A 288,358-nucleotide genomic window follows, 5' to 3' on the forward strand; every position below is an offset into this window, starting at 1 on the left:
TTATTTCCTTCCCCATTTTAGGGAAATTTTCAACTATTATCTCCTCAAGTATTTTCTCATGGTCTTTTTTTTTTTTGTCTTCTTCTTCTAGGACTCCTATGATTCGAATGCTGAGACATTTAACATTGTCCCAGAGGTCTGTGAGATTGTCCTCATTTCTTTTAATTTGTTTTTCTTTTTTCCTCTCTGATTCATTTATTTCTACCATTCTATCTTCTACCTCACTAATCCTATCTTCTGCCTCCATTATCCTATTATTTATTCCCTCCAGAGTGTTTTTGATCTCATTTATTGCATTATTCATTATATATTGACTCTTTTTTATTTCTTCTAGGTCATTGTTAAACCTTTCTTGCATCTTCTCAATCCTTGTCTCCAGGCTATTTATCTGTGATTCCATTTTGATTTCAAGATTTTGGATCATTTTCACTATCATTATTCCGAATTCTTTATCAGGTAGATTCCCTATCTCTTCCTCTTTTGTTCAGTTTGGTGGGTGTTTATCCTGTCCCTTTACCTGCTGGGTATTCCTCTGTCTCTTCATCTTTGTTTACATTGCTGTTTGGGGTGGCCCTTCTGTATTCTGGCAGTTTGTGGAGTTCTCTTTATTGTGGAGTTTCCTCGCTGTGGGTGGGGTTGTATGGGTGGCTTGTCAAGGTTTCCTGGTTAGGGAAGCATGTGTCAGTATTCTAGTGGGTGGAACTGGGTTTCTTCTCTCTGGAGTACAATGAAGTGTCCAGTAATGAGTTATGAGATGTCAGTGTGTTTGGGGTGACTTTGGGAAGCCTGTATATTGGAGCTCAGGGCTGTGTTCCTGTGCTGCTGGGGAATTTGCATGGTATGTCTTGCTCTGGAACTTGCTGGCCCTTGGGTGGTGCTTGGTTTCAGTGTAGGTATGGAGGCATTTGATGATCTCCTGTTGATTAATATTCCCTGGAGTCAGGAGTTCTCTGGTGTTCTCAGGATTTGGACTTAAGCCTCTTGCTTCTGGTTTTCAGTCTTATTTTTACAGTAGCCTCAAGACTTCTCCATCTATACAGCACTACTGATAAAACATCTCCTTTCGAAGACAATGGGCTGCTTTTCTGGGTGCCTGATGTCCTCTGCCAGCATTCAGAAGTTGTTTTGTGGAATTTACTCAGGGTTTAAATGTTCTTTTGATGAATTTGTGGGGGAGAAAGTGGTCTCCCCATCCTATTCCTCCGACAGCAGCTTTATCAGCATTTCTATTAAATACCAGTGACTCGAGAGTCAGAGAGGTTGGGTTCAAATCCTTTATCCACCACTTACTCACTGATTGTCCTTAAGACTTAAATTACCTCCCTTCCAAGGAGAGACAGGACCTACCTAAAAGAGGGGTGAGAATGAAATATGTAGCAAATGTAGATCCTAACAGGCTCCAGACAAGTCTTGGCAATAAGTAGGGCTTCACATGTTGTTCCTTCCACACCCCATCTTTCTTCCTGTCCAAGAGCATTTGCATAGTAATCATAATCTTAAGGGGCAAAAGGAAAGCTCTGATGATTGAGTTTTGAGCATCACTTATTAGTCAAGGAAGATATGGGGGAGCAGGCTCCATACTCCCACAGTCACATGATGTAGATGATTACTTCACTCACAGGTGAGACCAGGTGTGAGAGCCAGGGTGTGACTGTCAGTGCTGAACCAGGCAGCCTGTGTCTTGTTCCTCATGGGTGGATTGTGAGACCATGATGATGAAAAGAAAGAGCCAGGCCAACCTCTCTCCTCAGGTCCTCATAGTGACACAAGGATCCTATGAGACCCCAATAACTCAGACAGCTAAGAGACAAGCAATTTTTAGATACCCTGTCTGGTATATGTGTATCTCTGGTTGACCATATAATAAACACAGTGGTCTCACTCTCCCAGGCAGAGTTGTGAGCAGAAACAGGCAATCAGAACTCATAGTGAGTCACGGGGCATTTGACTTGTTTCTGCTTTTGGCTTTTATGAACTGAAGGAAAAGAAGTTTTATTCTTTTCCATTACAATAATGACTCTGTGAATTCTCTTTTAGAAGTTTCATTTGAAGTCTGGGGCACTTCCTGCATGATGAAGATGCAGATATGTTATGCTTGGTTTTCTAAAATAAACCCAGAATAGGATTAGTAGGTCACTAATTCTCAGGAGGTGATGCTCTGGCAGGTCAATAACTTGGAGAGAGAAGCAGGCATCATCAAATAGATATTTTATGAATTTAACAAGCCACAAAGAAATCATGGGGAGAAAGGGAGGGAGAGATTGAAGATAAGTTCAAGTTAGTGTGTGGAATAAGTCAACAAAGAGAATGAGAGCAGCTTCAATAAAGTGCAGTGCTGAGTTAGAGGGACTGGTAATTTCTTATTAATTACAATTCTCAACACAGACATTCTATTCCAGTGACCTATTTGCGAGTGTTTTTTGAGGTGATGCAGATGAGACAGCAAGAGAAAAAGCTGGAGAGGCAAATGATCTTGAATTCCTTAAACAATTTCTTCTTCCAGCTGTCAGACTTGCCCTCTGGTAGAGGCCCACACTCTTGTCTGTGCAGTGTGCTTCTCTCTGAATCTGAATAAATCCACTTCTTAACTATCACTTTGTCTCTTACTGAATTCTTCCCTGAGCTCCATTAGATCCTGAAACCAGGGGACAGAGGTTCCATCTCTGGTCAAGGAACTAATATCCTACATGCCATGGGGCAACTAAGCCGGCATGCCAACTAGAGAAGCCTGCATACTACAACAAAGACCCAGAAAACCCTGCACCCCCATCCAAAAGGAAGCTTTCCAAAGATGTGCTCCATAAAAACTCAGGGAGTAAACCAAAGGAAAAAGTCAGCTAGCAAAATCCACCATAAGAAGGAGTGAAGGAAATTCCTAGGATGATGTAAAGCAGAATCCCAGGATGACAACCAAGCATCAAGATGGGCTAGCAACCAACCTATCCAAATTGGAGCAAGTCAGAAGAGATTTCCTTCAGAAACAGACCTGCTGATATAAAAGACAAACTGCTGCTGCTGCTGCTGCTAAGTTGCTTCAGTCGTGTCCGACTCTGTGCGACCCCATAGATGGCAGCCCACCAGGCTCCCCCGTCCCTGGGATTCTCCAGGCAAGAACACTGGAGTGGGTTGCCATTTCCTTCTCCAATGCATGAAAGCGAAAAGTGAAAGGGAAGTTGCTCAGTCGTAAAAGACAAACTAGTAGTTACCAAAGGGGAGATGGCAGTTGGGAGGGGCAAATTAGAAGTGAGGGATTAAGAAGTACAAACTACTATGTCTAAAATGAATGCCCAACAAAGATACATTGTATAGCACTGGGAAGTATAGCCATTTTATTGTAATAACTTCTAATGGAGTGGGATCTGTAAAACTACCAAATCACTAGGCTGTACAGAAGAAACTAATAAAATACTGTAAATCAGCTATAAAAAACAATGTCTTCTTCCTATGAGAAAAGGAGGACAAGGAGAAGTACTGCTTCCTCTTCTAACTGTAGGTAAGTTTCATCTCATTCCTTCTGTGTGCGTGTTCATAGTTGCTCAGTCAAATCTGACTCTTTGTGACCCAATGGACTGTAGCCCTCTAGGCTCTTCTGTCTGTGGGATTCTCCAGGCAAGAATACTGGAGTGGGTTGCCATGCTCTTCTCCAGGGAATCTTCCCGAACCAGGGATCGAACACGTGTCTCCTGCATTGCAGGTGGATTCTTTACTACCTGAGCCACCAGGCAATAGACCTCATTCCTTTTAGATGGTCATAGTGTAGGAGAAGAGTCTCATGAAGGTACAGAAACGTTTTAAGAATATTCATTGGTGGGTCTGACATAGGTCTTTCTTGTGGACAATCTGGACACAAGAACTTGATGTTTTTCTTAGTAGCTGCCAAAGAAATGTGAGATGAGTAAGGATTATCCTCTTAGTAAAAAAGTGGACCTCAGATCAAAGCATTCTGTGTATATGGATATTTGTTATCTAGATTTTTTTTAACTAATAAGGATAAATGGTCATAAAACTCTCCTAGAGGCTTGCTTGTCCTAAAACAAAAGGGAACTCATAATCTCATGTGTTAAAAGTTCACTTGAAGAAGAAACATCAGGTTACTCAGAGTCAGTATCAGGCAATCAAAAACCCCAGTTCAGTGGCTGCCACCAGGGCTATTTAGGGGCAGGTCTTGGGCTTCCCTGGTGGCTCAGATGGTAAAGCGTCTGTCCGCAATGCAAGAGATCTGGGTTCAATCCCTGGGTCTGGAAGATCCCCTAAAGAAGGAAATGGTAACCCATTCCAGCACTCTTGCCTGGAAAATTCCATGGACAGAGGAGCCTGGTAGGCTACAGTCCATGGGATCACAAAAAGTCAGACACATCTGAGCAACTTCACTCACTTGGGCACCTGCAGAGGGGTCTGTGACCTCCCTAGACTCTTATGCTCTCTTCAGGAAAGGCTTGGAGGCTTTTTCAAATGTTTTACCTTATTCACATAGATTCCATCTATGTGAGAAGCTTAGACTAATATTCATCATTTTATCGAAAATGTTTACCTATGTTAAAAAAAATCTTAAAAACACAAACATGCCAACAGAAAATCAGCAAAAATTTTTTAAAAAGAGAAAACTATTGACTAAATCAGGAAACCAAGAAGTTTAACCTCACTCTTTATTATAGAGAGCCAAATTAAATAAGGTGCTATTTTGATCTATTAAATTGGTAAATAACATTGTGTATATTTTGGTATGAGAAGCTAAATTCACTAGTACACATGAGAGGGATAGTAGTTATTAAGAAGCTTATCAATTTGTATCAAAGTATTATATACATTTTTGACACTTCCAAAATTTTATCCTCAGCAGAGAATTAAAGAGGTTGGATGTGGGAGTAAATCTATTTCTAAGGAAAGCTGAAAAGCATGGAGAATAAAACAAGTTAAAATCATAGAAAACAACTCATAGAGAAATTCAAATTCAAAATTAAGAAAAATCAGGTTAAGTGTCTAGAGAAAGATTTATATGAACTCTTATATCTCAGCCCTGCTATTTATTAATGCCTGATTGTGAGCAAATTACTAGGCCTCTCTGGTCCTAAGTTTTCTCATCTAGAGACAAAGATGTGAGCCTAGTGTTGATTTAGTTGGGCTGGAGACCTAGGCATGTATCACCTTCTCTCCATGAAGAAAAGAATGTAATATGGATGGACTCAAGTAGATTTCCTCATGTTGACAATACACCTTGCTAAGACCTCCAGTTCTCTCCTGTGTAAGAGGAGGGGCTTGAATTATGCCATGTCTAAGCCCCACATGATCCACCACTGATTTGCTATCTGGAGCAAATAACTTAATTTTCTTCAAAACTCAGTCCATCAGTTATAAAATGTGGTAATATTTACCTATTGTTATAAGGATGAGTTTGTGTTTGGAAAATATTTGAAAGAATATTTGGCACATGAAACTAGTCCAGAAGGGAAAATTTTTTTTTTTTTTTACTATCAGCATTACTATTTTTATTATTATTAAATACTACATTGTACTTTCAAGTATGGACTTCAAAACCATTTTTAAAAACCTATTTATTATTTTCATTCCTTTTTTTAAAAAGAATAAAATCCTTACTCATTTAAAGAAAGACTGAGAGGGATAAGATGTTGCTTAGAGTCTTAAGATTTGGATCCATGTCTCAGCATTATATCTAAGCTGGGCTTTTAGCCAACCTCTTAGCTGGGAAGAGAACTGGACTCTATTTCCACGATATCAAAACAAGAGGCTAGTTCAGTCAGTTTCATCAAACAACTGGGCAGTTCTGTGAAACAATGGTCCAACTGGAGGCTCATCCTTAGTGGAGCCAAGCTGCCTCCAGTGCCTAACAAACAACCCCTCAAAGAGAGGCTACACATCCCATTCAGAGAACTGATTGTCGAGCTATAACTCATCTGAAGATTTAGAATGATTTTGATGTTGACTGTTTCCATTTCATAATAAAGCCTGTTGAGATCGAAGCCTCAGATTGGGGAGACATTTCAGACATAAAGACCACAAAAAGATTTGTTCAAATGAAGCCTCACCCTGAAGCACTTTTTTTTCCCCCTGTAGCCCACCCAGTGTGGTCTGACTAATGTTTGCTTTCTTTAGATCTAGCCCTTTTCTCAAAAAAGGCATGGGAACATTGGGGCTATCTATGCCACCATTTCTGGATGTTTCTTGCAGTAATTTGGAGGAGAGAAGGGAAGAAATGGAGAGCTGAATGGTACAGCTCTTGTGCAATTTCCTGTTTCCTCTAAGGAGAACTGCAATCTACACTTTAGAGATAACAAATCTGATCCTCACAAAATGACAGTGAACATTTTCATGGAACTCTAATGAGAAAAAGAACAATACTTAGAAATTTGTTAACACTTCAATGCCTTCCCTATTCAAGGAGAGGGTCTCTCACTAAGGATTAACTATGGGTCCTGTCAAAACAACTGACTTTTTAGATACATTATTTTTTTCATGAAAGATTTTAGCCATACAATTACAGAAAATAATATGATGAAAATTCATATACCCACTACTCAGATTTCACATATTAACATTTGTCCCTGCTTTTATTTTTAAATCAGGTATGTCTTACATGGCAGGGGACTAGTTTGGATTGGGCAGTTTGTGACACAGCTTTGAATTGGTAGGTAGTTGTTCAGTAGTTCAGTCATGTCCAACTCTGTGATCCCATGGACTGCAGCACGTCAATCTTCCCTGTCCTTCACCATCTCCCGGAGCTTGCTCAAACTCATGTCCATTGAGCTGATAACGCCATCCACCCATCTCATCCTCCGTCATCCCCTTCTCCTCCTGCCTTCAATCTTTCCCCAAAGCAGGGCCTTTTCTAATAAGTCAGCTCTTCACATCAGGTGGACAAAGTGTTGGAGCTTCAGGTGGACAAAGTGTTGGAGCTTCAGCATCAGTCCTTTCTATGAATAGTCTGGGTTTATTTCCTTTGGGATTGACTGGTTTGATCTCCTTGTAGTCCAAGGGACTGTCAAGAGTCTTCTCTAACACCACAGTTCAAAGTGAAAGTGTTAGTTGCTCAGTTCAGTTCAGTCACTCAGTCCTGTCCAACTCTGCGACCCCATGAACTGCAGCACTCCAGGCCTCCCTGTTCATTACCAACTCCTGGAGTTTACCCAAACTCATGTCCATTGAGTCAGTGATGCCATCCAACCATCTCATCCTCTGTCCCCTTCTCCTCCTGCCTTCAATCTTTCCCAGCATCAGGGTCTTTTCAAATGAGTCAGCTCTTTGCATCAGGTGGCCAAAGTATTGGAGTTTCAGCTTTAACATTGGTCCTTCCAATGGACACCCAGGACTGATCTCCTTTAGGATGGATGGACTGGTTAGATCTCCTTGCAGTCCAAGGGACTCTCAAGAGTCTTCTCCAACACTGCAGTTCAAAAGCATCAATTCTTCTGCACTCAGCTTTCTTTATAGTCCAATTCTTACATCCATACATGACCACTGGAAAAACCCTAGCCTTGACTAGATGGACCTTTGTTGGCAAAGTAATGTCTCTACTTTTGAATATGCTATCTACGTTGGTCATAACTTTCCTTCCAAGGAGTAAGCGTCTTTTAATTTCATGGCTGCAGTCACCATCTGCAGTGATTTTGGAGCCCCCCAAAATAATGTCAGCCACTGATTCCCCATCTATTTGCCATGAAGTGATGGGACCAGATGCCATGATATTCGTTTTCTGAATGTTGAGCTTTAAGCCAACTTTTTCACTCTCCACTTTCACTTTCATCAAGAGGCTCTTTAGTTCTTCACTTTCTGCCATAAGGGTGGTGTCATCTGCATATCTGAGATTATTGAGATTTCTCCCGGCAATCTTGATTCCAGCTTGTGCTTCCTCCAGCCCAGCGTTTCTCATGATGTACTCATGATATAATTTAAATAAGCAGGGTGACAATATACAGCCTTGACATACTCCTTTTCCTATTTGGAACCAGTGTGTTGTTCCATGTCTAGTTCTAACTGTTGCTTCCTGACCTGCATACAGATTTCTCAAGAGGCAGGTCAGGTGGTCTGGTATTCCTATCTCGTTCAGATTTTTCCACAATTTATTGTGATCCACACAGTCAGAGGCTTTGGCATAGTCAATAAAGCAGAAATAGATGTTCTTTTGAAGCTCTCTTGCTTTTTCAACAATCCAGCAGATGTTGGCAATTTGATCTTTCAGTTGTGTCCTATTATTCGTGACTCCAAGGACTGTAGCCCTCCAGTCTCCTCTGTCCATGGATTTTCCAGGCAACACTGCTGTGGTGGGTTTTAATTTCCTTCCCCAGGCGATATTCCCGACCCAAAGATAGAACCTGGGTCTCCCACATTGCAGGCATTTTTTTAAAAACCATCTGGGCCACCAGGGAAGCCCCAAAGCATCAATTTCTTGGCACTCAGCCTTCCTTACGGTCCAACTCTCCCATCCATTCATGACTACTGGAAAAACTGTAGCTTTTACTAGATGGGCCTTTGTCGGCAAAGTAATGTCTCTGCTTTTTAATATGCTGTCTAGGTTTGTCATAGCTTTTCTTCCAACGAACAAGCATCTTTTAATTTCATGGCTGCAGTCACCATCTGCAGTGATTTTGGAGCCCAAGAAAATAAAGTCTGTCACTGGTAAAATTGGTAGGTACCAAGAGTCAATGCAGGGTTCCCAGGTGATGCTAGTGGTCAAGAACCCACCTGCCAATGCAGAAGTCCTAGGAGTCAGAGGTTCGATTCCTAGGTTGGGAAGATCCCCTGGAAACCTATTCCAGTATTCTTGCCTGGAGAATCCCATGGATGGAGGAGCCTGTCAGGCTACAGTCCATAGAGTTGCACAGAGTCAGACATGAGTGAAGCAACTTAGCATTGCACACATGAAGTAATGCTCTCAAAACAAGTCTTGATGAAGAAGGTATTAGTCTTGATATATAAGTTATTTTTGTAGCCTCATGGTCTTAACTTCCAGGAGAAATATTTCCTAGAGGAAGTAGCTAGGTATTGCTTAACAAAGAGACAGAAAATTGTGCCTGTCAGGCTTGCCAAAGATTGGGTAGGTAAGTGTGTTTGGTGCCTGTGTTGTCCAACACTAGGATAGGGAATTATGTTGGATTTGGTTCTCACTAGACAATACCAAATATTCTCCAAAGTAGTTGTGTCCATTTATAGTCCCAACATAATTATTATTATTCCACATCTTCACCAAGCTTTAGTAGTGTATCATTTTTGCTTAGTTTTGCCAATCTAATAAATATGAAATGACACTTCACTGTCATTTTATTTTGTATTTTCTTGATTACCACTAAGATTTAACATTTTTCCATGTGACTGTTGGATTTAGTCTTCTGTTAATATTTACATTCCTTGCCTGTTTTTCTATTCTTTGTGTAATTATTCCTTGCTGTGCTGTTCCTATATATATACTCTAGACAATAATATTTTGATGAGCATAAGCAATAAGCATTTCAAATATCTTCTCCTAGTCTATGCCTTGTAATTTATCTTAATATCTGATATGTTTTGTTAAACAGATTTTTAAAAATTAAATGTAGGGAAATTAATAATTTTTATGCTTTGGGTTTATTCTTCAAGAAATTCTTAAAATATTTTCCTCTATCTTTTGCTTAGAAATGTTTTCATTTCATATTTAGATCTTTAAACTGTCTCAGACTTATTTTTCTGTGCAGCAAGAGAATATTGTACTCAAGAATTACCATGGTAATACTTCTTTTTAAAAATTCCCAAATCAATGGATTATAGCAAAAAGTAATTGTTTGCATTTCATACAATTGGATTGATTATAGTTTGGCTAAATCTTGGCTAGGTTCAGCAGAGTTTGGCTCCAGACTGTAAGTCCTGGTCAAATTTGCATTACACATATGTTACTTTATTTTGTGAAAGTGGAAAAAAAAGCAAACCCAGCCTCACTAGAACATTTCTAGTCCCTGATCACCTGACATCTGCTAACATCCAAACAGTCAAAGCAGCACAGATGGCCAAGCTCAGAATCTGTGGGATGGGGAATGGACTTTGTCACTAGTAGAAGAACTGCAAAGTCCCATGACAATGGGTTTAGATTCAGGGTGGGGTGAAAAATTGGAAATAATAATGAAATCTAACACAGGTTACCCTCTCGGTTACGATTAACACATTTCTCCCCCACCCAAAGTTCACTCCGTTCTTTCTACACCCCCAAAGACTCATCCAGTCAAGGTATTAGGCTTTAAATCCAGCTTATTATCTACATCATACCTAGTTGTAATTTTAGAACTAAAAAGACAAGTTATCTGCCTCCTACACACCCAGCATACAGTGATGAAACACCAACAGGATAACTGCGACATACTCATTCAAAAAAAGAAAAAGAGTGAAGACATATACCAGTTAGTGACAGGAATTTTGAATCTATTGGGCAAAAAGTACCAGGTTCCTTTTCATTAAGCCTGGGAACATATCTTGATTAGATGCCAGTTTAAAATCCTGGGAATGGCTCTCTATCCCATGGTTTTTTTTTCCCCAATGATGCTTGGATGTGCTGCCTCCTGTGTATTTTTCCACTATTTTTTTTCTGATCACTTCTGCAGAGGGCATTGGAGCATATTTTATTCTTGGCAACTGAACAGCTTTATCAGCTTGCTTCCTGTCTGTAGTGTGATGTGATCCACGGGTATTTTTTTCACATCTCAATTAGTCTCAGTCTTTTTAAATCAAGGCTGACGACATTTTTGCCAAAGCAATTCTCTCATAAAATCTTGCGGTTTTCAATGTGTTTTATTCTAGTCAATCTCATGTGCTAAAAGCCATATCCACAGAGCCTTTTGAAATTTGCTCCTCTCTTTCTAGACTAAATTACAGAGAGTTTGGGCACATTTGCTTCTATGGGGCCATGTTCTTAATCCTTCTAGAAGAGCTGTTGTCTGGTAGAAAAGAATTTTGTCAGAAGTCCTAACAAAGGGTCCAGTAGTCAAAATTTTAATATGGCTTTTACTTTGAAACCATGTTGCTTTTATTTTTTTAAAGCAATCTATTGTTAATTAAAATTATCCACATAATTTATAAATTTCTACCCTCTTGTTTTTGGTATCATGTGTTTTTTCTAATTTCATTTTTATTATTATTTAAAGTGAAAGTGAAAGTCACTAAGTCGTGTCCAACTCTTTGTGACCCCATGGACTATACCATCCATGGAATTCTCCAGACCAGAATACTGGAGTGGGTAGCCTAAACTTATCCCTTAATTGTACTTTGAGTGAGGGCTATGGATGATAAACTCTTGGCTTTATACAAATGAAAATGTTTTTACTTTGATGTCATTATTTTGTCTCTATTCTTAAATGATAGTTAATTTGTATATACAATTCTACATTGCCAGTTATTTTCCTCCTGAATTTTGAGGCTCTTATCCCATTGTATTTGGGCATCTATCATTGCTAATTTAAAAAATTTGTTTTTTGTGTGTGAAACTTATCCCTTTCTAAGTAATCTGCCTTTCTCTCTAGTAATTTTTAAGAGTTTATCTCTACCCTTATTATTCTGTAGTTTAACAGTAATGTACCTCGATGTGGATTTATTTTTGTACATATTGGCATTTAAAGTATACTTTGAATCTGAAGAATCATATTTCTCTTAAATTCTGGAAAAAACTTCAGATTTTACCTCTTTAGATATTACTTCTGATCCATTTATTTTATTATTTTCTTTTGAAAATCTATAGATATATTCTTGAGTCTCTCCATCTATCTTTTATGTACATCTATCTATGCTTCTTTACTGATTATTCACATTTTTCATCCTTTTTTCTTTTATCTTCATTCTTAGTGATGTCTTCAGTACTAACTTATTCTATGTATACAGCCCAGAGTTTCACCAGTTATTTGAGTGATTTTAAATCAATGACTATACTTTTTCATCCCAAGATTTCTAATTAGTTCTTCTTATACTCACCTTGTTTAATTTCTGTAACTTTTTGATTCATGATCTATTGATCATTTCCCCTAATATCCAAGAGTACTCTATATCCTTAAAGTCTTTTGTCAAACTGCTGCATAAAATTAATTTCAACCAAAGTGAATTAATATGGTCCTGACCATTAATTTTTCATTGGTTTTTAACATTGGATTTCATAATCTTTTAGAATTTTGCTGTTAAATGTAGTTCTGAAGGGAAATTTGTTTGTATGTCTTTTATTTTCTATCTCCTGGTTAAACTCCAGAGTGGATTCAGAGAGAAAAAAAAAAACAAAAACTATTACTGAGTATATCATTAGCTCTATTTAGAAATTCTGCAATTGTCTCTGCTCATTCCATGGACTTGCCATGAGCATATCTGGGGGGTCATTGTGAGGGTACCTCCAAGGTGTGGATTGTGAGTGTATCTCAGATCCAGTCACTACGTAGTGGGTATCTGTTTCAGTCTCAGTACTGCTGGACTCTATTCATATCTTCCAGCAGTGATTGCCCATAGCCTGCTAAAAGCTAAAAACTCAAGTTGATCAGATTTTTTTCCCCACCTTTTTCTGTGAGGGCAGGATGGTTTCAGCATCTTGACTTCAACGTGCCCCTGTCCCACATGAAACAGTTTTAGTCCTCTGAAACCTATAGAAGCTGAGTTCCTACTCTCTCTGCTTGTTTTTATACTTAAAGGTCAGCTTGTGTGTGCCTTCAGTCTTGCTCATGGCTTTGTATTTCAGTTCTGTTTCTGGTCCCCAGAGATGCCTTTTTTATATAACTCTTCCTAGATTATTTTGATTTACTATTTTACATAATATTGCTGGATGTTTGGAGTGGAGGGGAAATGTTATGCTTTAAATTCAATGCAGAAAATTTGGTCAGAGGATCATAACATTTATTTTTTTGTGGGGAAATTATAACATTTAATTTATTTTTTAAAAATTCAATTGTCTTTGTTAATGGCTACCCATTCAAGTATTCTTGCCTGGCAGGCTCTTCCATCCATGGGGTCGCAAAGAGTGACTGAGCACTACCACCACCACAAAGGCTGCAAACTATCTAACTGGTCTGAATATGGCTTGGAGGAAGCTTCTTTAAAAGACAAAAAAGGAAAAGACAAAAGGAAAACAAAAACAAATTGAGAATATGTACAGCAATAAGTTTGTAGCTGGCAGTTGAAAAGTAATCTGATAACTTGTATTTTTAATATTTTCTCTAGGGCTTCCCTGGTGGTTCAACTGGTAAAGAAGCCACCTGCAATGCGGGAGACCTGGGTTCAATCCCTGGGTTGAGAAGATCCCCTGCAGAAGGGATTGGCTACCCACTCCAGTATTCTGGCCTGGAGAATTCCATGGACTGTGTAGTCCATGGAGTTGCAAAGAGTCTGGGCGACTTTCACTTTCACTAGGACACTGAGATCTGTTCACAGATATACTTCAGGAAATCTTATCTCTGAGCATTAACATGATAAACATGGCAATATAATATTTACTGTTTTTCCTTAATTGCCTGTCTTTGAAGAAACTAGAATACTGCATGGGAGGATCACTGTTTGTTACTCAAGCATATTGATGGAATGGCCTAACTGTGTTTCATGTTCTTTCTAAAAATTCTTGAATATTGTTTCACACCCTCCAGGTCTATCCGATGTCCTACTCTTTTTAGCTGGGGGAGTCCATGTACACCTCCTTGGGCTTGCTACAGAATGACAAGGCTCCTTGCAAAACAAGATTCAGCCTGAATCTAGGTGCTAAATGAGATTCCTCCCCTTGGAACACTGATGGACCTTGGCATACCCTCAACAACAGGAGCATATCAAAAATAAATCAGGCAGTATAGACAACAACAAAAATACTAGAGACAACCAAGAGCTAGTCAGGGCTGGATAAGAAGGATCATCACTTACACCATATTCCATAAAGAACAAGAGAGGTAGCAGTTTTGCCTAATACACAGAAACAAACACAGAGAGCCAAGCAAAATGAGGAGCTGAAGAAATATGTTCCAAGTGAAAGAACAAGACAAACTTCACGGACACACTTTAATGATACAAAGATAATAATCTATCTGATAAAGAATTCACAGTAATGGTGATAAAGATGCTCTCTGAACTTGAGAGTGGAAGGACACAGTAAGAACTTCAGTGAAAACTCTAACTAGAGAATGCAAAAAAGAATCAATCAGAGCTAAAGTATACAGTAGCAGAAATGAAACATACACAGTTCAGTTCAGTTCAGTCGCTCAGTCGTGTCTGACTCTGCAACCCCATGAATTACAGCATGCCAGGCCTCCCTGTCCATCACCATCTCCCAGAGTTCACTCAAACTCACGTCCATCGAGACGGTGATGCCATCCAGCCATCTCATCCTCTGTCGTCCCCTTTTCCTCCTGCCCCTAATCCCTCCCAGCATCAGGGTCTTTTCCAATGAGTTAACTCTTCGCATGAGGTAGACAAAGTACTGGAGTTTCAGCTTCAGCATCATTCCTTCCAAAGAACACCCAGGGCTGATCTCCTTCAGAATGGACTGGTTGGATCTCCTTGCAGTCCAAGGGACTCTCAAGAGTCTTCTCCAGCACCACAGTTCAAAAGCATCAATTCTTCGGCGCTCAGCTTTCTTCACAGCCCAACTCTCACATCCATACATGACCACTGGAAAAACCATAGCCTTGACTAGACGGACATTTGTTGGCAAAGTAATGTCTCTGCTTTTGAATATGCTATCTAGGTTTGTCATAACTTTCCTTCCAAAGAGTAAGCGTCTTTTAATTTCATGGCTGTAGTCACCATCTGCAGTGATTTTGGAGCCCAGAAAAATAGTCTGATACTGTTTCCACTGTTTCCCCATCTATTTCCCATGAAGTGATGGGACCAGATGCCATGATCTTCGTTTTCTGAATGTTAAGCTTTAAGCCAACTTTTTCACTGTCCTCTTTCACTTTCATCAAGAGGCTTTTTAGTTCCTCTTCACTTTCTCCCATAAAGGTGATGTCATCTGCATATCTGAGGTTATTGATATTTCTCCCGGCAATCTTGACTCCAGCTTGTGCTTCTTCCAGCCCAGTGTTGCTCATGATGTACTCTGCATAGAAGTTAAACAAGCAGGGTGACAATATACAGCCTTGACATACTCCTTTTCCTATTTGGAACCAGTCTGTTGTTCCATGTTCAAGTTCTAACTGTTGCTTCCTGACCTGCATATAGGTTTCTCAAGAGGCAGGTCAGGTGGTCTGGTATTCCCATCTCTTTCAGAATTTTCCACAGTTTATTGTGATCCACACAGTCAAAGGCTTTGGCATAGTCAATAAAGCAGAAATAGATATTTTTCTGGAACTCTCTTGCTTTTTCCATGATCCAGCGGATGTTGGCAATTTGATCTCTGGTTCCTCTGCCTTTTCTAAAACCAGCTTGAACAACAGGAAGTTCACGGATCACATATTGCTGAAGCCTGGCTTGGAGAATTTTGAGCATTACTTTACTAGCGTGTGAGATGAGTGCAATTGTGCAGTAGTTTGAGCATTCTTTGGCATTGCCTTTCTTTGGGATTGGAATGAAAACTGACCTTTTCCAGTCCTGTGGCCACTGCTGAGTTTTCCAAATTTGCTGGCATATTGAGTGCAGCACTTTCACAGCATCATCTTTCAGGATTTGAAATAGCTCAACTGGAATTCCATCACTTCCACTAGCTTTGTTCGTAGTGATGCTTTCTAAGGCCCACTTGACTTCACATTCCAGGATGTCTGGCTCTAGGTCAGTGATCACACCATTGTGATTATCTGGGTCATGAAGATTTTTTTGGTACAGTTCTTCTGTGTATTCTTGCTACCTCTTCTTAATATTTTCTGCTTCTGTTAGGTCCATACAATTTCTGTCCTTTATTGAGCCCATCTTTGTATGAAATGTTCCTTTGATATCTCTAATTTTCTTGAAGAGATCTCTAGTCTTTCCCATTCTGTTGTTTTCCTCTATTTCTTTGCATTGATCGCTGAGGAAGGCTTTCTTATCTCTTCTTGCTATTCTTTGGAACTCTGCATTCAGATGCTTATATCTTTCCTTTTCTCCTTTGCTTTTAGCTTCTCTTCTTTTCACAGCTATTTGTAAGGCCTCCCCAGACAGCCATTTTGCTTTTTTGCATTTCTTTTCCATGGGGATGGTCTTGATCCCTGTTTCCTGTACAATGTCACGAATCTCAGTCCATAGTTTATCAGCTGAGCTACCAGGGAAGCATACACTAGAAACATACACTAAACATACACTAAACATACACTAGAAACATACACTAGAGCAGACTAAATGATACAGGAGAGTGGATCAGTAATCTGGATGATAGGGTAGAGAACGCAGGAGGAATAAAGGAACATACACAAATTACAAAAACAATCAGAAAATAATCAACAACATGGCAATAAGAACATACCTATTGATAATTACTTTAAATGTAAATGAACTAAATGTGTGCAATAAAGTAGGGTGGTTGAATGGATTACAAACAAAAAAATAAGATATATTCTGCATTATCACTTGTATGTAGAATCTACAGAATTAACAAATGAATGCATATAATAAAACAAACATAGACTCACAGATATGCAGAACAAACTAATGGTTACCAGTGGGGAGAGGGAATAGGGGAGGGGAAATATGGGGATCAGGCTTCCCTGGTAGCTCAGCTGGTAAAGAATCTGCCTGCAGTGCAGGAGACCCTGGTTCAATTCCTAGGTTGGGAAGATCCCCTGGCGAAAGGATAGGCTACCCACTCCAGTATTCTTGGGCTTCCCTGGTGGATCAGATGGTAAAGAATCCACCTGCAATGTGGGAGACCTCGGTTTGATTCGGGTTGGGAAGATCCCCTAGAGGAGGCCATGGCAACCCACTCTAGTATTCTTGCCTGGAGAATCCCCATGGACAGAGGAGCCTGGCGGGCTGCAATCCATGGAGTCGCAAAGAGTCGGACATGACTGAGTGACTAAGCACTGCACGGCAATATAGGGATAGAGGATTAAGATATATAAACCACTATATATAAAAAAAACAAGCAACAGAGATCTAAGGCACAGTACAGGAAAATCCAGCCATCATTTGGTAATAACCTTGAATGGAGTATAATCTATTAAAAGATAAAATCACTATGTTGTACACCTGAAATTAATATTGTATTGTAAGTCAACTCAGCTATACTTCGATTAAGAAACACAATAATACAAAATAGAGGAGAAAAGCAAAATATGCAAATGACCAGTAAAAACATGAAAATGTTCTCAACTTCATTACTCAGTAGGGGAATGTAGATTAAAACCACTATGAAATAGACTGTCTAAATTTAAAAATTTGCCAATACCAAGTGCTAGCCAGGAAAGAACAATTATAACTGTCATACAGTTATTTGGGCAATTTAAAGTAAGTAATTGCCTAATCACTTAAATTAATAATAATCACCATAAATTAAAATAAAATAGATGATTACTTTGGAAAAAGTTTATTGCTTACAAAGTCTTCATTTATAATACAATTTAGACATCTTTGACAAACTCTGAAAACCCTGTTTTAAATGGTGTGGTTAACTATGTAACATAATTTGTCCTTATGATAAAGTCAGGACAGAAATGGTAATGGACCTAACAGAAGCAGAAGATATTAAGAAGAGATGGCAAGAATACACAGAAGAACTGTACAAAAAAGATCTTCACGACCCGGATAATCACAATGGTGTGATCACGCACCCAGAGCCAGACATCCTGGAATGTGAAGTCAAGTGGGCCTTAGAAAGCATCACTACGAACAAAGCTAGTGGAGGTGATGGAATTCCAGTTGAGCTATTTCAAATCCTGAAAGATGATGCTGTGAAAGTGCTGCACTCAATATGCCAGCAAATTTGGAAAACTCAGCAGTGGCCACAGGACTGGAAAAGGTCAGTTTTCATTACAATCTCAAAGAAAGGCAATGCCAAAGAATGCTCAAACTACTGCACAATTGCACTCATCTCACACGCTAGTAAAGTAATGCTCAAAATTCTCCAAGCCAGGCTTCAGCAATATGTGAACCGTGAACTTCCTGATGTTCAAGCTGGTTTTAGAAAAGGCAGAGGAACCAGAGATCAAATTGCAAACATCTGCTGGATCATGGAAAAAGCAAGAGAGTTCCAGAAAAACATCTATTTCTGCTTTATTGACTATGCCAAAGCCTTTGACTGTGTGGATCACAATAAACTGTGGAAAATTCTGAAAGAGATGGGAATACCAGACCACCTGATCTGCCTCTTGAGAAATTTGTATGCAGGTCAGGAAGCAACAGTTAGAACTGGACATGGAACAACAGACTGGTTCCAAATAGGAAAAGGAGTATGTCAAGGCTGTATATTGTCACCCTGCTTATTTAACTTCTATGCAGAGTACATCATGAGAAATGCTGGACTGGAGGAAGCAGAAGCTGGAGTCAAGATTGCCGGGAGAAATATCAATAACCTCAGATATGCAGATGACACCACTCTTATGGCAGAAAGTGAAGAGGAACTAAAAAGCCTCTTGATGAAAGTGAAAGAGACCAGTGAAAAAGTTGGCTTAAAGCTCAACATTCAGAAAACGAAGATCATGGTATCCGGTCCCACCACTTCATGGGAAATAGATGGGGAAACAGTGTCAGACTTTATTTTTCTGGGCTCCAAAATCACTACAGATGGTGACTGCAGCCATGAAATTAAAAGACGCTTACTCCTTGCAAGGAAAGTTATGACCAACCTAGATAGCATATTCAAAAGCAGAGACATTACTTTGCCAACAAAGGTCCATCTAGTCAAGGCTGTGGTTTTTCCAGTGGTCATGTATGGATGTGAGAGTTGGACTGTGAAGAAGGCTGAGAGCCTAAGAATTGATGCTTTTGAACTGTGGTGTTGGAAAAGACTCTTGAGAGTCCCTTGGACTGCAAGGAGATCCAACCAGTCCATTCTGAAGGAGATCAGCCCTGGGTGTTCTTTGGAAGGAATGATGCTAAAGCTGAAACTCCAGTACTTTGGCCACCTCATGCGAAGAGTTGACTCACTGGAAAAGACTCTGATGCTGGGAGGGATTGGGGACAGGAGGAGAAGGGGATGACAGAGGATGAGATGGCTGGATGGCATCACTGACTCGATGGATGTGAGTCTGAGTCAACTCCGGGAGTTGGTGATGGACAGGGAGGCCTGGCGTGCTGCGATTCATGGGGTCGCAAAGAGTCAGACACGACTGACAAACTGATCTGATCTGATAGTTCCTAAAATCATGTGGTGATATTGCCTTTGAAGCTGAAATGTAATGAGTTCCTCTGGAAGGTGAGTAGCAATATTCCTTTATGCTTGGTCCATGATGGGCTTTTCTACTCCCCTAATAGTAAATAATATCAGTGCAAAAAAAATTGTGTAAGAATGGGTGGGTGGTGAGGATAAGTGACAATAAGAATGATGATTCTTTGACAAATGAACACTTTTTGACTTAAACCATCATGAAAAATTTTGCAACAGCATTATCAAGTCAAAGCTACCTTCATGATCCAGCCAACACATAGTAATGGCCATGCAATTCATGTTTGGTCACATATTTTGGTCACCATTGCTCTTGACATACTTTGAAGAGCAGATGCAAAGAAAGGATGGCTTGATTCCAATAATTCTTTAGGTCTAATCCTACTGATTTGACTTGCTATTGGATTTTTATTGGGTAGTGGTACATATACAGTAGGGCTTCCCTGGTGGCTCAGAGGGTAAAGCGTCTGCCTGCAATGCGGGAGGCCTGGGTTCAATCCCTGGGTTGGGAAGATCCCCTGGAGAAGGAAATGGCAACCCACTCCAGTATTCTTGCCTGGAAAATCCCACAGATGGAGAAGCCTGGTAGGCCACAGTCCATGTGGTCACAGAGTCGTACATGACTGAGAGACTTCATTTTCACTTCACATATATGGTAAAGAAAGATTCTCGCAGTCTTGATGTTTATTAAAGTAGCAAAAACTTGTCAGTTTTCTGTCTCTGCTAAAATATAACTGTTAAGTGCCTCCATCACCTTTTTTCCAATTAGATGTTACAACCTACATGGTAATACTTACCTGGAGCATATAATCAGCCCTAAAATCTTTACTTTCTAATTTTGGAACAGTTCTTCACAATTATCTGTGTACTATGGGAGTTGTCTAGTTTTGAGACAAGTTTATTTCTGGTTGTATAAAAAGTCATGCATTTAACCTTACTTTAATACTACTGGGAAATAACTTCTTTTCTGTGTTTTGACCTGAATTGATGAGAGCTATATCACTATAATAATTGGAAGGCAAACCACAAAGTGACCAAAGGGATTTAAAAGGACGATCTTGACACCACACCCAGGGGAAATCACGTGGGAGTATGAACACTAGGGCCCCAACCCAACAACCACACAACTCTTCACTCCTCTGTCTTGCTGAGCTGTAAAGATCTAAGTATGATTTACATTTCTTGGCCTGTCTTCATATTGTGAGGAATAATAGCAGAATATTTGGATGATTTTCAATGCACAGTTCCTGCTCCACAGAAGGGAGAACTTAAAAGTACCCTAAGAAGAAAGGGTTTTCCCGAGTGGTGCAGGGTAAAGAATCTGCCTGCTAATGGAGTAGATGAAGAAGATGCATGTTTGATCCTTGGGTCGGGAAGATCCCTAAGGAAGGAAATGGCAACACACTCTAGTATTCTTTCCTGGAAAATTCCATGGACAAAGGAGCCTGGTGGACAACAGTCTGTAGAGTCACAAAGAGGGGGACACAACTGACCATACATACAAGGAAGAAAACTGTTAAAGGATAAGCGTCAGCTTTGCTTTCTCTCTCTTAGAATCTATTTCTTTCTCTTTTTTTTTTTTCTATAAATTCATCTCCTTGGTAAATCTGAGAAATCTCCAGAGAAAAGCCATGTTTCTGCTGAGGATAGGGAAGCTTATAGATGTGTAAAGGTCATAATAGTCATTGACCATTGTTGCAAGTTAAATAGTGTCCCCCTAAATTCATGTCTACCTGTGACCTTATTTGGAAACAGATTCATTGCTGAGGTAATTATTAAGGATGAATATGAGGTTATACTGGACTAGGGTGGGCTCTAAATCCAATGACTGATGTCCTTATAAGAAGAGAAGAAGACATAGGCATGCACAAAGAGAAGAGGGCCATGCAAAGCCAGTGGAGACTGGAGTGATGCAGCGACAAGAAACACTAAAGACTGCCGAGAAGCCATTAGAAAAGAGGCAAGGAAGAATTCTTTCCAAGAACCTGCAGAGGAAACATGGCCCTGCCTATATCTTGATTTCAGATTTATAGCCTTCAGAATTCTTAAAGAATAAATTTCTATCATTTCAAGTTTGCTGTAATGTGTTAATGGCAATCCTGGAAACTAAAGCTATTATCTAACTCCCTTGTCTGGAGTTTTGAACACTGCTCTCATTCAACTTCCTACCCACCTCTCCAACCACCTTTCATTCTCTTCTGTCACCCTTTTCCTCTGTCTGCAGCTTACACTGTGGCATTTGCAGAAGTCTGTCTGTGGCCATTGTCTCACTTTATATTCTCTGGGCAATTTTACCCAATTTCATGGCTTTAACTTCACTTCTCTGCCAATAACTCACAAATTAAAAGCTCTAGTCAAACTTCTCTCCTGAGATTTACTTTTAATGTCCTACTTGATATCAAAAACTGACGTCAAAAGGCACATGTTCAAGACTGAACTCATTTTTAAAACCCCCTTCCCATACTTTCTGCTCCTCCTTCATCTCTTCTTCTGCTCTTCATTCTTTATTCTCTGTTTATTTTCATGGAATATGTTTGATTCAATGATAAAAGCCAGAAAACTTGAGTCATCCAAGAACCCCCACATTCCCTTACTCTAAACAGCTAATGTTTTAGCAATCTGTTTTATCACTTTGAGTTTCCCTGAATTAATCCTTTTCCTAGATGAAGTCCTTATCAATTTTAGTCTTATCTGCTTGAGTAGTTTTCTGTCAATCTCATTGCTCTCTAAACCATTCTGTAATACTGTAACTAACATAGTATCTCTATCATCCAACTACAATAACATCACTCTTCCACTTAGAACCCTTCAAGTATTCTCAATTGCCAAAAAAAAGTACAAGCTTCTTAGAATGGCTTGACTCTCTTTGTATCCCATTATCTCCCCAAATTCCCACCTGACTTTAGTCACATCAAACAACCTACCATTCTCTGAATACATGCTACACCTTCAAACATTTCTATGTCTTTGTCCGTTCTGTTCTGTCTTCTGAATTGCCCTTCCTCCTTCCCATATTTATTTGGCTTACTGGGAGATTCTTGGTGTCTCCCAAAATGTTTCCCGGAGTCCCCAATCTGTTTTATATGCCCCTTCCTTGGGTTACCGCAGCTCCCTATAGAAGTGTGTACATCACTTTCTCATTATTGATAGTTTCATCCAGAAGTTTTACTAGACAATATAGTCCATTGGATTGGGACAGTGCTACATTAATAGCCAATAAATATTTTAGAAATAATGAAAAATTAATTAGATATATTAAGAGATTTAATAAATACACAGTAACCTATGTGTATCAATGGATTTTTAAAAATACACTGAGTTTAAATAAAGCAGCTGTTATTAAATTTGCTGATGATTAGGACACATACTGAGAAAGGATGAGCCTTGAAGAAGGCCATGAAGAAACAGTAGGTCTTATACAGTTAGTCTGTGATATTCTGGACAAAAGAAAAAGCAAGGACAAATGTGGCATTTGGATTCAACAGGTGATGGGTACAGAAGAAACTAACACAACTGTGTAAAAATTATACGCCAATAAAAAAGGTGATGGATTGAAACAAGTTGGCAGTTAGTTTCTTTACCTTGAAACTGGTGGCTTTGATGGGCTCTACTGAAGTACAAGGCTGGCATGGTCTAATGTAGCTGCCCAGTCCATGAATGGAAGTGCTGTACCTGGAGCACTTCTGGTTACTGCTGCTGCTAAGTCGCTTCAGTCGTGTCCGACTCTGTGTGACCCCATAGACGGCAGCCCACCAGGCTCCCCCGTCCCTGGGATTCTCCAGGCAAGAACACTGGAGTGAGTTGCCATTTTCTTCTCCAATGCATGAAAGTGAAAAGTGAAAGGGAAGTCGCTCAGTTGTGTCCGACCCTTAGGGACCCCATGGACTGCAGCCCACCAGGCTCCTCCATCCATGGGATTTTCCAGGCAAGAGTACTGGAGTGGGGTGCCATTGACTTCTCTGATTTCTGGTTACAGAAGACATCTAAAAAACAGTAAAGTAAGAAAGCTATCTTCCCAGTAACCTGGACAATGTTCAAATGAGCCAGAATCCTAGATGATGGTAGCAAATGAAACAGGAACATTATGCTACTCCTTAGCATGTTAAACTGTTTCCTTCTTACACCATGGGAAATGAAAGCCAATTGATCAGTTGGGGAAAGGACTTGGGAATTTCCCCCTGTGGTTTTACTCAGGTCTGAAAATAGCACTACTGCAAGTTTAAGCTTCCAATTTCATACTTTACTTTCTACACTAAGCCTCAAATGGGGCAACATTTCAATTTCTTTTGACAAAAATGACCCAAACATCCAGCTGTTTGTTGTTGCTTCCTTAAAAAAAAAAATGCTGTATTTGCAATCAAACTTGTTAAAGTACTCTGCTGAATGGCCTGTCACATGCCCCTGAAAGAGGAGCATTGTTAAAATAGGAAATCATCTTGAACTTCCCTCCAGAAATCGTATGATTCAATTATACTTTGTTTTTCATAATACAGAGTCCCTTAGGCAAGATTCTGAAGATTTAAGATAATGAACATAGATGAAAGAAGTTATCATATAATTTACATTTTATATAAGACAGACTCAAATGACTATAGGTTAAATTACTAAGAGAAGTTGGTAGGACTGAAATAACTTAATTCCCCACTCAGTACACTTTGGAAGGATTTCCATGAAAGGGCCTATGGGCATAGTTTTCAACAAGGACAATAAAAACTGAGGGGTGAAGCAAAACTTGATTCATTTTCCTTTTAATTCTTTTTCTTCCTGGGAAACAACTGGGTCTTCTATTTCTTTAAGGCAACATGCAGATGATCTATATAAGGATTAAATCCATAGTTCTCATTCTTACTGTAAATATTAGGATCTACAAGAATTTAATCTGGTCCACATAGTAAGTCATCTTCATGCTTGATTTTCTAACAAGTACCAGCTACAAATCAATTCAGTTGGTCCTAAAAGAAACACCCAAACAACTTTGATCTGATGGGATTTGGGGAGAAATATTTGATATGTTCCAAGGGAATTAGAAGGATGAGTTTTCTGTTACCCAGATATAAATGTTTCATACCAACAAATCTTCCCCAGGTGAAAAACTTATCTCAAGGTTAAGTTCAACACATTTACCACTGTGTTGGTTTTGCAATGTTATTTTATGGTTTTAAAATGGTTTATGGTTTCTCCCTGATTTATTAATGTCAAATCTCACGAGACTTCATTGACTCTCAGGCACCACCTCCGTGAAGCCTTTACCTACTACCACGTCAGCACTGTTCTCATCCTTCTACTCTCCTGATTTTCTGTACCACGCTTCTCAGTATAATCTAGGAGTCACAGTTCTCTAACCACTTACATTGCTCTACAACCCTCATCATTATTCTCATTTTACAAACAAAGTAACTGATTTTAAACCTCTTTCTGCTTAAAGTCAGAAACTAAAAAGCTGAAGAAACATGAGGACTTCCAGTGGTCACACTCTTAAGTCAGCAGAAGGAGATTTTAACATTTCCCCTCAGTTTTATAAATTATTAAATTATTTAACTCCATATACTATCAAGAAAACCAAAGGACAGCTCATACCAAGATGAACGTTCACTGTTCCAAGGTCTTTTGTTCTTATGTAAAAAATTTCTTTTCCACTGGATCATGTGGAAGAAAGGTCAGTGGCTAACGAAGCCCAGGTTGTTGCCAATACCTTGAGTTCTGATTATTTTTATCCACTAGGAGTGGATGGGAGAGATCTAGTGTAGGCCTCAAAAAGGACTGATCAGAATACAAACATTTGCCTGTTGTTATTGTTTCCATGAAAAAAAAAGTCAGAACACAAAACTTGTACCACATTTTTCTGTGGCACACACACACACACACACACACACACACACACACAAAACACAAAGCCCCTAAATTTTATGAGGGGGTAACAGAGGAAAATAGCTCTAAAAGTAAAAATGAATTATCTGTACAATAAAGCTTTAGTTTCTGTTTATTTTTCTTCTCTGGAAACATAAGAAACATAAGACTTGTAATAAATGTTTGCCAAGCTGATTCATACAAGCAATTACCAAAGACTAATAAGTTATCTCCAAAAATGCCAGCTCCTTGTTGCTTTAAAATATTATAAGATGATGCATATTCACTCAACAAATATATTTTCAGTACCTGCTGCTTTTTAGACCCTGTATAGGTAAAGATTCTGCCCAAATTGTAGTGGAGTGTAGATAGAAAGGAAAGCCTCAGGCACAAATGGACACATAAAACTTCCATAAATTCATGGCTCAGAGAGGAAAAAAAATTTTTAAGTCAAAGTTTTACTTTTGGATACTTTTTATAACGGGAGACAAATAAATTTGGGAAAGAAAAGTTGGAGAAGACTTGAAAAATTGGAACTGATTATATCAACATCTTATGGAGATGAAGTCATTTTTGTTGGTTGAAGATAACAGAGTGTTATCCAATTGGCTCATAAATGATCATACTCCGTGAAGGCACAGAATAAGACTTGGGAAACTTGTTTATGTAGAGAGTTCTGACTTACTCGGATGAAAGATTCCAGTGCAAGACAATTTTATGCTCTGCCAGGAAATGAAGCAAATATGTGGGACACGGGATGAGTCAAGGTGGAAGGATCAACTTTAGTGCTTTTCCTTTCAAATGTTGAAGAGCTGCTGCTGTTGTAAGTTTATTTTCCTCTCCTCTGGTGTGCTAAGATCAAAGTTTGACTGAGGCTAAGAAACAATGAGCTAATCAGTACCAACCTTTTCTTTCCCTCCTCCTGTAATGCAATTTCCTATGACAGTATCAAAGATGTACAGCCTGCACAGGAACCTAAGAAACAGAGACAGCCTTTGGAAGGTGAATTTAAAACTTTGAGCAGAAAGGTGCTCTAGAGATAAGCACATTGATCCCTGGCTTCACTATTGTCTGCAACAGTCATGTTTTTGCAGTTGTAGGACGTTTACTATTAATACTTGTTAATACTCTGAAAATTACACTAGAAATTTAGAATCTCTTGTTGTTTCCATGGGGAAAAGTTCACCCACCACACATCTTTTGAAAAGGATTTCTTTTTAAAAAATTCAGCTAAGGAATATGACGTGCTAGGAAGTGGAGCTATACATAAGATGAGGAACTCCACAAGAATGATCCCAGGGAACAGGCCCAAGAGGTGGATGCAGGGGGCTGCTTAGGGAAAAGCCTCAAGAGATGGATGTAGAGGGCTGCTTAGGATAACCCAGCCCCTTTTAGGCTCCGAGGGGAACATGAAGATCAAGGGACCAAACTGACAAAAACAAAATGAAGAATCCATGGCGTTGCCGATCACTGAGAAGTTGGCCCAAGCTCATTTTCCCCATTTTATAAGTGGAAAGGCATGAATACTTCAATGACTTTGGTTTCTCAACATTTCTCCTTTCTGAAGAAGGAGCCAGGAAGTTATTGACTTGGTCCAATGACCTATTAAGACTGTAATCTTTTTTTAGAGCCTTTTAAAGAGTGACAGAGAATTCAAGGTTACCAACAGCACAGATTATAAGTGCCAACGTGGAATCACTCTCCTGACCTCATGAAAAGCAGAGCCTATAAAGTGCACATGCCAAGAGGCCAGACCCCAGGTGTGAACTGATTTCCCCATAGCACTAGGGAGCCGCTTAGGGAAGAGTCTTGTCTACATTTGGAGCCTTGGAGACTAGAATTCCAAATGTGTCTAGCTTCTGGAGACCTTAGGGGTATATACACTATGAAATGTAACTTTCTATAGGAAATAAACTCTTTTAACAGTGCTCATAAAATGAGCTTCTAATGAGGCCTCTCAGACATCAAACAGGCAGACTGAAAACACACTTTGATGAGGTAAGTGTAAGGGGATCGGAAACATCCCCCTGCCTCTAAAAGGCTTTCCTTTCAAAGCCACGTGGGATAAAAAATGTAAGGATGCTCCATCCTTTGCCAAAGCCAGGATATCTGGAGCAAGACTTTGAAGATACCAAAGAATTAATGAGGACCTAATTAGGAACCTGCCAGTACTCAGCCTGTGTGTCAGCCTTTACTGCTGCATGGCCTGACTGTGATTAGCATTTCAATCCCATCTGCCACCACAGCCCACATTCTCAATTTTAAAAAGAGCTGTTGTGAACCACCTCTCATATGAGAGCAGTTGAGAGCAAATTTTAATTCTCAGTATTAAGATACATTTCTAGCAAACAGTTGTTTTTAGAGAGATAGAAGTTTCCTAAAGTTGGGCTTCCTTGGTGACTCAGATGTAAAGAATCTGCCTGTAATGTGGGAGACCTGGGTTTGATCCTGGACAAGGGCATGACAACTTACTTCAATATTCTTGCCTGGAGAATCCCTATGGACAGAGGAGCCTGGCAGGGTGCACTCTATGGGGTTGCAAAGGGCCAGACACGACTGAGCACAGCAAGCACAGCACAGCACAGGAAGCAAGTTGTTTCAGAAGGTAGTGAATGTCCCAGCCCTGGAACTGAGGCTGATCAACACCTTAAAGGAATGAGACAGGCCTTATATTATTACATGATATGATGTGATATATAAGGCATGATATGATGTGGTGTTCAAATAAATTCCATTTGTAGTTGATAAATGGCACCCCACTCCAGTACTCTTGCCTGGAAAATCCCATGGGCGGAGAAGCCTGGTGGGCTACAGTCCATGGGGTTGCTAAGAGTCAGACACGACTGAGCAACTTCCCTTTCACTTTTCACTTTCATGCATTGGAGAAGGAAATGGCAACCCACTCCAGTGTTCTTGCCTGGAGAATCCCAGGGACGGTGGAGCCTGATGGGCAGCCATCTATGGGGTCGCACAGAGTCATACACGACTGAAGCGACTTAGCAGCAGCAGTAGCAGTAGTTGATAACCTTTGTAATTCTTTCCCATACTGAGATTTATAAATAAATGGGGACACATCAGACCATGTGTAACAGTTTATAACGAGGGTTTCACTCCTCAGGAAGGCATTTTGATATTATTAGGGTCATTGTTGTTTTGTTTTTTGGCTGTGGTGAGCCTTCATGGTGGCATGCAGGCTTCTCTACTTGTGACTTGGGGGCTTACTTGCCTCACAGCATGTTGGATCTTAGTCCTCTTACCAGGGATTGAACGCACATTTCCTCCATTGGAAGGAAGATTCTTAACCACTGGACCACCAGGGAAGTCCCTATTGAGGTCTTTGTACAACACCATTCATGGGTTCAGGGAATCAGTTTCTAATTATGTAGATCTCCTACCTGGTCCAATCTTTGAGACAGTACATAAATTCAGTTCCAAACAAATAATCTCCCTTAAGAAGACTCGAACTTTTGTTTTATGGGTTCAATTTGTTTGTGTTTTGAAGACTGTTTGATCTCTGAAGTCTTTTTTCAAGTGCAGACACCATTGGAGGTGTTAAATATTTCTAGGTAGTTGACAGACCAGGAGACATTTAGTGAGACCATGGGGTAAGGTTTTTCATCACTGCCTGTACTGCCATTTTGCCATGGGGGCTGTCCTGTTAACTGTAGAGTGTCCAGTAGCATTCTTGGCCTCTGCTCACTTGGTATTAATAGCACCTCACCCACTTGTGACAAGCACAAATGTCTCCAAATGTGACCAAATGTCTCTTGTGGGGTAAAAATGCTCCCAGTTGAAAATTACTGCTGCTGTCAAGAATTAGAAGATGAGTTACATAGGAATCTGGTGAAGGGAGACCTGTGATCTGGGAGGTGAGGCCATGAAAGGAAAGTGTGACCAAATACACAATTTTTCCAGGGTTAGATCTGTTTACAAAGGACGGTTTTCCATTACTCACATTTCGTATATCTTCTTGTACCAAGAAGAACAAGAAACCCTTTTAGATATGTCAGGAGCTCCTTGGCGTTTGTATCAGTCACAGTTTTACCAGAGAAATAGAACCAGTAGGAGACATATATATTCCATACATAATGATTACATGTTACATGATTATGGCTTTCCCTTCAACTTGCTGGCTAGGCAAGTCCAAAGTCCCTAGTGTAGCCTGTAAGGACAGGCAGGTTGAAGCTCTTTGTGAGTCAAAGCTGCAGTCCCTGGGAAGAGCTTCTTCTTCAGGGAAATCTCAATTCTGCTCTTAAAACCTTTAAATTGATTGAACCATGCCCACCCAGATTCTCTAGGGTGGTCCCCTTTACATCTCCTTAAAACAACTGTAGATGTTAATTTTGCCTACAAAATACTGCCGCAGTAACACCTAGGTTGGAGAAGGAAATAGAAACCCACTCCAGAATTCTTGCCTGGAAAATCCCATGGACAGAGAAGCCTGGTGGGCCACAGTCCATAGAGTCACAAAGAGTCAGACACGACTGAATGACTAAACAACAAAAAAACCTATGCTAGTGTTTGATTGAATAACTGAGGGCTACAGCCTAGTTATAGGCATAAAACTGACCATCACAGTGTTCTAAAAGCTAGTCCTCAGGCTTTGCTGTTTTGCCAATGAGCACATTCTTCTGTTCATCTCATTTCAGCTCTGCTGTAGGCCCCAGTCATTCATAGGTCCTGTTCCTGGCATGCATTTCATTACGCTGCCCTGCTGTGGCCAGGCACAGAGTCAAAACCAGCAGTAGCATTTTCATGGACTTAGGAGTATCTTTAAAAGGACCTAAAGAAACATTTTCCAGAGAAATACTAATGGCCAAAAAAAAAAAAAACAATAAAAAGATGCTTAATATCATTAACCATCAGAAAAATGCAAATAAAAACCACGACGATGTACTGTTTCACACCCGCTAGAATGACTATAAAAATAAAAGAAGATAGATAACAATAACAAGCGTTAGGGATAATGTGAAGAAATTACAACTCTCATGTACTTCTGGCTGAAATGTAAAATGGTGCAGCTGCTTTGGAAAATAGTCTGGCAGCCTTTGAAAGATGAAATGTTAAGTTACCATGCGTGCATACTAAGTTGCTTCAGTTGCGTCTGACACTTTTCGATACTTTGGACCATAGCCCACCAGGCTCCTCTGTCCATGGGATTGTCCAGGCAAGAATACTGGAGTGGGTTGCCATGGAGATCTTCCTCTCCTCCAGGAGATCTTCCCAACCCAGGGATCAAACCCACATCTCCTGCATTGGCAGGCAGGTTCTTTACCATTAGCGTCACCTGGAAGCCCATACAACCTAGCAATTCCACTCCTAGGAATACAGCCAAGAGAAATGAAGACACGCTTCCACATAAAATCTTGTAAATAAATTCTCACATCAGCATTATTTATAACATCTAAAAAAACCAACCCAAATGACTATCAACTGAAGAATGGATAAATTGTAGTATATTTGTACAATGGAATATTATTTGATCAAAAAACAATGAAGCACTGATACACACATGGATAAACCCTGAAAACATCATGATACCGAAAGAAGCAAGTCACAAGTTATACCACATACTGTATAATTCCTATGAAATATCTAGAATAGGCAAGCCCAATAGGACAGAAAGTAGATTAGTGGTTACCAGTGAACTGGAAGGGTTCAGGGGAAAGGAAAAGTGACTGGTAATAGGTATGGGGTTTCTTTCTAGGGTGATGAAAATATTCTAAAATTGTGGTTATTGTTATTGTGTTACTCGCTTAGCAGTGACTGATTCTTTGTGACCCCATAGTCCTCCGTCCATGGGATTCTCCAGGCAAGAATACTGGAGTAGGCTGCCATTCCCTTCTCCAGGGGATCTTCCCAATGCAGGGATCAAACCTGGGTCTCCTGCATTGCAGGCAGATTCTTTACCATCTAAGATACCAAGGAAGCACCCAAATTGTGGTAATGGTCGCATAAACCTGTAAATATACTGTTCTGAAAAGAGCACTGAATTGTAAATGGATGAATTGTATGCTATATGAATGATATCTGGATAGATACACACACACACACACACACACACACACACACACACACACACACACAATGAGTATCTTTGGAAAGTCTGGCAGCAGAAGAATTTAACAGACCTGTTGGGGCAGGGCTCTCTCAGACTGACAAATAGCCAATGCCCACAGCATCTGCTGGCTTCCAGCCCTGTCAGGAAGCAGTCAGAGGAGAGGAGGCAGTAAGATTCTTGCTGCTTAGGAATCGCCACTCATACCAATCAAACTGGAAGAAGGGATCTCAGCATCTCCCTTCCTGTGCCACTCTCTGAAGACAGTTGTGTAGTCTGCCACCTGAAGCCGGCTGATGAGGGTGGAACCCATCCAAGAGAAAACTCAAATGCTTGCCTAAACAGAGCCTTAGTTCAGAAACTGCTCTTTTACTTCAGTGACTTAAGAATTTTGATTCATTTAGTAACAGTTTATCTTTGATGATGTATGAATGCATGACTCATTTTGTGGCTTTTAGCACCTCAATGCTGGGAACTTACTAAAGTTCATTTTACTTATTCCAGAGACAGCCCTGGACTTCTGCCCAACCTTCCTCCTGGCTCCTGGCTCCCATAATAGGGAATTTTTTTTAATGCTGGTGTCTCAGGAGAGGCGCTCAGGAGAAATTTCGTCATTTCACTGTTATGGCTCTTGTGCTTTGAAGGCTTTTCACTTTTGCATCTTCTATTAAAATACAACTATTAGTAATAGGATGATAGCTTTAGCTAGGTTTTTCAAAAATGGGACATAGGTTGAAAAAGATAATACAATTTTTCTTCAAGTTCGACCTTGCTAAGATCAGAGCAATGGAGAGTGATGGATTTTCCTAGCAGGAATGCACCAAGTAATTGACTGCCACTTTATTAGGGTCTGGTCTCCAGTGCCATGGGGCCAGAACCTCAGGCAACCTAAGTGCCCTTCTGTTTACCAGCCTGTGGGCAAAAATAATTTGCATTGACATTATGACTCAAATTCTGCAGGCTTGGTGGCTTCACTCATAGAACTGTAAGAATTTGCTCCCTTGAAAAGTCCCCCCAAGGTTATTTCTGGGTTTCCCCATAGAAGTCTCACATATGTTCACACACCCCTTACATGCTGCTATTTCCCCTGAGTCTCTGTTCATGATCTCCCAGCTTGCCTTGGCAATGGTTGCATCCATGAGCTCTCACTCTGTCTACCACCCACAACCTACAGAAGAAAGCTGTTTAGCCCTGGGGGCTGTTTAAAATACCTACAGAGCCCTGCGTTTCTTTTAGCCCTTGTAATGGCCTACTTGACAGTTTATCCAACTTCTGCTAGGGTGTTTGGAAAACCATCCCCAAGATGCTATAAGGTATTGGGTTATATCTCTCCCACTATTGTCTCTCACTGACCTTCCAAGTATCTGTGCACAAACTTTCTCACAGGTGCCTTTAAGTGAAGTAAAGTCAAAACCCAATTCAGACCCAACAATTCCAGTCAGACAGCCCTGCAAAATTCTTCAGGCTAAGTCAGAGTCAACCTACCTTACACTCAAGTTCAGTTGGTGTTGATCACAACCAGGGAGACTTGAATATTAAAAAAATCACATTTTCAATTTATTAATTTTTAAGAACAAAGTGTTACCAAGTTAGAATTTTCTAGCCTTCCCTGGTGGCTCAGAGGGTAAAGAATCTTCCGGCAATGCACGAGACCTGGATTCGATTCCTGGGCTGGGAAGATCCTCTGGAGAGAGGAGTGGCTACCTACTCCAGTATTCTTGCCTGAAGAATTCCATAGACAGGGGAACCTGGCAGGCTACAGTCCATGGGGTAGCAAAGAGTCAGACATGACTGAGAAACTAACAATTTCACTTTTATTAACACTGATGTATAGAACAGTCTTTTGGACTCTGTGGGAGAGGCAGAGGGTGGGATGATTTGGGAGAATGGCATTGAAACATGTATAATATCATATATGAAACAAGTCACCAGTCCAGGTTCGATGCACGATACTGGATGCTTGGGGCTGGTGCACTGGGACAACCCAGATGGATGGTATGGGGAGGGAGGAGGGAGGAGGGTTCAGGATGGGGAACATGTGTATACCTGTGGCAGATTCATGTTGATATATGGCAAAACCAATACAATACTGTAAAGTTAAAAAATTAAATTAAATTTAAAAAAAAAGAAAAAGGTAGTTAGTTGGCCAAGTTTTTAAAAGAATTATGATAAAAAGCCCAAGAGTGAAGTATGATATAATATGAATGGCCACCACCAGTAAATTATAGCAGCCTTTATTCATGACATTTAAATTAGATTTTTCAAGTTTCCATCCGCTGTGTTTTTACAAACTGTAGTGTAGACCTCGTCCTTTAAATCTGGTTGACTTCTACTTATCTCAGTTGCAAAGAAATCCTCAAATTCTACTGTACCTCAGCTTACCATCCCTTTGAAATTATGACCCTTCCTAGGTTTAGAACTTGAAATGGAGAAAAGTTGAGAATTTACCAAATAAGGCTTTAATTGGGCTTCCTTGGTAGCTCAGCTGGTAAAGAATCCACCTGCAATGCAGGAGAACTGGGTTCGATCCCTGGGTTGAGAAGATACCCTGGAGGAGGGAAAGGCTACCCACTCCAGTATTCTGGCCTGGAGAATTCCATTGACTATCCATGGGGTCACAAAGAGTCAGGCACGACTGAAGAACTTTCACTTTCAAGGCTTTAATAATCCCTTGTTAATAAGGATCAGTCTGAGTGTAGATTGCTATGTAGAAAGACTTTATAAGAGTTGCTACTTTTATCTATATTGATGTAACAGAATACCAAAATGGGACTCTTGATTTCCCAGCTTTTTAGGTGATACAAAGGCCAAGAATGATAAAAAGAAGTGCCAAGGACTTGACTATTTCTGCAGAGCAAGTTAAGAGCTTCTAAAACCAGTCCTACCAACATTAGCCTCTCCTCTACCTCTTACCTACACAAGAGAGGTTGAAGAAGTTGGTAGAGAAGAATGTCATGGGAATTTTCTGGTATGCTATGACGTCTATCCTCTCTTTGGGAAGGGGAAGAGAGTTCTTTCCCTTATTTCAAGTCAACCAAAGAGAACCACGTGTAGAGCTTGACGACATGTATCCCTTGGAGTTTGAGAACATAGGAACTGCATCCAGCTCTAACTTGGGAAAATCTAAAAGGGAGAGCTGGGGACTATGGCTAGCCTTGCACAACAGCAGAAGTGGTTGCCATGGAAAGCGTTTGTCCTTCAAGTTTGATACGTGTCAGATGTGGACTTTGAAGGGAGGAGCAGAATGGGTCATATTGAGAGAAAGGCCAAGACGTTTTCCTGGATGGTGAAGACACCCCAGCTGAGGAGTGATTGATCAAAAACCAGGAATTAAGAGCAGCTTACAAATAACCACTGCAGAAGGCATTGCTTGAATCATGGGAACTGTGGTTAGAGTGATGAGATGAGGTCTTTATAAAATATACACACACACACACACACACACAGCCCAATGAGAGACTCAACCTTGGACATCTGCCAAAACAGGAGTTACCAGAAAATCTAAGAGATTGGTCCAGGGTTTCATCTAGGATGGGGGGAACAAATTGAGAGAGTAGTTGGAAATAGGCAATAATGAAAAATAATAATAGTCATTATTATTTAGTCACTCAACACAGTGGTCACTCTGTTTAAAAAGCTTTACATTCATAAAATTGCTTTCTACTTGCTCTCTACCAATGCTCAATAGACCTGTTACACTTATCTCTCCTATCATTTCCACATTTAACAAATATATATTAAATACCTATAATGCGCAACTCAATGCCAAAAATATACCAGTGAACAAGACATATTTTAATGAGAGGGACAATATCCAAGCAGACAAATACAATAAAAATAAATTGTGGTAAGTTTTGTAAGGCAATTAACATGGTGCTGCAATAGAGTAATTGGAGAAAGTCAATTGCAGTCATTGTCTAGAGAAACTCGTGAACATCCATGTGTGATTCAGCTTGAATTACCTCACTGAGTTAGCCACAGAGTTCCATCAACTATCAATCACAGAGCTCATTTGGGCCAAAAGATTCTGTCATCATATGTGTTGACATACCCGAAAGTTCATTTTCCAACCATTGCAGAGGGGACCACTCTTAAAGTTCAGTCTTTTTTTTTCTTTGCTGGGATTGAGTCCAGGTATGAACTTCAACTTTATGCTATTTTTATCAATCAAAATACCCAGAGAACCACCAGCATTCAACTGCTTTTGGTAATGAGTGACAAGGCTGGGCATAGGAATCTATCATTCTCAAAGATCCCCCAAATCTTTTGAGAATATGAGTTTCAGAATCTTGCTAAGGAGCAAAAGAGACTTAGTTATGTTTACCGTCTCCTCCATTCTCCTAGGGTCCTTTGTTTAAAAAATCCACTGGGGGAAATTCAAGGCCAAGGACTATTGTGAGGACTTGGAAACCTGTTATTATTCTCTTTTTTCCTTCTAAGGCCCATGTGGCCAGTGCCTGCATGCTAAATCGCTTCAGTCATGTCTGATTCTTTGTGACCCTATGTACTGTAGCCAGCCAGGCTCCTCTGTCCTTGGGATTCTCCAGGCAAGAATACCGGGTGGGTTGCCATGCCCTCCTCCTGGGAATCTTCCTGATCCAGAGACCGAATCCACGTCTCCTATGTCTCCTGCACTGACAGATGGGTTCTTTACCACTAGTGCCACTTGGGAAGCCCTTTGTCATCAGTGTCCCTCTGCATATTCATTTCTTTTTTTCCCACATTGGTCAGCTTCCTCTACCTACTTGTACCTTCTTCTCACTGATCTGTTTGACTTACTCTCCACCGTGGTCCTGACTATCCCAAACAACTTCTCAAGTCCTTGAAGCTTCATTTTCCACTCCTAATTACTATATCACTATGGTTCAAAGATGTTATTGGTTATATAACGTACCACCATATTATTTATTTTTATACAGAGAATCATTTACTATTTTTTTCAGATGTTAAGCTTTTTATTTTGCATTGGGGTATAGCCAATTAACAATATTGTGATTGTTTCAGGTGAACAGCAAAGGGACTAGACCATACATATACATGTATCCATTCTCCTCTGAATACCCCTCCCATCCAGGTTGGCACATAACAGTGAGTACAGTTCCATGTGCTATACAATAAGTCCTTGTTGGTTATGTGCTTTGAATATGTGTTGTACCACCATTTTAATAAGATCTACCTAGTAGCAGCAGAAGGAAATATGATTACACTGAATACACAGAGATACTGTGTGGCATCCTGATTCCAGGTATGTAAAATACCACAAAGGAGATTATACCTTAGAAAAAAGAAATAAAGTGATTGATAATTTGGACAGCAAAGGATTAGGGCGGTTCATCTTCTATACGAACCAGATGATAAAAATGCTGGACCAACTGGGGCTACTGCTTTGGTCCAGACTCACCTCTGGTCTAGTAAAGATACAGCTCACTTCTGGGTGTATCCTGAGGCTGAAAAACACTAACAAAGTGGCCTGAGTTGCTGTCCCCAGGAGACCTGTGGCATGGCAGCTCCCCTAAAAGATTCTGGGCACGGGTAAGGATTGACTTACCAAGTGTCATTAAGAAAGAAGAATGGTCAACCCCACAGTCATGTACTTTAGTATTTTTTCTAACTTAACAATATGACACTGGTTCCAAACTATAAAATTATGGCCATAAATTACATGGGGAATCATGCCCACATTTGGTTAGTTCTTGTCCCTGAGTTCATTTAGCTTACTGTCATTGAAGCCTTAATAAGTATGGGGGAAAAGCCTGAATAATCCATACCAGACTGATTACAATTTCCAGGGAATATTCATCTCTCCTTGAATTGTGAAGTCAAGTGACACTGATGCCATTTTCAAGCATGGATTCAGCCTTAGAAGATCTGAGTGTGTCAAAATGGGAAAGATTCAAAGTTTTTCCCCTGCCACCATTCGATGAGCAATTCTCATTTCCCTTTAGAAAAATCATTCCTCACATTGCCAAGAAGCTGCCAGGGGATGAAGTTTATATTAAACAGATGGCCATCTATAATTAAAGGGTTGTCCATGCTGGGGCTAGTGTGTTACGAATGCTGTAGGAGGATGTGCCTGTAGCTACCCAGTGGGGACCACTTCCAGGATGAGGGTCAAGGAAGAGAAAGTGTTATATGGGCTTTTACATGAGATCATTAGAGAGACAGAATTCAACCTGTTGATTGCTGATAAAACCCAAGGGAGAGGAATACTGAATTACTCAAACACTAGTGGACTGAGAAGGAGGTTGGGGAGGGGTGATCCTTCACCTGGGGAAGCATGAGAGATAAACACTCAAGGTGTGTGTTCAGGTTCATGTAGAGAGCACACACTTTGAAATGAAGTAAGTAGTGTACACACACACATACTGCTCAGAATAACTAATTTTTTTAAGTAAATTTAGAATATGAGGGATGTGGGTTTCTTTTCATATATATACAACCAAATAGCTCACAGGTACAACTAAATATTTCCTTTTCCAGCTAAAATTCAGAAGCAGTTCGAATCAGCTTAAAATTCTTTGATTCTGGAAAAATTCTCAGGTATCACAGACCTATTTCTTGTTTTCTATGTTACCTGAGCTATTATGTAGAACAGGAGTTCCCTCCAGTCCCAGTTATGAGAGAATATGAGGAGAATTCAGAGCTTGTAACTTAGCTTCCATTCTCTGAAAAATTATAGCATAATGACTGTTAATTAAACAGAATCTATAAATTAGGGTGCAAGTCTGTGCATAGAATATATAAATATTGGATGCAAAAAATACTTTTGTAGTTAGGGGGCCTAAAACTGACTATAGAGCCAATTAAATATGTTGCCATATGTCTAAAGTGAGAAATCAGAGTTAAGGTCAGGTAACAGATCTGTGAAGAAAGCTGAGCTCCGAAGAACTGATGCTTTTGAACTGTGGCGTTGGAGTGCCGGGAGCCGGCATATTGCATATTGAGTGCATATTGCATATTGAGTGCAGAACTTTCCACAGCATCATCTTTCAGGATCTGGAATAGCTCAACTGGAATTCTATCACTGCCGGGAGCCAGCGTGAGGAACTCCGCCCATGACAAAGGTCATGAGGAAGGAGGCTCGGCATACGCAAAGGCGGGATCGAGCCTCAGGAGTCCCCCTGGAAATTCTCGAGCATTTGCACCCAAAACCAGAGTCTGCCTACTTTCTGCTCTGTGCTTTCACCTACACCTCTGACTTTACGGGGGGCTGTCCCCCACTACCTCTCTGAAAAAAGAGTTAGCTTACAGCTCCAGTTAATAATTCCTGGGTGTGACAGTGTTTCAACCTACAAACTCCTTTGGAAGTCCTCTAGCCTGCCTGAATAGGTTTTTCCGGCCACATGTGATTGTTCAGAGCCTCCCAACCGTGAGAGGCAGGAGATGTTCTAAACTGTCTAAACACAGATTCTTTTGAGTAGTTAAAAGATTGATTAGAAATTGTATTGGTGAAGGGATTTTCACTTGTTGGGCCAATGTTTGCTGCTAAGTCTCCATATCCCTTACCTGCTGTGTCCCTGGCAGTGTATTGATTAATATAATTGGTGTAAGTAGTAGCTTTAATGTTTGTAACCTGGGACCCTTGAGTTAATTCTTTTTCTTGTTATAGCCCACCACACCTTTGCTCTGTAGGAATGCAACTTTATCTAATGCTTTTGGAGGGTGGCTCCTGACCAATCACCTTTAGAGAAAAATAAGTTTTCTGAAGAAAGGGTCTTAAAATGTTAACAGGCCTCCGGGCCAGAAGATGATGCAAATCACCTAAGCTTTTGCATATGATAAGTTTGCAGGAAGAAAGCCTGGCGTGCTGCATGACTCTACCCCTTCCCCCATTATCCTCTATGCATAACTTAAGGTATAAAAACTACTTTGGAAAATAAAGTGCGGGCCTTGTTCACCGAAACTTGGTCTCACCATGTCGTTCTTTCTCATACCTTCTGGCTGAATTATTCAGCCTCTTTTCTCCACTGAATTTCCTCACTGAGCTATCCTTATTTCAGCCTCTTTTCTTCACTGAATTTCCTCACTGAGCTACCCTTATTCCATTACTCTTTATATCCTTAATTAAAGTTTAATTAAGCAGTTGTTTCCTGATCCTTGCTGACGCCGTCCCCGCTTCGAATTCCCTGGATCCACCGGGGCTGGACCCCGGCATTGCAGAAGACTCTTGAGAGTCCCTTGGACTGCAAGGAGATCCAACCAGTCCATTCTGAAGGAGATCAGCCCTGGGTGTTCTTTGGAAGGAATGATGCTGAAGCTGAAGCTCCAGTACTTTGGCCACCTCATGCGAAGAGTTGACTCATTGGAAAAGACTCTGATGCTGGGAGGGATTGGGGGCAGGAGGAGAAGGGGACGACAGAGGATGAGATGGCTGGACGGCATCACTGACTCGATGGACGTGAGTTTGAGTGAACTCCGGGAGTTGGTGATGGACAGGGAGGCCTGGTGTGCTGTGATTCATGGGGTCGCAAAGAGTTGAACATGACTGAGTGACTGAACTGAACTGAACAGATCTGTCCAGAGTGATATGACTGGTGAGTCCCAGCTAACAGTCTACCTTCAGCTAAGCCAAATGAAAGAAGGTCCTGTCCTCTTTGAGTGGCCAGCAAGGGTGCTGTGGGCCAGCAATGGTGGGCTTGTGTTCACAGAGCTGACCCTCTGGCTGGAAGCTGATCATCTCCTGTCTGTCCACTGGCCTAGGGACAGCAGCCTGTTTGACTTGAACAGCCCTCTGCCTGGGCAGCATGCCTCACTGCCTATCTTCATAGCATCATGTGGGTTAAACTGAGTTGCTCTTAAAATGCTTGCATCTAAGCAAACACAGAAGTAACTTTGAACTACATGTTTATGTTAACGTTGTTTGTTCTAACCCTCCTCCTCAGTAGAGTGAGAAAACAGTCTGGAGACAAAAATTCAGTGAGGTTGGGAACAGTGCTTGAATGGGAGACAGACAATATGGGGAGCCACAGCCCTGGCTACTGGGCAGTTTGCTCCCTATAAGCTTATTGGAAAATGAGCTTGGCAAATGAAAACCAAAATGGGAGAATCTCCAAGCTAACTACTGAGTATTGCTCTCCTGCTCACCTTTCTCTAAATCAAAGGTCAAACTGAAGTTGTGAAATAGTTTTTTTGTTTTTTTTTTTTTTAAATCTTCTTTGTGGGGAGGGGTGGGGAAGTGAGATAATTCAGCTGGAGTAAAGTCTAAACACAATCACTCCCACTCTATTCTTGGCATCCATACCAACGTGTTAATGGAGATGGCTTTCCAGAGAGGTCTACAGACAGGGACTGTACGCCTGAGTGGGTGGGTGCTTTTGGGTCCAGGATTCTGGAATGGCCTGAATGAGGAGATGAGATGTAAGTAACAGGGTGATGAACATGCTGTTGCAGGAGCCCGGCCCTGGAAATGTCCCAGGGACAGAAGGACCCTAATATAGCCCACAGTCCAGGGACTCTGAAAGCAGAGCAGCCTCACCCAAGCACAGTGTCCTTTGAGGACTTCAACTGGAAAAGTAAACCGAGCTTTGGCAGGTCAAGCACATTTGGGACAGGATATTTATACACGGCTATTTCTGTAACTGGAATTGATCAGCCATGGGTATTCCAGGTTAGCTCAGTTCCCGTCCCCTCAGGCACACATGGCCATGGCACGTATTTACATGTTCTGGTGTGTGTGAGTGTGTGTGTGTGTGAGTGTGTGTGTGTGTGTGTGTGTGTGTGCATGCTGTGGGTGGGTAGTAGTGTGTGGACAGAGAAGCCATTCTAATTTTCCTTCCTAGCATTTCATCATGTCTCCTTCAGGGTCCACTTATGAATTCCTAAACCATGAGGATTGGTGTTTGAATGATTTCATAAAAATTTTCTCTGATAACAAGTTAAACATTTTCAGGTCCCACCTGAATGTTCACAGGTCTAGGGTATACCTGGGAATCTGTATTTTTAAAATCTCCTCAGGTGATACCAATGCCAGTTTTGGAAAGCATTGATTATACAACAGAATCTGAAAGTATACAATCACTCGTTGTGTCCAAGTCTTTGTAACTCCATAGACTGTAGACCATCAGGTTCCTCTGTCCATGGCATTTTCCAAGCAACAATACTGGAGTGGGTTTCCATTTCCTGCTCCAGGGGATCTTCCCGACCCAGGGATTGAACCTGTGTCTCCTGCATTGACATGCAGCTTCTTTACCACTGAGCCACAGGGGAAGCATACAAGGAGAAGTAAATGGAAAATATTTATTCTGTGGTTTCCTCTGAATAGAGACACATTCAAAATAGCTATATTTAGTCAAGGAATCGTATCACAAAACTATTAGGGTCAGATTTTTAAATTCAGATGATCAAAGTCTCTTCTTTTAGACTTTTCCTCTTGATTCTGATATTCTTCTTGAGGCAATTATGTTTCTATAGCAGCTTAGATATTTCTCTTAAGGTATAAAGAGTCTTCACTGATTATATACTATAAATGATAATGGTGTTACAGAAACAAAGATCCATCCAGTATTTTGTTTTGCTTTTACTAAGCATTTACATGTCATTTTACAGTATAAACTTTCTCTATATTTTTGCTCCCAGTGGCCTTTCTAAGCAGATTAGACATCTGTGAGTATTAAAAAGAGCCTTCTACCCTGCTTGCTGCAACTAGAGAAAAACCCCAAGTGCAGCAATGAAGATCCACCACAGCCAAAAATAAATAAATAAGTTTTTTTTTAAAGCCTTATAAAGAAGACTTTCTTCTTTCATAAACTGTTCTGAAGGCATGCAAGTTACAAAATGTTAAAAGAATCCATCAAACCCAGTGCACAGACTTATATGTATATAGTATCCAATAGCTTACTAGTCTTACTGAAAAATAATCACTAAACCAAAGCTCAACATTCAGAAACTAAGATCATGGCATCCGGTCCCATCACTTCATGGGAAATAGATGGGGAAACAGTGGAAACAGTGTCAGACTTTATTTTTCTGGGCTCCAAAATCACTGCAGATGGTGACTGCAGCCATGAAATTAAAAGACGCTTACTCCTTGGAAGGAAAGTTATGACCAACCTAGAGAGCATATTCAAAAGCAGAGACATTATTTTGCCAACAAAGGTCCGTCTAGTCAAGGCTATGGTTTTTCCAGTGATCATGTATGGATGTGAGAGTTGGACTGTGAAGAAGGCTGAGCGCCTAAGAATTGATGCTTTTGAACTGTGGTGTTAGAGAAGACTCTTGAGAGTCCCTTGGACTGCAAGGAGATCCAACCAGTCCATTCTGAAGGAGATCAGCCCTGGGATTTCTTTGGAGGGAATGATGCTAAAGCTGAAACTCCAGTACTTTGGCCACCTCATGCGAAGAGTTGACTCATTGGAAAAGACTCTGATGCTGGGAGGGATTGGGGGCAGGAGGAAAAGGGGATGACAGAGGATGAGATGGCTGGATGGCATCACTGACTTGATGGACGTGAGTCTAGGTGAACTCCAGGAGTTGGTGATGGACAGGGAGGCCTGGCGTGCTGTGATTCATGGGGTCACAAAGAGTCGGACACGACTGAGCAACTGAACTGAACTGAACTGAAAATCAAATATTGTAGTGAAAATCTCTAGATAATCATACAAACGAAGGAAATGAATATCTAGTCTGTGAGACCCCAGAAAAACCAACTGGATATATGAAAATGAAATCCTGGGAGAGCAGATGGAGGCAAATAGTGAGTCCAGGGCAACAAAACAGCCTGTAGTTACACAAAGTGGGTATTTTTAGAAGTACATTGTGATCTTCCTGAGAGATTTTCTTTTGGCAAAATAATTCAGAATTGAGTAATGTACCTGCTTAGTCTCTCCTTTGCAGTCCATTATTTTTTGTCTCCACTCTATCCTTCTCTATGTCTCTGCATAGAGGGATGTGTGTGTGTGTGTGTGTGTGTGACATGTGACATGAAGTATAAGGGAAGAAATCACTTTAAAGCCACTGACCAAACCTTATGACAAAAACAGTTCAAGAGCCAAATAATAGAAATAAGATAAGATGATATCTTCACTCACTATACTGACCACACAGGAAAAAGAGATGACCAGATTGCTAATAACAGATGTCGACTACAAAAGTCATACAGCATTAGCAAACATAGGAGGGGGCAGTGATGTATAGTGCCATGGAGAAGGGGATGGATGCTATAGGAAGAAAAGTGAAGAGAGAAAGGCCAGTCAGAAAACAGAAGTGGTAAAGATCAGAAGCTTAGAAAAGAGGAGAGGCAAAGGACCACAATGAGAAAGAGGAGACAATCAATTATTTGTGCTGAATTAAGGTAGGGGTTGAGGTGGAGGGTGGGACTTGTAGGAGGAAACACTGAAGTTTAGGAGACTTCCACTTTGAGAGACCAGTTAGCACTCTACTGTCTTTGTGCCTTACTGAAAATACAAGGAGATTCAACCAGTTCATCCTAAAAGAAATCAATCCTGAATATTCATTGGAAGGACTAATGCTAAAGCTGAAACTCCAATACTTTGGCCACCTGATGTGAAGAACTGACTCATGTGAAAAGACCCTGATGCTGGGAAAGATTGAAGGCAAGAGGAGAAGGGGATGACAGAGGATCACTGACTCAATGGACATGAGTTTGAGTAAACTCCGGGAGTTGGTGATAGACAGGGAGACCTGGCGTGCTGCACTCCATGAGGTTGCAAAGAGTCGGACTGAGTAATTGAACTGAAAAATATAGCTGAGTTAGGGATGGGATGAGAGAGGTAAAGATTAGGAATTGGATTTATGGTGAATTTAGAATTCAACAAAGGGCTTACTTCCATAGTTTCTAGGTTATTGAATTTTAATGCAGTAAAATTTTCACAAAAATTTTTGCCAATCACCTATCACTTAAACTAGGAGAAATTTACTGTTCCTAACTAAAATGATATTTATTTCAAAAGCACTACTATATGTGTGCTTAGAAGAAATGGAGTAACTCTCAGAGTCAAGAAAAGAGTCCAAAATGAAGTACTTGGGTGCAATCTCAAAAACAACAGAATGATCTCTGTTTGTTTCCAAAGCAAACCATTCAATATCACAGTAATCCAAGTCTATGCCCCAACCACTAATGTCAAAGAAGCTGAAGTTGAACGATTCTATGAAGACTTACAATACCTTCTAGAACTAACATCCCCAAAAGATGTCCTTTTCATTATAGGGGACTGGAATGCGAAAGTAGGAAATCAAGAGATACCTAAAGTAACAGGCAACACTGGCCTCGGAGTACAAAATGAAGCAGGACAAAGACTAACAGAGTTTTGCCAAGAGAACGCGCTGGTCATAGCAAACACCTTCTTCCAACAACACAAGAGATGACTCCACAATGGACATCTCCAGATGGTCAATACCGAAAACAGATTAATTGTATTCTTTGGAGCTGAAGATTGAGAACCTCTATGCATCAGCAAAAACAAGACTGGGAATGGACTGTGGGTCAGATCATGAATTCACAGCAAAATTCAGAATTAAATTGAAGAACACAGGGAAAACAACTCAGCCATACAGGTATGACCTAAAATCAAATCCCTGATGATCATACAGTGGAAGTGACAAGTAGATTCAAGGGATTAGATCTGACAGAGTGCCTGAAGAACTATGGATGGAGGTTTGGGACATTGAACAGGAGGCAGGGATCAAGACCATCCCCAAGAAAAATAAACGCAAAAAGGCAAAATGATTGTCTGAGGAGGCTTTATAAATAGCTGAGAAAAGAAGAGAAGTGAAAGGCAAAGGAGAAATGGAAAGATATACCCATATGAATGCAGACTTCCAAAGGATAGCCAGGAGAGATAAGAAAAACTTTTTAAGTGAACAATGCAGAGAAATAGAGGAAAACAATAGAATGGGAAAAACTAGAAATCTCTTCAAGAAAATTAGAGATACCAAGGGAACATTTCGTGCAAAGATAGGCACAATAAAAGACAGAAATAGTATGGGCTTAACAGAAGCAGAGGCTATTAAGAAGAGGTGGCAAGAATATATAGAAGAACTATACAAAAAAGATCTTAATGACCCAGATAACTACGATGGTGTGGTCACTCACCTAGAGCCAAACATCCTGGGGTGTGAGGTCAAGTGGGCCTTAGGAACCATCACTACAAACAAAGCTAATGGAGGAGATGGAATTCCAGCTGAGCTATTTCAAATCCTAAAAGATGATGCTGTTAAAGTGTTGCACTCAATATACCAGCAAATTTAGAAAACTCAGCAGTGGCCACAGGACAGGAAAAGTCATTTTTCATTCCAATCCCAAAGAGCAATACCACAAAATGTTCAAACTACCACACAATTGCACTCATTTCACATGCTAGCAAAGTAATGCTCAAAATCCTTCAAGCTAGGCTTCAACAGTATGTGAATACAGAAATTCCAGATTTACAAACTGGATTTAGAAAAGGCAGAGGAACCAGAGATCAAATTGCCAACATGTGTTGGATCATAGAAAAAGCAAGAGAATTCCAGAAAAACATCTACTTCTGTTTCATTGACTATGCCAAAACCTTTGACTATGTGGACCACAACAAACTGTGGAAAATTCTTCAAGAGATGGGAATACCAGGCCACCTCACCTTCCTTTGGAGAAACCTGTATGCAGAAGAAACAGTTAGAACCAGACAGGGAAAACAGACTGGTTTCAGATTTGGAAAGGAGTATGTCAAGGCTGTATATTTTCACTCTGCTTATTTAACATGTGCAGAGTATATCATGCAAAATGCAAAGCTGGATGAAGCACAAGCTGGAATCAAAATTTTTGAGAGAAATATTAATAACCTCATATATGCAGATGACACCACCCTTATGGCAGAAAGTGAAGAGGAATTAAAGAGTTTCTTGATGAAGGTGAAAGAGGAGAGTGAAAAAACTGGCTTAACACTCAACAATCAAAATACTAAGACCATGGCATCCAGTCCCATTACTTCATGTCAAATATATGGGGAAACAATGGAAACAGTGACAGACTTTATTTTCTTGGGCTCCAAAATCACTGTGGATGGTGACTGCAGCCATGAAATTAAAACACATTGGCTCCTTGGAAGAAAAGCAATTACAAACCTACACAGCATATTAAAAAGCAGAGACATTATTTTGCTGACAAAACTCCATCTAGTCAAAGTTATGTTTTCTTCCAGTAGTCATGTACAATTGTGAGAGTTGGGCCATACATGTCTACTCTGCTTCTATAGTCCTTGAATTTATAAATTCATTTGTTACATAATGTATAAATAAATGATAAGGGTGAATAAATGAGCAAGAAGCAATTATTATTTCCTTTTCCTTTTTTTTTTTTTGGCTTATAGAATCTTAGTTCCTTGATCAGGGATTAAACCTATCTATGCCCTCTGCAGTGGAAGCACAGAGTCATAACCATTGGTCAGAAAAGGAATTCTACAATGATTCTTTTCTAATCACTGCTAATAAGAACTCAATGGGTATTTGTTCCCATGTAGACCTTAAGTCCATAGACATAAGATAGATGATGGGTATAGATAGATACCCATTTAGTAGGTCTAGACTGTGAAATTATATTCAAAATTTCCCTAGCTATTCTAAATTACAGGTAGGTAGAGAACATCTGGAGAATGGAATGGCTACCCACTCCAGTATTCTTACCTGGAGAATTCCATGGACAGAGGAACCTGGTGGGCTATAGTCCATGGGGGTCGCAAAGAGTCAGACATGAGTGAGTGACTGACACACAGAGAGCAATTGCATTAATACACTTGGAGGGAGAAAAGCCCCACTACCGCTGAATGAGTTATTATGTTATTAGTTTGGTATCTATTTTTATATTTAGATAAATATTAATTTATGTTTATAATTTATATATTATATATATATATATATAAAGCTATCTGTTTGTATTTATATTCTCACCTTATTCCAAAAGAATTTAAAACAGTCAACAGAATGCTACATCTAATAACAGGTTAAAAAAGTAAGTGAGATTATAAAAGCAAAAGAAATACACAGATAAAAGATTATCAGTCAGGACTGTTTGAAAGATGGTGCTGTCTGGGAGGAATAAGAAACCACAGAGATCAGTGATATCATTTGTATTTACTCGAAGTATTTAGCATTGCCTTCTGCAGTGATTCACAGTAAGGTGAGCTCAGGGTCAGTTTCTCCCTGCTTACAGTTTGTTATTGCTTTTCTTTTCCCTTGCCTGTGTTCTTTGAGCCAGCACCACTATGATAAAAGAAAATATTTTTAGTGTTAGTGATTTTTTCCAAGCTTGCCCTTTCCCAGCTTATTCATTTCATGAACATCATCTCTTAAAAAATTTTAAAAAGAACATACTCTCCAGCTGCCATCTAAACATAACTCTGGGATTGATTAAAGATACTTCTAGCATTAAATAGTTTTAACTATCTGGAGATGTTAATCTGAAAGACAACAATAATATCCCCCAAAACTTGTTCACCTTGGCACCCAGAGGTCCCTAAAAGTGCAGCCATTCTTACAACTCCAAAGACTGGGTGTTGTGTGAAATCTGGGGAATGGGGCATGGAGAGGATGGTGCAGGAACCAGAGCAGAGAGCAAGCAAAGTCTTTCAAATGTCTTGAATCTCTAGGAATCGAACTGTGGGTCACCGGTTCAGCTTCTGAGCATGACCTTTAAACAGCCTAGCCTGAATTCCAGATGAAACAGGACACCTGTGTGTCTCCCCAGGCTGGCTTTCCTTTCACTGCTCCCACTCAACTGCTCTGAAGGCACCAGGCAGCTGCCCTTTCCAAACACACCCATGGACCTACTGCCTACTTTGATAGTTGGAAGTTGGAAAGTGAGACCTCTCTGTGGGCTCCAATTCACTTAAACTGGTCAGACCATTAGAGGAAAGCGAGGTGGTTCTGTCTCCTTCCCCTCCCTTGTGAGCAATCAGTTTAACAGAAAACAAATCCCACTGACTAAAAAATACTCAAAGCACAAGGCAGGTCTTAGCTGGAGCCAGTTTTACAGGACAGGATGTGGTCACAAAGACCGTTATCACAAAATCATGGGACCCAGGGTCCATCAGACTGGTAGGTGAAAATGCCAGAAGGGGTTCCTGCTCTCTATGCTGTGAATACTCCAAAATAGCAAATGGTTTCTTTAACTTTTAAGGTCACGGGACACTGGAAATTCTGAAAACACTACTCGGTGGAAGCATTTTATTCTCAAAGGGAAAGCGCAAACCTTAATTTCCTTTAAAGCATGATCAAATGAACTACCCAAATGTTGAAATTCCAGAGAGTTCAATGAACTTCAAAACAACCTGAGCATTCCGGTTTGTTTTCAGAGGTGTGTAGAAGGAGTGCTTGTGCCTGGTAATGCCTGTAGGGCTTAGAACTCGAGGGTTTGAACTAGTGTTTCCTGTCAGCCATTCCCTAGATCTAATCACATCACTGGCAAGTCATCTCACCACCAAAGCCTCAATGACATCCTCTTTAAAGCAAGGATAGAACTATCAAAAGCATTAACTGTGAAAATGCAGGTTACAATGTCTGGCAAATTTCTTGGCATCCATTTGCTCAGATGAATCTGAAGCAGACAATGCTGGGAGAGGTAACATAGTGGACCACTGGTGCTCACTTCAAATAATCCCAGGAGGCCATAGCCTCAACCTAGTCTGTCCTTCCAGAATTAGAGACTACTTTTTCCAACTCCAGCTTCTTTAGGAGAAGAGAGAGATTCAGAGGTGTAACAGTGAAGTCCCTGACACTTAACAAGGGAAAGGATGCAGTGTGGCGTGGTTGATTCTGAAACCCAGAGACCTTTGCTACAACATGCTTTCTTTGGTGGGTACCAAAAGTCACGTTTTTATACTCATTGATCCTTCTCCTCAAGAATATCAGTGAGTTGCTTCAGCACTTATAAAACGAGTCTCCTAAGGCTCATCATCCTAGCTTGATCATGACTTTCCAGTTTCATTATTAGGCAGTAAAACATGGCAGCAACAAGGATATGCTGTAAATCCATACCTGAGTCTAGAGATGAAAACATGGTTAAGTTGATTAATTTTTGTAAGACTTTTTCATCTGTAAAATGGAAATAATAAAAGAACCTACTGAGTAGGGTTTTAATGAGGATTATGGAGGTTAATAAATTTCAGTTGCTAGGCACTGCACTTGGCACACAGTGATTAGTCAAAGAAGTTTGCTATTAACACTATAGGTATTGAGGGCTGTGTGACTGGAATTACGATTAGGTAAGAGCACATATAGTAAAAGTGTGATGAAGTAAAATTTTCTAAAATTGGCTATAATGATGTTTGTCATAGAACAACAAAAGTTGATTACATAATATCTAAAATTCAGCATTAATAGTTATACAATAAGAGTTATGATTTTTTTCAATTATCAGGCTTTCAAAGTAAGCCTAAAATGAGAGACCAAATCCCAGATATCTCCATATTCTTGAATTTTGCTTTAACTTAATTGGAAACTCATTCATACTTTAATGCAAGATAATGGGTATGAACTTCTCCCAATGAGTAGATCAAAATATTTAGTAATAGGCAAGAATAAAGAACATGAAACAACTTAACTGGATTATAACCATCAACAGGCAGAGGTTGCATCATTTTTATATCTGGGTGCCTAATAAATTCCATTATTTGAAAGCAAGAGTAAAAGTCAAAACAGTATTAACCGTTGAGTATGAGAAGGAACCAGAGCAATCACATATGAGTATACTACGGTCATCACTTAAACTATACTCATGGTATTTTGAAGACTAGAATGGGAAAAATGGGTCATTTTCTAAATGGCAAGGCCATCACTGATGTTAGAAGAGGAAAGTGTCTAGAGGTAGATCAGGACGAATCGCACAGGCAAGGAATATCTTATGTTAATGGTTACCAATAATATGCTGGAAGGGCCAGCTGTATTCTCTCCTGTGGTCATTAAGCTCCAGTGTGCAAAGCCTTGATTGGCGCACACAGAGGGCCAAGCCTGCCTTCACAGCAAAAGCCATATCCATGAAAAAGTTTCTGGGAAACTTTGTGAGGAAACTGAGGGGCACCGTTGCACAAGCTGCTGGGGCTTTAAGTAGAAATTAGTATCACAGTTCTCCCTAAAGCTTCTCCTATTGTTAAAACGGTCCATAGGAACTCCCTGTGTCAACACTTTTCCTTCAGATTGAGGAAAGGGCATGCCAGAAGTGTTCTAGTCAATTTTCACTCAGAGAAGACAAACTGGTAACCGAGTAGTCTGACACATACTATTACCTACTCTACTTTTCCTCTTCTAAGACATGTGGAAAGAACATAATGCTATATTTAGCAAAGTTGGTCAACATAGGTTCTGACTAATAACGGAGGAACAGGCTGACAGTAAACGATAACAAAATATTATACTGCGTCATCTTCAAACTTCAAAAGGAATGGCCCAAGATACAGCCATACGGCCTTTCACTGTCTTCCACTCACTCCCAAGGTATCCATCCAGCTATGGTGAGTCATCATCAATTTTTGGCATCAAAAGTGACAGAGTTAGTGTTTTCCCTTAAATGGAGAAATCTATTAAGACTCAGTTTTACCAAAATCATTTACTGGAGTCCTGTTCTCACTACAAAGCACAGGAAATTATGAACTTAAGTACCATCATACATTTTCATGCAAGCCTTCTTTTTTTATGAAAATGTTGACAAAAGTTAGGCTTCTGTTGAAATCCTCATCCAGTACACTTGTACTCACGAATTTTTGGTATCACTTCCTTACAGGATGTTCTGGCTGAAGTAAACTAAGGAAAATTCAGTTGTTACATTTGATAGTAAAAGAATATCTAGAGCTTTAGTTAATTGGGCTGTGAATAGTTATTCCCTGTTTAGACACTCTTCAGCTGTGAAGGAGATTGGCAGAGGATGAGACGGTTGGATAGCATCAGCAACTCAATGGACATGAATTTGAGCAAACTCCAGGAGATAGTGGAGGACAGTGGAGCCTGGTGTGCTGCAGTCCATGGGGTTGCAGTCGGACATGACTTAGTGACTGAACAACAACAGCAAAATATAAGGAAAAAAATGCATGTTCTCATTCCAAACTTTTTATGCTTAAAATTGTGATTTATTTTAGGAAATAGAAAAGGACCAGACACTTGGTTTAGGGGAAGAGGAAGGCAGAAAAAGCGTGGCCAGACGCTCATGTCCAGAAAGCTGCTGGAAACCCTCCAGTTCAGTGGGAGACTTAGTTGACTGGGAATTTGCCATTGACAGCAAGTGGATAGGAATGAACACGAGCAGAGTGCTACGTGTTTGGAATCACCACAGTGAGGGGATCAAGAGGAATAAAGGACCCAGTCACTTAGCGTAGGCAAATCTCTACATCTTTTGCTTCTTCCCAGGCACTTTTCTAATTGTGTTTTTCTGTCTTGACAACCAAATTGCATAAGACCATGAAAAGCTTGTCCCACTCCCTGTCTTACTGGAAAAAGAGGAATGAGGATCCTTCAGAAGGAATATTCTTCCTTACACTAGGAAGGACGGAGGAAGGTAGAGAAGAGCTGCCTCGGTGTTTCTATTTGTTATCACAGCAGAAACAAGAATTATCCTGGCTTATACATCTTCCATACTCATTTCATCACATTATTTAAATAACCCACATCTATTGTTTCTATCTCAGAAATCTTTCAGGATTCATCTCCTGTTTTCTAACTCCTATACTCCCTTCTTTCAGTTGCACATAATTTCTTACTTTTCTACTATAAAAATCCCTTAATTGGGCACTTTGTTGTTTTTCTTCATTATAGTTCACCTTTCACACTGCTATAAAGACTCTCTTTCTATAACAAAATCTGATCGTATCACTTCTTTACTTAAAAATCTATTCTCTGTTGTTTCAAAGTGTCTGATTTTTGTTCTGGATGTGACCTTATAAATTATACTAAAAATCAAAACTCCACAGTTAATTTTGACCTACAGCTGTTACTGAGAACCACTGTTTTAAACTTTTCCATGTAAAGGAAAGCAAAATAGGCATTATATTGCTCTGATAATATGTCTTAAAATTCTTATCTAGGAAAAACAAAGGAAGTGGGACTGGTTTTGTTTTTCTAGTATATGTCATATAAGTATAAAAATGGAAAATTAAACAATTCCATCATGGATAGCAGATATAGTGGAATTTGCTATCTTTTCAATACAGTTTTCATTTACGTGAAAGATCCATCAACACCATCGAGTTCCAAGTCCAATGGATTTATCCAAATAAGAACTGGCTATCCTCTGATAACTACCTACCCCACCCTTCTATCAGCTTTTCCAGGCTATTAGAAGTTATATCAGAACACTTTCTTCTTTATTTATTTAGAACATCAAGATAAGGGAAAGAGAAAAATTAGGGGAGACAAAGATTATACCAGGCAATTCAGCACTGGGAAGAATTAGTTAGAAAATGTGTCTTCATATTCTCTTTAGTTTTACTTTTGGAAACAGAGAAACATTCAAAACCAAGGAGATAATAAGTGTTTATGCACCTATTATCCAGTTTCAAAATTATCAACTCATCTCCAGCCTTGCTTCATTAATACTCCCCCCACATACGCTCTTTCCATCATACACACTGGATTATCTTGTAGCAAATCTAAGACTTTTCTTTATTCCTCTGGAAATATTGTAATATGAACCTGTAAAAGACAAAAGCTTTAAAAACAGAGCCACAGTACACTTGGCTGCTGCTGCTGCTGCTTAAGTCACTCCAGTCGTGTCCAACGCTGTGTGACCCAATGGACGGCAGCCCACCAGGCTCCTCTGTCCCTGGGATTCTCCAGGCAAGAACACTGGAGTGGGTTGCCATTTCCTTCTCCAATGCATGAAAGTGAAAAGTGAAAGTGAAGTCGCTCAGTCGTGTCCTACTCCTAGCGACCCCATGGACTGCAGCCTACCAGGCTCCTCTGTCCATGGGATTTTCCAGGCAAGAGTACTGGAGTGGGGTGCCATTGCCTTCTCCTGTACACTTGGCTGCACTGCAATATTTTGCTATTGCTGCTATAACAAATCATCACAAACTTAGTGGTTTATAAAAACACAAATTTATTCTCTTATAGATCTAAAGGTCAGAAATTGGAAATGAGTCTCAAGGGAGATAAACTCAAGGTGTCATCAGGTAGGACTCATTCCTTTTAGGTCTCCACAGGAGAATCCATTCCTTGCCTCTTCCAGCTCCTAAAAGCTAATGGAATTCCATGGCTACATCACTCTGACATCTGCTTCAGTCATGTTTTCTTCATTGACTTCCTTACTTCTCATTTCTAAAGATTGCTGGATTACATTTAGGTTCTACCCACATAGTTCAGGTCAATCCTTAACCGTATCTGCAAAGTCCCTTATTTGGTACATATTGGCAAGTACCAAAACCTAGGACATGAACGTCTTTGCTGCTGTTGCTGCTGCCACTAAGTCGCTTCAGTCGTGTCCGACTCTGTGCGACCCCATAGAGGGCAGCCCACCAGGCTGCCCCGTCCCTGGGACTCTCCAGACAAGAACACAAGTGGGTTGCCATTTCCTTCTCCAATGCATAAAAGTGAAAGTGATGTTGCTCAGTCGTGTCCAGCTCTAGCGACACTATGGACTGCAGCCCACTAGGCTCCTTCGTCCATGGGATTTTCCAGGCAAAAGTACTGGAGTGGGGTGCCATTGCCTTCTCCATTGAACATCTTTGGGGATCATTAATCAACCTACCACATACTCAAAAATTAACAGTAGTTCCTTAGTTTTATCATATATCTGGTCAGAGTTCAAATCCCTCTGATCATCTCATATATTCTTTTGTTTGATTCTAGAAAGAGTTATCCATTGATTGTACAGACTTAGCCTAAATTTGAAGAATGACTTCAGGTCCTGGGATAACTTATGTGTTACATCCTCAGTGTACTGATAAATGATACCACATTCATGAGAAATTCAGGCCACAGTTAAATATCAGAAAGCAGAGGATATGGCCTCTATGATAGAAGAAGGAGATTCAGAAATGAAGACACCAGGATGAACCAATCCTTGGTCACTGTTGATCTCTCTGTCTTTCTGTCAAAGTTCATACCATCAGATACCTGATTTCAAGGATGGGATAGAACAGTAGACAATTATAAGACAAAAATGTGCTCATAGGTCATTCTGGGAGCAGGATGGAAAGATCGAGACATAACTGCTTTCACTTTGCTGATTAAAAAGAAGAATAAGTTTTTTATTCTGATTTAAAAAGACAAACAGATTTTGATAGCCATATAATATGGTATAAGGATTGAATGATCTGTCCTGGGTTTGGCTGCAAACTCTACTACTAACTACCTATGTGATTTTGGTGCAAAACTTTATTATTTTTTTTTAATTTTATTTTATTTTTAAACTTTACATAATTGTATTAGTTTTGCCAAATATCAAAATGAATCCGCCACAGGTATACATGTGTTCCCCATCCTGAACCCTCCTCCCTCCTCCCTCCCCGCAAAACTTTAAAAGTTCTGGATTATTGGTCATCTTTAAAATGCGGGCGTGACTAGACAATCTTGAAAGCCCCTTCCACAGATTTTTTCTAGTGCCCATCATTGCTAATGTTAAACACAACAAAAAATGTACGTTCATCTCCAATCTCATGCACTTCACAGAATTTTCATGATTAGCAGATTTTAAAACATGATTTTGCATAGCAGTTCAATGAGATACTTGATTCTTGCAATCCTGCATGCTTCCCCAACAGGTTCCACCTAAGAGTAGGCTGGAAACACACTGAAATATCTTAACATAGATGCATTTTTCTTGTCATTCATCCTTGCCCTCTAACTGGAACATCATTGGTATAAACAAGGTCTCCAAATACATTGTCAATAACATTCATACTAAAACACAAATTTCTGGTACTTGAGAAAATGGAGTTCAATGAATCAGTAAGAATTCATTCATACTATCATATCTGGTGACTACTAATTTTGCTAGAATGAGAGAAGAGAAATGGAAATATTTCATTTAAAGCAATATCTTTTATGATCCCAGAGAGACATTAAAAATAGAAATGTTTGCATTCCTGTGAATCAATTCAATAAAATTTCTTGGTATTGCTTGGGCAAAGGGAACAGTTGACTGGCAGTAGTTGTAATCTATTCAACTCAGGCAACTCAGGTACAACATAGTAAGATTCAGGAAGACAGACTGTTACAAGCAAAACTCCTTCACTGACAGCACCTATACCATGGGTAAATAGATCATTAGGTGGGTGGATCAGTAGGAAAGTCAAACCCAATACATTTATCTTAAAATAATCACTTGGGGTGGACATAAATACTTTTCTCTACTTTTCATAGTACAGTACGTACATTATGCTCTATATGAAATAAAGATCAGCTGGTTATTGAAAACATGTGAATCCCTCACAATGCGGTTAGAGCAACATATGGTTTCAATAACCAAGCAGTATTTGTTTAACATACAGTGACTTTATTATTAAATGTGGTATGATTATTTAATTTGAATGTCAAATATTGAAACCAACCTGGCTAAAGATTAACAGCTAATACCTACTTAATGTTAAATATTCAACAAATGCTTTTTAATGTGGAATTGCTACTTAACTGCCTCAGTCCTGGAGATTTTCTTTTAATTTACCTTATTATCCCACAAACTCTATGTGTTAAAACCTTAGAATTATACAGCCTTAGCACTACAACCTCCTTACAAAACTTCCAGTCTATACCTTTGTCCTTTTCCATAGATGAGAGGCAAGACAGTATATTAGAAGTTTCATGAACAGTTTTCTATTTTCCAATTTAGCACTTTTCATGACACCACACTCCTATTCCCATAAAAGAATTAACTACAAGAGGATCAGCGACCCAATATTTTCTGAATAAATCTCTATAAAACCAGTATGTGGCCAGTACAGAACAATTTTTCTTTCCTAATCTACACCCTTCCCTAACTCCCACATCTCCCCACCCCCAAATATTTCCCCTTAGTGGGTCCAGCAGCTTTTGCTGGCTCAATGCCTAGGACATGAATTCTAGTCTTCAGTCCTGGAGTTAAAGATTAAAGTTCTTACTCCAGATCTCCAGTGTAGCTACAGAAAGAATGGAACTGAACCCAACTGTCTTACAGAGGAAAGATGACTGCCAAGTACTGAAAATCCAAGGAGAGGAGCAAAATCATGTCAGGAGAAGCCAGGAGTCCCCAGACTATTAGTGGGTCAGGGTAAAGCAATGAAGCCTTTTTGTATTTGGGTTTAACTGTGATTTGTGGGTAGATTAAGCCAAGGGTGGAGCAGCCCATTAAAACTGGAGTTGAGCCAGATATTTGAAGAATCTGGTGTTCTATAAACATGAGTCCCTCAACCCTTCTTTCTCACTCTTACCCTCTTTGCTAAATTGGCTATAGAAACAAGACTTAATCAAGTATGTTTCAAGTCAGCAACCAAAATGGTGAGCTACATGACAGTTTATCAAGTCATATGACAAATATGTTTAATAATTGAGCTTATTTTGCCTGGACAAAGCAATAGATAATTGTTTGAGAGAGAGAGAGAGATTGTGTGTGTGTGTGTGTGCGCACACATGAGCACATGTGTGCACAGAGGGAGGGAATAGGAAGGGAGTGCAAAGGATGAGAGGAAGGGAGTGGCTGCTTTAGGACTATCTTTACATACTTTATCTGCTTTGTGGAATTAGAAACAGACTATTTCTGTATAATTCCAAGTAGAAAAATTAGTCCTGCAGTCAGAAAAACAGGGAAGTTATTTCTGCTAATAATCAAAAATAGTTCTTTTAACCATCAGAGTTGCCCAATGATAAAATGATGGAACCAGCCAACACTGTGAGGTCCTAGTTTTTGAGAATTTTTGGACAAAAAGAGACTGAACTGCCTAGGGTAATCCTTCAGTGAAGTGAGTTCTGATGCCTTTTCTGTTCAACTCAACAGAAATTCTATGGACTTGCTATATAAGCCTTGTATTCATTTTTCATGAAGTAACATTTGACTGAAGATCCTTCAGATGTGATTTTCTTTGGGAAAGAAAGGTAAAGTCAAGAGACAACAAGGGAGATGGAGCAAAGGAAGATCAGGAGTCTCTCAGAAAAAGAACTGGCCTAGAACAAGCAAGAGAATAGACCTCCCCAGTTACCATAATGATTCAACAGGACACAGTTTCTATATTGAAATCAGAGAAGAGGGAAGAGCTAGGTCGAATGCACTGGATTAGGGCATAAAGGTTGGAAGAGTAGCTAAGTCAGATGTCAGCTGGAGCATTCTTGCGCCATGGTGATCTTATTAAACTTGAGCCAAATTACAATTGTCCACAGCTCCTACCCTGATTTCTGGAAGTCCCCATGTGACCTGGGAAACCAGAGTCAGATTTGATCTGGTCTCTGTTGACCTTTTCTGGACAAATATCATGAGTTTCAGGTAAACAACTTTTTTATTCATGGGAAGATTTTCCTAACAGAGCAATATGAAGACGGAATACATAACTGATGGCCAGAGAGAGGGTTCCATCTCAGTGCTGGGGATGCTGGGGGCAGAGAGGTGATTATTTTGTCAAACCAGGTCACCATCAGGCCACAACCCAAGTTTCTGAACTATTGGCAATGGTCCTAAGAACACCTTCAGGAATAACGGAGAGGAATCTAACACTTATCCCAGGAAACTTAGGAGATATTTCATATAAGATGCTCAGAAAATAATCTATGACTTAGAGACTTTTAATATATATCTTCTCCCCGTATATGTGGTTATATTATATATTTTTTCCCATCATCAAAGTTAGTCAGTGGGCCCTTATATTTTTTAACAAGTGCCAGCTACATTGCAGCCATTAAAGACCTTTATTCAAAATGCAAAACACCAGACTGACATGTCTCATCAGTTGGGGTGTATGCAGCCCCTACATTGGTTGTCAGGGTAGTTTCATTTCTAATATGCTGTGATGGCAGGAGGCAGTTAAATATAGACCAGACATGTGGACAACTCATCAAGGAAATGTCTCACGCTGTGAATGAGGGCTCTTTTACCTCTGCTATGTTTATACACGTCCCCTCCTGGGCACAGGACTCAGAGATCGGTCTCTAAACATGGTAAAATGGAGCAGAACTCTTCTGACAGGCTGGTGTCTAAGCCTGGAATGTCAAGCAGGGACTTCAAGGTCATAGCACGCTGTTTTGGACACTCCCATGTGCCCAAAGCATCCATATGCCAAGGATGGGGAAGAATTAACATCCTACCTTCCTTCAGCACAAAAAAATCTTATTCCTTATCATCTTACTGTGGAAGAATATATGCCTTTCCCACCGTCAATACTGACTCAGAGTGAATGATTTAAATCACACATGCCCTAATCTCGCACCGTTCATATCAGCTTCCTGCTCTGATTTCTAAGACCATAAACTCTTGAGGTTGAACCACAATGCTTATTACTTCTTAAGAGCTAGTTCCACATACACTTTCCTTGTGGGAGGAAAAAAAAAAAAAAAAAACCTTACACTATAGACTATAAACACTCAGCCTCTCCCAAATCTAAACCAAAGACTCAGGATACACTACTGCCCACTGAACCCTCTGTCCCCAACTTGCTGCCCTCATGTGAGCTCACACATGCCACCAATCAAAGGGCATTTACCCTGTAAAAAAGTGTCTTGGTGTAGTTTTCTTTTTATTACTCTCAAGGGGCCCCATATTTTATCTTTGGGTCACATATATTTTGAAGCCTTGGAAAATTGTTTGCGAAAACTGAATTATGAGCATGCTCAAAAAAATAATATATGAGGAGCAGTTGAAGAAATTGGGGATAACATTTTTAGAGACCAGAAATTTTGAAAGGATCAGGGTAGCTCACTGACTTTACAAGGCTAAATAATGGTTTCTGTAATTATTGAGAGCATGGTTAAACCATTGGATAGAAGTTCCAAGTGGGCTGAGGACAATTTTAGCCTGCTATGAAAATTTTACAACCACGTAATAGCCATTATAGAGGACGAGATGGTTGGATGTCATCACCAACTTAATGGACATGAGTTTGAGCAAACTCCAGGAGATAGTGAAGTAGAGGGAAGCCTGGTATGCTACAGTCCACAGGGTCGGACTCAACTGAGTAACTGTACAGCAACAAAAGATGTAATAAGCTGTCCCAGAAGATAGAGGATGCTCTGCTCCTATAGGGACAGTTCTCAAACAGACGGATTTAAAAAAAAAACAAGAAGCCAAGGGTTTATGTTTAGACACCTCAGTTTGTGTGCTTAAAAATCAAAGGAAATGAAGATTTTGTGACATGAAGGCCTTTGGTGGTGTGGTACAGTTGGAAGCCAGTCTGGGTTGGAGTGAATAGGGTTTAATGATTTTATTTCAGGATCTGACCTTGTCTGGCATCTCTGTACTTTGATTTCTAATAACAGAAATGAAAGCAAAAACTCACACGTGCTGCTCCTTCGTTGAATAGTGTGGGGGAAATGGGAAATGTGACACAGGAAAAAGAAGAACAAAGGTGAGGCTGTGCATTAGTCCCCTGGCCACTGCTGATCGGAAACATAGCTGACTGCCCACCCCGCAGGGAGGCCCTGTGAGAACAGGAGGCAGAAGAGAGAAGAGTCCATTGTAGTCCCTTCCATTCAATTGTCAAAGTTGGCTTCATGGAAGCCCAGTGCTCTCAGGAAGGGGAGGGGAGGGCAGGACAACTCTCATCTGTCCAAGAAGCAGCCGAGGAAGCGAGATCCCGCCAAGGCAGTTTGTAAGTGTGTAAGAACAGCATTGCTCTTTGCCATGTAGTGGGCCAAGGTGGCAGTAATGACCTACTTGGATCCATAGCTGTAGATATAGCATGGAGGCCACCGTGGCCAGAGTCAGGACAATTATAAAGATGGAGGAAAAGGAGGCAGGGGGCGGATGAGCTCTGTCCAGCATGACTCCCTACCCTGGATTCATGGTACTCTCTGTGAAACATGAATGTGGTCTCTGACCATGTCTACTCAGCCTTCTGTGCGCTGCAGCTGTGGATATTCATGCCAGAGGAACGGCTCTTTATACACCTGAACAGAGAGCAGATAACAGGTCATCCATACCAGTCACGCTTCCATTGATGAGGGAAGAAGTCCCTTCTACGAAACAACTCTATTGCCTCTAGACCCCAGAGAAGGCAAAGGCCTCTTCCTCTCAATCCTGACTCAGAAATCACACTTTCTAACATTCTTTTGGGGGAGATATTTCCTAAGACTCCTAAATAATTTTTCTTAGGGCTAGTCAAGTTGGCAAAGAGACTGTTTTCTGGGCAAGGCTCATTTTAAGAGATGATTATGTGATTTTGCATACACATGACCCTGCTCTCTTCCTACTTATTACAATTTCAGTGTGTCAATTGCAGAAGAAACAGCCTGGCATGGAAGGAAGGGAACTCGACATGGAGTTTGAGGACCTGGTAAGTCCTGGACCACTCACTGATTCTGGTCAAAATTTTAAAACCTCAGCATGATTTCCATCTACCTGTAAACTTGACTACTTCAGGCAACTGGTGCATCAAAGTTCCATGTACATTATTATTATTAGGACCTCCCAAATGTGACAGCTGGAGCAGTAGCACATGGAAAATCGATATATGCTTGGAAAGATAAATGATGGTGACATGGAGAGTCTGACTAAACCGGTTGTGAAAGGAAAGCCCTGGAAGTTCATAAGGACAGGTTTATGGCCTTAAAGATAACTCCAAATGGTATCAATGTGTTATAGGATATTCCTTGACACTGGTTCTATCTAGTGGGAAAAGACACTCAGGGATTAGAAGAAGGAATATTTAAGAGAGGTAGGACCAAGATTATTAGAGAAAGACATGGAGACAACTACAAAGTACAGGGGCCATTCTACTGAGGACATGTCAGTGTAAGCTATCACTAAGAGATCTTTCTTTATACTAAAACTTCATTCAATTAACAAGCATTTTGAGGCTACCCTTTGTATGTCTAGCTTTGATAGGTAAGGCTGTGTAGTACACAGAGAGAGTAAAAGATATGATTCTCTTGTTCAAAGTGTAAACAGCCAGCTGCCATTTTAAGGTACCATGTCTGGAACAACAAAACAGAGAAGCAAAACATAGCAAAATTTGCACATGTAAATAAAGAGAAAATAGACAATAAGAGATATCCAATATCAAACAGGGCCTTATACTGGACAATTAAAAAAACGAGGATAATAATAGATATTATTTATGGAGCCCTTACCCTATTGTATAATAGGGTCTATTCTAAGCCCTTTCATGTGCTAGCTCATTTAATCCTCATAATAATCATAAAAAGAAGAAAGTGAGGCACAGAAATGTTAGGTAACTTGCCCAGTGCTACACAGCTATTGAGTGGCATGGAGAAAAACCAAACCCAGCAACTCTGAAGAATAAGTCCACATACTAAGAGATAAGAAACTTGAGGTTTACTAGATAGATGTTACTACAGGTCTTTCTTGTGTTCCCAGAGTCAGGTCCCTGCTCATGAGTCAATGGTTACCTGCTGAAATGACATGAGATAAACTGAATGAGCCAGGAAGTGGTGGGAAAGAAGCATAAAGATCATCACAGACAGTGGAACAGCAGAAGCAGGAATGAGCAGAACTCTGCCTTTGTTCCCAGGGCAAAGACCAGATGCCATTCAGGGAAGACATCCAGGGGCACAGTTTAGCCTTGTGATGCTACAGAGATGATGGCAAAATATCAGAAAGCTGGAGCACAGACCAGGGCTCCATAACTCTCACGACCAAGAGAAGAGTGCCTGACTATGTCATAATGATGCCGTAAGCAACAGACATCCTCTGATCTGGTGACTGGGCTCTGCTCTGCAAATACAATATGCTACTGTAATGGCTAAAGACATATCTTGGACTCACAGTCCAAACGGCTAAGTCATGGACTCTGATGTTTCCCAGGAACTCTTGCCATGTTTGGACAAACCAAGAGAATAACTGGGATCCAGCACCCCAGGAAACACCAGCAGCCAGTGAAGCTGAGCATGTGTCTGACCGCATCTCACAGGTGAGAGTTTCAGCACCACCGCACACCAGGACAATGGCTGAGAAAAATCCTCCATCCGTCTTTTCAAGGACGTTCAACTCTTCCACCCCCTCACGTGACCCTTTCTGAGTTCGGCAGCTCTAAGTTTTGTTTCCTCTTCACCCTCCACCCACTTCACACAGCCCATTTTACTTTCCATCTTATGCATACCCCAGGGAAAGAAGCCAACATTCTTTCCAACCGAGAGAGTGGAACTGGCCATCAGAATAAACTTTTTCCATCTAGTAAATGTTCATCTGCTATTTTAACGTTTTAGTCATATCAAATGGCTGCAGCAGCCAATGCCCTCCGGGCAAGAGGCCATATTGATACAATTAGCCTACATACTCTTCCGTTCCTGGAAGTGCCCTTTCTTTACTATTCCTTGAATATCAACAGTTCTTAATTTCCAAAGACAGGACATGTAATTTAACTCCCAAATCCCACAAGGAGGAGAAAATCTGGCCCCCACCCACTCTCATATTCCCAGCAACAGTCCCACAGACTCTGTCTTTAGAGTTACACCAGGACTGAACTTTTCAATCAATTATATGCTTAGTTGGAGCCAACAGGATTTGTTTCTACCATATCATGTTTTCAGTAATTAGAAAGTAGTTCTCTGGGGCAGAGAAAACTTGAGGCTTGCCAGGAATGAGCTCTGTTGATGACTTTTGAGCCCTATGAAGGATTCCACTGTAACCACCATGACAAAAGAGATCACTTGCCTGACTACAGAGTCAGGCCATTCTTTCCATTTGGACAGCCATTTTGTCTAGCATTCTCCTAAAAGAAATTCCCTTTGAAAACTGGAATTTTTTAAAAAGGTTTATAAATCAGATCTGAATTAGGTAGCAATAACTAAACCTTTTCTGATTTTCTAAATTTCAAATGCTGGAATCAGTGAAGTAGGGTGAGTGCATTTCTCTTACCACATGGTGTGACAGGTCATAAGAAAGGATCAAACAGTTCTTGGGTTGGACAAACAGTGGCCTTCCCAGCTCAGACAACGATTATTTGTCAATTCTAGATATTATACTAGGGTAATAATATGCTTGTTATCCGTGTTTGCAGATAACCAGTGTTAGATTCACATAGAATTACAAAATCAAGCAAAACTGGCCTTCAGTGTCTCTTCCTTCCTATATTTCCCCCTCAACTTTCTGGTATCCTTTCAACTTTCATTTTGAGATTATATCCTAAGACTTTCTTCCCTACCCCTTAGGAAAAGTGCTTTCAGAAAATATTAGAGAATATTAAGGTCTGACATTCTATAAATGCTCTAAGGGAGCAATTTTAAGTGATTGGGATTTTTAAGTCTCTGAATGGAATTCCAAGCACTAGCCATCAGGGGGAGTAGTTGTGATTTTGTGTGGTGACACCTTCCTGGTAGCTTTGGAATCAACACTTTAGTTTCTTACGACGTAGTGTAAGAAACTCCTACATTGCCAAAACGCAGACCTGGGTCACTGGTCACTTGAACAAGGACAAGGTTACAATCATTAGTCCTTAACGCTGATATGGAGCATCTCACTGTCCTTTGTATTTAAGAATGAATTTCCCTGATAATGACTTCTCTTAGATTCTGCCAATTTTCAGGCCTATAAGTCCTGAAAGTCAGAAATAGTCACTGCATAGTACTTGCAGATCTCTGGAGTCACATTATAAATAAGCAAGGGGTAGAGACTAAATTATTCAAAATATATGAATAATATTTGAGAAGTTCTGAATATATGGCTTATATAACTTAACAGGTAACAATTTAATTGTGCATTGATAAAATTTTTAGTTATAAGGAATGAAAAATATATTTCAGATGTTATTAAATCAGGTAGTTATTAGGCTTAGATTCTACGAACCGACTAATAGCTCATAGAATTTAAGATTTATTGAGTACTTCCTATGGGCTAGAAACTATAAGTACTTTACATGTATTAACTCATTTAATCCTCATGGAAACCTTAAGGAAAATATACTATTACTACTTCTAATTAATAAATGAGAGAACCAAAACACAGAGATATTAAGTAATTTGCAGAAGATCACAGGCAAGAATTTGAACCACACAAGTCTGACTCCACAACCTGAGGTCTTAGAAGTAGCTCCAAAGGTCATATTACTTGTTTTGAAAAGGATTAACTTAGGAATTTATTGAAAAATGTAAGTGGTCAAGTTGGGATGGAAAACTAGCTTTTTTAATTCCCAAATTATAACATATTTTACTAGCCTAGCCCACTGAAAACTAGCCAGGGATTTCTCTTTAATAGCACAAGAGAATCACTTTCTAAAACGGGGTTAGAACGCCAATCAGCAGTAGATCTAGGATCACATCAGAGCAGGCAGGGAGGACACTGAGAAGGTGACATGATCAACCACGCACTGTGAAGGTCACAGAGGACATACCTAGACACGGCTGCGGCGCTCAGGCCCGAGATCTCCCACTGGGCTCTGCTCCACTAGCCCTCTCCCCTTTTAACCTGTGACCCTGAAATTTGGATGCTGCTTACACATTTTGATATTGACACAACAATCTGACTTGGTTATTTTTCCCTGACTCTGTATCCACCTCATCCGTCCTTCATAGACCTTAATATTGAACCTTGTTTTTAAAATCCTCTCCCTTTATTTAATGCTTTAGGGAAGACATTCTTGACACTGGACCAAACCTCACTATTATTAACTCAGACCTGAAACACGTCCTCTGGTATGTAACATTATTTAATAGATTTCAACTTCTCAAAACTGGAATTTCTTAAACCTAGTAATGAATCAGGATCATGGAGCTTTTTAAAAATATGGATTCTGAAGAAAACATAACTTTGGGATAGGCAAATATTTCCAAAATAGGAAACATATAGTATTAATAAAAGGTAAAACATAAAAATTACGAGCTTCTGTCAATCAAAAGTCACTATTAGGGAGTAAAAAAATAAGTCATAATGTAGAAGAACATATTTTCAACACATAAACAGTTAAAGGATTCATACAAATTGGTAAGAAGACAGACGCCACTAGAAAAAAAGGCAGAGGATTTGATCAGGGTCTTTACAAGGGAAAGATAACCAAATGATAAAAAACAATAAAAAGATTCTCAACATTCATGAGGCAAACTTGAGTTAAAACCATAATAAGATACCACAATTACTTACCAAGACACATAAAATTTAAAAGATTCATATAACGAAACATTAGCAAGTTTGTGGAGGCTTGTTTATTGCTGGGAGTATAAACTGGTAGAACCACTTGGAAAACTATTTGGCAGTATCTGCTAAAACTAAATATATGCATACCATCTGACCAGCAATTTTACTTCAAGGAAAATAACCAACAGAAACACATACATAATTTTACCAAAAGGCACGCTAGGAATTTTCACAGCATTGCTATCATAATAGACAAAAAATTTTTAAGTTAATCACAAAATGGATGGATAAATAATGGTACACTCATAGAATACTATAAAAAATGAGAATGAACAAACTATCATCACAGGTAAAAAAGACTTAAAAGTCTTGCAAACACAATGTTGAGCAAAAGAAATCAGGGACAATATGCAGTGAATGAACCATTTATACAAAAATGAACCATTTATACAAAAGTCACGAACTGGTAAAGCTAATCCATGAAGAGTGGAAGTCAGTATTGTGATTACTTTGGAGAGGTTAATGCCTGAGATGGGGCAAGGGGACAGCTAGTGATGGCTTATCTCTCATTTTGTGAGACACTAGTTACTTGGGTGTACAGACTTTGTGACAATTATTTAAACTATACACATGTGATTTTGTAAATTTTTCTGTGTGTTATATTTTAACAAAAAATTTACCTTAATGAAGTACATATTGCTGGGGCTTTTTCTCATACCTAGAGAATCAGAAATTCCTGCTTAGAGGCCAGGGAATTTTATTATTAAAATAAAATTATTTAAATTATTAAAAATAAAAATTAAAGAACTAAAAATCAAAGCAGAAATAAATGGCCTAGGGACTAACAAAGAAACTAAGAGTTGATTTTTTGAAAAGATAAACAAAATGAATAGACATCTAACTGGACTCACCAAGAAAAAAGAGACAGGATGCAAAATAAAGAAATCAGAAATGAAAAAGGAGTTATAACTGACACCAGAGAAACACAATGGATCATAAAAGATTACTATGAACTTACTATTACAATAAAATGGATAACCTAGAAGAAATAGATAAATTCCAAGAAACATACAATCTCCTAAGACTGAATCAGGAAGAAATAGAAAGCATGAACAAACCAATTATCAGTAATAAAATTAAAATCTGTAATAAAAAAAAATCCTGAACAAACAAAAGTATAGGACTAGACAATTTCACAGGTGAATCTAACCAGACATTTAAAGAATTAATGCCCATTCTTCTCAAATTATTCCAAAAAGTTAAAGAGAAAGGAGTACTTACAAACTCATTCTACAAGGCAAGCATCACTGATACCAAAAGCAGACAAGAACACTAGAAAAGAAGAAAATTACAGTCTAATATGACTGATGAACATAGATGCAAAAATCCTCAACAGAATATTAGCAAGCTGAATTCAACAATACATTAAAAGAATTGTATACCATGATCAAGTGGAATTTATCTAAGGGATGCAAAGAGAGTTCAATATCCACAAATCAATCAATATCACATGCCATATTAATAAACAATAAAAGCCATAAGATCATCTCAATAGATGCAAAAAAAATTTTTGAAAAAAAAATCAACATCTATTTATAATAAAAATTCTCAACAAACTGAATACAGAGGGGAAAATACCTCAAAAAATAAAGGTCATATATGATAAAATCACAGCCAACATCATAATCAGCAATAAAAAAAAAAATGAAAGCATTCCCTCTAAGATCAGGAACAAGACAATGCTACCCACTCTTACCAAATCTCCAATACTTTGGCCACCTGATGAGAAGAGCTGACTCATTTGAAAAGACCCTGATGCTGGGAAAGATTGAGGGTTGGAGGAGAAGTGGAAGACAGAGGATGAAATGGTTGGATGGCATCACTGATTCGATGGACATGGGTTTGGATAGACTCCGGGAGTTGGTGATGGACAGGGAGGCCTGGCGTGCTGCAGTTCATGGGGTCGAAAAGTGTCAGACATAACTGAGCAACTGAACTGAACTGAACTTACCAATTTTATTCAACATAGTATTGGAAATCCTAGCCACAACAATCATAAAAGAAAAAGAAATAAAGGATAATCAATTGAAAAGGAAAAATTAAAACTGTCACTATTTGTATATGATTATATATATATATATATAATGTTAAAGACACTACCAAATACTATTAAAACTAAAAAATGAATTCAGTAAAGATGCAAGATACAAATACATTTGTATATTTTGTATATACTTTTTATATTTATTTTTTTATATTTTTGTATATATATTTGTATATACAAGATACAAATATATAGAAATCTGTTGCAGTTGTATACACTAACAGTGAACTATCAGACAGAGAAATTATTAAAACAATTCCATTTATACTTGCATCAAAAAGAATAAAGTACCTAAGAATAAATCTAACTAAGGAGGTAAAAGAGAACTATACCCTAAAAACCATCATAAGATGCTGATGAAATAAATTTAAGACAGCACAAACAAATGGAAAGATAAAGTATGTCTATGGATTGGAAAAATCAATATTGTTAAAATGATCATATTTCCCAAGGCAATCTACAAATGTAATATAATACCTATCAAAATACCAATAGTATTTTTCATAGAACTAAAACAAGTAATTCTAAAATTTATATGGACACATAAAAGTCCTCAAATAGCCAAAACAATCTTAAGAAAGAAGAATAAACCTGGAAGTATCACACTCCCTCATTTCAAATTACAGTTATCAAAATAGTATGGTACTGGGACAAAAACAGATACATAGATCAATGGAATAGAATAAAAAGCCCAGAAATAACCCTACACTTGTATGGTCAGTTAATTTACAACAAAGGGGGCAAGAATATACAATGGGGGAAAAACACTCTCATAAATGGTCTTAGGAAAACTGTACAACTACATTCAAAATAATGAAATTGGACTACTTTTATATATATATATACTTTCATATATATATATATGTATATATATATAAACTCAAAACAGTTTAAAGTCATAAATGTAAGACTTTAAATCATGAAACTTTTAGAAGGAAAAACATTATACTCCATGACATCAGTGTTAGGGGTTTTGGTTTTGGATATATCTTCTCAGATAAGGGAAACAGAAGCAATAATGAACAAATGTGACTACATAAAACTAAAAAGCTTTTGCATGGCAAAGGAAACTATCAATAAAACAAAAAAGCTTCCTACTGAATGAGAGAAGATGCTTGCAACAGATATATGTGTTAAGGAGTTAATATCCAAAATATAGAAATAACTCATACAACTCAACACTAAGCAAAAACCAACTCAATTACAAAATTAGCAGAGGACCTGAATAAACATTTTTCTAAAGAAGATATACAAATGACCAACAGACATATGAAAAGATGCTTAACATCATTGATTGTCATGGAAATGCAAATCAAAAGCACAGTGAAATACCACCTCACAGTTGTCAGAATGGCTAACATTAAAGAGATAATATATCAGAAGTGTTGGTGAGGATGTAGAGAAAGGGAACCTTGAGCAGTATTGGTAAGAATATAAATTGGTACAGCTACTGTGTGAACGAGTATGGAGACTGCTCAAAAAAATTAAAGCAAGAACTACTGGGCAATCCAGCGATTTCAATTCTGGGTATTCTTTCAAAGAAAATCAAAACACTAACTCAAAAAGACATCTGAACTCCGATGTTCAGATCAGCATTATTGACAATAGCCAATATATGGAAGCAACCTAAGTGTCCACTAATAGATGAATTGATAAAGATGTGGTGTGTGTGTGTATGTATATGTATGCACACACACACACATGCAAACACACACACAATGTAATATCACTCAGCCATTAAAAAAATAATAAAATCTTGCCATTTGTGACAACATGGAATAAGTGAAGTCAGACAAAGACAAATACCGTATAATTTCACTTATATATGGGATCTAAAAAACAAATAAAATTTAGAAAAACAAAACGAATGAACAAACATAACAAAACAGAAATAGAATCATAGATACAGAGAACATATAAGTAGTTGCCAGACGGGAGGTTAGTGGAGGGATGAGAGAAATAGATGGGAGATTGAAAGGTAAAACTTCCAGTTACAAAATAAGTGAGTCACAAGGATGAAAAGTACCTTATGAATGATATAATCAATAATAATATAATAGCTTTATAAGGTGACTAAACTTGCAAACATTTTCTTAAAAAAAGAAAAAAATATTCCCAGTTATTTTAATAAGCAATTAGTTTTGGGAATGGCCAAGAATAACTCCTGCAGAAGCAAAATACTAAAAATTAGTCAAATACAAAGCAAAATACAAAAAAAACTTAAAAATTCTAACATCAGAAGGTTTCTTTCACATTGAGCAACATATTCTAGAAAACAAGTAGACCAAGGAAGAGGACATTTCAGTCACATAAAGTCACATGTCCCTGCCTGGGTGATCAGATGGAGAATCTGGATTCAGTCCAGCAAGAGCCACCTGCCCTCTTGAGTGCAGGCTGCAGCTGAAGAGACAATAATACAGCTGTGGAATATCGTCAGAGAGTCCCTTTACCCACATTCTTGTCCTGATGAGTCACTCTGTAAAAAAAAGTATGAAACTGTTGTGTGCTGAATCTCAGCCTCTGAAATCAGGCAGCAAGTTAATTCACTTTAGAGAAGGGGGGAAATCCCTCTCTCCTGCCTTCTGTAGTGGAGGTAACCCAGTCCTCGGCCTTCCATGCCCCTCCATGCCAAGTAAGCAGGCTGTGGGGTTCCTGGTAAAGAGAAGTTGTCTTCTTTGGATCAAGCTAGACTGATGTGAATTTTGAAACGTCCAAACAACTTTGCAACGCTCTCTGCTTAACAATGCTATACTATGTTATCCTGACAAAGGGCTATGCAAAGGCTAAAATAAAATCAGTGAGTCTCAATTCTTCCAGTAAATGTTCTTTGGAGATCTCTGATCTAGCTGACTCAATTAAACCATTGTTAGCAAAATCAATTAGGATTTTGTCTTGTATTTGTTCTGTCACCTTGAGGGTTTATTCTTAAAAAGACTGTTTTGAAGAAAAGCACCAGGTGACCTCCTCCCTAAAAATCCAAACTGATTTATTTATTTTTTATTGAGTTGCTATTGCCTACTCAACAGCTTCATTTGGATGGCTAACAGGCAGCTCAAATTTAACATGTTCTATACTAAGACTCTTGAGAGTCCCTTGGACTGCAAGGAGATCCAACCAGTCCATTCTGAAGGAGAACAGCCCTGGGTGTTCTTTGGTAGGAATGATGCTAAAGCTGAAACTCCAGTACTTTGGCCACCTCATGCGAAGAGTTGACTCATTGGAAAAGACTCTGATGCTGGGAGGGATTGGGGGCAGGAGGAGAAGGGGACGACAGAGGATGAGATGGCTGGATGGCATCACTGACTCGATGGACGTGAGTTTGAGTGAACTCCGGGAGTTGGTGATGGACAGGGAGGCCTGACATGCTGCGGTTCATGGGGTCGCAAAGAGTCGGACACAACTGAGAGGCTCAACTGAACTGACTGATACTAAATTCTTGAGTTCCTGTCCTGTAATCCAAACCTGCATTTCTGCCCATCTTTCCACTTCACAAGTACCCACTATTCACCATAATGACTAGGTAGAAAATCTAGAAGCTTTTCTTAACTTGTCTCTTTCTCTCACACTCACCGTGCAATTCATCAAGCCATTATTTTCTCTTACCTAGTATAGTTGAGCCAATTCTGCACTGCTCAGATAGCTCCGTTTAGGACCAAAGTATGCATTCCATATTACTTCCAAGGAAGTATGGAGCAGATGATATCAGTTATCCCACCACTGGTCACCCTAAAGTTGGCACAATGGGTGTATTAATGGGATGGCCATGGTCACAAGAATGGAGGCTACACTTGGGGCCAACAGTACAGGATTCCATTCATGAAGACTACTGTGCCTATTGCTGCCACTGTTATGTCCAACCTAGATAGCATATTCAAAAGCAGAGACATTACTTTGACAACAAAGGTCCGTCTAGTCAAGGCTATGGTTTTTCCTGTGGTCATGTATGGATGTGAGAGTTGGACTGTGAAGAAGGCTGAGCGCCAAAGAATTGATGCTTCTGAACTGTGGTGTTGGAGAAGACTCTTGAGAGTCCCTTGGACTGCAAGGAGATCCAACCAGTCCATTCTGAAGGAGATCAGCCCTGGGTGTTCTTTGGAAGGAATGATGCTAAAGCTGAAACTCCAGTACTTTGGCCACCTCATGCGAAGAGTTGACTCATTGGAAAGGACTCTGATGCTGGGAGGGATTGGGGGCAGGAGGAGAAGGGGATGACAGAGGATGAGATGGCTGGATGGCATCACTGACTCGATGGACGTGAGTTTGAGTGAATTCCGGGAGTTGGTGATGGACAGGGAGGCCTGGCTTGCTGTGATTCATGGGGTTGCAAAGAGTCGGACACAACTGAGGACTGAACTGAACTGAACTAAACTGAGGAATAAAGAACAAACCTGAGTCTCTAATACAGCATTAGCCCTTGACAAGACAAATAAGTCACATGTTGGCAAGTTAACTACATTGGTTCCCTTCCATCCAGAAATGGGTATGATTCCCTTGACAGGAATTAATTCATATTCTGGTTATAGGTTTGCGTTCCCTGTGTGCTAGGTCTCAGCCAGTACCAACTATTCAAAGAAACAAGAGTTTGACCCACCAACATGGAATCCAGTATCACATGGCAGCAAATCAGGTAATCCATTTTATAGCACAGAAGTTAACAGTAACAAGCTGACCTTGAAATGTGCTTTACTATTGGCTGAACTGGATTAAATCCCAGCACTGCTAATTACTATGCTTGGGACCACAGGCTTCACCCAATCTATCACATGTCACAGTACCCAGAGACATCTGGTTTGATAGAGCTATGGAAGCCCTATCTGTCCTTGAGAAGGTGCAACTCTGGAGCCAGCTTAGAGATGAGGAAGACACACACGTACCTTAAATCAATCTTCATTGCTGCTGCTACTGCTGCTAAGTCGCTTTAGTCGTGTCCGACTCTGTGGGACCCCATAGACGGAAGCCCACCAGGGCCCCCCATCCCTGGGATTCTCAAAGCAAGAACACTGGAGTTGGTTGCCATTTCCTTCTCCAATGTGTGAAAGTGAAAAGTGAAAGTGAAGTCACTCAGTCGTGTCCGACTCTTAGCGACCCGATGGACTGCAGCATACCGGGCTCCTCCGTCCATGGGATTTTCCAGGCCAGAGTACTGGAGTGGGTTGTCGTTGCCTTCTCCTTTATGTGGTGCCATATTATCAAAAAGGAACATACACAGATTTGGGAAATAGATTGCAAAAGTAAGAGTAACTCTGCTTCCTTGTCAGTGACCCACTTGAGGAATCTGTGCTTCTCATCAATACAACTAAGGTTTTGTGGATATGGAAGTCATGTTTCTCAGAGAAAGGACATTTTTACCAGTGAATGCAAGAGTTTTATTAAGTCTTAAGGTAAAGTTGCTGCTTAGTCACTTTGGGTTCCTTGGTCAAGAGATCAACAGGTTAGGAAAGGAACTGCCACCCTAGTAGATCTAAGTGAAACTGATTAGGGTAGAAATGGATGTCAAGAGCAATAAGTGTCCTGCAGAGATGCCAGTTGAGAGAAACTTCAAATGGGAACATTTCTTTGCTCTGCAAAAATCAAGTTCCATTTTAGGATGTCTCTTTTTGGAAGGTGAAAGAAAGTTTCATTAACGAAGAACAATAACTTCCATGTAATATATGCTTACTTTGTGTTTGGCACCATGTAAAGCACTTAACATTCATCTTGTCGTTTACCCATCTCAGCAGCTCTATAAAGTCAGTACTAACATTATGCCCATTGTACAGATGAGAAAGTCAAAGCTTAGCATGTTTCAGAGCTGGGATACAAACTCAACGCCAACTTTCTTATACTAGGTAGTTCCACTCCCGTCACCAGCTTACATCACCTATTCCATTAACAGAAAACTCTCCACTCTCTGTGGCCTCCTCTCTCTTTCTCTCTCTTCCCAACCCCTTGCACTAGCTTTCCCACTCTCATCTTGCCCTGGCCTTCAACAAGCAACCCCTTAATATGTATACATGTATCTATACATCTATATATTCACTATCATCACGGTGCTCATATTAAAATACACACATATCAAGCTTCAGCACTATAAAGAGATTTGTTCATTTCCAAAGATAGCCATATGAAGAAGGTTTGAAAAATCCTCTGAGAAAAGGCCCAATTCTTTGGATGATAGGATTGGGATGCTGGGAAAATATCTGTATCCCTAGTAGGAAAACTTAAAAGACATTTCAAAATTCTCTTAGTCATGCATCAAGGACTCTTGAGAAAGACCAGTCACTCTGGCTATTTTTACTACTGAGAAAATTTAAACACTCTTATATTTGTTTTGTGGTTTCCTAGGCTATCTTTTCCAGAGGTCATTCTGGATCATAATTAAGAGAGGAAGAGCTACAGGGGAGAATTGATGAAGCAGAGTAACAGCATATTCTCTTTTTGCAGAGAAATCCTTGGGTCATTATAGAAAACAAAAAGGAAGGGCCTGGCATTCATTATTGAATGTTTCATTGAATGTCTTTATAGCATAGGCTCTTCTTTGTAACTGTCTAATTCCATCCTCACAAAAATCCTGTCGAGTAGATAATGTTGACTCTGTTTAGTAATGGACTAAACCAAGATTTAGAGACTTGTCCACACTCATACCGACAGTAGGTGGCAGAGTCAGAATTTGAACCCGTATCTCTGGGTTCTTACTTAATCACTGACTAGATTCTAGAGTTTCTTTTCTTAACAACTATTTCTTGTTCTATTTCTTGTTCTTATTAGCCTCTCAATTTTAAAATAGATTTGAGCCAATTGTTTTTATATGTCTGTCTGGAAGATGTTAAGAATAAAATCAATACTGTGATTGGATCAAAATTGGAGGTCTTGTTTCCCAAAGCAGTAACATTTCTATAAGGGAACAAACCTTAAGGTTTGGCTGTCACCCAGTCCCTTCAGGTTCCTTGGCCAAGAGACCAGTAATCAAGGAAAGGATTCACCACCCTAGTAGGAGTAAATGAACCTGATAGCTGGGGGGAGACAGAACTACTCTGCAACTGTGAAGTCAGGGAAGAACACATTTGGTACATAAGTGACCCACAGGGCATCAGTTGGTTTCCTTCTGCTCCATTTTGACAGTAAATAGACAAGGACAGCAGAAGAGCATGGCGACCAGGACCTCAACATTACTATTGCCTAAAATAAGATGTATAAAATTGTGGATAACTACCAGCACTTGTAACAAGTTATAACTGGGCACAAGAAAGTGCCACAGGAGGACAGAGGACAACCCACAAGTAGCAACTCAGGAATGTTTTCTTCTGACTGTGGATACCTTTGACAGGGTCCTATGGGCTGTTAGCCATCAGCACGAAACTTGTTTTATACTCCCTGAATTTTGGTCATAAAGATGAGAAGAGGCTGTCAACTCAGAATTGTTTCTGGTATCCCTTATGATCAGCCTAAAAAATCAGAACAAATGAGACCTCCTGAGTAGATCTGTCCTCTCACATCGCCTGAACTCCCCTATCTAAACAGGGTCCATACTTTTCCCACATTCCAGATTCAGTGATTTATTGCAGGAGCTTGAGAAGCAGCCTGAGGATTTCATTTTCTTGTAAATAAGCAGTCCTTTCTTGACTGTTAAGGTGACAATAGAAGTGTAATGTGAAGCCAGACCTTCTGCCAAATACCTTTTCTAGTGTACCTTTCAATAGGATAGCTTACCATTTTTCTCAGACAAATGAATGAGTGAATGAATAAATGAACACTTGTGCTCTCATACCTAGCCAAGAAGCTCATATCTCAAGTCTCCGAGTTACAAAACAATGGAAGGTGGGGACTCATCATTTCTAGAGAGTTCCTATTAAATAGTTTAATATATTGATTTATTTGATAATTGAATTATCCCTTCACATAAAATATGGGTCTGGTATTTGTCAAGCATGTGTTAGGGGTCAAATATAAATATGTCATAATTGTATCCTCAAGAAATTGAAAACTGAGCAAAACCATGAAATGTAATATTTATAGATAACTGCGATAGCAGGAGAAAGTATGAAATTCTTATTTCTGAACAGGATAGGGATATTATGTAATATATTATATAAAATAGGTGATGGCTAGATAAAAATGAGGAGGAAGGTTATTTCAAGAGAAGAAGCAAAGCATAAAAGTTGTAGTTATGAAACAGAGTATCTGATGTGGTTAGAGCAGAGGGGTCATGAGTATGGATGAGTGGTTGAAAGTGAAGATAGAAAATTAGAAGGGGCTTGGACCCCAATTTTGGTATGGACTGTTTATATTCTATAGGCAATGGGGATCCATTAGATGTTTCAAACAGGAGTGATTTAATAATACATGTTTCATCTCTTCTGTGTTTCTAATGGTTCTCTTCCTTTCATACTAACCACATTACTACTTACTCCTCTGTCCATGGGGATTTTCCAGGCAAGAATACTGGGGTGGGTTGCCATGCCCTTTTCCAGGGGATCTTCTCAACCCAGGGATCGAACCTAAGTCTCCTACATTGCTGGCAGATTCTTCACCATCTGAGCCAGCAGGGAAGCCTTCACATTACTTCTCTAATCTTTATGTTTCTCTTACTGTTGCTTAGTTGTGGGCACTCACCTAAGTTGATGCTACTTCTTTCTCCTTTTCTAGTGAATAATTCCTGCCTCATAAATCCAACTGTCACCTCTCTGCTAATAACTTAAATCTTTATCACCTTTCTGCATCTTTCACTCATTTTTAGTCTATTTTTCTCACGATGTAGAGGTCATCTCTATTGGAATGTGGGATGGTTTGGTGAGGTATGAACCTGGTTAGGATGAGTTGAATTCCCCAGACTCCTTTCTGGTATGTTTATTCTTTTTATTTTTTTTACATTTTAACTTTTATTTTGCTTTCAGTAACTTTCATGCACATTCATATTTTCACAAAGTTATAATTATGGCATATTCAAAATTGGGAGTATGAATTAAATGTTTCCCAGAGCTGGCTAAAGAACGTCACAATATTTTAGGGATTGGATTTCAGAATAACACAAATCTGAGTTCAAATCATGATTTCACTTCTCAGCTTGTGACATTAGGCAAGTTACGCTCCTGATTAGGGTAGGCTACAAGGAGAGCTGAGGCAGGCAGGAGGCAGCAGCCATTCTGTTGCTCACATTCATACCTTCTCCAAGTTACTCAACCAAACTACAGTCTAGGTACTGATGAAGGATTTTACACATGTAATTAAGGCCTCTAATCAGTTGATTTGGGGTTTATCAAAAGGGAGATTATCCTGGAGGTGAGGAAAGGAGGCTCACCTAATTCAGTGAAAGCCCTTTAAGGAAGGAACAGGACTTCCCTGAAGATCAGACACACTAGGTAGGCCTGCATGCTCTTCTGTCCCATCTCTTCCTGTGGGCCTCAAGCTTCAGATGGAGCTCACAAGAGTCCTGCCCATTTCTGACCATCCCTTCCCGAATGCGTGCTCTTTGGACTTCAGTCTTGCCCAGCCAGCCCCCATAACCGTGTAAGCCAATTCCACACAATAAGTAAAAAAATGCATACTATACATATATGAGATTCATTATATGTTTTATATATAAATACATTTTATATATGTAAATATGTTATATATATATGTGTGTGTGTAAATGTGTGTAAATAGGGAGGATAGATCTCTCCCTGCTGGTTCTACTTCTTTTCTTTTTTATCTAACTCATGAGACACTATTTTCTGGAATTTGAAAAAAAGGGGGAGGGCAGTTTTGTCATTTTTTTCTTCTCACTTATAGTAGGTAGTAACCCCTAGGTCCCAATAGGCTCCCTTTGAAATCTCTCTCTTCTGCTATTGAAAACCAGGCTCTCCTTGTCTCAAGCTGAGATGATTTTCCTCCTTCCTAAGGTTTTTCTCTCTCTCAAGTCATATTCTCTTTCAATAGTGTCGACCTAAAGACCTCCTTACATGTTACCATTTATTGCTCTGTTACAATGGGAACACCAATGCCTAAGGTTAAAATCTAACTTTTTTATGACAGCATTTAATAAGACATCCAAAAATATTGTCTCATAAGTAACATAGTAAAAGTGATTGTCAGAATACAGTAAGGACTTCTATGCAAGGCACTCTGAGAAGTAACTTGTAGAGTTAGCTCATTTAACACTCACCAAAACCCACAAAGGGTATACAATTATTATCCTCATTTTACAGGGATAGCGCTGAGGCAAAGGAAGTTAATTCACTTACTACTTCACATATCAAGGAAATGGGGCATCTGGGATTTGAATCCAGGCCACCCAACCCTAGCGCACCATCCTCACATTACCCATGTGAATTTCATACTCTAAACTATCCTGAATTCTCACTGTCCCTGAATATGTGACACTCATTTTCTCATCTGTTCATCTATTTTCCTTTCAAATAATACACTTTCTCCTTGCTCTTTACCCATCCAATTCTTGGGCCTGATTCAAGTTCTCCCATCTCCAAATAATAGCCACTCATTGTTATAAGTCATGCAAACTTCACTCTCAATATCTGCTATATTGATTTGTGTGAATGACTCTTTTCTCCATTTAGAGTATAAAGGATCACATTTACATTTCTTTTATACAGCTAAGAAGCCTTCTACAAAAAGATATTTTATTAGTACAGTCATGCAGTTATGGTGCTGGAGGTAAAAATAGAAAAGTTCCCTCTGTGGGTCAGATTGATTAGTGGAGACCTTGCTGAATAATTTCACAATTCTTTGCCCTTAGAAAATCATTCCAATGAAAACAGGGCTCTGCCACCCTTAACATTTCTCCATGACCTGTGCCAGCATTTTACATTTCTCTGCTTGCGTGTACTTGTTCTGATTTTATTTTGATGGAAAGTATTAATTAGAGAAAAAGGAAAATTGTCTCTGACAGAAAAACTTGAGATAGAAGTATTCTAATACATTTGTGTTTCTCTAGTGCTTGGTGTCGGAGAAGGCGATGGCACCCCACTCCAGTACTCTTGCCTGGAAAATCCCATGGACGGAGGAGCCTAGTGGGCTGCAGTCCATGGGGTCGCTAAGAGTCGGACACGACTGAACGACTTCACTTTCACTTTTCACTTTCATGCACTGGAGAAGGAAATGGCAACCCATTCGTGTCCTTGCCTGGAGAATCCCAGGGACGGGGGAACCTGGTGGGCTGCCATCTATGGGGTCTCACAGAGTCGGACACGACTGAAGCGACGTAGCAGCAGCAGCAGCAACAGCAGTGCTTGGTGTATTAAACAGATTTGTAGATGTTAACTGACTGAATATTTTTCTTCTACTGATTCTTTGTATGTTCCTCTATTAGAATATTATTGAAGTACCATTAGTTATTTATATCTCTCTTTGAAGAATCATGTCTTAACAACATTTTTAAGTATTTAGCACAATTTCCCAAAATGGTCATCAGGTGGATGATAGGGGGAAAAATGAAACAGTTTAATTCTATTTCCTGTGAAACCATAATAATCGCTGGTTTATTAAATCAGAACATGGTTATTGGTTTTTTTTCACTCTTTTTGTAGTACTTCAGTTACAAATACTCCTCTGAACTACTCATTGAGAAATTTCACTTTGATTTGATTAATATGAAAGAGATCCTGTGGCAATGGGACTGTTCTATATTTTGACTATGGAGCTCAATTCAGAAACCTACCCATGTGATAGAATTACATAGGACTAAATGCATGTATAGAGGAGTCTAAGTAAAACTAAGGAAATCTGAACATCTGAGTAAGATCAGTGGATTTTGTCAACATCAATATCCTGTTGGATATTTAATGGTAGTTTTGCAGAGGTAATATTTGTAAGATATCACCACTGGGGAAACTAGATAAAGGAAACATGGGAACTCTCTGTGTTATTCTTAAAACTGCATGTGAATCCATAATTATCTCAAAATAAAACTGTTTTAAAATTACCAATTTCTTTACCAGTGGTTTCATAATGCCTTGAGGTCGGTGCAATTGCCATCAGCAGGATTAATCAGACGCTGTTAACCTTCCAGAATATGTTTTGGATACACAATTTGAAAAAAATGCCCCAAACCTAAAGTGGTACAGAGGGAAAGCTATGATGAAATGGCCTTTGGGTGGAGTTTTGCTCTTTTTTTTCTTTTTTTTTTTATTTCATTTTTAATTTTTAAAATTAAAAAAATTTCAGGTATACACGTGCTCCCCATCCTAAACCCTCCTCCCTCCCCCCTCCCCATACCATCCCCCTGGGCCGTCCCAGCGCACCAGCCCCAAGCATCCAGCATCGTGCACTGAACCTGGACTGGCATCTCGTTTCATACATGACATTTCACATGTTTCAATGCCATTCTCCCAAATCTTCCCACCCTCTCCCTCTTGGAGCTTCTTCTTCTTCTTGCCACTTTCTCTTTTTCACATTTTACTGAATTGCATTGCTGTACCCCTTGAGGAAAGTGGGACATTTAAATCTGATTCTATATTCATTCTCTGTAAGGTTGTAGAGATGTCACTGAAGTTTCCCTTTGTCTTTTGTCAACAAATGAGAAAAATGTTTCCAAATCAGATGTTAAAATTCCAGGAGAATGCTTGAAATATGGAGTGGTGTTGATTCCACTTATATAATAATAGCTGTAGTCTTTTGTGTTGTCAATATTGTAACTGTACCAAGAGCTTTCCACCCTGTCTGGAACTGGGCAGTTTGTGGAGCTAGAAGCTTTGACTGTCAAAGAAACTATTTTCCTGTGAATTGTCTCCAATTGCATCAAAATGCTCCACTACATTGGGAATGACCAGGAGAAACCTCAGGAGGATATGTTCAGGCTGATGAGACAGTTGCTTTGTTCTCCTAGTGGTGATAAAGGCATAGATCTAGGAATGCCAGTTCATCTGCTGTAAGTCATTAAGTGCAAACAGGGTGATAAATGGGGTTAGTAATAGGAAGAAGTCCCTTCTAAGATGGTCTCAGAAGCCTTCACAGAGAACATGGACCACCACAGAGACCAGACTCTTTCCTACAGAAAAAGGAAGTCTGTGCTTATGTGCCTGTTTGCTTCTCTCTGACCTAGCTGGCTCCTATCAAAGCAAAAATCCTTTCCTTTGAATTTGAGCTGACTGGAACCTGGACTGAATCCCACTATGGTATTTGGGGGAATCCAGAAAGATTCTCCTTTTCCAGTGGAGGTCCATATAAGGCAATGGTATCCAGCCTCAAAGGATTGTGGTCAAGGGCAGATGTAGGGCTTCCTGGACTGGACACTGGCCATCATTGATCATAAATCAAGCCTTCATGTCCCAAGGACACTGGCCTTTTCTATATATATAGGTTGTTTAACCAAAGCTATACTTGTGCCCTGGGGAAGGGGAATTGCTTATAGAGCACAGATTTCTCTTCCTGGATTGACCTCTAATTATTAAGCTTTGGAAGAAGTAACATTTTTCATGGCACAATTCCTTAAAATTGAATATATGTGTGTGTGTGTGTGTGTGTGTGTGTATATATATATATCTCCACATGTTTTAATTCTATCTTTCCATTTATCACTACATTCCTGAGTTTTCCCTTCTTTCACGTTAATTCAATGACATCTCCTTCCTTCTGTTACCACTCACACATTCGTTCCCAGGTATCCTCTGGCTTATATATTTCTTCATCTAAACTTCTTATTAAAAAATCTCTTGGTACTTTCTCTCAGTTCCATTTTCTTGCACACAGTCTCTCACCCAACTCTCTGTGTGCATCTCTGCTTTTTCTCTCCCATGCACACACACTTATATGCACTCGCCATATCCCAGTTCACTCTTGGTTCCCTGGGCTGGCACTTAGTCTTTAGCACAGTGTGGCCACTGATTTTCTTGCTACCATGGGCATAACACAAAAGTGGGCTGGGACTAGATGGAAGAGACTAGACTGTGCAAGAACTAACTGACAGAATATTGGGAGGAGGGTCATCTCCTAAACATCTTCAGTTGGGGGCTAAGGATGTGCTGAGGCAGCAGGAGAGTGTGAAAAAGCAGGTCCAACGTCAGCAGCCTGAACTAGTGATGAGGATGCAGTAAAACTACAGTCAAGGTGGGTGGGGTGTGTGGAGGTGTTGCACTTGGGAGAGTGTTAAAAGGAAGCAGATGAAAAGTTAGAAATGATCATGAATTGGGAACTTATGGGTTATACATTGTGTTACACATTTTCTGATATTTTTTGTTGAATTTTTACAACAAAACTCTGAAGGAGATGATTGTTATCATGCAGATGAAGAAACTAAGGTTCAGAGAGGTTAGTAATTAACTGTATTTGCACACAGTAAGAAGAAATGGAGAAGGAAATGGCAACCCACTCCAGTGTTCTTGCCTGGAGAATCCCAGGGACAGGGGACCCTGGTGGGCTGCCGTCTACAGGGTTGCAGAGAGTCGGACATGACTGAAGCAACTTAGCAGTAGCAGCACACAGTAAGTAGAGGATTTATGCCCACTTCTTCTTGGAGCAGTGATTTGAATATATTTGTTTTCATTTTGTGTATTTCTGACCCCATTCCTATTTGGTATGCACCAGAGAAGATGGGAGAAGAGAAATACCGTGCATTAGTCTTAGGAGGTGTTCTTCTCTTGACTTCAAAAGAAGCTGCAAAGCCTCTGCAGTTAAGACTGGAGGCTAATTGGAAACTCAGGGGCAGAGCTGATACCCATTCTTAAGCAATGATTGCTCAGTTTTGCTCCTGCCTTCCAGGCACATACTTCTTCAAAAGCAAAGCACTGTTTAAAAAACAAACAAACAAAAAGCCCTGAGACAAGTCTTTTGTTCATGCTTAGTCATGACTTCTAGAGATGGCAATGACTGGAGGTTGGAGCAGGGATGTGTAGAATGACAGTGAAACCAGAATATGGAGAAAAGTATAAGTTAGTGATTTCCTATGTTCTTGTGGCAAAGGAAATATAAGCATTGCATTGGAGCTCTCCTTAGTAGGAGTCTAACTCAATCAATGGAAAAGCTACCAAACAATTATAATTTGTCCACGTGATGTCAAGGAACTGATTCAAACTATTTTCAACTCAACCTGGCAAAGAAATTCACTGTTCTGGCATCAGAAATAAATCCATTGCCTGTAAGGCAGGGGAGTTGGGGGAAGAATGGATACATGTATATGTATGGCTGAGTCCCTTCTCTATTCACCTGAAATTGTCACAATATTGCTATTCAGTGATATCCCAATAAAAAATAAAAAGTTTAAAAAAAAAACAACAAAAAACAGGGCTACCAAAAAAAAAAAAAATTCTACCATTAAGCTGTTTCTGTGTGTGTGTGTGTGTGTGTGTGTGTGTTTAAATCCTACCTTTGAGGTAAATTTCTGAGACTAAAGTTCAAAACATCAAAAAATGACAGGACAGCTCGTGACCTAGACGTTTGAGTTAGATACAGTGGCTGAATAGAACTTTGTGTCATCTCCCCTGGGGAAAGACTCAGAGTGTTTTGGGCATGGGAAAAGTTGGTATTTGATGAATGAAAGAGAAGGATAGACTGTAAGAGAATGCTTTGTACCCACCTAATGATTCTCTTCTTCCAAGGCCCATAAATAGACTACAACTGAATTCTAAGTCATGTAAGAATGGTCCTTAATCCCTTTCCTTTCCAGGTTGATGAAGATGAGCACTGTGATCTTGGAAGCTATATTTTAGAGAGAGGTTATAAGAAGGAAAGAGCCAAGATCCCCGAACCACTACCAAAGAAGAGTCTGTCATCAATCAAAAACTTGTTTCGGATTTTAAGTGAGTAAAATATAGACTTCTATCATATTTGAGCCATTTCTTTAGAGCAGATATATTTATGTGTTTTATATCAGACATCCATATAGAGATTAAGCTCTCAAATTTAATGTGAGTCCTGGAAAGTAGAAGTCTACAGCAGGAATACCATCTATAGCACACCTAACTGGTTTTACAGAGTGGTTCTGTCTCATCCAGGATCCATCATAGAAAATTACTACTGAGGTCTTTGGGGCATTCATCACTGCTTTTTACATTCTTTGTGCTCTATGGATACTACCTCGCTTTAAACACAGAGTAACAAAAAAAAAATGTGATCAAATCTCCTCTAGGACACACAGCCTGCTCTCCTTAGGAAGTCACAGCTCTCTTGAAGGCCACAATCAGTTCTCTTGGCAGCTCTGTGTTCAACTGTGTTCTCAGGCTACATGTGTTGGAAAGATATTATCCCCAGTAAACCTCAAAGTAAAAACCTAATGCGAATTTGTTCTGCATTTTTGGAAGATGCTTTTCTCTTCCAATACTTCCCTAAAGCTAAGGCCTCCTGGGAAGGGAATCTGCAAAGAATTCATTTCTATCTAGAAAAGAGCTGTCCAGTAGAAACTGTGAGCCACAAATGTAATTTTACATTTTATAGTAGTAACTTTTATAAATATGTGAAATTAACATTAATAATATACTCAATTTAACCCAATGCATCCAAAATATTATTTCTACATGTTATCTGTCTATCTTTCTTCAAGCATTTTTGATGTAAATTCTGCAAAGAACCTGAAAGGCAAGCAAAATATGGTTAGACGATGTTTGGCGTAGCCAGAGTATCTGACAGTGTGGCTTTGGGAAACCTTTCTGAGTCTCTGTTTTCTCAACTCTAAACTGAAGATATTGCTATTATTCTCTAAGGATGTTGTGAGGAATGACAGACATGGTCCCCATAACGGACCTAGTCCAGTGCCTGGCAGGATCAAAAAAGCTCTCACATGTCGCTTTAAGAAATTTCATCTTTCAGGCAACAGGGAGCCAGTTAAGACTGAAAATAAAGAGTGATTTGATCAGATTTTCCATATATAAGGCAAATACTAGGAAAAAAAACTGAAAATATTTCATTTTTCTTATAGTTGAGCTTTGTCCCAGAAGGATGTGTTTGCTTCAGAATCTTTTCTTTAAGAAAAGAATCTTGGCTAAGCTTCGGACTGAATTTTTTTATATATCCAGAGATATCTTTGAATGAATAAGATTGAACATATCATTAGGCACTTCTACATCTTGCATTTAGGAATATAAACTTATCTTAGGATAATGCACACTGTAATATTACAGGTATTAGTTAGAATATAAGTTTATGACTCTTTTTGTTGTTGTTTTATCTCCAGTGGGTTTCAATATATTATCCTGGACCTCCTTAATGAGAGATATGATGACTCTAGACCAGATGGTTCTAGACCAAATGGTTCTCATGGCTTTGTCCTTTCAGTCCCATAGTCTCTCTGGAAAACAGTGTAAGATTAAATTGGAAGATAATTGAAAAAGCTGAAATTGATAACTGAAAGATACCGATTAAATGGATTCATTTTCAGAATAATCTTGCCAGGAAAACTCGAGTTGAAACTCTCATTTGCACTTCAGCAAAAATCATAACAAATGAGTATGCCTCTTCATTTGAAAGAGCTCATTCTTTTTCAGACCTTAAACTTGGAGAAGTTTACTAGCTCCAGTGACATATGTCATAAAGTACTAGGGGAATCTGACTCAGAACCTTCTCTATATTGTTAGAGAGCAACAAGGATACACGTGATCTGCTCAATTTATTGACACTGATATGTACAGAAAGGATATAGAAAATGCCAGTTGATCCAGGGAGAATAGAAAATGTGACAATGCCACTATAAACTAGTTGGAGAGACAGTCCTCATGCATTAATTCATAGACTAATTAAGAACCGCAATGGCACCCCACTCCAGTACTCTTGCCTGGAAAATCCCATGGGCGGAGGAGCCTGGTAGGCTGCAGTCCATGGGGTCACTAAGAGTTGGACACAACTGAGAGACTTCACTTTCACTTTTCACTTTCATGCATTGGAGAAGGAAATGGCAACCCACTCCAGTGTTCTTGCCTGGAGAGTCCCGGGGATGGGGGAGCCTGGTGGGCTGCCGTCTATGGGGAGTCAGACACAGTGTCAGACACGACTGAGGCAACTTGGCAGCAGCAACACAATGATAACTGAGTATTCTATGCACAGCATTTGTAACTTGTGTGCTTAACTCAATTAGATACATTTAATGGGATCTTAGAAAACATTGAAATCTGAAATGTCTGCCCACAGAAAATCAATGAACCCCAGGCAAAGATGTATGAGAACTAAAACAGATCACTAAGATTTTAACTATACAAATTGAGATTAGGCATGTAAAAGAAATGTAAATGCATAATGTATAGAGTGCTATGTGAGGGGTTACTATTAAATAACTCCTTACTGACAGTACTTCACAATGAATGCTTTCCTATGGGAAAAGATTTGAACCATCTGATGTTTTGCATAGTAAATCTTAGCAGAATCTGAGAGTTGGCCAGACTTGAGAAGCCACAGCCCATCATAGGATTCCAACATTTGTTTATAATAGTAAAAAGTTTTTGCCTCCATTCTTCTCAGTCAAGGTCCGGTTAAAATGTGAAAGTATACCATCTCTGTCTATTTTAAGCTTCAGACCCCAAAGTTCTTCAGAAAATGAGAGAACTCATTCTGCTACAGTTAATCCTTGAAAAGTAATTTGAAATTGTTCCAAGAACAGAAATGTTCATGTATTCAAAGAGGTAGTTTAATGAAAATAATGATTTCACTTGCCAACATTATGAACACAAGATATTTTCTTATTGCCAGTAGAGGTTTATGAAAATATTCATGTACTTTCTGAAAATGGGGTTTCTAATGGAATCATCATGCTGTCTTGACTCCCAAGGATATCCTGAATGTGAGGATAATTCATATTCATGGTCCATCTGCCTACAGCATGAGAGAAATCATTCTAGAACTAAAATAAACTGTCTTTATTCAAAATGGAAATCAGAAACAAAAGTTTTACATAATAATACCTATTGCCAATAATTCACCAATTAAAAACTCTAACGCTCAGTAGCTCTTTGCAACCTCATGGACTGTAGCCCACCAGGTTCCTCTGTCCATGGGACTCTCCAGGCAAGAATACTGGAATGGGTTGCCATTTCCTTCTTCAAAAAACTCTAAACTTCTATGTATAAGATGCCGTCCTTGAAACCAAAGAACTGACCACAAAATACCTGTATTTTCAAGTTCATCCTACCTGAAAGATAAAAATTAGGAAACACCACTGTTTTTCTGGTTCTGACCACTAACACTTTGGAGGAACTTCAGACATTTCTCAAATTCCTCCCAGACATTTCTAGAAGTCCCTCAGGTGAGTGGCAGATGCTTTGTGTACTGAGTGTCTGGGCTACCGTGTTTTGCCTGTTCTTCTCCTCCTCTCCAGAGCCAAGTCACGGAGCTGAGGTCTCCCATCTCCACCTGTGCCCAAGGCCCACACAGAAACTGCAAGTCCTCAATATGATAGAAGGCACACCCAGATTCTGGCACTCATGTCAACAGAACCTGAAACTCTCAACATACTTAAGAGACGTCACTAAAACAACTCGGTAGTTTTAGCTTGTCTTTATTTTTTTCTAGTTTATCCTAAGTCTCAAGCAAATGCCTGGAGTTGCTGAGAATCTGTGATACAAATAGAGAATCATCACTGCTCTTGGCAAGAATCGGGTATTATCTTAGTTCCTTTTTTATTAGGGCAAGTTCTTTCTCAAGGGTCTTCTTGGTCACTTATACAAACTGACAGCTAAGGACCCTGATAGTTTGATCTCTAGATAGGTCTGATTTCTAATGACAGCACAGTTTCCAACCCAGCTTGGCCCTTATTAATAATACAATCCTACCTGCCTTCAGAGGCCGTATAGTCTAGATGTGATAGGCACACAGACTGACCAATTATTCCAATGTACTGTACTAAGTGATACAGTGGAAGAATATCATAAAAGTCATTTAACTAAATCTGCAAATTCCTGATGGACTCCCTGGGAGGCAGAATGCCCAATTTGATAGTTGAAGCATGAATGCGTTACATTTTCATTTCACTTTCAATGATGCCAAGTTCTCCTTCCCGATCCAGATGAATTAGAGAAATACGAGAAATTAAAATAGAGCCCCAGGGGCTCCAGTTTCTGGAAAAGGGTTGTGATAGCCATGTAATAGCCTGGGAAAGGCTGACAAAGCCACTTCAGGACAAACTCCTAGTAGCTGCTGAGACGATTTCCTCAAATCTTTAGTTGAACAATTCAGGCTGATCTTGAAGTTTAGGGGAGCTCTCTGGACCACTGGCACACTGCACTGAGAAGGATACCCATGAAACGTGGGGAGCTTGGTTACAGGACCTCCATGAGTGCAGAGTAACAGAGGACAACAGATGCCACATATTTTCTCTCCCTGTCTAATTTCTGAATAAGTTTCAAATCACATATTTTCTATGAGATTTGTTGGCCAAATTTTTTCTCTAATATTTCCCCAAGACTTGCTTCAACAATTTATTCAATAGTCAGCAACAAACTCAAGGCCTAAGTAGTTTTATTTGGGAAATCTGGAAATCATTTATAGTTTTTTAAGCTCTGAAAGAAATATATAGCCTAAAGGAGACAGTTGCTGGTATTTGATGGAGTTGATCTTTATTTCAGAGGTAATCCAGTTAAAAACAAATGGTATGGTGACCCCCGGAAATATAACTACATATAAATATATTTTTCTATGAGCAGTTCTAAAGTGAATATTCTCAAACATTTTTCCTTCTGGGAGGATTAGACTGAGTTTGGGTTCCATCCACATAGGATTGAGGAGGAAGGTTTGAAGTATGGAGCTCAGGCTTGGTCTAAGACATGAATACATGACACTGTCTCTAAAACTCAATATGAAACACTTGTGGAGGCGAATCTTCAGAAGCAAAACTAAGGAACAAAGCACTGTGGACCCCTTTGTACATCTCCAAACTGAGCTTTACCCCGGTTTTCACTAGAATTCTGGTTCTTGTTTTTACCTTTTAAAAATTACACATGCACACACAATATCACTCACACAGAGCCTGACAGAGCAGTGAACAATGTCTAGTCTAGTCTCCAAAAGGCATTCTGTTAGAAACAGACAGAGGCAATCCAGCTCAGGAAACAGCATATAGAGAAGTCACTGTGTTAGTCGACTCAGCCTCCTGAGAGCATTCCATTGCTCAGGAAGAGGTGGCAGAGAAAAGAGAGGGTGCCCACAAGATGGAAGGCTCATTATTTTACTTTTTTTTGCAAGATCATCACTCTCAGTGTTGCAAGAGTATGGTTTGACATGAGCTGCCCGTCCATTAGTCACCTCCTGTTAGCTGTCACCCAGCTCACGGAATGGAAAGAACACTAGGGCACTGGGTCTAAATTGGCTGAGGGGATAGGAAACATGGAATGGTCATAAGTGGAAAGTATTCAGGTTCAAAACAAGTTTGTAGGGGGAAACCATACAGGAATCTGTGTGAGGCAGCCTACAAATGTTTACATAGAAAGCAGCAAAGTTGGGGGGAAAGAAGCCAAAGAAGTCCAAGCTCACGGATACCTTCAAATCTAAAGAGGAATTTCAGCAATTAACTGTTTAGCAAGTGTCTGGGGGGCCAGGAGTGGGAAGTTTTATAGTCCTAGTTAGGAAATAGATATAGAGGATTTCTAATCTGCAGAATGAAAAATTAAAACTGCAATAGTAAGGTCATGTTAAACAAGATACTTTGAACTTATATCTAAGGAATAAATCAAAATAAAGTATAACAGCAATGACGTGTTTCTTTGAACTAAGACCCTATGGTTTCATTCTTGTTTCCTTTATTTTACTCCTGAAATCAAAGGGGTGATTTTTCTTCTCAAGTCAGAAAGAAACAAAGATAAATAACAGAGAAATACACGAGAGAGAAAATGTGCTATGGAGATGTTTTTAAAAACAGGGCAAAGGAAGAGAAAACTCTCTCCTAATAAATTGCTCTAAAGAAATGTCGTCATAATATTGTAATAAAAACAGATGTCTTTTTAAAATTCTGGCTTGGAATAATTAGCATAATGGTTAACATTTGATATGTCAAAACAAACTAAAGGGGTAGGTACTACTTTGGTCCCCTTTCACAAGGAGGAAAGTGAAGTTAAACAAGCTCCTTGGGATCACACAGTTCATAAAGAAGCAGCTGGGCTTTGAACCCAGGTCTATCTCACCTAAAAGTATGTGCAATTAACCAGGAGCATAAAGATTCACTCAAAGTCAATGCCTCTTAGTTTCATTTGAACTGTCCTGAACTTGCCTTAGCAATGATATAATAACATTTGGGGAAACACAATGAAGAAAAGTTTTTGCTGAAATTGTGAAACAACCTTCCTACATGAGATAACATTTTAAATCTTTGAGGCACTGGCTGCTAGAAGTGAAGCTCATTAATGAATGATGGGTGGGACACTATGCCAGCCAAGCAAATGTCACTCTCCTGCCTAATACCCCAGTACTCTGTGACAACACTCGTAACCTTCACTCCAGGGCTTGACACAGCATGGGCTGCATAGTAGATGTACAATACACACTTTGTTTTCAGCAGTTATTTTTGAACTGAAATGAACATCTTCCATTAAGTACTGGCTCAAGTGTAGCCTGACCTCCATGAAACCATTATCATAGTCATGACAGTCACACCTGTCTCAGGTCATTTAGGCTCTTTCCCACTTGGCCCTTTGCTAGCTCTAACTTATCTCACAAAGCTTAACTAAGAATTACATGAGATTCATGTAAATAAAAATGTTCTGGAAGATACAAATTTCTATGTTAATTTAAGCATCATTATTAACCCTGTCTCTATCATCACAGCCTTGGTAGTGATACTTGTGAATCTATATTAAACATCCATTGAGGCATACTGTGGGCTAAACAAATAACACTTGATTTAATTTCACAACAACCTGCACAGGTAGTTCACCCGGCCCTGCTTTCATCAATAGAGAATGTAAAAAGTAGAGAACGTGTGAAAGGTTAGCTGCAATATAACAAACTTCGAAGTCTCTGGTTGTTAACAATCAAGACCTACTTATGAAAATAAGTTGCATAAGCAAGACTTCCTCCTGTGGATTGTCCTTGGGACTGGTCTTTCTGTTTATCCTATTTAGTATTCTCCTCCAACTCTATGGTAGAGTTAGAGTTCCAGATCTTTGAAGTTAGGTATGGCTAAGAGGCCAATGAAACCAACAGGTACCAGGACAGGAAGAGGCACAGAGTGAGTGGAAGCGGCATGTGTCACATCAGGTGAAAACCTCAAGAGCTGCTGTGTGGATTTCCACTGTGCTGACCACTGTCAAAATGATAGATGATGCTCCATAGTGTGGAGCCACCATGAGCCTGTGCCCCTGACGTTTAGCAGGTAGAGAAGAACCCCCAGTTGACCATAATGATCATAAAGCACAAGTGAGGAGTAAGTCTTGGTTGTTTAACACCAGAGGCTTAAGGGTTTGTTATATTACAGCTGACCTAGTCTCTCCTGAATGATATAAAAATCCAGCTGTTTTCTGGACATGGTCACTGTTGGAGTGGAATGATAGGAAACCAGAAAGGTGATTGGATCTCATTAGGGATAATATAAGCTTTTCTCAAGCTTCCCTTAGGAATATTGCACCAAATGAAAATGAGTACCCTTCAGGAAACCTAAACGCATATTGCAAACAAGGATACCCAAGTGCTTTACAAATTATAAATCACTCTGCAAATACTAGTTACAACAATACGTCTGCCTCAGCCACCAACGGTAGCCATGATAATGTTTTCCTGTTTTGTAAGTCCATAATATTTACTCAGCTCCCACTAAAGAAATGTACTCATTTACACTGTATGTGGACAACTGAGAGATCAGAGACAACTTTGCTAATCTATGTGGCAAACCAAATACACGTGGGGAGCACTAAGGTCACTTGGCAGAATACGTAGTTTGAAATGAGTGCCTCTCTGTTACCCTTTTTACTATTCATAACCTCCAGAAATATTATAGGAGAGACAAGCTCTGCTCCCTCTACACCATGAGCACAGAAAGAGGAATACAACGTGGGGTTAGTGGTTTGCTTACGAATGGACAGAGCTGCCGCTGGGCAATTCTCACTGCCTCCTCCCTTTGCTCCTCTTGGCACCAGGACAGGGAGAGGCGCACAGGCTCTGTAATTGTTTTGTTTATGCCAACTCTTTTATGAGGAATAAACTTGAGGCTTAGAAACATATTGTTAGCTTGGAATGCGACATTTTTAAAACTTCCTAATCCTCACATCTACAAGATTAAGAAATTAAGAGAATATTTTCTAAATGGCAATGAAGCTTACTAAAAAATATTAAATTTTTAAGTCCTTAAAATTCAAGAAAATGTAAGCAATGATAATATAAATGCTCCTTCTTACCACCTAGAGGGAAAAGGCTTGCTTGGCATGGCTAGCTGTGGTTAGAAAGAATAGCCACATTAGATTGTGGTTCTTACCTACGGTTTCTGGCAAAAATAAAGTCTGGACTTAGTCTCTGGAGGCAGAAGTTGGAACTTGGTCTTTAATTTCTGGTCAGTTTCTATTGCTACCAAACAAGGAGAAGCAAGATTTCCTCCTGTGGATTGCTCTTGGGACTAGCCTTTCTGTTTATCCTGTTTAAGGAATCTCCTCTATAATAAGTTTTCAGAGCTTTTTGCATGCTGTGAGCTGTTTCTCAAACAAACACACCTTTCCTACAGAGCACAAGGCAAAGGGTCTCTAGATAAGGTACAGTCATACTGCATGCTATCAGAGTCCAAGCTTGTCAAGCTTAAAATGATGCCCCTGGCTGAGTCTCATCTCAGGCCAGTACCACTTTCTCATAGTCATTCATCTAGGAGGAACATACCCTCCCTGATTTTCCAACCATTCTCCTCCTGACAGTAAGCTTTCATAGGCACCATCCACCCTCTTCATTTCCTGATCCAAATCATTCCTTCCTTTGTTTACTTTTCTCTGGTTCTCTCTTGAGCTGATTTTATTTCACTCTACTTCATTCCATCATGTGCCCTGGTGCATGCACAAGGTAAAGTCCATGTAGACAAAGTGATTGCATTTCTCTAAGAAATTCCAACTGAAAAGTTCTACCTGGAATGGATAGAATTAGAAATGAAATTATGCAGACATGCCACACCCTTTTCCTGAGATGCAGTAATGATTCCTGGAAATATTTTGCCTACTTATACCTTTCTTTGTTTCCAGAAGGGTTCAGGGCAGCATCTTTGACAATAAAACGCATTCCTTCTTTGAAGTCTGCTGCTGCTAAGTTGCTTCAGTCGTGTCCGACTCTGTGTGACCCCATAGACGGCAGCTCATCAGGCTCCCCAGTCCCTGGGATTCTCCAGGCAAGAACACTGGAGTGGGTTGCCATTTCCTTCTCCAATGCATGAAAGTGAAAAGTGAAAGTGAAGTCGCTCAGTCGTGTCCAACTCTTAGCGACCCCATGGACTGCAGCCCACCAGGCTCCTCCATCCATGGGATTTTCCAGGCAAGAGTACTGGATCTTTGAAGTCTAGGGTAGCTTATATTGCTGACATTTGTGAAAAGAAGTAGCAGTTCTTACATTAGTAAGGCACCCTTCCAATCATGTTATCATATAGCAAAGAATTAATATTTAACTTCAAAATGATCCTGAAAACTTGTGTGAGTGACTTTGTTCTAGAAAAATGATCTGTATCTCAATCTATATCAGATTTTGAAAATTACCACATGTAAATGCTAAGTAAAATAAGAAAAGGAAGATTCTAGAGAGATGCAGATAGGAGAGAGAGAGAGGGTGACTGCTGCAGAAAATACACTTTGTCTAAGGTTGTCTGAAGTTCTAGATTATTAAGGCTGTCTGAATTCTGGTTGTTTCCTTGCCACTGTAGCTTGGAAAGGCTTGTTGAGATGTCCACAGATCCATGTTGAATAAATATATCCTAAGGCTGGCTTCAGTGAAGCCAGGAACTCAGGTGTGTAGCCTTCAACTATTTAGTAAATGAAAAGTATTGAGCCCACTTGAGGGTAAAGATCACTGGGATTGGTTTTTCTTGCTCCTTTGGGAGAAATAAACCAAAGTACTTGATAAAACCACAACTGTCTGACTTTCTCTCTGGTTTAGAACATGGATACCTCATTCCCAGAGTGCACCCAGTCATCCCTCAGTTGGACATAACATTTGATGTTGCAAGCTCATTTTGCCACCATGAATTTCTCTGAAACTCTTAAGTAGAGACAACACCAGCAGGGAAAGTACCATAACACCCTTGTCAGCACTGGAAGAGATCTGGAAGTTTTTATCATTGCCTATTTTTTTCTTTCCCACATGTGATCACTGACTAGAGGTGAAATAAGTACTTCTTAGGGTGGAGCAAGAGGCATGTCTAAGGATGCTTTTCCCTACAATTTTGTCTTTTATTTACTTTTTATAGATCTGCAGCCAGCTCAGAGGACTTCAGGGACCTTGAGACTAGAGCACAAGATCTTGACATACTACAAATAAAGGCAAAGGCAGTGAGTAATCTCAGCTTAGCACAGCTGAAAAGACAGGGGTCAAGCCTGGAAGTCATTAGATGAAAAACTCAGAGCAAAAATTAAAATGAAAATATTGGCAGCTGGCATATGACCAAAACCTCAGTAATTCATTCCTTGGGTCCTCTCTGTCTTTCCAGATCATCAGCTCTCACTCTGTATTCAGAGTTACAAAAGGACCCTCCTCTATGCAGAGATCATATGAAATCCTGGTACTTTCCAGAGTAGAGTGTCATTCACCCTGATCTACATTATCTTTGGGATACCTTCTGATGCCATGCAAGCCCTAGTGATGCCTTGGTCTAGCCTACACACGTCATGGTCCAAGGAATGAGACCCACTGAGGTCCCTCAAAAACCTCACTTAAGGGCTACATACTTATAACATACAAATCTCAAGATTTATATCAAAGCCATTTATTAGCTCTGTGTGCAAATAAGTCAGGGCTCCCCAGGTGAATCAATTGGAGACAGGAATACCAGACCACCTTACCTACCTCCTGATAAATCTGTATGCAGGTCAAGAAGCAACAGTTAGAACCAGACATGGAACAACGGATTGGTTCCAAATCAGGAAAGGAGTACGTCAAGGCTGTATATTGTCACCCTGCTCATTTAACTTATATGCAGAGAACATCATGTGAAATGCCGGACTGGATGACTGACAAGCTGGAATCAAGATTGCCAGGAGAAATATCAATAACCTCAGATATGCAGATGATACCACCCTTATGGCATAAAGCAAAGAGGAACTAAAGAGCCTCTTGATGAAAGTGAAACAGGAGAGTGAAAAAGTTGGCCTACATGGCATCCAGGCCCATCACTTCATGGCAAACAAATGGGGAAACAATGGATACAGTGATCGACTTTATTTTCTTGGGCTCCAAAATCATTGCAGATGGTGACTGCAGCCATGAAATTAAAAGATCTTTGATCCTTGGAAGAAAAGCTATGACCAACCTAGACAGCATATTAAAAAATAGAGACATTACTTTGCTTCCAAAGGTCCGTCTAGTTAAAGCTATGGTTTTTCCAGTAGTCATGTATGGATGCGAGAGTTGGGCCGTAAAGAAAGCTGAGCACCAAAGAATTGATGCTTTTGAACTGTGGTGTTGGAGAAGACACTTGAGAGTCCCTTGGACTGCAAGGAGATGAAACCAGTCAATCCTAAAGGAAATCAGTCCTGAATACTCATTGGAAGCACTGATGCTGAAGCTCCAATACTTTGGCTACCTGATGCAAAGAAATGACTCATTGGAAAAGACCCTGATGCTGGAAAAGATTGAAGACAGGAGAAGAAAGAGATGACAGAGGATGAGACAGTTGGATAGCATCACTGACTCAATGGACATGAGTTTGAGCAAGCTCCGGGAGTTGGTGATGGACAGAGAGGCCTAGTGAGCTGTGGTCCATGGGGTCTCAAAGAGTCAGACATGACTGAGTGAACAGAACTCCTAGTTGACTCAGTGGTAAAGAATCTGCCTGCAAATGCAGGAGACATGGGTTCAATCCCTAGGTTGGGAAGACCCCCTGGAGAAGGAAATGGCAACTCACTCCAGTATTCTTGCCTGGGAAATCACATGGACAGGGTTGGACACAACTTAGTGACTAAATAGCCACCGCAGCAGCAGTAGTGCAAATAAGTCACCATCCAGAGCAAGGAAATCCCAATGAGAACCAATAAGAGAGGTTGTTTAAACTATTTGCAAAGAGTTAGTGAAGGTTGAGCAAGGATAAAGGGAAGTTTCCCTATTAGGACATGGAGGGGGGAAAGGGAAATTCCCTAAATTAAAAAAAAAAAAAAAAAAACAGCTCTAAAAAGACTGGCCAGTGTGAGCTGACGCTGAAGCCGACACACAAACACTAAAAAATGGCAAACTCTTATTCCCAGAGGCCAGCTGGTGCCTGAGACCCAGCACTGGGGTTATTAGGCCATAGCTGGAGCTCCCCTGGCTCTGCTTCTCTTCCCAAAGGTCTCTTGCTACCCAATAGGCCAATAGTTGCTAAATCCAACAGAACAAGATAAATTATGTCATCTTTCTCTCTGGGATTTTATGACTAGAGAAGATTTGTAGAGACCTCACAAGGGATACTCTCAAATTAAACACTAGATTGACATCCACTCTTTTATAATTTTATACATTTTCTCCTAAGTAGAATTCACCTGATTTTCAGGGAAAAGAGAGATGGCCTGAAAAATGCTCAAAGACATGATGCAGTTAATAAGTGCTAAAAGTTTCAGCCTACACATTCCTTTTTAAATGAAGATTCCAGTGCAGCTGAAATAGGATGATTCCATTCTAACACATGTAAAGATATTTATCATAGTTGGCAGAACAGAATTGCTTCTTCTCCATGAAATTATTTCATTCCTCTCTCAATGTTAAAAAAGTTGGATCTTTAAAAGGCTAAACTATAAAATATTGTCCCACAGCTGCACACTCAAAATAAGTCATCAAAATTCAAATGGAAACGCACTGCCCCAGCTTGTTCATTGTAGTGAGTAAAGATATAACTAGCTGTAGCTGATGATAACTGACACTAAAAAATTACCCATCTAATACATAGCATCATTGGGGTACTGGCTAGTACCACCTTTCTGGAGCTGATTACATGCATCTCTTTCCAATTCTGCATTCGGTGATCCAACTTGGCAGTTTGAAATTGGCCATGATCAGAGTTTTTAGACAAAGAAATTGGCAAAACCCACAAATCATAAGTTTTCTACCCTCTAGCCCTTCCCCCAAGCCAGCTATTAAACATATACCAACATGCCATGGCACAGCCTTCTACTTTAATCATAGCTGAGCCTAATTTTTAAAAAGCAATCACATTTATCTGTTGTTGCTATTGTACCAACTCATAGGTTGATTAAGAAGATAGGTACTAGCAACAAGATTGCAATTCAGAGAAGGCATGGAGATAGGAGGATTCTCTTGTGGGTGACATAGAGTTATCCCTCAGTTTACTGGCAACAGCTAGCTGGTACCCTAGACTCATCAGCCAGCAAGTGAGAGTCTATGCCCAGATGCAACCTCTCCCAGATCTGAGGTCTTAAGATCTCTAGATGGTAGGCAGCTGGCATTTTCAGAACTTCCCTTTAAACAGCTGGAGCTCAATCTCAGGTTGCCAGAGGCTGAAGCCCAGATCGTCGTGTGTCCAGCTGTGCTCCAGTCCTTCTGCAGAGAGCATCTCTTATATGCAGAAGCCAAGAGGACAGGAACCCATGCATGCACTGGCCCTTCTGCCAGCCTGTATCAAATAATGCTGTTTACCTAGAGTTTTTGCATAATGATGGGGAAACAGACACAAGGCTCCTGTAAAACCACAATTCATCCACAGAGTCTACATGGTCTATGTAAATGGTCTATACGGTTTCTATGTAAATAGATCTACCTTCCTATTTACATAGACATCTACCTGTAAAGAAATCACCTACAAACATAGCCTTCTTTTAAATTCTATTTGCCACCTCTTTTTCTCCCCAACCTAGCAGTACCTACAACACTGTTAACCAAGGTTAACTCTCTCTAATAAAAGAGTAAATGAACATTCTTATATGACAGCTTTCAAAAAGCAAAAGTAAAAAATTTTAGTGTAGGGCCCCTGGGTTAAAATAAACAAAAAAGGAAATGGATTCTAGTATTTGCCTGTAACACATTATGAGTTGGCAGAGAACAAACAACATTTTCTGTTCATGCAAAATAAGCATAGTGAGGAATCTCTTTGTAAGTGCAGACCAAAGTAATCTAGGCTTTTTGTGTTACCAACACGTTCTTCATTTTTTTTTTTTTTTTGCAAATAACACAACCATCCTGCCCCTGACACACACACCACAAATTCACAACCAAAGTTAGAAGAGATTTAAAAAGATGATGCAGATGTGAATTGTCATGTCAGTTATTTTGTATGTAAAAATCTGTATGTGAAAAGAGAGATTAAAAAAATATATAAAACAGAATTAATAAACTCCTGGAGTTCGGCCACAAAATATGATTGAGATTAGGAGAAGGGTGAAGCTGTGGTCAAGCTGTTGATGCAAAAGCTCTGCTTGCCTGTAACCAGATGTGAATCATAACATCTCCATGGAGATGAGTGGGCAAATGACCAATGGTATATTCATGTCCACATTTAGAGGGTGAGAATTTCAATGGTTTATTGATTCCAAGTCAGGGGTTAAACAAGGAATTTTATCTAACATGAAACTCTTATGGACTCTCTAAATAATGCAGCCTGACTTTTTATTAGGCTGATCTCAAAAGGCTCCTTTATTTCTCTATAGCAGATGGTTTCCTAGTTTTACTTCATTATGATGCTACCTTCTCACTCAGGAAGTGAGAATTATATCTCTAAACCTAAAAGCTAGCTTGCTATGCACAGTGTTTCAACATGGACCATTTCTTGTCTCACTGATTTTATGTCATAATTATTGTTACTGGTCTTCATTTATAAGTACTCAATTGGAAGTGAGATGATTGCATTTGACAACCTTTTAAATTTTATTATTTGTGAGAAAGTATAATAAATGCTTCCCTGGTGGCTCAGGTGGTAAAGAAACTGCCTGCAATGAAGGAGACCCAGTTTGACACCTGGATAGGGAAGATCCCCTGGAGGAGGAAATGGCAACCCACTCCAGTACTCTTGCCTGGATATTCCATGGACAGAGGAGCCTGGAGGGCTACAGTCCACGTGGTCACAGATAGTCAGAAACAACTGAGCGACTAACACACACATAATAATAAATGCAACTGGGAATATTATTTAATTATTTCAGTTCAGTTCAGTTGCTTGGTCGTGTCCAACTCTTTGCAACCCTGTGAATTGCAGCACACCAGGCCTCCCTGTCCATCACCAACTCCCGGAGTTCACTCAAACTCATGTCCATCAAGTTGGTGATGCCATCCAGCCATCTCATCCTCCATCGTCCCCTTCTCCTCCTGCCCCCAATCCCTCCCAGCATCAGAGTCTTTTCCAATGGGTCAACTCTTTGCATCAGGTGGCCAAAGTATTGGAATTTCAGCTTTAGCATCATTCCTTCCAAAGAAATCCCAGGACTGATCTCCTTTAGAATGGACTGCGTGAATCTCTTTGCAGTCCAAGGGACTCTCAAGAGTCTTCTCCAACACCACAGTTCAAAAGTATCAATTCTTCAGTGCTCAGCTTTCTTCACAGTCCAACTCTCACATTCAACATGACCACTGGAAAAACCATAGCCTTGACTAGATGGACCTTTGTTGGCAAAGTAATATCTCTGCTTTTGAATATGCTATCTAGGTTGGTCATAACTTTTCTTCCAAGGAGTAAGCGTATTTTAATTTCATGGCTGCAGTCACCATCTGTAGTGATTTCGGAGCCCCAGAAAATAAAGTCTGACACTGTTTCCACTGTTTCCCTATCTATTTCCCATGAAGTGATGGGACCGGATGCCATGATCTTAGTTTTCTGATTGCTGAGCTTAAAGCAAACTTTTTCACTCTCCTCTTTCACTTTCATCAAGAGGCTCTTTAGTTCCTCTTCCCTTTCTGCCATAAGGGTGGTGTCATCTGCATATCTGAGGTTATTGAGATATCTCCCAGCAATCTTGATTCCAGCTTGCGTTTCATCCAGCCCAGTGTTTCTCATGATGTACTCTGCATAGAAGTTAAATAAGCAGGGCAACAATATACAGCCTTGACATACTCCTTTTTGTATTTGGAACCAGTCTGTTGTTCCATGTCTAGTTTTAACTGTTGCTTCCTGATCTGCATATAGGTTTCTTAAGAGGCAGGTCAGGTAGTCTGTTATTTCCATCTCTTTCAGAATTTTCCACAGTTTATTGTGATCCACACAGTCAAAGGCTTTGGCATTGTCAATAAAGCAGAAATAGATGTTTTTCTGGAACTCTCTTGCTTTTTCCATGATCTGGTGGATGTTGGCAATTTGATCTCTGGTTCCTCTGCCTTTTCTAAAACCAGCTTGAACATCTGGAAGTTCACGGTTCACGTATTGCTGAAGCCTGGCTTGGAGAATTTGAGCATTACTTTACTAGCGTGTGAGATGAGGGCAATTGTGTGGTAGTTTGAGCATTCTTTGGTGTTGCCTTTCTTTGGGATTGGAATGAAAACTGACCTTTTCCAGTCCTGTGGCCATTGCTGAGTTTTCCAAATTTGCTGGCATATTGAGTGCAGAACTTTCACAGCATCATCTTTCAGGATTTGATATTTACTTGGTATTAATTAATACCTTTAATTAATTCCAAGTATTACTTGGTATAATACAAGTAATACAAAGTATTATATTAATACCAAGTAAAACTAGGTGTCAGACAAGAAAGACAAAACCTCAAAAACCTAGCATGTCACATATGGGTCTTGAGTGTCTTCTAATTTAAGACACATCATCAAGATAATGCAAATGATTGTTAAGGAACATGGGAGTTGATATTTTAAGGTGGAAATTATGAGGATCTTTGAGCAAGGGTGGAAGTGAGATTAATGCTAAAAGTGCTAAAGCGATGAGATCCTCCACAGGGAAAGAAGCTACCCTCTCCTTTCTCTTCCATTTTTCTCTTTGTAACTAAAATCTTCAGAAATGTTCAAATTGTGTTAAGGGGTATTTTGAGATGGGCATTCTCATGTAATGCTCATGACACAATAAAATGGTACTTTTAAGGGAGGCAGTTTGGCAAAATAAACCAAGAACTTTAAAAATGCCCAATTCTTTGTCCCAGTATTTCTCTATTAAGAATTAGTCATGATATCAAACAAAACAAAACACCATAAATTTCCAAGTACAAGGGAATGATTAAATAAAGACATATAAGTAAGAATAAAATAGTGCATTTTTACAAAAATGTTTTTTATGGAATATGTAATGTGTTGAGAATATATTTAAAATATTCTATCAAATGAAAAGACTGATACTACATTGCATATACATTATGTCCCCAATGTATACATATACACACAAAAATACACAGACAGATATAATAGACAAAACACTGAGAAGAAATTTGCCAGAGTATTTAAAGTGGTTATTTCAGGATGGGAGAGGGGAATAATGATGAATTGTATTTAGTTTATTTATATTGCATTATACTTTACAGTGGTTTACAGTGAGCACTAGTTAATTTTTCCATATGTACATTTTTAATGGCAAAAAATGATATAGAAATACTATATAAACATCAAGAAATATAAAAATGTATGAAGTAAAAGGGGCTTCCCTGGTAGCTCAGCTGGTAAAGAATCCTCCTGCAGTGCAGAAGATCCCGTTTTGATTCCTGGGTCGGGAAGATCCCATGGAGAAGGGATAATCTACCCACTCCAGTATTCTTGGGCTTCCCCTTGGTGACTCAGATGGTAAAGAATCTTCCTGCAGTACAGGAAACCTGGGTTTGATCTCTGGGGTGGGAAGATCCCCTGGAGGAGGGCATGGCAATCCACTCCAATATTCTTGCCTGGAGAATCTCCATGGACAGAGGAGCCTGGTGGGCTACAGCCCATGGGGCCGAAAAGAGTTGGACATGACTGAGCAACAAGCACAACACAGCATAAAGTAAAAGATGGAGATCCTTTCCGTAATTATTCTCCAGATGTGCCTGCTTAACAACAGGAAAAGTTTAATAGAGTTTATCTTTCCAGACTGTTTATGTCTATATTTATATACAAAAGTATACACATATATGTACTTATATAATTATTTCATTAAAATATAACAATTTTTTATTTTACATTAAATAAAATACTTAGGATATTTCCTTGTTGTCATAGGGAAATATATCATCTTTAATTTACTTTAGTTTTTAGAGCTGTCTTAGAGTCACAGCAAAATTGAGCAGAAAGTACAGAGTTCCCGTGCACAATATCTCTGCCATCTCCTCCACTGCAGAGAGCTTCCCCCTATCGACATTATACATCAAAATGGTATATTTGTTACAATCAATGAAACTATATCGACACACCACCACCCAAAGTCCAGCGGTCATGTTCAGATCCATTTCTGTTATTGTGCATTCTATGGATTTTGACAAACATATAATGACACACATCCACCACTATAGTATCACATAGCACCGAACAGTTTCACTGCCCTAAAAGTTTTTGGGCTCTATCTATTCATCCTTCCTCCCAGTCCCTAGCAACCACTGATGTTTTTATTGTGTCCGTTGTTTTGCCTTTTCTAAGATGTCACATAGTTGAAATAACACAGTATGTAGCCTTTTCAGATTGGTTTCTTTCACTTAGTAATACAAGTCTGAGGTTCTTCTGTGTTTTTTTCATGGCTTCATAGAATATTCTATGTGTATTTGAGAAGAATGTATAGCCTGCTGTTGTTGGGTGGAGTGGTTTGTGTATGCCTCTTATGTCCCAAGTCTATGTCATTTGACCAGTGAGTATCATTCCCCATTTACATTTAAAACTAATTAATAATAGGGAAGGCTTTACTATTGTCATTTTGTTTATTATTTTCTGTGCATCTTATAGCTTTTTTTGCCCCTCCTTTCTTCTCTTAGTGCCTTACATTGTGTTTTGTTGGCTTTTTTAATATAGTGATATGCTTTGATTAGGGCTTCACAGGTGGTGCTAGAAGTAAAGAATCTGCCTGCCAATTCAGGAGAGGCAAGAGACATGATCCCTGGGTTGGGAAGATCCCCTGGAGTAGGAACTGGCAACCCACTCCAGTATTCTTGCTGGGAAATTCCATGGACAGAGGAGACTGGTGAACTATAGTCCATGGGGCTGCAAAAAGTCAGACATGACTGAGTACACATACAAGTACAAATACACACATACACACACACACAGAGAACTGAATCACTTTGTTCTACACCTGAAACTAATACAACATTGTAAATCAACTATGTTGTTGTTGTTGTTCAGTCACCAAGTCGTGTCCAACTCTTGTGACTCCATGGACTACAGCACACCAGGCTTCCCTGTCCCTCACCATCTCCCAGAGTTTGCCCAAGTTCATGTCCATTGAATCGGTGATGCCATCCAACCATCTCATCCTCTGTCGCCCTCTTCTTCTGCCTTCCATCTTTCCCATCATCAGGGTCTTTTCCAATGAATCAGCTCTTCACATCAGGTGGCAAAAGTATTGGAGCTTCAGCATCCATCCTTGCAAACATTATTCAGGGTTAATCTCCTTTAAGACTAACTATTTTAATCTCCTTGCCGTCCAAGGGACTCTCAAGAGTCTCCTCCAGCGCCACAGTTCGAAAAGCATCAATTCTTTGGTGCTCTGCCTTCTTTATTGTCCAGCTCTCACAACTATACTTCAATTAAAAAAACAGTCTGTTCGTGTAATCAGACATGGAGTTAGCATATCAGGTATTTGTTACCCTGATGCTTTGGGGTGATTTATGGGAGATGGGAAAGTGTCCAGTATTATTCTGTCAATTGAAAACCAGACACGAGTGAGTGGCTTTTCAAAAATTCTGTAGCCATTTATATTTCTTCACTTATTAATTATATGTTCATATTCTGATCATTACTTTTTTTTCTTTCAGATATGTACTTTTAGTCATCAAACAAAATTGAAAATTAATGAACCATTTTCTCTAAGAAGGGTGGCAGTGACCGTGATGTGAATAGTAAAGTCAGAGCTGATAGGAAGATTCAGCCTTTAGTCCAATGGAGTTAGTCTTTGGAATGTTCCCATTGTAGTCTGTGACCTAGGAAGCCTTCTTTGGTGAGAACTCAATGGTCTCATTCCTGGGCCTAGTTCATCATCTGATTATTTTAGGTGCCATTTAAGAAGTATAATGAGAGATGAAAAATTGGAAAGGTAAGCTTCCCTGCTTGTTGCTCGTGTTTAGTCACTCAGTTGTGTCCGATTCTTTGTGATCCCATGGACTGTAGCCTGCAAGGCTCCTCTGTCCATGAGATTTTGTAGGCAAGAGTACTGGAGTGGGTTGCCATTTCCCCCTCCAGTGTATCTTCCCCACCCAATAATTGAATCCAAGTCTCCTGTGTCTGCCACATTGCAGGCAGATTCTTTACCCACTGAGACATCAGGAAGCCCTGAGTGACCTTGAATATTCTTTTTTTATATCTACTTTCTTCTCTTTCCCTTATCCCATCATCAACAGAACTATCAGGGGCCACTTGCTTTGTCATAAGAATTTGAAGAAAATAATTTAATAACATTTATCTTAATTTGGAATGACTTGAAACTTAGATACATTCAGATTTAGTTTAATCTATTTCTTGCTTAATTACTCAGCATATTGAAAAGGCAAAGCAAGACAAATCAAAACAAAATGCATTTCTGATTCATATGTGCACAGATATCAATGTGCTGAGATGCATATGAAATGATGTTACTTTTCTCTTTCTAGTTTTATAACTTCCAGATCATTTTGGTCAAAATTAAATAAACCAAATCACTGATCACAATACAGACATATTACAAATAGCTCTGTATCTCTACATACATGCATTATTTAAGCAAACATGGGGTTGAGTCCAACTTTCCTCTTGATCATTATAGATTAGGAAGAAGTCATAAATTGGGTATAAATTGGAGAGAAGGCATTTAATAGTCAAACTTTATATTAATATAAATAATAGGTAACTTTATAAATTAGATAATCAAATATTTAAATTTAAATATTGTGGCTTATCCAAAACTCTCTAATTTCTCTCAGATAGACTAAAACAAAACAAGATTAGTCACAGGACTGTTATTTTTCACAACTACCAAAATGCTGTCAATTACTGAAGTATTTATGCTCAAACAGAAAAGCACAATGTTGTAATTTTACAATTTCAAGATCTTGAAAGCAGACAGTAGACAATATTATAAATCACTGCCAAGTGGTGAGAAGGGAATGAGGAAAAGAATAAGATAAAGTGATAATCCTCAAAAACTTATGACAAATGAAAGGTATATTAGTCACATTATTTCATCCTTAAAATGTTTGTTCTGAATACTAGTACCCTGTTTACCCATGGCCAACACACCATGAAAAGACTATCTTTGCCTGAACTACTGCACATTCTGCCTATATGACTCATATTCCCAGACATTAATTGATTTTGAAGTAGCTGGATTTTCCTAATTTCAAAATCAATTTGGCAAAAACTGGAAAACTATAATAAAAAGCAGAGGAAGATACTCCCAAAACTACATAAAATGCATTTGGCAATTAGCTTGGGTTATTCATGATAAAAGCCTCAGAAAAATTAGCCTTTGTATTATGACAAACACTTGGAAAATATTTTTGAAATTTTGGTGACACCCCGTTCTTCGTGAAGAAAAATTAATCATAGTATTGATGCAGTGGAAAACACAAGGGAATTTTCAATGAAATGTTTTCTCTCTTTTTTACTGATGCAATATTTGAAATGGGAGCACAGGGCATTTTTCTAAGCAAAGCAGTTGTCTGCAAGCATGACTCTTTTCAGCAATTCACCTGTAGGCCTCTGAACAAATAATTGTGGACATCAAATTGAAAGACATGAACTCAGCCTGTTTCCAATTGAACTGTGGTCTTTATCATTAAGTAAATAATTTATAAATCTTTTGCATGTTCTTCATGTGTCCTTCTTCTTCCAGGAAAGAGGTAAGGGCCTTTGTTGGAATCACATGGAGTCTGGATCAGAGTTGGGACCAGAGCCCACAGCATCTCCCTGCTGGCCCAGAATCTACCTCCTTGTCATGTTACCTGACTTGTTTTTCTTAAGATCTCTTCACATTAGCTTAGTACCATGCAAAAAAAAAAAAAAAAAATATTCTAGTTATCATAGCTGGAAAAAGCAACTCACTGCAATGTGACAGGATCTGGGGCCAAGCAGAAGCTAAAGCATGGCAATGACTTCTATCCAGAGATAAGGATACTAGCTGTGACCCATGAATTCCCACCCTCTGGCCTAGGCACTTGACATTTGAGGTTTCCTCTTGGTTTGTTGGGCTTATAGGACAGAACCTCTGTGGGTTAAAGTTCAAAAATTCAATACCGTAGTTCAAGGAGCAGTCCTCTGGGAGAAAAGTCATGCAGCAAGACTGAAACAAGGTTTGGACACAGATTAACCCAACCAAGAGCACTTAGGCAAAAATTATTTACAAATTGAGCAATATTCCTACTGGTCATGCTATTGATGACTAATACATCTAAATTGGTGTGGGTGCTTCAAAATCATCCATCAGATTATTAAAAAGGGATTTCTTATTCCTTCCATTAGTTATGTCTATGACTCTTTCCCTGGTGTTCATCATCACACGGCAAATCATGCCAATTTGTGGAAAACAAGGCATGGAGAGGTAAGTGAATACCCAAATTGGATATTTCAGCTATGAAAATGAACTGGAACCAAAGAATATAATTTCAAATCAAAATTTGTCCTCAGTCTTTAAGTTCAATTTTTTTCTTCTTTTGTGCCAGTAATACACATCATTCAGGAAACAAGAAAAAGGAAGGTTCACCAACCCCCAAAATTTCACCTTTCTTCTTGTACAATTCATTTCTCTTTTCCTCTTGCATTCTTATCACCTTCTTTCCTCCCTTCTTTCTCATCACTCTCTCCATTCATTTATTCACTCTTTCAACAGTCATTTAGTTCCAGATGATATTCTAGGTGTTTGAATTCATCAGTGATAAAACAACTGAAATCCTTGCCTTCATGCAATTTGCAGTCTCCTTTCTCCTGCATATAATATTAGCAGTGCTGATACAGCTTAAGGCCTCAGAAGCACCTGTTCTGTTGTTTTGATCCACAACTGCTGTCTCTCTTCCATGATACCTATATTTTCTCTGCATAGAGGTGAGGGTCACATGGTGAGAAAAGGAGAGCTCTATCTAGGCACTGCAGAAGGGTACTGTAAAAAATTCTCAGTCCTATGAAGAAATAGCCCAACCAAACTGAACCGAAGTACAACATCACAGCTCATGTAGACGTTCTAGTCCTCTAGATTTGAGATGAAGTCAGAGGTTATGAATACAATTCTATTTGGCATTATGAGAAAAAGGTAGGATTTCGAGCCATACAAACCTGGGGCTGTATTTTAGTTCTGTAGTCTGGGGGCAGGTCACATAACCTCTTTAGGTCTCAGTATCCTCAACTCTTAAGTGAATTTAACATCGTTTACCTTATGGGTTCTATCGCTATTTTATTCATTCATCCATTTATTCATTCAATGAGTATTTATTATTCTCTTAATTATTCTCTAAGTTATTCTCTTAATTTTTATTAAGCCCTTTCTATGCATTTGGCACTGCAGTAAATACTGGAGTTGACAGTGAAGGGATAATGAAGGGACAGAAATTGTTGCCATCACAGAGGGCATTACCACCCCAGGGAGTAAGCTACTGGGAGAGGAAGCATGTGAGGGAGGGGTTAGTTTCAATCATGATTGAATCTATAGGGTAACTGACTCTTAAATAGTCAGGAGAAGTACGTCAGAGAGTGGGAGGGTCTAGACACTGGCTGTGGATCAGATCCTCTCTGAGTTGCTTCCTGTGACACATGCAGTCAGGGTGAGAGGCCTGAGCAGACGACAGAAGCATCCTGATCCAAGGAACAGAAAGACTGCAGCTGCCAGCAGAGAGCACCACAGACACTAAAATGTGAGGCCCATGCCTCCTGTGGGAACTGAAATGAGGCGGGTGGTAAGGCAGAATAAAAAGCTGCAATCACAGATGTCTCTGGACCCTCTCAGACCCCATCCTTAGTCTAGAAACAAAAGGACAGTTGCAGGACAGCTCAGCACTGCCTTCATCTCTGCACTGCAGTTGGGGACCCTGTGGAATGCACACAGGTTTAAAGCCAGGAAAAATGTGACACACCAGCCAGTTCGAATGGCTTGTTAAGTCACAAGTTATTAGAGGATGTCAGGGAACCTTTGTAGCTACACATTGACTCTCTGGTGATGAAGATTCAGTGCTGTCAGACATTCCACATTTGTGGGCTAAAGGCCAAAGAGTAAACCCCAGATTCCTGCTTCCCGGCTCCTCAGTCCTCGGGTGCTTCAGCAGCAAAGAGACTTCACCCCAAACTCAGCCAAGCCAGCACTGAAAGCCTTCCTTTCACAACAGGAAGTCCCCCGGCGATGGCAGAACTTGGTTTGGCCAGTATCACCTTCAAGGGCTGCCGCTCCACTGGCTCTGGGCACAGAGCTTTCTTCGGGAATGCAGACACTGCATGGTTTGCTAGCTGCTTCAGCTGTTCTGAACAAATGAATCCCCATTCTAGGGGACTCGAAACTACATAGTTTCACTCTGTCCTCTTGTGTTGGCAGCTGCCTTTCAGCATTGCCCTGCCCCACAAAAACCTCAACACGGATCCCTTGTATGCATGGTATACAATAAAACCTTTCATTCCTGCTTTGGCACCTGCAGCCCTGGGTGAACAGCGCCATGGAGTAGAGAAAGCATTTCCCAGAGTGTGGTGCTGGGGACCCCACCCATGCAACAGTTGAGCAGAGGCAAGTGAAAGCTGTATGCATGCTTGAGGGGAAGGGAGGAGGGTGAACCTTGGGAGAACCATTCTTGCAGCCAGCCTGTGTGCTTTGAACATCAACTGCATGTGTTCTGGGCCATGCACTGAGAGCAGAACCCAAACTTTGTCCTTAACATGTTTGTAGCTCCCAGGGTGAATCAGGCCATAGAGGCAAATGTGCCAGTCAGTGTTCTTGGTTATGAGCCACTGAAACCATTTTTGATGACGGCTGCCTCTGGGAGCCAGGCTCTAAGGTTTCCGTTCTGTCTACCAATTATTAGCTGTAGGACTTGTATTACAATCACTTAACCACTCTGTATTAGAATCTCATTTGTCAAATGAGAATTACATTAGTATGTGTTACTTGAAATGATTAAAATGCTGAATCCATGGGAACTAACTGGAGCACTGTCTGGCTCATATTTGCATTTCATGCAGGGATGCCCACAATAAAGGACAAAAATGGCAAGGACCTAACAGAAGCAGAAGAGATTAAGAAGAGGTGGCAAGAATACATAGAACTGTACCCAAAAAAGCTCTTAATGACCCAGATAACCAGATGGTGTGGTCGCTCATCTGGATCCAGACAACCTGGAGTGTGAAGTCAAGTACGAACAAAGCTAATGGAGGTGACAGAATTCCAGCTGAGCTATGTAAAAATCCTAAAAGATGATGCTGTAAAAGTGCTGCACTCAATATACCAGTAAATTTGGAAAACTCAGCAATGGACACAGGACTGGAAAAGGTCAGTTTTCATTCAAATCACAAAGAAGGGCAATGCCAAAAATGTTCAAATTACCATACAGTTACACTCATTTCACATGCTAGCAAAACAATGCTCAAAATCCTTCAAGCTAGCCTTCATCAGTACATGAACTGAGAACTTTCAGATGTATAAATTGGGTTTAGAAAAGGCAGAGTAACCAGAAATCAAATTGCCAACATATGCTGGATTGTAGAAAAAACAAGAGAATTCCAAAAAACATCTACTTCTGCTTTATTGACTACGCTAAAGCCTTTGACTATGGATCACAACAAACTGCAATATTCTTAAAGAGATGAGAATATCAGACCATATTACCTGTCCCATGAGAAACCTGTATGCAGGACAAGAAGCAACAGTTAGAACTCAACATGGAGCAATGAACTGGTTTAAAATTTGGAAAGGAGTACATCAAGGCTGCATATTGTCACCCTGCTTATTTAACTTACATACAGAGTACATCATACGTAATGCTGGGCTGGATGACTGAGAAACTGGAATCAAGATTGCCGGGAGAAATATCAACAACCTCAGATGTGCAGGTGATACCACTTTAATGGCAGAAAGTGAAGAGGAACCAAGGAGCCTTTTGATGAAGTTGCAAGAGAAGAGTGAAAAAGATGGCTTAAAATTCAGCATTCAAAAACAAAGATCATGACATCCTGTCCTATTATGGAAACTGTGTCAGATTTCATTTTCTTGGGCTCCAAAATCAATGTGGATGGTGACTGAACCCATGAAATTAAAAGATGTTTGCTCCTTGGAAGAAAAGCTGTGACAAACCTAGACAGTGTATTAAAAAGCAGAGACATCACTTTGCCAACAATGGTCCATATAGTCAAAGCTATGGGTTTTTTCCAGTAGTCAGGTATGGATGTGAGAGTTGGACCATAAAGAAGGCTAAATGCTGAAGAATTGATGCTTTTGAACTGTTGTGCTAGAGAAGACTCCTTAGAGTCCTTTGGACTGCAAGGAGATCAAACCAGTCAATCCTAAAGGAAATCAACACTGAATACTCATTGGAAGGATGATGCTGAAGCTGAAGCTCCAATACTTTGGCCACTTGATGCAAAGAGCTAACTCACTGGAAAAGATCCTGATGATGGAAAAAATTGAGGGCAAGAGGAGAAGGGGACAACAGAGGATGAGATTGTTGAATGGCATCACTGACTCAATGGACATGAGTTTGAGCAAACTTAGGGAGATAGTGAAAGATCTATCTTCATGAACTGCATGCTTCAGTTCATGGGTTTGAAAAGAGTCAGACGTGACGTAGTGACTGAAAAACAACAACAACTGATTCATATTTAACCTTCAGGAGGTTAGCTCTAACATTATCATGAATTTATCCTTAACCATAAAGCTGTAGACACAAATTCATAAAATGGTCAGGCACCGAGAGAGGCTGAGAAATGGAATCCATTGCAAAGTTTCTGCTGCATGCACAGCCTGATTTGACTGCTGCTCCGGCACCACTGCCACAACTCATGTTAGACAGCACTGCTACTATGGCTGGTCACTCCAGTTGCCACCACTGAACACTGCTATCATGCAATTAACTATAAATGCGTTGTTTCCCACTTGCTCCAAATTCAAAGTTCTACTTGGAAGCAAATAACTGTCAAAGCCCGGTTTCCCTATCTGAGACTTAGACGTTAGGATTAGGCAGAAGTCACATCTGGTCTGCTCTCTTTTCTGTCCTGGGAAGTTGTATTCTGGCTGCTATCAAGGCTCCCACAATGATGGACTGCTTCACTGTAGTAAGGGTAGTAATTATGTCCATGCAGTAACGTGGACAACGACGTTGACAAATGCCCGTACAAAATAATGATTCAGTAGTAGACGTATGAAGTTAGGGACATAGCAGTCACCACCTAATACTTTTTTATTGAAGTATAGTTGATTTACAATGTTCTGTTAGTTTATGGTGTACAACAAAGTGAATCAGTTATATTTATTTACAGATATATATACACTTATCATATGCTTTTCTATTGTAGGTTATTACAAGATAATTTCCTGTGCTATACAGCAGGCCCTTGTTATCTATTTTATATATAGTAGTGTATATCTACTAATTCCAAACTCCTAACTTGTGTGGTTTAGTCACTAAGTCATGTCCAACTCTTTGCAATCCCAGGGACTGTAGTCTGGCAGGCTCCTCTATCCATGGGATTTCCCAGGCAAGAATACTGGAGCAGGTTGGCATTTCTTTCTCCATGGGATCTTCCCCAACCAGGGATTGAACCTGAGTTTCCTGCATTGCAGGCAGATTCCTTACCAACTAAACCACCAGGGAACTTCTAAATTATCCCTTCCCATTTTCCCCTTCAGTAAGGGTAAGTTTGTTTCCTATGTCTTTGAGTCCATTTCTGCTTTGTAAATAAGTCCATTTGTATCATACTTTAGATTTGAAACATAAGCAGGTGCACAATTTAGAATTCAAGGTGTCATCCTTGACCCCTGCCTCTCTCTTACCCACACTTCCAATCCATCACCTTTCAGTTTCACTGCTTATCCGTCGCTTAAATCCACTCACTTACCTTCAATTTCCTAATCTCAGCCCACCGTTACTGTGTTGTTAGACCAGTACACCATCCTCATGGCTGAGCCCCCTCCATGGCCCCAGCCCCTGTTTAGTCTATTCCCACACAGCAGCCACAGTGATCTTTCCAAATTGCAAATATGAGACTTGATTATCCCTCCAGTTTTTAATGGCTTCATATATCTCTTAGGTTAAGGACAAACCTCATTAACACACTCACAGGATCCAGCCTGCCTTGGGGTCTCCCTCCCTTGTAAGTCCACATGTGCTCTGCTCTCCCTTCCTCATTCCGCTCCAGCCACTCTGTTCTCTGTCTAGTCCTGAGGAGCCAGATGCTCTCTCTGCCACAAAGTCTTTGTCCATGTCCAGTACTTCTCTCCCCTCTTCTCTTTTGATCCCTATCCTTATTCAGTTCTCAGATCAAGAGATACTTCCTCATGGCGGCGAGGGGGGAGGGGGCTTCTCTGACCTTCATGACCAGGATAAATCACCTCATTACAGAACCCCATGGCATCCTGAATCGCTCCTAAATGGACATTCATCACAAATGCCATTTTTCAATTGTGTGACTATATATATATGTCATATGAAAATATGGACTACACATGATTCTATTCACCATTGCCTAGCATCTTCCATTTGTTGAGTGAATGAATGAATGAATTGAAAAATGGCTTCTCATTGGAGGTTAATATATCCTTGATGTTTGAGGGATTAGTCAGAATTTGTTGGATGAAGAAAGGAGAAATAAAAGTATCCCAGGAGAGGAAATAAGGAATCAAAAGTTGTAGGACATGCGAGGGAATGGTGTGTTCAGAGAAAGTTTCACACAGCTGGTATGTGAGTGATGGGAGATGGGTGAAGGATATAAGAAAAGCTGCAAATGAAGTGAAGTTTGGGTCCTGACTGTGAAGTTCCTTGAATGTGTGCTAAGGAATTTAGAACTTTATCTCTGGGCATGGAGAGAATCTGATAAGGCAAAGAAATTAAGCATCAAAAATGCAGGATGAAGGTTGAAGCAAGAATATACCTTCTGTCTTTAAAATTTGATAATGTCAAATTAGCAACCATTTGTACTTCCACAGCAAAGTTCTACTTACTCATTGGAAAATTAAAGAAAGTTATTCAAAAAATGCCTTAGACTATGTTTAGATGTCTGTTTTAAGTAAGTGCAATCAGATTTTTTTATTTTTATTATTCTCTACTTCCAATATCTGTTTCCCAAATGATTATTATTCACATTCCAATGAACAGATGTCACATAGCCAGCTGGAAAAACTCAGTTACATATAACATGATCAATCAATAGAGGGCCTCTGTTTTCAGCTCAGTACAAGTTATTCCTATTAAGTTGATGATAATAGCTAGAGTAGAATATAGTTCTAACAAGTTTTTAAAATAAAACCATGCTTCTCAAATTTTGGACTTTGGCTCGTTACACTCTGAAAAATTCTTAAGGACTTCAAAGAACTTTTGTTTATGTGGGTTACATCTGTGGATATTTAATATACTAGAAACTAAAACTTAAATTTTTAAAATATTTATCAATATATTTTAAAATAACAATAATAAACTACTTAAAATACTTAACATATTTTGTGAAAATAACTATTTTTCTAAAAACAAAAAAAAATGTCTTAAGAGACAGCTGATTCTCATATTCGTGTAATCTGGTATTTAATCTACTTAATGTTTCATCTGCATTTAATCTGTTGTGTTGCCTTATACAGATATATAGTTAGGAAAGGAGAAGTGCTTTGATATCTTTATGAATAATCATGACACTGCATCTCAACTTGAAAAGTAATAGTTTCTTAAAAGTCAGTTGCAATATGGAATATAAAACCATATCAATTAAACTTGCATGCTCTGAAACACTAAAGTTCATTAGTCTCCTTTGCACTTTGAATGGAACTTTTACTCCTACATGATTGAGTAACATCATGCATTGGTCATTTGGGAAATAACCATTCACTGAGTTGTGTAGGCTTTCGAAATTTTGAGACATTTTATTATGGCATATCAAAAAAAATCATACTCATATAATAACTATAAACAGAATACAAGCTTTAAAAATTGTTAATCACTATGTTGTACACCTAAAGTTTATAGAATATTGTACATTGACTATACCTCAATAAAATAAATAATTTTTTAAAAGGGAAAAAATTAACATCACCACTAATCTTATCAAGAAAAACTTTTAATATTGGAAAGCTGTCAAGCTCCTGGTGATAAGTATGGAAATATAAGCTTTCAAAACTTTAATTTTACTTGAATGCTTAAAATTCTTTCATTGGCAACAAATTCCATAGTTGTTTTTCTTGAAGGGACATTGACTTTGTTAATTCTAAGAAAATGTCTGCCAAATACCCAAGTCTGAATAGCTATAACTTGTCATTCTTTAAATAAAAATGGCATTTCATCAAAAACATGTCTAATTTAGCTTGAACTTGAATAAATGCACACATGCTTCCTTTTTTAGACAACACCATACTTCAATAAGAAGTACTGTGCATGTTACTTCCTATTTTGGCATAAAAAAAGTAAACCAAAAAAAGTACTCAAAGATCAAGACAATAAAATTAATAGTTCTTACTGCTGCATTAGGACAACCATGTGAAAAAAGAATTACTTTCTGCAAACCTGCAGAGGCTAAGTACACAGTGAGTGCCGGTACGGTGTGGTGTCACCACCTCGATTTCTGCTTGAGCACCAGCACTTCTGCTCATCAGTGCTTTTATAGAGTCAGTAGGAATGTCAACAGCGACAAAAAGGAAGATAAGATGTAAATATTATTATAAAATTATGAAAGCTGACTCATTGGATGAGACCCTGATACCAGAAAAGATTGAGGACAGGAGGAGAAGGGGGCAACAGAGGATGAGATTCTTAGATAGCTTCATCAACTCAACAGACATGAGTTTGAGCAAACTCCAGGTGATAGTGAAGGACACGGAAGTCTGACATGCTGCAGTTCATGAAGCTTCGAAGAGTTGGACATGAATGTCCACGAATGACTGAACAAAAACAACATTATTATAAAAAGAATTTTGACCTCCTGAACCACACAGAAGAATCTTAGGACATCAAGGTGTTTGTGAACAAATCCTTGAGTGCTGCTAAAATAGAAATTAACTTAGAGGCATAGTGGTTTGCTTATAATGAAATAATGGACTCAGCCCACAGCCCTAACCAATTCATGTTTTTATGGTTTTTAAGAAAGTCCGTCTCTGCATCTTTTCACTACTTCAAGAGCAATATGTGACCTCTCAAGGAAATGATCACAAGTCAAAGGAAATTTTTTAAAGCATTCTGGTGACTCATCAGTTTTGGCCACTGCAAAGGCTACCTATATATTGATGGTAAAGAAAGAAGTCATTTATGCTGAGTCCATGGTTGTTATCACTAAATATCCATGTAGTGACTCTGAGCAACCAAGACCCGCCAATAATAGTAAGTAAGTTATTTTAGAAAAATGTATAAAATGTCATTTTGTTAAATAGCTTTTCAAATAACCAAGGCTAAACAGGAACATAAGGGGGTAAGGCAGATTTCTCTCTTTAATTGGAAAAGTAATACCTCAGACCACAACACTATTCAGAATGATCTTCTCCTCTAGTGATTCATTTCATAACACAGGTTAATTCTGAATAAGCAGGGAAAGTTTTCACCCAACACTTTATCATACCGACCTGTGAAAAAGTCAGACCAATGCTTTTCAAAGAAATTGCCCAGCCCATGCTGAAAGCTATAGAGAAAAATCAACTGATTCATCCTGAGCATTTTTGAACTTTCCAACAAGAAGAGGCAGGAAGAGAGCATGTTGATGGCCATTTGAGCCTGACTTTGCCAGCTAGGCAGGTACAAGCCATAGTGACTCTTGTGGCTTTTCCAATTCATGTTGGGGAAGAGCTTGACTTTCAGTTTCCCACACTGAGTGGGTTTCTATGAGTTATGCACACTGTATGAGTGTAACAAGGTCATCTGATTTGTCTGAAGGTACAAATAAGGAAAGGAAGATGTAGTTTTCCATTTCAATGACTTATGGACATAGAAGCCATGCCTTGGTCATAGAACCCTAGTGGATTTTCAATGATAAAGCAAAAGCATACTGTCCTGGTAGAGAGAGGAACATTTCCTAGTCATTCTTTATTTTTCATAATCATTTTATGTTTATGTTTGAGATTATAGATGTGCAGAGATGAGGGATTAATGTTAGGTTCTTGGGCATGTACCTTCACCTATTTCTCAGCATTTCTCAACCCTGTGAGCTGCTCATTATAGTAGATATGTCCCAGAAAGTTATCTAGTCAAACCAGCACCATCTGAGTCAGTGTGATCATCCTAAGAAACATCTAACCATAAAATCCCAACCCAAAACTAGCCCAACTCAAGAGCCTGGCCTCCATAACCAACATCTTGTCTTCCTCTGTAACTTCATGTCTCTATACTTCCACACATGTATTAATACCACTGATTCAAGAAGCACTGACATGCCTGCAGTATCCTGCATGCTTTCTTCAATTCCCACCCCACCTCCTCCTTTGGACATGATGTTGTCTCTGCCTGGAATGTCTTCTCTTATTTCCTGGTGGAACTCTGTGCCTTAACACTAGGTCAGAGCTAGATATCAGCCTTCTGCTTTCATAGCATTTCATGCTAGCCTTTCATGATACTTTGTCACTCTGTTTGCTCATCTGTCTCCTCAATTACTTGGGATTCCTTTAGGGCAGAGATTGAGTCATTAACTTCCACACACATCTAGCAAAACAAGTGATAGGCTACCCACTCCAGTATTCTGGCCTAGAGAACTCCATGGACTGTACAGTACATGGGGTTGTAAAGAGCTGGACACAACTGAGCAACTTTGGACTTCCCTCCACAGGACTGGAAAAGGTCAGTTTTAATTCCAATCCCAAAGAAAGGCAACGCCAAAGAATGCTCAAACTACCGCACAATTGCACTCATCTCACATGCTAGTAAAGTAATGCTCAAAATTCTCCAAGCCAGGCTTCAGCAATATGTGAACCGTGAACTTCCAGATGTTCAAGCTGGTTTTAGAAAAGGCAGAGGAACCAGAGATCAAATTGCCAACATCCGCTGGATCACGGAAAAAGCAAGAGAGTTCCAGAAAAACATCTATTTCTGCTTTATTGACTATGCCAAAGCCTTTGACTGTGTGGATCACAATAAACTGTGGAAAATTCTGAAAGAGATAGGGATACCAGACCACCTGACCTGCCTCTTGAGAAACTTATATGCAGATCAGGAAGCAACAGTTAGAACTAGACATGGAACAACAGACTGGTTCCAAATAGGAAAAGGAGTACATCAAGGCTGTATATTGTCACCCTGCTTATTTAACTTCTATGCAGAGTACATCATGAGAAACACTGGGCTGGAAGAAGCACAAGCTGGAATCAAGATTGCTGGGAGAAATATCAATAATCTCAGATATGCAGATGACACCACCCTTATGGCAGAAAGTGAAGAGGAACTAAAGAGCCTCTTGATAAAAGTGAAAGTGGAGAGTGAAAAAGTTGGCTTAAAGCTCAACATTCAGAAAACAAAGATCATGGCATCTGGTCCCATCACTTCATGGGAAATAGATGGGGAAACAGTGGAAACAGTGTCAGACTTTATTTTTCTGGGCTCCAAAATCACTACAGATGGTGACTGCAGCCATGAAATTAAAAGATGCTTACTCCTTGGAAGGAAAGTTATGACCAACCTAGATAGCATATTCAAAAGTAGAGACATTACTTTGCCAACAAAGGTTCATCTAGTCAAGGCTATGGTTTTCCCTTGGTCATGAATGGATGTGAGAGTTGGACTGTGAAGGAGGCTGAGCTCCGAAGAATTGATGCTTTTGGACTGTGGTGTTGGAGAAGACTCTTGAGAGTCCCTTGGACTGCAAGGAGATCCAACCAGTCCATCCTAAAGGAGATCAGTCCTGGGTGTTCATTGGAAGCTGAAACTCCAGTACTTTGGCTACCTCATGCGAAGAGTTGACTCATTGGAAAAGACTCTGATGCTGGGAGGGATTGAGGGCAGGAGGAGAAGGGGATGACAGAGGATGAGATGGCTGGTGGGTATCACCGTCTCAATGCACATGAGTTTGGGTGAACTCCGGGAGTTGGTGATGGACAGGGAGGTCTGGCGTGCTGCAGTTCATCGAGTCACAAAGAGTTGGACATGACTGAGCAACTCAACTGAACTGAACTGTAGCTCATATGGGAAAGAATCTGCTTGTAATGCAGGAGACCTGGGTTCAATCCCTGGCTCAGAATATCCCCTGGAGAAAGACATGGAAACCAACTCTAGCATTCTTGCCTGTAGAATTTCATTGACAGAGGAGACTGGAGGGCTACAGTCCATAGAGTTGCAGAGAGTCGAACACGACTGAAGCAACTTAGCACACAAGCAAAAGAAAAAAAAGTATACGATAATGTCTCAATGGATGTTGGCTGGATACACTATGGCACTACAACCTTCCCTTCTACATGCATCTTAAGTAACCAATTTGAATTTTGTACCCTAATTGAGTCTTATCCTAAAATGTAACTTTATCCACAGTCCTGAACTACTATCTCCACTCCATTTACTTTCTCTGTCAGAACTGTCTCTCTTCATTTTCAACATTAAAAGATCTCTCTTCACCCCCTCCCACTTCACTTAAACATTTCACTGGTCATCATCTGCCTTCTCAAGATATAAACAAATAATTCAGGTCACCTTATTCATGGATATATAGTTAGGTCTCTGTGACTAGCTGGATATTTAAAACATATTTGCTCCTTAATTATCTCAATACCATCATCAAGGAATGCTATGGATGGGGTCAAGGGAAGTAGACACAAGGAGGAGGATGGGTGTTGTCTTGCCTTCCAGGCAGTCTGATGAGTCCTAGCAAGATTCAGTTCAGTTCAGTTCAGTTGCTCAGTAGTGTCTGACTCTTTGCGACTCCATGAACCATAGCACACCAGGCCTCCTTGTCCATCACCAACTCCCAGAATCCAGCCAAACCCATGTCCATTGAATCAGTGATGCCATCCAACCATCTCATCCTCTGTCGTCCCTTCCTCCTCCCGCCCTCAATCTTTCCCAGCATCAGGGTCTTTTCAAATGAGTCAGCTCTTCACATTAGGTGGCCAAAGTATTGGAGTTTCAGCTTCAATGTCAGTCCTACCAATGAAAACCTAGGACTGATCTTTAGAATGGACTGGTTGGATCTCCTTGCAGTCCAAGGGACTCTCAAGAGTCTTCTCCAAGATTCGGTTGCCGTTAGAATCTGACCTTGACTTTGGGTAGGTCTTTGGCAGCCTCTCTTCTCTGACTTTCCCTCAGATAATCCCTTCTTGGCCCAATCAGGTGGGCCTTGCTTAGGTCCAAAGAAACACTGTAAACATCAGCTGAGGCAGCTCATCCTAACGCTGGCCATGATGACTTTGACTTTTCTTATAAACTATGGAAGCACTGAATGTTACAGATGGAAGGGACCCAAGAATTTCTTTTTTCTTTCAAGGAAGAAATTGAGGCCCTGAGAGGTGAAGTGAATGGTTTAACTGTAAGTTCTCCTTAAGCAGCAGAGGAACAGAGTACACCAAAAAGCAAAAGGTTAGCATGGCAGTGAGTATCCTGAATAGATATAGCTGCCTGTACCTCCCATAGCCACGAGGAGGAAGGATGAGAAAGCTGCCTCTGCACCACTTCTTTTTAAACCTACCCAAATATTACTATATTGTAATTAAAGTGCAATAAATGTTTTCTCATTCAAGTGTTCACATTCATTGAGTTAAAAATGTTCTTTTTTTCAAAGAACTGGGCAGTTATTTTAAGTGTAAAAAATATGGCTTAAGAATGTTTTTATTCTTCCAAATCATCCCACCCTCTCCCTCTCCCACAGAGTCCAAAAGACTGTTCTCTAACATGTATAATATCATATATGAAACGAGTCACCAGTCCAGGTTCAATGCACGATACTGGATGCTTGGGGCTGGTGCACTGGGACCACCCAGAGGGATGGTACAGGGAGGGAGGAGAAAGGAGGGTTCAGGATGGGGAACACGTATATACCTGTGGCGGATTCATGTTGATATATGGGAAAACCAATACAATATTGTAAAGTTAAAAAATAAAATTAAAAAAAGAATGTTTTTACTTTTTCTCAGTTAAACTACATGTGTTTACCTTCATATGACTAGAAAACTTCATAGAAAGACATGATTACAGGCACATAAATATCTTTTCCATGTGGTACTTCCAATATAACAGTTCTGTCTAAATCTCAAACTGTTTAGATTGCAGACATCTTATCTTCTACCCACAGGACTCACATTTGTTTTAATCAGTTTTAACAAGGATACCACTTCTCTTTCTTCTTTCTATTTCTTATTACAATGGACATGAGTATAATATCCAGATACAGGTCTCCAAAAAAACACACTAGAGACAGTGTAAAAGAGAACGAGGATATTTTATACCTATAGTTTCTGTGGGTGATTCAGGATTTCTGCCAGGACTTGCCCCCCACTCCCCAACAGGCAAATGTCAATTTTTAGAACCATGTTCACAGTCCCGGCTAAATGATCTTTCTGGTGGAGTATGTGCAGACCACATGTTTTCTCTACCTCTCTGATACTTATCAAAACCCAGAGTGAAGGAAGAAGAAGGCCACAGAGCATCAGTTCCAGGCTGATTATCTGATCTCCAGATTCTTGGGACTGAGGCAGAATGAATTCACCCTCTCCTTGGGAGACAGAAGGCTAAGGCTTTGTCCCCACACAGGGGCATTCTTGTAGAGGAGCGTTGCTGGGGAGGCTCGTGTCGTCGCTCAGTCGTGTCCGACTCTTTGTGACCCCATGGACTGTAGCCTACGAGGCTCCTATATCCATGGGATTTTCGAGGCAAGAGTACTGGAGTGGGTTGCCATTTCCTTCTCCAGGGGATCTTCCTGCCCTAGGGATCGAACCCAGGTCTCAGACACTTTACCCTCTAAGCCACCAGGGAAGCTGACTCCTTTTGTAGTACCAAGCCTCTACCTGAAGTCCAAGAGCAGCAGATGCCCTTAATAAAGGAGGAGAAAAGCCTCAGTAACATCAGGAACAGCCTAGAGCTGTTTTGTGGATAATTTGTAAGGAAAGAGCTCCAAACACTCTTTTCTTAGGAATGGGCAATAAGGATTGTCATGGCTTAGGTCAGGAAAATGTCAATGTTTCAATTCTGAATTTAATATTATTAGCATCATATCAGGCCAAAAAAGTTCAAATAAGTCAGTACTAAATAGGTAAAATTTGTCTGAAGCAGAATTTTTTGATAAAACAGGCAGACCTCTAAGAAAAATGGATAACAGTCAAAGTCTTTTTTGTAAACTGAAGATTTATGTGTTTCCTACATATTACAACTTTGGGGATAATACACTATTTACTTTTAAGAGAGCTGTTATTCTTATCTTTACTTACTCAATAAATATTTAAGAAATCTTAAATATTTAACCCCAATCTTATCATAAATGTAAAACAGCTGGTTTCTTTTTCCTTAAAAATTTTGATTTTCATTAAGCAAAACAATTCTAAGAGTGCATTTTCTAACAAATTCTGACAATTAACCACAAAATTCTGTCTATAGTATGTAACTATGCAGAAAAAAATAGCATAAAAACAGGATAACATTTAATTCACAAATACTTTGTTATTTTTCATAGAATGAGCCTCACATCTGGAAAAGCTCAAATAATTAAGTAGTCTGTCCAAGAAAAGTCTATCGGAAGAATTCCAAATATACACTGTTTTTACATTGTTGGTTGTATCAAATGGAAAGTTCTTGAACACAATAATATGTTAAGGAAGGAGAGGGGGAAAAAAGACTTTCTACATTATTGCTTCCTAGGACTTGGACAGATACCTGATGTCTGCTGGGAACTGTTCCCTGCCCCCAAGTTAGGACTGTACTGGAGCAACTCCAGAGAGTTCACTGCCTGAGACACTGGGTAAAGGAACTCTATACACTGCCAGTAATCATGTGTCCCAGTGATTCTTTGTAGCCATGAAGGTTTCCTTTGTTCATAACTTCAATCCTTCCTGTTGTCATTTAAGCCCATTATTTTTCCCCTGAGCACACAAGGTCACTAGACCAGTCACACACTCAGCAGCCTCCTGAAACTCTCCCTATGTCTATAACTGCCCAGCAGTCTCTACCACGAAGAGGATGCAATTGAACGGGCCACGGTTCAGAAGGGTCAAGGTCGAGAAGTAGGAAATTGCCTTTCCTGGGCTTGAGAAAGCACTCCATGACAACGGCACCCACAAAATTAGCTAACATGTCACAGGAGTTGACTGCATGGCTTTGGAGGCATAATTCTTTTAGGCATCTTACTCCCAGTTTTTGGAAAAGACCAGTATTATGGTCAGGCAGAGGGAAGGGACTGTGTCCACCTTGTAACCTTGTAACAGAGACTGGAATGACTCCTGGCAGGAGCTTATCATTTTTGCCTTGCAGGTTTTTCGTGACCTCCCCATATGTGTGTGTTTCTACCCTCACACCACCACTGTTGTTAACCATTGTTTATTTTATGCTTAACATTTATCACAAGCTGTAATCAATTTTTAAAAATTGGTCTGTTGCTCTATCTTCACCATGAAATACTGTTTCATGGAGGAAGTAACCCTATCTGTTTAATCATCTTTATACCTATATCACAGGTAGTACTTATTTTTAATACATATGAAGAGAATGAAAGAATGAAACTGTAAACAAATACCATCCATAGGCTCCATTTCTCCTCTCCTCTGTTGCTTCAGAGTACTCCATCCTCTAATCACTTATCCCTCTGCAGCAGGAGCACTCCTCACCCAGGGATCATATTAACCTGTACTGTCTTTCATAACTGGAGGACTCTGAACAAAGTTCTCCCTCCAGCCCCACAAGGTGCATATCCAGCCAGCCAACACCTATAGCTAATTGGCTTGCAGTTTCTTAGAGTTTCACTTTGAGCACATCTGTGGACTGAGGTTTCAGTTTGAAAGGCCAGACCACAAATATTAAGCTAATTGAGGCATTATAGAAAGAAATTTTCCTTCAGGGATAAATTTATGAAGTTTTCTGATCTTGTGGATGATTGTGCCATCTTTTAAGCTCAATCCTTTCCTCTCCCTCTGTACAAAAATGAAAGAAAATTAGTCTGCCTTGGAAGAGAGAAACAAAGGATTGTGTGGACATTTGATTATTTCATTAAGCAGAAGATGAACAAAAAAAAATCATATAATAATCTCTCTCTAAGTAAATGATACAGAGAAGAAAAACTAATGTGGAAACCAGCAATCTCATTCTTCAGAAAAACAAGCTGAAACTTTCATTCAATAAAGTCTGTCATAGCTTATTAAGTATTATAAAGGTACTTGGTGAGAGTAAACAAAAAATTTGCATCCGAGAGTGATCTATTGGCAAATGATTTTTATATCATTTTCAGGTACTGACTCTATGCTTTTGTATTTTCATTTCTTTATTTTGCAAGTTGCAGTGCATGTGGTGTTGTGGAGAGAACAGAGAACATAGCACACAGAGGGGACTCAAAAAATCTTTGACAAAAGAATAAACGAAAAGTCAGGTAACAAGAGTACTGTCCCAGTATCACTTACATATGACTTTGGGAAAATTATTTCATCTTTGAGAGCCTCAAAAATCCCAATTTGTAAAGTGATCTTCTCTGAACAATTCAGAAGTTTGTGGGAAATCCAAATGTCATAATACATATAAAAGACTTTCTATTTTATAAACAGAGCTTACGTGTGAGATTTAGTATTATTGCTATCATTATTATTATTTTACAAGGAAATTATTATGGAACTCCCCAAGTTCTTACTCAGTATCTATCTAAGTATAGGATAAATACTAGGTATGATGCTAGATATTGTCTTTTCCCCCATTTTTGTTATTCTGTAATTTTTAAAAGTCATATATCTTAACTATAAAAATGTAAATAGGTGGGCAAATGTGTTTAAAAAAAAAAAATGCTCTCTACCTATTCCCCATTCCAAACACACTTTCAGAGACAAATTCAGACCATCATTTAATTTGCAATCTGACTGATTTGATCCTGTATGTATACCATGTAAATTGCATATATTCTTTTTTAGAAAATGCAATCATATTATACATGCTGCTCTGCACATTTTTGATAAACCATATCTCAGTGCTTACAGATAGAGCTCCTGCGTTGTTTTTAATGGTTTCCAAGTATTTCATAATGTTGTTCCCTCCAATAATCACAGTTGATGACTCTAACAGTGAAGTTGATTACATCATTTAGTTAGATTAATGGTGTGGAGGTAGATGTATTGTTTTTCCAGCAGGAATTCTATTTGCATGATTAGTATCCCCTAAATCCTTCAGGCCTAGAGATTGCATAACTTCCCCTGGGCAGCCAGTCTCAGGGAGAACAAACAGCTCTTCCTCGTGTCTCACCTGAATCTCTTCTGTTCAGACATTGTAAGAATGTTTACAAAATAGGATTTGGAAAAGTTTTCTGGATAAAGTCCTGGACAAAACAGTTCGTCTTGGTTCACCTGATGGTGTGATGTTAGACAAAAGTCATAGTTTCCTAGTACTGTGCTTTTTCTTTTCACATAATGGTGTCCAGAGCTGCTCTTTACACCCTCAAAGGACTACTTTGAGGCTGATGCAGACCACACAGGTCAGAGCCATTTGGGCACGTTGAAAAAAATGCTTCAGAAATCCAGGAGATTATCTTCATAGTTAGAAATGCCCTAGGAAGCCCTCTTGAGCCTACCGTCTTTGTAGAGGTCCACATGGAATAATCTCAGCAGTCTCACCAAGAAGTTATTTCCTCCAATTTATATGGGAAACTGAGGTTCAAAGAAACTGAAAACTTGTCTAAAACCATATTCCACTTAAGTGTTGGTGGAGAGCTTCAAACAGATCAGCCAAGCTCCAAACCCCGTGTTCATGCCATGAAGGACACCAAGTCCTCAATGTTCACAGAATCAAGGCACCCTCCCTTTGGTGGGGTTTCAGATGAGGCTCCTGGAGTCCTGCCCTCAGGGCTGGTGGCACTGCTTCCTGTCTGGGGCCAGTACTGAGCCCAGACTGTATTCCTCAGGCTGCCATGGGTTCAGGGTCTTCCAGAGAAATAAATGGGGCGGCTACAGGTTTTGTCCTGTTGTGGCCATTCTCACTCACACTGGAGTCAAGGATGCCCCAGCCATAGATTTGAGGGGATCTATGGGTTCTGTGGAACTTTAGTTCCCCAGACGGGCTGTGCCAAGCACAGTAAAGGAGTCACATGGTCTTAATTCCAAGTCGTCTTTTTCTGGGGCTTCCCAAGCTGGGTCTGGGAGTCATGAAAGAAATGTCTGAACCTACAAGGGGGCATTAGAAGCAGTGTTTGGGATTAGTCAGGATAGATATTTAAATTCTCTCTAAAGATTTCCTGTCACTGAAGGCCTGTTCCAGCTTTAAAGGAGCAGAGGGATTCCCAGAGGCAATCTGGCTGCTTGAGTAGACACCCTTGGGCCTGTTAACAAATGCCAAGATTTCAAAAAGGGCAAGGACACTGGTGATCCTTGTGTTTGCAGAAGACACTTCCTGTAGAGGACTCATTAGGGATAATTACAGGCCCAAGGCTGTCAAGGTGTCATCTGACCTTTGACCTATGACTCTGAGGCTGTATGCCCTCAGGTTAAGGATGCTCCTGGACTGCATATGACTGTCAAGGCCTGTCACCTTGGATGGTAAGGTCTTCAGGCCTCCCAGGCAGCTTGAGATTTGGACTTGTCTTAAACTACCACACATGCTGACTCCTGCAAGCTGGCAGGCCCTGCCAGCAACTGGGAGCCCAAGCCACAGCTTTCTCACCTACTCAAATACAACCATGGAGATGGAAATAATGTGCATGGAATCCTACCCTGTACACCCTCTACATAGGTATGTGTTGTCTCAAGAATATGCTTCTCAGGAGGTAAATGAGCAAAAAAATAAGCTTCTCATATATATCATTTTTTCCTGCAATCACACATTCATTCATCAGCAAATATTTATTATATGCTCACGATGAATGTAAAAGGTATTCAGTACAAATTTATAAACCAAGATGTTTGATTTGATTTAAAAATGTATTTAGGAGACTTGAATTTATGTTCCCATGTTTGATTCTCACTGCCTCCAATCACTCTTCCCACAAGAATATTTACTAATCGGTGACCTGGAAAATGCTCTCAATCTCCCTGGTTTTCCATTTCTTTTTTTTGGGGGGTGGGGGAGGGCATGAACGGGAGGCATTTATTGTTAGAGACGGCAGATGCTAACACTCAAACGGGCTTCAACACAAACATGAGGCAAGGGAGGTGCCCTGGCCCCCACAGCCTTTTGCTCCCTCCAGCGCAGGCTTCCTTGATGCTGCAGCCCAGCGACCACTGTCCCTCTGGCAGCAGGAGGCAACGGCACCCCATACTAACCACCGGCAGGAGAAGAGGGGCTGGGGTGGCCATGGACTGGGCTGCTGCCCACAGAACTCTGCCTGTTCTCCACTCTTGGGGGAGAGTCCAACAGACAAAAATGCATATCCTTAAATAACTGGATGCAGGTACATCGTGTTCATTTGCTTAATAAGCAAAACAAAATTAGTCTGGTGCCCAGGCTGCAACAACATCGGGAGGGCCAGAGTCTCTGCGGCTGGGGGGCATGGGGTCCTCAGGTGACCCCTCCCCTTGCTGGCCTGTCTCTGGGCTCCAGGCCCAGGAAAGACTTCAGTCCTCAGTCACCAGGGGAGGAATGAGCTGCAGCTGGAAGTTCTCCTTCTGGAAGATGCTGTTGAAGGCGGGGCCACTCGGACCCTTCAAATGGCCTGCAGCTCTCGCCACTGCGATTCTGGGAGAGTTCCGTGAGGAGGGCCAGCCTGGAACTTCCTCGGTAGAGATGGCAGAGCTGATCAAATGCTTGGATTTGCTGTGGATCCAGAACAGGTTCTGAGGTTGCCTTTTTAATAGCAGGATCCCCTTTGGACAGATGACAGGATGGGGACATTGGGATAGTGTCTCACAGAACTGTTGTGAGTCTTCCATAATTCCATACATGAAAATTTATAGTGTAACTCCAACATCCTTTGGATCATTGAAAAAGCAAGAGAGTCCCAGAAAAACATCTACTTCTGCTTTATTGACTATGCCAAAGCCTTTGACTGTGTGGATCACAACAAACTGTGGAAAATTCTTAGAGAGATGGGAATACCAGACCACTTGATCTGCCTCCTGAGAAATCTCTATGCAGGTCAGGAAGCACAGTTAGAACTGGACATGGAACAGACTGGTTCCAAATCGGGAAAAGAGTATGGCAAGGCTGTATATTGTCACCCTGCTTATTTAACTTATATGCAAAGAACAGCATGAGAAATGCTGGGCTGGATGAAACACAAGCTGGAATCAAGATTGCTGGAGAAATATCAATAACCTCAGATATGCAGATGATACCACCCTTAAGGCAGAAAGCAAAGAACTAAAAAGCCTCTCAATGAAAGTGAAAGTGCAGAGTGAAAAAAGTTTGCTTAAAACTCAGCATTCAGAAGACTAAGATCATGGCATCTGGTCCCATCCCTTCATGGCACACAGATGGGGAAGCAATGGAAACAGTGACAGACTTTATTTTGGGGGTTCCAAATCACTGCAGATGGTGACTGCAGCCATGAAATTAAAAGATGCTCACTCCTTGGAAGAAAAGTTATGACCAACCCAGACAGCATATTAAAAAGCAGAGACATTACTTTGCCAACAAAGGTCCGTCTAGTCAAAGTCATGGTTTTTCCTGTGGTCATGTATGGATGTGAGAGTTGGACTATAAAGAAAGCTGAATGCCGAAGAATTGATGCTTTTGAACTGTGGTGTTGGAGAAGACTCGAGAGAGTCCCTTGGACAGCAAGGAGATCCAACCAGTCCATCCTAAAGGAAATCAGTCCTGAATATTCATTGGAAGGGCTGATGTTGAAGCTGAAACTCCAATACTTTGGCCACCTGATGTGAAGAAGTGACTCATTGGAAAAGACCCTGATGCTGGGGAAGATTGAAGGCAGGAGGAGAAGGGGACGACAGAGGATGAGATGGTTGGATGGCATCACCAACTCAATAGACATGAGTTTGAGTAAACTCCGGGAGTTGGTGATGGACAGGGAGCCCTGGTACCTACAGTCCACGGGGTCACAAAGAGTCAGACATGACTGAGCAACTGTACTGAACTGAACACAATATGCAAAGTTGTTTGTTAATGCCATTAACAATCATATGTCTAGTATTGTATTTCCCTCATCTTACACAATTATATTTTCAAAAAAGTAGAGATTTTTCCAAAGAGAGTTATGCAAATCTCTGCTCTATGGTCTATGTCCTTTGTCCTATTTGGCTTTCGAACTATCAGAACAGATATAGGGAATATTGCTTCCTCAACTGATTCCTCTTCTGTCAAGACCAATGTAATATGACCTTTACACTTTCCTCACCTTCCTTAGATTCCACTTCTGTGATCAAGATTCACTCATGAGCCAAGCTGTGTGTGCTCAGATAAGAATGCCAATTTTTTATATTTTCCTTGCATTTACCACCATGAAACTTGGCCCTCTAGAATTTAAATGTAAATCTAGTTATTTACATCAGTAAATAACTCAGAGGGGGATAAATCAATATGATTTCATCCCCTTTCTTTTAAACCTATATCCAATGGTCTGTAACTATTTTTTTTTTAATGTCTACTTACTCTCATGATAGAAGAATTTAAAAATCCCCTTGATAAAAATAAAAGCATTTTATTGTCTCAATTGAGTTGCCTTTAAAGGTCATTTTATTATCTATTTTATTTATTTTCAGAAAGTACAGCTTGGGCCAACTTCTAAAACCAAAATTATTATTTTTCCCAGATGTTTCCCAAATTTAATTGATCTATAGCCAACAGTCTCATATAATGATAAATATTTAACAAATTGGACAATTTTGCAGACTGTCACTTAAAAACTGGAACTGCCTAGAAAAGCTTCGGAGAAAAATGACATGGTTTGTTGATGATGTGGATTTTATAACTGATTCTATCCCTTTTTTGCTTTGGATTTTAGTTAACATTTCAATGACATTTAGCAATCTGATGATCCTCTCTGCCTAAAATGTTCACCTCCAAAACTTGCCCATCTTCTTTCTGCTCCTGAAGAGAGAAGGGCCTGTGGGAAAACATGAATAGCACTCCAATTCTCTTTAGTCCATTTGAAGCCCAGCAGGATATGGGAGGGAAGAAAGAGAGTGATTTCAGGATAGTCATTTCCCCAGTTCTGGGTTCTGTCCTCATGAGGTCACCGCCGGCTGACTATGTCCCTCAGTAGAGGTCTTTGGTCTTCTAGGCAGCCTCTAGGCAGCCTGGTCTAAAACTCTTTCTTCTGGGTTCCCATGACCTCCTCTTCCTCTCAAACCTTCAGGCCTCTGAGTAAATACTACCTTAAATTTTACATGCAATCCCGCTTTTCTAAATAAACTCTCCTTGGATTGCACTGCTTTGAATAAATCTTTGTTTTTTCATTAAGACTGTGATTGCTACAGATCACTAATTTACATCTTTGCTATCTTTCACTCTGGCTCCAACTCTTTTCTTAAAAGCTTTCTAACTCTACTTAAAAAAAAAAAAAAGAAAATCACTTTTATACTATTATATAAAATATATATAAAGTAAAACAACCTTAAGCATATTTTATACTATTATATATATTGGGTTGGCCAAAAAGTTTGTTCAGGTTTTCTATACCATCTTACAGAAGATAGTATATAAATACACTTTAAAGGCTTCCCTGGTGGTCCAGTGGTTAAGACTCTGCCTGCCAATATAAGGCACATGGGTTCGATTCCTGGTCTGGGGAGATCCCATACGGTGAGAGGTAGCTAAGCCCATGTACCACAACTACTGAAGCTTTCACACTCCTGAGCTCATGCTCTGTAACAAAAGAAGCCACTGCAATGAGAAGCCTGTACACCACAGCTAGGGAGTAACCCCTGCTCACTGCACGTAGAGAAAGCCTTCATGCTGCAACTAAGACCTATTGTAGCCATACTGTGTATACTTTAAAATACAAAACCCTTCAAAACCATTTCAACCCTCATAATTTTCTTTCAATTTTCCCTTGGACTGAGGTACAGTATAAACAAAACAGACAAAACAAGATTTTACTTATTTGCAACATTTTAAGCAATGTATGATCTTTTGTAAAATGAGGTAGAGATTATATCAAGGTAGAGGAAAGAAAAAAGAGGAGTTCATCATCATCACTATCATAAATAAAAACATTTAATGCTCTTAATACATCATTTTGGAGATGGAAATGGCAGACCACTCCAGTACTCTTGCCTGGAAAATCCCATGGATGGAGGAGCCTGGTAGGCTCCAGTCCATGGGGTTGCAAAGAGTCGGACATGACTGAGCGACTTCACTTTCACTTTCATACATTATTTAGGCTCTAAAATAAGCAATTTATATTCATCTCATGGAAACCTCAAATCCAATGTAATTTGACACTATTATGTCTCCAATTTACAGCTGAAGAAAGGGAGGCTTCAAGAGGCTAAGTAACATGCCCAAGGCCACAAGCAGCACTAAGGCAGGAATTCAACTGAATGAAATCAAGACTTTGTAGCAAGATATTCATAATCATGTTTTGTTGATTTTTTCTATTATGAAACACTGCCCTTTTTGAAAATTAATCAGAAATCAGATAATGATTTTGGGGAGCAAACTGTCAATATCAATAATTTTAAGCCCTTCTCACTAACCTCGATCACTTTCTTTTTCAGTTCCCTAAATCTTGGCATGGAGTCAACCGCTCTTCTTGGCCATTTGTGCTTACCTTGTTAACTAGCCTTCCATCTGACGGACTCCAAGCATCCTAACTCTAAGCTGTCGCCTTTACTTCTTTTTGGTTCAGTTATTAGTGATATATTTCCTCTGTTAGACTGTTCAAACTTTTCAAATGACAGCCTTTGGTAACTTTAAATGTAAGACAGAACTTTTCTATTTCTTGCCATCAAAAGCAACTAAAGATAAAAAGAAATTTGCTTCTGAGAACATAGAGGCTTGACCAATCAGAAGCCATAATGTCTCAGCTTTGTCTACTTCCTTTCCCTTTCCCAGCAGATTTCTCTTATGTTCATTTGAAATAAAGATCTTGAGTTAACAGGAGTCCATGGCAGCTAATCTTGAGAAACACCCTGACAAGGATTTAGCAAAAAAGTATCTCAGATACAGAGTTTTTAGCATAGTCTGGAAAATGCCACTTCATGGTAAAGTATAAATGACTATAGTTCTGACAGTTTTTGAACACCAATTTAAATGCTTTTCATTATAACCTTATTAGGATGATAGATCTAACCCTGAAATTTTGACTGCTAACTTCACTAGCAATAGTCCAGATTTTCCAAACATCTGCTTCTATTTATCTCTTTATTTTTCTCAGATTCCCTCTGTACTCATTGGCTGACCTTGACATCACAGCCAAACCCTAAATCAAGGCGTTTTATCATTCTCCATTTTTTCCCAAAGAAGGTCCTGAGTTTTTATTATCCAAGCAATAACAGATTCCATTTCTAGGACTTCTTATCTTTTCTTGAACCACATAATAAATAACTGGAATATTACGCTGACAAGGAAACTTCTGTTTTACATTTTTGGAAGAAATATAGTCAACAAGTTGATCAGGACCTTGGTTACACTATGTAATTGTTGGTACATCTCCTTTCTGAACTGTGATGACAGGCAGAAAATTGGGTATATCCGCATTTCTATTACAAATTAAATTAATCAAAATTTGATCTAAAAAAAAAGGAAACTGTCAAGTTTGAAAAAACAGTCAAATGCCCTTGAAAATAATGAGGATCTGATTAGACATTTGGGAGGGCATAAAATTCAGGAGTCTCAGAATGTGAACCACAGAAGGATCACATCGTCCTAGGTAGGGAGTATTAAATATGCATTTCAAACTGTTGCCCCCAAAGAAATTCAATGATTTATCCAAGATCACATACATGGATCTCTGCCTAAGTTAGCTTTCTTCCTGTTTAACTAGGCACCATGTCTAAGAACTGAGTGTCTGACTCATTCTCTTCTAAGCCCTAGAGGGACAAAGTTATTTTGTCCACAGGTATTTTGGCAGCTTCTTGGGACATTTGACTCAAGGCTCATCTCCATTCCTCTCTGAGGAGTAATGCACTTGCTCCATCAGGGGCATTAGACCACCAGAACAAATGGTGGTGAGCATTGTTAGAGCAAGGTGATGGCCTTGTTAGATTGGACAGAATCAGTCTATGATTCAACGTCAGAGGACACTTACTGCGCATCTACTCTGCATCAGGCACTGGGCGAGTTCCTCCCACAGGGGCTAACTACCTCCTCCCTGGCCAGGAGATTTACATACCTGACCCAACTCTACCAATAATTTGCCTGGAGAACTTGGACCTGAGTATGTTTTCTTTCTGCAAAACTGGAGAAAAGTTACCTGTGCTTCTTATCTTGTAGAATTGTGGATCAAATGAATAAATAAGTGGCAAATCCTTTCTAAAAGTGTTCTTGAAATAAAAATGTAAATACAGAAATGTCTATAACCTAAGTGTATACCTTGTATACATTTCCACAAACTAAACACACCAATGTAACCACCCCACAGTCCAAGACGCTGATTAAGATCCAGAAGCCCTATACCATGCTCCCTAATAGCCACCAACCCACCAGAGGTAAACACCATTCTGACTTCTAACAGCCTCAATTCACTGCGAGTCTTTTTGTTTTATATGTAAATAGAGTCACACTATATGCTCTTTTGTGTACGACTTTTGTTGCTCAACATTATGTTTGTAGATTTCATCCACATTGTGATGTGCTTTTGTGGGTTCTTCATTCTCATTTTGTAGGATCCCATTGAATGAAGAGGCAACATTTTGTTTATCACTTCCACTGTTGGTGGGCATTTGAGTAGTATCTACTTTTTGCCTACTACTAATTATAAGTATGCTGTACATGTCTTTTAGTGAACAAATGTACTCCTGTTGGATACACAATGAGGGTGTATCTGCTGACTCAGAACGTATATGTGCATTGAGCTTCAGGAGATACTGCCAAATGGCTTTCCAAAGTGGTTCCAATTTATCTTCCCAACAGTCATGCCTGAGAAATACCAACATTTGATATTCTTGGATTTTTCTCTTTTTTTAAATTTAGTTAGATAAATTACTTCTTAGTGAAAACTGATCATTGTTATTTTGAGTGACTAGATCTTTTTTTACCTCAGAGCTCACCACATCACAACACATTAAGATTCCATGTTCTCATACTACATGTCTGAGGAACTTTTTATTATTTAACAAAAGCAGCATCTGTATCTATGGAAGTAAACTGAAATTATGTCACTGGATTATACTATTCATATTTATACTATTACCTAGAAATAGGGCATCTCAGTTTTAAATATCTGCAGTAAAATGTTTCTTTCTCAACTGGTATTATGTCCTAGCAATAGCTATTAAAATAAATCATGTAACTAAATTGCCAGTCTGTTATCTCAAGATGAAGACACTTGGTTTAAAAAGGGCTTTTTTAGAAGGTAAGGTGTCACAGAAACAGAGTCACAGACGTAGAGAACAGACTTATGGTTGCCAAGGAGGAAGGGGGTGGGGAAGGGATAGATTGGCAGTCTGGGATTAGCAGATGCAAACTGTTATATATACAGCGGATAAATAATAAGATCCTGCTGTAAAGCACGGGAACTATATTCAGTATCCTGTGATAAAACATAATGGAAACGAACACGAAAAGCAATGCACATATCTGTATAACTAAACCATTTTGCTACACAGCAGAAATTAATACATCATAGATCAACTATACTTTGATAAAATGTTTTTTTAATTAAAATTGAGGATGAGGTTCCAATTCGAAGAAGCCTTGTAGATCTCCCTGACCTACTTTCTCATCCTATTGGCGAGGAAGCTGAAGACCATGAAGACCAGAAAAATACTTGCCTGAGTTGCTAGAGGCACTTAGAATCAAAGCCAAGAGCAGAACCTAACTCCCCAGAGCTGCCTTTGACCTAATTCCCTTTTTCCCTTCAAAGTTTCTTGAAGAGCTGAGGAAAAGATGCCACTGCACAGCGGTGACCACAGAGGAAAGCTAAAATGGACAGGGCAGTCGAGGAAAAGGCTGAGGTGAAGCCACTGAAGAAAGAGCAGCTGTGGGCAGAAGAGTCTCAGAGAAGCCGGGGGCGGTGGGGAAGAGTGAGGTGGAATATCTGATGGGTATACCTACTGGCTGCCCAAGGTTAGACAGGGAACTGTCACACAAGAACTGTTTTCTCTGTCAGTCATCCATCCCCCAGTCTAACCAGTCTTTTGCAAACTTCCTTGGAAGTCTCAGCCTCCTTCCCACCTTAGGATTTGATCATCTCTATCCAGATAATCCAGATAATTCTTTCCATAATAGTCCCTCATTCCACTTCTCCACCCAAATCATTCCTACACATCTTTCAGCTCTCTGGGTCTTCTATATCCAGAGCACTTACTTAATCACCTCATCATGTTATTCCTCTCTCATGCCTGGCACTTGGTAGGTAAATAAATAATGATAAATAAATGGATGAATGAGTGAATGAATAGTCCTCGTCTAGTAATAGAGGTGGAAATCCTTGCCTTGGTTCACTCATTGTAGCTTCTGGTTCTTTTGTGGGGAGAAGGGATACAGAGAGCTTTGCTGTTATTTTTAAGTAATTTTAACACTCTTCCCAAGTATTAATCCTAAATTCAACCAGAGTTGGGAACCACTGAGCTTGAGTGTATGTGAGTGTGCATGCTCAGTCACGTCAGTAGTGTTCAGCTCTTTGCAACCCTATGGATGATATCTTGTCAGGCTCCTCTGTCCATGGGATTCTCCAGGCAAGAATACTGGAGTGAGTTGTGAAGCCTTCCTCCAGGGGATCTTCCCAACCCACGGATCTAACCTGTGTCTTTTATGTCTCTTTCTTTGGCAGGCGGGTTCTTTACCACTAGTGCCATCTGGGAAGCCTTAATTTTAATACCCCCTCCAAATATTGATTCTAACCTGCAACCAGAATTGAGAACCACTGGACTTCAGTAATTGTTATCAACTCTGGTTACACCTGAGAACTTTTACATTTTTTAAAAGAAATAAACACTCAGTTGGTAAAATGTAGTTTGTGTAATTTTTAATTTTCAAATAATTTGAGACACATAACAGTTGCAAAGAAAGGTACACTTTTAATAGTAAGAATAAATGAGAAGAGATTGTTTATAATCATCTCAAAGCCTAGAGTGGCTTCTCTACTCTTCTCTACATACCACTTTCTACCACCATCATAATTCACCTGCACCCCATCCCCCAGAAGAGAGAGGTGGGGGAAGGGAAAGAGGAAACAAAACAAAATAAAAACAGCCCCCATTACAGCATGGTAGAATGACCAGAGAAGAAAGAAGCCAGTATCAAGCTAAGGGGGAAAATAAAAAAACAAGGGGATGAAATGACATCAACACAGTGGTTTTGCCCAGGGAAACAAAGAATGTTGGAATGTAAATGGTGAATTCCTGTGCTAAAGGACAAGTTTCAATTCTGTTACTGTTAATCATGAAAATGTGATAGGGTTTAACCTCACCAAATATAGACCTACCCCCAGCCAAGCACAGGTATGTTCCTTTGTATAATAGTTTATTTGCCCCTTCCTTAACCACTGATTTTGATTATCACATTGTGAAGATTCTGCCTAGGAAACAAGGAAGAACTAAGCACAGGTGAGTTAATGAATTTGATTCGTCTGACAAAGCTTGCACAGTTCCTCCATCCTCAGGCCCTTTAGTTCATATCATGAACATCCTAGTGATATGAAGGCATTCACCCACTTTGCTATTAATATCAGGCAGTAAACAATATGCCAGGAAAATCCGGCAGTTTTGCAGCTTTGTCAAGTTTAGGTTTAGGAAAAGCTAGTTACTTTTAACAGAGAAGGGAGAAGAACAGAGGGTCAAGAGAAGGAACTGGGGTCTTACCAGCTCAGCTCTGTGGACTTGGGCAAGTTATTTCACCCCTCTGTGATTCCTGTCCTCAACTACAAACCAGGAGTAATAAGAGTACCTATTTCATAGGGTTAATAGAATTTAATGAGTTAGGTAATACAAAACTTGGCACATAATAAGGGTTCACAATATGTAAGCTATAATCAGCATTAGCTCTTTCACTTATACAACTGGTTCTGCTATACTCCCTTGTTTTGAAAACGTGTATTCGTCCTGACATAGTTGGTATATCATGGAATAATCTGAGCATAATGCAAATTTTAAATCTGCTATGTGCACCCCGCTGAACTGAGCTCTATAAGAATACACATATGCACATACCTAGTATGGGCCTAGAAATACCCACCAGCTACTGCAGTTCACCGTGTGTATGATGAAGCACACCCATGGTTACAACTTTTGCTCTCATTTCAGTAACTTCCTTCTTCACTGTAACTTCCTATTTGCTGTAATTTATCAACTGCCACCCTTCTGACACCCACTTCCACGAGGTTGTTGTTTAGTTGCTAAGTCGTGCCCAACTCTTTTGTGACCCCATGGACTATAGCCTGCCAGGCTTCTCTGTCCATGACATTTCCCAGGCAAGTACACTGGAGTGGGGAGCCATTTCCTTCTCCGGGGAGCAAACCCACATCTCCTCCAATAGCAGGCAGAGTCTTGACCATTGAGCCACCAGGGAAACCCCAGGCTTATTGTAGCATTTACGTATTTCTTAACCAGTGAACATTTTTGCTAGGTTTGTCTTTTTCATGTCACTGATGGAGTTCAGGGTTACTGTGCTCCCAGTCACATTTTCTCCATGAGCCCTGTGGCTCTTGTTGTGCAATTTTGCAAGAGCTATTGGAACACACATTCTGCACTGTAGTGGAACTAACCACAGTTAGCGTAGTTGCAGTCATTGATTATACAGTCATTGATATGAGTAGCTGAACTAAAATGAATATCTTTCTTACTTATATTTTAGTTAGAAGTTATAAATACATAATATACTGATATTTTGGTTAAGTAGCATCACAAAGACTACTTTATTGAAATCACTAGGCCCCAGTAGTATTACAAACCATATATAAAGGTCCTTCTCAAAAAGTTTTAGGACAAAATCCAGTAGAGCTCTTCCACTAATAGGAAGAGCAGTTTTACCTACTCCCCTGGAGCCTTATTTCTAGTCCTGATTGGGATTCTTCTTTCTCATTTCCTAGGAATCTTTGTCTAGGTTTCATGTTTCTGCCACAGTATACTCACAAACTTCCATCTACAGACATACTCATTCAAGAAATAATGTCTGGGGCTTCCCTGGTGGTTCAGTGGTAAATAATACACCCAGCAATGTAGGAGACATGGGTTCGATCCCTGATCCCAGAAGATCCCATATGCCACGGAGCATCTAGGCACATGAACCACAACTATTGAGCCAGTACTCTGAAGCCTGGGAGCCATGACTGCTGAGCCCACACAACCTAGAGCCTGTGCTCCACAACAAAAAAAGCCCCTGCAACAGGAAGCCTGCACATCACAATTAGAGAGTGGCCCCTGCTCTCCGCAACTAGAGAAAAGCCCTCACAGCAACAAAGACCCAGCATATCCAATGAATAAATAGATTAAATTATTTTAAAAATGTTAAATAAATTTCTGTGGTTTCCCCCTGGAAATCACAAATTTCCAGAATTTGTGATTTCAGATTCTGTTGATTTCATTCAACAATACTGTACAGACCTACTATGTCCAAGGCACCAGAGATATTGAACACAAAGATGAATGAAATACTTCTTTTCACCTAGAGAAACTCAGGGCCTTCAGATTCCTGACAGAGTTATTCCCGAAAGGGTTCAGCTCACTCATATCTCTAAATTAAAAACAAAATTTTAAAAGTAATATAGCAAGAATGGCTCCTATGTCTTCCGTTTATTTTCTTGTTCCTACTAAGAAGCATTCACAGTAATAGCTACTGGCTAATACCTTTTTTTAAACTAAATAGAATGATCCCTCTGTTAATTCCTTTTCTGCTCACCATTAGGCTTCAAATACTTATTTTTTTAGCTATTTTAACTTTAATGGCAGATAATTACATTTTTTATAGAATTTTAAATAGACTGTCATATAATGAAATTCATGTTAGAAAATGAACACCACGTTGAAAAAGAAAGTGTGGTTTCTGGTATAGAGGTTTCTGACCCTTCTCATATTGTTGCTTATATCTTAACAAGAGAAAATATATGAATGTATGTAGTTTCCAAGAGGATAGGAGGAGCATAAGGGTAAGAAGATTCAAATGGGGAACACCTTTCTAGTAGGGGAAGTAGGAACATCATGACAAGGTCTCTCTAAGAATGTTCCCAAGGGTGTGTGCATATGTGTGTGTGTGTGTATATATATATATATATATATATATATATGTATATATGTATATGTATATATATATTCATATATATATAATTATCTTGTTGAGATGACGAAGATCTCATCCTGGGTAAAGGCATCTGAAAATACTCAAAGACCATGGTGGGGGACTGTGCCTTAAAATAACAGTAAGATTGTGCAGTTCTGAGTCAATTTTCAAGGTTTCACATGATTAAAGTGAGTCATCTCTACTACTACAGTCCATAGGATCACAAAGAATCAGATACTAAAGCAACTTAGCATTAATCTCTACTAATCGAGCTCTTGTATGAAGTGCCTGGAATTCAAGGTTACTTTTAATATGACTTTGGATTCCATAGATGATAAATTCCACTGAATTCCTTTAGTCTCTGGTGAAATTAAGCAAGCAAATCACCACTTTTGAGTCTTCAAACTTTTATTAATCCAAAGGATGTATTTTAAAATTCTCCCATTTCCCAAAATTTCAGAGCTGGTAAGGAAAACATCTAAGAACTATTCAACCCCCTAGACTTTAATATTCTGTATACCATATTCTGCCACACATTAAATGCTAAGTGTAGGGAAGTCCAGAAACTTAAGTGAGGGGGAGCTTTGTTTTAGTTTGAGAATTTACTGGCAAGTTCCAAGGACTGGGGTAAGCTGTCAGGAAGGAGTCCTGGAAAGCAAGCTTAGTAAACAGGAAAGACAGAACTTCAGTTGGTTCTCATTTCAACTGCTTGCATGTTTCAAAGGTGACCAAGCAGAATGCCAATCCATTGGAAATACTGTACAATATACAAGGACAGAGCTAGAAATTAGGACCTACGCGTTGAGTTCTGAATATAAGTAGACCTCTCTCCTTAAAGTGTACACAAACTGTGGTTGCTAGAATTAAAACAAAGTTTAACCACAGAAGAATTAATCCAGCCTTAAATTTCTGGGTTAAATTCAGAGCAAAATATGTGCAAAACAAAATTGAGATCATTCCTGAATAACCAAGTTAAACCTTTAGAGACACTGAAAGAAAAACACTGCCTCCCTCCCTTCCTCCATCCCTCTCTCTCTCTTTATCTCTCTCACACACAAACTCCTCAAAGGAACACCAAAAAATTATTTTAAAAAATACAGATTTTTAAACTAACAAAATAAGCTCTAAATATAATTGGAGTGCAGGGGCTTCCATTAATATTAAAGTAAGCAATGCACAGAATTTAAGCAAAGTTCTACTTCACTGTTCCTCCAAATGTAGTTTCGTAATCGGTCTGCAGATGTTAGTTAGTAGGAAGAAAGTGCCTAATGGATCAGAAATCTAAGCATATTTAAGTAGAAAGAATGCTTTTCCTTTACCTAAATAGTACTGGATCCCAGGAATCAAGCCAAGAGAGTACATAGCAGAGGAAAAAAGGTCAAGATGACACGATTCTGTTTGTCAATTGACCAGGTGATCTCTTAGTTAAACAGTCACCCTTTGATGCTTTGCATGAAATTAACCCCAACAAAGATCCCTGAAATTCATATGCATTTATCTAAAACTCCCCTTACCCTGAAGTTTCATAAGGAAAACTATTTCATTTTCACTTAACAAACAAAACTGTGCTTTAAATTCCCACCACCCTCCATGTAGTATGCTCAAATGCAACACTCACTATCATTGCTTGTGGTGGTGGTTGAGGCGGGAGGCAGATCTCTCTCTGAATTTGGGGTCTAATGTGGCCTCCTAGTGCATTTGGAGAGCAGTCTTTGTGTGAGTTCTGGTAGCTGCCTGGCTACACTGAGAAATAAGTGATCCACACTGCTTCTGGGGCAGTACCCAGGCAGGCACTCTCGGCTCTGAGCTGGTTCCTTTGCTCTTAACATAAAACATTTAACTCCTTCTCTGAAAGGAAAGATGTGCTGGCTATAAGGAGTGGCAGAAGTCCTGGATCTAGCAAGGACTGGATTCCTAGGAATTGAAAATTAGTTGAGACAGACTGCATGAGACCATCTCCGGGAACGCATAGAAAATAAAATGCCACAAATGAAGTCAGTAGTGACTATCAAAATTGGGCATGAAGCTGCAGTACTGGTGTCATTGGCCTCAACTCAAATCCAGCTCCGGAGTCAACTAACACCTTTCAGGAAAGAGAAACTTAAACAAGAGTCAGCATAAAAAGCATCCTGGGTCTTGGATATTCTTCTCTAACTAGAGCTCATATGAACCTTCAAAGCACTCCTATTGCTGGAAAAATATAGTTGTAGCACTCTGCTACAACCCACAGTTTGATCAAGCCACCAAGTTTGGGTCTCATTTCTTCCTCCTTTCCCCTAAGTCTGTGTCACTGAGATTACAGAATGACTTGAGGCTGAGTTGACTTATCTAGGAAGTTTTGAGAAAATGAATAATTTCTAATGGAGCATCATTGGGATTATGCTAAGGGAAGCACTGTGCAATTCAGACATTTTAACATAATCATTAGAACCATGATGATTCAGGCAGGATGCTATTCTAGAACAGTAATGGCCATCTTTTTAGAAACTACAAAAGTATTGTTGTCTTTCTCTCTCTCTGATTTCAAATTGTTACATGATTAGCCATTCCCCAGTCTTCCATTAGAGAGGCAACCCATAATTACTCCCCTGGAAGGGGCAGCCACATGCCCTTCCAGGATGCCATGCTGTCCCCAGGCACAACATACAAGCATACCCATGCCGCAGAGAAAGTCATTTCCAGGAGAACTTTGGCTTCTTGGCCTCATTCAAGATGGATTCAAAAGAGGAAAAGAGGCAGACAAAGCAGCAGATGGGGAGTAGCTGGCTGGGTCAATTCAGTCCACAGACATCTGCACAACCATGAAATGAGTGGAGCTTTGCAGTACACTAAGGTACCCCTGGGTTGGGAAGATCGCCTGAAGAAGGGAAAGGCTACCCACTCCAGTATTCTGGCCTGGAGAATTCCATGGACTATATAGTCCATGGGGTTGCAAAGTGTTGGACACGACTGAGCAACTTTCACTTTACTTCAAGGTACCCCTGGGTGGGATGATGGCAGAGCAGAGTAGGGATGCCTATGTGGCATAGTTGGAAATCAGGGTCCACCCAACCAGGGCTGAGAGTACTATGCAAGTGCAAGAACCATAATCACTTTGTAGTAAAACCAAGTTACCAGAGTGGGGCCTAAAGACAATGGAATTTCAACCTTACTGATTTTGGTTCCTGTTCTTATATTTATGTAGCTGCTTGAAATGCTAGTTCTACTGGGTTCTGAACATTCTCTGCAAGGAAGATTCCCAAGAAATGGGCAAAGAAATACCTTAGGCACAAGAAATGATAATCGATCCTTCCTGAATATGGTGAAATCAACACATTTCCCAAGAAATCTGCATCATCAGAAGTTCTCCCTAGAGAAAAAAAAAAAAATTAGTAGTGAATGAACACAGTAATCAACCCTAAAATATTGAAACCCTTTGAAAGAACACAGAGACACAACCTAAAATATCGCTCCATTTTCAAGTTTCTATCAATCCAAAGTAGTATTTTCATATTTTTAAAGTATAAATTGAAGTAGCACAACACCTCCTTTTTAATTCTTCTGGATTCATGGAGACATAAGTCCTGGTTGAATACCAGTTGAACATACATGCTGGGTAGCTTTTTCAGTGGTAATGGATTTCTCTCAAGCTCTCCAAACCATTCCACACCAACATTCTTGATTTATGTTGGCAAAAAGCAGCTTCTTAGAATTTTGGTTCCCCCTGAACTCTGTGTCATGCAGAGCCCATGTGCCCCAGGGCATACATTCTCAGTAGCATCTCTTTGCTATCCCAAGGATAGCATGCCAGGCTCTTTTTTCCCTGGAATTTTCCAGGCAAAGATACTGGAGTGGGTTGCCATTTCTTACTCCACGGGATCTTCCCTACCCAAGGATTGAACATGAGTCTCCTGTGTCTTCTTCATTGGCAGGTAGATTCATTACCACTGAGGCACCTGGAAAGCCCCTGCCCCAGGAAGGTACAGATGCACAAATCTCAGCAGCATACGTTACTCCAAGATATCACTAGAAAATACAAATGGGCTAGGGTGGTGAAGCAACAAACCATGAACACACATTTAAGCTGAAGCTGACAATGAAAATAACACCAAAAATCCACAGCTGATCAAGTGGAACAGTGTGCTTTTCCTGATTGGGCAAGATCCAAGTTTTCCAGAGGAAGCACATCAGCTGTAAGCATACCCCCTTATCAGCTCCATTTTAATTGCTTCCAGATTCTTTGAGGATCTTCTAGGTAATTATGAGTTAGGTCCCTCTTAGTCATGTTAATTATCAATACACAGCAGTGGCTAAATTTCTGCTTTTTACATTAATTGTTTTTTCTCAGATCAGATCAGTCACTCAGTTGTATCCAACTCTTTGCGACCCCATGAATCGCAGCACACCAGGCCTCCCTGTCCATCACCAACTCCCAGAGTTCATTCAGACTCACGTCCATCGAGTCAGTGATGGCATCCAGCCATCTCATCCTCTGTCGTCACCTTCTCCTCTTGCCCCCAATCCCTCCCAACATCAGTCATTTCCAATGAGTCAACTCTTCGCATGAGGTGGCCAAAGTACTGGAGTTTCAGCTTTAGCATCAGTCCTTCCAAAGAAATCCCAGGACTGATCTCCTTCAGAATGGACTGGTTGGATCTCCTTGCAGTCCAAGGGACTCTCAAGAGTCTTCTCCAACACCACACTTCAAAAGCATCAATTCTTCAGTGCTCAGCCTTCTTCACAGTCCAATTCTCACATCCATTCATGACCAAGGGAAAACCATAGCCTTGACTAGATGAACCTTTGTTGGCAAAGTAATGTCTCTGCTTTTGAATATGGTATCTAGGTTGGTCATAACTTTCCTTCCAAGGAGTAAGCGTCTTTTAATTTCATGGCTGCAATCACCATCTGCAGTGATTTTGGAGCCCAGAAAAATAAAGTCTGACACTGTTTCCACTGTTTTCCCATCTATTTCCCATGAAGTGATGGGACCGGATGCCATGATCTTCATTTTCTGAATGTTGAGCTTTAAGCCAACTTTTCCACTCTCCACTTTCACTTTTATCAAGAGGCTTTGTAGTTCCTCTTCACTTTCTGCCATAAGGGTGGTGTCATCTGCATATCTGAGGTTATTGATATTTCTCCCGGCAATCTTGATTCCAGCTTGTGTTTCTTCCAGCCCAGCGTTTCTCATGATGTACTCTGCATAGAAGTTAAATAAACAGGGTGACAATATACAGCCTTGACGTACTCCTTTTCCTATTTGGAACCAGTCTGTTGTTCCATGTCCAGTTCTAACTGTTGCTTCCTGACCTGCATATAGGTTTCTCAAGAGGCAGGTCAGGTGGTCTGGTATTCCCATCTTTTTCAGAATTTTCCACAGTTTATTGTGATCCACTCAGTCAAAGGCTTTGGCATAATCAATAAAGCAGAAATAGATGTTCTCCTGGAACTCTCTTGCTATTCTGATGATCCAGCAGATGTTGGCAATTTGATCTCTGGTTCCTCTGCCTTTTCTAAAACCAGCTTGAACATGTGGAAGTTCACGTTCACATATTACTGAAGCCTAGCTTGGAGAATTTTGAGCATTACTTTATTAGCATGTAAGATGAGTGCAATTTTGCAGTAGTTTGAGCATTCTATGGCATTGCCTTTCTTTGGGATTGGAATGAAAATGGACCTTTTCCAGTCCTGTGGCCACTGCTGAGTTTTCCAAATTTGCTGGCATATTGAGTGCAGCACTTTCACAGCATCATCTTTCAGGATTTGGAATAGCTCAACTGGAATTCCATCACCTCCACTAGCTTTGTTTGTAGTGATGCTTTCTAAGGCCCACTTAACTTCACATTCCAGGATGTCTAGCTCTAGGTCAGTGATCACACCATCATGATTATCTGGGTCATGAAGACCTTTTCTGTACAGTTCTTCTGTGTATTCTTGCCATTGTTTTTCATAGGGTAGTACAAATTACTCATCGCTTGACTGGAATTGCAAAGATTTCTTCCCACCACACTAAGTTGGGTTGGGTCTAACAAGTGGATTTCAGAGGGACTGGCAGTCCATGGGTTGGGTCCTTGTGCATTTTGAAACAGCCTGTGTGTTATAACCATGGCACTCAACCTGAACAACCTTATTGTCCATTTGTTGTTACTGAGTCGGTCTAAGTCAGGCTTTATCTGCATCAGTGGGGAAAACTAAACAACATCCACTGGATCATCAAAAAAGCAAAAGAGTTCCAGAAAAACATCTATTTCTGCTTTATTGATTATGCCAAAGCCTTTGACTGAGTGGATCACAATAAACTATGGAAAATTCTGAAAAAGATGGGAATACCAGACCACCTGACCTGCCTCTTGAGAAACCTATATGCAGGTCAGGAAGCAACAGTTAGAACTGGACATGGAACAACAGACTGGTTCCAAATAGGAAAAGAAGTACGTCAAGGCTATATATTGTCACCCTGCTTATTTAACTTATATGCAGAGTACATCATGAGAAATGCTGGGCTGGAAGAAGCACAAGCTGGAATCAAGATTGCCGGGAGAAATCTCAATAACCTCAGACATGCAGATGACACCAGAAAGTGTCAGAGCAGAAAGTGAAGAGCAACTAAAAAGCTTCTTGATGTAAGTGAAAGAGAAGAGTGAAAAAGTTGGCTTAAAGCTCAACATTCAGAAAATGAAGATCATGGCATCTGGTCCCATCACTTCATGGGAAATAGATGGGGAAATAGTGGAAACAGTGTCAGGCTTTATTTTTTTGGGCTCCAGAATCACTGCAGATGGTGATGGCAGCCATGAAATTAAAAGACACTTGCTCCTTGGAAGGAAAGTTATGACCAACCTAGATACCATATTCAAAAGTAGAGACATTACTTTGCCAACAAAGGTCTATCTAGTCAAGGCTATGGTTTTTCCAGTAGTCATGAATGGATGTGAGAATTGGACTGTGAAGAAAGCTGAGCACTGAAGAATTGATGCTTTTGAACTGTGGTGTTGGAGAAGACTCTTGAGAGTCCCTTGGACTGCAAGGAGATCCAACCAGTTAATTCTAAAGGAGATCAGTCCTGGGTGTTCTTTGGAAGGACTGATGCTAAAGCTGAAACTCCAGTACTTTGGCCACCTCATGTGAAGAGTTGACTCATTGGAAAAGACCCTGAAGCTGGGAGGGATTAGGGGCAGGAGGAGAAGGGGACAACAGAGGATGAGATGGCTGGATGGCATCACCAACTCGATGGATGTGAGTTTGAGTGAACTCTGGGAGTTGGTGATGGACAGGGAGGCCTGGCATGCTGCAATTCATGGGGTTGCAAAGAGTCGGACATGACTGAGCAAATGAACTGAACTGGACTGAACTGGTACTCCTTTCCATGGGGAAGAACATACATTATCACTACACTTCTGGACTCTATCTATCCATTCACTCTTGCCTTGACATTGCATATAAACCACATCCTCCAATGTCAGCATTATCAGTCATAAAGATGATGTTGTAGTCATTTTGCCTTAGTCTTTTGTCTTTTTTTTAACTGTGTTTGAATTTGGGCAGAAAAAAGTTTTCCCTAGCACACCCCAACATTTGGTGCATTCATTAGGAATACTGAGAAATTAAACAATAGCAAGAATGTTGGGGAATAAAATAAACATGTTAAAAGATCTTGAGGGGCACTGGGCTTTGGATTTTTATGCATGGGAGAGATGTTTTGACCTTTGTGGGTTGTGGAGGCTTTTATTGGCTCACAAGGTTGCTTTTCCCACTTGAATTTTTTTAAAGTTCTGTGACTTGGAAAACGGGGCATAAGCTTCAGATCACATGATATTTCAATTCTAACAGATGATTGCAACTTATCCTATGATTGCTTTATATATGGCTCTTTGTTTACTTATGGATTGTGACAGCCAACAGGAAAGTTGTATGACCCTCAGCAAAAACACAGTTCTCAGGAGAATTACCAGGACAACTGGGCTTCTCAGTGAGGTGGCTGAGGGCCTCAAGAATCAGCCAAGGCACATGTGTGGGAATGAACTCATCACGCACCAACTGCATGGGCCTTAGAGGGCCTGGACATTAGTGGGCATGGCCAACCCCATGGTGAAATCTTGGTCTTCACACATATGTGCTGATGAATCAGGCCCCCTGAGTACACTGGTGAGGACTCAAGGCCACACATTAAGTGGTCAAGCTGGGATCTGAAAGCAGGCTGGTTGTGCGCCACAATCCAAGTTTTTAACAACCTGTATTGATTTTCCTTCACTGATACAAAAAATTTAGTGAGCTGATACAACATAAATGTATTATGCTGCAGTTCTGGAGGCCATATATCCAAAAATGGGGCCCACTGGGCTAAAATCAAGGTGTTGGCAGGGCTGCATTCTTTCTGGAGGTTCTAGGGGAAAATTCATTTCTTTACATTTTCCAGTTTCTAGAGGTCTCCTATATTCCTGGACTCATGGCCCCTTCTTCCATTCCTAAAGACAGTAGCATAGCATCTTCAAACCTCTGACTCTCACACTCTTGTCTCTTTTTTATAAGGGGCCTTTTGATTATATTGGGTTCACCTAGACAATCCAGTTCAAAATTCTTCAAAATTTACATCTGCAAATTCTTTTTTTGCCTTGTAAGATAATTTCACAGGTTCCATGGACTAGGATGTGGACATCTTTAGGGGACCATTTATTATTCTGTCTACCACGCCAGGATACATCCACATGGAAACTGCATTTTGGATCCTGGTCTTTGATGACATACTAAGCCCCACATTCTGGGAATGTCATTTTTTTTCTGGGATGATTGCTTTAGGGGTTGAGGTTTGGCCTCTCTTCTAAACGTGGTAGGTGTGGCCCACCAGTGAAAATATGTTTTTGAAACTTTTAACCAATCAAACCTATGAGCAACTTGGCATTGAACAGTATACTTTTTGCAGGGACAACACCAACCCCAGTAAGAGAAAGCTTGGGCTGCAAACACTGGCAGAGTCTCTCTCTCTGTTAAGACAGTGGAAATCTTCCATGTGCTGTGCTTAGTCGCTCAGTCATATCCGAATCTGCAACCCCATGGACTGTAGCCTGCCAGGCTCTTCTGTTCAGGGGGATTCTCCAGGCAAGAATACTAGAGTGGGTTGCCATGCCCTCCTCCAGGGGATCTTCCCAATCCAGGGATCGAATCCAGGTCTTCTGCATTGCAGGGGGATTCTTTACTGTCTCAGCCACCAGGCCCAGCACTTAAAGAGAAGAAGATTAGTTACTTTGGACTTAATTCATAAGAGCAATAGAATCTGATCTCATACTATGATTCCTTTGGGTTTTATTATCTGTGGACTTAAATTTGTAAGGGGATTAGTGTCTGGGTTTTAATTTTTCTAAGAGAATTACAATGGGAGAAATTTATTCAAATTTAGGGCATCTCCACATTGTTGGTCTTTTATTAAGAGAATTTCTTTCTGAATTCTCTTTGATTTTATTGCTGAACCCCTGAGAGGTTATATTAGACAACTGCAGTAAGTAAGACAATGGGAAGAGAAAGGAAATAGAGAGAACAGTTTTGGTCTTGAAGTTAATTTAATTAATGCACTGTTATAAACCATTTCAAGTCTCCCTGAGGCAAACTTTCCTCCTGGCAGGAGCAGACCTACCCGGACCAGCCCTGCAGGATGAGCTGGTTTAAGGCCAGGCAGGATTTGGTATCTGTGGTCAAGGCTGGGGAGTAGGCTGTGGTGAGCTGTTGTAAGCTGATCCTGTGCTTCAGGACTCCATGGTCTCCTTCCCTTCATAAGTCTTGAATGGAGTCCCCAGAGCTGTGGCCGCCAGGAAACCGACCACCTTCTCTGATATCACGTTTGCTAGTTTAAAAGGTGATACTTTGGACTTCCTCTGGACCATTCCTTTGTCTCCTTTTCAATTGGATCCAAATTTGAGTAAAACACAGGAGTGTAACTTATTGGGCTCCCATGAACTTTCCAGCAGTTCCTTTTCCCCCTTTAGATTGCCGTATTCGTCTTCCAACCAATCTCTTTTTCCAGGCAACCCTTGCAGGCATTTGAGTTTGTACTCATTTGCTTAGAACAAGAGATCTTAACCATTTTGTGACATGAACCCTTTTGTCAGTCTGGAAAATCTGTGAACCCTTCTCAGAATAATGTCTTTATGCTATGCTAGGCTAAGTCACTTCGGTCGTGTCCGACTCTGTGCAACCCCATAGACGGCAGCCCACCAGGCTCCCCTGTCCCTGGGATTCTCCAGGCAAGAACACTGGAGTGGGTTGCCATTTCCTTCTCCAATGCATGAAAGTGAAAAGTGAAAGTGAAGTTGCTCAGTCGTGTCCGACTCTTATCGACCCCATGGGTTTATAGTGGTAAAGAATCTTCCTGCTATGCAGAAGACACAGGTTGAATCCCTGGGTCGAGAAGATCCCCTGGAGTAGGAAATGGCAACCCACTCCAGTATTCTTGTCTGGGAAATCCCATGGACATAGGAGCCTGGTGGGCAGCAGTCCATGGGGTCACAAAGAGTCAGATGACTTAGGGACTAAACAACAACAAAGGCCTAACATAAAACAGAAGATTACAAAGTAAGCTAATCATACTGAGACACAGTTCTCATAAATGGCTGAGAAACACATCTGAAATATATAAATATGAATCTGTTAGTGTATTAAATAACAAGATCTAGTATTATGATACCAATGTATTGAGTAGCACAAATAACATTTCAAGATATTTCTAGCCACTATAATGAAGTGAAAGTGAAGTCATGGTCCAACTCTTTGCAACCCCATGGACTGCAGCCTCCCAGGCTCCTCCGTCCATGGGATTTTCCAGGCAAGAGTACTGGAGTGGGTTGCCATTTAAATATCTTTGACACCTACTGGTGACAAAGTGATAGGAAATGATAATTCTGATGTGGTGTGTTGTCCACATTCAAAAATGAAAGAAATGCAAAATCGCAGTAAAAAGTTAGAGAAAATAAACATGCAATCTTTTTTTCTTTTCAAGTTTATTAACGCTCTCCGTGGAAACCCAAGTTACAAATCCTGGGCTTAGAGTGACTTCCTATTGCTTATTTGCTATATAAAAATCCCAGTAATCTACTTTCCCCAAAGGTCCTCTACCAGATCTCACTGTAGTTCTTCATACTTCATCCTGCATCACTTAGCCAGGTTGATCTGCTTTTATCTGAAACAAATCAGATTTTTAACACTACTACACAAAATACTCAGATTTGCCCACATCCATTTCATTCCTTCAAGTGATCACATCAAGTCCTGAGCCTTTCCACTATGCATTAAATTATACATGTTTCTTTAACATTCTTGTCTCCATGCATAGGAAAATGCCATAGCATCTCATCTCATTAAAAAGATCTGAATATTCACTGAGTTTTCATAGAATTGCAAACTCAATGAGAACAGAAAATTTTCCTGACTTATTTATCATTGTACCCACAATTTGGGACATATAGAAGAACATCAACCAACAATTATGGAATAAAAAAGCCAATCCATTATCCAATAATAAACTCAGATTTCTTAGTGAAGCAAATACATAACAGGATATAGGATCTTGGGCTTCCCTCATAGCTCAGTTGGTAAAGAATCTGACTGCAATGCAAGAGACCCTGGTTTGATCCCTGGGTCGGGAAGATCTGCTGGAGAAGGGATAGGCTACCCACTACAGTATTCTGGCCTGGAGAATTCCAAGGACTAGATAGTTGATGGGGTCGGAAAGAGTCGGACATGACTGCGCGACTTTCACTTTCACTTTCAAGAGGATATTTCTGATGATGAAACTGGCTTTAATTCTTGGAATCTCTATTTCTTTATTATTAGAAAATACAAAACCTTCTCTTTGCAAATGCTGCCCATGTACACAGGGGATGAACAAGTACCTTAGTTTTCCTTAGAAAAGATGTAGTAAGTGTGTATCAATTTTCTCATTGCCTTTAATGATGATAAATCTAAGTTTTCTATTTTGAGAACTGCTCCAGAGAGAGTCTTCATAACTACCTCCTGTTAGGATGTTCTGGGTGCTTTAATAAGTATATTTGCTCAATAAATCATGTTAACCTTTGCTCCTTTCATATTATTAAAAGCTCAGTACTTCACTATTTTTTCCTGAAATACATGAATAATTTTTTAAAACATGAAAAATATCAGTTAAATTTTATCTTAGCTTTCAAAAATATGTATAGATGAAGCAGTTGTTTCTCAGTAGTCATTGTTTTGATTGCGGGTGGGCACAAATGGATTTGTTTTCTGAGTGGTGGTAAAATAAAACATTACTATGTCATAATTTGTTTTTAAGAGCTTAAATTGTTTTCCATACTGAAGATTGAGTTCTATCAGTGGGTTGGGGTTGTGAAATCATTTCAGTGAGTCACAAACATTATTTCTGAGGGTAAAATAGAATAAAGTAGAAAATATCAGAATACATTACATATAGTAAGTAATGTTTGATGAGCGGTGTGTGTGTGTGTGTGTGTTTATTAAGGGGTAACATAAATGTATTTCTTATTATGCGTCATGGTCAAAACATTTTAAAAAACATTAATTATGATCATTTTATTGAGTCTACAGATTAAGAAAAAAACTGTGGATATAACCCTGCCTAAGGTCACAGAGTTTTGGACAATTTAAGCAACATTGTATCTCTGGTCTCCAATTCCAATCCAGTGCTCTCTCAAAAAGAAAAAGAACTTTATTTTTGTTTATTTGGATTTTTTGCTTTCTTCTCTTTTCTCCACAATGAACCAACTACGGAGCCAGAATTTTTATCAGAGTTCTTATCACCACAAGAACTTTTGCTTTACTGTTTGTGTTTCTTAATCCAGGAATCTTCAGCTAGCTGGATTTTACTGTGGGCAATAAAGCACTGTATGGAATGGATTTGTAAAAGTGTTCTTGAAAATTTCTGTATCACAGAGATATAGGAATTAAATGGCATATAAAGAAAGCTGAGCGCTAAATATTTGATGCTTTTGAACTGTGGTGTTGGAGAAGACTCTAGAGAGTCCCTTGGACTGCAAGGAGATCCAACCAGTCCATTCTGAAGGAAATCAGTCCTGAATGTTCATTGGAAGGACTGATGCTGAAGCTGAAACTCCAATACTTTGGCCACATGATGTAAAGAACTGACTCATTGGAAAAGACCCTAATGCTGGGAATGATTGAAGGAGGGAGAACAAGGGGACAACAGAGGATGAGATGGCTGGATGGCATCACTGACTCGATAGACATGAGTTTGAGTAAACTCTGGGAGTTGGTGATGGACAGGGAGGCCTGGAGTGCTGTAGTCCACGGGGTCGCAAAGAGTCAGACACGACTGAGCAACTGAACTGAACCCATAAAAACTGCCACAAAAATGACTGGCCTCCTAGAAACACTCCATATATATTCAAAGCTAAATTCATATGTCTATAAGTTTGTCCTTCATGGATATTTAATAGGACAGCCAATAGCTTAAGAGCATAAAATTATTTTGAAAATTACAATATCCTTTATTCATCAAATGTGACCAGATGAGCAAAACGACTCTACTGCAACAAATGCTATTAGGCTAATATTGTATTTAATGCAATCAAGCCTATGCATGTGGCAATACACATAACTATACTTATTATTTAATGGTGTACTTAATTATATAAAAATAGTAATATTAAATATCTAGTGGAGATAAACTTTTGGGAATAAAGACTATAGAATGATTGTTAAGCCATATACTACAGAAATCTGTGGCATCATTTTCCCTGATTTTTTAAAAATAATTACTATTTAAAGCTGTCTCACTCTGTGCTAATTAAGAGACTGAGGAACAAACTAGATATATAACTACTGTATTATTTGTCCGAGTCCAAATTCTTGATTAATTTTTAAAATATTTTAAAATTAAACATTGACTTTCAATGTTATTTTCTAGAAGGACACATTTATGAGCTAACTGTGATTTTTAAAGGAAAGAATTAAGAATTTCTACATCAGATTCAATACCATCCTCACCTATCTACTCAACTGTGTTAAGGTAAGAAAGCAGGTGACCATGTAAGAAAATGCTTTTCTCCCTTTAAAAAAAAATGCTATATGTGATACTTTAAAACTTTGTATTGCAGCCTGTTTTTAATGTTTCATAACTGTTACTGTGAATAACATATTTCACATTACATTTATAGACTTAATAGAATAACACATTTTATTAAGTCTAATAACATTTCCTTTTTAAACTCTATATTAGAATCTATATTAGATTCTTTTTGGGCTTTCCAGGTGGTGTTAGTAGTAAAGAACTTGCCTGTTAATGCAGGAGACATAAGAGACGTGGGTTTGATCCCTAGGTCAGGATGATCTCCTGGAGGACAGCACAGCAACCCACTCCAGTATTCTTGCCTGAAGAATCACCGTGGACAGAGGAGTCTGGCAGTCTGAAGCCCATATGGTCACAAAGAATGGGACACGACTGAAGTGACTTGGCTCACACACACATAGATTCTTTTGTTAATAAACTTTTGTGTAAAGTACCTATCTGGTTGCTCTGAAAACAGATAAAAGATAGCTTTGTAGCTTTTAATGTGTGAATGTAGAGTGAAGAGTGGAGAAAGGGTTATAGATCCACATGTCAGCAACATGATGGCACTGGAAGATGGTCTCAAGGGGAAACTGGAAAATCAAAATAAGAATTTGAATCTTACATTCAGTTTTAGTATCTAAGGTATAAATATTAACCAAGAACTTAAGAAGGAGCTGGGCAAAATAAAAATGGCCTCTGTCCATAAGAGATCCATGAATCTAAGGAGGACCTGTGTAGAATCTAAGGAGGATCTCTCTGCACCAGCCCTGTGTGTTGAGATCATATTTTGTTGCAAGTCACTGGCCATCTCAGAACAAAGAGGAAAAATCAGCATCTCAAGATGGTATTTTCACAATAGCTGAAAAGCTCATTTTCTCCTTGAGTTCAGAGATGATCTCTAGCTCTATTCTTTGACAAGCAGCAGACTGTGGAAATAGGGCAGTGTTTTTCCAGAGATAAACAAGGTTAATGGATATTCCATGATGGAAAGTTGCCGGTTCTAGATGCTGCCAGCCAGCTCGCATTCAAAGGAACTTACAGAAAGGTTGTCTGGCTTTCACTCTCGCTTCACCCCAAGGCATTAGATTACCCAACGCAGGCAATAAACATACCTCTTCCTTGCTTTCCTGACTGTGTAAACTCTTTAATGGGGAACCCTGAATGAGAGACCAGCTCCTACCACCACCTAAAGTCCAGGCAGCAAGGTCCTACTGGGTCATATGCTATAATTCAGTCAGGAGCATCAGGTCCCAACATGCTAAACTCAAGTAGAAATGACAGAAATAGGCAAGCCCCTCCCCTTTTTTACACTGTTCAAAAATAACAATAGTTATAGCCAAGATACGTGAGTCTCCATTTAAAAAAAAAAAAATTGATGAAGCACTTAAATCTATTATTGCTAAAGAAGAAGCATCCAACAAGTTGCAACTAATTTATACCCTCAGAATGAATTATGGACCCAGACTACCACACTTCATCAGCCAGAGGGTTAATGGGAGACCCTCAGGGTGATTTTGCTCAATGCTTAAAAAACAAACAAAGCAGTTGAGCCTTTTATAAAAACTTAAGTCTACCTATCCAAATAAATCAGATCTCTGATAAGAAAACTCAAATTTCAAGCCACCTTCAAATCACAGCCGTGAATGTAAACAGGAGAAAAAGAAACATCCTGATTACGCTAAGTCTTCCTTAAGAGCTACCTCTTGCTGGTAATCCCCAGATTGCATAAATCATGTAACTATGAATTAAAATTGCCCTAAAAGTCCAAGGAAGATTTGAGGATAAACAAAAATTCCAATCAATCTTGCTCATTGTGGCTATTTTAGTAGTCTTGAGGAAGTACTCACTACTGGGTGATGAATGAATGAATGACCTTCTGCTGGTAGGTACTGAAACGGATCTGTATGTGACTGCATGAACTGAATATTCATTTTGCAGATGGGCAAACTTTCGGCAGGCTTATTTGTTCCAGCTCTTTGCAAGGCATAAACGACTAACAGGCCAGTACAAAGGTGCAATCCAAATTTAACCCCAAGGTGATTTTGTTTTGCTTTGTTTATATTTCTTTTTTATCTTTCTTGTAATTTAACTAAGGAGAAGACAATTTGCATGTTTTGCAATTACTCAGGTCTGAAGAGTAAACAGAAAAAAACTTTCTCATTAGTAGACACAAACCCAAATAGCTTGGGACTTGACCATGTTTGTTTTTGAACGGCCACACAATTTCAATTTGAGGAAGAACAAAAATTGATGCCATGTTTAGTATGACACTGAGGGCCAGTCTTTATATCATAGGTAATGATGTTACCTCTTCTTTTATTCAATAGTTATTGAATACTGTATTAGTCCCAATAAGGTAGGTTAAACTACAGTAACAAATAAGTCAACAAATCGCAATGCCTTATCCCAACAGAAGTATGTATCTCAATCACACAATGGGTTCTGCAATTCCAGAGATCAACCAGGGCAACTTTTACCCTCTGATAACATGGTGCTGCTGCTAAGTCGCTTCAGTCGTATCCAACTCTGTGCGACCCCATAGATGGCAACCCACCAGGCTCTCCCATCCCTGGGATTCTCCAGGCAAGAACACTGGAGTGGGTTTCCATTTCCTTCTCCAAAGCATGAAAGTGAAAAGTGAAAGTGAAGTTGTTCAGTCATGTCTGACTCTTAGCGACCCCATGGACTGCAGCCTACCAGGCTCCTCCATCCATGGGATTTTCCAGGCAAGAGTACTGGAGTAGGGTGCCACTGCCTTCTCCGCTGAAAACATGGTCAGATCAGACCAGTTGCTCAGTCGTGTCCGACTCTTTGCGACCCCATGAATCGCAGCACACCAGGACTCCCTGTCCATCACTAACTCCTGGAGTTCACTCAGACTCACATCCATTGAGTCAGTGATGCTATCCAGCCATCTCATCCTCTGTCGTCCCCTTCTCCTCCTGCCCCCAATCCCTCTCAGCATCAAAGTCTTTTCCAAAGAGTCAATTCTTCTCATGAGGTGGCCAAAGTACTGGAGTTTCAGCTTTAGCATCAGTCCTTCCAAAGAAATCCCAGGGCTGATCTCCTTCAGAATGGACTGGTTGGATCTCCTTGCAGTCCAAGGGACTCTCAAGAGTCTTCTCCAACACCACACTTCAAAAGCATCAATTCTTCAGCGCTCAGCCTTCTTCACAGTCCAATTCTCACATCCATTCATGACCACAGGAAAAACCATAGCCCTGACTAGATGAACCTTTATTGGCAAAGTAATGTCTCTGCTTTTGAATATGCTATCTAGGTTGGTCATAACTTTCCTTCCAAGGAGTAAGCGTCTTTTAATTTCATGGCTGCAATCACCATCTGCAGTGATTTTGGAGCCCAAAAAAATAAAGTCTGACACTGTTTCCACTGTTTCCCCATCTAATTTCCATGAAGTGATGGGACCAGATGCCATGATCTTAGTTTTCTGAATGTTGAGTTTTAAGGCAACTTTTTCAGTCTCCTCTTTCACTTTCATCAAGAGGCTTTTTAGTTCCTCTTCACTTTCTGCCATAACGGTGGTGTCATCTGCATACCTGAGGTTATTGAGATTTCTCCCAGCAATCTTAATTCCAGCTTGTGCTTCTTCCAGCCCATCGTTTCTCATGATGTACTCTGCATATAAGTTAAATAAACAGGGTGACAATATACAGCCTTGACGTACTCCTTTTCCTATTTGGAACTAGTCTGTTGCTCCATGTCTAGTTCTAACTGTTGCTTCCTGACCTGCATACAAATTTCTCAAGAGGCAGATCAGGTGGTCTGGTATGCCCATCTCTTTCAGAATTTTCCACAGTTTATTGTGATCCACACAGTCAAAGGCTTTGGTGTAGTCAATAAAGCAGAAATAGATGTTTTTCTGGAACTCTCTTGCTTTTTCCATGATCCAGCAGATGTTGGCAAGTTGATCTCTGGTTCCTCTGCCTTTTCTAAAACCAGCTTGAACATCAGGAAGTTCGCGGTATAGGTTAGTACAATTATTACCATTTTCCCCAAAAAGGAAAGTAAGACTGCAGTATCAATAATGCTATTGCTAACTGGACCAGTTTCCAAATAGATTCCAACCTGTGTTACTGAACAGCAGTAGTTGAAAAAGATAAGCAAGGTATCCCACTACCCTCTGAGCAACAATATTTACTGTTTTTATCCTGTCTTACAATAAAGCTGTGAGATACCTGCAGTGTGAACCATGGTGAGTACATATTGATTGATGAGAGCCTGAATTTTTAGACTCTGGATCTAAAACTGAAAAATCCTCTACCTAGAACAACCTCCATTACTCTGATCCTTTTTCCTCTCTTGGTGTGAGCTCAGACATTACCCCCTCTAGGAAGCTTTATCATGCTTACCACAACAAGAAGCCCTTCTTATGTTCTCCTGCCCTCTGAGCTTCCCTATAGAAACACTTAATGAGACATATTAACCTACTGATGTGCCTGCTATTCACACTCAAATCTGAGCACCATGAGGAAAAGGTCCACTGTCCCAAATTCATCACTACCACTGCAGTGCTGAAACAGCTGCTGTGGAGTAGGTACTGAATATATTTTGAGGTCAGAAAGTATTATTATACCAGAAATGAAAGAGTATGGAAAGATTAAGATGGAAGCTACGAGTTGAGATTCCATGAGATGATGAACCCTTAAGTGAGGCTGTTAACAGTTGAAGTAGAGGAGAATGTATGTCATAGAAACCAGAGATAGAGAAATTTCAAGATCAAGCACCATGAATATAAATGTCAAAGTCATTGAGAGTCGTGGTTATAGGATTTCTCCTATAAATACAGCAGCTCAGTCATATATAAGGGTCTGATGACCTATTGAGCCTTTTTAGAAAATCCTTGCGAGAAAATTCCCCAAACTACCCAGTCCTGTATTCAACAATGATATTCTTTTTTAACGGAAGTTCAAAGACCAGAATGGCCCTCTCAGAGACAGAGATACAAGCCTAAAACAAGATTTCTCTGGACTAAATGTCAAAGTTTCATGTAATAGACCTTGGCCTACCATTCATAGAAGATATACTCCTAAATCTGGAATTCTGCAGTTCAGTTGAGGGTGAAGGACAATTCAGACCAGCTTCTCAATAGATGCTAATCACGAGTTGTAGCGGTATTATTCCACTCCTCACACCAACAACTCTGCTTCATTGTAAAAGGAAAGCTCACTTCTATCCCTCCAATCCTGTTCCTCTAGCATCTCATATCTTTCTAGTCTTTCAGTTCCACCATCAGTTCAGTTACACAGTCATGTCTGGCTCTTTGTGACCCCATGGACTGCAGACGCCAGGCTTACCTGTCCCTCACCATCAGCTTACTCAAACTCATATCCATTGAGTCGGTCATGCCATCCAATCATCTCATCCTCTGTCATCCCCTTCTCCTCCTGCCTTCAATCTTTCCCAGCATCAGGGTCTTTTTCAATGAGTCAGTTCTTCGCATAGGGTGGCCAAAGTATTGGAGTTTCAGCTTCAGCATCAGTCCTTGCAGTGAACATTCAGGACTGATTTACTTTAGGATTGACTGGTTGGATCTCCTTACTTCAGTCAATTCCAATCATCATTCCACATACAAGGCAACACTGTAAACCACTGACCCTGTCTCTAGAATCATTTCAAATCAAAGAAGTAAGTTTTAGGGTATATTCCATTCAACCCCAAACAACGAAAACTAATGTAAACTAAAAATGCACATAACAGGATTTGAAATAATATATGAATAACTTCCTATTAAAGTAATTTGGTTCTTTGGCTCTTAAATATGATAAGAGAAGATAAAAAGCCAAATATGAGATAAAAACTAATAGAGAATTTAAAAACCCCATCAAATCCAAGAGAAAGCTTTGGCATATTTGGTATTAAAGATGATAATTCTTTTCAGAAATCTAATCCAAGGGTCACAAGCAGTCTAAGAGATTGTGCAATGTTCCAGGTTGCTAGATACTTCTGGTATAGGAGACCCAATTAGGAAAAAGGAAGGGTCACATGAAGAAGGAAAAGTGAGCATAACAACATTCTACATTGAGAATGGACTCTGGATAGATGCATTATGTAATGATGAAAGCTGTTCTAATAAGCAGTATAAAAGTGTACTTACATTCTTGTTGGTTATTCCTTTTCTTAGGAAAAATGATTATAGGGATAAAGTGATATATAAGGGTACATACATACTCAGTCACTCAGTCGTGTTAGACTCTTTGCAGTTCCATGGACTGTGACTCACCAGGATCCTCTGTCCATGGGATTTTTCAGGCAAGGATACTGGAGTGGGTTGCCATTTCCTACTCCAAGGGGTCTTCCTGACCCAGGGATTGACCCACATCTCCTGCACTGGTAGGAAGATTCTTTACCACTGAGCCACCTAGGAAGTCCCAAACTGATGTAGACCATTTTACAAAAGAACAAAGTTGTATATTCCGTTAATAGTTATGCCACAAACAGCAAATACATGTGGCTATTCATACTCATTGAGCAACCAGATCTATAAGCTATGGTGTTTAAGTCATGGTGGAATGAATTTTTACCTACCTGGTCCATACTGTGTAGGTAGCATAAAAATATACCACTCAAGCTATTTTTATGGACAGATGTTCTGAATGGGGCTAATCATGAAGGTGGTGTGCTGATATGACAATCAACACTGATAAACAGATTCCGTTTAAGATACAGTATGAAGACAAAATTAATTATGATTTGTCAAGAAGAACAAAGACTGTTCTCTTCCAGAATTCCTGTGTTCAATATGACAGTGGTTACAAAATTGTTCCTCATATGAGGTAATGTTTTCCTAAGGATATTTAACAATATTTAGCCATCAATTAATTGGCATTGCATCAAAAGAAACACCTGTGTTCCTGCTACTCTGGTGTGGTTTCTTAATCGCATTGACAGGAAGTTAGCAAAGCATGTGATGTAGAAACAAAATTAGCAAAGCTCTGCTGTATGTGACACTGTTTAGTGGGATCTATGATGAATCCCAATTTGCTTACATTTTTGATGAAACTAAAAGAGCAAAATAAATCCATTATCCTCAACGGGGAACAGGTAGAAGCTAGAATATATCACTTGAAGAGAGAAAAAACTTAACTCAAAAAAAAGGATATCATTCAATGAGAGAGTAAGAACAACTTTTAAGGTGAGTCAGTGTCTGAGACACAGCAAGAAAAGTTCTTTTGAGGAGAGTAATAATCCATATAATCATAGAGATTTCTGTGATTGAAGGAGGAAGGAATAAAGAACCATCTGGAAGCTGTTGCCTGTAATGGGAACAGAAATCCCAAAGCTTAGGCACATCAGAAGACATACCCGATTTCCTTCCTTTTTAATCTGTTATTTGTTTCTAACTCTCTTTACAGCAAGTTTGGTTCTTATCATCTTTGAGGTCCATAGCGCCTATCATAATTTATATATCCTAAGAATTAACCTGACATGTCAGTACTTTTAATGAATTCTACTATCAAGGTAATTCTTTATTCTGTGTATATAAATTTATTCGGATCCAAGTGTTGAAAGTCACATTCATCATTTACTCATTCATTTATAATGGGTACTTACTAAGCATTTGCCATATACTATAAGCCCTATGAGGAAATAAGTAGATGTTAAAGTCAAGATTTTCACTTTGTAAGAACTTATAAATGAAAATAGTTTCCCTATTAGTAGAGAAGTACTATTTCAGCATTGATAACCTAATTAACCAGAGAAGGCAATGGCACCCCACTCCAGTACTCTTGCCTCGAAAATCCCACGGACGGAGGAACCTAGAAGGCTGCAGTCCATGGGATCGCTGAGGGTCGGACATGACTGAGCAACTTCACTTTCATGCATTGGAGAAGGAAATGGCAACCCACTCCAGTGTTCTTGCCTGAAGAATCCCAGGGATGGGGGAGCCTGGTGGGCTGCCGTCTATGGGGTCGCACAGAGTCGGACACGACTGAAGCGACTTAGCAGCAGCAGCAGCAATCTAATTAAATCTCAATCCAATTTAATCAGTACTTAATTGGTTGCTTTCCATTAATAGGGTGTGAGGGAATGATTTTTGGAGGCTGGTGAAATGAGTTCTACCTACACAGCTTGGCAAGAAAACACAAAACAGTATTGATTACCCTCTGTTCTTAGCCGACATGCACCTATCTGAAAGGCCCCATACAATGGTCATGTTTTTGTATAAATGGACAACTGCCCTGTGAGGTATAATGTGGGAAAGAGAGATGAACAGAAGAAGGGAGAATGCATGGCCACAGATTGCCTGAAGTCACTATCCTATGGCCTGCTGTTTCATTGCTCTTGAAGATGCACCACTGAGAGAAAAGGCCAGCTATTTAAGGTGAAATAACACCACTTCTTAAATATGAAGATAACTTTGGGCTGCTCACAGATAACATCATTAACTAGATGAAACTATGCTTATAGTTCTCAAGGGAGAGGAACGCAGAAGATAGTGCAGACCCTTGACTAGAGATTTAAAGGGTTAAGTGGAGCAAGAAATGTGTACAGGCTTAGCTTATGAGCTGGATGTAAAGAATGCAGCTGACAAACACGTGATATCCTTGAGGCACCAGGACAACTTTATCCTGAGAGGTCAAATCAATCAGAACCTGTCTGTGAGCTGATCCCCCAGCCAGTGACTCAGCAGTCCTGACACTCCCTGTGAGGTCAGCTACCCTCTGGGGAAGAGGAGATCTCTTCAGGCACATCAGAATGACTCTGTCTCAAATAACTTTCACCTGCCTTTATAGCTGAGATTCCAGAGACCTGACGGTGAGTTTCTAGGAAAGAGGCTAGAAGCTGTTAGAATCTCAAGGGCGATCCAGCTAAGCCTCTCCTCAGACTCTGGAGTTTGATTCAGTATTACCTGAGCCTCAGTGCTTCCCCAGAGATCAATATTTAACCACTCAAGGAGTTTACTGCTGTTTTTCCGAGATGGGGACTTCATCTGCTTTGCTGTGCAGAATCTCTATTAGCTAACTGGTTTCTCTATGCTGTTCAGCTTTCCAAGTTTTGGGGCCTCAGGATGAGAAACTGGATTGTGTCTTTCTGTATCAAGATGGTGTCTTATGTATAATGTGTTGTTTGACACTCCTCTGAGAGCACTGACTTGCTTTGGAAATATCAAGTGACTATGCTTCAGTCTCTATCATTTGTTACTCATTACTGCCACTACAGGCTTTTCTGGGGGCTCAGATGGTGAAGAATAGCCTGCAATGTGGGAGACCCAGGTTCGACCCCTGGGCTGGGAAGATCCCCTGGAGGAGGGCATGGCAACCCACTCCAGAATTCTTGCCTGGAGAATTCCTATAGACAGAGAAGCCTGGTGGGCTACAGTCCATAGGGTCACAGAGTCAGAAACGACTAAGTAACTAAGCATAAGCACGGCCACTAGATTCGGAAGAAACTACTTAAACTTCATGTTCATTACCTGTCAAATAGGGGTCATAATATCTAACCAATTTATACAATGATTTTGAGAATTCAATGAGATGAACCATTTGAAAAGTGCTATTAGAAATAGTATCATTCTAGACAAATACTCATTCTTACCATTGTAATGCTTCTTCTGCGTGTACCTACTGTTTTTATTTAGCTCTACCACATTCTGCTTTGTATTGAAGCAACTTTCAAATTTCTCTTTTCCCTTTGAGGCAGCAAGTTAGCTAAAGGAACTTGCATCTTTATGTCCCCCCGAGGACCAGCCTAGAGTTTTGCATGGTCAATGAATACTGGGCAAAGATCCTTCATATGGAAGGTGTACCCCTGTGGCACACAATTTGTAGCTCTGATGGTTGTTTTCATTGCTCAGATTTTTAAAAACACACTTCAGGGGAAAATATCTTACTTATTTCCTCTTCAAATAATAACTCCAGGTAGTATTCAGGAAACTCCCAGGCATAAAACTGCTTCTAGAATGTTATGAATGTCATTTTTAATAGCAATTTCCTATTAGGTGACGGAGACTCAGAGTACGAACTTCCAGTTACAAAATAAATGAGTCACAGGCATGAAATGTGCAGCATGGGAAATATAGTTCATAACTTAATATCTTTGCCTAGTGACAGATGACAACTAGATTTGTCATGATGACCCTTTTGAAATGTATAGAAATATCAAATCCCTGTGATATATATCAGGAACTAACATAGCATTATAAGTCCATTATACTTCAAAAACAAATGAATAAACAAGCTCATATAAAAAGAGATCATATTTGTGATTACCAGAGGTGAGAAGTAGAAAGAGGGGTAACTGGATAAAGGTGTTCAAAATATAATTTCCAATTACAAGATAAATAAGTACTAGGAATGCAGTGTACAACATGATGAATTTAACACTGCTGTATGTTATATACAGCAGTTACAGATCACAAGGAAAAAATGTTTTCTCTATTCCTTTAACTTCTTATCTACATGACATAATGGGTGATCACTAAACATATTGCTTTCAATTATTTCAAGATGTATATGGGTCAAATCATTATTCTGCATTCCTTAAATGGTATAGTATTATAGGTCAATTATATTTCAATAAGATTAGAAAAAAATAGCAATTGCTATAGAGAAGAATTCCTACGCCCACAAGAGCAGTCTTTATCCTTTTAACATGCACTATTTCCCCCACATCCCAAGTATCTGAGTTTTTTCCTTATTCACTTTTCCCAAAGGCCCAGGGATGATTGTTGTTTTCTACAGTTGCCACCTCCGTTAACCTATAGATATCTCTGAAGACTCTACACATGAACATCACCAGATGGTCAACACCGAAATCAGATTGATTATATTCTTTGCAGCCAAAGATGGAGAAGCTCTATACAGTCAGCAAAAACAAGACCAGGAGCTGACTGTGGCTCAGATCATGAACTCCTGATTACCAAATTCAGACCTAAATTGAAGGAACTAGGGAAAACCACTAGACCATTCAGGTATGACCTAAATCAAATCCCTTATGATTATACAGTGGAAGTGAGAAATAGATTTAAGGGCCTAGATCTGATAGATAGAGTGCCTGATGAACTATGGAATGAGATTCGTGACGTTGTATAGGAGATAGGGATCAAGACCATCCCCATGGAAAAGAAATGCAAAAAAGCAAAATGGCTGTCTGGGGAGGCCTTACAAATAGCTATGAAAAGAAGAGAAGTGAAAAGCAAAGGAGAAAAGGAAAGATATAAGCATCTTCGATGCACGATACTGGATGCTTGGGGCTGGTGCACTGGGATGACCCAGAGGGATGGTATGGGGAGGGAGGAAGGTGGAGGGTTCAGGATGGGGAACACATGTATACAAGTGGCAGATTCATTTTGATATTTGGCAAAACTAATACAATATTGTAAAGTTTAAAAATAAAATTAAATTAAAAAAATAAGAATTAAAATCCCCCCCCAAAAAAAACACTTAAAAAAAAAAAGAAAAAAGAAAAAAAGATATAAGCATCTGAATGCAGCGTTCCAAAGAATAGCAAGAAGAGATAAGAAAGCCTTCCTCAATGATCAATGCAAAGAAATAGAGGAAAACAACAGAATGGGAAAGACTAGAGATCTCTTCAAGAAAATTAGAGATACCAAGGGAACATTTCATGCAAAGATGGGCTCGATAAACGACAGAAATGGTATGGACCTAACAGAAGCAGAAGATATTAAGAAGAGGTGGCAAGAATACACAGAAGAACTGTACAAAAAAGATCTTTACGACCCAGATAATCACAATGGTGTGATCACTGACCTAGAACCAGACATCCTGGAATGTGAAGTCAAGTGGGCCTTAGAAAGCATCACTACGAATAAAGCTAGTGGAGGTGATGGAATTCCAGTTGAGTTCTTTCAAATCCTGAAAGATGATGCTGTGAAAGTGCTGCACTCAGTATGCCAGCAAATTTGGAAAATTCAGCAGTGGCCACAGGACTGGAAAAGGTCAGTTTTTATTCCAATCCCAAAGAAAGGCAATGCCAAAGAATGCTCAAACTACTGCACAATTGCACTCATCTCACATGCTAGCAAAGTAATGCTCAAAATTCTCCAAGCTAGGCTTCAGCAATATGTGGACCGTGAACTTCCAGATGTTCAAGCTGGTTTTAGAAAAGGCAGAGGAACCAAAGTTCAAATTGCCAACATCCACTGGATCATGGAAAAAGCAAGAGAGTTCCAGAAAAACATCTATTTCTGCTTTATTGATTATGCCAAAGCCTTTGTGTGGATCACAATAAACTGTGGAAAATTCTGAAAGAGATAGGAATACCAGACCACCTGACCTGCCTCTTGAGAAATTTGTATGCAGGTCAGGAAGCAACAGTTAGAACTAGACATGGAACAACAGACTGGTTCCAAATAGGAAAAGGAGTACGTCAAGGCTGTATATTGTCATCCTGTTTATTTAACTTCTATGCAGAGTACATCATGAGAAACACTGGGCTTAAAGAAGCACAAGCTGGAATCAAGATTGCCGGGAGAAATATCAATAACCTCAGATATGTAGATGACACCACCCTTATGGCAGAAAGTGAAGAGGAACTAAAAAGCCTCTTGATAAAAGTGAAGGTGGAAAGTGAAAAAGTTAGCTTAAAGCTCAACATTCAGAAAATGAAGATCATGGCATCCGGTCCCATCATTTTATGGGAAATAGATGGGGAAAGTGTGGAAACAGTGTCAGACTTTATTTTTTGGGGCTCCAAGATCACTGCAGATGGTGACTGCAGCCATGAAATTAAAAGACGCTTATTCCTTGGAAGGAAAGTTATGACCAACCTAGATAGCTTATTCAAAAGCAGAGACATTACTTTGACAACAAAGGTCCGTCTAGTCAAGGCTATGGTTTTTTCTGTGGTCATGTATGGATGTGAGAGTTGGACTGTGAAGAAGGCTGAGTGCTGAAGAACTGATGCTTTCGGACTGTGGTGTTGGAGAAGACTCTTGAGAGTCCCTTGGACCGCAAGGAGATCCAACCAGTCCATTCTGAAGGAGATCAGCCCTGGGATTTCTTTGGAGGGAATGATGCTGAAGCTGAAACTCCAGTACTTTAGCCACCTCATGTGACGAGTTGACTCATTGGAAAAGACTCTGATGCTGGGAGGGATTGGGGGCAGGAGGAGAAGTGGACGACAGAGGATGAGATGGCTGGATGGCATCACTGACTCGCTGGGCATGAGTTTGAGTGAACTCCGGGAGTTGGTGATGGACAGGAAGGCCTGGCGTGCTGCGATTCATGGGGTCGCAAAGAGTCGGACACGACTGAGTGACTGAACTGAACTGAACTGTATAGCACTTAACCATTTACATCATTGACTGTTCTTTATATTAAATCTTGTTCAAGTCACAAAGGTGGCTTCTGTCTCCTGATTGGATATCACATGGCAGAGTTTGTACTAAGTGGTGTTCCAGTCTCTCTGTGGAGTTATATAACTCAAGAACTCTTCTTCTGTGACAAAGGGATAAGCTGTCTGCATCCTAAACACATGTCTGGGAAATCAGGATCCTATAAGCCACAAGTCATAATATCTGGCAGAATCCTCAAAGGATTCTTTTAGCAACTGAGTGAGTCATGAGGGTCAAGCCCTTGCTTGAAACCTCCACAGTTTGCATTTTATAATTCTATTTTGCATTTTTGAATGTGTTATAATTAAGTAGAAACATGCATTTATATATGCATGTGCCAGGTGTACATAAAGGATATCTATTGTATCCATATTTGAAATCCATAACATATTCCTTTTTATAATGCATTTTCTAAAGAGACATATAAATCCTCATTAAATTTCAGCCACAAATATGCAGCTCTTTCCTCTTAAAGCAAAGGTTAGCCCTGCAGAAACTATGGAAGTCCAATAGCAGACCATTCCAGTACAAAGTGAGGGAAAAAACAATTGTATTTTCTTTATGGCAGGGTAATGCTGTCTGATGGAAAATATTAGGATTCAATATATAACTCATAGAATTCATCAAAATTATTGTCTTGTTGAGTTGTTTATATTTCCCTTATTGTATAAAGTTGTTTTTTTTTTTTTTTTTTACAAGCTCTAGAACATTAACTCAATTGATTCCCACACCATACTATGAAGTCAGTGAAGCTGATCTTTTCTGATCATTTTATAGGATGGTGTAGATGGGAGGGTTTAAGGGGTTTAGCTGAGGTCACACAGATAATAACAAGTAGAAAGAACAGATATTTTCTGACTCTTTTCTACTCTATTACGCTACTTCTTTATGTTTCTTTTTTAAGTAAATAAATCAGTGCAGTATTTAAGGACTTAATTGTACTACATTAAGAGCTTCCTGGTGCCTCAGTGGTAATCTGCCTGCAGTGCAAGAGAGCACCTGCAACGCAAGAGACTTGGTTTTGATCCCTATGTAGGGAAGATTCCCTAAAGAAGGAAATGGCAACCCACTCCAGTATTCTTGACTGGGAAATCCCACAGACAGAGGGGCCTGGCAGGCTACAGTCCATGGGGTTGCAAGAGTTGGACACAACTTAGCTACTAAACCACCACCACCACATACTATGTTAAATATATACTATATATCAGACACTATGCCAAATTCTTTTACATAGATTAAAATCATTTACAATATCTGCTAAAAATAATACAATTATTATCCTTATTTTATGGATGAGGCTTAGAGAAAAGCAATGTTGCTCAAGACCAAACAGTTGTTAAATGCCAGAGGTGAGCTTCACATCTAGGCAGTCTTGATCTTGGATTCTCATATTTACATCACACACATGCTTCCTTAACTCGACAGACATTACTGATGAAATGTGGAGTCAGGTATCCTGCTTAAGAATGGAAGAAAAGGTACCACAGAAATTAATAATCTAAGCCTTCAAGATATTCTGTGTTTCTTAAAACATGAATACCACAAAGTAATGAAGTGTACCCGTATCATAGAAATCAGTCTAAATGGAAACTGATGTTTTACAAAATCATATAATTTTATTAAGAAGCAAAAAAAAAATTACGTGTAAGAAAAATATTAAGTGAGCACATAAAACTGTGAGTCATATATGTTACAGTTTTATTCTAAAACGCTATCTGTCCGTTCACTCTAAATGCACTTTAGAGTTCACTCTCAATGTTGCACATTCTATGGATTTGGGCAAATGTATAATGACATATAAGCCATTATGCAGAGTATTTCCCCTGCCCTAAAAATCCAGAGTATATAATCTACCCCGCTACCACCCAGGCAACCACTCATCTTTTTACTGTCTTTATGGCTTTGCCTTTTCTAGAATGTCATAGAGTTGGCAGCATATAGTATATAGCTTATCAGTTCATTTTTAATTAATCAATTCTTTTGGTCTTAGAAAGGAAGATGAGCAGATAGGCATTAGAATTAAGACTACACTGAGAAAACTGTAATAGCTTACAAAGTTTTTCACCAAGAATAAGGTGAAATGACATGGGATTTACAGGGTTAGAAAGAGAAAATGCCTCCATAGGCAAACAGGCAAATGACAAATCATAGCCTGGAAAAACCACTCCAAAAACAACAACCAGTAGACTTTCACTTTTAGCCAGGAGAGGGTAATTGGTACTAAACTTGTTCACTCTCCATAAATAATTATAAAACTGGGGGAAACAAATCTGAAGCAACAGTTTTTAGGCACTGGATCAGAGGCATTAGAAGACAGCAATCCTTGAGAGAAGGAAAACATATGATGTAAGTCCCATGAACTCCTTGGCCTTCTGATTTGAGGCACGCACTGAACCACACTGCAGAGAAGTGGCACTCAAAAGATGGTGATCTCACTGAACTGAAGAGGTAGAGGTTGAAATTTTGAGGCTGTTGAAGCAGCTAGAATTTGCAGAGTACTGAAAAAGATGGAGCAGTGCTAATGAGGGGATTGCCAGAAGTCTCTGTGTGGGCCAACCATGGCTTTTGGGTTGAGACTTAGGATGTATGTGTGCAACATGAGACTCTGACAGGCCTACTGGGGACGGCCTGCCAAGCAGCTGCAAGCAGAATAGAGATACTAGAGGTCACACAGTCCTGAGAGTTTGTGCTTAGGCACAGCTAGAGCGGAGAGACCTCTCTGAGCCGATAACTCACCACTTGAGGCCCCAGCTAGGCTGTGCCTTGGGAGTAAGGAGCCTCAGGGGCTATACCCAAGGGCCAAAGGTAAAACTCAAAATAGATCCTTCCTAACAAGGAAGGAAACCAAGACTGATACAAATAATTCAAACAGCCAGAAATTTAGCTTCCCATCAAAACAAAACATAAACCTGTGTTAAGGAAGGCAACATAATATAGACTTCCTACAAAATATCATCTACAATGTTCAGTATAGAAGTCAAACAGCTAGTTATGCATAGAAAGCAAAAACACATGGCTCATAATCATGAAAAAATAAACACAGTGAAGATAAATTCTGGAAGGGTCAAAGACCTAAAATTAGTTATCATAAATGTATCAAGAACTTAAAGGAAAAGATGAACAACTGATAGAAAAGATAGTGAATATCAAAAGAGAAATACAAAATGTAATAGAAAAAAAAAAGGATATTATAGTACTTAAAAGCAAAATTTCTGCAATGAAATGAAAATACAACTAGATGGGTTCAATATCTGACTAAACTCTGAAGGGCAAAAAATACATTTGCAGACAAATCAAGGACTTGTCCACTCTTTAATAACAGAGAAAGGTTAAAATTTGAAAAAAGTGAAAAGAGGCTCCTTGGTCTACAGAAGAACATTAAGTATCTCTAACAGAGCTGAAATTGGAGTCTTAAATGAAGAAAGAGAAAGAGATGAGACAGATATAAGGGAGAGAGGGAGGGAGAAAGGCAGAGGAAGAGAAATGAGGAAATGAAAGGAAAGAGAGGAGAAGGGAGGCAAGAGTGAGGAAAGAAGAAGAGAGGGGAGGGGAGAGAAAAGTTCCCAATTCTGTCAAAAGGAAAAAAAAAAAAAGCTCACATGACCAAAAGTCTTGGTGAAATCTATGAAATGGAAAGAAATTAAAACTTAGTATATTACAACCAAACTGATGAAATCTTAGACACATTAAAGCAGAGAAGAAAAAGGACACATTTTATAAAATCACTCAGATTAAAATTAGTTTACATCAGAAACAATGGAGGACAGGAAACAATGACATAACATCATTAAAATGACAAAAGAAAAAGCTTTCAACCCCAAATTCTAATAGAGCTAAAACATTCTGATAAACAAAGGTGAAATAAAAAGTTTTCCAGAAAACTGAAAACTGCAAGAATTCTTCACCAGTAGATCTGCACTACAAAACAACACAAAAACAAAAATCTAAGTAATTATTTTGGGTTAAAAATAAATTATTCTATTTGGAGATTTAAATTTACAGGAAGGTAAAAATATCAGAAATTATGTAAAATATTTTTATTCTATTAATTTCTTTAAAAGAAAATTGATGACTTAAAGCAAAAAAAAAAAAATCAATTATATTTGGAGTTTATAGCATACTTAGACGGAGAAGGCAATGGCACCCCACGCCAGTACTCTTGCCTGGAAAATCCCACGGACGGAGGAGCCTGGTGGGCTGCAGTCCATGGGGTCTCGGAGTCGGACACGACTGACAGACTTTACTTTCACTTTTCACTTTCATGCATTGGAGAAGGAATGGTAATCCACTCCAGTGTTCTTGCCTGGAGAATCCCAGGGACAGGGGAGCCTGGTGGGCTTCCATCTATGGGGTCGCACAGAGTCGGACACGAATGCAGCAGCAGAATACTTAGAACAAATATATGATAACAATAACTCAAACGATAGAAGATGGAATTACATTGTTAAAAATTTCCTGTAGTATTTCAAATGTTACAAGATATTCTCTAAGTAGAAGGTAATAAGTTAAGGATCAGTCAGTTCAGTTCAGTCGCTCAGTCGTGTCCAACTCTTTGCGACCCCATGAATCGCAGCACGCCAGACCTCCCTGTCCATCACCAACTCCCGGAGTTCACTCAGACTCATGTCCAGCGAGTCAGTGATGCCATCCAGCCATCTCATCCTCTGTCGTCCCCTTTTCCTCCTGCCCCCAATCCCTCCCAGCATCAGAGTTTTATCCAATGATAGAGTAACCAGTAAAAACTAAACACAAGACGTTATAACTAAAAAAATTCAATAGAGGAGTTAGAATGGAATACTATAATATTAATAAGACATATTTGATTAAACCAAGGGAGACAGGGAAGGGAGAACTGAAGAACAACAACAACAACAAACTTATGGGGCAAATAGAAAAGAAATATCAAAATGATAAGAGGATAGACTTAAACACAACCATCCCTACAATAATGTTAAATAAAAGTAAACCAAACACAAATTAAAAGGCAGAGATTATTAGATTGGATTTAAAAATCAGGCCTCAAAATAGGCTGTTTACAAGAACTTAACTTTGCATATATAGCAAAGATAGGTTGAAAATTACAAGATGAAAAAGTTTATCCCATACAAACAAAAAGCATAAGAATGATGGTGCAAATATAGTAATATCCAGACAAGCAGTATGGTCATGGGCAAAGCAGAGAACTTCCAGATAAGCAGGATTGCCATGAATTAAGAAGAAATTTAATAATGATAATGGAGTCAGTTAATTGAGACAACCTAATAATCCTAACTGAGCCATGAGGGACTTCCCTGGTGGCGAGAGGTAAAAGCATCTGCTTCCAATGTGGGGGACCCAGGTTCTATCCCTGGGTTGGGAAGATCCCCTGTAGAAGGAAATGGCAACCCACTCTAGTGTTCTTGCCTTAAAAATCCCATGGATGGAGGAGCCTGGCAGGCTACAGTCCACGGGGTCACAAAGAGTCGGACACAACTGAGCAACTTCACATCACTTAATAATCTTAAATGTTCATTCATCTAATAACAGAAGCAAAAACAAACACAACTTATATGGAATTTAGAAAGATGGTAACAATAACCCTGTATACGAGACAGCAAAAGAGACACTGATGTATAGAACAGTCTTTGGGACTCTGTGGGAGAGGGAGAGGGTGAGATGATTTGGGAGAATGGCATTGAAATATGTATAATATCATATATGAAATGAGTCGCCAGTCCAGGTTCGATGCATGATACTGGATGCTTGGGGCTGGTGCACTGGGACGACCCAGAGGGATGGTAAAGGGGAGGCAGGAGGGAGGAGGGTTCAGGATGGGAAACACATGTATGCCTGTGGCGGATTCATTTCGATATATGGCAGAACCAATACAATATTGTAAAGTTTAAAAATAAAATAAAATTAAAAAAAAAAAAAACAAACACAACTAAAAAGATAATTAGGTAAATTCACAATTACATTTGGACATTTTATACCCACATGGCAATTGATAGAACAAGTTGACAAAAATTAAGAATACAGTTAAAAAATATTGCCAATCTCCTTGATCTATTGACATTTATAAGATAGTGAACCCAGTGGGGCAGAATACTAATCTTTTCAAGTGCAAATGTAACATTTACCAAAATAAAAATTATGTTGTTTCATAAAAATTTTATGTTCAATAAATTTAAAATAATTGAAATCTTGCTGTATATGTTCACTAATCACAGTTCAAATACATTAAAAACTGGTATCAACAAGATTCCTATTGAATGTCCAAATATCTGAATATTAAATAACACACAAGCATTTCACATTTCCACAGGCCAAAGAAGAAACCACAAAACAAATTAGAAAATATTTGAAACTGAAAATTAGTGGAAATGCAATATATAAAAATTTATGTGATGCAGTCAAAGCTTAGAGGGAAGATTATGGCTTGCAAACGCTTATATTAGAAAATAAGAAAGGTTTTTCATTAATGGTCTATGTTCCTACATTAAGAAGCTAGGTAAAGACCACATAATCAGTATGAAAAAGGAAATAGTTAAGATGAGAAAAGACATTTGCCAAGTAGAAATAACAGAGAAAATTGATGACCAAAAGTTGGTTCTTCAAAGATATTAACTGATAAACATCTAGCAAAATTGATCAAGGAAAAAGGAAAAAAAAAAAAGCACGTGTACATTATCAGAAATGAAAAAGAATATTCCACTACAGATTCTCCATACACCAAAAGGAAATAAAAGAATACTGTGCACACCTTTGTGGAAATAAACTCAGTAACAGATGAAATGGCTAAGTCCCTTGAAAACTATAACTTTCTCAAGCAGACTAAAGAGAAAATCTGAACAGCTTCACTAAAGAATTGCATTCTCATTCTATTTTCAGCACACCATATGCATCTTGATAGAATCCTAATTGATACAGCTGAAAGGGATTAAGACTTAAGCCAAAATTATGAATAATTTCTAATAAATATTGGGGCTGCCTGCATGAAAAAATATCTAGTAATAAATAATGATAGTAAATTTTAAAGGCAACAGATCAGGATTAACAGCAAAAAGAACATGGAAAGGATTAGCTTAGAATACAGTGTATCGCAGAGAACTACTAAAGGTGGCCTTGCTTTTCATCATTTATCCTGTTTCAGAGGGTATTTTGGGTGAAAAGATGCCCTGTGTCTCTAGTTATTGGTATCCATTACACCCATAAGTTGTTAATCAGCTTCCTGTTGAAAAATCACCATTCAAAAATCAACTCTTTATCAGGTCACATAGAATTCTATTGGGTAAAGATTTTTTTCTCACAGGTCTGTAGAACAATCTGGGGGTACTATCAGTATGTATAGAAAACTTCTTATTAATTCATAAAGTTAGAAAAACAACAGTAAAACCCCAAGGAAAACAGAAGAGATAATAAAGATTAAGGCAGAAATCTATTAATAGAATAAGAAAAAGGGAACAAATAGAATTGAAAAAGTAAATCCAAGACAGTTCTGTGAAACACACAAATGAATAATTAACACTAGCTTGCTTCATCAAGAAATAAAAGAGAATAAAAATACATGAAAGTAAAATTATAAAGAACATAATCATAATCAAGGACAGAGATGACACATAAGGGATTACTTTGTTTAAATCTATTCACATAAATTGAAGATACAGTAAAAGAAACAATAATTTAACTAAGTAATTTGCCAAAAAGAGGAACCCAGAGAGGGTAGAAACATGAATATACCAATACTCCACAGATAAATTTCAGAAAGACAGTGGAGAAGTTGGTAGGGGAAAAAAAAAACCTATCCAAATTGGGACAGGATATATGGCTCTTTGACTAATGCCTTCAACAAGATTATGTATTTATTACCTGTAACAAAAAAATGCAATTAGGAACTATTATTTAATCAGTACAAAAGAAAGTCAATTAGAAACTCTAGAAGAAAAGAAAACAAGCTGTACTTAAAGGTCATGCTGATAATGTGAGGAAAAAAGGAATCTTTCTAAAGTTGGAGATTTTAAATTCTTTTGTCTGGCACAGGTTAAAAAAACACAATATTATAGTCCCAAATCTATAATATTAATCTATATATTTAATGTATATATACACATTTAAAATGAAAATAAATGTATATGTTATATATAATTTTTATATATAATATGGAAAATAAATATATATTTATAAAATATTATATATTTATAATAATCTATATATTTAATTGGTTTAGCTTCGAATATTTGTTTTATAATTTCAAAAAATTACTAATTATATATATTGGCTTTCAATTTTTAGGGCCAATCTAAAAGAAAGCAGAACTCAGGTATAAAACAGGACTTTGAAAGAATAAAATTAAATGTCACTAGATTATGAAAGCATATGGGTGTTAACGTCTTCTTCCCACATAGTGGAATTTAAAGGATAGAATCTAAAATTAAGAAATTAAACTTAATATGTTAATAAAAGCTAATAAAATGTTGAATTACTTGATGATTAATAAAATAATGACATATTTTTTTAAACGAGCAAGTGAAAAGAAGATGTAAGAAGGAAAAGGGCACAAAAATAAGTCAAATTCTTAGTCTTTCATAGCTGGAGCTAGTGGGTATTATTAAAAGTGGATAAATCATGGAATGGGTAAATGATTATTTCTTACAATTATATTTCAAAATAGTTGAAACTTTCGAGGAAAAGTACTAGGAGTTGGAGTACAGGATGGTACAAATGACATGCAGATTTATTATATGTTCTTCTACAAATTTTCACTTTATATGTACATGTATTAACTTTATAATATATTAAAATATTTGAAAAGGAAAGTTGCTCAGTCATGTCCGACACTTTGCAACCCCATGGACTTACAGTTCATGGAATTCTCCAGGCCAGAATACTGGAGAAGATCTCCCTTCTCCAGGGGATCTTCCCAACCCAAGGACTGGATTCAGAAAAAACTATTACTAAATATGGGCTTCCCTGGTGACTCAGACAGTAAAGAATCTGCCCACAATGCGGGAGACATGGGTTCAATTCTTGGGTTGGGAAGATCCCCTGGAAGAGGGCATGGCAACCCACTCCAGAATTCTTGCCTGGAGAATCCCATGGACAGAGGAGCTGGCAGGCTACAGTCCATGGGGTAACAAAGAATGGGACACGACTGAGCAATTAAGCACAGCACAGCAACACATTACTAAATATTACAGGAAAGCTTGAAATTAAGGAGAAAGACAACTATCCAACAGAAATGTAGATTTAAAGACATGACAAGCAAATTGCATTGCAGACCACAAATGGCTAAAATACATGGAAATATACTTAACCCCACTCATAGTTAAAGAAACGCAAATATTATTTGTATATCTAGGTGACAAAATACATATTGGTTGACAAATATAAAATCATATTGGCAAGCCTAGAGAAAAGTAAGAATCCTCATTATCAACACAAATTTTTGGAGGGCTGCTAAGCTAAGTCGAGTCAGTTGTGTCCGACTCTGTGCGACCCCATAGACGGCAGACCACCAGGCTCCCCCGTCCCTGGGATTCTCCAGGCAAGAACACTGGAGTGGGTTGCCATTTCCTTCTCCGATGCATGCAAGTGAAAAGTGAAAGTGAAGTCGCTCAGTCGTGTCCGACTCTTAGCGACCCCATGGACTGCAGCCTACCAGGCTCTTCCATCTATGGTATTTTGTAGGCAAGAGTACTGGAGTGGGGTTCCATTGCCTTCTCCTTTTGGAAGGCAGTATCTGTTAAACTTTAAAACATGCATTTTACTCAGAAATTTCACCATTTTAGGAATGTTATAAAGATAAATATGTAAGGAAGTTTTCTGTGGTATTATTTCTAAATAGAAAGAAACAAAAGAGGTAAAAGAACAGCAACAGGTGCAAAGCAAACCTAAGTGGTCTTTAACAGGGGACAGGTTCAATAGAGTTCAGCACATTCATACAACGTGGTCTTTAACAGGGGACAGGTTCAATAGAGTTCAGCACATTCATACAACAGCATATTGTACCAGCCCTAAAGATAATTAAGAGAATCACAACATGCTAGCACATTCACAAAATATTGGTAATGCAAATTTTTCTAGTAAAATTTGTCTGCACGCATGCTAAGCCGCTTTAGTCGTGTCCAACTCTTTGCAGCCCTACAGGCTAGTCTGCCTGTCTCTTCTGTCCATGGGATTCTCCAGGCAAGAATACTGGAGTGAGTTGCCATTTCCTCCTCCAGGGGATCTTTCCAACCCAGGGATCAAACAGGCATCTCTTATGTCTCCTGCAATGGCAGGCAGGTTCTTTACCACTAGTGCCACCAGGGGAGCCCAAAGTTTGTATAAAGTGGTTCTATTTGTGTAAAAAATTCTGGAATATTGTAAGTATAGAGAGAAAATAAGTTATAACAAAGGAATACTCCGCAGCTTATCAATAAGGCCTGTAGGGTAAAGGGGGAGGAGGGACTTTTCACTTCATAAAATTCTCAATTTTTATTTTTTTCAATGGCCATTTATTACATTAATTTCTTAAGAAGCTTTAAACGAATCTTGTGTTCCACAGTGAAGAACTGTGAAACAGAAAATTAAGCCTACTGATCTGATCTATATTTCTTGGCAGCCCTAACTCTCTCCAGCATCAAACACAATGACTGACAGAGAGCAGGTATTTGTGCAATATTCTCTAATTAGATGATAAACTGAAACATGAGGGATTAAAACCTGACATAGACAGCCCTATATTTATTTCCCTGCCACATTAAAGCCATTTTACTATTATTAAATTTAAGAAAAGCCAATTCTCATATAGGATAACACTGAACACATCTAATTTATCCACATTTATATTTTAAAGAAAGTGTTCAGTTCAGTTCAGTTCAGTTCAGTCGCTTAGTTGTGTCTGACTCTTTGCGACCCCGTGAATTGCAGCATGCCAGGCCTCCCTGTCCACCACCAACTCCTGGAGTTCACTCAGACTCACATCCATTGAGTCAGTGATGCCATCCAGCCATTTCATCCTCTGTCGTCCCCTCCTCCTCCTGCCTCCAATCCCTCCCAGCATCAGAGTCTTTTCCAATGAGTCAATTCTTCGCATGAGGTGGCCAAAGTACTGGAGTTTCAGCTTTAGCATCATTCCTTCCAATGAACACCCAGGACTGATCTCCTTCAGAATGGACTGGTTGGATCTCCTTGCAGTCCAAGGGACTCTCAAGAGTCTTCTCCAACACCACAGTTCAAAAGCATCAATTCTTCAGCACTCAGCCTTCTTCACAGTGCAACTCTCACATCCATACATGATCACTGGAAAAACCATAGCCTTGACTAGATGGACCTTTGTTGGCAAAGTAATGTCTCTGCTTTTGAATATGCTATCTAGGTTGGTCATAACTTTCCTTCCAAGGAGTAAGCGTCTTTTAATTTCATGGTTGCAATCACCATCTGCAGTGATTTTGGAGCCCAAAAAATAAAGTCTGACACTGTTTCCACTGTTTCCCCTTCTATTTGCCATGAAGTGATGGGACCAGATGCCATGATCTTCGTTTTCTGAATGTTGAGCTTTAAGCCAACTTTTTCACTCTCCTCTTTCACTTTCATCAAGAGGCTTTTTAGTTCCTCTTCACTTTCTGCCATAAGGGTGGTGTCATCTGCGTATCTGAGGTTACTGATATTTCTCCAGGCAATCTTGGTTCCAGCTTTTGCTTCTTCCAGCCCAGCGTTTCTCATGTAGGTCTCTAATAAAACTTTTGTGTGTGTATGTGTTTTAATGTGTTTCCCTTTCTTTGGTTCTCCTGCCCACAAACCCATGTTAGGTTTATATTCAGAACCCCAGAGAAGTAGGGTCCTGATTAAACAAAAGTCATTAGGAAATGTTTAGAGGGAAGCAGTGAGAACACAGAATAACAATTGAGACAAAGTGCTCATTTCCACTTTAGAAGTACACAGAGACAAAGAATCTGTGCCTAGGAACACATTCTGCCCCGTTATTGTTTTTTGCAGGAGACAGTTGTAACTCAATAGAAGGAAATAAACACAATATAGAGTTGTCCTAGTTTCAGTGTCTTCCAAAATCAGGAAACAACAAGTCTGATTGTGACATGGATCTCCAGAGGAAGCCAGCTTCTTTCTTGTCTGCTTTGGTGTGACACATGACTATGATGATGAACTCTATGCTCCCCAGCCTCTCCAGGGACTAGACTTCATCCTTCCTCACCTATAAACAGAATCAGGATGTGTCCTGACATTCGGCCAAAAACATCTGACCTTGAATAAGACATGCTCCACAAAGCACACATATGGTACCTTGGTGAGGGAGCCGCAAGGGAAGGGGACGGGAGAGAAGTCAGCAGGGCACTCTGACATCCACTGGCTTATAACAAATCCCAACAGATGCCAATGTTCACAGGCAACTCAGGGAGGAGACAGTAAGAAGACACCATGAAAGACATTAATCTTCTCCATTACAAACAGATTCAGGAAAACAGTACCAAGTGCCAAGTGAGAGAAAGGGGAAGAAAATACAAAAGGAATGAAATCTTTAGTGCAAGAGAAGACCTCTTAGACTGTTCTTGTTATGCAACAGAGTGATGAGGGGAGGAACTGTGGTAAAGGAAACATCTGAAGATGGCTGATAACACAGCTTCAAACGTGCATTTGAAGAGGTGTGCTGAAGACCTTTCTGTGCTTCTTTTTATCTATAAGTGAGCATCAATATATTTCATTTTAAATGGAAACCATATTGATTGTAAATTTTCCCCAGCCACTAGCCAAGCCACTTGGTAAAAGGAAAAGTGAGTAATTATATTAACAGACATTGTGGCTCTATCTTCTCTTTAAAAAAAAAAAAAATCCTACTTTTAAAAGGAGGAAAATTATTGTCATCCTGAGAAATGGTTCCAGAAGAAAAGGGAGAGAAGCAATGAGAGCACATGTCCATTACTTTTTCCAGAGGCAACGTGATGTCCCATTTATGTCAGAAAAGAAAATATCTGTACTCTAATAAAAGCCAAAAATTCAATCAGAAAAGGGTAATCTTTGACACTGGTAACTGATCTGAAGGACTTTTCCTAAAGTGATTGAAATGAACATGTGGTGTGATATTACTGAGCATCAAGGAAACTGTTCTCTGGGGCTTCCCTGGTGGTTCAGAGATAAAGAATCTCCCTGCAATGCAGGAGACCCAGGTTCAATCCCTGGGTCAGGAAGATCTCCTGGAGAAGGGAATGGCAACCCGTTCCAGTATTCTTGCCTGGAGAATTCCATGGACAGAGGAGCATCACGGGCCACAGTCCATGGGGTTGCAAAGAATCAGACATGATTGACTAACACACACACAGACACACACACACACTCTTCTCTAAATGGATGAAAATCAGTCAGCAGAATTTTTTAGGCTTCAATTCACCTTGTAATTTATGTGCTACTCAGATAATAACTATCACAAATCACTACATATTTCTGTAAGCTAAAAATATGATTGCTGGAAAAGGTATCTATCCAACTTATGTCACAGACAAGGAACTAGTAGTCAGATGATACTGGGCAAGAGAAAAACCAGTATAAATGTCTTTCAGTCCAGATTAGTGTATTTCCCTTTACACTCACTTAAGTAAAGTATTAAGGCCAAAAAATGGAGTCCTTTTATAAGTTATCGTGTCCAAGGATCCATTTTCAAACCTAGGCTTATCTGTCCCAGACCAACTGGTATATGTGGCTGGAAGATATTCTAAGAAATTTATTCCTGGTTTTCTCTCTCTGAATTTCCCCTAGTCAAATCAAGAAAGACTCTGTGTTTCACTGCCTCAGGGAAATTTAAGAATGAGTAGAAAAAAAAAAAAACAATGAGTAGAAACAAAAGTAGCATGAAAAACTTCCTGAATTATATCTTTAAAAACTTAAGCTCATTTTGAGCAGGGGATATCTTGATGAAAAAAACAAAAAAAACAAAAAAAACATGAAGGCTTGGATAAAACAGATGAGACAAAGGTGTTTTGCCCAAAAATTAGAAGAGAGAAATTCCCCTGCTGCGGGCAGGCCTTTAGGACTCAGGCCTGCTTCATGGCAATATTCCAGAAAGGACTTCCAGTTGTCTTCCGGGTGTGAGTCAATGGCTACTGAGATTTCCTGTCCTGAGGAACATTTCAGAGCTGAGTGTGACAAGGAGCAACCAAGAGCCTGGGATCCAGAGGGTCATGTTGACAGAGAGGAGGATATTCCAAGTGGCAACAAGATGAGCAAGATGACTTCTCCCCAAGTCCCCTGATTGGTGAATGCCTGATGCTTTGTACTGATGGTTCTGGAACCTCAACATGACCCAGTGGGAGAAGTGGCAACAATTCTCTCCTTGACTAAACTTTAGTCAGTTTCCTTTGAGTCTTCTTTAACTCAGCCTCAACTTGGACTGTAAAAACTGTAGATGCACAGCACAAATGAATTCATCCACACACCTCCCAAATACATACCCAGATAGACACACTAAGAAACTTGAAAAATCACTAGCCTACTTTTTAACACCTCAAGTTTTAGAAATTGGTACAAATAATAGATGGGCTTTGAATTTTTTCTATAGCCATTTTTCTGCTTATCCAAAGACTTGTTTTGTAAGGCAAGTATAATTGAAAACATTGGGGTATAACCTGAATGATATCAAGCCATCCAACCACATTATCCTCAATTTGCTCCTTTAACTGAGATGGAAATCAAAGCATTTCTATATTCTAGATTTAGAGCTGTGTTTCTTTGGAATGATTAAATCCTACAATGGTACCAGGATGTTTTGTTTTGTTTTGTTTTGTTTTTTTCCTTCTGGGTACACAGTTTCATTTTAGCTTAAGGGAGATGGCCTAAAATAAGTTCCTATCCGGTTCTGAATGTCAGCTTAAAATCTGGCCAACTTTTGATCAAGGGCTACTTTTGCCCTTTTGAAAAAGGGCTACTTTTTAAATTTCTTTTGAATATCTTGTCAACAAGATAAGCCAGGACAACAAGTAAATATCCCTGGCAGTACTGAACAATTCCATGAACACAAAAGGGGTTCCCATAAAAGGGTACAAAAGATACTACTCCCTCAAGATACAGTGCTAGGTCACTTCAGTCATGTCTGACTCTTTGCGACCCTATGGACTGTAGGTCACCAAGCACCTCTGTCCATGGATTCTTCAGGAAATTTCCTAATCCAGGGCATCTTCCCAACTCAGAGATCAAAACCAAGTCTCTAATATCTCCTGCATTGGCAGGTGGTTCTTTACCTCTAGTAGCACCTGGGAATGGAGAAGGCAATGGCAACACACTCCAGTACTCTTGCCTGGAAAATCCCATGGATGGAGGAGCCTGGTGGGCTGCAGTCCATGGGGTTGCTAAGAGTCGGGAAAGACTGAGCGACTTTACTTTCACTTTTTACTTTCATGCATTGGAGAAGGAAATGGCAACCCACTCCAGTATTCTTGCCTGGAGAATCCCAGGGACAGAGTAGCCTAGTCGGCTGCCATCTATGGGGTCGTACAGAGTCGGACACGACTGAAGTGACTTAGCAGTAGCAGCAGCAGCACCTGGGAAGACTCAGATCCAGACCCACTCCCAAAGATAATCGAAAGAAAGACATAGAAATTTACCCTGAGAGTGGGCAATAGTAGTCAGCAGGACCATAGCCACAAATGGACAGCAACCCATATTTCTGTCTAGCCATCTTTTGGGGTCCCCAATCTGATTGTTGGGGAGACTTGATACCTGGATATCACCAGATGGTCAATACTGAAATCAGATTGATTATATTCTTTGTAGCTGAAGATGGAGAAGCTCTATACAGTTAGCAAATAATGGGAGCTGACTGTGGCTCAGATCATGAAATCCTCATTGCTAAATTCAGACTTATATTGAAGAAAGTAGGGAAAACCACTAGACAGTTCAGGTATGACCTTAGTCAAATCCCTTACGATTATACAGTGGAAGTGACAAATAGATTCAAGGGAGTAGATCTGATAGACCCCTGAAGAATTATGGATGGAGGTTTGTGAAATTATACAGGAGGCAGTGATCAAGACCATCCACAAGAAAAATACATGAAAAAAGGCAAAATGGTTGTCTGAGGAGACCTTGCAAATAGCTGAGAAAAGAAGAGAAGTGAAAGGCAAAGGAGAAAAGGAAAGATATACCCATTTGAATGCAGAGTTACAAAGAATAGCAAGGAGAGATAAGAAATCCTTCCTCAGTGATCAATGCAAAGAAATAGAGGAAAACAACAGAATAGGAAAGACTAGAGATCTCTTCAAGACAATTTGAGATACCAAGGGAACATTTCATGCAAAGATGGGCTCAGTAAAGGACAGCAATGGTATGGACCTAACAAAAGATATTAAGAAGCAGAAGATATTAAGAAGAGGTGGCAAGAATACACAAAAGAACTATACAAAAAAGATCTTCAAGACCCAGATAATCATGATAGTATGATCACTCACCTAGAGCCAGACATCCTGGAATGCGAAGTCAAGCGGGCCTTAGGAAGCATCGCTTCGAACAAAGCTAGTGGAGGTGATGGAATTCCAGCTGAGTTATTTCAAATCCTAAAAGATGATGCTGTGAAAGTGCTGCACTCAATAGGCCAGCAAATTTGGAAAACTCAGCAATGGTCATAGGACTGGAAAAGGTCAGTTTTCATTCCAATCCCAAAGAAAGGCAATAACAAAGAATGCTCAAACTACTGCACAATTGCACTCATCTCACATGCTGGCAAAGTAATGCTCAAAATTCTACAGGCTTCAACAGTACTCACGTACTGTGAAATTCCAGATGTTCAAGCTGGACTTAGAAAAGGCAGAGGAACCAGAGATCAAATTGCCAACATCCTGTGGATCATCAAAAAAGCAAGAGAGTTCCAGAAAAACATCTACTTCTGCTTTATTGACTACGCCAAAGCCTTTGACTGTGTGGATCATAACAAGCTGTAGAAAATTCTTAAAGAGATAGGAATACCAGATAACCTGACCTGCTTCCTGAGAAATCTGTATGCAGGTCAAGAAGCAGCAGTTAAAACTAGACATGGAACAACAGACTGGTTCCAAATAGGAAAAGGAGTACATCAAGGCTGTATATTGTCACCCTGCTTATTTAAGTTATATGCAGAGTACATCATGAGAAACACTGGGCTGGAGGAAGCACAAGCTGGAATCAAGATTGCTGGGAGAAATATCAATAACCTCAGATATGCAGATGACACCGCTCTTATAGCAGAAAGTAAAGAGGAACTAAAAAGCCTCTTGATGAAAGTGAAAGTGGAGAGTGAAAAAGTTGGCTTAAAGCTCAACATTCAGAAAACAAAGATCATGGCATCTGGTCCCATCACTTCATGGGAAATAGATGGGGAAACATTGGAAACAGTGTCAGACTTTATTTTTCTGGGCTCCAAAATCACTACAGATGGTGACTGCAGCCATGAAATTAAAAGACGCTTACTCCTTGGAAGGAAAGTTATGACCAACCTAGATAGCATATTCAAAAGCAGAGACATTACTTTGCCAACAAAGGTTCATCTAGTCAAGGCTATGGTTTTTCCAGTGATCATGTATGGATGTGAGAGTTGCACTGTGAAGAAGGCTGAGCACCAAAGAATTGATGCTTTTGAACTGTGGTGTTGGAGAAGACTTGAGAGTCCCTTGGACTGCAAAGAGATCCAACCAGTCCATTCTGAAGGAGATCAGCCCTGGGATTTCTTTGGAAGGAATGATGCTAAAGCTGAAACTCCAGTACTTTGGCCACCTCATGCGAAGAGTTGACTCATTGGAAAAGACTCTCATGCTGGGAGGGATTAGGGGCAGGAGGAGAAAGGGATGACAGAGGATGAGATGGCTGGATGGGATCACTGACTCGATGGACGTGAGTTTGAACTCCGGGAGATGGTGATGGACAGGGAGGCCTGGCGTGCTGTGATTCATGGGGTCGCAAAGAGTCAGACACGACTGAGTGACTGAACTGAACTGAGAGTACATCATGAGAAATGCTGGACTGGATGAAGCACAAGCTGGAATCAAGGTTGCCTGGAGAAATATCAATAATCTAAGATATGCAGAAGACACCACCCTTATGGCAGAAAGTGAAGAAGAACTAAAGAGCCTCTTGATGAAAGTGAAAGAGGAGAGTGAAAAAGTTGGCTTAAAACTCAACATTCAGAAAACTAAAATCATAGCATCTGGTCCCATCATTTCATGGTAAATAGATGGGGAAACAGTGAAAACAGTGACAGACTTTATTTTGGGGGTCTCCAAAATCACTGCAGATGGTGATTGCAGTCATGAAATTAAAAGACACTTACTCCTTGGAAGGAAAGTTATGACCAACCTAGACTGCATATTAAAAAGGAGGCACATTACTTTGCCAACAAATGTCTGTCTAATCAAAGCTATGCTTTTTACAGTAGTCATGTACGGATGTGAGAGTTGGACTATAAAGAAAGCTGAGCACTGAAGAATTGATGCTTTTGAACTGTTGTGTTGGAGAAGACTCTTGAGAATCCCTTGGACAGCAAGGAGATCCAATCCATTGTAAAGGAAATCAGTCCTGAATATTCATTGGAAGGACTGATGCTGAAGCTGAAACTCCAATACTTTGGCCACCTGAGGTGAAGAACTGCCTCGTTGGGAAAGACCCTGATGCAGGGAAAGATTGAAGGCAGGAGGAGAAGGGGATGACAGAGGATGAGACAGTTGGATGGTATCACCGACTCAATGTACATGAGTTTGAGTAAGCTCTGGGAGTTGGTGATGGATAGGGAGGCCTGGCGTGCTGTAGTCCATGGGGTTGCAAAGAGTCGGACACAAGTGAGCGACTGAACTGAACTTCTGATTGTTGCCAAGCCAAGATCTCAGAATACAAAATGAGACAAACTAGAAGGCAATATCTGTCCCCCAAAGATAAATATTTGATACTCATACTTGTCCCCTGACAACCTGAATTTGGGAAAGAAGGTGCAATGTGAAAATTTACCTTCTTCTCTTGACCAGGAACTACAGACAGAGATCTGGTAGAGCTGACTTTGGTAAAAATTCTTCCCTTTCGCCAGCTTCTGCCAGTCCCAGAATGCCTGCCATCTGCAGGCTCTGGAGTACTTGGGGTGTCTCAGCAGGTCTCAACCTAGTCACCAGACACTTTAGAGAAGGAAAAATAGTCTTCCCTCTACTCCTTATAGTGAGTGCCTGGCTGAGACCCCTTTACCTCTAAGGTACCTCATAAATGGATATGCTAATCCAAGATGGTTATGAGAAGTGTAATTCAAGATTATCTTTAGCAAAATTAACCTATTTTTTCAACCTCAAAACAAATTTTATTCACCTGAGACTGCACACTGGACTTGGTCCAGTTTAAGTCAGATACAGTCTGACCCCAGACGCAGCCCAGTTGTTAAGCTGGACCCAGTCTGACTCTGGACAGTTTCTGTCCCCAGTCCAAAAACAGAAATGCTCAATTAGAGTCTGAAAGCTCTTAATACAAAAGCTACAGAGCTAGGATCCAGGAGCCTATGACCTCCAGAGGCAGAAAGAAAGCAGAGAGTTCAAGGGGCTCACAGGCACCTCTGCCTGATTGTTCATTGCTCCTGATGGCACATGAGCAGTCTCCTCAATTCTCTCATCTGAGAGACAACTACTAATAGATTAACTAAGACATATTAAAATTTTGAAAGTTAATTTGAGCAAAAATCAATTCAAATCAGGCAATGTCAAACGAGAAGTGTTTAGGAGCACTCCTGATATCAGGTATTATGTTGTTGTTGATCAGTCACTAAGTCATGTCTGACTCTTTGTGACCCCATGGACTGCAGCACACCAGGCTTCCCTGTCTTCCACTGTATCCTGGAGTTTGTTCAAACTCATGTCCATTGAGTCAGTGATGCCATCCAACCATCTCATCTTCTGTTGCCCCCTTTTCCTCTTGCCCTCAATCTTTCCCAGCATCAGGGTCTTTTCCAAAGTATTATGTATAAGTCTTTAATCCATTTCATTTTTCTGCATATATCTATCCAGTTTTCCCGATACCAGTTGTTGAAGAGACTTATTCCTTCCAATGTATAGATTGAAAATAGAAGTCCTAGAGAAAATAAGTTACTTACTTAAGGTGACAGGGCCTGTAAGAAATCCATGTTTTGTTTGTTTGTTTGTTTTTCCCACTAAACCATATAGACCTAAGATTCATAGACAGGCATGCCTGCAATTCCCAAAATCTCTAGGTAGGGTCTTTCAGGGGACTCCTGGGAATGTGCCTTATAACTGGTTCTTCCATTATTCTTCTGACATCGAACTTGAAGACATAATTAGGAGAGAATAGCAAAGCAAAGGATGGGAAGGTAGCAGTGGAGCAGCAATTTCAGACGTGGAGTATAAAGGAAAGGGCAAGAGTGAGAGAGGCAGGTTATTCCCTAGTCAGTTACAAGGGAGGGAAGTCTGAGCAGAATCAGCTTAGTTCTTGTCCAGGCAGCAACGATACAGCTTCTTTCTCTCACTGCTTTTGTGAGGAAAAGAGTCACACCCTAGATGTATTATTAGAGTGGTCAAAAATATCTTTAATAAATGCAGAACTGAAAGTCTAACAGGCCCATGCCTAGACCAAAGAATGTCTAGAAGTGACAGTCATCATGAGATAAGTTATAGTCTTCTACAGTTGGCCGTGTTTGTCTTTTTTACCTGAAAATTATAATCTAATTTTACCTAAGTATCCTATCAACATTTTTATAACCTGTCCTATGTGTTTGTCTGCTTATTTGTCATACAGACATGACAGTTCACTTGTTCAATTAATCTACATTCCTTAAAAAGCCACATGTACTATTACTGGATTAGTCATCCTTTACAAACAGAGTTCACTGAATTTAAAATAGGATGAGTTCATCATAGGAAGACATTCTGGTCAGAATTGACTCTTCTATATTTTTATTTTACTTCATTTTTCTCTAGTAATTATTTTCTTATTGTGGGAAAACATACATCCATTAAATTTACCACTCTAACCAATTTTAAGTGTATACTGCTTCCTTGGTGGCTCAGACAGTAAAGAATGTGCCTGCCATGCAGGAGACCAGGGTTCGTTCCCTGGGTTGGGAAGACCCCCTAGAAAAGGAAATGGCAACCCACTCCAGTATTCTTGCCTGGAGAATCCCATGGACAGAGGAGGCTGGCAGGCTACTGTCCATGGGGTCACAAAGAGTCAGATATGACTGAGCAACTAACACTTCAAAGGCATTAAGTACATTCATTGTATTGTGCAACCATCAACACCATCCATCTCCAGAACTTTCCATTTTCCCAAACTGAAACTCTGCATCTATTAAACAGTAACTTTCCATTGTCCCCAGCCCACGGCCTCTGGGAACCACCATTCTATTTCTGTCTCCGTGAATCTGACTACTCTAAAATCCTCATGTAAGTGGAATAATGTGATACTTGTCCTTTTGTGTCTGGCTTATTTCACTTAGCACAATGATGCCCTTAAGTTTCATCCATATTATAGCATGTGTCCAAACGTCATTCCTTTCTAAAGACGACTAATACTCCATACAGAATGTGTTTACAAGTTTGTTTACTTTTGTTTCATACATTTTATGTCCTTGTTTGTCCATTTCTTTGTCCATGGACATTGTGTTGTTTTCATCTTTTTATTGTGAATACTACTACTATGAAGAAGGGTGGATAAACATCTGGATGAGTCTCTAATTTCAATTCTGCTGAGTAAATACTCAAAGTGGACCTGGTTAGATCAAATAGTGACTGTATGTTTAATTTTTTGAGAAATTCTCTTCTACAGGAGTTTTACCATTAAATATTCCCACCTGCAATGCATGACTGCTTCCAATTTCTCCATATCCTCATCAACATTGTTATTTTCTCTATTTTTGAGAATAACCATCCTGCTGGATGTGAACTGGTATCTTATTGTGGTTTAGATTCTCATTTACTTAATGATTAGTGATGTTGTGGGGCATTCGCTCTTGGATAACTATTGAGTTAGAAGGAGACTGCCTGGGCTCAAAAACTAATTTCGCCGTTTATCTATTCTGTGACCCTGAATGGGTCATTAAATCTTTCTCAGCCTCAGTGTCCTCATCTGAAAAATGGAGAAAATAATTAACTTCACTCAGCCTTTGTGAGGATTAAATTAACTCATTCACATAGTAATACAAAGCTAACACAAACTGAAACACAAGTGTTCATGAAGAGGTAGCTTTTACTGTTCATGTTACTGTTCTTGCCCCTGTTACCATTATTATTAGCTTACAACTTATCACATTTTTAAAGTAAAAATATATATAACACTCTAATGTTCTGTGACATCTTTTAGGAAAACCATTGACTTCCTAAGTGCTAAAGCACAGCTATACATTATGGATACCACATACACTGATAGAGTTTTGAGCCTAGAAATTTTCATGAATGGTAAGAATATTAAGTTATTATGAATAAAGTTAGTCTCATAAAAGTTCTATTAAACACCTACAAGTTTGCAAAGAAATAAACTGCCTTTTAGTACTAAAAAGCTAAAATTAAAATTTTCCTGTTCCTGAGTAGAACCAGGTGTAGAGAAATAGAAGTTGGGTTAAAGATGGAGTAAGACTGTGAATATCTGCTTCCATCCTTGGATCATGAGGCAATTGGGTATATTCGTGATAGGAACTCTTCTTTCTTCAGCCAAAACCAAGTTAGTAAATGCAAGTGCCTGAAACCACAATCTGGACACAGCCTGTGACACCATCTGGACACAGCCAGGGCTGAGATCAGACTTGGAAAGGGCCCTACTCTCCTTCTGAAAAATGTCTGTGCTGATCTTAAGAAATGAATAGGAATATCACCACCACACTCTCTGGTCTTCCCTGGGGTCTTCAAGACCAAAGGGACCAAGAGGGTCCCTGATCTCATTTTAGGAAGACAAAGACGGAAACTTCTGGCTCCTTCTTAGAAGCCATATGGAACAAATAGTAAAACAAACACAAGCATAGACAAAATAAAATTCTTATAAGCCTTTCTAAGGTGGGGGAATACATAAAATCTCAGCTGAAGCTTTCACACACATTGACATGTATTTTCCCTCTTGAAAGTGAATCTGTATGTGTCTGCTTGATTTGTACTTAGATCCCAAAATCTTGTGTCCCTTCCACTTGCTGCAGGCAGCTAGATGGAGCACAATTTGAAAGTGTAGCTATATTCATCTGAATGCCAGTTTTATGGACAGATCACAGAGGGAGATTCACACTGATTGCCCTTGCCATTAAAGAGCTTTCCAAATGTTCACATAAAAACTTTCAAGTGAAAAACTCCAAAAATTATTTAAACAATAGTTTAAACTGGTTTCAGACTGTATGTAAAATCCCAAAGTGAATAATTTGAAGTTCCTGTGATCTCCAATCCTGAAAGAGAAGAGCGGTAGAGGACTCTGAGCTAAGAGTAAAATAAAGATGATGAAAAGTTTCTTGTTCCATAAGGCAAAGGCATTTGTAATTCTATTGAGCTCTTACACCACATATCAAATTTCCCTGAAACCGGATGGTCAAGAAGGAAGTAAAAAGAACTGACATTTACTGAGCTGATACTCTGTCAAGCATTAGCGCAAGCAAAACTTCATGGCAATTCTTATATAACTTACAGGAGATGAAAAATCAGAGGGATAAAGCAAATTGCTCAAAGTCACAGTCAGTAAGCTCAGGTCTTTCTTCCTCTAAATCCAGTGCATGTTTTATTACATCCTAAATCTCTTCTCTGTAGCTTCTGTTTCTGAATAGTGGAGGTAGAAAGGTCTCTACTTATCTCAGCTCTCTTAGGTAAGACATCACTCAACTAAATACATGACCTCATTTATCATGCTTTCAGAAGGTTGCCAGGGCAATTGAAACAGGGAGAGTGAGGACAAGAGTATTTCCTTGATCAGACTGAAACCTGCTCAACATGACATCTCAGAGTGGAGAAAAACATCCTGATTGCTGCAAAACAGTCAATGATGGCAATGGATAAAGCAAACATTTTGGTTGGCACCAGCCATTAATGCAATTCCTGAGGGTCAAGACCACTAGACAGTGGGAAGAACTACTTGTGTAATCACTTATAGAGGGACAACATGGCAAAAGCGAATGATTTGTGGTTCAGTTATATTTTTGCATACTTTGTCTCTCTTTGTGCTCCCATGGATCCATTGGTCTTTGGCTTGGCATCCGCCTTAATCCTCTATCTTCCCCTTAACTCCTAGAAATCACGTATGAATTAATAGAGCTGTGTGCATGCTAAGTCGCTTCAGTCATGTCTGACTCTTTGTGACCCTATGGGCTGTAGTCTGCCAGGCTCCTCTGTAGGATCCTCCAAAAGACACCTTGGGTTTCCCCACAATCGTCCTCAACTCCACACATTCCAACAGGTAAGCTCACTGAAAGCACAGAAGACTCCAAAGGACACAGAAGGCTCTGTAGCCATCTACACTTTCCCAGGGCAAAAGACACCTTAACAAGAAATGGCCCTTGTATGTTTTCATGCAGTGTTCTTCCTACAAAAGGATCTTATTCAGGAGAACTTTTCATCTGTCACCATATTGGTTTAATAAGATGGTCAGGAACGGCTACTACCCTGATTTTATAAAAGAAGAATTCAAGAAACAGCAGTAACAGTGACTGTGGCCTTTTAAAAGGTTCTTTCTAGGTTGTCAATTCGAGGCACTATAATTATTTGCATTCAGCCTTTACCTAAGGTTGTCTCAGCTGCCTGTGGCTTGGATCTCTAATAGGGATATTTTCCATTAAATTTAATTCACATAGAAAACCTTTTGGACTTTAGAGTAGTAATAAAATCTTATCCTTAGCTACTATAATTAAGGTCCCTTTTGTTCCTGAGGGAAGTTTTTGAGGGAGGGTCAGACAGGAGCATTCCTGTCTGAAATGATCACCCTAAAAATTGAAGTGGGAAAAGAAAGGAAATCCAAAGTTCACATGTTTGTTTTCCAGTCCCCTTCTCTTGGATCATCATAGCTGCCTTATATCTTCCCTAATTTTTTCATGCACAGCACCAAGAAAGTTGATTCTCCCTGGCCCTGTAATAAATGTTACCTCTTGCATTTCCTTAACACTACCACTTCCTCTTGATGAAAGTGAAAGAGGAGACTGAAAAAGCTGGCTTAAAGCTCAACATTCAGAAAACGAAGATCATGGCATCTGGTCCCATCACTTCATGGAAATTAGATGGGGAAACAGTGGAAACAGTGTCAGACTTTATTTTGGGGGGCTCCAAAATCACTGCAGATGGTGATTGCAGCCATGAAATTAAAAGACGCTTACTCCTTGGAAGGAAAGTTATGACCAACCTAGATAGCATATTCAAAAGCAGAGACATTACTTTGCCAACAAAGGTCTGTCTAGTCAAGGCTATGGTTTTTCCAGTGGTCATGTTCGATGTGAGAGTTGGACTGTGAAGAAAGCTGAATGCCAAAGAATTGATGCTTTTGAACTGTGGTGTTGGAGAAGACTCTTGAGAGTCCCTTAAACTGCAAGGGGATCCAACCAGTCCATTCTAAAGGAGATCAGCCCTGGGATTTCTTTGGAAGGACTGATGCTGAAGCTGAAAGTGCAATACTGTGGCCACCTCATGCGAAGAGTTGACTCATTGGAAAAGACTCCAATGCTGGGAGGGATTGGGGGCAAGAGGAGAAGGGGACAACAGAGGATGAGATGGCTGGATGGCATCACCGACTTGATGGACATGAGTCTGAGTAAACTCTGGGAGTTGGTGATGGACAGGGAGGCCTGGTGTGCTGTGATTCATGGGGTCGCAAAGAGTTGGACATGACTGAGCAACTGAACTGAACTGAACTGAACCGTTTCCTCTAGGAAGAATTTCCTGTACTTCCCGGATAGGGTTAAGTGACCTCCTCCATACCCTAACACCAGCTTGAATATATTTTTATTTGTCATTTGTTGAATTACTGTGTATTAGTTTATCTTAAATGATACACATTTTCATTAAAGAAAAATATGCATATATTATGGGTTTCCTTTGATGATATACCATTTTTTATTATTTGATGGTTTGGTAAGAGTTTCATAAAATTTTTTGCTGTTATTTTTCAGTCTCTAAGTCATAAAATTTGTTCTTAGCTTATTTAAATTTAAAAAAAAATGTTATGTCCTTGGTTGATGGTAAATATGTGGCCAACCCGCTTCAGTAAAGCATAAAATCCAAATTGTTATGACCATCATATTAGTTTTCTATTGTTGAGTAACAAGTTATCACAAACTTAATAGCTTGAAACAATACCTAGTTATCTGATAGTCCTATGTGTCTGAATTCTAGGTGGGCTCATCTGGTTCCTTCGCTCAAAGTTTCACACTAAGGTGTCAGTCAGCTGCAGTTCTAATCGGGTTCCAAATCCTCTTCTGCTTGTTGGTTGTTGATAGAATTCATTTCCTTCCTATCTTTCCACACAGCCCTTCCATCTTCAAGCCAGCAGTGGTGAGCAGAGTGCTTCTCATGCTTCAAATCTTTCCAACTTCTTCTAGTTCCAGCCAGAGAAAACTCTCTGTCTTTGAAGGGCTCATGCAATTGGTTGAGCTCATCAGGACAATCTCTCTTTTACCATTTAAATGAACATAACCAAGGAAGTAACATCAGGGGTCATGGGAGTCTTCTTTAAAATTCTCCCTACCACAACCACGATTGTACTACTGGTAATCAAACATATCTGCATTTTTCATCTTTCTGTCTATAGCAAGAATATGATTTTCTATGAGGGATGTTTAGAATTAAGACATGCAACCTGCAGTCCTGAAACAGAGAATCACTCCTGTGGTCATGACTTCAGGGGAAGTATGTGCTACACAAATGAGCAAACCAGTCATCCTACTGGGCAAGTAATAATAAAGGCAGCCTTGATTTCAGAGGCAGAGATGCCGATGATTCCATTAAAATATTTCATTGCCCCAAAAGAGTAAGGCTGTGACCACCATTTGAATTGGAAATCCAGCTATCCTGCTGTCAAACCACACTCATATTATGCAACCAAGAGTTTCTGAACTAAATATGATTAAGCTGTTGTTCTGATTATAATCAACTTAAATTTCAGCTATATATTCAGTCTCTGTTTATTGTTATCAAAGTTTACCAACTATAGTCATTGTGATACTATTTTGAATGTTTTGTAACTTACATATTTAGAAATTAACAGAATCTCTAACAAATCAACCCCATATCATTTTATTGGGCTCTTACACAATACTGTCTGGAAGAAATAAGATGGACTAATCAGCCCCAGGAGCTAGTTTTATGAACTGTATTCACAGAGAATACAAAGGGACTTGAAGATCATAAAAGAAAAGGGGAAAGGCACTTCTCACACAGTTACTATCATTTAGGAAGTAGTTTCTTTTCATTAAATCCCTGCAAGAAAAGGACTATTTATGTCTTCATTTATCTTTTTGCCTCCTACAAATAATGCCTAATTTCGTGATTTGAACTTGGTGTTTGAATGAATCAATGTTCATTGCAAAACTTCCTTAAGAAGTATTTTACTAGTGAAAATTTGAAACTAATTTTAATGTTCAAAACTTGAGAACAATTAACAAATACTTTATATCCTTTGAAATCAAAGTCAGAAAGAATATAATATATATGAAATAAAAATGTGAAATGAATCATAGATGACAAAGGTAGTTCACTATATACTACAAAATATTTCATTAATTATGGGATACTAAAAAATATCCAGAACTTATTATTTGGGGTTCTCATTATTTGGGGGTTAGACTACAGGTTGTTTCTATTTTCTCCCTTGGAATTTTTTTTTGTAATTTCTGAATTTTATTCCTTTGTAACCAAATTTGAAAAAAAAAAAAAGCTACTGAAACTGAAAAATGAAAATGAATCAAGTTTGAATTACAAACTGGAACTTTCAACAGAACATAGTTGATTCTTTGCCATGAACACCAAGTCATTTCTTTCTTTTCATAGGCATTCATATCACTACCCTGCATTTTTCCCAACTGAAACGACACAGTGGAAAGACCATTCCTTCACCAAGCCCTGAGCCATAGGAAAGTGGAAAGTCAGTCTGAGCATCTGCAGATCAGGAAGTCAAGTTGTGGAGCAGGACTAGCAAAAGATTTTAAGCTTGTATCATTTGCTGATCAGTTACTATACTTAGAAAAAGAAACAGTTATACACATTATAATCCTCTTTGTTCCTCAGCCTCTATGATGAGGAAGGGATTTTGAGCAAATGTTCTTTATTTTTCTATTTTATTTAATCTTTTTGGGCCTTGATTTCACCATCTTCATTACTGTCACAGGGCCAATTGACTTTAAGAATCCAGCTGGGAAACTTCTACAATACTTGGCTATTAAGTTGAATTTTTAGGGCTGCATGATTACTGTGAATCTTCTCCATCTTTTTTCCCCCTCCTTCACCCTACCCTTACCCACTAAATAGCCAGGTTACACCAGAGTTCACTGACCTCCCCGTCTCAAAGAGTTAACTTGTCTATGACTCCAGTCAACTTAATCCCTGAGTCTGAACAAATGTTCTTTAAATGGAGAAGGAAGGAAGACCAATTACCACAAATTACTTCAGATTAGATCTTAGTGAGAATCCTTCCCCAGAATGGAATTAGCTTCCCTATTTGATTCATGGTCAGAGCTGTGACAGGCTCTCAGCAAAGACTGAAAAGCATCATTAACATCAAGCAGCCCTTATTTTATCTACCCTTGTCCCCTTCATCTTCCCTTGAACTCCTGGTTTTGCTTATATTTCTCTGAAATCCTCAGAAAAATTCCTTTTGAAACAAGTGGGTGCCTGACTCATTGCCCTGCTTCCTCTGTTTTCCACCCAAGGGGTAAACAATGGATTCTATTCAAATGCGTCCTGTCTGTGATCTGGGAACCTGCGTGCAGACAAAGCTCATCACTGCAGGGCAGATTGCCAGACCCATATTCTCTTCTGCTCACCTCCCAGGCTCTGCTTCTCAGTTATAATGGCCACTTGACAAAATGCAAAACATTCTCATGGTCCTATGACCCTGGAACTCACTGTTGTCTTTTCCCCAGGTCCCCAGTGAAATACCACCTAAATTCTCAGGTCAGTGCATTTGAGAACAGCCTTTCAAAAGCTAACAGAAACAATGACGGGAGGTATCAGGTCCCAGTCATGTGATTTACCATAAGGAGTACCATGTTCTATTTCTAATCACTTTAAGGATTGTGTCTTAACTCTCCTCTTAGGTTACTTTTTATGTGGATAGTACTTGCTGGGGAAGAGAAAGTTCTGCAAAATGAGGGATATGACAAGTCATGGAAATATGTAAGACTTGTTGAAGACTTTGGAAACAACAAAGGGTGACTGAACACAGCAATAGAATCAGACTATAGAAAAAAAGAGAAATAGTACAAAGCTTCAAGTAAAAAGTGAGCCCATAGGAAAAAGATCTGAATCTAGGTGACAGGGCATATTCAAAGAATATAAAGCCGCCGATTTGAAAAGATATATGCACCCCTATCGGAGAAGGCAATGGCACGTCACTCCAGTACTCTTGCCTGGAAAATCCCATGGACAGAGGAGCCTGGTAGGCTGCAGTCTATGGGGTCGCTAAGAGTCGGACAAAACTGAGCGACTTCACTTTCACTTTTCACTTTCATGCATTGGAGAAGGAAATGGCAACCCACTCCAGTGTTCTTGCCTGGAGAATCCCAGGGACGGTGGAGCCTGGTGGGCTGCCATCTGTGGGGATGCACAGAGTTGGACACGACTGAAGCGACTTAGCAGCAGCAGCAGCATGCACCCCTATATGTAATGCTAAAAAGTCTCTGTGCTAGGCTTCAACAGGATGTGACCCAGGAACTCACAGATGTTTAAGCTGGTCTTAGAAAAGGCAGAGGAACCAGAGATCAAATTGTCAACATCTGTTGAATCATAGAAAAAGCAAGAGAATTCCAGAAAAACATCAACTTCTGCTTCAATGACTATGCTAAAGCCTTTGACTATGTGCATCACAACAAACTGTGGAAAATTCTTTAAGAGATGGGAATACCAGATCACCTTACCTGCCTCCTGAGACAAGAAGCAACAGTTAGAACCAGACATGGAACAATGGACTGGTTCTGAATTGGGAAAGGAGTACATCAAGGCTGTATATTGTCACCCTGCTTATCTAACTTATATGCAACATACATCATGAGAAATGCCAAGCTGGATGACGCACAAACTGGAATTAAGATTTCCAGGAGAAATATCAATAACCTCAGATATGCAGATGATACCACCCTTATGGCAGAAAGTGAAGAGGAACTGAAGAGCCTCTTGATGAAGGTGAAAGAGGAAAGTAAAAATCTGGCTTAAAACTCAACATTCAAAAAATGAAGATCATGGCATCTGGTCCCATTACTTCATGGCAAATAAATGGGGAAACAATGGAAACAGTGACAGACTGCATTTTCTTGGGCTCCAAAATCACTGCAGATGATGACTGCAGCCATGAAATTAAAAGACACTTGCTCCTTGGAAGAAAAGCTATGACCAACCTAGACAGCGTATTAAAAAGCAGAGACATCACTTTACTGACAAAGGTCCATCTAGTCAAAGCTATGGTTTTTCTAGTAGTCATGTGTGGATATGAGAGTTGGACCATAAAGAAGGCTGAGTGCTGAAGAATTGATGCTTTTGAACTGTGGTATTGGAGAAGACTCTTGAGAGTCCCTTGGACTGCAAGGATATCCAACCAGTCCATCCTAAAGGAAATCAACCCTGAATATTCACTGGAAGGACTGATGCTGAAGCTGAAGCGCCAATATTTTGGCCATGTTGATGTAGAGAGCTGACTCATTAGAAAAGACCCTGATGCTGGCAAAGATTGAGGGCAGGAGGAGAAGGGGATGACAGAGGATGAGATGGTTGAATGGCATCACTGACTCAATGGACATGAGCTTGAGCAAGCTCTGGGAGATGGTGAAGGACAGGGAAGACTAGCGTGCTACAGTCCATGGGGTTGCAAAATGCCAGACGTGACTGAGTGACTGAACAATGCACGCCTATGTTACTATGACATTATTTACTATAACCAAGATATAGAAACATGGGATATATATACATGTATATATATATGTATATATATTTACATGTGTATACTCACATACACATGTACACATACACATGATAGAATACTACTCAGCCATAAGAAAGGATAAAATAATGCCATTTGTGACCACATGGATAGACCTTGAGGGTACTATACCAAATGAAATACGTCAGATGGAGGAAACAAATACCATATGATTTTACTCATATGCAGAATATGAAAAATTAATAAAAAATAAAAATGAACAAATCAAACCAAAACAAACAAATAGATCTAGAGAAGAGAACAATGGTTACCAGAGAGGAGGGGTTGGGGGAGGGTAAAATGGTTAAAGGGGATACACTGTATATTGATGGATGGAAACCTAATTTTTTGATGGTAATCCCACTGTAGGGAACACAGAGGTATAAATATAAAGTTGGACACATAAAGCTTATATAATGTTATAAATCAATGTTACCTCAATTATTTTAAATAAATAAAAAGAATGATGGAGCAGCCGTCAAGGTGAGAAAGACAGATGCAGAGACAGAGGAAGTTTGCTTGCTCTTAAGGAAAGCACAACCCCACTGTCATATAGGAGTAACAGGAAGAGCTTTTGCAGACTGTGTTGACCCTCCCTTCCCAAGAATTTCATTTCTTTCCTGAGAATCACTCTTCCTTTCTTCCCTCCCTCCCTTCTTTCTTTTCTTTCTTTCAACATAAATTTGAATAACCCTAGCCTGCTGCTGCAGAGAAGGCAACGGCACCCCACTCCAGTACTCTTGCCTGGAAAATCCCATGGACAGAGGAGCCTGGTGGGCTGCAGTCCATGGGGTCGCTAAGAGTCGGACACGACTGAGTGACTTCACTTTCACTTTTCACTCTCATGCATTGGAGAAGGAAATAGCAACCCACTCCAGTGTTCTTGCCTGGAGGATCCCAGGGACGGGGGAGCCTGGTGGGCTGCCATCTATGGGGTCGCACAGGGTCGGACACGACTGATGCGACTTAGCAGCAGCAGCAGCAGCAGCAGCCTGCTTAGAAACCTTCAGTGACCTCCCAATGACCTGAGATTAAGTCCTCACCCCCAAACCTGGCACTGTAGACCCACTGACTCACACCTTCTCCCACGCCATCTCTGTGCTCTAACCACAATGGACTTCAATTTCTTCAAAGCTGTAAGTTGCATACTAGGTAAAAGTATTTTCAATTGCTGCTTCTTCAAAATGGATTACTCACTCCTCTTCTTTGCTGAACTCAGCAATTCTCAAATCTTTAGGACTCAGGATTTCTTTACACTCTTAAAAATTATTAAGAACTCCAAAGAACTTTTTTTAATGTACATACTATCTATGGATAAATAGATATCTATTTATGTATCTATCTATGGATACATACATGTTCCAAAACTAAAACTGGGAAATTTAAAAATATTTAATTCATTTAAAAATAACACAGTAAACTAATTCTACTTTAATGAATATAAAATATTCTATGGAAAATAACTACATCTACCAAAACCAAAACTACATTAATGAAAAGAATGGCATCGGTCTACGTTTTTGCAAATTTCTTTAATGTCTGACTCAAAAGATTATCATATATGCTTCCCCATTCAATCTGCTTTGATATATGTCATGTAGGCTCTGGAAAACTCCACTGTACACATGTCAAAGAATGAGAATAAACAGTATTTACTTCTTCATATCATTATGGACTAGATTTGACTCCTGAACACCCAAAAGCAGCTTAGGCAGGGATTTCAGGGATCTCAGGCTGTACTTTGAGAACTTCTGCTTCTTTCTTTTTTCTTCAAAAAAGAAGGCCTTTATTAAGGCCCAACAGACAAATTAAACTGTAATATTTAAAGTGTATAGCATGATTTATATATATTTATATTATAAAAGGATTCCACAAATGAGTTAACACATCCATTACCTCACATAGTTACCTTTTTAATTGGTGATAACATTTGAGCTCCACTGTCTTAGCAAATTTCAATCATACAGTACAATATTATCAACAAATAATAGTCATCATGTTATACATCAGATCCTCAGACTTAATTACTGTTATAACTGAGAGTTATAACCTCTTAGCAACCTCTCTCCATTCTCCCCACTCTCAGCCCATGGCAACAACCCATTCTTTGATGTGACTTTTTTTTCTAAGGTTCCACACATAAGTGATACCTTGTAGTATTGGTCTTCTTCTTTCTGGCTGTCTCACTTAGCATAATGCACTCCAGGTTCATCCACGTTGTTACAAATGGCAAGATTTCCTTCTTTTTTAAGGATGAATAATTCATTGTGCACATAGACCGCATTTTATTTATCCATACCTCTGTAAATGGATACTTGGGGTATTTCTATACCTTGGCTATTGAGAATAACGCTACTATGAACATGGGAGCACAGATATCTCTTAGCAGTAATGATTTCATTTCCTGGTACCCAACCCCCAGGCCACATACCAGTAGTGGTCCATGGCCTGTTGGGAACCAAAGAGAGGTGAGTGGTCATCTTCCACAAAACCAGTCCGTGTACCAAAACGGTTGAGGACGGCTGCTTTAGATACATACCCAGAGGCAGAAATGCTGGATCATGTGATAGTTCAATTTTTAGTTTTGTGAGAAAGCTCAATACTGGCTTTACCAGCTTATCTACCCAGCAACAGTGCGCACATGTTCCTTTCTCCACATCCTTGTCACCACTTATTTTGTCTGATCTTAAAGATCAGATTTGCAAGGAGGTCTTCCCTGACCTCAGAGAATAGGTTCGGTTCTATTGTTCTCTCCTCATATAACACCCTCTAGCTTTCTGTCAAAACGCTCATAATACCTATAACATAACCAACAATTTGCAATGAGGATGGATCATGCCTCGCTTTGTTCTTACTGAATCTCCAGTGCTCACGTAAGAGGGATTCGAGAATCTTTGTGGAAGTGAGGAAGACACAGAGGGAGGAAGGGAAAGAGAGGGAGAAAGGGATAATCAGACCCAGGGACACAACTTTCTGCCAACTGCTATATTCCTTCAGCAGGAAGGTACAGAGACTTAACTTTCTCCTGCAGACTGATGCAGCCCTAAATTCCATTTCCGTCCAAAAGAGGGTGGAGAGAGAGATGGGTAGAAGACTGGTCTGAGGAGACAGAGGTGAGATGGTGTAGAAGAACAGAAAGGAGCACATGTGCTGCAATCTCGCAATAATGCAGCCATTCCACAGTCTAGACTGAATATCTGAAATTTGCCAGATATCTGAGCACCAGGTGTTCAGGAAGAAAACAGAAAAAGTTCTGACCTTAAAGAGTTTCATTCAGATTTGACTCAACTCTAGCTTCCAACACTTGATAAATGTGTTGCCTTGGATTAGTTAATCTCCCTATGCTTCATTTTCCTCATCTGTAAAATGTGAACAAAACTTAAGAGTTCCTAGATGAGGACTTAATAAGAGCATCTCTGAAATGTACCTTATAGAGAATCTGGTACTTAGTAGGTATTGAATAAATGGAAATCTTTCCAGCGGCAACTTACATTCCAAAACTGATTTCTTCATATGTAGAAACTACAATCCTAGAGACTAGAAACTAACCATATGAAAGGTATTATTTGGGTAGTTGGAGGGTGTGTACTTAAGGTCCTCAGAAGACTCAGGAGGGCTGAAGTATCACCCTTCCTATAAAGAAGGGTACCTCTGGCACCTGGATATTGTGACCTTGTCCCAAAATTTTGGAGAATAAAACTATACAAAGCACTATTATTGTCTTAAGCAATGTAGTCCTTCAAGGCAGGCTTTCCCATGCACCCCTGTTTTACAATTATGCCAAAAGCATAAGACTACTTTAAAGAACATATTCAGAGCTAACTATCTGTAATTGGCTATCTGTTCACATGATTTCTCACATATCATAGTGTTACTGAGGTTTCCAGTCTCACCTCTGACTGAGTTTGGCTTGACCTTTCTGAGAAGCAGAGACTGTCTTCGAAATAGGATTACAAGAAGAAAAAAAAAAAATGGATTGGAATCTTTCTCTTTTTATTCCACCTCATTTTGGTGACCTCTCTACAGTTAGGACCACTCAAGAAAAGTGAAAGATAGAGGAAGAAGGAAAAGGAGAGTCCTGTTAGCTGATTTTGCTATATGTTGCAGCCTGGTAAAAGCATTTGGAGGTAGACAGTATTTTAAACATGGAATGAAATAAAGTTAGGGAATTAGTTGGGTGGATTTAATTTCCTCAGACTACTCTCATTGTTTGCCAACAGGAAATATTCATGAGTCAACTCTCCAGAATTGTAGTTATCATTCAAGAGTTGTGGGTCTATAAGGAGGTTTGATGGCATGGCAAATCTCATGGACTTAGACTGTTCTTCAAGTTGAAGAGCAAAATAATGTCTGAAGGGACTAAACACATTTGGCTTTAGAGTGTGTGAGGAAGACCTGAAAGCTCCCACCTGGAAGTGAAATTCATTACTGGCAAGATCAGTGGCAGGACACTCCAGAGGATGGAGCTGCAAAGAGTTCAGAGTCCTGTGGCTAACTCCATGGCCTAGTTTGATCTTAAAGTCATTGTCTTGGATAATCCTTTCAAATCTGTTCCTGCACTTAAGAGCCACTCAACATGACTGAGCTTTCCCTTGCAGGTTCTTTTACACTGAGCTGTCAGAGGAGACTTTCGGCAAGCACAGGTATCATGTCAAATCATCCAACAGATGTCCTTTCAAAGAAATTGGAGCAGAACCAACTATATGGAGAAGTCATAAACAAGGAAATAACTCAACCCAAGGATTTTCTGTGCAGTGCTAAGTCGCTTCAGTTGTGTTTGATTCTTTGTGACCCCATGGCCTGTAGACCACCGGTCTCCTCTGTCCATGGGGATTCTCCAGACAAGAATACTGGAGTGGGTTGCCATGCCATCCTCCAGGGGATCTTACTGACTCAGGGATCAAAAATGCATCTCTTATTTCTCCTGCACTGGCAGGCAGGTTCTTTACCACTAGCGCCACCTGGGAAGTCCTAAGGATTTTCTATGGATTGGCATAGTTCTTTGTACAGAGAACTCAGTCTCCTAGGTGGAGCACAAGGTAGCCAGAGGGAATGAACATCAAAAAACTGAATCTTGCCCCAACTAGGGGTTGTGTTGTCTTAATGGAGAGGGAGAAGGACATTTTAGAACCTCAACTGTTTACCATCTCAATATAGTAGTCTTCCCTATCACAGCTCTAAGAAGTAACACATTTTAATAACTAGGATAAAAGGATTTAGGAGAGAGAAACCCAGCATCCAACCCCATTTCAGTTAGTGACTTTCTCACCATATTGGGAGGGGATGGGCCAGAACCATCTGATCTGTTTCTGATTTCCCTCTTCATTGGCATCAGAGATTTACTGCAGGAAAACTAATATCTGACTGGGCTCCAAGTGCTAAATAAGAGCATTCCATGTTGATTCCAGGTCACCAAGAGGTTTGGGGTCACTGAGTCACAGACTATAAATGTGAACACCTGATGATTTTTGCAGGTGACTGGGTGAACAAAGGAAAACCCAGGAGATACATAAAGGTGGGAACTAGAACTTTCTCATTGAATTGTTTGACATATCTCACTCTGATGGTTCTGAAAATAAAAGAACTGCAGGCCCTTCAAATGAAGTTACTGTGTTTAGGTTCCTGGCCCAGTGAGAAGCAGAAATGTGCTCATTAGTATTTACAAGGTCCTTCAAGGCGCCAGGGAAAATGGCCAGTTTATTGGTCAGATGTTTGCTGTTATTGCTTTTACTTCAAATGGGCAGGCAAGGAATCCTGTTTTAAAAAATAAAAATACCAATTCAACACTGCCTTGTTGTCTTTCAGTCATTAAGTCGTGTCTGACTCTTTGCGACCCCATGGACTGCAGCACACCAGGCCTCCCTGTCCCTTACTATCTCATGGAGTTTGCCCAAGATCATGTTTACTTCTGATTTAATTTTATTCTAGCAACAGCCTAGGATTTATTGGAAACTTCCAATGTATCAGGCACTATACTAGGAATATAATAATCAATAAAGGTACTGTCCCTTACTTCAAGGAATCTTCATTATTTCAACAATTTTATGCCAATTTATTTATGCCAATTTTATAACACATTTTTATGTTGAAATTACCAGAGCATTTAGCTCAAACCAAGCGTTTGGATTAAACTTCATAAATGAGATCTTGGTTGAGATGAGTCTTACAGGATATAGGAAGACATGTACACATTTTTTAAATGTCGGTGGCCTTATAAGAAGAGAAAAAGAAAGAAATTAATCTCTGTCTCCACCATGTTAGGACATAGCAAAAAGGTGGCCATCTACAAGCCAGGAAGACAACTCTCATCAGAAACTGACCGTGATAAACACCCTGATCTCTGACTTTCAGCCTTCAGAACTGTAGAAAAACTTATTTCTTTTGTCAAGCCACCTAGTCTGTGGTGTTTTGTTATGGCAGCCCAAGCAGACTAATAAAGCAGTTAGGACCATTTTATAAGAACAGCATATATAATTCAAAGGAGTCATTAGGACATGTAATGAGTAAAGTTGGTTATTCAAGGGGTTTACTTGCTAAATCTAGTATATAGCTTCAATCACTGTGGGATATATTGTACTTTCCCACAAGTATGCCATAGTCTACTATTCCAAGAGAATCAAGGAATAAAGAATGAACAGATTTAGGGGGTGCAATAGACCTATACTGGGCAATGGACGTGACTTCTGTGGTTAGGGGTGTGGAATAACATCTGTCACTGACACATAAGTGCCAATCCTGCTCATTCTCTTCCTTGGGAATGGCCACAGGTGTTTCCATAACAGGTGCGTTTGCTTCCCCAATGTGGTTTGCCCAGCACATCACATGCAGTGTTCTCAATGAATCAAGTTTTCAATTCAGGCAAAGTAAGTAGAAAAATGAGACAACTACCCAGATAGTCTGATTCTGAGGGGAAATAATATCAGTTGGTAGCTTCTAGGGTATTTGAATGTATATGTGGCAGGGAGTGGGGAAATTACCAAATGGTGGAGACTACATGTTTCTCAAACTTTTTATAATTTTTGAATTCTTTCACTTCTTTTTCTGTTGTTCATGAGTATTAGAATCAAGACAGGATAATGTACAGTATATTCCCTGAGCAACAGATTGGCAGGTTGAACCTTGAATGTTGAAGCCATATGGTGGCCATGAACATATTGTTGGAGCTCAAACTTGACTACTAAATTCACAATCTTAGATCAAATCCTTAATCTATCACTCTCGTCTCAGTTCAGTTCAGTTCCTCAGTGGTGACCGACTCTTTGAAACCCCATGAATCACAGCACGCCAGGCCTCCCTGTCCATCACCAACTCCTGGAGTTCACCCAGACTCACGTCCATCAAGTCAGTGATGCCATCCAGCCATCTCATCCTCTGTCATCCCCTTTTCCTCCTGCCCCCAATCCCTCCCAGCATCAGAGTCTTTTCCAATGAGTCAACTCTTCGCATGAGGTGGCCAAAGTACTGGAGTTTCAGCTTTAGCATCAGTCCTTCCAAAGAAATCTCAGGGCTGATCTCCTTCAGAATGGACTGGTTGGATCTCCTTGCAGTCCAAGGGACTCACTCTCGTCTACCAATAATTTTTATCACCTAATTTCTTTCATGAATTTAGTAAAAAGTACTAACAATTGTTTAATTTTAAATCCTGTGATTTGCATTTCTAGTATATAACTAGTTTGTGGTTCATCAGGAAATTCCTCGATCTTTGTCTTTCAATCATCATGTATCAGAATATAACTTCCCACAAACCTTGAATTTAAAATGCACACACATTTCCAGTCCCCTTTTTAAATAGTAATGTAAGATGGTAAAAAGTCATACATAACCCTAATAAAAGCTAGGACACCTCATAATTCTATCTAATCCTAGAAAGGCATTCAAAGAGAAACAGTCTGCCAGAATTAAAAGCAATTCAAAGTTTTACTAATACTTTACAAAGAATTACAGTACAGGGATATATACCGTTAATGCAGAAAAAACATCTTAAAGTCTTTCCAGTTATGGACTAGACTTCTTTTCTGTTTATACATTATTTATTTCTGTATTCATCCAACCTGAGAATCTCACTTTTCACAGATGTAACAAGTATGATTTTTAGATAATAGTTTAAGATAAGAATCTATCTAGGTGTCCAGAGAAGTTGCTATCCAAGACCACACACCTCCTTTCTTAAGGAAATGTTTTAATTTAAGATCTCCATTGCAGATCATGTGAGTTGACATTTCCTCTCTATGAAAGCAGCATCATAGATACTTACCATTTAAATAAATGAGATATATATTTTAATCCAAAGCATAAAATGACAGAATTGAAAAAAAAAATTGTATGTTTCAGTCACCAGTAAAATTCACTTATTAGACTAATGGGTTCCCTGATGTCTCAGACAGTAAAGAATCTGCCTGCAATTCAGGAGACCTGGGTTCAATCTCTGGGTGGGGAAGATCCCCTGGAGAAGGAAATGGCAACCTACTCCAGTATTCTTGCCTGGAGAATTCTATGGACAGAGGAGCCTGGTTGGGCTACAGTCCATGGGGTTGCAGAATTGGACATGACTGAGTCATCTCACACGCTAGTAAAGTAATGCTCAAAATTCTCCAAGCCAGGCTTCAGCAATACGTGAACCATGAACTTCCAGATGTTCAAGCTGGTTTTAGAAAAGACAGAGGAACCAGAGATCAAATTGCCAGCATCCGCTGGATCATGGGAAAAGGAAGAGGGTTCCAGAAAAACATCTATTTCTGCTTTATTGACTATGCAAAAGTCTTTGACTGTGTGGATCACAACAAACTGTGGAAAATTCTTCAAGAGATGGGAATCCCAGACCACCTGACCTGCCTCTTGAGAAACTTATATGCAGTTCAGGAAGCAAAGTTAGAACTGGACATGGAACAACAGACTGGTTCCAAATAAAAAAAGGAGTACATCAAGGCTGTATATAGTCACCCTGCTTATTTAACTTCTATGCAGAGTGCATCATGAGAAACACTGGGCTGGAGGAAGCACAAGCTGAAATCAAGATTGCTGGGAGAAATATCAATAACCTCAGGTATGCAGATGACACCACCCTTATGGCAGAAAGTGAAGAACTAAAGAGCCTCTTGATGAAAGTGAAAGAGGAGAGTCAAAAAGTTGGCTTAAAGCTCAACATTCAGAAAACTAAGATCATGGCATCCGGTCCTATCACTTCATGGCAAATAGATGGGGAAACACTGACCGACTTTATTTTTCTGGGCTCCCAAATCACTGCAGATGGTGATTGCAGCCATGAAATTAAAAGATGTTTACTCCTTGGAAGGAAAGTTATGACCAACCTAGACAGTGTATTAAAAAGCAGAAACATTACTTTGTCAACAAAGGTCTGTCTAATCAAGGCTATGGTTTTTCCAGTAATCATGTATGGATGTGAGAGTTAGACTATAAAGAAAGCTGAGCACCGAAGAATTGATGGTGTGGTGAACTGTGGTTTTGAACTGTGGTGTTGGAGAAGACTCTTGAGGGTCCCTTGGACTGCAAGGAGATCCAACCAGTCCATCCTAAAGGAAATAAGTCCTGGGTGTTCATTGGAAGGACTGATGTTGAAGCTGAAACTCCAGTACTTTGGTCACCTCATGCGAAGAGCTGACTCATTGGAAAAGACCTTGATGCTGGGAAAGATTGAGGGCAGGAGGAGAAGAGGATGAGAGAGGATGAGATGGTTGGATGGCATCACTGACTCAACGGACATGAGTTTGGGTAAATTCCAGGAGTTGGGGATGGACAGGGAGGCCTCCTGTGCTGTTGTTCACGGGGTCACAAAGAGTCGGACACAACTAAGCGACTGAACTGAACTGAACTGAGTGATTATCACTTTCACTTTACTTTCAGTATCTATTAAACCTAATCCAGTATCTTGGATATCGAGGTGGGTTGGTCTTAGACTTATGGAGAATTTATCACTAGAACCATAGCGTTTACTTGCTTGTTCGCTCATTTATTGCCTGCCTTTTCCGCCACCAGCCTATAAACATGGAAGTAGGGACATACTCTGTTTTTTCACCTCTATACTTATAGCTCCCAAGATAGGCTTGGCAAGAATAGATTCTCTAAAAGTGATTTAAATGATTAAATAAATGAATAAATGGACAAATTTTTGTAAAAATGCCCGCTCCCCTTTCCTCTGCATTAGCCTGTCAACTGGTGCTGGGGTCACTGCACCAATGACAAACATTGAGCAAAAAGTTTAGGGACACAGATATCAAAAAGTGGACATTAGAGGAAATAATAAACTAAGATGACACATATCTTCTGGGGGTAGGATTCTAGGGAAACATATTATATGCTTTTAACATCTTCTGTCAACAGTATGAAATTAAGTACTTTTTCCAATTATAAAAGCAAATTTACCAGCCATTCTGTGCACTCAAAATGGCTAACACCAAGCTTATATGTGTGTGCATTTGGAAAAAGATGTTGGAGAAAGGCATTTAAATCAACTCTTAGAGATGGTTTTTATCTTAAAAGAATGTAAGGTAATTATAAAGCCAAATTCTCCCCCATGAAAATAATTAACGTCAGTAAGAAATAAGTAGGTATCTACTGACTAGATATTATATGCAAAATACTGTGTAAATTTTAGGTAATGTATTAGTCTGCTAGAGCTGCTATAACAGAACACCACAGTCTGGATGGCTTGTGAACAATAGTAATTCATTTTCTCACCATATTGAAGGCTGGAAGTTCGAGTTCCTTGTGCCACAGAGTTGGTTTCTGATGAGGCCTCCTTCTCCTGATTTGCAGACGACGGCCATCTTGATGCGCCCTTATACGACATTTCCTCTCTGTGCAGAGAGGAAGAGAGAGTTTTTGTTTCCTTTTCTCCTCTTTTAAAAACACCAATCAGTCCCATCTGATTAGGACCCCACCCTCATCACCTCATTTAAACTTATTACTTCCTTACAGACCTTGTCTCCAAATACAGTCACATTGGGGCTTAGAGTTTCAACATACTGATTTGCTGAGTAGGAAGAATTCAATCCATAGCAGGAAATAAGAAAATGGGCTTCCCTGGTGGCTTAGACGGTAAAGAATCTGCCTGCAATGTAGAAGACTCGGATTCAATCCTTGGGTCGGGAAGATCCCCTGGAGAAAGGAATGGCTACTCTCTCCAGTATTTTTGCCTGGAGAATTCCATGGACATAGGAGCCTGGTGGGCTATCGTCCATGGGTCCACAAAGAGTCGGACATGACTGAGCCACTAACACTTTCATCTGATCATATGATGAATAAGGTAATATGAGTAAGACCCTGATTTTCTCTAGGAGTTTTCAATCTAGAGGTGGGTTGGGAGTGGAAACCAATACAAACACTCATGCATAACCTGAGAGAAATTCCCAGAAAGAAGGGAAAATCAGTTGCCCCGAGACTGACAAAAGGAAAGCTAATAAATTTTTTCTGAAATGACTGAGAAAGTCTTCTGAAAGATATATTAGGTGATACCACAAATATATGATCCTATGCTAGCTTCCTTCTGAGGCAGATTTCAAAAACAGCAATCTGTAAAAATCTAACCACATGAAAACAGAATGAAATATTTGAGAGAAAACAAGATAAAATACATGAAAACAAAGTTTAAAAAACCTAAAAAGTTTCCTATTTGGAAAATTTGATAGTTGGCTGTACATGAAGGTTGTTGTTTTGCTTATTAAAATCTGATGCACAACTCTCAGCAGCAGGGTCTCAGGCACAACGAAAAATGTCTCAACCAAAATCAGCAAAAATACCTCAAAATCTAAGTCTATACGCAACAGTCTGTGTATTTACCCACACTCGCATATTGCAGAACTCTTCATCCTTATTTTTTTTTTACACCAAAAACATTTGTGTGACCTGATTTATTGTGATATTTGTGGTGTTTTTTTAAAAATTATTTTCTATTGAAGGATACATGCTTTACAGAATTTTGCTGCTTTCTGTCAAACCTCAACATGAATCAGTCATAGGTATACATATATCCCCTCCCTTTTGAACCTCCCTCTCATCTCCCACCACATCCCACTCCTCGAGTTTGATACAGAGCCCCTGTTTGAGTTTCCTGAGCCATACAGTAAATTCCCATTGGCGATCTACTTTACATATGGTAATGTAAGGTTCCATGTTACTCTTTTCCATACATCTCACCCTCTCCTCCCCTCTCCCCATGGCCATAAGTCTATTCTCTAATTTATTAACCAGAACAAGGGGACACATTTCTAGATAGGTGACTAACTTCTACTGATAAAAGCACATCCTATGGCTTTAAAAAAGAAAGTAAAAATCCTTTTTTTGTGGCTTATTTTCCCTTAAGAAAAGAGAGAGAAACTCTGATTGCCAACACGGTACTACAGAGAGGCTCCTTTTTAGGATTTCTAAGACATGGAATTTCTCTAATACTAGGGGTTCCTAACAAGACTTGATGAGGCATATTGAGAGGAAACAAACTGGCAATTTTATATTAACATATCTAAGGCCAGTTCATGTGACTTCGGGTAATTTTTAGCTAATCAGCAGAACTTGTGCAGGACATAATACTTTCACAAGAATGGACTGATTCTGATTTCAATTAGAAGTTTTGCAGTTTGCTTTGAAATCACTCCAATATCTTTCAGAGCTCATTTCTTACCACACTGCCATTATCTGTTTACTCATTATCTCCCCTGCTAGACTGGAAGCTCTTTGATGACAGGCATTGCCTTCTCCACTGCCTTGTCTCCACCACGTCTCAGGGACAATACCTTATTGAAGGTTTTGGACCTTCTCCATCAAGTTTCCTATTAGTCATTTTCCACAGTTGTTGTTGTTGTTGTTGTTGTTTTAATTCGGAAAACATATCCATCCAGCATCTGGACTGGAAATCGGTACACAATGAATATGCAGTCGCTTAAAAATACAAATTGGTATTTTTCTTTCTGGCTTACTTCACTCTGTATAATAGGCTCCAGTTTCATCCACCTCATTAGAACTGATTCAAATGTATTCTTTTTAATGGCTGAGTAATACTCCATTGTGTATATGTACCACAGCTTTCTTATCCATTCATCTGCTGATGGACATCTAGGTTGCTTCCATGTCCTGGCTATTATAAACAGTGCTGTGATGGACACTGGGGTACACGTGTCTCTTTCAATTCTGGTTTCCTCAGTGTGTATGCCCAGTAGTGGGATTGCTGGGTCATAAGGCAGGAGCCTCTTATACAGAGTGAAGTAAGCCAGAAAGAAAAACACCAATACAGTATACTAACGCATATATATGGAATTTAGAAAGATGGTAACGATAACCCTGTATGCGAGACAGCAAAAGAGACACAGATGTATAGAACAGTCTTTTGGACTCTGTGGGAGAGGGAGAAGGTGGGATGATTTGGGAGAATGGCATTGAAACATTTATAATATCATATATGAAATGAATTGCCAGTCCAGGTTCCATGCATGATGCTGGATGCTTGGGGTTGGTGTACTGGGACGACCCAGAGGGATGATATGGGGAGGGAGTTGGGAGGGGGTTCAGGATGGGGAACATGTGTATACCTGTGGCAGATTCATGTTGATATATGGCAAAACCAATACAATATTGTAAAGTAATTAAACTCCAATTAAAATAAATAAATTTATATTAAAAAAAAATACAGATTGGTTACAAAATGTAAAACTGGATAACTCTTTATAGGTCCTGAACAAGCCCTGTCACTGAAGGGGGAGAATTACATTCTCTTTTGTACTGAAAGTTCTTAATAGTTTGTGTTGGCTAATGGAGTCCTCATATTCATTTCTAACTGATACCCTGAGGTTCTGAAAGTATCTCTGAGTAAACCAGATAATCTCCAACATCCTTTCTTCTCCATCTTCCTTTTAGGTGAGTATGACTTCCTGCAATAATTACTACATTTCAGAGTATCTCTTTAAATTTGGTATGAGTGGCTTCACAACTAAAACTCTTGTCAATAAAATGTATGTGGAAACAATGCATGCAGCTTCCAGGAAGAGCCTTAAAAGGAGGGGTTGCTCTTCTAATCCTTGTCCTGCTCCTTCTAGCTGGTTGGAATATTGACATAATAGCTGGAGTTCCAGCAGTTATTTTGTGTCATGAGGTGTGTTGAGAAAATAAGCCATGTTCACTGAAACAATGAGATAGAAGCCTGGATCACTGATGCGAAGGGTCACTGACTACATCACTCCCCAGTACCAGACTCCTTTAATATGAAACAAATAGCTGCAATCTTATATAAGTTGCATTATTTTACTTTGTTTTGTTTTGATACTTATGGCCAAATGTAATCTCTATTTCTATTCTCTGACTGAGGGAATAGTTTCTTGGTCTGATATTACTCAGTAAGTATTAAAGTATTTATAGTAGCTTCATAAGAGTTTTGAAGAGGCATCTATTTAAGGGCTATGCAAAATGTTATCCACGGACCAGTGACAATCCACATGCTATCTGTTATGAGTCCATGACAAGATAACCAGAGAATTTGAAAATAAGAAGTTAGAAACTTTTGCAGCAATTTCACACTGCCTGACTTATCTCAATGAATGAGGTGAACATCTTTGAACTTTCCTAGTGGGTTACATATAATCCAAACTGCCTGCTAATCGTGGACTTTATGATATGTCACTTTAAAGGTTATCTTGTCAGCTGTCAGCAAAAGTGTTTTAAAAATCTGAGACTGTATAAGCACATATTCATAAGCACATATATCTACAGATAGATAGACTAATAGACATCTGAGAAAGTATAAGCATATAAATATATATAAGCATATATACAAATGAAATTTATATATTTGAGAATTGAAATTGGTATTACTAATTTTAACATTAATTTACAGATAAAAAGCTTTATTGATCATTTTTATCAAGAAAATACTAACTTCTTATGATCACAGCTGCTATACTAACTAAATGATGACAATAAATAAGATTTCATAGAAATAAATACTGAAAAGTTTTATACTTTTATTTGAAAGTATGATTCTTCATATACTGCATTGAGTTTTGCATCCATAATTGATGTTTAAGAGTTAAATAATAGTGTGTTATCTGAAGAGGTGGGTTGGCTAATCAATCAATGAAATTATTAAGACCTAAGAAATATTTACACCCAAATCACAAAAAGTAAATCCAAACCAGAAGAATTTTTTTTTTTTTTTAAGGACAGATCAAACAGCTACCAGAAGTAAAGGTGCTTTGTGGGCTTCTTATAAAAGTAAAACATTGAGTTGCTAAATCAAAAAACCCACATATTTGTTGAAATATTAATGAGAGACTGCAAATCAAAGATGCTTGCTTGGAAATGTTGAAAGGATCTTGTCAGACAAGGTAGTCAACTGCCTTTTTCCAGGTATACTAAAGCTCAATGTTATGCAGGATCAAATATAAAACAAACAAAGCTAGTAATATAATTTTTATTGCAACTAGACAGATGTACAGTTATTTCTAAAATAGCAATTCTTTTCATGTACATGAGGTTTGAGCATGATGGTGATATAAGGAAGAATTGTTTCTTAAATGTTCTTTGCAAAACACAACCAGTTCTAAACTATATAGAACCACGAAGGGTTAATCAACAAATGTGATTTAGAGTTTAAATTTTAGGAGTACTCTCTGATGGATTTATGGAAAGCATTTTGGAAGAGCTGTGCCACAGCGCAAATCAATGAAGTGCTTCCTTCATCAAGAAAATCGTATTACCAAAATGTTGACTAAACTAAACAGTTCACTTAGTATAAGTTACATTAAAGCTAATGCACTAAATCTGAGAGCATTCTTTTTGCTTGTAATGGTATAGAAGCTGATTATAAACAACTACTGTGATATGGTTACTGAGGAAAAACATTCTATCAGGAATATTTGAACTACTGGACAAACCTATCGTGTTCCTGCACAATAAGAATTAGTTTCAGCATTTCAGAGATATGAGTTAGTTTGTGACGCTAATTTGTTTTTTTTTATCATTTGCTGTTTTAAAGAACTTAATACTTCCATTCAAATAAATGATGTGACATGTTTTCAATGATAGACAAGATCAAAAGGCAAAAAGAATGTGAGATTAGACAGAATTTTTCCAGAGTTTTGATTGTCCTGTAATTTAACAATAACTAATAATAAGCCTCCAAAATCACTGCAGATGGTGATTGCAACCATGAAATTAAAAGACACTTACTCCTTGGAAGGAAAGTTATGACCAACCTAGACAGCATATTAAAAAGCAGAGACATTACTTTGTTAACAAAGATCCGTCTAGTCAAGGCTGTGGTTTTTCCAGTAGTCATGTTTGGATGTGAGCGTTGGACTATAAAGAAAGCTGAGCACCGAAGAAATGATGCTTTTGAACTGTGGTGTTGGAAAAGAGTCTTGAGAGTCCCTTGGGCTGCAAGGAGATACAACCAGTCCATCCTAAAGGAGATCAGTCCTGGGTGTTCATTGGAAGGACTGATGCTGAAGCTGAAACTACAATACTTTGGCCACCTGATGTGAAGAACTGACTCATTTGAAAAGACCCTGATGCTGGGAGGAATTGGGGGCAGGAGGAGAAGAGGACAACAGAGGATGAGATGGTTGGATGGCATCACCAAATCAATGGACATGAGTTTGGGTAAATTCCCGGAGTTGGTGATGGACAGGGAGGCCTGGTGTGCTGCGGTTCATGGGGTCACAAAGAGTCAGACACAACTGAGCGACTGAACTGAACTGAATAATAAGGTAAATGATGATCCTGAAATTACACATTTGCAAAGTTATTGCAATGCCTCTTAGAGATTTTACAGAAGGTTTTGAATTTTACTTTTCATCATAAAAATATTTACAAGCAGGAAATTCATAGAATAAATTAAAAGTGTCTATATAGGTATTTAATATATAAAACTGCCATTTTATTCATAATTTTCATTAGTTTATAGTGCAGAGACAGAAGCTATAACATTGATTCTCTATGGTTATAGCCTATGTGCATACATTATATGAACAATATAAGCTTTATAGTTATTTTCTTTTTTCCTATATTATGTTCATTTTGACCATGTTTATTAAAATAATTTTGTCTGTAGAATATAATAATAAAAGCTGGCTTGCACTTTGTATGTCTTTTATTCCTTTTATTTTTATATGAATTCATGCTATATTGTATTTTACAAAAGTAGAGGTCTGTGATGGATTAGAAACTGAAAAACAAACTGGTCCTTTTCCAGAGATGATCTAAGAAGCACTCACAGATTATTTCTCTGCCTCCAGTTTGGACCATTTCTAAGCAGTTCCCAAATCAGCACTCTACTTTTCTTATACCACACCTACCCAAACCTCTGTGCCATCTTCTCTGTCTTAGGCACACCACCCAAATTTACCCTGGTGGAATCAGTGCAGCCTGTATATGTGACTCGTCAAGGTCAAAAACTCCAGCAGAGGCCAGCTAGTGAAGAAACAAGTGCAGTGAGCTGAGGGAGCCAGGGACCAAGTGAGGAGTGGGGCCACTCCTCAGCTTCAGATCAACATTTCCTACCTAGCACAGGCAAAGCCCAGGGTTGCCAGTTACTCACAATCTTTTCAAGAGCAGCCAGAAATTCCAATTTTTATATAAAACACACTCATTTAAAAATGTTCAAAAGAAATTCAGGTTTTTTACAAACCTCAAGACCAGCTAAAGAAAATGCATCTGTGGGCTAGATTTGGCCTCCTGGCCACCAGCTGGAGACTGGCTAGGATTCCAGTTGCTCTTGATAGAGATAGTAAGACCAGCACACGGAAAGGTCTCCTCCTTTCAAGTCTAGCCTGCAGATACATTTTGGCAGTGTCCTGTCAGCCTTTGTTCACTGATGGAGAGAAGATGATGGTGTTTCCAAAGGTGCAGAAGCACACTTCCTGCCTCAAAACAGACTGAGGCAGGTCTCAGAAACCAAAGAGAGCAGGAAACAGACCTCATATGGAATGCCACACAGGAAGCAGTAAAAGAGGTCCTATAACTCTTGGGCTGCACTTCCTGATGGCTCAGGTAAAGAGTCCACCTGCAATGCAGGAGACAAGGGTTCGATCCCTGGGTCGGGAAGATCCCCTGGGGGAGGAAATGGCAACCCACTCCAGCAACCTTGCCTGGAGAATCCCCATGGACAGGGGAGACTGACAGGCTACAGTACATGAGGCCACAAAAGAGGTGGATATGACTGAGCAACTACACAACAGCAACTCTTGGTCTACTTGGCCAGTGTATGTGCTCAGTTACTCAGTCATGTCCCACTCTACACAACCCCGTGGACTGTAGCCTGCCAGATTTCTCTGTCTGTGGGATTCTCCAGGCAAGAATCCTGGAGTGGGATGCCATTTCCTCCTCCAGGATATCATCCCAACCCAGGGATTAAACCCACGTCTCCGGAGTCTCCTACACAGGTAGGTGGATTCTTTACCACAGCCAGAAAAGGATACAAAACCAAGACACAGAAGCAGACAGTACAACACACCTGAGGGGAACCTCTCTGAAGGGAATTGGGAGTGAGTCTCCAAACCCCACTGGCAGGGTGGGGAGGAGGAACAGGGCCATCTTCTCCTTCAGCACTGATTGGGAGCTGGATGTTCCACAGGACAATTTAGAGATCCTGGTAGATGCAGAGGCTTGGCACATGGTCCATACATGACACAGCTGAGCCCCCTGATAGATTTGGCCCCATAGAGACTGGCTGCCTACTCTCTCAGTTTGGAAGGTCAAGGGATACCTGAGAGTTTTCACCAGACACATATAGGCTCTGTCCCCATAATCCACTCTCAGAGATCAGGAAAGACCATGCACACTTGTTCTCCAGGGATGTCATGTGACTTTTCTATAACAGAGTTGAAAGTGCTATATAAGTACTGAATGGCATTGTTCTTCCACAGAGCTCTCATGGGCAAGATAAAAGATAGGAGCTCCCTCTCTGCCTCTGAAAGCCTTTTCCCAGAATCCCTTCTCCTTTTGTCCACCCCATCTATAAACTATAAGGTATCTGCCCTGAGATTCTGAGATGACCTTTTCCATTAATCGCCATGATTATTCATGTTTTGTGGAAAGAACTCACTTGAGGTCTGAATCCCCAGTAAGCTGTAGGAGTGCCTGGTCAAATCCAGTACAATGTTGCAATGATCTCATTCTCTAGAGCTGGCTTCATTTAAAGAAATGCTTCATTCATTGGAGGAATGGGGAGGTCTGGGATGGGAGGTGTGGTTTGCATTCATCATGGAGCTTCAGTATCTGCAACAAGTGAACTGGGTTTCTGTGCTAGACTCTGCCTTTCCCTTTCCTGTCCAGTAGTTTCAAACTCTATATTCACAAGATCTCCAAAATCCCATCACAAGTCAAACAATAGAGCCCTCAATTTAAAAACTCTAACTCTGGTTTCAGCAAGCTAAGTCAACATCCAAACCCTCCCTGAGTTTTCACAGCCCTTATTGCTTGTGTCATAGATTTGGCACTTGATTATATTCAACTTAGCACATAATTATATCCCCGCCCTCACAAGTTTTCCTTTCATTGCTTGTTAAGTGTTCTGCTTTCTTCTTCCTAATAACACAGTTATTCCCTAAACAACAGAGACCACTTTTCACCCTTCACCAGCAACCCACAGACATAACATAATGTCAGGCCAAGAGCAGACATTTGACAAGCACCTGCTGAGCTGAACAGAGTAGAACAAATCACCAGATTCACCTTCCAACTTGCAATGTGATTGATAAGGAGAAAAGGCAAGACCAACTGGGCATTGAGCTTACCCCTGTATCTTTCACTGCTGGAAAGTCATACGCTTCCGCACTGGGCTTTTGATGGGAAAAGAATGGTCTTCCTGAGGCTTTAGCGTGGGCATGTCCTGGGGGAGCCCCTTCTAATGAGCAGTAAGGGTCTGGGTGGATAGTGACTGTGAGTCATTGTCAAGCCTACGTGGGAGCCCGGGTGGCTATCATCTCATATGAAAAGTATTTCTGCTCCATCCTGCTTCCTCCCACACTCAATCTTCCTGGGTCACTCTGTTTCCATAAGCATCCATACCATGCCTTGAGTTTCCAGGCTAAGTGTGATTCTCAGAACATCAGCACCAGCAACAGGGCTTTTTGAAAATGCAGAATATTGGGCTACATCTCAGGCTTAATGAAGCAGGACCTGTTTAACAAGAGTCTTATACACATTACAATTACAGAAGCTCTGTTCTCAAAAGGAGCTTCCTAGGTGCCTCAGTGGTAAAGAATCCACCTGCCAAGCAGGAGATGTGGGTTCAATCCCTGGATTGGGAAGACCCTCTGGAGAAGGAAATGGCAACCCACACCAGTATTCTTGCCTGGGAAATCCCATGGACAAAGGATCCTGGTGGGCTACAGTCCATGGGGTTGCAAAGAGTTGGACATGACTTAGAGACTAAACAGCAGAGACAGCAGCTCTGAAAAGAGCCTTGTAAGGAATCAGCCTTGAGGAGGCAGCCTGACTCTCTGAGCTACAGCTGCACATTAATCCAGAAAACTATGCTGAACTCTAAATTATGTTTTCTTACTCAAGAGAAGGAGAAACTCAACAAAGCAGCAGCTACACAAATTATCCTCAACCCATAGGTAGGCATAGAACTCAAAAGAAACTTGGCAAGCCTAACAGTAAGCAGAACATTGATACTAAGACTTGTAATAAACAATGCAGGTAGCCCCCCATGCACTGCTCTGTACTTCTGTCTGTTGCCATTTATGCTCCAGAACATCCAGCCCTCAGCTGAGTGCTGATCCAACATATTAGCGGGAACCTAATATGTGTCTGAAAACATATTCTAGTGAAAGTCCAAAACCACAGAGCACAACAGAGCAGACCACAGAGTACAACAGACCACAGAGCACAACAGCGGCTAACTCCTCCTAACGCATGTTGTAGAAATCACTACCGTGATTCCAAAACTCTGAAACCTGGGTTTGGTCCAGTCTATTGCAGTCTACCACAACTCAGAATGTTCTTCCCTCCCTTCCACCTACAGAGGCTCTATACAAGTTTCAAGGCTTAAGTCAAGTCCTGCTTCCTTCCCAGCATCTCCCTGATCACTCCAAACCACACAGAGGACATCCTCCAATATGCTGGTGCTTCACAGTTTAATGCAGATTGTTCTCCTCAATAAAGTTGTAAGTTTCTGGAATGAGGAACTCTGTGTCTTAGTTCTATTCCTCACCTAGTCCATTCCCTTGAAGGCTGTAGACACTTACAAATCATTAAATATGAGTAAACAATCTCAGACAGGACTATGGAGCAGCCCATTAGTCTGAGAATCTTCAGCTTACTTCCTAACAGCCAGCACCCTCCCTCTCTACACCATCACAGCTTGGCCGTGTCCTGGGACTATCCTCTCTCCAGAGGTCGTTCTAGGAGAGTCTCAGGGCACTCAGATTTCAGAACCGTGTGCAGTCCAGGTGAGCAGACTAAGAGATGACCCTTGGTCTGACAGCAGCAAATGATGTTCAGCCCAGAGACCCAGCCAAGCAATTCCTCCACTTGATTGTGACTCTTGGGAAGTACTGAGCTAGTATTTCACAATGGGAACGACAGGCCAGACAACAAGAAATGACAATAATAATAATAGCTTCAGGATGAGGTTTTTCTGTTAGGCTAACTGTATTTCTGACCTCCACTGTGAAAATAACTGCACTCCACAGCCCTCCTGCCTTTGGCACTATCTACTGGAAGAACACAGTTTCAGACAATGTCCAAAGGTATCCACTGACCTTCCTCCTGGAAATATTATTGCTCAAAGACAAATGCCGTATGATATTGCTTTTATGTGGAATCTAAAAAATGGATACAAATGAGCTTATTTGTAAAACAGAAATGGACTCACATACATGGAAAACAAATTTTTGGTTACCTAAGGGGTGGGAAGAGAGAAATTAGGAGTTTGAGATTAACATATACCCACTACTGTATACACAATAGATAAACAACAAGGACCTACTATATAGTACAGGGAACTATATTCAGTATCTTATAAAAATCTATAAAGGAAAAGAATCTGAAATGTATGTATGTATATATATGTGTATATATATATGTGTGTGTGTGTGTGTGTGCAAATACATATACATATACACATACACATACACATACATATACATATACACATACACACATACATATATATATATATATATATCTGTATCACTCTTCTGTATGTCTGAACCTAACATGACATTGTAACATTTATAAACCAACTACACTTCAATAAACACCCCTCCAAAAAAAAGAAAAGCATGAAAAAAAAGATGATGCCTGTTATCAGAACATCTTTTTTAAAAACTAGATATGTGGATTTTCCTCCTACCTCTCTGCTATCTCCCCTAACATGAACTAAATTAGCAATATATAAACCAAATTTTAAAATCACTGAATAACCTTAAATACATAGTTGATTGAAAACACCCTGCATGCAGGGATGGGAACACCAGCTGTGATTCTACCCTCCCATGATTGTCATGAAGGTCAGCCTCCTTCCCAGGACCACTGAATTCACAGTTCCAGGGACTTCAGCTCACAGAGTAGTTTCAGAAACAGGGTCCACAGTGCTGGAAGTGCACACAACCTGCAGGTCATAGGTGGTAGCCCTGAGCCTTCTTCTACAAATTATCTTTTATTCTTTCCAATGACTAGAGACCCATACCTGACAAACTTGTAAAATATGAGGAAATTTAGAATGGTTGTAAAGTCTGGAAATAAGGAAAGTTGAATGTTTTTCTTCTAAATTGCCCTGAGTATGATGTCTTCAAGAATTACAGGCCTAGCAGGAATCCTCAGGAGTTATTACATTTTTGTCTTAAGAATAATGTCACACAACAAGAAACCACCCTAGTCCTTCTTTAAAAAGCAAACCATCTCTCCCTCAAAACATAATCCTAAAAAGGAACTGCAAAAATTCTACAGAATGATACACTCTTGCCTCTAACCTCTTTCACGCCAGGAAATCCTTCCTGATTGCTACCCTCATTACCATCTTCTATTAAAAATAGAGGCTGGTTCCATTAAGCACAAAGTTTCAGGCTCCCCACAAGTATCCATGGTCTCATACTTGGCCGGCACCTTTCTGGGCACCAGATGACTCAGTGCTGAAAGCATTCCTCCAGGTCCTTAAAATGTAACCTCAGTCCTCTACTCAGTTGCTCCTTAAAAGGAGAAAACTCAGAAGTTGGTTTGTACAGGTTTGGGATCCAACAAATATCTATGGCAAATATTTGCTGTTTTGTTTTTTTTTTTTCCCAGCCACCTTTCATGACCTAGAAGAAGCTGCACCTGTCTTGCAGGTTAGAGAAATGAACCAAGGCACTTGATATAGAGGCAATCTTGTCATCTCAAAAAGCCAGAGGAGGAAATCCAAGTCTCAAAAGGACAATTCTTATGAAAAAGGTAGTGAAAGATTTACCACTCCTTTTTCCCTTTGAAAAAAAATCAATGGCCATTGGGTGTTTAAAGAACAAAGACTCCCTGAGAGAAAGGTGAAGGTAAATATTTGCAATAATATGTCACTGCATTTTACATAATGGGCCAGTCGTCTATGAGACCTGACACCTTTCATACCTACAGGTTGTTGGTTTTTTTCCTTGTTTGCTCTCTCGAGGTAAGCCTCTCTTAGGCTGCCAGCCACCAAAGAGGCTGCTGAATGAATACCAGGACGCTGACGGGCATTTGGCCAACATGACCTCAGACGTATTGACACACTGAGATGAAATCGTGATATAATCCAGTTTCTGCTTCACTTTCTGCCCACGAATATTCCAACGTGTGCCTCAAGGATGTGGTAAATGTTGGTTTAAGATAAAAAAGTTAAGACAAATATTAGCGTGCTACATAAAGGTACCACTTTCCATGAGAGCTTTGTTTTTCAGCATGAGCTCCCTGGATCCCATCTCCAGAGAGTCTGATCTCATCAGTCTAAAGTGCAGCCTGGACACTGCCATTTTAAAAAACTTGTCCAGTGATTCTAATAAGAGGCTCTGTCTGAGAAACACTACATTTGATAATTGCCAGAATATTTTGTATTATATTTGGAATGATAGATAAAACTGGCCCAACGAGCCCACACTAGATGTTAAAAGCTGAATCTGCAGGGAAATAGGGAAGGTAGGGTTTGAAGGATTAATGGCAGAAGAAGAAAGACCACCGTGCTCCAACCTGAAATCTGAAATCTGGTGAGAGACAAAACACACAAACAGTAACTCTGAGCAGGATACCCAGGTTTGATCCCTGGTCAAGAAAATAGATCCCACGTAGTGCTACTAAGAGTTTGCATGCCAAAGCTAAAGATCTCACATGCTGCAAACTAAGACCCAATGCAGCCTTATACTAAAAAAAGAGGAAAAAAAAAAAAAGTCACAGGAGACCTAGGAAAAAATTAGTAAAAAGTCAATAAGGTCTCTAGACAATCCAACTTCTGCTCTGGGACCTGGGAATTGATGACAGTCCCTTCCCACTCTCCATGGTGGGCCCTGATGTTGGATTTTGCACATGAAGAAATTATCTAAAAGGAAATTAAAAAAAAAAAGAAGAAAACACTGAACAGAGCACTAATGACCTATGGGACAGTATCAAACAGTCAAATATATAGAGAAACAGAGTTTCTAAAGACACAAGGATTGTGGCAGGAGTCATAGCTGCACATTATAAGCATATAGTAACAAATTCTGGAAAAGGAAGATAAAGGAAATATCATAAAAACAGCTGAATAATATATAGAGATATAACAAGAAAAATGAAGGCTGACTTTTTAAGAAAAACAATGTAGTCCTACTTTAAAAAAAGTCCATTAATCTAATACTCTATATATCCAGTAATAATATCCTTCCACATAAAGGCAAAATAAAGATGTTTTCATACAAATTAAAGCTGAGTGAATCCAGGGTCCACAAACCTACAGTGTGAGAAATGCTAAACCAAGTTCTTCAGGCTGAAGTAAAATGATACCACTTTGAAAACTGGCAATTTGTTCCTATGCTGCTACTGCTAAGTTGCTTCAGTCGCGTCCGACTCTGTGTGACCCCATAGACAGCAGCCCACCAGGCTCCCCCGTCCCTGGGATTCTCCAGGCAAGAACACTGGAGTGGGTTGCCATTTCCTTTTCCAATGCATGAAAGTGAAAAGTGAAAGTGAAGTTGCTCAGTTGTTTCTGACTCTTAGCGACCCCAGCGACTGCAGCCTACCAGGGTCCTCCATCCATGGGATTTTCCAGGCAAGAGTACTGGAGTGGGGTGCCATTGCCTTCTCCGGTTTGTTCCTATAGGAATGTTTTAAAAGTGGCTGAAATGGTAAATAGATGGGTAAATATATAGTACTGCTTTTTTCTAGTTTCTTTGAAATATATTTGCTTAAAGTAAAAGTAAAGAACATTGTATTTGAGTGGTTATAATGTATATAGTAGCAAATTATATGACAGCAATTTGAAAAAAGAACAGGGAAGGCAAATGGAATTAAAATGTTGTAACCTTACATTATACATAGAGAGATAGTATATCAATTCCAGATATGCTGTTAGTTACGTACATATATTATAGACCCTTGAGCAAATACTGAAGGATAAAGTAAAAAGATGAAAATAAAAGGTCAAGAGAAGACACACAATAGGACATTTTATATATTTTAATATATATAATATATTTAAATATATATATTTGAGAAAGGATATGTATGCAGGCTATGCAAAGAATTTTTACAATTAGGTAGTTTTTAAAAAGACAACCCACTAAAAATGGGCCAAAGATTTGAATAGACATTTAACAAAAGAAGATATAAAGATGTTCAACATCATTAGTCATCAGGGAAAGGCAAATTAAAACCAAAATGAGAAATCCCGTGGAAAGAGGAGCCTGGCAGGCTATAATCCATGGAGTTGCTCGAGTCAGACATGACTTAGAGACTAAACCACCACCATTACACACCTACTACAGTGGTTAAAATTAAAAAGCCTAAAATGCCAAATATTACTTATAATCCTGCAATTCTCAGTGTTTACCCAAAAGAAATGAAAACATAGGTCCACAAATTAGGTTGTACATGAACATTCATTGTACTTTTGTTAATAATAGCCGAGACCCAAAAACAAGAGGAAAATGAATAAACTAATTCTGGTATATTTATACAGCACAATATGACCAAATGACAATAACAAAAAGGAATGAACTATGATTCATGCAAGAACATGGATGAATGTCAAGGACAGGGCATTGAAGAGGTGGGAGGGAAGACAGACACACAGGAGTCCATAGTGCATGATTCCTTTCTGCGATATTCAAAAATAGGCACACAGGCAAAATCAATCTGGGCAGATAAATCAGAACAGACAAGATATTTGAAAGGAATTTTTTTTTTCCCAAATGTGGCTCAAATGGTCAGAATTTGGCCAAAGTGAAAGTTGATATTCAGAGCTTGATAGGAATTTTTTTTTAATCCTCTTTATTTTATGTTGGAGTATAGCTGAAAATGGGACTTCCCAGGTGGTGCTAGTGGTAAACAGCCTGCTTGCCAATGCAGAAGACATAAGAGATGTGGGTTTGATCCCTGGCTCAGGAAGATCCCCTGGAGGAGGGCATGGTAACCCACTCCAGTACTCTTGACTGGAGAATTCCATGGACAGAGGAGTCTGGTGGGCTATAGTCCAAAGAGTGGCAAAGAGTCAGACACAACCCAAGTGACTTAGCAGGCATACAGAGCAGATAACAATGTCCTGATAGCTTCAGATGGACAGCAAAGAGATTCAGCCATATACATACATGTATCCATTCTCCTCTCACAAACTTCCCTCCCAAAAGCCTGAAAGGAACTTTTAAAAAGCCTTCTCTTCTAAGCTAAAATTAAACTATGTACCCAAAGTGAATGAAAACCATTCCAGAGACAAACAGCTCTAACGCTGGAATGTAGGTAGAATCTTTTGGCTTCTTTTTAGTTCACGATTTTCTCCCTGATAGTGGAAAGCATATTTGAAGATAATGTAACTAGATTGGGGGTGGTGGGGTATCAGCCTTGATATCATTCAGATTGCAACCCAATTCTTTGAGAAAGTAAAGGCAACTGTCCTACAACTGGTAGAACTTATATAGCAGCTTGAATCTTTACAAGAATAGGAAATATCCACCTCTCCTTTGTACCAATTCCAAAACCTCCCCCTATTCATTTCAAACGGCTTATAGGTATTATAAAAATTCTGGCCTCAGAAAATAAAAGTCCTTCCTGAAGGAATTGATATTCTTTCTCTGAGTCTTTATTGCTTCCCTAGTGCCTCAGATGGTAAAGCATCTGCCTGCAATGCAGGAGAAGTCAGCCGTTCGATTCCACAAATGGGAAAGATGACAAAGTCCACCAATGGTCTCAACATTCATTTCTCTGCTCTCTTTAGTAACAGAAATCAGGGCTTCCCCAGTGGCTCAGACAGTAAAGAATCTGCCTGCAATGTGGGAGACCCAGGTTCGATCCATGGGTTGAGAAGATCCCCTGGGGAAGGAAATGGCAACCCACTCCAGTATTCTTGCCTGGAGAATCCTCATGGACAGAGGTGCCTGGCAGACCAAGGTCCATGGGGTCGCCAACTGAGAGACTTCACTTTTCTTTCTGAGCCTTTGAGATGTAAATAGTCTACCGGTTTTCCCTAGAGAGCCACCACTTTGAAATGCAAACTTCAAGTAAGTAAATTCTTATCAGAAGTAAAAAAAGGGAGGGTCTATTTGGAAACTAGGTAAATGGAAAATCTTTAAAGTCTTCTCCATAAATATTAATAAAAAGTTTAAGCCATCAGAGCAGGTAAGCTTAATTTATTCCATTTGCCAGAAACAACATTTGAATCCAACTCTTCTTTTGCAAACTTGTGAGTTTTTCATTATCATACTTATGGTTAAATTTTTAAAATGAAAGCTGTAAGATCTGTTTGCCCATTATTAGTGTGTTTACGTATGTATGTCACAGATGTGTGATAGTTTTTGACCTTCAGAGGATACTGTCATAATTAATTTGTGTGTGTGTATGCTCAGGCGCTCAGTTGTGTCAGATTCTGTGACGCCATGGACTGTCCTTCCCCCAGGTTCTTCTGTCCAAGGGATTTCCCAGGCAAGAATACTACAGTGGGTTGCCATTTCCTTCTCCAGGGATCTTCCGGACCAAGGATTTAACCTATGTCTCTGGCGTTGGCAGGTGGATTCTTTACCACTGATCCACTTGGAAAGCCCATATAAAGAGCTCTATTTAACTGACTTAAGGAGAGTAAAGTATTTGCATAAATTAAGTATAGTCTGAGGAATATAGAAATTAAGCCAAATGTTATTCAAGGTCATGTGATCTAGGATAATTTGGGAGAAAACAAACAAGTTTGTTGGCCTGATTAAAACAGGTATTCTTTAGAGTTATCAATGTTAAAAATAATGCAGACATGAAACTTTCATTCTACCTGCTGCTGCTGCTAAGTTGCTTCAGTTGTGTCCGACTCTGTGCAACCCCATAGACAGCAGCCCACCAGGCCCCGCCATCCCTGGGATTCTCCAGGCAAGAACACTGGAGTGGGTTGCCATTTCCTCCTCCAATGCATGAAAGTGAAAAGTGAAAGTGAAGTCGCTCAGTCGTGTCCGACTTAGCGACCCCATGGACTGCAGCCCACCAGGCTTCTCTGTCCATGGGATTTTCCAGGCAAGAGTACTGGAGTGTCATTCTACCTAGGTTTACTAAAAGAGCTGATGTTATCTCTGACACAGATTTGCCAGAAAAAAAGATAGCTTAAGATGATGGTTAGATGTTTGATGTTTCATGACACTTCTAAGAGTAATATAAGCATAATTGTTAAGAACTGTTGGGGCCAGTGTGAGGAAACCAAGAGAGACTCCATCCTGAAGCCTGTCATGCATCTTAAAGACTGGATGTGAACTGGGCCTGAGCCCTGACCTAGAGTGAGGAAACCGTTGCTAGTGAAAACCAGGTCTCCTGGAGACTTCCCTCCCTACAGATGACAGAAAGAGATTGTAGTTGAGGTCAGGCTGTCCCTGTTAGATTTAACCATGGAGACATCCCCCCTTGATGTATAACCTTCATTTCCCCGCCTTTAACCTTAATTGTTTGTTCTCCTAGCACCTACTTGTTGTAAAACTCAATCATATACAACAAAGAGGTTACTAACACATAATCAGTCACGTAGTTGGGAGGTATAAAACTGGGCCTCTCAGAAACATCAGGGTCCTTGTTGGGAACTGATTCCCCTTGGACCCGCTGGCATGATAAACTGTACTCCACTGTCTTGAGTGTCCTCTGACATGTGTTTTGTGACTTCAGATTCCACAGCATTTCTGGTGCATCGGCCAGGAAGCCGTTGGAGAGACAGGCCCATTGAGCCTCTGCCTGCCACTCACTGGGATGAGAGCCTCTGGGAGGAGAAGGTGCCTCCCACTCCAGATCGGCTTTGTTTTAGTGACTTATCCTTCCAGGTGGACTTCACAAGACTGTGGGCAACAGAAGGGAAGCGTGCAGGTAGGTCCCACTATAGTAGTGGAAAAAGGGGCCTGATAACCAACCCCTTGAGGCTAGATGAGTCTACGGCAGCTGCGTCCTCATAGGCTCAGTGGGAAATTGTTTACTGAAGTAAGTGATACTCTGTTAACTAAGCCTGTACTGACTGTCAACGTATCTTTTGTTTTCCAAGGGCCTGTCCCCTTTGCCTCGGGACTCAGGGACCTCGAGCTTTGCTTGGGGTTGGATTGGGAACTGTGGTTTTGGACGCATGTTTGCCTGCACCAACCAGTGATAAGACAGTCTTGGATTTCACAAGGATCAGATTTGTGCAGAGAAGAGTAGGTGGAGGCCTTAATTTATTGGATCTGGTTGGCCACCAAGAGAGCAAGAGGGGCACAAGACGTATTATACAAGGAAAGTGAGAGCAGGATGGGTAGCGGAGAATCCAAGCCTACCATTCTTGGATGCATGACTAAAAACTTCAGAAAGGGCTTTGGAGGAGACTATGGCATAAAGTTCACCCTAGACAAGCTTAACACCTTTTGTGAGATAGACTGGCCAAGCTTTGGGGTAGGATGGCCCTCAGAGGGAACCCTAAAATTGGACAAAGTTCGGGCTGTGTACTCTGTGGTAACCAGGCATCCAGGCCACCCAGGTCAGTTTCTGCACATTGACTCATGGCTACTAATTGCACAAAACCCACCCCCTTGGGCCCAGGTATGTTATGTTAAAAAAAGAGAACGCAAGATTTTGCTGGTGTAGGCAGAACCCACGCAAGAAAAGCTGGAAAAAAATATATCATGATCCAGAGGAAGAGGAGCTCCCACTTCCTCCCCCCATACTGGGGAACACGATGGGGAGTCCCAGGGCAGGAGGAGGAAATAAGAAAAGAGGGAGATTTTCCTCCCTCACCTCCTCCAGTGAAGGAGGCTCCTTTCCCTCCTATTGTGCCACCGAGTGTGATGGGAGCGACTGCACCAGCATTATACTCCCCCTCCCTGGTTCAGAAGAAGGAAAAAAGTGAGAGCCCTTGTTCAGAGGCGGCTGAGGTCTACAAAGAAACCTCAAGAGAAAGTGGTTTTGCAGATGCCTCTTAAGGAAGTCCAAGCAGCACCACAGGTGGGGTCAGACTGGCACATTCACCCTGGCTCCCCTTCTCTTTACTACCAGCTGTTCTCTGTAGACAAGGAAAGGGGGCTATTAATTGCACCTGACAAAAAGATAAAAAATAAAGAGGAAATTCTGCTGCTATTGGAAGCAGTGTGGGAACCCACTGCAGGGGCCACCAGTGGTCGGACACACCTCAGGCAAAAGGGAACTGGCCGACCGAGCGGCAAAGCAAGCAGCCACCCAGGACAACAGAGCAACAAAACTTAGGGTGACGCCTGTGGTGTCTCGCCTACTAACCGCCCAAATGGTCCCAGTCTATGGCAAGGAAAAAAAGCCACCTGGGCATGAACTGAGCATGATTTTAGCTTGCTATTTTGTCATACCATGTCTAATAGCCTTGTGTGCAAATGTAAGCCACTGATGCCTAACCTGTGCCAAGAATAACCTGTCTCCCAAGGAGACCGCTCCTTCTGAGATACAAATTAAAGGGGACTGCTCCATTTAAACATCTAGAAGTGGGCTTCACTGAGGTAAACCCATGCTGAGGATACAAATATTTGCTGGTGATGGTATGTACTTTTACAGGATGGGTAGAAGCTTACCCCACCAAGACTGAAAACGCTAAGGAAGTGGCCCAATTCTTGCTGAGAGACATTATTCCTAGGTTTGGAGTATAGAATCTGAGTATAGAATCAGATAATGGGCCTTCATATGTGGCTGAATTACTCCAACTGATCTGCAAAGCAGTAAACATTAAATGGAAACTACATACAGTGTATAGGCCACAAAGCTCAAGAATGATTGAGAGAATGAACCGGATCATCAAGGTGACTTTGGCAAAAGGGGTGCAAGAAACGCACCCCCCTGGATGGATGTGCTGCCATTAGTGTTAATGAGGACCAGAATAACCCCCACACAGGTATTCTCCCTATGAGATAATGTTTGGGAGGCCTTCCCCACTTATTCAGGAAGTAAAGGGAAATTTATTACAAAGAGGAGGGATGGAGGTGTGTCACAGCAACTGGAACAGTTGGGGAAGGTGATCCATGGCATCACCCCTTATGTTCAAAAAGAAAGAATTCCCTTTTCTTTACGTACTACTGTACACCCATAATCACCAGGAGATTTAGTATGCATAAAAGATTGAAAATGGCAGACATTATCCCCCACCTGGAAAGGGCCATACACTACTGTACTAACCACTCCCACTGCAGTTAAAGTTGCAGGTATTACTCCCTAGATTCACCACACCCAGCTCAAGATAGCAGGGGAGGAAAAGGGACCTTGGACTGTCCATCCTGACCTGAAGGAATCACTGAAGACCCGACTTGTCTTCCATCAGTGGCCACAGATTCAGGATGTAGCCGCTGCGAATAATTCTGCTGTTCCTGATCAGCAGGATGACCCTTCCAGGACTGCAAACTCAGGATAATGTGTTCCTGTCCTGGGCCCACTCATATACAAACTTCCATAATACTTCTAACTGTTAGGCTTGTGGGGCCATGCCTTTGTCAGTGATGGATGGACTTCCTTCATGGGTGTCTCCCGTGCAGAGCGGACTTTAGCTCCCTCTGCTCATTTTTGAGACAGCAATGAGAGGCGTTTGCTTCCTTGGTAACTACAACCTGTCACTTCTTACTTGCTGTAACCTGGACTTTAATCAAATTGATCAAGGCCATGAGGTGACATTTGAGGTAAACGCAAGCCTTACAAAAGTGACCAAAGCCTATACTTTTTACTTAAAAAAAAAAAAAAAGAATGAGAACTCAATGGCTAGTCAGAAGGGCAATCCATCAGGTAATTTGAACAATTTTACCAGGTATGGGATGAGTATTTTTGGATGACTTCAGAAAAAAGCCAACTTATTGTCCCTGCCCCAATCTGTTGGGAACAAAGGGAACAAGAAGTTGGATTTGGTGACCATTCCTTGGATCCAAAACAATTAAAATATATGGGATACTTGTCCTCTGAGCAATGTGAACAAATATTAGAGGACATTTATCACCCAGATTTACCAGCTCACTGGCCTGGTTCAGACTGGAAGTACAACCCTGGGATCCAATGGGTGGCCCCTAATGGCACCCAATGGCTGTGAGGATCAAATTTATGGCCTTGGCTTCCAGTTGGTGGGGTCAGCTACTGCACATTAGGATTTGCCTTTGCTCATGGAAGTATTAAACCATCTTTACAACAAGCCCCAGTAAATTCACCTTATTTACATGTTGGGCACAGAGACATTCTTTGTTAACAAAGGTCCATCTAGTCAAGGCTATGGTTTTTCCAGTGGTCATGTATGGATGTGAGAGTTGGACTCTAAGGAAAGTTGAGTGCCCAAGAATTGATGCTTTTGAACTGTGGTGTTGGAGAAGACTCTTGAGAGTCCCTTGGACTGCAAGGAAATCCAACCAATCCATCCTAAAGGAGATCAGTCCTGGGTGTTCATTGGAAGGACTGATGTTGAAGCTGAAACTCCAATACTTTGGCCACCTTATGCGAAGAGTTGACTCATTGGAAAAGACCCTGATGCTGGAAAAGATTGAGGGCAGGAGGAGAAGGGGACGACAGAGGATGAGATGACTGGATGGCATCACCAACTCGATGGACATGAGTTTGAGTGAACTCTGGGAGTTGGTGATGGACAGGGAAGCCTGGCGTGCTGCAGCTCACGGGGTTGCAGAGAGTCGGACACGACTGAGGGACTGAACTGAACTGAACATGTTGGGTGGGCAAGGTCTGTGATGATTAAAATAAAAGCTCTAACTAACTTCATGAAACAGGCCCTCCTGGACAATGCAAAGGCAATCCAAGCTTTAAATGAAGAACAATTATAAATGAGAAAGGCAATGTTTCAAAATCGGATGGCTTTAGACATGCTTACAGCTGCCAAGGAGGGACCTGTGCTATAAGTAAAATTGAATGTTGTGTACATTTCCATGATTTATGTGGCAATGTATCAGCCACTCTAGAGTACATGATAAACCATGTAGAAGTGATGTCTAATGATAATCCTTCTTTTTAGATGTTAGTATTTTCTTGGCTTGGTGATTGGTGGAAAAACTTTTTGTAATTATTTTGTTAATCATTATATTGTTAACTTTGGGGCCCTGTATTCTCCAGTGTATAACTCGATGTGTAACCTCCAGACTGACAGCCCTGCTGCAGTTACATAGTCCCCGTGTGCAGTACTTACCCATGACTGATGCCCATCATTAAAGATAAGATGAGTATCAAGAGGCAGGAATGTTGGGACCAGTGTGAGAAAAGCAGTAGAGACTCCATCTTGAAGCCTGTCATCCATCTTAAAGACTGGATGTGAACTGGGCCTGAGCCTTGACCTAGAGTGAGGAAACCATTGCTAGTGAAAACCAGGTCTCCTGGAGACTTCCCTCCCTACAGATGACAGACAGAGATTGTAGTTGAGGTCAGGCCGCCCCTGTTAGACTAACCATGGAGACATCCCCCCTTGATGTATAACCTTCATTTCCCCCCTCTTTAACCTTAATCGTTTGTTCTCCTAGCACCTAATTGTTGTAAAACTTAATCATATACAACAAAGAGATTGCTAACATATAACCAGTCATGTAGTGGGGGGTATAAAACTGGGCCTCTCAGAAACATCAGGGTTCTTGTTGGGAACTGACTTCCCTTGGACCCGCTGGCATAATAAACTGTATTCTACTGTCTTGAGTGTCCTCTGAGGTGTTTCATGACTCTGGATTCCACAACAGAATAACTATATTAAATAGACGTATTGAAGGTAAAAGTTTACAAATGAACTTTTCAATGATAACTTTGCTTCATGATATGTCTACTTAAAAATAGTTTTTGAAAACTTTTTGGTAATTTGAAACCTCAAAGTTATACTGAAATAAGTTAAATGATGGATATTATGAATGAAATATATTGCCTGCTATATCGTAAAAAAAGGATGTTGAAGCCATCAAGCCATTGCATTATAGATACCCTAATGGTGAGCCCTGAGGGAACTCAGGGTAGAATCATAATGCCTGCCATCAAACCACCCAACTTTGCAGCCACTCCAGTACAAACTCAGGGTGAGAGAACACAGAAAACAGGTCATAGAGAGAACTGAGGTGTACATCAAAAGAATGATTTCAGTGAGCCCAGACTCTTGGATTTCCCCATACATAGAAAGTGGTAAATTCCTTAACTTGAAATATCTGATTTTCAATTAACAGTAATCTTTTGATGTTCCAACTATCTGGTCTTTGGTACAAAAACTCCTGTATATCCTGGCTCCTCCCTTAGAGTCCTTTGGACAGGAAGGAGATCAAATCAGTTAATCCTAAAGGAAATTAACCATGAATAGTCATCAGTAGGACTGATGCTGAAACTGAAACTCCAATACTTTGGCCACTTGATGCAAAGAGCCAACTCACTGGAAAAGACCCTGATACTGGGCAAGATTGAGGGCAGGAGGAGAAGGGGACCACAGAGGAGAGATGGTTGGACTGCATCACTAACTCAACGGACATGAGTTTAAGCAAATTCTGGGAGACAATGAAGGACAAGGAAGACTGGTGTGCTGCAGTTCATGGGGTCACAAAGAGTTGGGCATGACAGAATAACTGAGCAACAACAATCCTTACCTCTTCAGAGCGGTCTCTCAGAGCTAGCTGAGAGGCTTCAGATCAGATCAGATCAGTCGCTCAGTCATGTCCGACTCTTTGCAACCCCATGAATCGCAGCACGCCAGGCCTCCCTGTCCATCACCAACTCCCGGAGTTCACTGAGACTCACGTCCATTGAGTCAGTGATGCCATCCAGCCATCTCATTCTCTGTCATCCCCTTCTCCACCTGCCCCCAATCACTCCCAGCATCAGAGTCTTTTCCAATGAGTCAACTCTTCGCATGAGGTGGCCAAAGTACTGGAGTTTCAGCTTTAGCATCATTCCTTCCAAAGAAATCCCAAGGCTGATCTCCTTCAGAATGGACTGGTTGGATCTCCTTGCAGTCCAAGGGACTCTCAAGAGTCTTCTCCAACACCACAGTTCAAAAGCATCAATTCTTCAGCGCTCAGCCTTCTTCACAGTCCAACTCTCACATCCATACATGACCTCAGGAAAAACCATAGCCTTGACTAGACGAGCCTTTGTTGGCAAAGTAATGTCTCTGCTTTTGAATATGCTATCTAGGTTGGTCATAACTTTCCTTCCAAGGAGTAAGCGTCTTTTAATTTCATGGCTGCAGTCACCATCTGCACTGATTTTGGAGCCCAGAAAAATAAAGTCTGACACTGTTTCCACTGTTTCCCCATCTATTTCCCATGAAGTGCTGGGACCGGATGCCATGATCTTCATTTTCTGAATGTTGAGCTTTAAGCCAACTTTTTCACTCTCCACTTTAACTTTCATCAAGAGGCTTTTTAGTTCCTCTTCACTTTCTGCCATAAGAGTGGTGTCATCTGCATATCTGAGGTTCTTGATATTTCTCCTGGCAATCTTGATTCCAGTTTGTGTTTCTTCCAGTCCAGCCTTTCTCATGATGTACTCTGCATATAAGTTAAATAAACAGGGTGACAATATACAGCCTTAACAGTACTCCTTTTCCTATTTGGAACCAGTCTGTTGTTCCATGTCCAGTTCTAACTGTTGCTTCCTGACCTGCATACAAATTTCTCAAGAGGCAGATCAGGTGGATATTACCCAGCCTCAAATCAAGGGTAAAATGAGTAGCATGCAATCATGATCTGAAAAGGACATAATGACCAGGAAATCAGATTCTTTAGAGAAAAGGAGCTAGGTCACCCTACCAGGTAAAGAACCTAGATTAGCAGAAATGCTAACTTCTGTGTGTCTCAACAATCTTCTTCCTGTAAGTTTTCTCAAGAGGCCAACCAGAATCCTAGAGAAGCTGACACTAGGTGGAGTGTACTCCTTATGTAATAACTGTAATAATAAGTTAAATAAGCAGGGTGACAATATACAGCCTTGACAGTACTCCTTTTCCTATTTGGAACCAGTCTGTTGTTCCATGTCCAGTTCTAACTGTTGCTTCCTGACCTGCATGCAAATTTCTCAAGAGGCAGATCAGGTGGTCTGGTATGCCCATCTCTTTCAGAATTTTCCACAGTTGATTGTGATCCACACAGTCAAAGGCTTTGGCATAGTCAATAAAGCAGAAATAGATGTTTTTCTGGAACTCTCTTGCTCTTTCCATGATCCAGCGGATGATGGCAATTTGATCTCTGGTTCCTCTGCCTTTTCTGAAACCAGCTTGAACATCTGGAAGTTCACAGTTCACATATTGCTGAAGCCTGGCTTGGAGAATTTTGAGCATTACTTTACTATCGTGTGAGATGAGTGCAATTGTGTGGTAGTTTGAGCATTCTTTGGCATTGCCTTTCTTTGGTATTGAAATGAAAACTGACCTTTTCCAGTCCTGTGGCCACTGCTGAGTTTTCCAAATTTGCTGGCATATTGAGTGCAGCACTTTCACAGCATCATCTTTCAGGATTTGGAATAGCTCAACTGGAATTCCATCACCTCCACTAGCTTTGTTCGTAGTGATGCTTTCTAAGGCCCTCTTGACTTCACCTTCCAGGATGTCTGGCTCTAGGTCAGTGATTACACCATCATGATTATCTGGGTCATGAAGATCTTTTTTGTACAGTTCTTCTGTGTATTCTTGCCATCTCTTCTTAATATCTTCTGCTTCTGTTAGGTCCATACCATTTCTGTCCTTTATCAAGCCCATCTTTGCATGAAATGTTCCTTTGGTATCTCTGATTTTCTTGAAGAGATCCCTAGTCTTTCCCATTCTGTTGTTTTCCTCTATTTCTTTGCATTGATCGCTGAAGAAGGCTTTCTTATCTCTTCTTGCTATTTTTTGGAACTCTGCATTCAGATGTTTATATCTTTCCTTTTCTCCTCTGCTTTTCACTTCTCTTCTTTCCACAGCTATTTGTAAGGCCTCCCCAGAGGCCATTTTGCTTTTTTGCATTTCTTTTCTATGGGAATGGTCTTGATCCCTGTCTCCTGTACAATGTCACGAACCTCATTCCATAGTTCATCAGGCACTCTTATCTATCAGATCTAGGCCCTTAAATCTATTTCTCATTTCTACTGTATAATCATTAGGGATTTGATTTAGGTCATACCTGAATGGTCTAGTGGTTTTCCCTACTTTCTTCAATTTAAGTCTGAATTTGGCAATAAGGAGTTCATGGTCTGAGCCACAGTCAGCTCCTGGTCTTGTTTTTGCTGACTGTATAGAGCTTCTCCATCTTTGGCTGCAAAGAATATTAATCAATCTGATTTCGGTGTTGACCATCTGGTGATGTCCATGTGTAGAGTCTTCTCTTGTGTTGTTGGAAGAGGGTGTTTGTTATGACCAGTGCATTTTCTTGGCAAAACTCTATTAGTCTTTGCCCTGCTTCATTCCGTATTCCAAGGCCAAATTTGCCTGTTACTCCAGGTGTTTCTTGACTTCCTACTTTTGCATTCCAGTCCCCTATAATAAAAAGGACATCTTTTTTGGGTGTTAGTTCTAAAAGGTCTTGTAGGTCTTCATAGAACCATTCAACTTCAGCTTCTTCAGCGTTACTGGTTGGGGCATAGACTTGGATTACTGTGATATTGAATGGTTTGCCTTGGAAATGAACAGAGATCATTCTGTCGTTTTTGAGATTGCATCCAAGTACTGCATTTCGGACTCTTTTGTTGACCATGATGGCCACTCCATTTCTTGTGAGGGATTCCTGCCCACAGTAGTAGATAAAATGGTCATCTGAGTTAAATTCACCCATTCCAGTCCATTTCAGCTCGCTGATTCCTAGAATGTCAACATTCACTCTTGCCATCTCTTGTTTGACCACTTCCAATTTGCCTTGATTCATGGACCTGACCACTTCCAATTTGCCTTGATTCATGGACCAGGTTCCTATGCAATATTGCTCTTTACAGCATAGGACCTTGCTTCTATTACCAGTCACATCCACAGCTGGGTATTCTTTTTGCTTTGGCTCCATCCCTTCATTCTTTCTGGAGTTATTTCTCCACTGATCTCCAGTAGCATATTGGGCACCTACTGACCTGGGGAGTTTCTCTTTCAGTATCCTATCATTTTGCCTTTTCATACTGTTCATGGGGTTCTCAAGGCAAGAATACTGAAGTGGTTTGCCATTCCCTTCTCCAGTGGACCACATTCTGTCAAATCTCTCCACCATGACCCGCCCGCTGAGAGGCTTACTCCCGAGGAAATCCTCAGTTTTGTCAACAAAATAAAACATAGCTCTCAGGTTTTACACTGTGAAATTTTTTTCAGTAGACAACATTCACTGAATATCTACATCATTTCCAAATAACATAAAATATTGAAACATTAATTACTAAATATGGGTTTATTCACATTTGACTTCCTATTGCAAAAGAACTAAAGATATTTGGGTTTACTGGCAAATGTTTTGTTTCACATTGAAAAATTTACTATGAAGAAGTATATACTTCTAGAAATTGCAAAATGTATTTACAAATTTGTCAGTTCGCAAAATGTTAAGTGTAACAGTGTACAACTTCTTACTTTTTAGTTTTACTAGGAATTAATGATTTAAAAATTCTAATTAATATATATAACTAAAACCACTAGAAAAAAATATATTCCCTAGTGGCTCAGATGCAAAGAATCTACATGCAGTGTGGGATACCTGCAGCTTGATCCCTGGGTTGGGAAGATCCCCTGGAGAAGGGAGTGGCTACCCACTCCAGTATTCTTGCCTGGAGAATTCCACAGACAGAAGAGACAGGCGGGCTACAGTCCATGGGGTCACAAAGAGCCAGACACAACTGAGCAACTAACACTTTCACTCACTAGAAATAATAAGGGAAAAATCTCTTTGTAAGGAAAGTAGCGTGTGGTTTTCGTACAAAAATAGATGAGGTATGGAATGTGTTTTTGTTAAGGGAAAAAGAGTAATTTTGTCCTTAAAGTAAAACAACTGATTGTTTCAGAATGAGCAGTAGGGGGGAAAACATAAGACAAAATCTGAATTAAAAAGTTACAAGAGGTTTGTGGAAAAGGAATCTTAGGAAATTAAATTTTATATATGGTTAATCTAGCTAAGATTAGAATGGCTTGATTTAAGCTTTCTTTAAAAATGCATTTTAATAACAAAAGTATATTGGTGCAAAATTAGATTTTGGTTTTCTCTGTTAAAAGGACAAACTTTTCTTTAGATTATTGGTCTGCTTTTAAAAAAAATATTGTAAACAGGATTCACCTTTACCTTTTAAGTAATCTTCCTGGAAAGCAAGGATTTTGTGTCTTACTTAAAGATTGATTCTGCTCCACACTGTCTTTATCGGGCCTTTGATTACTTAAGAAAACCCAGTCTTTTCAGTACTAAAAGTAGCTATCTCATTCACAAATAGTCAGTCTTCTGTATTTACCTTTAAAATCTTCTATAGTCACTTTAAATAAATAATTAAGTATTATTTCTTCCGTGATGCTGTTTAGTCAAACGATAAAAGCTTTGACATTTGACTAGTTCCAAAAAATGAAATTCTAAATGAAGTTTTTTTGATCTCAACTAACTTTGGGATTTTCAAGATGGCCACCAGAATATTTCAAAAAAATTATTGTCTCCTCTTATAAAGATAGACATGTTGAGCTAATTGACATGTAAAATCACATTGGAAGTATTATCAATTAAGAAGTGAAGTTTAAACTTCTAAGGTTATATTTGTATGGGTATATGTTATTAATAAATGTTCCAGAAATTATATAAAATTCCTAAAAATATGATATGTCATAGTATGGTGCTATCAGGCATAATCCCACTTATTTTAAAATGTTATTTCACAGAAATAACCAATTTGCTTGTCAATTTCATTGTAATAAGCTCTCATGAGATCTTTAACCATGGGCATTTTTAAGTCTTTTGTTATCTACAGATGGTTCTAGTTTTATTTTGATGCTTTTGCAAAAGTGAGATTTAAGAAAAGGACTCTACCCAAAATGCTTGACCAACTGACATCACTGCCAAATTACCAGCTGTCACAACTTAGGTATGTATTTCACAACTTAGGAAGGCTTGACCTGACATCTGGTCTATGCAAACACTGTGCTAAGTCACTTCAGTCGTGTCTGACTGTGTGACGCTATGGACTATAGCATGCCAGTTTTCTCTGTCCATGAGATTCTCCAGGTAAAAATACTGGAGTGGGCTGCCATTTCCTTCTCCAGGGGGTCATCTCAACCCAGAGATCAAACCCATGTCTTCTATGTCTCCTGCCTTTTCAGGCAGGTTCTTTACCACTAGCGCTTCCTGGGAAGTGAACACTGAAAATGAAAGTTGCTCAGCTGGGTTTGACTCTTTGCAACCTCATGGAGTGTAGCCAGCAAGGCTCCTCTGCCCATGGAACTGTTGAGGCCAGAACACTGGAGTGGGTAGCCATTCCCATCCCCAGGAGATCTTCCCAATCCAGGGATCGGACCCAGGTCTCCTGCACTGCAGGCAGATCTTCACCATCTGAGCTACCAGGGAAGCCCCAGACACTCTAGACCTGGATATCAAATTGACTGGGAACAAAAGTAGCAAACATCAAGGCAGACTGCTTCTTCCCAAGACACTGGCTCAGGAGGATCAGGAACATTCCTTTCACTCCTCCTCTTTGCTCTGACCTATTTTTCCTAACTCGTATAGCAGGAGAGTCTTTATGATTCTTTTGTCCACTTATTGTCTCTCCCTGGCCTGGAAACATTTTTCAAATATCTCAGGCCATTAAAAAGGAGGGTAATCCAAACTCCAACCAACTGTTGGATTTCCTATGATGCTGGTAATCATGTAGTTCTTTCTGTCCATCATAAGCTTCTCCCTAATTTACAACCCTCAATTTCTCTGCAATAAGCTTTCTGGATACATATTTCTAGGGAAGTGGAGACAGTTACACAAAACGCATAAACAAGTCAACTGGCTTAAAGAAGTAACGACACATTCACACAGACATCCACCCCTATCTCCATAGGATCATTTCTTGACTTTCATGATTCTAGCTGGTTTGGGTCTCAGAAGCATTCTCCAAACTGTGGACATTATTTTGTTGCTAATAATTAGTATTATCTCCTTTACATGCTGTATTCTCTAATATTGACCAGCCAACTGATGGTCTCTAACTAGAACAACAAAAGAGAACAGAATAATGTAACCAGCTCGAAGAACAGGAGCATGATAAGTCACTGTGAATACTGCACGGAGACCTAAGAGGCCATGGTGGCCGAGTCATGCTAAGATGGATGTTTTTGATCAAACCATTTGAATTGAAAAGTGAATGATCAGACTGTTGAAAATAACTTTCCAGGCCCAAGATGGAGGTGGTCCTGCCCAGGGTACCGTATCAGCAAATCAAAACTTAGATAACATTTCTGTCCCTATAAAGTGCTCTGCTTAATCAGAAGCACAGTATATCTAGTCAGCCCATCTCTGAACAGCAAATCAACTCTGGGCCTTTTCACCCCAAACAAAGTTGGCTAAGTAGCCCCAGCCAATCAGATATTTTTCTATTTTTCTCTTCCTTGTTTTCTTATTCTTTATTCTATAAAAGCTCCCTGCCTTCCATTTCACTTTTTAGTTCTCTGAAAGGAGACTGACTGTTCACTTCACGAAGTATTAAAATTTGTCCATATCATCTGAATTGTTCTCTTTAATATTTTTAATGGTATATAAGGTACTTGCATAATTTTTCAATAAATGATAACTACCATTATAGTGTCCTTTTACAATTCTCAGAAACAAAAGTAATTTGGGGATAAAATTTTATCAATGTCCAGTTTTTATTGTAAAGAATTTTCTTAAATGATTATGCTTTGTGCTTCCCTGGTGGCTCAGCTGGTAAAGATTCTGCCTGCAATCCGGGAGACCTGGGTTCAATCCCTGGGTTAGGAAGATCCCCTGGAGAAGAGAAAGGTTACCCACTCCAGTGTTCTGGCCTGGATAATTCCATGGACTGTATAGTCTATGGAGTCACAAAGAGTCAACATGAATGAGAGACTTTCACTTTCACTTTGTATATCACATGTATACAGTTGTCATATGTTTGAGAAAATGATTCTTAGACCATATGATAAAATAATTAATTACTGATCTATAGCTAGTAATAAGAGAAGGTTTTCTGACCTCCTCAGAATCTGGTGATCAAAATGTCCCCCGTTTAAAGGAACTGGTAACAAGAGTGAAACAACACATATCGCTGCTATACCTGGTGGGTCAGCTTGCATCTCAGCTCTGTGGGCAGACTGGAGATAGAGTTGGTGTCTTTCACAACATGGAAAGTTCTAAGAATTCTTTGTGAGAAGCTTCTGATTTTATTCCCTGCAATATGGGAGAATAGCTGTGGCAAACATCCAGGGGCTTTTTATCCCAGCAAGTCCTAACATATTTTAACTATTTCAGAAGACTCTGTGGTAGGTCAAGTTCCCCAGGGAAAAGACTCTGAAGCTCTGAAATTGCATGCAAGAGTCTTTAGGGATAGCTTTTAGGACTGGGTCAAGACAGAGACTAGCTGTAATGCGTGCACAGAGGACTAGCACGAACCCTGCTAGTCCTATGGGGAGCTCTGGGGCTCGTCCTGCCTTGAAGCTTGAGGACAAGGCATTGGGTGCAGGCTGTCCCTGGGGAAGGTTCGTGGCCTTGAGCATGGTAGCATTGATGGCCAAGGGCAATTCCTATAGGAGAATCAATGATTCAGCTGCCACCCTTCCAGCTGCTGGAAGAATGAGTCCCTCATTGTTGAAGGGGGTTCTGAGCAGAGCATCACCAGCTCTTTCCTATAGCCACAGAGATTCTGAACCTCTCCCTAAGAGGGACCAATGACTACATGGCCAAAATTAAACTAAAGCATCTTTTACCGCTGTTCTTGTTGCTGCTGTTTATAGCGTATCTGTGATTTTCTGGAAGATATGAATTTCCACTCCCTAAACAAAATTATCTTTTATACGGAGGCTTTCTGATACTTAGAATAGACCAGAAGGGAAATCCCATGTCTGGGGGGAAATGCATTTCTCTATCCAGAGAGATCCCCACATGCCACTCTGAGCATCTCAGACTTGATATGGCTCACTTTAGGGGAAGACTTCCTGCAGTTAAGAAACTATGATCTCAGAGTTTGGATTTTAAATTAAAGCTCTGTTTGTTGATACAGCTGACAGTGATTTGGGGGAGGGAGGTTGGTAATGCCCACATGGGCAAAATATACTGGTTTCTGCTCCTGATCTGAAATTTAACAAATATATCTTACATATTACAGAAGCCACAAGCTGATGTGTGGCCTGTGGAATGAAGCCTATGAAGGTGGTGAACTAGATTCAGAGGCAGAGAGATGAGAACAGCCTGTCCATCCCTGGTATGTAAGGGTGGTGCCCAAGCAGGGAGACAGATGGCTTTTCTGTCCAAAAAAACAGCTGCTTTGGAATTTCTGTGGTTAGGATCTTGGGGGAGAGCTAATACAATGAGGAAGATGTAAAGAGTAAAGTGAACAATAAAAGAGAAGAGTCTTACAGAGACAGAGAAAGAAGGAATAAAGGAAAGAATTATATTTTTCCCTCCTTTGGTCAATAATAACAAGATAAATTTCAGCACAAATAGAGAGAGAGGTAGCATAAAATTATTCCTATTTTGTCATCACAGCCTCTGCCTCGTTTGCAAGCTGAGTTTGATGATGAAATATGACGATGATGATGATGATGAAGCCAATGGAGGAAATGAAAAACGGTGAAGAGGAAGAGTAGGTAAAAACAGAGAAGGGGGAGATTTAGAACCAAAAATCCCAGCTGAAACAGGAAATAAAGGATGGCTCCCCCAGAGCCCATGAACTTGCCTCAAGATCTTCTATTGCAAAGCTTTTTAAAAATTTGCAAATTTCTGCTGAAAATTTTTGAAGAAATGAAGGGTCAAGGTTAAAACATCTGGTTTAGCAGAAAAGGGATGACATCTGCAGTGAGAATATTTGTTTCAGAGTCCATCTTGTCATTTAATAGCCACCTAATTGTGGTTCCATTATTAATCTCCCCAAGTCTTATCTATGAAATGGAGCCCAGAGAGTTGACATAAAATTCAATCAATAAAAATGAATAGCAAAATTTTGTACTCTGTGCTACACAAACTTAATACCAGATTCTTTTAGAGATAAGGAATTTTTGTGATTGATTCTCTGAATCAATAAGAATTCAAATACTTTTTTTAAAATTTAGGTTTATTGCAAAACACTTGAAAAAGGATTTTAAATTTCTTTCATCTCTGAGTTGACGAGATAATACTTCCTCTCTTAAGCACTAACCAATGATGGACATTCATTCAAGTAAATTGAGAGAGAGAGTTGGAGAAGGAAATGGCAACCCACTCCAGTATTCTTGCCTGGAAAATCCCATGGACAGAGGAGACTAATAGGCTACAGTCCATGGTGTCACAGAGTTGGACACGACTGAGAAACTTCACTTTCTTTCATTCTTTGGTAAATTTTAAACTTGATATAGATTAGCATTTACCAAATTCAAGTTGTCCTTGAATTTTGTCCAACCTTTTGAAGGAGGTCACCATTATCTTCATTACTCCCACCATAGTTTGGCCTTAGGTCAAACAACAGGGACGGAACACAGCCCTGCCAATCAACAGAACTGGATTAAAGATTTTCTGAGCTTGGCCCCGCCCATCTGAACAAGACCCAGTTTTCCCCTCAGTCAGTCTTTCCCATCAGGAAACTTCCATAAGCCTCTTATCCTTCTCCATCAGAGGGCAGAGGGAATGAAAACCACAATCACAGAAAACTAACCAATCTGATCACATGGACCACAGCCTTGTACAACTCAATGAAACTCTGACCCATGCCCTGTAGGGCCACCCAAGACAGACGAGTCATGGTGGAGAGTTCTGACAAAACTTGGTCCACTGGAGAAGGGAATGGTAAACCACTTCAGTATTCCTGCCTTGAGAACCCCACGAACAATATGAAAAGGCAAAAAGATAGGACACTGAAAGATGAATTCCCCAGGTTGATAGGTGCATAATATGCTACTGGAGAAGAGTGGAGAAATAACTTCAGAAAGAATGAAGAGACAGAGCCAAAGCAAAAACAACACCCAGGTGTGGATGTGACTGGTGATAGAGTAAAGTCCAATGCTGCAAAGAGCAATATTGCACAGGAACCTGGAATGTCAGGTCCATGAATCAAGGCAAATTGGAAGTGGTCAAACAGGAGATGGCAAGAGTGAACGTCAACATTTTAGGAATCAGTGAACTAAAATGGACTAGAATGGGTGGATTTAACTCAGATGACCATTATATCTACTACTGTGGGCAAGAATCCCTTAGAAGAAATGGAGCAGTCATCATAGTCAGCAAAAGAGTCTGAAATGCAGTACTTGGATGCAATCTTAAAAATGACAGAATGATCTCTGTTCATTTCCAGGGCAAACCATTCAATATCACAGTAATCCAAGTCTACGCCCCAACCAGTAATGCTGAAGAAGCAAAAGTTGAATGGTTCTATGAAGACCTACAAGACTTTCTAAAGCGAACACCCCAAAACGATGTCCTTTTCATTATAGGCACTGGAATGCAAAAGTATAAGAGATACTTGGAGTAACAGGCAAATTTGGCCTTGGAGTACAGAATGAAGCAGGTCAAAGGCTAATTGAGTTTTGCCAAGAGAACACATTGCTAATAGCAAACACCCTCTTCCAATAACACAAGAAATGACTCTACACGTGGATATCATGAGATGGTCAATACTCAAGTCAGATAATATTCTTTGCAGTCAAAAATGGAGAAGCTCTATGCAGTCAGCAAAAAAAGACTGGGAGTTGACTGTGGCTCATACAATGAACTCCTTATTGCCAAATTCAGACTTCAATTGAAGAAAGTAGGGAAAAACACTAGACCATTCAGGTATGACCTAAATCACATCCCTTATGATTAAACAGCAGAAGTGACAAAAAGATTCAAGGGATTAGACCTGATAGACAGAGTGTCTGAAGAACTACAGATAGAGGGTCATGACAGTACAGGAGGCAGTGATCAAGACCATCCCCAAGAAAAAGAAATGAAAAAAGGCAAAATGGTTGTCTGAGGAGGCCTTACAAATAGCTGAGAAAAAAAAAAAAATGTGAAAGGCAAAGGAGAAAAGGAAAGATATACCCATTTGAATGAAGAGTTACAAAGAATAGCAAGGAGAGATAAGAAAGCCTTCCTCAGTGATCAATGCAAAGAAATAGAGGAAAACAATAGAATGGGAAAGACTAGAGATCTCTTCAAGAAAATTAGAGATAACAAGGGAACATTTCATGCAAAGATGGGCTCATAACGGACAGAAATGGTATGGACCTAACAAAAGCAGAAGATATTAAAAAGAGATGGCAAGAATACACAGAAGAACTGTACAAAAAAGGTCTTCATGACCCAGATAACCTTGATGGTGTGGTCACTCACCTAGAGCCAGACATCTTGGAATGTGAAGTCAGGCGGGCCTTAGGAGACATCACTATGAACAAAGCTAGTGAAGGTGATGAAATTCCAGTTGAGCTATTTCAAATCCTAAAAGATGATGCTGTGAAATTGTTGCACTCAATATGCCAGCAAATTTGAGAAACTCAGCAATGGCCACAGGACTGGAAAAGGTCAGTTTTCATTCCAATGCCAAAGAATGTTCAAACTACCACCAATTGCATTCATCTCACATGCTAGCAAAGTAATGCTCGAAATTCTCCAAGCCAGGATTCAACAGTCCATGAACCATGAACTTCCAGATGTTCAAGCTGTATTTAGAAAAGGCAGAGGAACCAGAGATCAAGTTGCCAACATCCGTTGGATCATCAAAAAAGCAAGAGAATTCCAGAAAAACATCTACCTCTGCTTTATTGACTACATTAAAGCCTTTGACTATGTGGATCACAACAAACTGTGGAAAATTCTTCAAGAGATAGGAATACCAGACCACCTGACCTGCTTCCTGAGAAATCTGTATGAAGTCCAAGAAGCAAGAGTTAGAACTGGACATGGAACAATAGACTGGTTCCAAATTGGGAAAGGAGTACATCAAGGCTATATATTGTCACCCTGCTTATTTAACTTATATGTAGAGTACATCATTTGAAATGCTGGGCCGGATGAAACACAAACTGGAATCAAGATTGCTGGAAGAAATATCAATAACCTCAGATATGCAGAAGACACCACCCTTATGGCAGAAAGTGAAGAAGAACTAAAGAGCCTTGTGATGAAAGTGAAAGAGGAAAGTGAAAAAGTTGGGTTAAAACTCAACTTTCAGAAAACTAAAATCATGGTATCTGATTCCATCACTTGATGGCAAATGGATAGGGAAATAATGGAAACAGTGACAGACTTTACCTTTGGGGGCTCCAAAATCATTGCAGATGGTGATTGCAGCCATGAAATTAAAAGACGTTTATTCCTTGGAAGAAAAGTTATGACCACTCTAGACAGCATATTAAAAAGCAGATACATTGCTTTGCCAACAACGGTCCATTTAGTCAAAGTCATGGTTTCTCCAGTAGTCATGTATGGATGTGATAGTTGGACTATAAAGAAAGCTGAGCACCGAAGAATCAATGCTTTGAACTTTGGTGTTGGAGAAGACTCTTGAGAGTCCCTTGGACTGCAAGGAGATCCAACCAGTCCATCCTAAAGGAAATCAACCCTGAATATTCATTGGAAGGACTGATGCTGAAGCTGAAACTCTAGTACTTTGGCCACCTAATGTGAAGAACTGACTCATTAGGAAAGACTCTGATGCTGGGAAAGATGAAGGCGGGAGGAATAGGGGAGACAGAGGGTGAGATTGTTGGACGGCATCACCAACTAGATGGACATGAGCTTAAGTAAGCTTGGGAGTTGGTGATGGACAGGGAAGCCTGCCGTTCTGTAGCTTATGGGGTCGCAAAGAGTCGGACATGACTGAGCGACTGAACTAACTAAGTTGTCCTTATGGCTTATGTCAATAAAATTAAACCTCCTTTGGGAATCTCCATCAAAAAGTATGTGTTCATTTTTCAAGTATAACTGTTGTAATGTTCCCAATAATGGCTCTATAGCAATGCAAGATCATCAGCTTAAACTACTTTTGAATCATCCAGGGAAGTTTCATTAGGAACAGCTTTGTTATTGTGACAAATACATTTGGATTTTTTCAGCTCTTTCAGAAGTGATCACCAGTAGAAATGGTGTCTTCAGTTAACCTATTCCTTACTACATGAGAGAAGTAGGATTTTCTTTTAGCCACTGATTTCTGGAGAAATTTGGAGATGAACACATTTTCATTTGCCTTTCAGCTGAACTTCTGCTCCTCAGATTTTGACCATCACCTGGGGAAGGTAAGTAGTCACTTCTTTGCACTCACATAAGTGAGCACTCATTGTCCGTATTCTCCCATTTTGCTTCTTTACTTCTGCATTCAGTATTTCTCCCTGACCCAGAATGCATCAGTACTTAAATGCTGACACAATTAAGTGATTAACACAAAACACTTCTCAACTCTTCTTTTCCCCAATTCATTTGCTATTTTTGGAAGACCTTCAAGAAAGATGTTGTGCCTCCACAAAGATAATAGCTAGATAATGAATATATCAAAAAAAAAAAAAAAAGAAGGCAAAAATTTTCACATACAGATCCTTGTAAAATAAGAATGACATCTGGATGCCATAAGGTAGATTTTTCATTTGCTGGTAAAATGTCTCTTGGTTCTTCTATTATAGAACCATAAAGCAAGGGATGCTGTTACAACTCACCTGTTCTCCAGAGCAACTCTGTCTAGTCTGGGTCTATGCTTAACCTGCTTTAAGTAAAATGTTAACCAGCAGAGAAGGTTTGGTATTCCCAGTGCAGAAAATTCACATCAGTGACAAGTCATGGTCACTATTAACCACCAAAAGGTGCTTCTTTCCATATGGAATAGATTCTAAGAAATTTTATTTTTCATTTAAAGCTCTGTGAATTATATTCAGAATAAAATAAAAAGACTCTTCTAAGATTCCAAGTGGTCTGAAAAACCCATTTATATGACAGCATAAAGACTGATTGAAGTGTTTTTCCCCTCCCAGGTTTCTGTTCATTTTCAGTCAATGCCTATTTCTTATGATGTCCTGGGACTCCAAGGTGTCATCCTCAGATAGTAATCTGAACCTGATTTTGCACTTAAGAAGCTACTTCGCTGTACATCAGCATATTTTGCTCTTAAGTCAGGTCTGACAAGGGCACTCCCTGTGATATTCCCCCTGCAGTCAATGCCTCTGGAAACTGCACATTCTCAAGCAGGAAGCTTTTTCATGCTTCTGGGCTGGTGTTTATGTGACTCCCTCAGTTTAAAATGTTCCCACTTCCTCCAATTCTCAAAGAATTTAAATACTTTAAGTCTGACTCAAATGCCATCTCCTTTCTAGAATTCTCCCTCATTCCCCACAATAAGAATGAATTGTTCCTACTTCTGCACTCTCTGCAGCATATTATTTGTCCCTCTATTTTGTACCTATCCATCTTCCCTTTTCTTATACTTAGTTAATTTCACATCTGTTTCCTTTTTCCAGCAGAAACACATAAATACTTCTGGGGATCCCAGATAAAATAGGACAGATGGAAATAAGACTTGGTTGAAACCAAATTCATATTATCCTTTGTTCAAGAAGGCTTTTTGTTTAAACCAATAGTCTAGGTGTTCTTTTGTTTTGTTCTTTGATTTCACATCTAGAATTTTCCAAAGAAACACATTTTTCTTTTCTTTTTTTTTGGGGGGGGTGTAAAATTTCTTTTTTTAATATAAATTTATTTATTTTAATTGGAGGCTAATTACTTTACAATATTGTATTGGTTTTGCCATACATCAACATGAATCTACCACGGGTGTACACGTGTTCCCCATCCTGAACACCCCTCCCACATCCCTCCCCATACCATCCCTCTGGGTCATCCCAGTGCACCAGCCCCGAGCACCCTGTATCATGCATCAAACCTGGACTGGCCATTCGAGAAACACATTTTTCATGTCTCCTGACATTATTTTGCCTCATGCTGTACTGGAGACATTGCAGAGATCAAAAATACAAAGTCCTCTTTTTGAGAGTTGCTCATAACTCGGGAAATCAAGCAAAAATTCCTCTATCCATCTCAGAAAGCCAAAAGCAGGACTCTAACCCAGAAGGACAGCAATTCAAGGATGCTTATTTTATTCTCACCCGCTGACTCTATGACAGAGAAAAGTGTCCTTCCTACAGCCTGTATCCCTCATGATCAACTCCTCTTACAAGTATTGAACACTCTTGACCCCAAATAAACTCTTTACAAAAGCAGATTCCAATCCAAAGAGAAAAAAAACAGCACCTAGAGGCTAAACATACTAAAGACAATATTTGTGTTTTATGCCATATCATGAACATCAAAAATGCAAGGTTATATAAAACCTAGAGTGGACAAAGGAACAGGGCCCAACCCGCCACCCGCCTCCTCACTCATTTCTGTAGGGTTTTACTTTTTCCTAGAACCTTCCTCAAATAAACAGCTAATCTGTTTGTATTCCTCAAAGTGAAAGTTGAGACAAAATTTTTCATGGAATTTGTTCATGAGAGATGTTGTTCTTACCTGTGTTCTTACTCTGTAATCACCCCAAGAGCAAATGGTGAGTGTAGAATAGAGTATCAGAGCAGAACACCAAACCTGAGGTGCACAGATACATGCATCTTCCCTACTGACAAAGCACATTATTTTTCTTATAATTGTTTTAGCAACAAAAGCAATCTTTGCACAGTTCTCCTAAACTGGGAAATTCACCTCCTACTCTGTGGTAATTGATCTCTCCATCAACTAAAGAAGGGGCCAAAAAAATCACCTGCTCTCCTGTCACTGATCATGCTACTCCTCCTTCCTTGCCTAATCAAATTCAAGTTCCTTACTTAAAAGAAAAGCAGTGTGAGCTTAGCCTGCGTGCTTCGCCTTTGCTAACTGGCCAGACCACAGGGTAATGCTAATGTTTAGGCAGCCTCTAGGTCAAATTATGAGGTACATTTGGAACATTTGATGTCTACACCCTGTGGAGAATTAGAAGTATCTGCTATGACCTCAGGAAATGTCTGTCGAGGATGTACACTCCCAAATAAAGAGCAAGTCTGAATAAGAGCAAATACTGGAAAGGTATCAAATCATCCAGGTTAACACATTAAATGTAATTGCAATTTCAGTCAAAATACCAATGGAACATTCTTTTTTTTTTTTTTTACAATTATTCTAAAATTTTCCTGAAAGAATGATCTTTTAAAATATCCAAGAAAAGAGTTTTAAATAATAAGATAAAGATGAAAACAATAAGAGGGAATTCATTCAAGTTATTAAACCATATTATGAAACAATAATAATTTAAACAGTGGTGGAAAGCTTGCAATAAATAGATAAAGTGAACAGAATTTAAAGTTCAGAAACAAAGGCAAGTTCATATAAAATATGGTATATGAAAGGGATCATGGCAAATCACTAGAGAAATAATGGCTTATTTAGATACTTAGCTAGATGTAAACAAGAATGTTTTCTTTCCTCATAACACATGAAGTTAAATCCCAAACAAACTCAAGAACTAAACAACAGCACTGTTTTAAAAATCTGGTAGAAAATATGAACATTTTTTAGATCTTGGGACACAGAAGTTCTCAAATATTTAAATATAGAATCAATAAAATATGTTAATAACAGTGACAGATCTGGCAGAAAAAGCAAACCACTGAATGTCAACAATGCCACCCACAAAAATTAAAAGCAAATGGAAAATTCACATACACACACAGATTGTAAAAGAAAATTCATTACAGAAAAAAAAGATTTTTTTTAACTATAAAGCACTTCAAAATCAGCAACAGAAATAACAAAAGACCTAAAAATATGTTCAACCTAATTAACAGACAATTCAGAAAAAAAATAAAAAGACTAGATAACAAGATGAATTCTTATCCTTTCTAGGAGTAGATATAAATTTAGACAAGAAAACACTTTTTTTTTTGCTAACCAAACTGCAATGACTGAAACAAAATAGGATCACTGAGGTGCAGGAAAATGGGGGCTTCAAACTACTACTGGAGAAAAGTACAAATGTTTCCTACTTTCTAGGAAGATGGCATGACAAGATGTATCCAGAGCCCCAATACATGTATACTCCTTTACTCATAAAGTCCTCTAAGAAAGTTAATCATAAATTTTTCAAGATTTATATAGTAAATATTAATCACATTATTTATACTTCAAAAGTAAAAATCAATAATAAGAATTAAGTAAATATTATAAAGCCACTTAAAAGGATGCCATAGAATAAAGGTATGGAAAAAAATGTTCATAATATATGGCTAAGTGTAAAAAAGCATATTTTAAAATAGTGGATTTGATTTTGTAAAATCATACACACCCACGAGCATGTGCTTTCATATATGCACACACATACAAAAACTCACTAGAGGGCTATACCTCAAAATGCTATCATTGAATGGTGGGGTTACAAGTAATTTATATTCTCTCCTCTTAGGCTTTTCTGTGTTCATATACACCAAAGAATTTTACGCAGATTTAAGATAATTTTTAATTGAAGAAAATGATATTAAAATCATAAAGACAAAGAGTAAGGTAATTATAATAGAATAAAGTATTTTATCTATATTTCTCAAGAGACACTTCTCTTTTAAAAATATTCTTACAGTTCTTTAACCACATCCTCCTTAAATTCAAGCACCAAGACACAGTTGGTTGGAAATAGTTGCTGGCAATCGTCAATTTTAATTTAGTTCCTGGAAATCTGCACTTTAACAGCTGGGAAAATGGACAACTGTATATTAGTGGATTCACTTTGTCTTATGAACCCAGGTCTAAATTGCTCATATTTAGCTATTGGAAAGTTCCTGGTATGAGCAGAGGGAGGTTTAGAATTTAACGATGTCAACAGCATTAAAAAAAAAAAAAAAATCTCTAGTTTAATCTGCCCCAGAGGAGACGGAGGGAAAAAGAAAAAAAACTCAACCTTGGCAACTCCAGGGCATTTTCTATAACTAGACACATATAACTCTCCTGGAATGAAATGGATGTTTAATCCATTTTCCTTCCCTGTGCTTTTAGTCTACTGTTGCATCCAAGTCTTAAAGCATTTCTACGGCTAGTTGTCAGCAATAGCACCAGACTTAGACTGGCCTGGAATGGCCTGCAGAGTGGTGAAGCAGAGACTCAACTCCCAAATATCCTCCACTTAGGAGAAGATCATGAAATATCCCGAGACCCTTGGGTTCTTTGAGAACCACATGTTCTAGGACAAGCTACTCAACATCCCTGTGTCTCAATTCTTCCTCCAAAAGATAGGGACAGTAATTCCAATGCTAGGAAGATCCAACAAGGAATAATCTTTACAAGAAGGAGACAAAATGGTTTAGGGAGAAAAAAACTGTACAAATGTCCTGCCATTTCAATAATGCTACACTGAGAAAGCCATTGGTTTTAGCATACTGAGACTGGAGAGTCTTCACTGGGCATCCTCAAAGGTTAGCAACTTCAGGAATGACCTTTCTGTTAGACGTTTGCAGCCACTGGATTGTGCTGACAAAGGGGGTTGGAAAAGAAGACTTCTTACAAAACCAAAACCTAACGAGAACTGAAAAAAAGAACAATCCACGCTTCTACCCTATGTCCTCTAATATCTACTCTTTTAACCATGATGGCAGAAAAGTACAAATCAACTAACTTATTCAAATGTGCACCGCCAGAGTCACGTATTTTTCCTTCAGTGATTTTCCTGGTAATTCTTTTTCCTCACATCTGTCCTCTTGTCCTGGGTAATATCTCTTTCCTGTCCAAGCTCACTCACCCTTACCTTTCTTCACTTCTTGACATTTCTGCAGAGTAAACCACAAGCACAATTAAAATGAAAAGCTTATAAATAAAGATAATCATGTCTACTGAAGAAAAGAAAAGAACTGAGGAGGGATGCTCCTCGACAGTTTTTCTGTGTTGAGACTGACTTAGTGGGTGACCTGGGCTAGGAGACTTGAAGATATATTCATTAAATACATGCCCTTATCACTTTAGGAGAATCTTAGCAGTATGTCCAATCAAAGAATCTAAAATACTACATCTCTGGTCTTACAATGACTTGCTATTATGGCACCCCACTCCACTACTCTTGCCTGGAAAAATCCCATGGACGGAGGAGCCTGGTAGGCTGCAGTGCGTGGGGTCGCTAAGAGTCAAGCACGACTGAGCGACTTCACTTTGACTTTTCACTTTCATGCATTGGAGAAGGAAATGGCAACCCACTCCAGTGTTCTTGCCTGGAGAATCCCAGGGATGGGGAAGCCTGGTGGGCTGCCGTCTATGGGGTCGCACAGAGTCGGACATGACTGAAGCAACTTAGCAGCAGCAAGGGAAATGTTATAGGAGCATGCTCACAGTTTTTCCCAACAGCTGTCCACCAACAGCACAACCATTCTTATCACACGTGTATTCTTTCACTAACATTTTTCCAAAGAGATGAAAGAAAAACAAAAAATTCATCCATTTGCTTTTTTCAAATAACTATAAACCCACAATGATATTTACATTCAATATGGGAGAGGTATAAAGAATAGGGCTCTAAATATGGGCTTTGGTGTTTGGTTTTAAGTGTTGATTCCATTACTTGCTAGCTGTATTTGTTTCCAAGGGTTGCTGTAACAGATTACCACAAATGGGGTGGTTTATATAACAAATTATTTTCTCACAACTCTAGAAGCCAGAAGTCTAAGATCAAAGTGTTGCCAGAGGTGCTTTCTTCAGGAGATTCTGAGGGCGAATCCATTTCGTGCCTCTTAGCTTCTGCTGATGGCCAATAATCTTGGATGTTTCTTGTCTTGTAGATGCAGCACTCCAGTCTCTGCTGCCATCTTCATATGGCCTCCTCTGTGTGAGACACAAATATCTTTCTCCTTTCTTCTATAAGGAGGATGGTTGTTGGATTCAGGGTCCACCCTAAATCAAGGGGGCTTCCTAAGTAGCTCAGATGGTAAAGAATCTGCCTGCAATGCAGAAGACCCGGGCTCAATCCCTGGGTCGGGAAGATCCCCTGAAGAAGGGCATGGCAACCCATTCCACTATTCTTGCCAGGAGAATCCCATGGACAGAGGAGCTTGGCAGGCTACAGTCTATGGGATCGCAAAGAGCCGGACACAACTGAAGTGACTTAGCACATATACTAAATCTAGGATGATAATCATGTCAAGATCCTTGATTTAATTACATCTACAAAGACCTTATTTCTAAATAAAGTCACATTTACAAGTACTGGGCATTAGGACTTGGACATATCTTTTTGAAACTACCATCTTTCCCACTCCACCAGCTGTGTGACCTGCTGTGTCACCTTTAAGCCTCAATTTCCTTATCTATAGGGTAGGGATACTAATTACAATATTGTAGAATCATGTGGAAGTCGCTCAGTCATGTCCAACTCTTTGCAACCCCATGGACTAGAGCCCACCAGGCTCTAGTCCATGGGGTTTTCCGGGCAAGAATACTGGAGTGGGTTACCATTCCTTTCTCCAGAGGATCAAACCTGGGTCTCCTGTACTGCAAGCAGATTCTTTACCATCTGAGCCACCAGGGAAGCCCAATCGTAATCAAGCTTAAGTAAGATAATAGTTATAAAGTGCTTCATTATAAAGTGTATATTGCTTGATTTCTAGTAAACACTCAATGATTGTCAGCTGCTGGTATTATTAGTATTATCATTATTTCACTATTAAGCTTCTTGCAAGATTTAGAGATAACAAAGCACAAATATTTTCCCAACAGTCTTATCTCCAGGAAAGGATGGATGCACATTGACTATAGACCTGGCTTTAACTTTTGTAACTCACCAAGTCCTTAATATTGTTAAGTACATGGTTGCTGAGACCCTGAGGTTATAGGGTACAGACTACAGCTGATACCTGCTGTGCTGATATAGATGTAAAGATGGGCTTTCTACTCTGGAAAATAGTATGAGGTTCCTCAAAAGGAGTTGCCATATCATCCAGCAGTCGCATGCCTGAGCACGTATCTGGGACAAAACTGTAATTCAAAAGAACACATGCCCCTCTATGTTCATAGCAGCACTACTCACAATAGCCAAAACTGGAAACAACCTAACTGCCCACTGACAGATGAATGGATAAAGAAGATATTACATATATGCAAAGGAATACTGTAAAAAAAAGAGTGAAATAATGCTATCTGTAAAAACCTGGACGGACTTAGAGATGATCACACTAAGTCAGTCAGAAAGATAAATACCACATGATAACACTTATATGTGGAATCTAAAATATGACACAGATGAACCTATCTGAAACAGAAACAGACTCACAAAAACAGAACAAACTATGGTTGCCAAGGGGGATGAGGTGCAGGAGAGTGATGAATCGGAATTTGGGGATTAGCAGATGCAAACTATTATGTATAGAATGGATAAGCAACAAGGTCCTACTGTATAGCACAGGGAATTCTATTCAATAGCCTGTGATAAACAATAATGGAAAAGAATATAAAAATGTATATTTATGTCTAACTGAATCATGCTGCTCTACAGCAGAAATGAACACAACTATACTTCAATAAAATATTTTTTTTTAAAAGACTGGCTTTCTTTTTCCTTTTCAAAACCAGCCTTCTCTCCTATCCTCTCTTCTGGAACTTCCCAAGAAAATAACAAGTAAAGAGATGCTATTGTTCTAGGATTTCTGAGAGGATGCTTATGCTAAAGTTTTCCACTCTGACAAGTGAAGCATCACTTAAAATCCCTGGCCACCAATGTGACATTAGACAGAGGCAGCAGCAGGAAACTTTCTACTAATATTTCCCACTCCCTCTAGTTTCCCATCACTCTTCTACATGAAAGTGAAAGTCAATCAGTCATGTCCAACTCCTTACGACCCCATGGGCTATACAGTCCATGGAATTCTCCAGGCCAGAATACTGGAGTGGGTGGCCTTTCCCTTCTCCAGGGGATCTTCCCAACCCAGGGATCAAACCCAAGTCTTCCACATTGCAGGCAGAATCTGTATCAGCTGAGCCACAGGGAAGCCCAAGAATACTGGAGTGGGTAGTCTATCCCTTCTCCAATAGATCTTCTTGATCCAGGAATCGAACTGGCATCTCCTGCATTGCAGGTGAATTCTTTACCAACTGAGCTATGAAGGAAGCCCCTTACTCTTCTCTACTTTGACTCATTAGAGTACATGAAGGTATAAGTTATAGATTAGATGCAAAATTCATTCTTCCCACAGTGTCAGCCACCACCAGCAGAAGTCAGTATTGTCACAAAATGGGAATGAATTCCAAAGGAATCAATTAAAACACCAAGGGCAGTATTGTAACATGGAAGCAGCTTTGTATTCTACTATAAGTTAATCATTAAAGTGATGTTGCCTATAAACTTAAAATACACATAATGACCTATCTCTGAGAACCCTGCCTCCCAGGCAATGAGAATTAAGCTAAAATACCTTTGTTTAGCTTACAGGAAAGTTCCTGACCAGGACCATATGTGAATGACTGCAGAAAGGAAGAAATTAACACATCCCCTCTGGAGGCTGATGGGGACCAGGATATGTTTGAAGAAGCCTGAATCCTAACTCAGGCAAGATGGCTCTTTGGGACATGAGCTCACCATCTCTTCGGTTTGCCAGCTTTCTGAACAGAGTCACTGCTCCTTCCCCTAACAACTCAATTTATTAGCCTGTTGGGTGGCAAGCAGTAGGAGCTTGGGCTCTATAACAAACAAAATAAGAATGAATTTCAAAGAAATTGATTAGAACACTAAGTGCAATATTAATGAATAGAATATCTATCAGAGTAATGTGGTAGGCATTACGAAGAAAAAGAAACACAAATAAGAACTGAGTACAGCAAAAATTTGTCACCATACCGTGTTTCGTAGTCATTTAAAATATGTATAACTTTTCTCAGAATTTTCTCCTAAGTCCTTACTTTTGTTTACTTATCTACAGGACAGAATACCTAGCAGGTAGAGGTTTTGTTCACAAGATTGAACAAGATATACATCCACAAATAACTGGTTGTTGAGTTCCAAACTTCCATTCCATTTACTGAGTAGTTTCATATATTTGGTCAAAACAGCTTCCCCAAATTTTATGTAGATGTGATCTTCAACATATATACATGTATTAATTAATTTTACTCCAAACCTTTAAGGATTCATTTAAATAAAGCCTAGTGAAAAGGTTAATAACAAAAGCTTAACACAATAAAAAGTCAGAATTGGGTAGGGAGAGAATTTTTTATTTTTTAAATTCTTAAATAAACAAACAAACAAAAAACATATAAGGAGGCTCTCTGCTGCCACACTGCAAGCTTTGAAAGGGTTTAAAGTGAAAAGCTCTTAGGAGGTTTCTGACTTGAAAAAGAAAAGATATATTTTTAGTGCCTAAGATCCAAAGATGTGAAGATAAGGGAAAACATAAGCCGTTTCTTTGTTTGGATTTAGCTGCAATTTTTTTTTTTTTTTTTTTTCTTTCTGAAATCTGCTCTATTTGGAGTTGACAGGGTGAATGAGTGGTCCTGCTGGTCTGGTGGTTACATGATCCTATGCAAAATGCAGATGGCAGGAGAAGTCATTCCCCATATGCCCTGGCTTGGACCATCCCCCGTGCTCTCTACAGAAAGGGATCATTCCATCCAACTCTGTGGTCAGTGGCAAAACGATTTGTTGAACTGCCCCAAAGCACAGAGCTTGGCCTACTGATGAACTGACAATTCAAGGGGTCAAACAAACGATTTTGTGTTTTCTTCCCAGGAAAAAAAGAATTTTAATTCTGGAATTCTGATGAACCCATTATGGAAACTGAAATCTAAGATAGTAATACATTGAGTGACTACAACTCTGGAGTGACAGAATCGTGAAATACAAAGGGAAATGATGTCCCGGATCCAAATATGCAGCCAGAAATTGAATTGTCACAACTCGTTTTGTATGAGGGCAGCTTTGCCTCAATATTTAAGCAGAAGCAAAACCTTGGCTGTATGTTCCCTTTTGGAAAGTCACCCCAGCTCCACACTAAATCTTCTTCTAGAAAATAAAGTGAGAATCACTGTACTGATTTCCAACTAAATGCTAAATGCACATCCAGAACCAAAGTTGTGTCTAGCACTTAAAACATTCAAAAAACAAATACTAAGCTGTTTGACATACTTCTTCAAGATGTTGGCCTTTTGGAAATCTTGGGGAATGCTATGACAAGAATCAAAGTCAGAAACACATGTAGCGTCCATCTTTTTTAACAGACTTAGAAAATTCACAGAATCTTCGAAGGACAGAAACAGAGGGGAAAATAGAGCTGTGGAAGTCAAAATGAAGTGGGTCGACTTATTCAAAGAGAAGGACAAAAATTCATAGATGATCAAGGAACAGATTTTTTTTTTTTCTCTCCATCTTATCACATTCAAGCTCCTTGCTAGGTTTTGAGTTTGGAGAACAAACATCAGTCACACTCTCCAAGAAATATTGCCATCAAGAGAAGTCTATGCCTTCATTTGGAACTTCAGAAGATTACAGGTTTGCCAGAAGTCCCTGTACTATCTTGAATACGCTGACACAAGTAAGTGATTAATATCTCAGCAGATACAAAGTCTAGGCCAGTAGTGTGTTTAGTCCATTTCTCACGCTCCGTCTCACCAGAGAGTCCTTTTGGACCTTTCCCTCACTGCCTCCAAGAGGGGTATAAAGATATAGACAATTATCCCTTTGGGGACTCTGGAAAATCAGAGAAAAAATAATTAGAAGTTAAATGAAATTAGAGGATATCCTTAGTCATGGTAAAGGACATGAAATACTTCACTACCAAGGACTTCAATCTTCTAGGGATCAATGAACCCCAAATGGCGTCTAAAAAGACTAGTTGACAGTTCTGTTTTTTTAAAATGTGATGATAGCTTGTGTCTGTTCACACAGAGTGTATGCCTTTCCATTTTGAAGATTTGGGGATGAGAAGAATGACACAAAATGCAGCATGGACCACGAATGAAAATTGCTTTGGACATGCAAACCCAGGAGATGCCAGGCTCTGACACTCCTATTTCTTTCTTTGATCTGACTCTTCAAACATGATCCATGTACTGGCAAGTTTCTCTCATGTCCCTGGTAAGCTTGGCTTTCCAACCCATTGTTTTTATGTATGAATAAGAAAAGACTATTTAGTGGTCATGCTACATATGGTTTTCATATTGTCCCTTAATCACTCAGTTTGAAAATAAATCGAAGAGGAATGGAGTTAAAGTTCTTGGGATTGGGGTGAGAGCTTCAGACTCCTATAAGGCAACATTAATGTGTAGAGCATTTAATGCAATTCTGGAACATCTGCAGGGCAGCTGTCTTGTGTAGCCTAAGTTCACACTAACCTTTCATTACATGTCCCCATAGAATGAAAAACATATATGTGGGGGTGGGGCTGGGAGGGGAAGTGTGTGCATGTGTGTGTATGTGTGTGTGTGTGTGTGTGTATAATTGATGTTGCTTAAATTAAAAACAATGACAAATGACTTGAGCCTGTTTTAAAAATCTGACTATGAATACTCACCAGGGATACACTGAGTAATTATTAATGACTAAAGAGGTTTGTTCTCCATGTATGCTAGAAAAGAGAAATTATCAATTGTCTTCAAGGCAAGATAAAACAGCTATATGATTCAAATATCCAACTAAGCTGGAAAAGGCTGACTAACCTGAAGGATGAGCCTGTCTGAATATCTGCTCAGGGTCTATGGTAATCTCAGCTCCTTTTCTCCCTCTTAGTCTTGGCCTCTCTGTGGGTAGAGGCCCACCACTCAAGACCACATCTTGGTTTCTCATCCCAAGTTTTCAGTCTGTGGCCATGTAACTCTGCTGCTGCTTTTGATTCTGTCTCTCCAGCTAATCATTCAGCAGAGTTGTTGCCCCCAAAACACCCACCCTCTACCTTTAGAATGATCAGAACCTTTCTATAACCTATTGATTCTTATTTTTTTCATGCTCTCCCCAATTCAGGAAATACCAAATTAAATAGGATTCCTTACTATAGGATTCCTCAAAGTCTTCACCTTGCCAAAGTGTATTATGGATCCAGGAGGGATAAAGCAGGTTTGGTCCAGTTGGCTCTTTCCCTGGGGCTTAAACAATTTTTTAACTCATAAAATAAAATTGACTTGTATTTATTTTTTTCCTACCACTCAAAATATTTGAATGTTTGAGTCAGCCCTCCATAATAATAGAGCAATAGTAGAGCATTCATAGAGTACTTAAAGGATGCTATGGAAAATTCAGAAAAAAATAGTTCATCTAATTTTGAGGAATGTGAAATATTAATACTCAAGCCATTTCTGAAAATTTGCTATTTTGTTCATGCAGATCCTTTATGAAGAATAAAAATACAAATAAAGGTAAAAATTATTTTTGTATTTTATTCTTTTTAATTTTATTCAATTGCTGTCACTTGCTGTCACTAACAAGTAAGAAAAATGTCTTTCAAAGGCTTCCCAATATCAGCTATGTCAAGAATGGCAGGGCATACCTAGGCAGTGTCACCAAAATAAAAAGGAAAGATACAAATCTACTAAATACCTAGACAATGAGTCAATCAGGATTGAGTGCCTTGAGCTGAAACAAGCAGGGGTGGAAATGACTAAAATAAAGGACAGCCAGGCTACTGAAGTAAATTACAGCTGGTAATGAAATTAAACTCTTAAATTCAAGGTTTTTAAAATTTGTTTTGGGGTGAGTGTGTATGTGGGTTACGTAAAGGGCATAGGTTTGGAGGTAAGGTTTTCAATGGTACAGAAACAAACAGGCTGGAAATTTTTAGTCAAATAAGTGTGGAGTGGAGAGTGCATCCAGATGGAAAATTAAAATTAAGTTTAAAAACAACCTAAGGGATCCAAAGGCCTGCAAAAGGAATATTCTATGACTGGAGAACATGGCTAAGACATACATAACTTCATCACTATGCAGATCGTACAATATTTCTTGTGCAGCCTAATAAAATGTGCCCAAAGATAGCATTCTAAGCTACACAGAAAATACCAAAGCCCAGACATACTTCACTGCCAGTCTCTGGGCAGGCTGGCTTAAGGCAAGATGTTCTGGAACACCTGGTTGGCTGGCAGACTATCCTTGACTGCAGCATTTGAGGACCAAAAAGGCATTTATTTCAGCTTCTCTGATCCTTTCATATGGTAAAGAAGCAATCAAAGAATACTGGCTTTATTTTTTTTAAAGCACTGGTTTTGATCCACTTGAAAGGAAATGGTGGGGGTTCTAGGAGAGAAGAGGAGTAATGTGTTTCACAGCTTCAAATCAAGCGCTGTTGGAAAAAATGTCCAGAAAGCAATTCAGAGTGAAAATATTTGCTTTCTGGCTAAATAGCCAGTAGCTTTTTATTGCAAAATGGAAATAAACAGTCCTCCTCATTTATACCAAAAAAGGGCAATCTACAAATAGCCCAAATCCCAAAATAAAGGTATTGCCCAACAGACTACAACATGATTCACTGAGGTCTTGACTTCAATTTCCTCAATGGTTACAGTACATAGATTGGAGTGGGCTGGAGTTGTGATTAATAAAAGTCTCAAGTATTCTCAGTTTTACCCCATAGGGTCATGGCCAGTGGATCTGTGCCTTTCACTTTGTTAATTGGACAGATGCCCTCTCTCCTTTATAGTGCCCTGGGATGTTAAAACCCATGTCCAGACAATATGCAATGACAGTAATAACAAATTAAATGAGAGATATTTCTACGAAACTGTTCTATTTAATGGCAAATAGCTTACAAAAGAGAGGATGAAAAATAGACACAAAGTCAATGATGTTTACCATGAGAAAATAAAAGATAATGAGGAAAATGGCAGGTATAGTAATTCCTTTCTATATTTCTAAAATAGCATTCACTCATTTGACAATGTATTGAATACCTACCACAATGGCACTGGAGATATGGAGAAGAGTAAAAAGCTAGTGGAGGTGATGGAATTCCAGTTGAGCCATTTCAAATCCTGGAAGATGATGCTATGGAAGTGCTGCACTCAATATGCCAGCAAATTTGGAAAACTCAACAGTGGCCACAACATTGGAAAAGGTCCGTTTTCATTCCAATCCCAAAGAAAGGCAATGCCAAAGAATGCTCAAACTACTGCACAATTGTACTCATCTCACATGCTGGTAAAGTAATGCTCAAAATTCTCCAAGCCAGGCTTCAGCAATACATGAACCGTGAATTTCCAGATGTTCACGTTGGTTTTAGAAAAGGCAGAGGAACCAGAGATCAAATTGCCAACATCTGCTGGATCATGGAAAAAGAAGAGAGCTCCAGAAAAACATCTATTTCTGCTTTATTGACTATGCCAAAGCCTTTGACTGTGTGGATCACAACAAACTGTGAAAAATTTTGAAAAAGATGGGAATACCAGACCACCTGACCTGCCTCTTGAGAAACCTATATGCAGGTCAGGAAGCAACAGTTAGAACTGGACATGGAACAACAGACTCGTTCCAAATAGGAAAAGGAGTACGTCAAGGCTGTATATTGTCACCCTGCTTATTTAACTTATATGCAGAGTACATCATGAGAAACGCTGGGCTGGAAGAAGCACAAGCTGGAATCAAGACTGCCGGGAGAAATATCAATAACCTCAGACATGCAGATGACACCACCCTTATGGCAAAAAGTGAAGAGTAACTAAAAAGCTTCTTGATGAAAGTGAAAGTGGAGAGTAGAAAAGTTGGCTTAAAGCTCAACATTAAGAAAACGAAGATCATGGCATCCGGTCCCATCATGGGAAATAGATGGGGAAACAGTGGAAACAGTGTCAGACTTTATTTTTCTGGGCTCCAAAATCACTGCAGATGGTGGTTGCAGCCAGGAAATTAAAAAACGCTTACTCCTTGGAAGGAAAGTTATGACCAACCTAGATAGCATATTCAAAAGCAGAGACATTACTTTGCCAATAAAGGTCCATCTAGTCAAGGCTATGGTTTTTCCAGTGGTCATGTATGGATGTGAAGTTGGACTGTGAAGAAAGCTGAGTGCCAAAGAATTGATGCTTCTGAACTGTGGTGTTGGAAAAGATTCTTGAGAGTCCCTTGGACTGCAAGGAAATCCAACCAGTCCATTCTAAAGATCAGTCCTGGGTGTTCTTTGGAAGGACTGATGCTATAGCTGAAACTCCAATACTTTGGCCACCTCATGTGAAGAGTTGACTCATTGGAAAAGACTCTGATGCTGGGAGGGATTAGGGGGCAGGAGGAGAAGGGGACAACAGAGGATGAGATGGCTGGATGGCATCACTGACTCGATGGACATGAGTTTGGGTGATCTCCGGGAACTGGTGATGGACAGGGAGGCCTGGCGTGCTGCGATTCATGGGGTCGCAAAGAGTCAGACACGACTGAGAGACTGAACTGAACTGAAAATGTCATCACTTTGTCAGGAAGACAGAAGTCAAGATGCTTATGTGTAAACACTGATGTTTTATATCTAAATAGCAGTTGAAAGGTCCCAGAGCCTTTTCAGCCACAGTATCTCACTTGGTCCTGATAAGAACCACTAGTTATAAGAATAGTCAAGGCAATATATGAGAATACAGAGTCAGAACGATGGAGTTTCTTTCCAACCTTCTGCACATAAGAATGAGATCTGAAATTTGATCTCAGATCTCCTGTTCCATCCTCTATCTAGAAAACTAAAAATAAGCTAGGTAATAAGAAGTCTTTTCACATTCAATCACTCCAAATATAGCTGTTTCTCTCGATCCCATACTATGCAAGTTCCCTCTTGCCCTGGAAGCCAAGTCATGATAAAAAGAATGATCTCAGACTATCTCAACTACACATGAGACAAAAATCTTCATCAGAGCAAGCATAACACCCTGAGGAATTATTCACAGTGACTAATATGACAAATAAAGAATTTGGAAATCTAAATTGTGAATGTTGCCCATGAATTCATCCCCTGAAGTCATATTTAGTAAGAATCTACTATGTCCCATGTGCTTCCCAGGCACAAGGTCTTTAAGACTGATGAAGACTGTCAAGCTCTCTATTTTCATGAGAAGGAAACAATAAGCAAGAGACAAATGAGTACAATAATTGCAGTTGGTGTTAGTGCTTTTAAAAATAGTCTGATGAGGTGATAAGATGAAGAAAAATTGGAAGGGGAGGGTAGGATGTTAGATCAGATGGTCCTGGAAGGTGTCTTTGCAAAAGTGACAGTTGAGCTGAGAATGTGAAACTTCCAGGATATGGAAACCTGGGACAGAGCACTTTCACCTGAAGGAACAGCAAGGGCAGGTCAGGGAGTAAATGAGCCTGAAGCACATCATAGTGAATAAGACAGTTGGTCCAAGAGGAGGTTGGAGGCCAGCGTGGACAGGTCCTTGGAAGCAGTGGTAAAAAGATGGGATCTCTTTTCTAAGGGTAATGGGAATTCACTAGAGGATTTAAGGGAATAAAGTTATCTGATTTCAGCAAATTATTCATGAAATGAATCCTAGAACCTCCAAATACTGGGAAAGATGCTCTTGAGTAATCATCTGGCATATTATTTGCCTGATGATGGAAATGTATCTGAATAACTAGCACAAGCATGGTGGGGCAGTCACAGGCACCACTCTGATTCAGAGCCTTGCTATCTACTTATGGAACCCACAGATTTGCAATGTGGTCCTTGTACAAAAGATCTCAGGCAACCATGAAGAGTGAGTCCAGGGGGAGCCCTCCTGGACTCAGTCTGGCATTTATCACAGCCACGGTTGCAGAGGCAAGTTTGTGAAGCTGAGTTGACACACAGCAGGAACATGCAGGCATTGTTTTCTGGGGTTTCTTCTTCCATATTGTCTCCCAGGAAACAGACTCAGTGACTCAATCCTTTTCTCCATTTCTAATTTCCGCCATCAATGGCCAGTGATTATCTAAATGGGATTTCTCAAGTATGTCTTCAGTGTATTGAGGCTGAAGTAGTAGGCGTAAAGCATGTTTTTAAGCAAGAACTACCTTCCGTATAATGATCAATTCTTTCACTTATCCAGCCTGTCATCTGTTACCCGTAAGCAGTTCCACATGCATTGGTTTATATTTGAGATACGAGACTATTCAGCCGTGGCATCCATTTGGTAACATCAGGCACATGTTTTAAACATGTTTAACATTATTGCCCTATTACATCTTGCCACAGAGCACTCCTTCCTAAGAATACAATGCTTTTTGTGAATACCACCTCATTAATCCTGGGAGAGGCAGTGACTATCATTCTCTCTGTATTCTACCAATAAGGAAAAACCACTGAGAGATTCAGAGTGAGCCAAGATGATGAGCAGCTACTTAATGGCAGAATGGTGAGTGAATACCTGGTTCTACTTGAGCTGATGCCATTACATTCTGCCCCACCTGCCCTGGACCAATACGTGAAGCACTAGCAAATAAACTACCTAACATCCATCCATAAACTTCACATGCTGGAGTCTTCACAATCCTAAAGAATCTGTTTGAGTCCCTACCATTCTGGAAGCTGTTTTCTTTATCAGGCAGGTTTCATTCCTTTCAGGTTCGTGCTCTAGTTTCCAACCACATTTACAAACAATAGGCACAGTCATTCAGGCTCTGAATTCAAGATCAAAGGCTCCCTTCAACATTTTTACGGCTGTGTTGGACACTCACAGGGTTCTGGATGGATCAGGCACTTCAACTTAGCATAAGTCTCTGTTTTTAAACTAATCAAAACAACCCTGTAAAACTTTGAAGCAGTTCATGACTTGGATTGTTTTAATTAATGCTGGGTTTTCAGTAAACTCTGTTTGTTAGAAATTTGAAATTCTAGAATTTTGCTATCTTATGTCTTAAAATGAAGAGATTCTTTCCAGTCTTGAATATCCTAAAAGTTACTGTTGAGGTCTATGGTGCCAAGCTTTGAGTATGAATTTTTTCAGCTTTTGATAAAACTCATGATGACAGCTACCCTTTGTGGCTTGTGGAAAAGCAAAGAAAATACACAAAGAAGACCTCAGATCTAAAATTATTTGGTGGGTAACTGTGAATCTGATAACTGTGAGAAGCAAGTCACTTCCATGCATACACCAATTAACTGTAGTTGCTTTTTTCTGTCATTTTGTACCATTACCACATTTCTACAATTACTATTGACTTCTTTTTTCAGTGAGAAAAAATGAACAATTAGAAATTCCTATGTTGGACAAAAGTAATTGGAGAATAATGAGTCAGTCAAAGCCATCTCCCCCTTGTTCTTCTCTTAATCCTCAAGTAATTAACATCTATGGCATTTTTCAGTGTACCCAACCATCTGGGCCCATGAACTGACAAAAATATTCATTAGTCTCTTATCATAGAAGTCCTATTCACCTTGTTCCAAAGCCACAAGCACATTCTCATGTGAGTTTTCCATTTTCTTGGATTTCATCGAGTTGCAAAAGACCCACTTGATGCTAGTGCCTGAATTCCAGTACTTTACTACTGTACACAGATGCTCACTCCAAGTCTTTTCATGCGCATTATGCTTTGAATATACACTTAGCAGCTAATTGCCTTCAGGGAAAAGATTCAGGTGAGGATGCATGGGGCCTCTCTCTCTCTCAACATTTTCCTCTTCCCATTCTCCTTTCTACACAATATTGAGGAATGTTCAGAGGCTTGTGTTAAAGGTAGCCATGCTCATGTCTGGATTTTTTCCTAGACAGGAGTTTCCTAAAAAGATTATCCCACCAAATTACTAATATTTAAAATTCATAAAAGTGGAACAAAATGTTACAGCCACAATGTAAATGTGAGTTCTTAGGAAAAGATAACCCATAACTGAAAGACAAACGAAAATGTAAATATAATATCTGACAGGAGAGATAATGGGATTTAGGATCAGGAAACTAGGTTCAAGCCTCAATTCTGCCACTTTCTATCTGTGTGAATCTGCACAGATGATGTATCCTGAATCTCAGGTTGTTTGCAAAAAATGCAAAATAGTTACCTTTATAGAGATTTTACAATTTAGGAGAGAAGGAAATTCATCCATAAAACTAATCTAATCAACATTGCCAAATACAATGATCAATTTTTAGTTTTCATCTACTTCATCCACTAATCGTATTTGATATTAAGGGCCCCTCCCGCATCCTTGATATATTTTTTCACTTGGCCTCCTGGAAACCACACCCTCATTGGTTACCATCATCCTACATCAGTTGGTTGATCCTTCTCTGTCCTCTTTGCTGCTTCCTCCTTAGCTTTCTGGCATCTTAACATTTGAGTGCTCCAGGGCTCATGTTTTAAGAGGCTGAAGCCAAGCTCCTCAAACATTCAGAACCAGCAAGAGATCAAAGTCAACTCTGGGGCAGGGAGAAGAGCTGGTTGGCCTGTGTGAGGATGAAGCTCTGCTCATTGATGGATGCATGCAGAGCTTCAGTGGTGAAAAGAGTGGGATGTGACCATACGGTCTAAATTATCCAGAATAACTTTTACTTTAAATAGTCTGACCTGCATGAACAAATATGTATTGCAGGCTTGACCTTTGTTCAATGAGGAGGCCTTAGACACATGTCAGTGCCCCAGCTTGCAACTAACAAATGAAACATCTCAAAACGTCTCTCTTACCAAAAGGATTTATGTCAGATTTACAGACTAAGAGTTGAGGGGCTGAGTTTAGAATTGAAGTGGTGGCCTGGGCAAGAGGGTGATGGCAATTCAACCCAAGGCCTCCAAAATGTAGATATTCCTTGAGGTGGAGCAAGAAATCTTGGATACACATGGAATGTGTGTTGGGTAGTAGCCAATTTACATACTAGATTTCTAATCAAGATGTATTAATTCTTCAGAAATGCTGTTCTTTTACTCTGTCTTCCAGGGACAACTCAGCTCTACAGGTTTTAAAATATTCCTTGGGAGCATTATCTCTGTATTAAATTCCAGATAACTCAGCCATTAAAAAAATAAAATAAAATGAAATCCTGTTATTTGCAGCAACATAGACAGAACTTGAAGGTATTATGTTAAGGGACATAAGTCAGAAGGAGAAAGACAACTACTGCATGATTTCACTCATATGTGGAATCTAAGAAAAATGAAAAATAAAACAAAAACAAACTCAGACACTAAGAACAGGTTAGTGGCTGACAGAAGGGAATAGAACTGTGCAGTGATGGATGGTAACTAGACTTGTAGTGGTGATCACTTTGTAGTGTATATAAATGTTGAATTATAATGCTATATATATGAAAATTATAGAATGAAAATAAAATAAAAAAATAAAAAAAACAATAATAAATCCAGATAGAGTGCAAGAGAGTAACAGGTCCAACAACAATAAATAAACTAATATTCTACCTACTTTATGCCTAACTTATGTAATTTACAAATGGCTCTCTCCAATGATCCCCATTGTAACAAGAACATACCAGTATGATCCAATTTTATAATGAATCAATCGACATTCAGAGAATAGTTAAATCAATTGCCCAAGGTTGTTCAACCAGTGGTGAAAACAAGATGCCAACAGACAACCTGACTCATTACCCACAGGCCCACTTACACCATGGAGCCTGGGTCATCGTCTAAGGCAGAGCTGTCACATGACTTTGAGCTAGTCTTGCCACTGCCCTGATGAGTATTCTGCATTAATATATATGAAAACAACAAAGGGACAGATATATCATTATATTAAAGGTTTGTCCATCTCCATGCAGTAATTGGCCCTTTTAGTATTTCAGTGCCGTAAGTCACCCATTACATGGCTATTCCTAAGTCAGTCCCACCAAAGACCATTAATGTCAGAAAGACCTAGTATTTCATCACTAAACCATCTCCAAGAATGTTTAACACCTTGTCTGGGGCTGCATTTAAAGACTATAATTATAGGGCAAGGATGGCATGCAAACTGTCCTTAAATCTTATTCTAACATAACCAAACAAAACATCAACTTGATTAAGGGCTCCAGGACATTGGGTAAAAGCTACTGCCATGTGTTTTTAGGCTTCAAAGACTAATAGTTAAAGTGCTCACCATCACAAGAGGACAAAAATATATACCAGCTGCTCAGCTTTGCCTAAGCCTGTGAACTCAAGATGAAAAGAATCAAAGTAATCAGGCCTCAATAAACAAAAGCCTGGCTCAACATTAAGAAGCCCCCACTAAGGGGGCAGGACACCTCTAGGCTGTAGGTGCTTTGGGGCTTCTGGTATGGAAACATTTACTAAGAGAGTAGTATTATTTCACCAGCTGTGAGATGCTGTTAACCTCTGCTGTGTTTGAACTCCACTTGTTTGTTCTTGCCTCTGAATTTGCTTTCCTTTCCACTAAGCATATCTGGTTCCTCCTCTCCATACTGGAAAAAAAAAAAAATGGACCTGATTGATCCTCCTTTAAAGCCTCTTTGGGCTTCCATTGTGGCTCAGCGGGTAAAGAATCCATCTGCAATGCAAGAGACCTGCGTTCAATCCCTGGGTTGGAAAGATCCCCTGGAGAAAGGAAAGGCTACCCACTCCAATATTCGGGCCTGGAGAATTTCATGAGCTGTATAGTCCATGGGGTTGCAAAGAGTCAGACACGACTGAGCAACTTTCACTTTCAATCAAAGGATGAAGAATATTGCCTTTGGTTCTCTTATATGACTGTCATCTTTCCTTTGCAAGATGTAAGAAGTGTCCAGCACAAAACTCTTATCTCTAACTGCTTCTGTTGAGAAGTGAAGAGAGGGATGATCAGCTAAATTCTGCTTAGTCTCTGTGTCCCATTTCCCTATGCCCAAGGAAGCATCTTCCAGTTCTTCTCAACTTTGAGTGCTGTTTCTCAGCATCACAGCTCTAAGTCCACCTCTAGGGAGGTTGGCATTAAAACATCCTCCATCCAGGTGACACTAGACCACGCTCTTCCATGTTGGCACAGACCCTGAAAGAGGCAGTAGGGGACACTGTGGATTCATGCCTATGACACCCCCTAATGAACACACACAGGAAAGAAGAAGTTAAGTTTCTTAGGTTTCTACTTTGTAGTGGACATCTAGTCCCTTCCTATTGCTGCCAGTGCTTCCCTTTTTAAATACTCTTTTCTGGGTTTTTGTTTTTCTCAACCACACCAAAGTTTTCCCAAAGTCAATATTAAGTTATTGTGACTGGTGTGAAGGATTCAATGAATCAGATAGTGTTTTAAAACAATAGTCACCAAAGCCAGAAGCAAAAGTGAAACTCGCTCAGTCATATTGGACTCTTTGCCACCCCATGGACTATACGAATTCTCCAGGCCAGAATACTGGAGTGGGTAGCTGTTCCCTTCTCCAGGGGTTCTTCCCAACCCAGGGATCGAACCCAGGTCTCCCACATTGCAGGCGGATTCTTTACCAACCAAAGCCAGAAGTGGGGAGCAATACTTGATCCCCAGATTTAATTGGCTACCAGGTCTCAAAGATTATATGGACACATTATCTCTCAAGTTCATTCTCTTTCACTCAGGGCAGGAGCATTCCTCTGAACAAGAGTGCCCAGTAGAGGGGACATGTGAGGCTAAATTTCAGCCAATCACTGACCCAACACAGGAAGTATCAGCCCAGAGAATAGGGCATCTTTGTGTCAACCAGCACAAACTCACTCTAACCATCATGATTGCACCTGCCTTGTTCCTGGCTCTTCCCATTTTCATACTGATTACAGGAATAGCCTAATACCTTTGGGATTGATCTATATTGAAAGTGAATACATACATATTCATAACAGGACAAGTTACATACAAATTTACAAATATATCGTCACCAAAATTCAAATATTCAAATTAACAGCAGTAACTGAATGTGACTGAAATACTAAAGGGCTGAAACTGAACCTCTTCTGCTCCAACAAGGATATGGAACATTTTTGTCTAGGACTGTCCTAGTTTGGTACTATATACCACGTGTTATGTGATGATCCTATATCCAACTATTTTTCCTCTATTAAAGGACTTCAGAACTGTGACATCACTTGGCCTTTACTAAATTTACCTTTAGTCTCATTACGTGGCAACAGTTAAGGCAGCACTGCTAATAACCAAAATAATCTTATGCTCAAACGTCTACTTGGACTTAAATCTCAGGGTATTACTCAGACAGTGAAATAATCATGTACTTAATTCATAATATGCATATATTTTTAAAATATAATGAACCAAAATCATATGAGTTAATTTTAAAAATTAGAGCCTAAAGGGAACAGATTATCAAGTCTGAATTTTTATGTCAAGCGAAACCCAGTTAAAATTCAACTCTTCCCTTACAGATTTTAATATTAGGTGGCTATAGGGGGACTCATTGTAGAAAACTGTTTCTCATACATATGGCTTTAGGCTCTCCTATCAGTACACAATGGAGGGGTTATATTCTCAATGGGGAACAGATAACTGCAAACTTTTTCCATTGACTATACTTACTATCAGAAAATATCAAATGCCCTGTAAAAACAAAATAATCTTATTTTATCACTGAGACAATCTAGTGGAGGGTCAGCAAACAACAGTCTGGGAGCCAAATCCAGTCCATGCCTTGTTTTTGTACTGCCAGAGAGCCAAGAATAGTGCTCACATTATTAGGGGATTGTGAAAAGGAAAAAATGATGCACATACAACAGAGACTGTATTGTAGTTCACAAAGCCTAAAACATTTTACTATCTGGCACTGCAGATAAAACATTTTCCAACTCCTGAACTAAACAATACCCTAACAAAGAAGATTGCTAATGAAAAAGACATACAAAGAGTTATTCTTGATTTCTGCCTAAATTCGTTTTTAAGAAACAGTCATCAGAAAGAAGATGAGGGACGAATTTTACCACCCACAGGGTTTTTATTTCTTGAACCTCTGTTAGGAAGCATTCATCAGCAAATGTCCACAGGGAATATTTTGTGCCCAGTCAAGTCTAGTGGGAAGTTTAAGCTGGTCAGGATGTGATAAGACCAACAACTTCATTTTGTTCACAGCCTCCATCCTGAACTGCTTGCTCCATCCCACTCAAATGTTGTTACCGAGTGTCAGTCCTGCTGAGACCTTGCTTTACCTTCTGTTGACAGAATTGCCTTATTGCCTTGCTCAGAGATCTGCTGATCACCACTTCTCTGGTTCTGATCTCAACTTTCAGTTGTAACCACTCTTTTGATGCTGTGCTTCAGAGTAAACCCAGAATGGTCTCACCAAGGCCAGCCCAATCTTATGTGACAGTTCTTGTACTGTACCCTGCAGCTGGGAAGTTCCCATACTTGTATGAAGCCAGGCATCCTGTCACCTAGGGACTTGGAAATTGAATACACAACTGGTTGATGCCCGACTAGGAAGCCAGCCAAAGTGGCTCAGTCAGGACAAAAATCTACTTTGTGTTTGGGTTTTGCTCCAGTGTGGCTAATTCATTTGATGGGGACTTGGGTTCCCTTTTTCAGATTGAATTTGAGAAAGATGATATTAATTTGGGGAATGTATTTGGGAACACTGGAATTCTAAGACAGTCTGACACAGTGTCTCTTAACTAAGAGCCAGGGACCCCTGTGACAATGTTTCTTAATATTGAGTCCTGTTGGCTTGAATCAGAATTCTCTTGCTGGCTTTTAAAAATTCAGGATACGAGGACCAGCTCCTTAATATCTAATGAATCAGAATTTTTGAGAATGTTGTCCTAGTGTTATTCCTTTGTGTACTAAATTTTCAGGACCAATGACCTAAGAGACCTATTGTATGGCTACCAGGGGATTTTTTTTTTTTTTTTTTTTTGGACCCACTGAGATTATTTACAAAAACTCTCTGTGTTGGTTCAAAATGCATTTTTGTAAAATAGTTTTATTACCCATCATGAAATTCTCAAAGCAGTTCGTGGATCAAAATGATAAGAACCATTAGTTTTAAAAGGAAATAAACTCATAGACCCACTTCCTGAACAATTAACAAGTCTTAGAAAGATAATCCCCCTTGCCCATGCAACTCTTCACAGGTGCTAGCAGCTCAGAACTCCAACATTTCCATTATACCCAAGGAAGTTGTTTTGCTAGTTTTTCTCAGCAAAAAAAAGCTAAGCTCCTCTGGGACACAGCTGAGGTCTGACCTGCTGCTTTCTATCCTAAAATCATTTGCATTCAGTGAAAGGTTGTCCAAGTATGAGGGCCACACAAAGCTCCTTCTGCCAGCATCTGAGACACCAGAGGAAAAACACTGCTGAGTGGGCAAAGTGTTTGATTGCTCATCTCTTATCTCTAGTCAGTCAGGCCACTCACTTTGCCTCTTTATTCCAGTTCTTCTTTTGTGAAAGGATTTTTTTTTTTTTTTTTTATACCATCTTGGGATTCTGCACCCAGTCCCAGTGGATGGGTTTTTTCCACACCTCCAAGCAATTCTCAGTTATCACCAGGTGGGTGTCCTACAATTTAACTCACTTGTCTGATACTATCTACCTGAAGATACCATTAGATCCCACAGGTTAGAGCTCAATCCTACAAGAACACCCACTTCATCACACTTCAGATGCCCATCCCAACTCCTGATCATAACCTGTGCTTCTGAGCCACCAGCTATAGATGTGAAAACCTCTATAGAACCTCCTAGGGTTTGATGAATTTTCACCAAATCCGGAGAAACAATTCACTTACTAGATTGTTGGTTTATTATAAAAGGATATAACTCCAGAACAGCCAGGTGGAAGAGATGCATAGGGCAAGGTATGTGGGAAGGCGCTTGGAGCGTCCTTGCCCTCTGTACGTTGCCACCTCCCCAGTACCTCCAGGTGTTCACCAGCTTGGAAGTTCTCTGAACCCTATCTTACGGGGTTTTAATGGAGGCTTCATCACATAACTTCCCTGGTGGCTCAGACGGTAAAGAGTCTGCCAGCAGTGCGGGAGTCCAGGGTTCTATCCCTGGGTGGGGAAGATCCCCTGCAGAAGGGAATGGCAACCCACTCCAGCATTCTTGCCTGGAGAATCCCCTGGATGGAGGAGCCTGGTGGGCTACAGGTCCATGGGGTCGCAAAGAGTTGGACACGACTGAGCGACTTCACTTTCACTTTCATCACAGAAGCATGATTAACTAAATCATGAGCAATTGGTTGTGACTGAACTCAATCTCCAGCCTGCCTCCCCTCCCTGAAGTTGGGTGTGGAGGGAATGAAAGTTCCAACCCCTAATTCTCTTTGTTGGTTTCCTTGGCAACTGGATCAGGCCTTAGGAAGTCGTCTCATTAACATAACAAAAGACACCTTTATTACTCTCAGTGCTGGGAACTCCAAGGGTTTTAGGAGCTCTGTGCCATAAACTTGAATGAAGACCAAATACACACTTCTTACTATAAATCTCAATATCACATCTGACTCTACTTACCTCTTCCAGTTTAAAAAAAAACAAAAAACAATGTGAGAGTGAGAAAGCCAGAGATTGCTCAGTTGTTACCCTACCCTTCTGTTTTATGGAGAAAGATATCAAGGCTTAAAGGGATCTGTGAAATTTCTAGCTTGATAAAAACTACAAGTACATGCAATTACAATATCTCATTGTCTCCTCAAGAGCCATATTTTCAGGGAAAAATACATCAGCTGATTTTTGTAGATTATTTGGCTCTAAGTCCAATGTTCTTTCCACTTCACCAAACTGGTTCATAAATGAATGACAAAAATAAAATATCTTAGAAAATAGTATGAGAAAAGTAAACAGAATTCCATATTATGACTATTTCACCTCTGACTCAATAAAATTTTTTCTTTGGAACTGGAAACAAAGATTCCTTAACTATATGGCGTAATAAACAGAACAACAGCCTAGTAATTAGGAAAATTTCCCAAGAAGTACCCTTTCCTATGGCAAAGGACCCTTTCTTAAGTTGGTTTCCTAAATGGAAATTGATCCAATCTTTTATATATTCCTTTCCAAGCAACTACCTGATCTTCTAAAGCTTGAGTTTTAATAACCAGTTATCCTATCCACAAATCTTGCCTCAGAGAGCCGTTTACGATATTTGCTTAAGGTAATGTCAGACTTCCTCTCTACAGTCTATACTGGGCAAGGTAGAAGGTTGTTGCTGAGTCTATCAATCGGAGAAGAATTGAGGCTGAGGTAGAATATAAAATAATCAAAAACAAATGAAATGGAGACAAACAAAATCTGACCTCAAACACATTCAACAAAATCATTCATTGAGAAGCTGAGAAGCTTATAGTCTGACAAAAGGGCCATCTCTTCAAAGTCAAACAAGTCTATTTTGAAGTTAAGCAAGACTGAAAAGGGAAGAAAAACCTTGGCAAAACTCAAAATTGCAGCTACTCAAAATAGGCTATTAACTTATTAGTCATGTGAGAAGCATTGAATATATTTACTGCTGTCATATTTTCCCATAAGTGTTTTCCACAAGTGGAGACTGGGGAATATACACAGAAAAGAATAAAGTAAAATAAGCATAGAGACTATTAATAGTATAAACTCCATAAAGTTCTCAAACAGAATTTGCAAGAGTATACTTTCTAAGCCAGTGTGTTTCATTGCAGAAAGTGAATAATAAAATCAGGCTGAATATTTGAGTTGTTGAAAAGGACCCACTGTATATACTGTCCACTAATACCTTTTCAATGTACAATGTCAAGGCTGTCCTTAGTTATTTTGAGGATGTTTTAAAGAATCTGCCTGTCAATGCAGGAGACACAGGGGATGTGGATTCAGTCCCTGGGTCGAGAAGATCCCCTGGAGCTTCAGATGGCAACCTACGCCAATATTCTTGCCTGGGAAATCCCATGGTCAGAGGAGCTTGGCGGGCTGCAGTCCATAGAATTGCAGAGTCAGAGCGAGCGCGCGCGCACACACACACACACACACACACACACGCACACACCATAAAGCAGTTCCATTCTCCATCCTCTTCCTTCTCTTCACCTTTCTCCAACCACAAATCTTATTAAATATGCTTCAGAAAATGAGAAAATAAGAAAGATATTTGATAGACGAGCATTCTCTCCTATTCTTTCCCTGGCATAAACAAGTTGCATACACCATTATGAAAAATCAAAGTTGGTCACGAATTTTAAATTTCTAAGTTGAATACAGGAATCCCTTACTATCCAAATTGAATCTATCCCTAAAAACCTCCTAGTGAATGTTTATAGTAGGAGCCTATGCTTCTTTACTTTAAATATGAATAAAACATTACCCTGTGTTCCTAACCACTTTCCCCCAGTATTACTAAAATATTTTGTGACATCTACATAACAATTTCAGTTAGTCAATTCAGTTGCTCAGTTGTGTCTGACTCTTTGCGACCCCACATAACCATTTACCCACTGTCTAATTACCTAATACTTATTGCACACCTCAATGGGTATTGTTATATGCCCAACCCAACAGTAGTGTATAGTTTCAGATTTTTACTGCATTTTCCTTCTATAATGCAACGAATATGTCCCCTAATATAAAGAAATTATTAGGCAACAATTTGAAGATAGACCATGAATACAAATAACAATTGCAAGAGGAATTTAAAGAGCAAGGCAGATTTTACAAATAGTTGTTTACTGACTACAGAATTGCCTGAGTGGTGTCTGATGGCAAGAGGAGGCTGCTTGAAGAGAGCTGAAGGTGATAAATACCAGCTGGTAAAGAGAGAAAGTCAATGTGTGAGGTTCACCCACAGCCATATGAAAGGAACAGATAGGCAGCCTTCTCCTGGCACTTGAGATCCCAGGAGTGGTGGCTGTGGACCCTGTGTCCAAAACTTCCGTTGTGGGACCGTGTGATCTCTTCTAACCTCTTACTAACGCATGGTCTTCTCTAAGGCTATCAGGCTCACTACTTTCTTTACAAGTTTGTCCATCTCCTAAGAATGACATTATATTTCATAATGTGGGGAAGATATAAAGGGACTCAGAAGTATAGTATTCTATGTGCTCATAAGCAGAGAAGAAATGAATATGTGTAAAATCTAGCAACATAGGTTAAAATAAAATAGGAGAATGGATAACATGCATGTGTGCATAATCAAAAGTAGGTGGGTTTATACCTGAAGGAAAAATTAACCCCAGAGACCTCCACCAGCTTTCTAGGATAGTAAAGAAAATAGGTCATTAGGCCAAAAGGAGGACTCAGTCAACTGTAGAGCTATAACCAAAGGCAACCATAATCACAAATATTCTGGATTCACAATAAGATTTATGCTTACCCAAATGACATCATCTTACTGGTCCCTTAAAAACAACCACCAGAATGTAAGCAGGTGTTATGGGCTAAATTGTGTCCTCCCCCTAAAATTCACGTGTTATCCTCATACCCAGTACCTCAGAATGTGACTATATTTGGAGACAGCGTCCTTAAAGGAGTAATGTTAAATGAGGTCATTGGGGTGGACTTCAATTCAATATGACTAGTGTCCTTATAAGAAGAGAAGATTAGGACAGAGACACAGACAGAGGGGTGTGACCAAATGAGGATACAATGATAAAGTGACCATCTGCAAACCTGTCAACACTTTGATCTTGGACTTCTAGCCTCCAGAAGTGAGAAAAACTAAAATTTTGCTGTTTAAACCACCTAGCTTATGTTGTTTTGTTATAGTAGCCCTGGCAAACTTATATAGTAGAGCAATTAGTGTTCCATGCAATTTAAATACAAGAACATCATAGATTCTAAAAAATCAAAAGACTTGTCCAAGTTTATACATTTCAATGTGAAAAACTGTATTAGGACACCAGCCTCAACTCCAGGCCTTGAGCTCCTTCCCTTGCACCAGGCAAGGACACATGGTGGGCCTTCTGGACCCTCTTCAGATCAAAGGTCTTAAGGAAACAATTTTGTCTGCATTTTCCTGGGGAGGGGGAAATGTAGAGCCCTGTTTTGCATTTCCGTTCTGTCTCCACCAACAGCAGTTTTACCTCTGGCATCAAGTGGCCTCTCAACTTCTTTTTATAGTTCAGTGGTGAAGTTGGAAGAAACCAAAAAATGAGAAGATAGAGGTCACCTGCTGCCTGTACACTCTAGTGTTGTCAATATCAATTTTGGTTAGTGCCTCAGTATTATCAAATGAAGTAAAGTTGGCTTATATTTTTTAGGGATAGGAAAATAAGTGAGTAGGAAATCATATTAGAAAGGCTGTTTTTATATTTTCTTGTGATGAGTTCCCACAGTTTCTACAACCCATTCATATGTGAGAAAAGTGAAAGGTGGGACCAGATGCATGCTCTAGTCTTTTTTTACCTTAAAATTGATGATGGCAAGTCAGCAATAGAAATTGCAGCTGGTGTTACAAAATTTTCCTTCCTAAAATCCAAAGTTGAAGTTCAAAATTCCAAGTACTGGGAACTTCCCTGGTGGTCCAATGGTTAAGAATCTGCCTTGCAAGGCAAGGGACATGGGTTCCGTTCCTGGTTGGGGAACTAAGATCCCACATACCACAGAGCAACTAAGCATACTAACCATAACTACTGAGCCTGCACACTCTGGAGTCCAAGGGCCACAACTAGAGTCTCTGCACTGATACAAAAGATCCTGAATGCACAACGAAGACCCTGAGCATCACAACTAAGACCAAACACAATCAAAGAAATAAATATATGTTTTTAAAAATTCCAAGTACTGGTATAGAAACCCTGCCAGAATCTTGTTCTCACTGATGTTTTTGGTCCCATCTCCATCTGTCACACCTCATGTTCTTAGTAAATCTTGAATGCTCATAGTTCTCTAAAGGTTTTATGCATGTTCTATGTGCTTATGTTCATATTCTTTCCTTTCACTTCATCACCTTATGTGATGGGACCCCATTTATTATTTAAAATTCAGTCTCTTGGTCACCTCTCAGTCATCTTCAAAATCTTTCTCCATCCAGTCTAATCAACCCCCAGCTTGGTTATCCATTATCTAGTTTGCAGCTTCTTCCTTTGTTCTAGGGTTAACTATTTTTATGTCTCAACCCACAAATTCAACTCACATGATACCACCTGATGTAGACTATGATTTTTATGAAAGTGGGGACAAAGCTGATTTATTTTTAATATCCTCAACCCCAGCACAACCTACGCCATTTTTCCCCCTAAATGCAATGGATCTAATGTTACTGTTATCTGAGGTTCAATTTCTTCCATAATTGTTTTGGAAAGGAACACCAGTAGGATTCAAAAGGGTGAACATTTACATATTCATCAACAAAATCATTCATTAACTGTCAATACATCAAAACAATGGAAAACCAAGGTCAATCTGCGTGTCTTCAACTCATGCCTCATGGGGTACCACTGCTCTGAGTGAAGCACCAGCTAACGTTGATCAAGTGGATCAAGTAAGGAAAAGAAGAAGCTTTTCTAGCTACTTTGAGTATTGAGAATGATGGTTAAGACTAAACCCTAGTCTAAGGACAATACTCTTAAATGGACTTTATATCAGATCACTGAGAAAGAATAGATGGGAAATCCAAAATACACACAGTTTTGTTTTCTACTTTGACAGACTATACAGTGTAAGCAAATGCAGAACCCCTCATTGCTAAGATAACTTCTAATGATCTCTCTCTCCTGTAATCAAGCCAGAGACACTGAAACCCTGAAGCAAGGAATTCAGCTGGGGTCAAAGCTAAGCCAGAGATTGGGTTCTAATTCAATTTACTAACAAAAAATGCAAATGCTTTCTCTGAAGCATTTTTCACATAGTTTGTGATATGGTTCCTCAGCTTATTTTTGGCTTGTATGACAGGAACTTAGGGCAGAGTCCTCTGTGGGGCTCAGTCATCAATGGACACTTAGGAACGTGTCTGCGTGACAACCAACTTCCTGACAGCTCAGGACTCCAGCAGCAGAAATAGGCTCCCAGTGACTCATTCACCTCCAGCAGGGCTCCTGGGATTTCCCACGGCATAGCAGAGCCCCTGCACTGTGATGTGAGGTTACACTCTGACAGCTCCACAGCTCTGACCCCAGGCCCTTCCCTGTGAAAAGCACTAGTCCAGCTGGTGTCTCTCTCAATGGGATCTGGTTCCCTCTGTTCTTTTGTCTAATCTTCTAGAAGATAACAGAAGGGTAGCTGCATTTGCCCTGTGAGGAAGACATTTAGGTACATGTCAACTGAACAGTTGATTGAAGAGCTGATGGAAGGAGTATTGGGCTATATATGAAAAGGCAACTGGAATGGAAAAGATGCAATCAGCTGAGAAATTTGAAAAGCTGATCTACATAAGTTACAACACACTACAGCAGCCTAATGTGCAGAGAAACATAATCTTGCCTAAACGGATAAGAGATAAAGAAATATTCACTAGATCCCTTTTCCTCACCACAGACAAAACCTAAACTTGTTTGTATCTCATATAACTCAGTTCAGTTCAGTTGCTCAGTCGTGTCCAACTCTTTGTGACCCCAAGGACTGCAGCATGACAGGCCTCCCTGTCCATCACCAACTTCCAAAGTTTACTCAAACTTATGTCCATTGAGCCAGTGATGCCATCCAACCATCTCATCCTCGGTCACCCCCTTGTCCTCCTGCTCCCAGTCCCTCCCAGCATCAGAGTCTTTTTCAATGAGTCAGTTCTTCACATCAGGTGGCCAAAGTATTAGAGTTTTAGCTTCAACATCAGTCCTTCCAATGAATATTCAGGACTAATTTCCCTTAGGATGGACTGGTTGGATCTCCTTGCAGTCCAAGGGACTCTCAAGAGTCTTCAACACCACAGTTCAAAAGCATCAATTCTTCGGTGCTCAGCTTTCTTTATAGTCCAACTCTCACATCCAAACATGACCACTGGAAAAACCATAGCTTTGACTAAATGGACCTTTGTTGGCAAAGTAATGTCTCTGTTTTTGAACATGCTGTCTAGGTTGGTCATAACTTTCCTTCCAAGGAGTAAGTGTCTTTTAATTTCATGGCTGCAGGCACCATCTGCAGTGATCCTGGGGCCCAAAAAAATAAAGTCTGACACTGTTTCCACTGTTTCCCCATCTATTTGCCATGGAGTGATGGGACCAGATGCCATGATCTTCGTTTTCTGAATGTTGAGCTTTAAGCCAACTTTTTCAGTCTCCTCTTGTACTTTCATCAAGGGGCTCTTTAGTTCTTCTTTGCTTTCTGCCGTAAGGGTGGTGTCATCTACATATCTAAGGTTATTGATATTTCTCCCAGCAATCTTGATTCCAGCTTGTGTTTCATCCAGCCCAGCATTTCTCATGATGTACTCTGCATATAAGTTAAGTAAGCAGGGTGATAATATACAGCCTTGATGTACTCTTTTCCCTATTTGGAACCAGTCTGTTGTCCCATGTCCAGTTCTAACTGTTGCTTCCTGACCTGCATATAGGTTTCTCAAGAGGCAGGCCAGGTGGTCTGGTATTCCCATCTCCTTAAGAATTTTTCACAGTTTGTTGTGATCCACACAGTCAAAGGCTTTGACATAGTCAATAAAGCAGAAATAGATTTTTTCTGGAATTCTCTTGCTTTTTTGATGATTCAATGGATGTTGGCAATTTGATCTCTGGTTCCTCTGCCTTTTCTAAATCCAGCTTGAACATCTGGAAATTCACGGTTCATGTACTGTTGGATTCTGGTTTGGAGAATTTTGAGCTTTACTTTACTAGCATGTGAGATGAGTGGAATTGTGCAGTAGCTTGAGCATTCTTTGGCATTGCCTTTCTTTGGGATTGGAATGAAAACTGACCTTTTCCAGTCCTGTGGCCACTGCTGAGTTTTCCAAATTTGCTGGCATATTGAGTGCAGCACTTCACAGCATCATCTTTTAGGATTTGAAATAGCTCCACTGGAATTCCATCACCTCCACTAGCTTTATTTGTAGTGGGCTTGTTCAAGTGGGCTTCTTGAGGCCCACTTGACTTCACATTCCAGGATGTCTGGCTCTAGGTCAGTGATTACACCATCATGATTATCTGGGTCATGAAGATCTTCTTTGTACAGTTCTGTATATTCTTGCCACCTCTTCTTAATATCTTCTGCTTTTGTTAGGTCCATACCATTTCCATCCTTTATTGAGCCCATCTTTGCATGAAATGTTCCCTTGGTATCTCTTAATTTTCTTGAAGAGATCTCTAGTCTTTCCCATTCTATTGTTGTCCTCTATTTCTTTGCACTGATCACTGAGGAAGGTTTCTTATGTCTCTTTGCTATTCTTTTGAACTCTGTATTCAAATGGGTATATCTTTCCTTTTCTTATTTGCTTTTTGCTTCTCTTCTTTTCACAGCTATTTGTAAGGCCTCTTCAGACAGCCATTTTGCTTTTTTGCATTTCTTTTTCTCCAGGATGGTCTTGATCCCTGTCTCCTGTACAATGTCACGAACCTCAATCCATAGTTCTTCAGGCACTCTGTCTATCAGATCTAATCCCTTGAATCTATTTTTCATATAACTCAAGAGTACACACAGTGGCCACTCTGTACTTCCTGGATTGGTATTAATAACAGAGGATGTATCTTTGCTCCTTTAAGCAGCCTGGTTTTACTCATAGTGATATACCTTTGCAACCTGAGTAGAGTAAATAACTGACTATCTCAGAGAGAAAAAGAGAATGCTTTGGATGCTTCTGATGGTACGCCCTGCTTTTTTGCACTGAGTTTGATCAGCTCCTTTACAACCATGAGATGACTAGGTACTGTGCAATGTTTTCTATTCCAATCCAGTGGGCTTGCTTCTGCTCTTTGCTCTTAACAGGGAGTTTCTGCATCCTGATCTCTACATACAAACAGTACTTCTCCACCCAGATTATAGTGGTGTCACACTAGAACTTACCTGGTATAATAGGAATATGTGACATGTGCCATAGTTATCATGTTGGGAACATGCTGTTAAACTCAAGAGAGACTGTGTGTGTGCGTGTCCAAATGACTATTTTCAATGAATAGCAGGTCTGTGGTTACAAGCAATATCCTCAGACTAGGAAAAGGCTCTGCAGGCAGACTAGCTGTGGTCTTAGACAACTTACCTAACTAACTTTAAGAAGATTTTGCCTCCTTATCCATGAAATCATAATAACACCAACTACCTTACAGAAATTGTTACGTTGAGAGAGAATGTACATAAAATATGGGAAAGTTAGGAGGACCTCCATAAATTAGATCGATTTTATTTTTATTACAATAATTAAGTTGGAAAGCTATTATTTCACACGCTGGCTTTTTTGCTGTTGTTTTACCCTTTCCAGAAACATTGCAAGGAAACCATTCCAGGCCTCAAGCTGTCTCCTTCCTTGAAAAATTCTCCAATCAAGGGCTCAGGGCAATCTGAGGGTAAAAAGTAGAGGTGAACCTTTAAGAGTTGCATGTCCTGGGCCCATTTATTGATCAGTAAGAGATGGCTCAGATGGTAAAGCGTCTGCCTGCAATGCAGGAGACCTGGGTTCAATCCCTGGGTCGGGAAGATCCTCTGGAGAAGGAAATGGCACCCCACTCCAGTACTCTTGCCTGGAAAATCCCATGGACAGAGGAGCCTGGTAGGCTACAGTCTATGGGGTCGCAAAGAGTTGGACATGACTGAGCAACTTCACTTTCACTTTCAAGTGATATAATAACAGAAAACTTTTCTCATAAAATGACAATCAAAGGCTGAATCTTTTAGACCTCTCCTTAAAAGGCAAGAGTAAACTCTGACTGATATTCAATTTACAAAAACTCAGAAATAATGGCCACTTGCAGGAGATGGTATTGCTCATAAATAGTGCTCAAATTTTATTCCAAACAAGCTCATTAATAACTAAAGAAGGTTCTAGAATTCATTCACTTGATTGTGATGAGTAAACAGAAGCACAGGATGGAAAATCCATATCACATATCATGTCTACACAAATTTCTTTAACAAATAGGCATTCCTCCTGCATTGAGTTTTCTCCCTTATATGATCATGATCACAATATAAAAAGAACCATCCTTGTCAGTTCTTGTACTTGTTAATACATCCCCCCTTGAATTTAGCACAATTTAGCACACTGTACCTGTACAAGTCTGCTTCGCTAGCAACTGGGTCTGAATTCAGAGTCCATTCTCCTTGACACACAGAACTCACCATCCAAATGATACCTTATCACAACCCACAGAGGCTTCAACAACAACAACAACAAAGTCAAATGCCTTCATAACAGCCCCTGCAGACTGACACTGATTCCAAAATGAAGGGTGGGTTCTATTTCTGATAAATTCAATCAAAGAATTTTAGGGACTGTATATTTAAACAGGCAGATGATGATCTAAAGTGAAAGCCACTCAGTTGTGTCAGACTCTTTGTGACCCCATGGACTATACAGTCCATGGAATTCTCCAGGCCAGAATACTGGAGTGGGTAGCCTTTCTTTTCTCCAGGGGATCTTCTCAACCCAGGAATTGAACCCAGATCTCCCACATCACAGGCAGATTCTTTACCAGCTGAGCCACAAGGGAAGCCCAAGAATACTGGAGTGGGTAACCTATCCCTCCTCCAGCAGATCTTCCCGAACCAGGAACTGAACTAGTGTCTCCTGCATTGCAGGTGGATTCTTTACCAACTGAGCTATCAGGGAAGCCCTATGATCTAAAGGATAATCCAGAAACATTTCAAGTGTCACTTCACAAAGTGTGGTTTGTTAATAAGGTTTTTTGGGTTTTTTTTGTTTTTTTAAATCAAGAGTAAAAGTTTAAGCTTTAAAAAATCTTCATCAAATATTATTTTAATATAGGCAGCAGAAACAAATATGTTCTATAAATTCCAGTGGTTATACTTCTTTCTTGGAAGGTTCAAAACCCTTAGCCCTTTGTTAATTTATCTGATTCAGTGGAGCCATTCAGCGATGTCCTTAAACTGACCTAACAGTTATCCTTTTGAGGGCTCATATTTACTGAGTAACAAGTAAGAGGCTCAGAGAATGGTTCAGCTAGTTCCCTCTAGGGTGAACTCAGTGGTGGTATATGTTCAGACCAGCCAAGATGGCTGTTCTCTTGCTCCCTTTTTGACCAGTACCTGCTTCATTTACACCCGACTCATAAGACTGACCTTCCTACATACTTTTCCCAGGCCCAGATAGTGATTGTTCTTATCCAAAGGGCAGTGACCAACATGCTTCTCTGCTAGTTTCCCTGGTAGCTGATGAGCCACCCTGACATCAGTTCTACCCCTTCCATTTCACCTCAACCTAAGGAGTCAAGACTGCCACCATGTCCTACCCCACCATCCAATATACACTGTGGGGTGTCACTCCAGTACTTTGCTTCAGACATGTAAGAGCCTCCTATCCATTAAACCATTAATGTCTCTGTCACCAACTCCAGGCTCTTTCTTCAGTCTTGAAGGCTCATAGGCCTGTGACGTGCAGACCAACAGGTGGGAAAAGCAACTATTCAAGCCAGATATTTAAAAAATATCCCTTTATCAGATCACCCAGAAACCAAAGAAACTCCTTCTGTGGGACATTTTAACACAAAATTGTTTGGGGAGCTAAGTGAATTATATTGTTTATTTTGACTCAAATGTGATCTCCCATATTTACCTGTTTCCATGTATTGCTTTTATTAACTTGCTTTCATTAACACTATTACTGAATTACTTATCATAGTATTGGACTGGATACTTATTTCTTTAATTAATATTTGTAGAAGTAAATTAAACTGAGGCACATTCTTAGGAGAAACAAAGGTGAAGCTGTCAACTGGGACTCATTCTGGTGCCAGTATTTTATTTGATTCTCACTTCCCTTTAGAGTTTCTTCAAGAAGGGGTTATGTCAGTAGTTTAACACTCTATAACCTGAGTGACTGAACTTTGACACAGAACTCCATCTCCAGTTTAGAGGATATATCTGAATATGTCTTATGGGCAAATGGTGTCTTCTAAATCAGTCATCATAAAAGTAGAAGTAATTTCACACACCAGAGTCCAGTTTAAGTTCTAAAGTGAGACAGAGGATTCTAATCCCAGCCCTGCTACTTGTCAACAGTATATCTACATGCAAATTGCCAAGCCCTTTAGGGCTCACTTTTCCCGTATGTAAACTAGAAATAATAATGGTTCTATCTATGGAGCCGCTTTGAGGATTAATAGAGAGAGTACATATGTATTCCCGGAGGAACAGAAGTAATAGCATATACAGACATGTATGAAGGGGATTTACTATGGGAATTGGCTCATGTGATTATGCAAACCAAGATGTGCCACAACACATGTCTGCAAGCTGGTAAACTAGGAAAGCAGGTGGTATAATTCAGTCCCAGCCTGAAGGCCTGAGAACCAGCTTTTAACAGTCAAAAGCTCAAGAACCAGGAACTCCCATGTCCAAGGGCAGGAGGAGATGGACTACCCAGCTCGAGAAGAGAGAATTTGTCCCTCCTCCACTTTTTTGTTCTGTTTGCATCCTCAATGGATGGAATGATACCCACCCACACTGGTGAGGGTGAATCACATTTACTCAATCCACTGACTCAAATACTAATCATTTCCAGAAACACCATCAGTGAAAAACCCAGGAATGATGTTTTATCAGCTATACGAATATCCCTTAGCCCAGTCAAGCTGGCACATAAAACTATCACAATAGGTAACACACTTAACACTAATCACATAATAAATACCCAATTAATACTGACTCTCATTCTTACAGCCATGTTTAGCCTCAAGTTCCAAACTTAGGTTCAGTTTGTTGGTTACAAGAGTCCCAGGTGCCAGCCTGCAGACAAGGATCTCTTCTTACTAAAGTGAGTTGCTCTTAGTAAGCATAATAAATGCAAGGAGCAGTAAAGCAAAAATGTCCAGATTATGAAGGGAACATTCAAAGAAGACTTGAAAGACTTGACTAGATTATTAAAAAGCAGAAAGTGGTATTCAAAGCTGAAATCTAAATTTCTCTAGCCCACTGGCTGCCTAGTCTCTAAACATTACTAGGTTAGTAAATATTGTGGACTGACTAATAGGTGAAAATAATAGCCCTTACTTTCACTGTTTAAAATGTTTAATTATCTGGTTAATGCATCAGAATGTGGCTTTGATCCATAAAATTCCGGTTTGATATTTGAATATCACCCATGTTATAACCCCAAATCCAAAAAGATACATCCGCTTTGCTCCTGAGGTACAATCCCACATGAAAATACTCTCTTCACTTCTGACCTCAGTCTTCCTGAAATTCCCTCTTTGGGTACAGCTGCCATTATAGATGCCCAAACAAGACTCTTTTTTTCCCCCTCTCTTTCAAAAGGGCAGCCTGGGTTTTCTTATTCCTCTGACTGCCTGCTTTGCATCTGCCTCCTCTCAGGTGTGTCCTTCCAGGAGAGTGGCTTCGAAAACCAGGGAGAATAAATGCCTTTGGTTGAATTACCTGCCAAGACAATCTGAATTTTACATCTGGAATATATCTTTTAGATTCACCTTTCCCAGATACCACAAGGACTGATCATTATTTTTAAGTTGGGCAAGGAGAACAACAGTATGAGACTTGATTTCAATTTCATAAACAAAGAAATGTTTAATGGATGAATGTGATCACAGTTTTCCTCTCCTTCCCAAGGTTTTATTTTTTCCTGTTATACCTTTTTTAAACCTACCTTTTTTTTTTAAATGCTACCTACCATAAGTTAAGTGGCCTCAGACCACTGACAGTAAGTAACAAAATAAGAATTAAAAAAAAAAAACTTTCACAAGTCATTTTTAAAAGTAGGTTGAGTCTAGATTTTCTTTTGGAGGCTTCACACCTCTCCCCTTCTCCTTCCCTGCACTACATCCAAAGCTGTCTTCCTATCCACCTCCTTCCGCAACAGAAAGGACACCCTCCTTCCAGAACTCAGACTGAATTTCTTCTCAGATCTTTGAGAAAGAATTAGATTGGATTCAGTTACAAATGTTTCCCAAACTCTTAAAAGAAGAAAACTGTTGAATTAATTTACAATGAGCCAGAAATTATCCTTTTTAATCCTTCTCAAGGTTTGTCTGCACACTGATGGATTTCTCTCAAATGATGTCTTATCATCCTCTCTTCCCACATCCCATGTTATTTAGAGAGAACTCATTTCGAAAAGAGAAAAGTGTAGACAGGAGGATTAGATTTGAGCAAAGCACAACTGTACATTTATCATCCTCATCCCAACCCCTAAATCACTGATCTATTCTCCTCTGTTAGACTTGGTTCATCCATAATTGCTAAGTGTCAGGGCACTTTTATCTTCAGTCCCAGGCTGCAGTGTGTAATGGAAGTACCTTTGCCAAGAAATATTGATACACAGAAGAGTCAGGACCAGGCAGGCAAAGCCCATATCTGATGAGGCAAAGTACATTTTTGGCTCTGGTCTTACAAAGTGGGTTAAGAAAATGATGTGAACTTTCAAGACAGAAAAGCAAATAAGTTTGCACACATTTATGACAATAGCTACCAAGTGTAGCTTGTTGCTTCGGAGGGGAGGAGCAGCCTTTTTTAGTGTAAATGCCTAACTGGTCCTCTGAGAAGCTGTAAGATGACCAGGGAACTAGGAGAATGCCCTGAGCAAAGATTCATCCATTAGGCAGAAGGAAGATAAAGAAGAATTCTGGGTACTTGCTCCAGATCTAGAAACAAGCATTTAGTTCTGAGGGAAAAAGCCATTCCAGTTTGCAATATCCATTGTCTCTCTTCCTCCCCACCTCTTTATACCCACAGGAGCTGGAGACAGTTTCCCTGCCCTCGAGCTAAGAACTCCCTTAAAGTTAAGTCCTTGCCTCTGATTTTATGGTTACCTGGACAACTGAGGTATGGAAAACAGAGTTGCTGTTCAGATAAAGCTCCAACAGAGGTTCACATTGTTTCCCGGTGGAGTGTCCACCAGGAGGCATGCAGCAGTTCAGATTACATGCAGATTTCCATCCTCAATCAGCCCCTAATTAAAAATAAAGCCTCTCTCCATCTGCTCATAACTCTCACAAACCCTTTTTTTTTCCCCCTTTGGGCTCAACATTTTTAAGCTTGGTCTGTGCCCAACTGTAGATTACTCTGACAAGTCTGAAGTGTTTTGGCATGAAGTAATGGTGGGAATAGGTACTTTTTTTTTTTTTTAACTTGATTCTTAAAAACAGCAACAAAAAACAGTCTCTAAAAGTAATTCAAGTGAAAATAACTTCAGATGCTCATTTGTACACTTTAAATGTTACTAGTTGAAAAGAACATCTAAAGAGCTGTTTGAAGCTCAACCAAACAGGAAGGCTCCCAGCAGACCCTGACACAGATGCTCTCTATTACACTGTAATTGTGCAATGCTGAGCAGGACTTGAAAGGGTGACAAGGTCACTGCCCAACCTTGCAGCTCTGCAACTTGTGTGTAATGATGGGGGGGGGGGTGCATAAAAACTATGGGGCAACTCAAAAAGGCACAGAGGAAGCAGTTTTTGTCCCCCAGTTAGAAGGGTTTTGTCGACACCCGCTTGAGATTGCAGAAATACAAATTTGCTCAACACCACAATGACACAGCTCGGACAAGAGGGGTTTCCCCCTTTCCTTCTACACAATCTGCTCACTTTCTATGCAATTTATTAAAAATCAGATATGACTTTAAAATTCTCTCTGATAGGTGGCTTCTAAGATCCTCTACTCCTCTGGCCTCCTACCTCACCTCACCTTCCCAGTAAAACAAGTCAAGACAAACATCCCCAGGGCAGGTAACGTTCCTTGTGGGCACGTGACCCCAATACAGATAAGCACAGAGCAACTGGCTGGAAATACTTCCACAACATTGAATAGATCTGCTTTTCTTTTTGTATTTCTTGCCCCAGTTTCACCACATTTACCTCTTCAGGTGCTTCTCCTAGGAAAGTCCTACATATTCTGAGGATCTGGCAAGCTATTTTTTAATGCACTTAATTCAACAACATTATCCTTTGGGTGATCTATGACAGCAATCCTCCAAGGAAGGGGACAGAAAGGGTTCCCTTAACTCAGATGCTCAATGTGGGGCCCAGCACTGATTTAATCTTGGGACTAAAGCAACCATGTATGATTGCTTGCATGGCACCAGTCCCTCCCCTCTTCTCCCCTTCCCTTTTTTTCATTCCTGAAGCATTGCCTGAGCACCTCTGCTGTGTCTGCCTCTATGTGCAGGTTCTAGGAATCCAGTTAAGAAAAGATAAACAGAGCAGTATCTTTAAATCTATACTGTTTGTAATCTAGCAGACATCTGAGAGTCACAAAAACACCCCCAAACAGATAATGTCCCCCTACACAGATCATGACTCAAATGCAGGAGCAGCTAATTTCTCACTCATCTAAAGTAGAAAACAGAAGTTCTTGAGCACCAGGAAGCCTCCCTCCCACCACCCAAGTATTGGTACAAGGATCCAAGCTTCTTCTATTTTGTGGCCCTGCTATATTCAACACTTGGCTTTTACAGTTGTCATGGTTATCTGCATCGAGCCTCTGGATGAAGAAAGGGAGGGGCAGGGGGTGGAATGGGGAGAAAGCTGGACACAGGACATATCTGGGGTCAGTCCATAAAAACTCCACTGGTCAGTCACAAGAAAGGCTGGGAAATGCAATCTCACCAAGTGCCCAGGAAGAAGAAGAAATAGTTTTCATAAACAACTGACCAGCCTCT

This window comes from Bos taurus, chromosome 10 (assembly GCF_002263795.3).
Source record: "Bos taurus isolate L1 Dominette 01449 registration number 42190680 breed Hereford chromosome 10, ARS-UCD2.0, whole genome shotgun sequence".
NCBI lineage: Eukaryota > Metazoa > Chordata > Mammalia > Artiodactyla > Bovidae > Bos > Bos taurus.